Source organism: Oncorhynchus masou, chromosome 30 (assembly GCF_036934945.1).
Source record: "Oncorhynchus masou masou isolate Uvic2021 chromosome 30, UVic_Omas_1.1, whole genome shotgun sequence".
Lineage (NCBI taxonomy): Eukaryota > Metazoa > Chordata > Actinopteri > Salmoniformes > Salmonidae > Oncorhynchus > Oncorhynchus masou.
Window position 1 is genome coordinate 31,790,292 of NC_088241.1, and position 288,358 is coordinate 32,078,649.

The 288,358-nt window shown below is 42.8% G+C and overlaps 1 protein-coding gene across 6 annotated transcripts; it reads right to left on the reverse strand.

Annotated features, from left to right (window-relative positions):
• Positions 1 to 56,903: 56,903 nt before the first annotated feature.
• On the reverse strand, positions 56,904 to 229,285 carry LOC135522527 (cadherin-7-like). Of its 6 annotated transcripts, XM_064948871.1 has the most exons (13): positions 229,196 to 229,285; positions 167,693 to 167,987; positions 141,356 to 141,475; positions 134,332 to 134,499; positions 132,658 to 132,842; positions 122,719 to 122,972; positions 121,347 to 121,483; positions 116,475 to 116,596; positions 84,530 to 84,647; positions 83,480 to 83,731; positions 61,840 to 61,858; positions 60,857 to 60,881; positions 56,904 to 57,491 (listed from the first exon to the last, which is right to left on the reverse strand). In XM_064948871.1, the coding sequence occupies exons 1-13, from the start codon at positions 229,283 to 229,285 to the stop codon at positions 57,003 to 57,005; spliced, it is 2,274 nt and encodes a 757-aa protein (XP_064804943.1). In that variant the 3' UTR covers positions 56,904 to 57,002. The 6 variants fall into 6 exon arrangements, with proteins under 6 accessions (XP_064804943.1, XP_064804944.1, XP_064804941.1 ...); XM_064948872.1 differs by lacking the exons at positions 60,857 to 60,881; positions 61,840 to 61,858 and having other exon boundaries at positions 56,904 to 57,290; positions 57,357 to 57,535; XM_064948869.1 differs by lacking the exons at positions 60,857 to 60,881; positions 61,840 to 61,858 and having other exon boundaries at positions 56,904 to 57,535.
• Positions 229,286 to 288,358: the final 59,073 nt, after the last annotated feature.

Below are 288,358 nucleotides of genomic sequence, written 5' to 3' on the forward strand. Positions count from 1 at the left end.
TAAATTTGGTAGTGGTGGGGTGTGAGTCAGAGTTGAGTGAAGCAACTTCAGCAGTAAACTTGACCCCACAGTTATAAATCAAAATCAAGTATTAGAGGCAGGGGCATATCATGTTATTCACTTAGCCTACCTCAGAGATGAGAAGCATTTCCCCCCGCATTTTATGGATACCGAAAGGAGTCATACCTAGCCCCCCTACACACACCCTGTCCATTGTGCTGACACAGCACAGCGAAGATACAGATTGCCAACCTGTCACTTAATCATTGTAACTTTTAAGCTGTTTTATATAGGGATATAAAACAGAAACTGAGGTGGCTAAAGTTTTAAATGATGAGGCTAAGCCCCATTTAGAAACAAGATTCTCTGTTCTGATGAAACAAGACTGAACTTTTTGGCCTGAATAATAAGTGTCACGTTTGGAGGAAACTAGGCACTGCTCATCATCTGGTCAATACCATCCCTATGGTGAAGTATGGTGGTGGCAGCATCATACTGTGGGGATGTTTTTCAGCAGCAGGGACTAGTCAAGATCAAGGGAAATATGAACGGAGCAATACCTGCTCCACAGCGCTCAGGACCTCAGACTGGGGTGAAGGTCCACCTCACAACAGGACAATGACCCTAAGAGCATAGCTAAGACAATGTAGGAGACTCAAGGCTGTAATCGCTGCCAAAGCTCCTTCAACAAAGTACTGAGTAAATGGTCTGTAAATGTGATTTAAAAAAAAACTTTTTTGCAATCATTTTTCAAAACCTGTTTTTGTTTTTTCATTATGAGGTATTGTGTGTAGATTGATGACGGGGGAAAAAAAAACAATTTAAAGAATTTTAGAATAAGCAATGTATGTAATGTAACGTAACAAAATGTGGAAAAAGTCAAGGGGCCTGAATACTTTCTGAATGCAGTGTAGTTACTAGATTTCAAATTTAGAGGCGATGTGAGGTCGTATGAGAGTTTCTGGAGAAGTGTTTTATATACGAATAATTGCCAATGTTGGGCTCTTCTGGTATTCAGAGACTCCCATCCAACAGACCTATATGGGACAATGATGAGTATGGAACTTATCACCAGTGATAAAACTCAAGGTTGAGTGTGGTAGACTGAATATAGAGGTTTTAACACAGAGGCTACTGCGTGCTTGTAGATTGAGTCACCATAGTCAATTGTTGGGAGGAGTTTTGCTTGAATGATCTTTCTCCTATTTTCAAATCTGTGTTTTAAGGGACCTAGATACCTAGATACTTATAATTGGGGACAAGCTCCATTTGGGATCCTCTCAATGTACAGATATGCAGGTCGTTAGGATCAATTTTATGAGACCTGGAAAAAACTAACTTGGTTTTAAGCCATGTGTGAATATAGATCTAATCTATCCACTAATCATAGAGAAACACCAATTGAGAGCTGATGAGAACTTTGTTCACTTACATTTAAAAAAGGCTTCAAGAATCCTGACAACCTTTAACTCATACTTTGTGAATAGACAATACAATGACTATTCTAGATGTATTTATCACAGCTAACGCACTGCATAGAGAAGTTGTTTCCTTTATCTATATAATGACGACACTACAGTGGTTTGGCTTGATTACCAATAACGACGAGACGGCCTACAGGGAGGTGGTGAGGGCCCTCGGAGTGTGGTGTCAGGAAAATAACCTCACACTCAATGTCAACAAAACAAAGGAGATGATTGTGGACTTCAGGAAACAGCAGAGGGAGCACCCCCCTATCCATATCGATGGGAGAGTAGTGGAGAGGGTAGTAAGTTAAGTTCCTCGGCGTACACATCACTGACAAACTGAATTGGTCCACCCACACAGACAGCATCGCGAAGAAGGCGCAGCAGCGCCTCTTCAACCTCAGGAGGCTGAAGAAATTCGGCTTGTCACCAAAAGCACTCACAAACTTCTACAGATGCACAATCGAGAGCATCCTGTCGGTCTGTATCACCGCCTGGTACGGCAACTGCTCCGCCCACAACCATAAGGCTCTCCAGAGGGTAGTGAGGTCTGCACAACGCATCACCGGGGGCAAAATACCTGCCCTCCAGGACACCTACACCGCCCGATGTCACAGGAAGGCCATAAAGATCATCAAGGACAACAACCACCCGAGCCACTGCCTGTTCATCCAGAAGGCGAGGTCAGTACAGGTGCATCAAAGCAGGGACCGAGAGACTGAAAAACAGCTTCTATCTCAAGGCCATCAGACTGTTAAACAGCCACCACTAACATTGAGTGGCTGCTGCCAACACACTGACTCAAATCCAGCCACTTTAATAATGGGAATTGATGGAAATTGATGGAAAATATATCACTAGCCACTTTAAACAATGCTACTTCATATCATGTTTACATACCCTACATTACTCATCTCATATGAATATACTGTACTCTATATCATCTACTGCATCTTTATGTAATGCATGTATCACTAGCCACTTTAAACTATGCCACTTGTTTACATACCCTACATTACTCATCTCATATGTATATACTGTACTCGATACCATCTACTGCATCTTGCCTATGCCGTTCTGTACCATCACTCATTCATATATCTTTATGTACATATTCTTTATCCCTCTACACTTGTGTGTATAAGGTAGTAGTTTTGAAATTGTTAGTTAGATTACTCGTTGGTTATTACTGCATTGTCAGCACTAGAAGCACAAGCATTTTGCTACACTCACATTAACATATGCTAACCATGTGTATGTGATAAATACATTTGATTTGATTTGATATTTAACCTGTTGATGCTCTGGGGGCGCTATTTCATTTTTGGATGAAAAACGTTCCCGTTTTAAACAAGATATTTTGTCACAAAAAGATGCTCGACTATGCATATAATTGCTACCGTTCGAAAGAAAACACTCTGACGTGTCCAGAACTACCAAGATATTTTCTGTGCGTGCCCTAGAACGTGAGCTTCAGGCAAAACCAAGATGAGACGGCATCCAGGAAATGAGCAGGATTTTTGAGGCTCTGTTTTCCATTGTCTCCTTATATGGCTGTGAATGCGAGAGGAATGAGCCTGCCCTTTCTGTCGTTTCCCCAAGGTGTCTGCAGCATTGTGACGTATTTGTAGGCAGATCATTGGAAGATTGACCATAAGAGACCACAATTACCAGGTGTCCGCCCGGTGTCCTGCGCCGAAATTGGTGCGCAAAAGTCACCTGCCAGTATTTTTCCATGGGATACAGAGAGGAAAGCAAGCTTCCACGAACTGCATATCAATGAAGAGATATGTGAAAAAACACCTTGAGGATTGATTCCAAACAACGTTTGCCATGTTTCGGTCGATATTATGTAGTTAATCCGGAAAAAGTTTTACGTTGTAGGTGACTGAATTTTCGGTTCGTTTCGGTAGCCAGACGCAATGTAGAAAACGGAACGATTTCTCCTACACACAGACGCTTTCAGGAAAAACTGCGCATTTGGTATGTAACTGAGAGTCTCCTCATTGAAAACATCAGAAGCTCTTCAAAGGTAAATGATTTTATTTATTTGGTTATCTGGTTTTTGTGAAAATGTTGCGTGCTAAATGCTACTCAAAATGCTATGCTAGCTTTGCATACTCTTACACAAATTAGTCAATTTCTATGGTTCAAAAGCATATTTTGAAAATCTGAGATGACAGTGTTGTTAAGAAAAGGCTAAGCTTGAGAGCAGACGCATTATTTTCATTTTATTTGCGATTTTCAGAAATCGTTAACGTTGCGTTATGCTAATGAGCCTGAGGCTTTAGTCACAAACCCGGATCCGGGATGGGGAGTTCCAAGAGGTTAACCTTTCTCTCTTAAATTAGTGAGTAATGTTGTTTAGCAGAAGTTTAACTTTAATTTTGTGTTGTACACTTGTATATTTCATCAATGTTTATGATGAGTTTCTGTAATTTGATGTGGCTCTCTGCACTTTCACCAGATGTTTGTTCGAGACTATGCATTTCTGAACATAAACACACCAATTTCAAATGAGGTTTTTGGACATAAAGATGAACTTTATCGAACAAAAACATACTTTTATTGTCTAACATGGAGTCCTGGGAGTGCCATCTGGTGAAGATCATCAAAGGTTAGTGATTAATTTTAAGTCTATTTCTGAGTTTTGTGACACCTCTCCTTCTTTGGAAAATGGCTGTATGTTTTTCTGTGACTTGGCGCTGACCTAACATAAGGTGTAAAGCCTTATTGAAATCAGACACTGTGGCTGGATTAACGAGAAATGTATCTTTGGTGTATAATACTTGTATGTTTGAGGAATTGTAATTATGAGATTTCTGTTGTTTTGAATTTGGAGCCCTGCAATTTCACTGGCTGTTGTAGCGTCACATATAGATCCTCTGAACACAGCTCACTGTCCAGATCATAATCACCTGAATTCTGATCACCTGTTCTCACAAGTGTATGTCATTATCACACACTATTTAGTTCAGTTCTTTGCACCCCATCACTGTGAGGTATTGTTTGTTTTGCGACACACGGCTTTCGGAGCGCTGGGTTTCCCGTGATTTACTCATCCTGCAAATTACAGTTTTTTTCCTGCCTCATTAACGATGCCTTTTTTCCTATTCCCTGCCTGTACTTTAGCTTATCGGATTTCCTGTTATCAATCTATTGCCTGATCTCCCAGATGACGTTACTAGCCTTTTCCCTGCCTGTACTGTTGCCTTGTTGGACCCCCTGTGTATGACCTTCTGCCTGCCTCTGGACCCAGCAAGCTGCCTCCTCCTGTGGTTCTTTACAATAAACACCTGCTCTCTGAAACCAGCTCTCTGTCTCCCATCGTGTTCATTAAAGATTAGTTAAGATCAGAGGAGTACACCATAACCTGCTGTGTCCCACAAGGGTCAGTGTTAGGGTGTGGGGTCTATTAAGTTATATCGACTTGTTTTAAGAAAGTCATAACAAGGATCATTTAGCTATTAGATTTAGAATTTTAAGACCCATTGAAGTATACATTTTAAAAAGATATTTGATGGAAAAATTTAATTGGCTTTACTGCAAATAGCCTATACAAACGCATTGAATAACATATTCACTACATGGAACAACAGATAGCACCCCCCAAAAAGTGTTTGTCCTATATTTGAGAGATATAAGAAAGATCAGGGAACATATGTGCCTTTGGAAAGTATTCAGAGCACTTGACTTTTTTTCACATTTTGCTACGTTACAACCTTATTCTAAAATTGATTAAATACATACAAATCTACACACAATAGCCCACAATGACAAAGTGAAAACAGGTTTTTGACAATTTTGCAAATGTATTAAAAATAAAAACAGAAATACCTTTACATAAGTATTCAGACCTTTCGCTATGAGACTTGAAACTGAGCTCAAGTTCATCCTGTTTCCATTTATCATCCTTGAGATGTTTCTACAGCTTGATTGGCATCCACCTGTGGTAAATGCAATTGATTGGACATAATTTGGAAAGGCACACACATGTCTATATAAGGTCCCACATTTGACAGTGCATGTAAGAGCAAAAACCAAGGCATGAGGACGAAGGAATTGTCTGTAGGGCGCAGAGACAGGATTGTGTCGAGGCACAGATCTGGGGAAGGGTACTAAAACAATTCATTGAAGGTCCCAGAGAACACAGTGGCCTCCATCATTCTTAAATGGAAGAAATTTGGAACCACCAAGACTCTTCCTAGAGCTGGCCGCCCAACTAAACTGAGCAATTGGGGGAGAAGGACCTTGGTTAGGGAGGTTACCCAGAACCTGATGGTCACTCTGACAGAGCTAGAGTTCCTCAGTGGAGATGGAAGAACCTTCCAAAAGGACAACCATCTCTGCAGCACTCCACCAATCAGGCATTTATGTTGGAGTGGCCAGACATAAGCCACTGCTAAGTAAAAGGCACAAGACTGCCCGCTTGGAGTTTGTCAGAAGGCACCTAAAGATTCTCAGACCATGAGAAACAAGATTCTCTGGTTTGATGAAACCAAGATTGAACTCTTTGGCCTGAAAGCCAAGCGTCACGTCTGGAGGAAACCTGGCACCATCCCTATGGTGAAGCATGGTGGTGGCAGAATCATGCTGTGTGGATGGTTTTCAGCAGCAGGAACTGGGAGACTAGTCAGGATCGAGGCAAAGATGAACGGAGCAATGTACAGAGAGATCATTGATGAAAACCTGCTCCAGCGCTCTCAGGACCTCAGACAAGGGCGAAGGTTCACCTTCCAACAGGACAATAACCCTAAGCACACAGCCAAGACAACGCACTAGTGGCATCGGGACAAGTCTCTGAATGTCCTTGAGTGGACCAGCCAGAGCCCGAACATCTCTGGAGAGACCTGAAAATTGCTCCCCATTCAACCGGACAGAGTTTGAGAGGATCTGCATAGCAGAATGGGAGAAACTCCCCAAATACAATATATTGACGTGTAGCAGAACCACTACAGGCCCCCTTGGCATATGGTTTGAGGTTGGCACCGATTCTTTCTGACACAAGGTCATTGGCATGGAAATGATCTGATGACGTGACTCAGACTGCCCAGGTTGCAGCCTATCAGGATACTTGGTTTCTTTCCCTTGACATGTGCACTTGTATAAGCATAAACCGACATTCACAATGGAACCTTTAATGAGGATTTATACTAGGGTCACTTTAGGGTCCAGTCTTGGTAAAGTTGAAAATAGACCCTGAAGCCCCTTTGACTCTACAGCATGACATTAGACGAAATGCCATTATAGAGTAATTTAGCCAAGACTGTGGACATATATAGAATAGAGTCCAATTATATGATTAACTTTTTAGGGATAGGGGGCAGCATTTTCACTCTGGATGTATTGTGTGCCCATAGTGAACTGCCTCCTACTCTGTCCCATATGCTAATATATGCATATTATTATTACTATTGGATAGAAAACACTATGACGTTTATAAAACTGTTTGAATTATGTCTGTGTGTATAACAGAACTCATATGGCAGGCAAACTTTCAAACAGGAAGTGGAAATTCTGGGGCTGGTTGATTTTCGCCTATTCACATCCCAGTAAGATATGGATCTGTTCGCACTTCCTACGCCTTCCACTATATGTCATCAGTCAGTAGAATGTGGAATGAAGCCTCTAGAGTAATGTGGGGCCAGATGTCAGCTATTTGAGTCAGTGGTCTGGCAGAATGCCAGTTCCTGGTCAGGCACATTTCTCATGATATCGCCATGCGTTCCATTACTCTGTAGACAAAAACGAATGATCCGTCTCAACTATGAACGCTAAAGAGGGATCCGGATGCACCAGCACGGGAGCCGTAGTAAACAGAGCCTTCAGGTGACCAAAAGCCCTGTCCGCCTCAGCTGACCACTGCAGTCTCATCCACAAAGGATTGGAAGACTGATGGAGCATTCATTAACCCATACGGCATGACAAGGTACTCATAGTGCCCAGAAGTGGTGCTAAATGCCGTCTTCCACTCATCCCCTCCCCGGATACGCACCAGGTTGTAAGCACTACTGAGGTCCAATTTTGTGAAGAAGTGCGCCCCGTGTACTGACTCTGTCATACTGACGATGAGAGGCAGAGGGTAACTATATTTTACTGTAATCTGTTTCAAACCTCGATAGTCTATACACGGGCGTAAACCTCCCTCCTTCTCCACAAAAAAGAAACTTGAGGAGACAGGTGAAATGGGAATGTCAAATGTATACCTGTCCCAGAGATTCTGTGACATATGTCACCATAGCCGCCGTCTCCTCCTGTGACAGAGGATACACGTGGCTCCTGGGAAGTGCAGTGCCTACCAGGAGATTTATCGCACAATCCCCCGGTGGATGGGGTGGTAATTGAGTTGCCTTCTCTTTACAGAAGGCAAGTGCCAAATCGGCATATTCAGGAGGAATGTGCATGGTGGAAACCTGGTTTGAACTTTCCACCGTAGTGGCACCTAAGGAAACACCTACACACCTCCCTGAACACTGACTGGACCATCCCTTGAGAGCCCTCTGTTGCCACGAAATAGTAGGTTCATGAGAGGCCAACCAGGGAAGACCCAATACAACGGGAAATGCAGGAGAGTCGATAAGAAAGAGATTAATTCTCTCCTTATAACCCCCCTGCGTTGTCAAAGCAATGGGAACTGTGACCTCCCTAATTAGACCCAAAGGACGACTATCTAGGGCATGTACAGGGAAGGGAACATCAATAGGAACAATAGGAATCCCTAATCTAAGTGCCAAGTACCTGTCAATAAAGTTCCCAGCTGTGCCTGAATCTACTAGCGCCTTATGCTGGGAATGAGGGGAAAATCCAGGAAATTCAACAGGTAACCACATGTGTGCAACAGGGGGCACTGGGTGAGTTGTGTGCCTACTCACCTGGGATGAACAACCAGTGTTCCGCCTGCTACCTCGACCTCCCGGAGGACCTCCCCAGCACCGACCAGCAGTGTGCCCTCTGCGGCCACAGCTAGTACATGGCATGGCCCCCCTCCGGCCCCCCTTATCGCAGCCCCTCCCAACTCCATAGGTGTTGGGTCAACGGAGCTGGGAGATGGAACAAACGGATCCCGATCTGGACGTCCGTGGGAGGCCAACAGGTTATCCAGCCAGATAGATAAGTCCACCAGCTGGTCCAGGTTGAGAGTGGTGTCCCTGCAGGCTAGCTCCCTACGAACATCCTCTTGCAAACTACACCTGTAGTGATCGATCAGGGCCCGCTCATTCCATACAGCGCCCACCGCCAGACATCTAAAGTCCAGCGCAAAGTCCTGCGCGCTCCTCATCCCCTGCCTTAAATGGAACAGACGCTCCCCTGCCGCTCTCCCTTCTGGTGGATGGTCAAAAACTGAAGTCCTCATAATTGTCCAGGGTCGGGCCCTCCCTTCCCCAGATGGCGTTGACCCACTCCAGGGCTTTACCTGTTAGGCAGGAGATGAGGGCGCTCACTCTCTCGCGTCCAGCAGGGGCCAGTTGAACAGCTGCGAGGTAGAGCTCAAGCTGGAGTAAGAACCCCTGGCACCCGGCAGCTGTTCCGTCATACGCACCCGGGTGCGAGAGCCGAATCCCACTGGACCCTGACGACAGATGGGTGGGCATCGGTGCAGGCAGAGGTGCGGGAGGAGATGGTGTGGCTTGATTAATTGGAAATCCTCCTCTCTCCCATCTGTCCATAGCCTGCAGCACGCGATCCATGGCTGTCCCTAGACTTTGTAGCATGGTCGTGTGCTGCTGGACGTGCTCCTCTACCGGGAGAGGAGGACTGGCTGTGCCTGCTGACTCCATGAATCTGGTCCGTGATTCTGTGATAAAATGCTGGGTTCGTTGTCGGAGTCAGGCGCAGGACACAGGTTTGAGAAAACACAAAAGTCTTTACTCAAAATATTCAAAACCGGAATATCTCCAACAAGGAAACATAACTATAGAGATAACCCGCCAACACATACGGTAACACAAAACAATCATGGACAAAACAGAAAGGTAGACGAGAGGGTAAATAAGGAACATAATAAGGGAATAGAAATCAGGTGTGCCTAATCAAGACAAAACAAAAGGAAGAAGGAAACATGGATCGGTGATGACTAGAAAGCCGGTGATGTCAACAACCGAACGCCGCCCGAACAAGTAGAGGAGCCGACCTCAGCCGAAGTCGTGACATTATTAAACAAAACTATGCTACATGTTATCTCTGGGGCCCACAGGATGGCCAATCAAAGCAAGATTACTGAATGTAAGTATATTATTATCTTCAGAGGTGAATGTGTCAAACCAGTTGCCATAATAAAAGTTTGGTGTTGTTGTGCACTCTCCTCAAACAATAGCATGGTATTTTTTCACTGTAATAGCTACTGTAAATTGGACAGTGCAGTTAGATTAACACGAATGCAAGCTTTCTGCCCATATAAGACTTGTCTATATCTTGGGAAATGTTCTTGTTACTTACAACATCATACAAATCACATTAGCATAGGGGGGGACACTCCACTAACTATTTCACTTGCAGAAATAGTCTATTTGGATGAATTGCCACACCAGCAATAAGTGCCTGGATTGTTCTCAAAGGGAGAGCAAGAGAAAGTGAGAGCTGGTTAGAAAGATAACAATCCATTTGTATCTCATTGCTGGGCCTATTTGCATTGCAATGAAGGTTGTGAGTGTTCAGCACTGTTCAGATGTGCACCCAGACAATAGTGCCAGTGTTTGAGAAAGAGAGAAAATATGAAGAAAACGGGAGTGGAAGGGATTACGCATCATGAGAACCATGTCCATTTGCTGCTAATGTTATTGGGTCTAAAAAGCAGTATCTGCAGTACCAGGGCCCTTAGTTAACCAGACCCGTGTGTGATCTTCTACATCATGATGATCTCTGTTGGTAGAAGCTGTTGAAGAGAGTGGTTTAAGGACAGGATAATCACATGTAAAGGTGGGTGAAGCTAATTTATCTTTCAGAATGTGAAATTAAGAAAGTATGAAGAGAGTATCTATCTATTACTAGAGATGGTTACATTATAAATTGGTACGGTTAATTTAATTAAATGATCCAGTTATTGCATGTAACAGAACACTGATGCTGGACTAGGTAAAACTGATACCAGCCAAACTTTTTTTGGGAAAAAAACATGTTCATCATTGTTTATATTAATTTATTCTAAAGACACTTTTTTGAATTGTTGCTTCCTTGTCTGTTAGAGTATGATAGGGCCTATGAAGTTTTTGTCCCAAGAGTAAATACATTTTGTTAAATGAATAAAAATGTATCAATTGAATAGTCTTACTATTATGATTTTTTTACATTAACTAGACAAGTTGTCACGCCCTGGTCTATATTTATTATGTTATCTTCATTTATTGGGTCAGGCCAGGGTGTGACATGGGTTTATTTGTAGTGTGTTGTGTGGGGTGTATAGATTGGTTTGTGGCTGCCTGAGGCGGTTCTCAATCAGAGTCAGGTGATTATCATTGTCTCTGATTGGGAACCATATTTAGGTAGCAAACACTGTGTGTTTGTGGGTGATTGTTCCTGTCTCTGTGTTTGGTGCACCAGTCAGGGCTGTTTCGGTTTTCGACGTTTGTTGTTTTGTATTGTTCATGTTTTTCTTCATCATTAAAGATGTATCTAACGAACCACGCCGCATTTTGGTCCGATCCTTGTTCCACCTCTTCGTCAGAGGAGGAGTTGGAAGAAACCCGTTACAGAATCACCCACCACAAACGGACCAAGCAACGTGTCAACCGGCAGGAGCCACAGGAGAAGCAACAAAGGCAGCAACAGCGATCACAGGACTTCTGGACTTGGGAGGAGATATTGGACGGAAAAGGACCCTGGGCACAGCCTGGAGAATATCGCCGTCCCAAGGAAGAACTGGCGGCGACAAAGCGGAGAGGCGCTAGTATGAAGAGGCAGCGCGGCGACGCGGTTGGAAGCCCGAGAGTCAGCCCCAAAAATTACTTACTCTAACAGGGAGTATGGCTACGCCAGATAGGAGACCTGCGCAAACTCCCTGTTCTTACTGGGGGGCTAGAGAGACCAGGCAGGCACCGTGTTATGCTGTGGTGCGCACAGTGTCTCCAGTGCGGGTGCATAGCCCGGTGCGTTCTATTCCAGCTCCGCGTATCGGCCGGGCTAGATTGAGCGTCGAGCCAAATGCCATGAAGCCGGGTCTACGCATCTGGTCCCCAGTGCGTCTCCTTGGGCCAGCTTACATGGCACCAGCCTTACGCTCGGTATCCCCGTTTCGCCTGCATAACCCACTGCGGGCTATTCCACCATGCCGCACTGGCAGAGCGACCGGGAGTATTCAACCAGGTAAGGTTGGGCAGGCTCGGTGCTCATGTGCGCCTGCACGGTCCGGTCTACCCAGTACCACCTCCACACCCCAGCCCTCCGGTGGCAGCTCCCCGCACCAGGCTTCCTGTGGGTGTCCTCGGCCCAGTACCACCAGTGCCAGCACCACGCATCAGGCCTACAGTGCGCCTCGCCTCTCCAGCGCTGCCGGAGCCTTCCTCCACTCCTGTGCTGCTGGAGCCTCCCGCCTGTTTAGCGCTGCCAGAGCCTTCCGCCTCTACAGCGTTGCCGGAGTCTCCTGCACGTTTAGCGCAGCCAGAGCTGCCAGTCTGCATGGAGCAGGCAGTCTGCATGGAGCAGCCAGAGCTGTCAGCCTGCATGGAGCAGCCAGAGCTGTCAGTCTGCATGGAGCAGCCAGAGCTGTCAGTCTGCATGGAGCTGCCAGTCTGCATGGAGCTGCCAGTCTGCATGGAGCTGCCAGTCTGCAAGGAGCTGCCAGAGCTGTCAGTCTGCAAGAAGCCGCCAGAGCTGTCAATCTGCATGGAGCAGCCAGAGCCGCCAGTCAGCATGGAGCAGCCAGAGCCGCCAGTCAGCATGGAGCAGCCAGAGCCGCCAGTCAGCATGGAGCAGCCAGAGCCGCCAGTCAGCATGGAGCAGCCAGAGCCGCCAGTCAGCATGGAGCAGCCAGAGCCGCCAGTCAGCATGGAGCAGCCAGAGCCGCCAGTCAGCATGGAGCAGCCAGAGCCGCCAGTCAGCATGGAGCAGCCAGAGCCGCCAGTCAGCATGGAGCAGCCAGAGCCGCCAGTCAGCATGGAGCAGCCAGAGCCGCCAGTCAGCATGGAGCAGCCAGAGCCGCCACTCAGCGTGAAACAGCCAGAGCCGCCAGTCAGCGTGGAGCAGCCAGAGCCGTCAGTCTGCCAGGATCCGCCAGTCAGCCAGACTCTTCCAGATCTGCCAGTCAGCCAGACTCTTCCAGATCTGCCAGTCAGCCAGACTCTTCCAGATCTGCCAGTCAGCCAGACTCTTCCAGATCTGCCAGTCAGCCAGACTCTTCCAGATCTGCCAGTCAACCAGACTCTTCCAGATCCGCCAATCAGCCAGGATCTGCCAGAACTGCCAGCCAGCCAGCCAGGATCTGCCGGATTCAACTCCCTGGCTGGGCTTCCTCTCAGTGCTGGGCTTCCTCTCAGTGCTGGGATTCCTCTCAGTGCTGGGCTTCCTCTGTCCCGAGCTGCCTCTCTGTCTCGAGCTGCCCCTCTGTCTCGAGCTGCCCCTCTGTCTCGAGCTGCCCCTCTGTCTCGAGCTGCCCCTCTGTCTCGAGCTGCCCCTCTGTCTCGAGCTGCCCCTCTGTCTCGAGCTGCCCCTCTGTCTCGAGCTGCCCCTCTGTCCCGAGCTGCCCCTCTGTCCCGAGCTGCCCCTCTGTCCCGAGCTGCCCCTCTGTCCCGAGCTGCCCCTCTGTCCCGAGCTGCCCCTCTGTCCCGAGCTGCCCCTCAGTCCAGTGGGGTTCTGGGTGAGGACCAGTAGGCCATGGTCGGCGGTGAGGGTGGACAATCCTAGGAAGCAAGGAGGGGGGACTAAGACATTCATAGAGTGGGTTCCATGTCCCGAGCCGGAGCCGCCACCATGAACAGACGCCCCCCCGAACCCTCCCTATTGTTTTGATGTGCGTCCGGGAGTCCGCACCTTAAGGGGGGGGGGGTTCTGTCACGCCCTGGTCTATATTTATTATGTTATCTTCATTTATTGGGTCAGGTCAGGGTGTGACATGGGTTTATTTGTAGTGTGTTTCGTCTTGGGGTTGTGTTGGGTGTATAGATTGGTCTGTGGCTGCCTGAGGCGGTTCTCAATCAGAGTCAAGTGATTATCGTTGTCTCTGATTGGGAACCATATTTAGGTAGCCTGGGTTTCACTGTGTGTTTGTGGGTGATTGTTCCTGTCTCTGTGTTTGTTGCACCAGTGCTGTTTCGGTTTTCGACGTTTGTTGTTTTGTATTGTTCGTGTTTTTCTTCATCATTAAAGACGTATCTAACGAACCACACTGCATTTTGGTCCGATCCTTGTTCCACCTCTTCTTCAGAGGAGGAGTTGGAAGAAACCCGTTACACAAGTCAGTTAATTAAGAAATAATTATTATTTTCAATGATGTCCTAGAAACAGTGGGTTAACTGCCTTGTTCATAGGCAGAACGACATATTTTTACCTTGTCAGCTTGGGGATTCGATGATGTGAAGGTTGTCCTGAAACACTGTGACCATTATATCCACTGTAGCCTTATGTTAAACACCTAGATGTTATAGCTATAGGCTACACCACACTTTTACACAATGCATCTCAAGCTGCTAGTTCCGTTTGTCTGTACTGGTTGACACTGAGATCATTACAGTTGTCTGTCCAAGGTAGATGACAATTAAGAACTCCTCTGAACAAAGTTTACGTTTACATTCTTTATTAAGATACATTATACTATTGTAACGGCTCTCGTCTGTCGAAGGAGAAGCGGACCAAAATGCAGCGTGGTATTTGAGACCTGTTTAATGACGATGAAAACGAACAATACAGAAACAACAAACGGACCGTGAAAACCTATACAGCCTATCTGGTGACAACAAACACAGAGACAGGAACAATCACCCACAAAATACTCAAAGAATATGGCTGCCTAAATATGGTTCCCAATCAGAGACAACGATAAACACCTGCCTCTGATTGAGAACCACTCCAGACAGCCATAGACTTTGCTAGATAACCCCACGAAGCCACACACCCAACACCCAACAAAACCCCAAGACAAAACACACCACAATAAACCCATGTCACACCCTGGCCTGACCAAATAAATGAAGACAAACACAATATATTACGACCAGGGCGTGACAACTATACTCATTTATTATTTTACTAGTTGAAACTAACAAGATGAAACAATTGATTTCAAGAAACATAAAATTGTGAATGTACAACGGATGTGTAAAGAATGATAGCAATTAACTTTTTTATCTCGAAAATTACCAAGTTTGTGATGCATTGTTGACAATAATGACTTACATAACAACACGTACAAACAATACGTATTTTACTAAGCAGTACATGGTAGAGTGCCAAAGTGATCAAACGATGGGTTCTTCATAGGGAGATGGAAATCAAAGGCTGGAAATCAAAGGTGGAACATTCAGCAGTGTTTTGTATTAAAGTGACATTTCAGGCTGTATATTAATAGGCATACCACTTTTTTGAAACTAACTTTTTTGTACTGTAACTTTATTCCACTGATTGCATGCCAGGGATAAAAGTAAAGAGAAAAATACTTTCAACAGCATGCTCTGTACACACCAAAAAAATTTACTCTATGTTGGACATGTCCTTAATGTTAAAATGCTATTACATTTGTTATTGGACTGTAGGTACTCTGTTATAACATATTTGATTGTCTACATAGACTACCTATATACCTTGTGTTACACTTGCACACATGCCTAACGCAGCCAGGTATTAGAAATGGCAGGTAAGTAGTTTAACAGGTTTTCTAGATGGATGTGGAGAATGTAAATATCTCAATGAGAGCAGGTAAATGTCTCCATGAGAGCACATATAGGAAACTCATGTGATGGTCTCACTACATCTAGTGCTTAACATTGCGAGACCCAGCTCATTCTCAAATGTGTCATATGGTGGAATAGTGGAGAAGTGTTCATGTTGGTGCTCCAGGAGGTCTGCTGGAGTGGGAGGAAGAAGGCCTATTACTGCATAAAACAAATGGCTGACAACCATAGGGTTCTACACTCACTGATGCTAGTCATCAAAAATATATTCAAATGGTTTAGCTAATCGAAAATATACCTCTTTCTGGAGTTGATCAGTTCAACACCCCAGCCTTTGACAGATTCCAGAATAAGCAGTGCAATACCATTCACGCCTTGATTCAATGTGCTACTTGATGCCATTAAGCCAGATGCCATTTCAGCCTTATTTCCATGGAAATAAGCTATTGCAAAAATGAATTTCCAATGGACATGCATAGAAATATACAAGATGGTTTTGCAGCTAAACCTGTCATAACCATATACGCTAATGTTTTTGCGTGAGGTATTTCTAATATCTCGGATTACATAAACACCACAGCACTTATTCCATAGTCAGGACATATTTCAGTGAAAAGGCCTGCCTAATAAGCCTAATGAGCATTTGTATAAGAGCAAATGTGCTCTTTTTCCAGCTAGTCTATGCTCCGCCATTTTGGCTGCCTGTAGTGCATCTTGTTAGCCAACCAACTTTCTCCAGATCTGTTGGGCAGTGTGTCAGCCAGCCATTCTAGAGTGTGACTCATCTGGCACTGGTCTTTATTGGCGTACTTAGTTGGGAAATGTTAAACACTGGGAGATGCCTTTCAGTAGTGTTGAAGGCTGTTTTCTAGGTTTGGCCCCCAGTGTTCAATTAGGCTGCTTGGCAGCCAAATGAAGTACCTTCATTACTTCACAATTCACTGGCCACTAATTGGAATGTCACTCCATGAGTCTCATGCTGATATGGATATGCCCAGTTAAGACGCACTTACACACATATACACGTTCACTCACATTGTGAGACCAAATATAATTTCTAAAACAAAATTGGGTATTGGTAATTGATTTGTAAACACTTTGTAATATAGGGGACTTGACAGTAAATATATTTTCACAAGATTAAATATGACCATTAGGCAGTCAGACATGAATAATACTTCCATGGCTACTACAACAACTACTATACTAACTGCGCAATGCACACAGTATTATTTAATTATTTCATATTATTGCACATAGCATTGTCTCTTGTTACGTTCAGAAACATACAAAACGTTAAACTACTGATAGAAAATACTTTGTTGCGATGGTATTTTGATAAAACTACTATTTCATATCTCAAGCCATTCTCACCCCAAAGTAATTTAGAGAGTTTTTCTGAACAGGAGACTCAAAAGGAATTGTGGGACTGGAGAGAACAGTCAGACAGCAACTATTTGACTCAATTACAAACCTGCTCTCTATGAGACACAATTCAAATGGGAGTAGCATGAAGACAATCTGAGGGAAATGGTAGATCTAATGCTCAAATAGAAACAAGCCATTGTAGCGACAGAGACACCAGCTCTTGGGGGCGCATCGCTATTGGTTACCATACGACTATGGTTTCATATTGGTTTCTCTGTCAATGGCAGAAGCGAAAAGATGATATATTGCACAGTTGTCATGGTGGCACTTTCAAACATTGTCTTTAAACAACTAAAAAGCACTGGAATTGCCATTTCACTTTCATTTAACACAAACGTTTTACGTTTTATTCATATAAGATTAATAAAATATGTTATAAAAATCCTATCTCTTTGTTTAGATTGCTATATTGACCACTCATGTTGCTGGATTTCTACATTCCCTAAACTCTTTTGGGACTACTATTAAGTCATCCTACAATGTCCTAGACATGACCGAAGCTGGACATTTCAGAGGAAGACACATTCAATAGTTTTGGACTTGGTCATTGGAACATCAATTCTAATATGATTTTTTTAGGCGCATGTTTCTCTATTTTCCAATTCTAACCAGGCATTGATTTAATTACATGTCTTGATTAGTCAGCTGCAGTGCTGTATCATACTGCAAGAATTATGTTTTGGTCCTAATGCTCGCCAATTGAATACAATACATTTACATTGCCTTGTTTTCATACAAAAGGCTTTTCATCCTCACAGGATTTAAAGTCAAGACCCCAGGCTTAGAGTACACTTCCAAGAAACAGAATCACAATAACTTCATAATCTTTTCAAAAAGCAAAATTGCTTCTAGTTCATTTTTTTCATATATATCTCAGTGGAAACTAAAATGTATTTTCATGCCTCGAAATCCGGTGTTTGACCAGGGGTGTATAGGCTGGTATTTTGATTTGTGTCAAAGCCTGTTAAAAAAAACTCTATCATCTTGTCAGCTAAATAAAACAACAATCAAATATGAAAGATTTACTTTCCTCTCTTTTTATCAGTGGCGTAGCGTAGTTTTGCGGGGCCACTCGCAAAGTCCGAGCAAGAGGTTTGGGGGCCCCAAAGCATGTGGGCCCCTCGCCTTGCGGGGGTTGCAGGAGTGTGTGCTACACCTGTTGTCACACCCTGGTCAAAATGTATTATGTTTATCTTCATTTATTGGGTCAGGCCAGGGTGTGACATGGGTTTATTGTGGTGTGTTTCGTCTTGGGGTTTTGTGGGGTGTATAGCATAGTCTATGGCTGCCTGAGGCGTTCTCAATCAGAGTCAGGTGATTATCGTTGTCTCTGATTGGGAACCATATTTAGGCAGCCATATTCTTTGAGTGTTTCGTGGGTGATTGTTCCTGTCTCTGTGTTTAGGTTCACTAGATAGGCTGTATAGTTTTTTCATGTTTATGTCTGTTGTTTTTTTTTGTACATTTTCAGTTATTTCTTGTCTAGTATATTTTTCATCAATAAACATGAGTAACCACCACGCTGCATTTTGGTCCGCTCCTCCTTCAACAGAAGAACGTCGTTACACCTGTGCCTCTTATGTAAATTGATCTCGGTCTTGAAATGTTCAGATCAGGAATTACATCTCTCATTGTGGGTTGAATTGACCAGAAATAATTCACCCATCATCTCTACTTTTATCAATGTTACAAAATATACAGTGTCCATATTAGGACAAACAACTCCTGCTGAGACTGAGGCTGTCCTAATATGGACGCCGGTAGTTACATTTACATTTATGGATGATGAGAAATCTTAGATCTGAAGTTACGATTCTAAGTCCCCTGCACCTGTACCTTGAAGAGCATTTGAAATGAATACATTCAAATTATGCATTTGGATCATGGAAAATCTTAGTTGAGGGATCACATATATTGTGTTTTACTGAGCACCTGAAGATTGTAAGTTGTTGAAGTCCCTCACATGGTACAGGGGATTTCATACAGGTTTGAAATGTACCTTGAAGAGCATTTTACATGAACGTTCTTCCACTTTGACATTACAGAGTATTTCTTTTTTTAGATTGTTCACAAGAAATTACAAATAAATACATTTTATCCCGTTTTGTAACACAACAAAATGTGGAAAAAGTTAAGGGGTGTGAATACTTTCTGAAGGCACTGTAAACTTTGGGATATGTCCTAGGAAGGACTTTCTACTCTTTTTTTCTTTTCCGATACTCAGTGAGAATCATTGTCAGTGAGAACCATTGTCTGACAGCTGCAGTATATCTGTGTCTTGTAGCTCATCCAGCTAATAAGTGCTGTGGATCTGGACAACCTGTGGAGGGACACCATTTCCATTTCTATTGAGAAGCACATCAACCCCAACTTTACCATCAGGGACAACCAGGATCGAATACAGATAGATCCTCTGACTGTCATTCCAGCTGGCCTATGTATTCATTAATACAATTTGACATGACTTAGACATCTGTGTAGCAATGCACAGAAAGAAAAAATAGAAAAGCTTTGATATTTACGGTGTCCATATTAGGACAGTATCACATGCCTGTATCAACTTTCATAGATATGTGATGCTGTCCTAATATGGATAACATACAAATCTTTAAGCATTTAAATCAGGTCTGCCCCTCAACCAGAATCTCCCTATCCACCACAGACAACAGTGCTAGCATCCTGGCATGGCGGAGGTTGTTCACCCATAGGGACAGTACCCAGTACATGCTGCCCGAGGTGTTGGTGGACAATGGCTCCCCAGCCATCTCCAGTACCAGTAACCTGACCATCAGAGTGTGCAGCTGTCGGCCTGCCGGACACTGCTCCACAGGCAGGGTGGAGGCCCTGGCCCTATCCATGGGGTTCAGCCTCCAGACCCTTCTGGGTCTCCCGGTCTGCTTGGTAACACTCATAGGTCAGTGACACTGTACCCTTGGAATGGGTATATCTGATATTTTATATGATTGGTAAATGTTGAATGTGTTTACATGAAAACATATCATGATAAAATAAACTGTTTCAGATCTACAAGTTACAAGTGATTGTTTTTAACAGAACGGTTGTGTTAGTGTGAGTTAGTGCAGTTCCACTTCGCATAAACTTGGCAAGTATAAAGTGTGTGGCTATACAGCTGGATATCTTGAAATGTATCCCACTCTCATTAATAATAGTAATATTTTACTCAGCCTTACCAGTGTGCCCTAAACACAAATATTAAACATCTAAATGCTTAGCGAAGTACAATAATGTTTTCAGCTAGTGATATTACGGATACAGGTATCTTGTGTGTGTATTTGTTTTCTTTCCTTCTGCCCTAGTCACAGGTGTCACTCATCAGTCGCCAATCAGAAGACACACCTGATCCTTTTCCCTTACCCAATCACATCCCCTTTCCCCTGGTTTAAAAGTATCCCAAACAGTTATCTCTCTTTTGATTTTGCACCTACATGTCACATTTGTCCGTTATTATGTGAGTATGTATTGTTATGGTGTATGACTATTTGTTTGTTGGTGGGAAAAGGGGATACCAAAGTGGGAAAAGGGGATACCAGGACAAGTCGCCCATGGGTATACATTACCCGTAGCAAAACATTGTCTGAGAAACCTAGTTAGAACTGGGTGGACCACCCACTGTATTTTATTGGTTAGTTAGCTAGTCGTTATTGAAGCAAGCAAGACTAGCTTCTTTAAAAAATATATATATTTATTATTTCTTTCCTTGGGTCCTGCTCAATGTTATGACAATTATACTTCTTGAACAGGCATTTTATTGAAAGGTTTTAACATTATTCATGGCAACATAACTTTATATACATTTCCTCATTCTGCATTTCTTCATAATATGGGTTTCACATTCTCATGACAGTATTTGAATATTCATGACAGTGTTCATAAGAACATGAGTGCCTTTACACATGCCAGAACTTTGCATTCTTTGCAGAATAATTATATAGTACCTGTAGTATTATAGTTTACAGGTAAACAGTGCCTGTAATTCTCTTTATATATTGTTTTGTACATACGATATACAAGCTGCTTACTTGTAATCTGCTATGAATTCATAACTATAAAACAGCCTTGTCAAATAAGTGGTAGTTTAACTTTACAAACTCCAATACAGCCTTTAAACTTGTATAGTTCTGAACTATCTTTTCAGAAATAAGTGTATTCACTTCTATTCAGAGGCTTCAGACCTATATTCCTCCTCTGAGAAGTGTGAGATCAGGGCAGTCCCCATCAGAAATGTGAGACATGCACATACTGCGTGTCATAGTGCTCTGTGCTTTCTGATGAGTCATCCAACACCTCATCACTGGCCTGTCATCAGCCTAGAGGACAGGGGTAGGCCAGACAGACAGCATTCCTCACTTCACCTTTCAGACATGTATACACCATAAGTGGTAGAGTAGTGAGTGAAAAACAGCAATGAAAAGACTGAAAAAATATCTCAAGGAGAACGTACAATATGTACATTTAAGTGCCCTCAAGGCTTGATGTACCTGATGTCCGCTTGAGGGATCTGCGTGAAATACTGAGAAAGTTTCTCCTCTCTTTAGTTTGGAGTAGGAAATGGCTGCTTGGAGCTGTTGTGTGGGTGCTGCAGCTGTGGTTGGATCTAGGTAATATCCAGCTGATAAGGGTACCTACCTCACCATTAACTAATTGGACTGTTCTGCTGTATAAGAAGGTCAATGTGGACTCCGAGGAGCTGCAATCAAACCATTGTTGTAGCAAGCAGTAGGGATAAGTCCAAGAAAGACAGCTTATGATGTGAAGCGAAGGGCCCTCTATAAAAGTTTAGATTGTTTATTTTCATCTCAGAATAGTTGTGGGCATCAAAAAAAGGGCCTCACACTGATATGAATGTATTACTGTTCATATGGAGCCTGGAAATACATCTTTCACAGGAGCCGATGAACACGGTTGGACAATCTTTCAGAATTAAGTTAGTTGAGTCTCTCAGTGGTATTCAGCAGGTAATGCAATGTGTCATTTTCATCTTTTCAAGTAAAACACCTCACTACCATTCAATATGTGGCACATTGGATTTTTCTTTTTTTTTCAAACTGCCTTAGCATCTAAAGTGTTTCAGTCCATGAGGACGTTTAACCTTCCAGTTGGGTTTTGTCATTACCCATGCTGCATATCATGGCTAATTTAACCCAACACTGTCACGACTTCCGCCGAAGTTGGCTCTCCTGCCCATTCGGGCGGTGCTCGGCGGTCGTCGTCACCGTCCTATTAGCCACTACTGATCCCTTATTCGTGTATCTGTTGGTTTTGTCTAATTGGTTTCACCTGTGTGTTGTTTAGTTAATTAGTGTCTGTATTTAATGTAGGTTGTCCCGCCCTTGTTTTGTGCGGGATTGTTTTTTTTGTCATTTCGTTTTGTCTGTCGGTGTTTGCTGTTTGTTTTTTCTTTATCCTGTTTTGGATATTTCACCCTGTCTGTATTTGGGTTGACTGTTTGTTTTTTGTTCACCGGAGAATAAACTTTATTATCGCATTCTGCTCTTTGCGCCTGATTCCACCCACCTTGACTAGACAGAATCCCGCAACCACCCATGGAATCAGCAGGAGCAGCAGATTCTCCTCTCCCATCGATGGAAGAGAGAGTCCTCCATCATACCAGCGTGCTTCACCGGATTGGTTCTGCTATGGACCAAATGATGGAGAGAATGGATTGATGGGAGAAGAGTGGCCTCCCCACATCTTTACCAACCCCTTCTCCAGCACCTCCTGTTTCTGCGACCTCATCTGGCTCTGGGGCTCTTCGGCTGACACTCCCACGGGTGTTTGACGGATCGGCGGCTGGGTGCCAGGGTTTCCTCCTTCAGCTGGAATTATACCTGGCTACCGTGCGTCCTGCTCCCTCTGGAGAGGAGAGCGTGTGCGCCCTCATCTCCTGCTTGACTGGGCGAGCCCTCGAGTCGGCTAACGCAGTATGGAATGGTCCGGACTCGGCTAAGGATAATTACCCAGAGTTCACCCGCCGATTTCGAGCTGTTTTTGACCATCCACCCGAGGGTCGGGCGGCGGGTGAACGGCTGTTCCACCTGCGTCAGGAGACGAGGAGCGTACAGGATTTTGCCCTTGAGTTCAGGACTTTGGCAGCAGGAGCAGGATGGAACGACAGGGCCTTGATTGATCATTTTAGATGTAGTCTCAGGGAGGACGTCCGCAGGGAGCTGGCATGTCGGGACACCACAGTCACACTGGATGGACTTATCGATCTGGCTATCCGTCTCGACAACCTGCTGGCTGCTCGCGGGCGTTTGGATCAGGTCCTGTCGTTTCCTATCCCCAGCCCCCCTGTTCCTATCCCTATGGAATTAGGAGGTACGGCTTCAAGGGGGACTGGAGGAGGAGTGTTCTCCTGCACCAGTTGTGGTCGACGAGGGCATACGTCCGACCGATGCTGGAGGAACTCGTCTAGGAGTCGGGAGGACAGGCAGAACACTGCTCGATCACCCCAGGTGAGTAAGCACCAAACTCATTCAGAGCTTCCTGTCGGTCATGTGTTTGTATTGATTTCTTTCCCTGGTTTTTCCCCATCTCTACAGCATAAGGCGCTAGTTGATTCAGACGCAGCTGGGAATTGTATGGATTGTGGGCTTGCGTTAAGGCTAGGGATTCCCCTGGTGTCGTTAGATCGACCTTTCCCCGTGCACTCCTTAGATAGCCGACCATTAGGGTCAGGTGTAATTAGGGAGGCTACGGTGCTGCTGGACATGGTAACGCAGGGTGATCATAAGGAGCAGATTAGCCTGTTCCTTATAGATTCACCTGCCTTTCCAGTGGTGTTGGGGGTTCCCTGGTTAGCTCAACACAACCCAGTGATTTTCTGGCGACAGGGGTGGTCAGGGGTGGTCAGAGGAGTGTTCAGGTAGGTGCATAGGAGTTGCCGTTGGTGCGACCACGGTGGAGAGTCCAGACCAAGTTTCCACCGTGCGCATTCCCTCTGATTATGCCGATTTGGCTATCGTTTTCAGTAAAGGGAAGGCGACCCAATTACCACCTCATCGTCGAGAGGACTGTGCGATAAACCTTCTGGAAAACGCTGCACTTCCTAGTAGTCATGTGTATCCATTGTCCCAGGAGGAGACAGTTGCGATGGAAACATATGTTTCCGAATCGCTGGGACAGGGATACATTCAGCCCTCCATATCACCCGTCTCCTCAAGCTTCTTTTTTGTGAAGAAGAAGGATGGAGGTCTGCGTCCGTGTATTGATTATAGAGGTCTAAATTCCATCACAGTGGGGTTTAGTTACCCACTACCTCTCATCGCTACGGCAATGGAATCATTTCACGGGGCGCGATTCTTCACAAAACTGGACCTGAGGAGCGCGTATAATCTGGTACGTATCCGGGAAGGAGATGAGTGGAAAACCGCATTTAGTACTACTTCTGGTCATTATGAATACTGCGTCATGCCATACGGGTTGAAGAATGCTCCAGCCGTTTTTCAATCTTTCGTAGATGAGATTCTCCGAGACCTGCTCGGGCAGGGAGTGGTAGTGTACATTGATGACATTTTGATCTATTCTGCCACACGTGCGGAGCATGTGTCTTTGGTACGTAAGGTACTTGGGCGATTACTGGAACATGACCTGTACTGCAAGGCGGAGAAATGTGAGTTTTTCAAACAGTCCATTTCCTTCCTGGGGTATCGTATTTCCACCTCCGGGGTGGTGTGGAGGATGATCACGTTACAGCCATGCGTAATTGGCCGACTCCGACCACGGTGAAAGAAGTGCAGCGGTTTTTAGGGTTTGCCAATTACTACCGGAGGTTTATCCGGGGTTTTGGTCAGGTGGCTGCTCCCATCACCTCACTGCTGAAGGGAGGACCGGTGCGCTTGCGTTGGTCAGCAGAGGCGGGCAGAGCTTTCAGTCATCTGAAGGAGCTGTTCACCAACGCGCCCGTGTTGGCGCATCCGGACCCCTCTTTAGCGTTCATAGTGGAGGTGGATGCGTCCGAGGCTGGGGTTGGAGCCGTGCTGTCCCAACGCTCGGGCGTGCCATCCAAACTCCGCCCGTGTGCTTTCTATTCGAGCAAACTCAGCCCAGCGGAGCGAAACTATGATGTGGGGGACCGGGAGTTGTTAGCTGTAATCAAGGCTCTGAAGGTGTGGAGACACTGGCTTGAGGGGGCTAAACACCCTTTTCTCATCTGGACTGACCATCGTAATCTCGAGTACATCCGGGCAGCTAAGAGACTAAATCCACGTCAGGCTAGATGGGCCATGTTTTTTACTAGGTTCCAGTTTACCCTCATATCGGCCAGGCTCCCAAAACACTAAAGCTGACGCACTGTCTCGCCTCTATGATACCGAGGAACGGTCAGTAGAGCCAACTCCCATCATTCCACCGTCATGTCTCGTGGCACCAGTGATATGGGAGGTGGACGCTGAGATAGAGAGGGCCTCACGGTCAGAGCCGGCTCCTCCTAACTGTCCAGTTGGGACCAAGTACGTGCCGAGGGTGGTCCGGGACAAGCTGATTAGGTGGGCTCATACTCTTCCCTCCTCGGGTCATCCTGGTATAAAGAGGACAGTGCAGAGTCTGAGAGGGAGATACTGGTGGCCCACACTGGCTAAAGACGTGAGATTTTATGTCTCCAAGTGCTCAGTGTGTGCTCAGAGCAAGGCTCCTCGGCACCTGCCTAGAGGGAAATTACAACCTCTCCCCGTTCCACAACGGCCGTGGACACATTTATAGGTGGATTTTCTTACCGACCTTCCCCCATCCCAGGGAAGTACTACGATCCTGGTCGTTGTGGATCGGTTTTCTAAGTCCTGTCGTCTCATTCCGTTGCCCGGTCTTCCTACGGCCCTGCAGACTGCTGAGGCTTTGTTTACCCATGTCTTCCGGCACTATGGGGTGCCTGAGGATATCGTCTCTGATCGGGGTCCCCAATTCACATCAAGAGTGTGGAGGGCATTTATGGAGAGACTGGGGGTCTCGGTTAGCTTAACCTCAGGTTTTCACCCCGAGAGTAATGGGCAGGTGGAGCGCGTTAACCAGGATGTGGGCAGGTTTCTGCGGTCCTATTGTCGGGACCGGCCTGGTGAGTGGGCAAGGTATGTTCCATGGGCCGAACTAGCCCAGAACTCCTTACGCCACTCCTCTACTAACTTGTCTCCTTTTGAGTGTGTGTTAGGTTACCAGCCGGTCCTGGCTCCATGGCATCAGAGTCAGACTGAGGCTCCTGCGGTGGAGGAATGGGTACAGCGCTCCAAGGACACCTGGAAAGCCGTTCAGGACTCATTACGGTTAGTGGGAGAACGGCAGAAGAGGAGCGCTGACCAGCACCGCAGTGAGAACCCCGTGTTTGCACCGGGGGACAGGGTCTGGCTCTCGACCCGAAACCTGTCTCTCCGCCTGCCCTGTCGGAAGCTGGGGCCGCAGTGTGTAGGGCCGTTCAAAGTCCTGAGGAGAATAAACGAGGTGTGTTATAGGTTACAACTTCCTAGGTATTACCGTATTAACCCCTCGTTTCATGTGTCTCTCCTTAGGCCGGTGGTGGCTGGTCCCCTGCAAGAAGGTGAGGTACCTGAGGTCCCTCCGCCCCCTCTGGACATCGAGGGGAAGGCGTATACAGTTCGAAGCATTCTAGATTCGAGACGCCGGGTGGGGGGCCTACAGTACCTCGTGGACTGGGAGGGGTACGGTCCGGAGGAGAGATGCTGGGTTCCGGTGAGGGATATTTTGGACCCTTCCCTCCTGAGAGATTTCCACCGCCTCCACCCGGATCGCCCAGCACCTCGTCCTCCGGGTCGTCCTCGAGGACGGTGGCGGCGCGCTGCGGGAGCCGCGCGTCAAGGGGGGGGTACTGTCACGACTTCCGCCGAAGTTGGCTCTCCTGCCCATTCGGGCGGTGCTCGGCGGTCGTCGTCACCGTCCTATTAGCCACTACTGATCCCTTTTTCGTGTATCTGTTGGTTTTGTCTAATTGGTTTCACCTGTGTGTTGTTTAGTTAATTAGTGTCTGTATTTAATGTAGGTTGTCCCGCACTTGTTTTGTGCGGGATTGTTTTTTTTGTCATTTCGTTTTGTCTGTCGGTGTTTGCTGTTTGTTTTTTCTCCGGTTAGTCTTTATCCTGTTTTGGATATTTCACCCTATCTGTATTTGGGTTGACTGTTTGTTTTTTGTTCACCGGAGAATAAACTTTATTATCGCATTCTGCTCTCTGCGCCTGATTCCACCCACCTTGACTAGACGTGACAAACACTCCCTTTCTTTATGTAAATCTGTCCATTTAACAACCATGTGAAAGGTTCCACACTGCCAACAGTATAGGTCTGTTGCTGCCATTGATCCAGATGTTCAATTCTGCACTTTTTTCAAAAGGAACTGCCGATCTTATCATAGTAGCACCAAGCCAAAGTTGAAAGGCTTCTCATTATATAACTTTCATAGGAGAGACCAGAGACAGCTGTTTGATTGGTAAAAATCAGTGCCAGTGCATGGCTTTCTCTTTAGAGGAAAACTATTAAAGGTCTTCAAATGGTAAAACCCTAATGTAGGATTTTCTCGCTTATGGTTTGAGATTCATCATCACCTGCTCATAATAACGTAGTATATCCACTTCTGTATGCTCATAGTTTTAATGAGATCTGGAAGAAGAGAGATTCGCGCCATTACTCAAATTTCTGACATGTAGCATGATATGAGTTTGTAATGACCAGAGATACTATCTGCATATGGATGAGTGTCACACGGGACTAGGTGGGTGAAGGAATCAGCCGCAGAGAGTTCCACTGGGGAAAAGTGCTCTTTACTTCGGCACACAAAATGATAAGCCCAACAATACAACGTGAAAACACAGGGTGCCAAGTTAAGAAAACAAATCCACCTCTACCTAAAATACACACACGTAACATAAAGACAATCCCGCACAAAACAAGGGTGGGTCCACCTACTAAATATAGGGAAGCTCATTAAACCAAAACAGAAAGGTGAAACTAATAAGACAAAACAAACAGACAAACAAAAAAGGGATCGGTGGCGGCGAGTAGGACGGTGACGATGACCACCGAACAGGCCTGGGAGCCAACTTCGGCGGAAGTCGTGACAATGAGATTGAAGATGGATGGAAATGAAAAAAGTTAGCCTTTATCTATTAGATTTTAGATGTAAACCATTTAACACCATGAAGCACAGTGCATGGAATTAGAATTCTTCTTCTAAAAGAACCAAGGCGAGAATGAATGTGTCTGAATGCTTTGGATTTGATTGATTCTAATGAACGTTTGACAAAACTCGGTGTCCACAATGTTAATTAAGAGAATGTCTGCATTGAAAAATTATACTCCTGCTTTTGGTATCAGAAGATTCTAGCTGATCATTACATTGAATAAGGCTGATCAGAGACTTAAAAAAGTGAAATGTCAATGCTTCAGTATTCAGCAAAAGCATTAGAATATGTATTCCTAAATCAATATTGAACTAGACTTGGCACCCAGAGAAATATGTTCCTATCAGAGAGCCCTTTTACTATACCACTAAATCGATCCCAGCTCTATGTGAGATGGAGTAATACATGACAGAAAATTGAGTACATCATTATGCAAACATTCATATTTTAGTCTGTGTAATAGCTAATATCTTGGAGGTAGTTCTTTATCGTGATAGCATTCACAATGTCCGAAATGAGTTTCTCCCTTGCTTTTTGGTTTGAGTTCTCACTGTCACATAATTGAAAACCAAGAACAGTGGAATAATGTGTAATTATCTATTTATTGTTTAAAATCTGGATTGTTTGTAATAGTTAGTTTCCATAAAATCTGATGAATAATTGAAAGGCAGATCTGTTTCCCTTTTTTGGCTCATAACTGCATTCTGCAACACATTTAGTCTTCCCACTAAAGTTTAATATTTGACTGTTTAGAAATGTCTTCTAATAAAACATTTGCCTTTCACAAATTACTAAAATACTGGGAATACGCTAGCCGGGAGCTATATTGTAGGTGTATTGTAGGTGCTAGTGGATAGTTGAGTTGCCACAGGCACTCTATTTTTAATGGACCTTTGACCTGGATTCGAATCAGGGAAACTTGTTCAACCATGATCAAAGATTAATGAATTAAGCCTTTGAATTAAGAAAGAAATACAGTCCACTTATCATTCATACCACAGCTCCGACACCTAATGTAATATTGTTCTTACCTTTTGCTATTATCAGAATACCGTTATGGAATACTACAGGATCTACTGTAGTCCCATTAATAAAGACATTGCTTTAGGTTGCTGTCAGGCCATTCTCTCTCTGCTAAAGGATTGATACTTTCTTATTAAATCAACACCAGAAAGACCTACCCTCTCTGTCCATCTCCTTCTCTATCACCCTCAAGCCAAAAGGTTTGTTGTTCACTTTTTTTTGTTTGGGCCATCACTCAAAATGCAGAGCTTTCCACTGATGTGCAGTGAATCAGGGAAATGAGAAATGACTCTCACACATGTTTAGCTCTTGTTCATTTTCAATTGCCTTATTATGAAAACACACACACACACACACATATATATATACACACACACACATGCATGCCGGGGTCGCACAGATGCATTGGAATTCGATCAAACCTGCAAATGCAATGTTTATGCAGTATCTTTGCTTATAAACTAGATCACATTTGATCAGTCCCAGAACTAAAAAGACACCTACATCTTTGTAAAGTGGTTAAAAGGGTTTTGTCATAATGTGTTAGACATTGTAAACGGCTGCAATGCCAGCTTTGACATTGAGAGTAAAAATAATTCTGTCATACTGCTAATTACCTGCCATTCATAATTTATCAAAGTCAGAATATAAATAATACATGGAAATCTTTTATTTAGGATGATTTGTCATTAACAGTTACCTGAGGCACTGTTCAGGCTCTGTAAATGCAGAGTAATTTACGAATCACAGGTTACGGCAAACGACATGAGAGCCAAAGTGAATGTGTTAAGAGTTATAGCACCCTTCTCTAACTTCAGTCCTCCCCTTTTCTAAGTCTCCACTATTCTACTTTCAAAGCAAGTGAATTTTCCAGTCACAACAACAGGACCCACACTTAGAGGTAAATGAGCCTGGAACAACTTTTTGGGGTTGTAAAAATGCAGGGTTTAGCGGATACCAGGAGACGCTACATGCTCCAATGCATAGTGGCAACGGTAAAGTTTGGTGGAGGAGGAATAATGATCTGGGACTGTTTTTCATGGGTGGGTTAGGCCCCTTTGTTAGAGTGAAGGGAAATCTTAACGCTAAGGCGTACAATGACATTCTAGACTATTTTGTGCTTCCAACTTTGTGGCAAAAGTTTGGGGAAGGCCCTTTCCTGTTTCAGAATGACAATGCCCCCATGCACAAAGGGAGGTCCATACAGAAATGGTTTGTCAAGAAAGGTGTGGAAGAAGTTGACTTGTCTGAATAATAGTAGAGAGAGCGATCTATTTCAGCTTTTATTTCTTTCGTCTCATTCCCAGTGGGTCAGAAGTTTACAGAAATTAGTATTTGGTAACATTGCCTTTAAATAGTTTAACTTGGGCCAAATGTTTTGGGTAGCCTTCCACAAGCTTCCCACAATAAGTTGGTGAATTTTGGCCCATTCCTCCTAACAGAGCTGGTGTAACTGAGTCATATTTGTAGGCCTCCTTGCTTGCACAAGCTTTTTCGGTTCTGCCAACAAATGTTCTATAGGATTGGAGGTCAGGGCTTTGTGATGGCCACTCCAATACCTTGACTTTGTTGTCCTTAAGCAATTTTGCCACAACTATGGAAATAGGCTTGGGGTCATTGTCCATTTGGAAGACCCATTTGCAACCAAGCTTTATCTTCCTGACTGATGTCTTGAGATGTTACTTCAGTATATCCACAATTTCCCTTCCTCATGAGGCCATATTTTTTGGAAAGTGCGCCAGTACCTCCTGCAACAAAGCACCCCCACAACATGATGCTGCCACCCCCAAGCCTCACGGTTGGGATGGTGTTCTTTTGCTTGCAAGCGTCCCCCTTTTTCCTCCAAACATAACAATGGTGATTATGGCCAAACAGTTCTATTTTTGTCTCATCTGACCAGAGGACCTTTCTGCAAGAAGTACGATTTATGTCCCAATGTGCAGTTACAAACCATAGTCTGGCTTTCCGTACTGCACACAAAGTGGGCATCAATTCACAAGTGATAAGATATCCTTCACAAGTGATAGGCTAATATTGTCACCCATATTTAATCATCTTTACATATATTTATTTAGTATATGTGTGAAATTTGTTTTGTTTTAGAATGGACCATTATCAGACAACTGTCTCGAAACAGGGGCAGGGAAATACTTACCACCTGCTTATATCCTATACTCAGTGGAAGTGCCTGGACACATTGGACACACCTGGTGCCTGGACACATTTAGGAGGATGGAAAACCCACTGTATAGTTGTCAAGAACAAATTATTTTAACCTAAAATATTTCATAAATATATTTATAGTAAAATATTATGGGGAATGGGTATGAGAGGGCTACTTACAGCATTGGGAAGGGATCACAGCAGTGATTGAATGAGGGTATGAGGCATTCAAAGGCTTTGGTGTAGGACAGGCTCATTGTGGATGGGTAATGATTGAGAAGAGCTCAATTCTGCTGCCGTGGACAGGACAGGATTTGACTGGGAAGACAAAAAACAATAACAGTTAGACAAAATAGCTATGAATGAGTTATTGCAAGCAAGAATTTAAATCGCATGGATGTGTAATAATGTGTTTATGTATGTGATTGACGCTACTTACAGTGCTTGGAGAGGAAACATTCAATGTGCCACTGGATGAGAGGGCACATGAGACATGTCTTCAGTTCATATCAGGAGAGAGTTGACACTGGTGGTGGAGTGGTCATCCCCTCTTAATCAAGGAATGGGAGGGGACTTACCTATAAATACAAATAGCAGATACATTCTATTACAGCAGCACCATCATACAGTAGGTTTGCGCAACAAGTTTCTCCATAAAACTCAGACATCTCATAATTGACCATGTCAAACACAGACTGCACATCATGCCCACTAACCATATCAAAGTAGCCCAAGAAACGTTTCTGAATAAAGCCCTGATTATCCACATACTTGACGATAACTAAAACCATGAGCTACAGTTGAGGCCTTTGGGCCTTTTATCCATTTGCCATGCGAAAAAATAGGCTGTATCAAACTTTTCATCACACTTTTAATGGATGATGCGAAGGAAGCTATTAAAATATTCTGAATGTATGTAGTGGTATGTATGATGTAGACATCCCAGAGAAGACAGTAGAAATGTCCATATGCAAGTAAAGCATTGCAACGTGCAATTACCTCTACAAGCTCCTTGTAGTTGCCCTTGTTAGCGGAAATTTCCCTCTCATCGTGCCCCTTTGCTTCGTCTCCAATGAGCCATTGTTTACAATGGCTTGTTGCGAGACAAAGCAACGTACTCCCTAAAAGCCAACTCTTACATGTTCAAAAATGCAGTATCGATGTTTCTTCTCATTGTGTTGCACAGTTTGAATAAGCAGGCCTTCGTTCATTACATGATAGATGTAGCTTTTTCCAGGAAGCTTGAATTTGATTTTGGGCAATGAAAGGGGTTCTTCAACAAAAAATCAGCTACATTGTCGTTAGAATTAGCTAGCCATTCTGGCGGAGAAAACTACACTCTGGTAGCTCTCTACTTGCTAATAACGTTAGCAGGGCACATTTTTATGAATGGCACTAACTTGACACAAACAACGTTCTTAAAACACGAAAATATATATATTGTTAAATATATACCTCTGTCTCCTGCATTTGAAGAAACTACACTCCATTACCAAAAGTATGTGGACACCTGCTCATCGAACATCTCATTCCAATATCATAGGCATTAATATGGAGTTGGTCCCTCCTTTGCTGCTGTAACAGCTTCCACTCTTCAGGGAAGGCTTTCCATTAGTTTGGTAAATTCCTGCAGGTACTTGCTTCAATTCAGCCACTAGAGCATTAGTGAGGTCGGGCACTGATGTTGGGGGATTAGGCCTGGCTCGCGGTCAGCGTTCCAATTCATCCCAAAGGTTCTTCCCACACTGACCTCGACAAACCATTAATGTATGGACCTCGCTTTGTGCACAGAGTCATTGTGCATGGGGTCATGATGTGACAGGAAAGGGCCTTCCCCAAACTGTTGTCACAAAGTTGGAAGAATAGAATCGTATATAATAATAAAAAATAATAAAAATAAAAAAATATATTAAAAAAATAATAGAATCGTGTATCAATGTATGCTGTAGCGTGAAGATTTACCTTCAATTGAACTAAAGGGCCTAGCCCAAAACATGAATAACAGCCCCAGACCATTATTCCTCCTCCACCAAACTTTGCTGTTGGCACTATGCATTCGGGCAGGTAGCGTCCTCCTGGCTTCCCCCAAACCCAGATTCATCCGTCAGACTGCCAGATGATGAAGTGTGATTCATCACTGCAGAGAACGCGTTTCCACTGAGTCCAAGGGGGAAGCTTTCCACCAATCTAGCCAACGTTTGGTATTGCGATCTTAGGCTTGTGTGCGGCTGTTCGTCCAGATGTTTTTACCCGCTATGGTCCTATTCTGTGAGCTTGTGTGGTCTACCACGTTAAGGCCGAGCTGTTCTTGGTCCTAGATGTTTCCACTTTACAATAACAGCACTCAGTTTACTGAGGCAGCTCTAGCAGGGCAGAAATATTACGAACTGACTTTGTTCGAAAGGTGACATCCTATGACGGTGCCACGTTGAATGCCAATGAGCTCTTCAGTGAGGCCATTCTACTGCCAGTGTTTGTCTATGGAGATTGGATGGCTGTGTGCACGATTTTATACACCTGTCAGCAACGGGTGTGGCTGAAATAGCCAAATCCATACATTTGAAGGGGTGTCCACATACTTTTGTATATATAGTTACATTTGAATAATATCCTAAAAATGCTCAACTATCACTACTCACGATCTCAATCTATTCTACAATGTAACCAACCCACCAAGCTTCTAAATCACACATGAATAGTACAAGGTTCATTCTCTGATCCTTTGAATAGAAAGACTGTAAATAGCTTTGATTGGTTGGAAGACCGCCTCTGGAAGTCATCATAATTACCATCTAGGTCTATGGAAGGGCGTGAGGAGCAAGAGCCTCCTAGGTTTTGTATTGAAGTCAATGTACCCAGAGGAGGACGGAAAATAGCTGTCCTCCGACTACACCATGGAGCTACCCTAGGTATGCAGGTATTTTGGTGACGTGAACATATTTAGTATAGTTTTATCTAAAAAATATAACTTTTTTAAAATTGTTTCTTTATTTTTCTGTGAAGGATGGTCTTCCCCTCCCTACACTGAAGATCCTCCACTGACTATACTGTACACCAATATACACCAATATCTTTACATGACAATCAAAATGGCATCTCGAATATTGTAGTGGCTGTATTGAAGCTACCAATTACCACTTCATTGCAAATAAATGAGTATGAGTTTACCTTGAGTGAACATTTTATGAGTATTTGAAGGGTGTCTGCTTTAAAATATGTGGGATTTCATCTTACTCATCATAAACAGCCTTCTGCCCAAATATTTTTTCTTCCCAAATCCTTCAGACTGTCCAAAAAGTCTCAAAATATGTAAATCAGGCTGCTCTCCTGATGAATTTCAATCTGAGTTGCTATCAAAACTCCCTCACTCACTCACACACACAAGCACGCGCACACACACACCAGCGGTTGTCAGTGGCGGTGGAGAATCAGAGAGCCTGCTAATGGAGGCAGACAGCTCGGTTGCTGCTTCATCAAAGTGCAGATCCATGTGTAGCAGGATGTGAGGAAATAGGATCAGTTTCCTAGTCCGACGACTTTGAAATGCAGCTGCAGAGAGATCAGTCATATGGTCCCCACTGTATCTCTCAAAGGAAGGCCCTTTTCATTCCTGAATAAAGTGTTGTGCCTTAGTCCATAGTAGCTTTTCATAGTTTAGTTAAGTCAATGTTTTGTCAACTTAAAATAGATAGATGACATATCCGGTTTACCTACATGTTATGTTAGCATAGGTATAAATCAACAGACATCAGACATTTTTAATGATTGAAAACAAGACAAATTGAGCAAATTTAAATTATTACTTATTGCCCTTCATCTGCACAACATATTTAGACTACATTGATAAATAATTTATAGTGCAGAATGTCATTTGAGAGCATCTTTTGTATTACTCTAGCCGGCTGGCATTCAGTGGCCTTTAAAACCTGTTACATCTATGGGGGCGTTATTTCATTTTTGGATAAAAAGACGTGCCCGTTTTAAGCGCAGTATTTTGTCACAAAAAGATGCTTGACTATGCATATAATTGATAGCTTTGGAAAGAAAACACTCTGATGTTTCCAGAACTGCAAAGATATTGTCTGTGAGTGCCCCAGAACAGATGCTACAGGCAAAACCAAGATGAAACTTCAACCCGGAAATGAGCAGGATTTTTGAGGCTCTGTTTTTCATTGTCTCCTTATATGGCTGTGAATTGCGTAAGGAATGAGCCTGCCCGATCTATCGTTTCCCCAAGGTGTCTGCAGCATTGTGACGTATTTGTAGGCATATCATTGGAAGATTGACCATAAGAGACTACATTTGCCAGGTGTCCGCCCGGTGTCCTCCATCGAAATTGGTGCGTCATCTTGAACTGCACGTCTTTTTCCAAGCGATTCACCGGAGAAAGGAGACTACCACGAACATATATCAATGAAGAGATATGTGAAAAACACATTGAGGATTGATTCTAAACAGCATTTGTCGTGTTTCAGTCGATATTATGGAGTTAATTTGGAAAACACTTCGCCGTTTTGATGACTGAATTTTAATTTTTTTTTGGTACCCAAACGTGATGTACAAAACGGAGCGATTTCTCCTACACAAAGAATCTTTCAGGAAAAACTGAACATTTGCTATCTAACTGAGAGTCTCCTCATTGAAAACATCCGAAGTTCTTCAAAGGTAAATGATTTTATTTGAATCCTTTTCTGGTTTTTGTGCAAATGTTGCCCGCTAAATGCTACGCTAAATGCTACGCTAGCTAACAAAACTCTTACACAAATGCTTGTTTTGCTATGGTTCAAAAGCATATTTTGAAAATCTGAGATGACAGTGTTGTTAAGAAAAGGCTAAGCTTGAGAGCTAGCACATTCATTTAATTTCATTTGCGATTTTCATAAATAGTTAACGTTACGTTATGCTAATGAGCTTGAGGCTATAACTGGATACAGGTTTTTTTCATAGCCAAATGTGAACAAAACGGAGCGATTTGTCCTACACAAATAATATTTTTTTGAAAAACTGCACATTTGCTATGTAACTGAGAGTCTCCTCATTGAAAATATCTGAAGTTCTTCAAAGGTAAATGATTTTATTTGAATGATTTTCTTGTTTTTGTGAAAATGTTGCTGGCTGTATTCTAGGCTTATAGCTATGCTAGCTATCAACACTCTTACACAAATGCTTGTTTAGCTATGGTTGAAATGCATATTTTGAAAATCTGAGATGACAGTGTTGTTAACAAAGGTCTAAGCTTGAGAGCAAATATATTTATTTCATTTCATTTGCGATTTTCATGAATAGTTAACGTTGCGTTATGCTAATGAGCTTGAGGCTATAAATAGAATCCCGGATCTGGGATTGCTCGACGCAAAAGTTAAACAAGAGTCCCATTTTGAGACACCTGTCCCAATTTGAGATGTATTCAGTGAATGACAATGAAACAACAACAGTTCATCCTTACAGCTGTCTTTGTTAAACATACTATTTCCATGTTATTACTACTGTATTCTGTGCTGTAATGTAAATGCTAACAAATGATTTAGATAAATGCTGTTTACACTTGCAGAGTTGTTTTTATTTAATCTTGTTGGAAGAAATAGGTATAGACTACAATCAATTATGATACCAAAATAATAAATTACTACATTACTCTGTAATAATGCATTTTATTTGGCATCAAACAGCATTTTCAGTAAAATAATTTCTACTTGGCAATAATTTGGCAGATGACTTAGTAATTATTAAAGGGAAAATCTGGGATAGGAGAAACACGGTGTAACGATGAACGCTGAGAGTCGGGAGGAAAGTTCAGGGAGTGAATACATTTAATTAATAAACAAATGTGAACAAAACAAGAAACACGAACAGCGTACCGACATGAAACCGAAACAATAATGCCTGGGGAAGGAACCAAATGGAGCGACATAAATAGGGCAGGTAATCAAGGAGGTGATGTAGTCCAGGTGAGTGTCAATAGGCGCTGGTGCGCGTGACAATGGTGTCAGGTGTGCGTAATAATTAGCAGTCTGGTGACCTAGAGGCCAGAGAGGGAGCATACGTGACACACGGCAGTTGTTGAAATTTGTAATCTGCATTTATCGCAAGATAAATGCAAGTACAATTGACAGAAAAATTACTGCTGATGGAGTAAATGTAGTTGAGGAAATATGTAGTCATCTGGAGCTCTGAATGAGATAGATTTGAGACCTTTGGAGACCAGTCATTTTCTAAGTGATCGGGCCCAGAAAGAGCTAACGATATGTTAATGTCGACATTGAGACGTTAGGGACGCCCAATGACAGCAATCCCAATTACCTCTAAGGGAAATGCCTTGTGGGGTTTTGTCACACAAATAAGCCCAGCAAGCATACCACCCTGCATCCCACTGCTGACTTGCTTCTGAAGCTAAGCTAGGTTGGTCCCGGTCAGTCCCAAGATGGGAGACCAGATGCTGCTGGAAGTGGTGTTGGAGGGTCAGTCGGAGGCACTCTTTCCTTAAGTCAAAAACAATATCCCAATGCCCCAGGGCAGTGCTTGGGGACACTGCCCTGATGTTAAACAGGTGTCCTGACTCTCTGTGGTCATTAAAGATCCCATGGCACTTACTGTAAAAGTACGGGTATTAACCCTGGTAACATGGCTAAATTCCCAAGCTGTCCATCATTATCACCTCATCATCCCCAGCTCACAATTGGCCTGAATCATCCTCTCCTTTCCCATGTAACTATTCCCCAGGTTGTTGCTGTAAATGAGTGTCCTCAGTCAACTTATCTGGTAAAATAATGGTTAAATACAAATGACACAATGGACACCATCCTGGAAGGTAAGTCTCAAAGGTAGCTGACAAGATGTCAAAGAGCTGCAAATTAAAATAGCAGCAGAAAAAACAATGTTGGTGTACTCAAAATTGTAACTATTGTAGCTACTCATTTACTGCACAGTACATGTATTTTCCTTTTATATAACAGTTGATGCTGTGCATTTAAGACCTATTCTATATCTAAATATTTAGTTTTCATGACCTAATAATCTAATGATCTTTACTCTCAGATGTGTAGTCTAAATAACTAGTTAAAAACTAAACTTTTGTATTTTTCCCCCGCATAAACTTTCCAACACTTCTGAAAATTCACTTCTGTTTTGGAGGAAGACTGCTACATCCACCATACTGTGTTTACTTTCCGATATGTGATAGCTTTGTGGGGGTGTAAAACGTGGGAGGAGAGAGCGAAACAGCACAAGATTGAAATCTGCCATGGCAGATTTGAGTTCCCAAGCGTCCTACTCTGCATCTATCCACCACATGGTAAACCTGTGTATGTAGCCATGTGTTAGTGTCTGGGAATTCAGGCTCACACTCAAACTGCCTCCCCCATCCCTCTTCTAGTGTCTGCGGCATATGGTCATTGTGATGTAGGGTAAAAGGAAATGACAGGCCATTTGAAGATGCTCTAGGCGCCGTCCTATGAATAATGCAGAGGTTGTGGTGTGCAGGTGAGCAAGCTGCAATGTTTATCGGCCTTCGCTGTCTCCCAGGGAAAGAGCGAGACAACACCACTACAGGGCAATTAGGCAAACACATCTAGAGCCGTGGAATTGGTCAAAGTCAATTAAATAGCACCAGGATAATTTCACTTGTTCATTGTTCCCAATGGTTTTATCATAGAAATACACTCTGGATGTGGCATCATTTTGAAAAAACTGAATTGAGCCACTTGGCAGTTTCTACTGAGGAATGAGAAACTTACTGTATCTACTTCAGAATGTATTAAATAAATACCAAAATAGAGTATGATCCTTCAAATGTTTCAGTCTCTAAAAACAGTTTCAAAAGTACAGAAAGTGTTAAGTGACAGTTCGTTGAGTGTTATGCCATATTCAGTAAACACAAGTACAGTCACTCACTCACTCGTCCTAATGTTCCAGAAGGCTCATATGGCAGCATAAAATGTTCTCTCTAATGTGCAATGTCCCTGATTTTCAACTGATGTTAAACATAGATGAGAAACTTTTAGTTCAAAACACAAATGGTATGTGTAATAGAATGGAGGAAATTGGATCCCTTAGGCTAGCTGGAGATGTGTGCCCTGCTGATGACAGCTAGCCATTGTTAGCATTGTGCTGTTTTTGTGTACCGACAGTGCAAATAGACTAGACACTTAGGGCTCGATTCCATCTGTATGGCAGAAGTTCCTCATTATAGTGCAATTAAAATGTTAAGGTATTTTCCGATTGAGCCGACATATGCAGCATATACCGTGAATCCAACGGCGGAACATTACCTTTAAATATAAATCATGCTATACTGAGGGACTTCCACGATACGGATTGAATCGAGACCCCAAACTTGAATTTCGCACCATGGATGTGCCTTGATTCGTCAAGTCAGTTCTCCAAGTCTATTTAAGAACAAGCTTTCCTACAGTCCCTCTTCATGGCAAGTGGCACACTCAAATAGATCACATTGATTGAACAGTGGTTCCATGTTGCGTGTAACAATTTTCCATGTTTACATGAAAAACTAACACACAACACCCACACATCCCATCCCGAGCTTGGCTTATGATGACAAACATACATAAGAGGACAAAGTGGTGCTAATTAGACCTTTGTTGATTATGGCTCATTAATACCGATGTTGCTCTGACATGTTTTGCCGATGTATAGAAGTTTTCCAAAAACAAGGACAAGTTTTCTGTTCAAGACATGGTACTTGTATAGTGTACATCATTGAACATTGTGCAACAAGTTACAGTGCCTTGCGAAAGTATTCGGCCCCCTTGAACTTTGCAAACTTTTGCAACATTTCAGGCTTCAAACATAAAGATATAAAACTGTATTTTTTTGAAGAATCAACAACAAGTGGGAAACAATCATGAAGTGGAACGACATTTATTGGATATTTCAAACTTTTTAACAAATCAAAAACTGAAAAATTGGGCGTGCAAAATTATTCAGCCCCTTTACTTTCAGTGCAGCAAACTCTCTCCAGAAGTTCAGTGAGGATCTCTGAATGATCCAATGTTGACCTAAATGACTAATGATGATAAATACAATCCATCTGTGTGTAATCAAGTCTCCGTATAAATGCACCTGCACTGTGATAGTCTCAGAGGTCCGTTAAAAGCGCAGAGAGCATCATGAAGAACAAGGGACACACCAGGCAGGTCCGAGATACTGTTGTGAAGAAGTTTAAAGCCGGATTTGGATACAAAAAGATTTCCCAAGCTTTAAACATCCCAAGGAGCACTGTGCAAGCGATAATATTAAAATGGAAGGAGTATCAGACCACTGCAAATCTACCAAGACCTGGCTGTCCCTCTAAACTTTCAGCTCATACAAGGAGAAGACTGATCAGAGATGCAGCCAAGAGGCCCATGATCACTCTGGATGAACTGCAGAGATCTACAGCTGAGGTGGGAGACTCTGTCCATAGGACAACAATCAGTCGTATATTGCACAAATCATCTGGCCTTTATGGAAGAGTGGCAAGAAGAAAGCCATTTCTTAAAGATATCCATAATAAGTGTTGTTTAAAGTTTGCCACAAGCCACCTGGGAGACACACCAAACATGTGGAAGAAGGTGCTCTGGTCAGATGAAACCAAAATTGAACTTTTTGGCAACAATGCAAAACGTTATGTTTGGCGTAAAAGCAACACAGCTCATCACCCTGACCACACCATCCCCACTGTCAAACATGGTGGTGGCAGCATCATGGTTTGGGCCTGCTTTTCTTCAGCAGGGACAGGGAAGATGGTTAAAATTGATGGGAAGATGGATGGAGCCAAATACAGGACCATTCTGGAAGAAAACCTGATGGAGTCTGCAAAAGACCTGAGACTGTAACGGAGATTTGTCTTCCAACAAGACAATGATCCAAAACATAAAGCAAAATCTACAATGGAATGGTTCAAAAATAAACATATCCAGGTGTTAGAATGGCCAAGTCAATGTCCAGACCTGAATCCAATTGAGAATCTGTGGAAAGAACTGAAAACTGCTGTTCACCAATGCTCTCCATCCAACCTCACTGAGCTCGAGCTGTTTTGCAAGGAGGAATGGGAAAAAATTTCAGTCTCTCGATGTGCAAAACTGATAAACACCCCAAGCGACTTACAGCTGTAATCGCAGAATAAGGTGGCGCTACAAAGTATTAACTTAAGGGGGCTGAATAATTTTGCACGCCCAATTTTTCAGTTTTTGATTTGTTAAAAGAGTTTGAAATATCCATTAAATGTCATTCCACTTCATGATTGTGTTCCACCTGTTGTTGATTCTTCACAAAAAAATACAGTTTTATATCTTTATGTCGGAAGCCTGAAATGTGGCAAAAGGTCGCAAAGTTCAAGGGGGCCGAATACTTTCGCAAGGCACTGTATATCCCGTCATTTCTACTAAGTAACAAAATGTCTAAAGAGATTAGCAGATATTAATATTTTCTCTGTGGAAGAAGCCTTTGAATGGGAACAGTGTAGAGACATTCTGATCATGCCCAATCAACAAAAATAATGGAAATCTAATAACTACTGGTATTTTGTTTAGCCATTTATATGTCAATTATAACAATGAAAGAGTTAAGAGTTAACTTCTTGAAACTCCCCATCCCGGATCCGGGTTTGTGACTAATGCCTCAGGCTCATTAGCATAACGCAACGTTAACGATTTCTGAAAATCGCAAATAAAATGAAAATAATGCATCTGCTCTCAAGCTTAGCCTTTTCTTAACAACACTGTCATCTCAGATTTTCAAAATATGCTTTTGAACCATAGAAATTGACTAATTTGTGTAAGAGTATGCAAAGCTAGCATAGCATTTTGAGTAGCATTTAGCACGCAACATTTTCACAAAAACCAGATAACCAAATAAATAAAATCATTTACCTTTGAAGAGCTTCTGATGTTTTCAATGAGGAGACTCTCAGTTACATACCAAATGCGCAGTTTTTCCTGAAAGCGTCTGTGTGTAGGAGAAATCGTTCCGTTTTCTACATTGCGTCTGGCTACCGAAACGAACCGAAAATTCAGTCACCTACAACGTAAAACTTTTTCCGGATTAACTACATAATATCGACCGAAACATGGCAAACGTTGTTTGGAATCAATCCTCAAGGTGTTTTTTCACATATATCTTCATTGATATGCAGTTCGTGGAAGTTTGCTTTCCTCTCTGTATCGCATGGAAAAATACTGGCAGGTGACTTTTGCGCACCAATTTCGGCGCAGGACACTGGGCGGACACCTGGTAAATGTGGTCTCTTATGGTCAATCTTCCAATGATCTGCCCACAAATACGTCACAATGCTGCAGACACCTTGGGGAAACGACAGAAAGGGTTGACTCACTCCTCTCGCATTCACAGCCATATAAGGAGGCAATGGAAAACAGAGCCTCAAAAATCCTTGTCATTTCCTGGATGCCATCTCATCTTGGTTTTGCCTGAAGCTCACGTTCTAGGGCACGCACAGAGAATATCTTGGTATTTCTGGACACGTCAGAGTGTTTTCTTTCGAATGGTATCAATTATATGCATAGTCGAGCATCTTTTTGTGACAAAATATCTTGTTTAAAACGGGAACGTTTTTTATCCAAAAATGAAATAGCGCCCCCATAGATGTAAGAGGTTAATGATTTATTTGACATTCCTGCCCTAAAGGTTAATCATTTTGGATTGAACATGAATTATTACAAGTTTGTTTTCTCCCCAAACCATTCATTCAACATGTTCATATTGGTAGATTGCACGTATTGTAACCTTACTCACTGAATACTGAACTTTAATAGTGAATCTGTCACTCTACTACTTACCAATAATTTATTGTTGTTGACAACATACTGTTAGCCATCACAAATACTGTAACTGAACGATAGTTAGGCTTGATGAATAAAATGCTTCTAATTTCTCCTGCTCCCCTCTTTAGTGCCCTCTCCACACAAATCTGTGATGTTATTATATCTTAAATTGCTATAAGGCATAATTTTACATGGAAAGTCATGTTTCAATAATGGCTCAAATTTGAATCAACTTGTGTCAGGACCCGGTTACGAACCTGGGTCTCCGGAGTGAGAAACAGTCACTTAACCAACTGAGCCACGAATAGTCAGCAGAACCCAGAAGATGAGGCAGACACAGCAGTACTTAAGACGGTGTATTTAATAAAGTAAAAAGGAGAAGTCCTTAAATACAAAAATGGCAAATCCAAAAGGTGGTAGGAATAGCACAAAAAAGCCTCAAGAGATACTCAAGAAACAAAAACAGAATTCCACAAGAGCATCCACCGGAATCGACAAGAATACACAGAACACTAGGGCTGGGTGCTAACATACAAACACAGAGCACAGAACTGAGGGAAACTAAGGGTTTAAATACAATCAGGGGAAAACGAGGCACAGGTGCAAATAATAATGGGGAACAAGGGAAAAAACATAAGGTCAAAAAGCACAATGGGGGCATCTAGTGACCAAAACCCGGAACAACCCTGGCCAAATCCTGACAACTTGAAGTTTTTTTGTTTATTTAAAATCTTTGTGAAGATGTTTCAAATGTTCTTGCTGCTTCTACATCTTTGGCCTACTTTTGGAGTCCTCTCTAATACCCGGGGCACGCAAGAAGTAAGCTGTTGCACTCACAGCTCACAATATAAGTATTTATATTGTGCAGATCTAGGACCAATCTAATTTGGGTGGAACCATACACAGCACTCAGGCTTGACATTTCTCTTGCTGAAGGCAGAGTCCTTTGATCTTTCTTTCCCTCCTTTTCTCTTGTTAAAAAAACAGCAGTGAGGGGAGAAAAGTCACAAAGTCACTCCCTGCTACCAGCACGATGGGACGGATGGTCAGACTTCTAGGTGAGAAGTTTTGTTGGTGAAAATGGAACAAGTAGAATACTTAATTATTAAGTTTTGTTTAATGCTGGTTAAATATTCATTGGTTTACATTAGTGAGGACTGACTCCCCAGATAGCTGCAGAGTTGAAACTACAGTCTCGTCTGAAAAGTACAGAACATTTGAAAAGCATGCAGACCCCTTCACTTTTTCCAAATGCTGTTACGTTACAGTCTTATTCTAAAATGGATTAAATACTTTCCCCCCTATTAAATCTACACAATACTCCTTAATGACAAAGCGAAAAAACAGGTTTTTAGAAATGTTTGCAAATTATTTAAAAAAAACTGGAATATCTTAGCAAAGGGTCAGAATTCTTATGAGGCACAGATCTGGGGAAGGGTACCAAAACATTTCTGCAGCATTGAAGGTCCACAATAATACAGTGTCCTCCATCAATCTCAAATGGAAGAAGTTTGGAACTACCAAGACTCTTAGAGCTGGCCGCCCAGCCAAACCGAGCAATCGGGTGATAAGGGCATTGGTCGGGGAGTTCATCAAGAACCTGATGGTCATTCTTACAGAGCTCCAGAGTTCCTCTGTGGAGATGGGAGAACATTCCAGAAGGACAACCATCTCTGCAGCACTCCACCAAACAGGCCTTGTAGAGTGGCCAGATGGAAGTCACATGACAGCCAGCTTGGGCTTTGTCAAAAAGCATCTAAAGGACTTTCAGACCATGTGAAACAAGGTTTCCTGGTTTGATGAATGCCATGCGTCACATCTGGAGAAAACCAGGCACCGCTCACCCACCCTACGGTGAAGCATGGTGATGGCAGCATCATGCTGTGGGGAGGCTTTTCAGCAGCAGGGAGTGGGAGATTAGTGGGAAAATTAGCGGAGCAAAGTACAGAGAGATCCTTGATGAAAACCTGCTCCAGAGTGTTCAGGACCTCAGACTGGGGCAAAGGTTCACCTTCTAACGAGACAATGACCCTTAGCACACAGCCAAGGAGTGGCTTCGGGACAAGTCTCTGAATTTCCTTGGGTGGCCCGGACATGAATTCGATTGAACATCTCTGGAGAGACCTGAAAATAGCTGCCCAGTGACACTCCCCAGCCAACCTAACAGAGCTTGAGAGGATCTGTGAGGAAGAATGGGAGAACCTCCCCAAATACAGGTGTGCCAAGCTTGTTGCGTTGTAAAGTATGTGCTAGGAGTCAGGAAGCAGGTGCAGAAGGTGAGTTTAATATTGAGAATAAGCACATTAACAAAACAGGAGACGCTTACCGAACTTGATTCAAACCAATACTTCCAGGTGTGCATAACGATGGGGAGCGGGTGTGTGTAATGATGGTTGCCAGTTATGCGTAATGAAGGTTGCCAGGACCGGTGGTTAGTAGACCGACGAAGTTGAGTGCCGGAGAGAGGGAACGGGAGTAGGCGTTACAAGCATCATACCCAAGAAGACTCGAGGTTGTAATCACTGGCAACGGTTCTTCAACAAATAACTTGGTAAAGGGTCTAAATACAGTACTTATGTAAATGTAATGTTTCAGTTTTTTGTTTATAATAAATGTTCTAAAAAGTCTAAACTTGTTGTTGCTATGTCATTAAGGAGTATTGTGTGTAGATTGAGGGAAAACATTTGTTTTACTCAATTTTAGAATAAGGCTGTAGCCTAACAAAATGTTGAATAAATGAAGGGGTCTGAATACTTTCCGAATGCACTGTATACCCTTCAAGTGAAATAAGTGTCTCTGCTCCTTGCAAACGGACCTCAAAGGATGTTTGCAGATGAGTAAACTCTCTTCACACTCCTTTTGGATTATTACTTTTTGGGGAATGGTCAAACTGTCTGCCAGGAGGTTTCTAAGCTGTATGTAATAAAAAAGTGTGAGATGTTGTACAGTTTCTCACTCTCTCAAATTGTTTTACATTTTGATTGTGAAATTGTGACCCAACTTTTTCCCTCACCTCAAGTCCTAGTTTCGCTTCCTGTGCATTCATTACATTGTAGAGCGAGAGGCACTGAAGGAAAACAAATGTGGTATGCATTGACACTTTGTTTATCCTTACAGAGAGAGACTGACAACGGGCTCCCGAGTGGCACAACGGTCTAAGACACTACATCTCGGTGCCAGGCGTCACTACAGACCCTGGTTAGGTTCCAGGTTAGGGTTTGAGTGGGGTAGGCCATCATTGGAAATAATAATTTGTTCTTAACTGACTTGCATAGTTAAATAAAATATTAAAAAAACATCAGAATAACAACCAGCCAGAAACAGTGGTCTCTGAGGATTTGGGAAATACATACCGTACGGTTGGAAAAATGTTAAGTTGAAAATACAAGTGTGTACATTGTATTGTCTTGAATGTACTCAACCACAGAGAATATTAGAACAAAATTGACAGTGAATGATTACTGAGAAACCTGTTGTACACCTTCGCCTCCTCCCGGTCCCACTGCCTGGCTGTGAAATGAAGGACATTACAGAAAATGATTCCAAATGCAGGCAGCCTCCATTGACAGTGTTCCACCAGACAATGTCAAATCAAATCAAATCAAATTTATTTGTCACATACACATGGTTAGCAGATGTTAATGTGAGTGTAGCGAAATGCTTGTGCTTCTAGTTCCGACAATGCAGTAATAACCAACAAGTAATCTAACTACCAATTCCTAAACTACTGTCTTATACACAGTGTAAGGGGATAAAGAATATGTACATAAGGATATATGAATGAGTGATGGTACAGAGCAGCATAGGCAAGATACAGTAGATGGTATCGAGTACAGTATATACATATGAGATGAGTATGTAAACAAAGTGGCATAGTTAAAGTGGCTAGTGATACATGTATAACATAAGGATGCAGTCGATGATATAAGAGTACAGTATATACGTATGCATATGAGAAGAATAATGTAGGGTAAGTAACATTATATAAGGTAGCATTGTTTAAAGTGGCTAGTGATATATTTACATAATTTCCCATCAATTCCCATTATTAAAGTGGCTGGAGATGAGTCAGTGTCAGTGTGTTGGCAGCAGCCACTCAGTGTTAGTGGTGGCTGTTTAACAGTCTGATGGCCTTGAGATAGAAGCTGTTTTTCAGTCTCTCGGTCCCAGCTTTGATGCACCTGTACTGACCTCGCCTTCTGGATGATAGCGGGGTGAACAGGCAGTGGCTCGGGTGGTTGATGTCCTTGATGATCTTTATGGCCTTCCTGTAACATCGGGTGGTGTAGGTGTCCTGGAGGGCAGGTAGTTTGCCCCCGGTGATGCGTTGTGCAGACCTCACTACCCTCTGGAGAGCCTTACGGTTGAGGGCGGAGCAGTTGCCGTACCAGGCGGTGATACAGCCCGCCAGGATGCTCTCGATTGTGCATCTGTAGAAGTTTGTGAGTGCTTTTGGTGACAAGCCGAATTTCTTCAGCCTCCTGAGGTTGAAGAGGCGCTGCTGCACCTTCTTCACGATGCTGTCTGTGTGAGTGGACCAATTCAGTTTGTCTGTGATGTGTATGCCGAGGAACTTAAAACTTGCTACTCTCTCCACTACTGTTCCATCGATGTGGATAGGAGGGTGTTCCCTCTGCTGTTTCCTGAAGTCCACAATCATCTCCTTAGTTTTGTTGACGTTGAATGTGAGGTTATTTTCCTGACACCACACTCCGAGGGCCCTCCTCCTCCCTGTAGGCCGTCTCGTCGTTGTTGTTAATCAAGCCTACCACTGTTGTGTCGTCCGCAAACTTGATGATTGAGTTGTAGGCGTGCGTGGCCACGCAGTCGTGGGTGAACAGGGAGTACAGGAGAGGGCTCAGAACGCACCCTTGTGGGGCCCCAGTGTTGAGGATCAGCGGGGAGGAGATGTTGTTACCTACCCTCACCACCTGGGGGCGGCCCGTCAGGAAGTCCAGTACACAGTTGCACAGGGCGGGGTCGAGACCTAGGGTCTCGAGCTTGATGACGAGCTTGGAGGGTACTATGGTGTTGAGTGTCGAGCTGTAGTCGATGAACAGCATTCTCACATAGGTATTCCTCTTGTCCAGATGGGTTAGGGCAGTGTGCCGTGTGGTTGAGTTTGCATCGTCTGTGGACCTATTTGGGCGGTAAGCAAATTGGAGTGGGTCTAGGGTGTCAGGTAGGGTGGAGGTGATATGGTCCTTGACTAGTCTCTCAAAGCACTTCATGATGACGGAAGTGAGTGCTACGGGGCGGTAGTCGTTTAGCTCAGTTACCTTAGCTTTCTTGGGAACAGGAACAATGGTGGCCTTCTTGAAGCATGTGGGAACAGCAGACTGGTATAGGGATTGATTGAATATGTCTGTAAACACACCAGCCAGCTGGTCTGCGCATGCTCTGAGGGCGCGGCTGGGGATGCCGTCTGGGCCTGCAGCCTTGCGAGGGTTAACACGTTTAAATGTTTTACTCACCTCGGCTGCAGTGAAGGAGAGACCGCATGTTTCCGTTGCAGGCCGTGTCAGTGGCACTGTATTGTCCTCAAAGCGGGCAAAAAAGTTATTTAGTCTGCCTGGGAGCAAGACATCCTGGTCCGTGACTGGGCTGGATTTCTTCCTGTAGTCCGTGATTGACTGTAGACCCTGCCACATGCCTCTTGTGTCTGAGCCGTTGAATAGAGATTCTACTTTGTCTCTGTACTGACGCTTAGCTTGTTTGATAGCCTTACGGAGGGAATAGCTGCACTGTTTGTATTCAGTCATGTTACCAGACACCTTGCCCTGATTGAAAGCAGTGGTTCGCGCTTTCAGTTTCACGCGAATGCTGCCATCAATCCACGGTTTCTGGTTAGGGAATGTTTTAATCGTTGCTATGGGAACGACATCTTCAACGCACGTTCTAATGAAATCGCACACCGAATTAGCGTATTCGTCAATGTTGTTATCTGACGCAATACGAAACATGTCCCAGTCCACGTGATGGAAGCAGTCTTGGAGTGTGGAGTCAGCTTGGTCGGACCAGCATTGGACAGACCTCAGCGTGGGAGCTTCTTTTTTAAATTTTTGTCTGTAGGCAGGTATCAGCAAAATGGAGTCGTGGTCAGCTTTTCCGAAAGGGGGGCGGGGCAGGGCCTTATATGCGTCGCGGAAGTTAGAGTAACAGTGATCCAAGGTTTTTCCACCCCTGGTTGCGCAATCGATATGCTGATAAAATTTAGGGAGTCTTGTTTTCAGATTAGCCTTGTTAAAATCCCCAGTAACAATGAATGCAGCCTCTGGATAAATGGTTTCCAGTTTGCAAAGAGTTAAATAAAGTTCGTTCAGAGCCATCGATGTGTCTGCTTGGGGGGGAATATATACGGCTGTGATTATAATCGAAGAGAATTCTCTTGGTAGATAATGCGGTCTACATTTGATTGTGAGGAATTCTAAATCAGGTGAACAGAAGGATTTGAGTTCCTGTATGTTTCTTTCATCGCACCATGCCTCGTTAGCCATAAGGCATACACCCCCACCCCTCTTCTTACCAGAAAGGTGTTTGTTTCTGTCGGCGCGATGCGTGGAGAAACCCGTTGGCTGCACCGCTTCGGATAGCGTCTCTCCAGTGAGCCATGTTTCCGTGAAGCACAGAACGTTACAGTCTCTGATGTCCCTCTGGAATGCTACCCTTGCTCGGATTTCATCAACCTTGTTGTCAAGAGACTGGACATTGGCAAGAAGAATGCTAGGAAGTGGGGCACGATGTGCCCGTCTCCGTAGTCTGACCAGAAGACCACCTCGTTTCCCTCTTTTTCGGAGTCGTTTTTTTGGGTCGCTGCATGCAATCCATTCCGTTGTCCTGTTTGTAAGGCAGAACACAGGATCCGCGTCGCGAAAAACATATTCTTGGTCGTACTGATGGTGAGTTGACGCTGATCTTATATACAGTAGTTCTTCTCGACTGTATGTAATGAAACCTAAGATGACCCTGGGTACTAATGTAAGAAATAACACGTAAAAAAAAAAAAAAACTGCATAGTTTTCCTAGGAACGCGAAGCGAGGCGGCCATCTCTGTCGGCGCCAATGTATGGAATAAGATGTCCCTCTACCCTCCCCTGTCTCTAAAAACGGCCCCGTTCTCATCAGAGCAATTTGTTGTTGATATAGTTATAACGTGGAATGTCTAGGGCCTGAAGTTATCCCCCAAAACACCAAGCCTCCGGGGCCAGTAGGGAAAATATGTATTGTCTGTCAAATGGTATATTACTGTAGAAAACATAATCAAAGGAATCAAGGGCATATTTGACTGCTTATAAGTCACAGGTAGTTATAGTCTTTGAACAAATCTTTCTAAATTAGTTAATTGGATTGTGAAAATTGGTCTACACGGACAAGTTCTGGCCTGGTTTAGATCTTATCTGTCGGAAAGATATCAGTTTGTCTCTGTGAATGGTTTTTCCTGACAAATCAACTGTGTTCCTCAAGGTTCCGTTTTAGGACCACTATTGTTTTCACTATATGGGGATGTCTTGGGGATGTCATTCGAAAACATAATGTTAACATTCACTGCTATGCGGATGACACACAGCTGTACATTTCAATGAAACATGGTGAAGCCCCAAAATTGCCCTAAGTTGATGGTTGTACAGTCGTCTCAAATAAAACTGTGACGGACCTCGGCGTTACTCTGGACCCTGATCTCTTTTGAAGAACATATCAAGACCATTTCAAGGACAACTTTTTTCCATCTACGTAACATTGCAAAAATCAGAAACTTTCTGTCCAAAAATGATGCAGAAAAATTAATCCATGCTGTTGTTACTTCTAGGTTAGACTACTGCAATGCTTTACTTTCCGGCTACCCGGATAAAGCACTAAATAAACTTTAGTTAGTGCTAAATACGGCTGCTAGAAAATTTGATCATATTACTCCAGTGCTAGCCTCCCTAAACTGACTTCCTATTAAGGCAAGGGATGATTTCAAGGTTTTACTGCTAACCTACAAAGCATTACATGGGCTTGCTCCTACTCCTAAATCTTTCTGATTTGGTCCTGCTGTACATACCTACACGTATGCTACGGTCACAAGATGCAGGCCTCCTAATTGACCCTAGAATTTCTAAGCAAACAGCTGGAGGCAGGGCTTTCTCCTATAGAGCTCCATTTATATGGAATGGTCTGTGAGAGACGTAGACTGGGTCTCAACCTTTAAGTCTTTACTGAAGACTCTTCTCTTCAGTAGGTCATATGATTGAGTTTAGTCTGGCCCAGGAGTGTGAAGGTGAACGTAAAGGCTCTGGAGCAACGAACCGCCCTTGCTGTCTCTGCCTGGCCGGTTCCCCTCTCTCCACTGAGATTCTCTGCCTCTAACCCTATTACAGGGACTGAGTCACTGGCTTACTGGTGCTCTTTCATGCCATCCCTAGGAGGGGTGCGTCACTTGAGTGGGTTGAGTCACTGACGTGATCTTCCTGTCTGGGTTGGCGTCCCCCCCCCCCTCTTGGGTTGCGCCGTGGAGGAGATCTTTGTGGGCTATACTCTGCCTTGTCTCAGGATGGTAAGATGGTGGTTGAAGATATCCCTCTAGTGGTGTGGGGGCTGTGCTTTGGCAAAGTGGATGGGGTTATAACCTTCCTGTTTGGCCCTGTCCGGGGGTATCATCGGATGGGGCCACAGTGGCTCCTGACCCCTCCTGTCTTAGCCTCCAGTATTTATGCTGCAGTAGTTGATGTGTCGGGAGGGCTAGGGTCAGTTTGTTATATCTCGAGTACTTCTCCTGTCTTGTCCTGTGTGAATTTAACTTCTTGGATATAGGGGGCGCTATTTTAATTTTTGGATGAAAAACGTTCCCGTTTTAAACAAGATATTTTGTCACGAAAAGATGCTCGACTATGCATATAATTGACAGCTTTGGAAAGAAAACACTCTGACGTTTCCAAAACTGCAAAGATATTGTCTGAGTGCCACAGAACTGATGTTACAGGCAAAACCCAGATAAAAATCCAATCAGGAAGTGCCGCATTTTTTGAAACCGCCTCATGCCAATGACTCCTTATATGGCTGTGAAGGAGCTAGGAGTCAGCTTACGTTTTCCACGTTTTCCCCAAGATGTCTGCAGCATTGTGTCTTTTTAGGTATTTCCATTGGAGAATGGCTGTAAGAGACCATATAGGGCGAGTGGACGCATGGTGTCTCCCGGAGAAAACCTTGCGTAAAATACTGAGGTAGCCATTTTCCCAATCGTTTCTTATGAGAAACCAACTGCCTCCATGGATATATTATCAAATACATATGTTAAAAACACCTTGAGGATGGATCCGAAATAACGTTTGCCGTGTTTCTGTCGATATTATGGAGCAAATTTTGAAAAAAGTTTGGCGTTATAGTTTAAGTATTTTCGGTTGATTTCTCAGCCAAGCAGGATGAACAAAGTGATGTTTTTCGCCTACAAAAATATTATTTTTGGAAAAAAGGAACATTTGCTATCTAACTGGGAGTCTCTTGAGTGAAAGCATCTGAAGTTCTTCAAAGGTAAATGATTTAATTTAGTTGCTTTTCTTATTTTTGTGAAAATGTTGCCTGCTGCCAGCACAGCCTAGCATAGCATTATGCCACGCTAAACTTACACAAATGCTTATCTAGAGTTGGCTGTAAACGCATATTTTGAAAATCTGAGATATCAGCAAGGGCATTGAAGATGAAACGTGGCTGGGTCTTTCAGCATGACAATGATCCCAAACACACCGCCCGGGCAACGAAGGAGTGGCTTTGTAAGAAGCATTTCAAGTTCCTGGAATGGCCTAGCCAGTCTCCAGATCTCAACCCCATAGAAAATCTTTGGAGGGAGTTGAAAGTCCGTGTTGCCCAGCAACAGCCCCAAAACATCACTGCTCTAGAGGAGATCTGCATGGAGGAAAGGGCCAAAATACCAGCAACAGTGTGTAAAAACCTTGTGAAGACTTACAGAGAACGTTTGACCTTTGTCATTGCCAACAAGGGGTATATAACAAAGTATTGAGATAAACTTGTATTATTGACCAAATACTTATTTTCCACCATAATTTGCAAATAAATTCATTAAAAATCCTACAATGTGATTTTCTGGATTTCTTTTCCTCATTTTGTCTGTCATAGTTGAAATGTACCTATGATGAAAATTACAGGTCTCTCTCATCTTTTTAAGTGGGAGAACTTGCACAATTGGAGGCTGACTAAATACTTTTTTGCCCCACTGTATGTGTAAATGCCACTGTTCACATGATCTGACCAGAACTGTTAGCACACACAGCTTGGAGGCTGATCACCACAGGAGAAGCGTCTGGCTAATTTGCAAAAGGCTCTTTAAGAGGTCCAAGAGCGTGCAAGCCAGTCATCACACACGCCTCTGCAGAGTTTGAAGCCTGCTTTGTACAAATGTACATGTACAAAGCCTCATCTAGAGGAGACGTGAAACAAACAGAACTTTCTCTCCTCCTCCCTCTGTACCCCTCGCTTTCATTCCCTTTCTCTCCCCTCCCATCTGGATCCCGGAGTTGTGCAAAGGCAAAGAAAATGTATGTTTGTGTGTCTGCGTTTTACGCCTGCTGATATTCATTGCAGGCAAAAAGGCAGCTCTGCATCGCCATCTCTTCAAAACAGCCCTCATTTTTTTCTCAAAGCCTATCTGGTTCACCTTGATAAGAATTTAACTTATGTATTTTTTTCTGTTCAAAATAATTGAAAGAAGTCCCCTTAGTCATTCGAGGAACTGAATGTAATTTTTATTGTTCACAAAAATAATAAAAACATCCGCAAACATCACATATTTATGATTCTTCAAAATAAATAAGAATGTTTGATTAACATGCTGACTTCCAATGGGAACTGTTTAAAAGGCATTTTGTTTGAAAGAAAATATTTCCTTTGCCTCCTGTTTTCTCACCATACAGTGTGTGTTTCAGAGTCTAGGTGATGTGGGTAAGGCGGAGTCAGGCGCAGGACACAGAGATGAGTAATAATAGTATCTTTACTCAAAAATAATCTTCCAACAAGGAGAACGAAAATCCAGAATCACATAAACGAGACAATTGACAACAATAAACACGTACAAAACCATGATGGCTTCAGAGGGTTAAATAGGGAATTAATTCAAACGTAATGGGAACCAGGTGTGTACAATACAGACAAAACAAATGGAAAAATAAATGTAGATCGGTGGATGCTAGATAGCCGGTGATGTCAACCGCCGAACGAACAAGGTGAGGCACCAACTTCGGGGGAAGTCGTGACAGTGTCACTTACCAATTAACAAAATGATTAATTCTGTAAAATAATTTTTGGACTAACAAATTTGCTGCATTTCCTGTGAGCTACATGGAGAGCATTGTATTTTAGTTTTGTAACCCATGGGGCTGCAGGTAGCCTAGTGGTTAGCGCGTTTGACTAGTAACCGAAATTGTTGCAAGATCGAATCCAAAAGCTGACAATGTAAAAATCTGCCTTTCCCCGCTGTTCCTAGGTCATCATTGAAATTAAGAATTTGTTCTTAACTGACTTGCCTAGTTAAATAAAGGTATAGAATTCAATTTCAGCCCAGCATTGAAACCCATTCAAAAAAGCCTTCACTTTATTCGAGTCAAAGTTGCAAGTATCCAACATCGACTGTGAATTCCGAATTCCTTTGCAAATAATGAAAAACACTTTATTTAAAGGTTCAAACGAGATGGATATGGATTTTCCATCTCAACCATAACGTTACATCATTGTTATTACATCATTATTACATAGAAGTGGACTTGATTGAGCCTAAGGGAAACAGACTTCAAAGGCAAACACCACATTCTAACATCTGTTAAATGCAATGTTAATAGGAGAAAATGTACACAGATTTCAGAGCTCTCTCATGAAATTAAAGATCTGTACACCTGACTACTTGACACAAATAGCAATGAACCGCCACATTTAACCATGGCAAGGTGACTGGGAATGTGGTTGAATACAAACAGTGTAGTTATACCCTCCGTAAGTCAATCAAACAGGTACAACGTCAGTACAGAGACAAAGTGGAGTCGTAATTCAGGGACTAAGACACAAGACGTATGTGGCAGAGTCTACAGACAATCACGAATTACAAAGGGAAAACCAGACATGTCGTGGACACCGACGTCTTGCTCCCGGACAAGCTAAACACCTTCTTCTCCCACCTTTGAGGAGCCGGCGTCATCAACGCAGCCTGCTCCCAAGGACAGTGGGCTCTCATTCTCTGTGGCTGACGTGAGTAACACATTTAAGCGTGTTAATCCTCTCAAGGCTGCCAGTCCAGACGGCATCCCTAGCTGTATCCTCAGGGCAAGCGCGCTGACCCACTTGCTGGAGTGTTAATGTACATATTTAATCTCTTCCTATCCCAGCCTGCTGTCACCACTTGCTTCAAAGATGTCCACCATTGCTTTCTTGGGTACAGGAACAAAGGCAACTGAACTAAATTGATATCACCCCGTAGCACTCACTTTTGTCGTCATGAAGTGCTTTGAGAGGCTAGTTAAGCATCACACCACCTCTACCTTACCTGACACCATAGATCCACTTCAATTTGCTTACTGCCCAAATACATCCACAGATTATTACACTGCCCTATGCCATCTGGACAAGAGGAATACCTATGTAAGAATGCTTTTCATTGACTATAGCTCAGCCTTCAACACGATAGAACTCTCCAAGTGAAGGTAGGAAACAACACCTCCCCTTCACTGATCCTCAACTCAGGGGCCCCACAAGGGTGCGTGCTCAGCCCCATCCTGTATTACCTGTTCACCCATGACTGCGTGGCCACAAACGCCTCCAACTCAATCATCAAGTTTGTGGACGACACAAACATAGTAAGCCTGATTATCAACCATGACGAGGCAGGTTACAGGGAGGAGGTGAGGGCCTTGGCGGAGTGGTGGCAGGAAAATAACATCTCCCTCAACATCAACAAAATTAAGGAGCTGATCATGAACTTTAGTAAAAAGCAGAGGGACCATGCCCCTATCCACATCGACGGGACCGCAGCGGAGAAGGTGGTAAGCTTCTAGTTCCATGGTATACACATCACTGATGATCTGAAATGGTCCACCCACACAAGCAGCGTGGTGTTGAAGGCGCAATAGCGCCTCTTCAACCTCAGGAGGCTGAAGAAATTTGACTTGGCCCCTAAAACCATCACATACTTTTACAAATGCACAATTGAGAGCATCCTGTCAGGCTGTGTCACGCCTGGTACAGCACACTGTCTGCCCTCCTGGACACCTACAGCACCCGTTATCACAGGAAGGCCAAACAGGTAATCAAGGACATCAACCACCTGTAACAATGGCCTGTTCACCCCGCTATCTCAAGGCCACCAGACTGTTAAATAACCATTACTAGCCGGCTGCTGCCCCATATTCAGAGACATGGAATCACTGGTCACTTGAATAATGGAACGCTAATCACTTGAATACTGTTTACATAGTGCTTTACTCATTTCATATGTATATACTGTATTATATTCTACTGTATTTTAGTCAATGCCACTCCAATGTCCTTATTATTTTACTTTTAGATTTGTGTGTATTGTTGTGATTTGTTAGATATTACTGCACTGTTGGAGCTAGGAACACAAGCATTTCTCTACACCCGCATCTGTTAAATATGTGTATGTGACCAATAAAATTTGATTTGATGATTGTTTTTTCTCTGTGAGTCTGACTTAATACATTTTCTTCATAGTCTCTGTGAAAAACACAGAACAAAAACAAAATATTAACACTCTTCATGACTTTCAAATTAATAGTTGAGTGACTACTCTACCGATTAGCCAGCCGGGACTGGGCACTTCAAGAGAAAAGTTTGTTTTTTTAAACGAAAAGAGCAAGAGAATGCATCAATGCAAGACTGCTGGGTCTGTGCCCATGTCAGGATTGAGAGAACAGGTTTCTCCACATAAATATACTGTAGCCTATCATGTACGCTGGACCTCAGCCCAACTATGAAACCTTTTAATGTTTTTGTTCTTCAGTCAACTCACTTTTGAAATTACTTGTCAAAACTTGCCAAGTCACCCCTTTTGAAAATTCAAAATCCAAGGCACATAAACAAACCCAAACTTTGAAGTCACTTGTATTTTTCCTATCTCACTTTGTTTTCACAGACTCTCACCCCAGACTATCATAACATATTTGTTGTCTATGTTCAGGAAAGTTTTGGCTATGACAACATGCTGTTGCCATTGCTATTGCCGTCGCTGTTGCCATACAGGTCGGCGAGCTTCTTGAAACGTGGCCCCCAGGTGCTGAGATAGTCGTAGTTCTGCTCTGAGTCTGTACTTAGCGACTCCAAGGAGCTTAAGGATTCAGCTACCGAGCCACTCCCCTCAAAGGCGTACGTCTGCAAAGAGTCGTATGGCGGAGCTGAAGGCTCAACATCTGCATCTTTCAGGCGGTCCCAGATGAACTCTCGGAACACCACATTGTCTGGCAGGGTTTTGTGGACAGGCTGCGAGGAGGAGGACGTTGGGTAGGGGAAGAAGGTGTGGGTGTCAGGGATGACGTCTCGCCGGACCTTGGGGTCTCTGATGACATTGAGGTTGCGGAGGGCTACCATGTCGAAGGCCTCCGTGTCTTCCTCTCCTCCACCTTCATCGTCGTAGCGGACGATGTTCTCCCTCACGTCCCTCTCCTCCTCCAGAATTAATGGCTCCTTCATCCTCTGACGCATCGACATGATCATCAGCACCATCACTGAACAACGGAAGAGAAGAGAGAGAGAAAGGAGTTTAGAATACTTGAATACCTTTTCTTTAATATAAATATAAAGGCATAGTACATTTAGGTTGATACATCTACATTAAATAATAGCCCATATTTGATGAATGTGAAAATGAAACGTTGAATCATTTCAGATGAATTTATCCTTGCATCAATACATTTCTATCCTCTATCCTCCATTTTGCGCGCTACTTCTACGTCCCAAAAACAAATTTCTGAACTTCCCATCCAATCAATAGTCCCATATATTATTGCTGAAAATAACTCTCTGCACCAAAGCAAACTGGCAAATGTCTAATGATCCGTAATCCATCAATGTCGCACTGGTGCCAGTGAAATATCGCTCTGTGGACCCATATTTCTTCCCCTAACTGTGTCTGGATTCCGGGGGCTAGTGTGAAGCCACCAGGAAAGCGAATGTTAACACCGCTTCACACCTTGTAATAATAGAGAAAATGTAAGGGTGGGGAAGACACAGATGATTGGAGATTCTTCTGACTGCTGTTTGGTGACCACTTTCTGACAGCATGGCTCCCTGCTGCTTTTCTTTCTGTCTGATCACTTGTCTCTCTTTCTTTCTCTTAGGAAAAAGCATCTCTGTCTGTGTCTTCCTCTTTTTTTCTACATAGAGGCCTATAGTATCCGTAGCCATGGGAATTTGGGGTGCTGCAGCACCGCAAAGTTAAAAATGATTAAATATATACATACATACACACAAATATACCTATACAGTGCCTTCGGAAAGTATTCAGACTTATTCTAAAATGAAATAGTTTTTTTCTGCTCATCAATCTACACACAATACCACATAATGACTGAGCAAAAACAAATGTTTGCTACTTCATAAAAAATAAAAAACTGAAATATCACATTTAAATAAGTGTTCAGACCCTTTACTCAGTACTTTGTTGAATATATATATATATATATATATATATTCCATTTTAGAATAAGGCTGTAACTTAACAAAATACTTTCCAATATCACTGTAGTTCCATTCATTTTTTTCAACTGGTACCTGTCACGCCTTGGTCTTAGTATTTTGTGTTTTTAGTTAATTAGTTGGTCAGGCCAGGGTGTGACATGGGTTTATGTTATTGTGTTGTCGTATTGTTTTTTTTGTAGGCATTGGGATTGTGGTTGATTAGGGGTGTGTTTAGTTTCGGTTTGGCTGCCTGAGGCGGTTCTCAATCAGAGTCAGGTGATTCTTGTTGTCTCTGATTGGGAACCGTATTTAGGTAGCCTGGGTTTCACTGTGTATTTCGTGGGTGATTGTTCCTGTCTCTGTGTAGTTTGCACCAGTCAGTTGCGGTCACTTTTGGATTTTTGTTTTTTCTTGTATTGGAAGAGAAAAGAATGAGCGCCATTCTCCTTGCGGAGATGGTGCTAAATACATCATCACGGTCGATCCCTGGGATTGGGCTGGCTAACACGATTCGTTTTGCTTGGAAGGAAAAGGAGTTGGAGCCGTTAGGACGAGAATCTTTTGGAAGAATTATATTGATGGGGATTCTAAAGCTGACGGTGAAGGACGTGTTTTGTTTCCAAGGCAACTCGTTGGAGGGAGCATATGACGTCGTGCTATATACTGAAGAAAAACATGATGACATCCTTAGAAGGGAGTGGGAGGTGAGAGGCCGATGTGCCACTACGAAATATCAAGTCTGGCGAAGAATAACTTTAGGGTTGTAACTGTTAACATGTACAACCCTTACGTTAAGGATCGAGCCTCCTTTAGGGTTGACCCTAAAGGCGCAGCTCAGGGAGTTGCAGGAGCGGAAGGCTCGAGCTTTCCTGGAGCGTGCGCATAGCGGCTTTCTAGAACATAATGAGACTTGTTCTGCTATGTTCTGTAAGTTGGTTAGGGCAAGACAGAGTAGGAAGGTAATGCATGGTGTTAGGGAAGAAAATGGTAGTATAGTTAGAGAACCAGAGGATATGGTCAGGGTGACAACTGATCATTTCCAAGGTTTATTTAAGGAAAGGGAAATAGATGTAGAGCAGGGAAATGTGTTTTTAGAACACTTGTCCAGGCGGTTGCCGGAGGACATTAGAGAAGTGATGGAGGCCCAGATTTCACTAGAAGAGGTTGAGAGCGCTCTTAGGAGGATGGGAAAAGGGAAGGTGCCTGGGATGGATGGGCTGCCGGCTGAGTTTTATCTCAAGTTTTGGGGTATACTTGGACCAGTGGTCCTCGAAGTCTTGAAGGCCATCCTTGAGACGGGGGTCCCGGGGGGATCAATGGCTGTTGGTGTGCTGTCACTTTTATATAAGAAGGGGGAAGTAACTGACCTTGGCAACTGGCGGCCGTTGACCATGCTGTGTGTAGATTACAAGCTACTTGCAAAGGTTTTAGCAGACCGGTTGCGCACAGCCCTTCCCTACGTCGTTCATGAGGATCAGACGTGCGGGGTAGAGGGCCGCTCTATTAGATGGAACCTACAGTTAATCAGGGACTCCATCGCTTGGGTTGAAGATAGAGGACTGCCTTTTATGGTAGCAGCGGTAGATCAGGCGAAAGCCTTCCATCGCGTGAATAGATCCTTTTTATTCAGAGTGTTAGGTCGATTAGGATTTGGGGAGAAGTTTATAGGATGGATTCGGACATTATATGTCGGAGCGGGGTGCCGAGTTAGTGTAAATAGTCACTTGAGTGACGTTGGATCACCACAGATAACATGGATCACCACAGATAACACTGCTACTCCTACTGCTCTCTCTTCGTCCGCCCACGTGTTCTCGCACACCCCGAGAGCTTCTGGTCAGCGGGGTGGTGGCACCGGGATCCTCATCTCTCCCAAGTGGTCATTCTCTCTCTCTCCCCTTACCCATCTGTCTATCGCCTCCTTTGAATTCCATGCTGTCACAGTTACCAGCCCTTTCAAGCTTAACATCCTTATCATTTATCGCCCTCCAGGTTCCCTCGGAGAGTTCATCAATGAGCTTGATGCCTTGATAAGCTCCTTTCCTGAGGACGGCTCACCTCTCACAGTCCTGGGCGACTTTAACCTCCCCACGTCTACCTTTGACTCATTCCTCTCTGCCTCCTTCTTTCCACTCCTCTCCTCTTTTGACCTCACCCTCTCACCTTCCCCCTACTCACAAGGCAGGCAATACGCTCGACCTCATCTTTACTAGATGCTGTTCTTCCACTAACCTCATTGCAACTCCCCTCCAAGTCTCCGACCACTACCTTGTATCCTTTTCCCTCTCGCTCTCATCCAACACTTCCCACACTGCCCCTACTCAGATGGTATCGCGCCGTCCCAACCTTCGCTCTCTCTCCCCCGCTACTCTCTCCTCTTCCATCCTATCATCTCTTCCCTCTGCTCATACCTTCTCCAACCTATCTCCTGATTCTGCCTCCTCAACCCTCCTCTCTTCCCTTTCTGCATCCTTTGACTCTCTATGTCCCCTATCCTCCAGGCCGGCTCGGTCCTCCCCTCCCGCTCCGTGGCTCGACGACTCATTGCGAGCTCACAGAACAGAGCTCCGGGCAGCCGAGCGGAAATGGAGGAAAACTCGCCTCCCTGCGGACCTGGCATCCTTTCACTCCCTCCTCTCTACATTTTCCTCCTCTGTCTCTGCTGCTAAAGCCACTTTCTACCACTCTAAATTCCATGCATCTGCCTCTAACCCTAGGAAGCTCTTTGCCACCTTTTCCTCCCTCCTGAATCCTCCTCCCCCCCCCCTCCTCCCTCTCTGCAGATGACTTCGTCAACCATTGTGAAAAGAAGGTCGACGACATCCGATCCTCGTTTGCTAAGTCAAACGACACCGCTGGTTCTGCTCACACTGCCCTACCCTGTGCTCTGACCTCTTTCTCCCCTCTCTCTCCAGATGAAATCTCGCTTCTTGTGACGGCCGGCCACCCAACAACCTGCCCGCTTGACCCTATCCCCTCCTCTCTTCTCCAGACCATTTCCGGAGACCTTCTCCCTTACCTCACCTCGCTCATCAACTCATCCCTGACCGCTGGCTACGTCCCTTCCGTCTTCAAGAGAGCGAGAGTTGCACCCCTTCTGAAAAAACCTACACTCGATCCCTCCGATGTCAACAACTACAGACCAGTATCCCTTCTTTCTTTTCTCTCCAAAACTCTTGAACGTGCCGTCCTTGGCCAGCTCTCCCGCTATCTCTCTCAGAATGACCTTCTTGATCCAAATCAGTCAGGTTTCAAGACTAGTCATTCAACTGAGACTGCTCTTCTCTGTATCACGGAGGCGCTCCCCACTGCTAAAGCTAACTCTCTCTCCTCTGCTCTCATCCTTCTAGACCTATCGGCTGCCTTCGATACTGTGAACCATCAGATCCTCCTCTCCACCCTCTCCGAGTTGGGCATCTCCGGCGCGGCCCATGCTTGGATTGCGTCCTACCTGACAGGTCGCTCCTACCAGGTGGCGTGGCGAGAATCTGTCTCCTCGCCACGCGCTCTCACCACTGGTGTCCCCCAGGGCTCTGTTCTAGGCCCTCTCCTATTCTCGCTATACACCAAGTCACTTGGCTCTGTCATAACCTCACATGGTCTCTCCTATCATTGCTATGCAGACGACACACAATTAATCTTCTCCTTTCCCCCTTCTGATGACCAGGTGGCGAATCGCATCTCTGCATGTCTGGCAGACATATCAGTGTGGATGACGGATCACCACCTCAAGCTGAACCTCGGCAAGACGGAGCTGCTCTTCCTCCCGGGGAAGGACTGCCCGTTCCATGATCTCGCCATCACGGTTGACAACTCCATTGTGTCCTCCTCCCAGAGCGCTAAGAACCTTGGCGTGATCCTGGACAACACCCTGTCATTCTCAACCAACATCATGGCGGTGGCCCGTTCCTGTAGGTTCATGCTCTACAACATCCGCAGAGTACGACCCTGCCTCACACAGGAAGCGGCGCAGGTCCTAATCCAGGCACTTGTCATCTCCCGTCTGGATTACTGCAACTCGCTGTTGGCCGGGCTCCCTGCCTGTGCCATTAAACCCCTACAACTCATCCAGAACGCCGCAGCCCGTCTGGTGTTCAACCTTCCCAAGTTCTCTCACGTCACCCCGCTCCTCCACTCTCTCCACTGGCTTCCAGTTGAAGCTCGCATCCGCTACAAGACCATGGTGCTTGCCTACGGAGCTGTGAGGGGAACGGCACCGCAGTACCTCCAGGCTCTGATCAGGCCCTACACCCAAGCAAGGGCACTGCGTTCATCCACCTCTGGCCTGCTCGCCTCCCTACCACTGAGGAAGTACAGTTCCCGCTCAGCCCAGTCAAAACTGTTTGCTGCTCTGGCCCCCCAATGGTGGAACAAACTCCCTCACAACGCCAGGACAGCGGAGTCAATCACCACCTTCCGGAGACACCTGAAACCCCACCTCTTCAAGGAATACCTAGGATAGGATAAGTAATCCTTCTCACCCCCCTTAATGATTTAGATGCACTATTGTAAAGTGGCTGTTCCACTGGATGTCAGAAGGTGAATTCACCAATTTGTAAGTCGCTCTGGATAAGAGCGTCTGCTAAATGACTTAAATGTAAATGTAATGTTAAATGTTTTTGACCTCTCGTCTGGGGTCAGGCAGGGGTGCCCACTCTCGGCTCTCCTCTTCGTTCTGTACATGGAGCCTCTGGGGGCTGCCATTAGGGCAGACACAGGGGTGGAAGGTCTGCTGATCCCTGGAAGTGGTGGACTGCGTGTTAAGATGACGCAGTACGCCGACGACACTTCCTTGTTGTTGTGCAAGGACTCGTGCCTGACAAGGTCCCTTGCCATCTTTGGGGATTTCACTCGAGCGTCGGGAGCAGTTCTGAACCATGCAAAGTCTTCCGTCAAGTTTTTCGGAAGATGGCACGGTAGAACGGATGTGCCTGGGGGGTATTCTCTCTGTGAGGGGGCCCTGAGGATTCTCGGGGTCCATTTTGAGACCTCCGGCTCTGCGACGCTAAACTGGAACATGTGTATTGCAGTGGTACAGAGGAAGCTAGCAATGTGGAAAGCTAGGTATTTGTCTTTTATGGGCAAAGTCCTGGTCCTAAAGGTGGATGTGTTGCCGTCACTTTTGTATTTGGCATACATCTACCCATTGCCGGTTTGTCTGAGAAGGCCTCTAGTGAAGCTTGTGTTTCAGTTTATGTGGAGTGGCAGGTATGAGTGGGTCGCCAGGGCACGTATGATCTGTCCCATCGGGGAGGGAGGTAGGGGGGTACCACATTTCCAACTCAAGCTGGACACAATTTTTGTTTCTTTCTTGTTAACGGAGCTTGCTCAGCCAGTGATACACCCGTCCGGTTACTTCCTGCGGGTGTTTTTCTCGTATCAGGCGAGAAGCATAATGGTGTGGTCTAACACGGGTCCTCGGGCGGAACAGCTGCCGTGGCACTTTGGTCATGCGGCCAAGTGGCTGCGTGCGCACCCTGAGGTTGAAGTTGCCCGAGTAGGTTTAGATCATAGGCACCTGTACGAGGAGGTCAGAAAGGCAGAGAGTCGGGCGCCTGTAGTAGGCATCTCGGAAGCGGTCTGGGAGGGAGTGCAGGTGCGGGGTCTGGACAACAGGCTCAAGGACCTGAATTGGTTGAGCCTTCATAAGTGTTTGCCGGTACGTTCCATCTTGTACCGGTTTAGTTTAGTGCAATCCCCCACCTGTCCAAGATCCTCTTGTGCGTCATGTCTTTTGGGACTGTGCCTTTGCCGGAGTAGTATGGGCTAGGGCACGGGTGTTGTTAGGTTTGGTAAAGGGGGATTTTGTATTGACGTGGGCCAGGTTAGAGAGGGGTGTAGGGAGAGTGAGAGGGACGGATAGGGACAGGTTTCTGCTCTGGCTTCTCATGAGTGTCTTTAAACGGGGGCTGTGGGAAGCCAGGCAGAACATGGTGAAGACAGGGAGAGATTGGGGGGTGGAAGGGATAGTGAGGAGAGTGGAAGGAGATTTGAGGGGGAGGATGAAGAGGGAGGAGAGGAAGTGGGGGCAGCATGCTGCTCGGGAGAGGTGGAAGGGGGGTTTAGGGTTGGGTGTCATTTAGATTTGTAAGAGGATAGATTAGGGACGGGGAGATAGGGAAAGGTGTTTTGTAGGGTAACGGGGAGGGAAGATGCTCCCCTGAGGTTTTGTTTGGGGTTTATGTTTAGTTTAATTTAATTAGTTTAATTAAAAATATCTTTATTTGTGTATGTATGTAAATTATGATTTGTAAAGAATGAATGGTACTGAAGATAATAAATTATTTTTATAAATCAAAATAGGCTGTACTTAGGTTTCACGTTCCGTTTTGTTGTTTTGTATTTTGTCTCAGTATTTTCTTGTATTCGTCATTTGTTTCATTAAACAACATGAGTAACCAACACGCTGCATTTCGGTCCGACTCTCTTGCAACAAACGAAGAACACGTTACAGTACCGGGGGACCTTCAGACGAGTCTTGTGAGGCCTGTGGGCATCCTAGAGTAGAACAAACAACATGTACATGTACATGTTAGTGGGAGTGTCACCTTTCCATAGAGGCATTATGAGTGTGTAGCCCAAACTGTTTGGTTGCCACAGACAGAAGTCCCAAGACGCTTGTGGGGGTCGTAGAGCAAAACGGAGAACACCATTGTGTTCCTGAGATTCTCATCTTTCCATTTCAACAGTTCGGAGGCTACAGATGATTTTGTGAGTTTTTTTATTATGCTAATTTACGCTTGGGCAAGGAAATCGGCCTATTTATATAATGACTATGAAGCCTTATTCTGCTGTGACTGTGCACCTTCCCATTTACACACACACACACACACACACACACACACACACACACACACACACACACACACACACACACACACACACACCAAACCCCTCCCTCTGTTACTTACAAGAACAAAGATTACATTTAACTTCTTCCTCTCTAACAACAAGCGGTTTCAACTTGCTATTTGCATTTGAGGTTTGATCCAACAGAAACAGTTTTATGGACACCGAAACATATTGAGACATTGTTTTACTGTAATAGGCAATAATTTAACCTCAAACTGTGCAAAGAGCAGATATTACTAAAACAGGAGTATCAATGAATATTGATTCTGGAAAATGTATGCTCAGTTTCTGTCACACGCGGTTAGCGCAACAGCATTTTAGCCACAGACTGTCAAACCAGCTGTCTAGTTTGTGTTTTATAAATATGCAATGAGCATAAATAAAATATATTAGGCAATGGCAACTTAAATAAGGTAGGCCTCTTTCTTATTTTTTTAAGTGGCCTAAATTCTTATTTACAATGACAGCCTACCAGGGAACAATGGGTTAACTGCCTTGTTCAGGGGCAGAACAACAGATTTTTACCTTGTCAGCTCCGGAATTTGATCCAGCAGCCTTTTGGTTACTGGCCCAACGCTCTACGCACTAGGCTACATCTGAACAAAGTTTACTTTGTATTTATCGTATTTATAAATATTAGAAAAAAAACGCATTAGAAAAAAGGTTAATTATTGAACTACATCTTCAAATATAAGGAACTGGAACACAAAAGTCTGAAATTAGGTAGCAATCAACATGGTAGGGTAAAAACACAGCAAACAGAGGACATAGAAGGTACAGTTGTAATGAAAACAGAGGAGGGAAAAGGTGTAGATTCACAGCAGCGCACAGCAGGTGTTTATTTCATCATACACAGGTAGGCAAACAATCAGGTGAATTGAAACTAGGACTGAAGGCTATAACTGGTTCTCACAAACGAGCTAGGAAAAGGCTTAGTAGAGTCAAAACAAACAATACCTCTGTCACACCTTGACCATAGTTTACTTTGTATGTTTCTATGTTTTGGTTGGTAGAGGTGTGATCTGAGTGGGCATTCTATGTTGGATGTCTTGTTTGTCTATTTCTATGTCTGGCCTGATATGGTTCTCAATCAGAGGCAGGTGTTAGTCATTGTCTCTGATTGGGAACCATATTTAGGTAGCCTGTGTTTCACTGTGTGTTTGTGGGTGATTGTTCCTGTCTCTGTGTTTGTTGTCACCAGATAGGCTGTATAGGTTTTCACGTTCCGTTTGTTGTTTTTGTATAGTTAGTTATTTCGTGTCGAGTTCCTTTTTTCATAAAAGAACATGAATAACCACCACGCTGCATTTTGGTCCGCTTCTCCTTCGACAGACGAGAACCGTTACAGAATCACCCACCACAACAGGACCAAGCGGCGTGGTAACAGGCAACAGCAACAAAGAGAGGAATGGACATGGGAGGACGAATTAGACGGAGAAGGACCCTGGGCTCAGCCTGGAGAATATCGCCGCCCCAAAGAAGAACTGGAGGCGGTAAAAGCGGAGAGGCGCCGGTATGAGGAGGCAGCACGGCGACGCGGATGGAAGCCCGAGAGTCAGCCCTAAAAATGTATTGGGGGGAGCTCAGGGAGAGTGTGGCAGAGTCAGGAGTCAGACCTGAGCCAACTCTCCCTGTTCATCGTGAGGAGACCAGAACCAGAGCCGGTGTTGGAGGTGAGCGAAACAGAGACTGTGAAGGAGTTAATGGGGAAGTTGGAAGAGAGAGTAATGAGGGAGTTGCTGTGTTGGTGCTTTAAGCATGGAATTCGCCCGACGGAGCGTGTCGGGGATTTGATGGCACCTGGGTCAGCGCTCCATACTCGTCCTGAGGTGAGTGTTAGTCGGCTGGTGAAGTTGGTGCCAGCCTCACGCACCAGGCCTCCTGTGCACCTCCCTAGCCTTGCACGTCCTGTGCCAGCACTGCTCTCAAGATCTCCAGTACGCCTTCACGGTCTAGCCCATCCTGTGACACCTCCACACACCAGCCCTCCGGTGGCAGCTCCCCGCACCAGGCTTCCTGTGCGTATCATCAACCCAGTACCACCAGTGCCAGCACCATGCATCAGGCCTACAGTGCGCCTCGCCTCTCCAGCGCTGCCGGAGCCTTTCTCCTCTCCTGCGCTGCTGGAGTCTCCCGCCTGTTTAGCGCAGCCAGAGCTGCCAGCCTGCATGGAGCAGCCAGAGCTGTTAGTCTGCATGGAGCAGCCAGAGCTGTTAGTCTGCATGGAGCAGCCAGAGCCGCCAGTCAGCATGGAGCAGCCAGAGCCGCCAGTCAGCATGGAGCAGCCAGAGCCGCCAGTCAGCATGGAGCAGCCAGAGCCGCCAGTCAGCATGGAGCAGCCAGAGCCGCCAGTCAGCATGGAGCAGCCAGAGCCGTCAGTCTGCCAGGATCCGCCAGTCAGCCAGACTCTTCCAGATCTGCCAGTCAGCCAGACTCTTCCAGATCTGCCAGTCAGCCAGACTCTTCCAGATCTGCCAGTCAGCCAGACTCTTCCAGATCTGCCAGTCAGCCAGACTCTTCCAGATCTGCCAGTCAGCCAGACTCTTCCAGATCTGCCAGTCAGCCAGACTCTTCCAGATCCGCCAGTCAGCCAGACTCTTCCAGATCCGCCATTCAACCAGACTCTTCCAGATCCGCCAGTCAACCGGACTCTTCCAGATCCGCCAGTCAGCCGGACTCTTCCAGATCCGCCAGACTCTTCCAGATCCGCCAGTCAGCCAGACTCTTCCAGATCCGCCAGTCAGCCAGACTCTTCCAGATCCGCCAGTCAGCCAGACTCTTCCAGATCCGCCAGTCAGCCAGACTCTTCCAGATCCGCCAGTCAGCCAGACTCTTCCAGATCTGCCAGTCACCAGACTCTTCCAGATCTGCCAGTCAGCCAGACTCTTCCAGATCTGCCAGTCAGCCAGACACTTCCCGATCTGCCAGTCAGCCAGACTCTTCCAGATCCGCCATTCAGCCAGACTCTTCCAGATCTGCCAGTCAACCAGACTCTTCCAGATCCGCCAGTCAACCAGACTCTTCCAGATCCGCCAGTCAGCCAGACTCTTCCAGATCCGCCAGACTCTTCCAGATCCGCCAGTCAGCCAGACTCTTCCAGATCCGCCAGTCAGCCAGACTCTTCCAGATCCGCCAGTCAGCCAGACTCTTCCAGATCCGCCAGTCAGCCAGACTCTTCCAGATCCGCCATTCAGCCAGACTCTTCCAGATCTGCCAGTCACCAGACTCTTCCAGATCTGCCAGTCAGCCAGACTCTTCCAGATCCGCCATTCAGCCAGACTCTTCCAGATCCGCCATTCAGCCAGACTCTTCCAGATCTGCCAGTCAACCAGACTCTTCCAGATCCGCCAGTCAACCAGACTCTTCCAGATCCGCCAGTCAGCCAGACTCTTCCAGATCCGCCAGACTCTTCCAGATCCGCCAGTCAGCCAGACTCTTCCAGATCCGCCAGTCACCAGACTCTTCCAGATCCGCCATTCAGCCAGACCCTTCCAGATCCGCCAGTCACCAGACTCTTCCAGATCTCCCAGTCAGCCAGACTCTTCCAGATCCGCCAGTCAGCCAGACTCTTTCAGATCCGTCAGTCAGCCAGGATCTGCCGGAACCTCCAGTCAGCCAGACTCTTCCAGATCCGCCAGTCTGCCAGACTCTTCCAGATCCGCCAGTCTGCCAGACTCTTCCAGATCCGCCAGTCAGCCAGACTCTTCCAGATCCGCCAGTCAGCCAGACTCTTCCAGATCCGCCAGTCAGCCAGACTCTTTCAGATCCATCAGTCAGCCAGGATCTGCCGGAACCTCCAGTCAGCCAGACTCTTCCAGATCCGCCAGTCTGCCAGACTCTTCCAGATCCGCCAGTCTGCCAGACTCTTCCAGATCCGCCAGTCAGTCAGACTCTTCCAGATCCGCCAGTCAGTCAGACTCTTCCAGATCCGCCAGTCAGCCAGACTCTTCCAGATCCGCCAGTCAGCCAGGATCTGCCAGAGCCTTCCTCCTCCCATGTGCTGCCGGGAAGTCTCCCGCCTGTCCGGCGCTGCTGCCGGGGAGTCTCCCGCCTGTCCGGCACTGCTGCCGGGGAGTCTCCCGCCTGTCCGGCGCTGCTGCCGGGGAGTCTCCCGCCTGTCCGGCGCTGCTGCCGGGGAGTCTCCCGCCTGTCCGGCGCTGCTGCCGGAGTCTGAAGAGCCCCTCTGTCCCGAGCTGCCCCTCTGTCCCGAGCTGCCCCTCTGTCCCGAGCTGCCCCTCTGTCCCGTGTTATTAAGTAGGGTTGCCGTGGCTAGGAGGTCACGGAAGCTGACAAGGTGGGGGACTAAGACTACGGTGAAGTGGGGGCCACGTCCAGCACCAGAGTCGCCACCGCGGACAGATGCTCACCCAGACCCTCCCCGATAGGTTCAGGTTTTGCGGCCGGAGTCCGCACCTTGGGGGGGGGGGTACTGTCACACCCTGACCATAGTTTACTTTGTATGTTTTTATGTTTTGGTTGGTCGGGGTGTTATCTGAGTGGGCATTCTATTTTGGATGTCTTGTTTGTCTATTTCTATGTCTGGCCTGATATGGTTCTCAATCAGAGGCAGGTGTTAGTCATTGTCTCTGATTGGGAACCATATTTAGGTAGCCTGTGTTTCACTGTGTGTTTGTGGGTGATTGTTCCTGTCTCTGTGTTTGTTGTCACCAGATAGGCTGTATAGGTTTTCACGTTCCGTTTGTTGTTTTGGTATAGTTATTTCATGTCGAGTTCCTTTTTTCATTAAAGAACATGAATAACCACCACGCTGCATTTTGGTCTGCTTCTCCTTCGACAGACAAGAACCGTTACAACCTCAAAGGCACAAACAGAATGAACTGAACTAAATAAGGATTTAATGAGACCAGGTGAGTAACTAACACAGGTGAAATCAATGATCAAAAATGAAGACAGAGCTACATTCAAGAACAGAATACAAAGAAACAGGGCTACGTTCAAGAACACAACGAAACAGAACACAAGGTTGACTAAGAAAATAAATACAGAACCTTACAATAGAATTACAAAGTGAAAACACTTTTAGACATTTTAGCAAATGTATTAAAAATACGAAGCTGAAATACCTTATTTACATAAATATTCATTTGTTATGAGACTTGACATTTAGCTCAGGTGCATCCTGTTTCCATTGATCATCTTTGAGATGTTTCTAGAACTTGATTGGAGTCCACCAGTGGTCAATTCAATTGATTGGAAATTATTTGCAAGGGCACACACATGTCTATATAAGGTTCCACAGGTGACAGTGCGTGTCAGAACAAAAACCAAGCCATTAAGTTGAAAATAATTGTCCGTAGTGTTCTGAGACAGGATTGTGTCGAGGCACTGATGTGGGGAAGGTTACTGTCACGACTTCCGCCGAAGTCATTCCCTCTCCTTGTTCGGGCGGCGTTCGGCAGTCGACGTCACCGGCTTTCTAGCCACCGCGGATCCACTTTCTCTGTTCCCCATGTTGTGTTTGTGAGTGATTGTTTATTGTAATTCAGTCCGTCTGTGGGCTCGTAATGTTACTTTGTATATTTGTCTTTTTGAGTAAAGAACGTTGATTACTCTATTCTGCTGTCCTACATGACTCTAGTTGGAACTTCCCCATGACTCTTTACACCAGCTACCAAAAAATGTCTGCTGCATTGAAGGTCTCAAAGAACACAGTGGCCTTCCAGAAGGACAACCATCTCTGCATCACTCCACTAATCAGGCCTTTATGGTAGAGTGGCCAGATGGAAGCCACTCCTCAGTAAAAGTGACATGACAGCCCACTTGTAGTCTGCCAAAAGGTACCTAATGGACTCTCAGACCATGAGAAACAAGATTCTCTGCTCTGGTGAAACCAACATTAAACTCTTCGGCCAAAATGCCAACTATCACGTCTGGAGGAAACCTGGCACCATCCCCACGGTGAAGCATGGTGGTGGCAGCATCATGCTATGGGGATGTTTGTCAGCTGCAGGGACTGGGATACTACTCAGGAATGAGGGAAAGATGAATGTAGAACAGTACAGACAGAAGATTGATGAAAACATGCTCCAAAAGCTCAGGACCTCAGACTAGGGCAAAGGTTCACCTTCCAACAGGACAACGACCCAAATCACACAGCCAAGACAACGCAGGAGCGGCTTCGGGTCAAGTCTCTTAATTTTCTTAAGTGGCCCAGCCAGTATTTCGACATCTGGATGAGAAGCGTGCCCAAAGTAAACTCTGTTACTCAGGCCCAGAAGCTAGGATATGCATACAATTTGTAGATTTGGATAGAAACTGTTACAATAATGTCTATGAGTATAACATAACTGATATGGCAGGTGAAAACCTGAGGAAAATCCATCCAGGAAGTGGGATTTTTTTCATGTGGGTATTTTCAATTGAATGCCTATAGAGTATCTAATGGGTTTGGGCCCAGATTGCAGTTCCTATGGCTTCCACTAGATGTCAACAGTCTTTAGACATTGTTTCAGGCTTGTTTTCTAAATAAATGAAGACGAATGAGACCTTTCTGTCAGTGGACTGTAGAATCATGCAGTGCTGGTTTGCACGCATGACCGAGTACGTGCCCTTTGTTGTTTTTCATTTCTATTGAAAATGCTATTGTCCGGTAGATATATTATCAATTATTTAGACAATTGACAAGCTGAGGATTAATTATAAAACATTGTTTGAGATGTTTCTACGAACCTTACCAGTACTATTAGTATGTATTCTTCTGCATGTTTTGACCACCTTTGAGCCAGTGGATTACTGAACAAAACGCGCCAACAAAGCAGAGTTTTTGGGATATAAAGAGGGACTTTTTTGAACAAAACAAACATTTATTGTGTAGCTGGGACTCTTGTGACTACAACCATATGAAGATCTTCGTAAGTGCTAATTTTCATCGCTATTCCTTTACTTGGTTGTAAAATCTTTGTATGCTTTTGTAAGCGGGGTACTGTCCTCAGATAATCGCATGGAATGCTTTCGCCTTAACTTCTCTAGGGTAGGGGGCAGCATTCAGAATTTTGGAGGAAAAGCATGCCCAAATTAAACGGCCTGCTACTTGGGCCCAGAAGATATGATATGCATACAACTGGTAGAGTTGAATAGAAAACACTAACGTTTCCAAAACTGTTAAAATAGTGTCTGTGAGTATAACAGAACTGATTTGGCAGGCGAAAACCTGAGAAAAATCCATTCAGGAAGTAGTTTTTTTGTTCGTTTTGTAGTTTTCTATTCAATGCCAATTCCATCCATTGACTTAGGACTCAATTTACAGTTCCTATACCTTCCACTAGATGTCAACAGTCTTTGGAAATTGTTTTCAGGCTTGTATTCTTATAAATGAGGGAGTAAGACCAGTCTGAATGAGTGGACCCTACCGTGTCGCAGAGCTTTTTCATGTGCAATCCCGAGAGAGTGCATTTCTTGTTTATCTCTTATATAACGTTATTGTCCGGTTGAAATATTATAGATCATTTAGGCTAAAAACAACCTGAGGTTTGAATTTAAACATCTTTTGACATGTTTCTATGAACTTTACGGATACAATTTAGATTTTTTTGTCTGCCGGTTTTGACTGTGTTTCAGCCTGTGGATTACTGAAGAAAATGCTCAAAAAAAATGGAGGTTTTTGGATATAAAATACTTTTTATCGAACAAAAGGATAATTTATTGAGTAAATTAATGTCTTCTGATTGCCCCCATATAAAGAAGGCGGCAGGGTAGCCTAGTGGTTAGAGCGTTGGACTAGTAACCGGAACAATGTGTACATTATTACAAATGGTTGCAGCTAATGAAGAAATTGCAGAATCTTCTGAACTGGAGAAAGTGAAGAATTTGATGAAAATTCTGAAAATGAATACAAGAAATGTGAAAACTGAACTATTAACTGTGAAAATGTCAACCATTGGTCAAGTACCAGAATACAAAAGAGGATTTAGATTCTTATTTAGAGCATTTCGAGCGTTGGCTGGCTGCAAATGAAATCAAAAATGAAAAGAAACCAGGCGTATTTCTCAGTGTTTTGGGTCCAACTGAGTATGGATTGCTGAAAGGTCTCATTGAACCAGTAAAAGCAGTGGAGTTGACCTATGCAGAACTGACTGAAACTCTCAAGGCCACTCGAGCTGGTGGGAAGGTTTTCAGTAAACTGGACCTGTCATTCGCTTATGAGCAACTGAAGCTGGATGCGGAGTCAGAACAGTATCTAACCATCAATACACACAATGGGCTTTTCAGATTTAATCTCTTGGCCTATGGAATCTCGACAGCTTCAGCGTTATTCTAACACACAATGGATCAGGTTTTGGATGGCATAGACAATGTTGTGTGCTTTGTGGATGACATCCTTGTGTCAGCACCAACCATCGAAGAGCACCTTGTGGCCTACATGCTGCTGAATGTCCTGTTCCAGTCCAGTCCACCACAGAAAACTGCGGGCGAGGGTTTTAATTTGAGTGATCCTTGGATGTACCTCATGCAGATCAGATAAGTCTTCTCTTGAATTTGTGAGGCACCACCACCCTTGATCCCCACAGAACACATCCTTGGTCAGTAGACAGCTGGTCTTTATTTTCTATGCATGGGTGAAGGTTATCATCGTTTACGAAGGTTGGCCAGCCGGCCAATGTTAAATCCAAAACTTTTGAAAGCACACAGTCTTTCCTCGTTTCCACCGCTATGTCTGAAGCAGATATGGGCAGTCCGTCGATGAGTGATCTGCAATACTGCTCTATCATCTTCACTGTCGGTGTCATTTTTGCATGGTAAGCTTGATAGTGCATCGGCATTTGAGCAATCACTGGATCGCCTGTACTCAATCTCATAGTCGTGGGCTAGCAATATCAGAGCCCAAAGTGCAGCCAGGGTTGGTATGGCTGATATTGATCCAAGGATGGCCAACAGAGGCTCATAATCTGTCAGCAGTTGGAACTTCCTTCCATTGAGGTATTTTTGAAACTTCTTCACTCCGAATATTATTCTCAGGGCTTCCGTCTGAATTTAAGTATAATTTTTATGATGCAATGTGATAGGGTGTTCTTCACCTGATGGTAGAACATGTGAGATGAAGGGCTCCTACTCCATATGGAGATGCAGCACACGCGAAATGCCAACCACATACCTGCCTGACATTGTTGAAACCAGAATTGTCAAACACTGTGGCAAAGCACAAGCTACAGCAGAAGAGAGCTCATGACAGACACTCAAAGACTGTCAGAGAATTCAAAGAGGGAGAGAGGGTGATGGTATTTAATTTCAATCGCCTGTGGAACTCAGGTGCGATCTTGCAGAGGTAATTTGACTTACCGAGTTGAAGTTGTTCATCGCCTTGTCAACATTCATGTCCACAGTCCAATGCTACATCTGCTACAGTCCAATGCTTCATCAAAGCCAGGTCGAGAGACAAGAACAATAATATTACACTTTTTACCTCATTTCTACCAGCGTGTCACATGCGCAACCAGAGGGGAAAAAAGTTCTAGACGACCTTCAGTCCACACACAGAGACACATACAAAGTTGTCCCTCACCCTCCATTTGGCAAATCTGACCATAATTCTGTCCTCCTGATTCCTGCTTACAAGCAAAAACTAAAGCAGGGAGTACCAATGACTCGCTCAATACTGAAGTGGTCAAATGACGCATATTCTACAGGATTGTTTTTCTAGCACAGACTGGAAAATGTTCCGGGATTCATCTAATGGCATTGAAAAGTAAACCACCTCAGTCACTGCTTCACCAATAAGTGCATCGATGACGCCCCCCCCCCTACAGTGACCATGTGTACATATCAAAGGTTAGAGCTGCCGCTTTCAAGGAGCAGGAGACTAATCTGGACGCATATAAGAAGTCCCGCTATGCCCTCAGAACCATCAAACGGTCAAAGTGTCAATATAGGACTAAGATTGAATACTACTACAACGGCTCTGACGCTCGTCGGATGTTGCATGCCTTGCAAACTATTATGGACTACAACGGGAAACCCAGCTGCAAGCTGCCCAGTGACACAAGCCTACCAGACACGCTAAATGCCTTTTATGCTCGCTTCGAGACAAGCAACACTGAAGCATGCATGAGAGTGGCAGCTGTTCTGGACGGCAGTGTGATCACGCTCTCCGTAGCCGATATGAGCAAGACCTTTAAACAGGTCAACATTCACAAGGCCGCGGGGCAAGACAGATTACCAGGACATGTACTCAGAGCATGCGTGCACCACCTGGCATGTGTCTTCACTGACATTTTCAACCACTCCCTGACCGAGTCTGTAATACCCACGTTTCAAGCAGACCACCATAATCTGTGGGCCCAAGAAAGTGAAGGTAACCTGCCTAAATGACTACCACCCCGTAGCACTCACATCGGTAGCCATGAAGTGCTTTGAAAGGCTGGTCATGGCTCACAAAACCATCATCCTGAAAACACTAGACCCACACCAATTCGCACACCGCCCAAACAGATCCACATGTGGCGTATTCTCAATCGCACTCTACACTGCCCTATATCACCAGGACAAAAAGAACACCTATGTGAGAATCCTGGACTTCCTGAAGTGCTGCCCCCGGGTGGTAAGGGCATGCAACAACACATCTGCCACGCTGATCCTCAACACGGGGGCCCCTCAGGGGTGCATGCTTAGTCTCCTCCTGTACTCCCTGTTCACCCACGACTGCGTGGCCAAGCACGACTCCAACACCATCATTACGTTTGCTGACGACACAACCCGTGGTAGGCCAGATCACCGACAATGATGAGACAGCCTATAGGGAGGAGGTCAGAGTACCTGGTAGTGTGGTGCCAGGACAACAACCTCTCCCTCAACATGAGCAAGAGAAAGGAGATGATCGTGGACTACAGGAAAAGGAGGACTACAGGAAGAGGAGAGCCGGACACACTTCGTTCACATCGACAGGGCTGGAGTGGAGCGGGTCGAGAGTTTCAAGTTCAAACTATCATGGTCCAATCACACGAAGAAAGTCATGAAGAGGGCAGGACAATGCCTTTACCTCCGCAAGAGACTGAAAAGACTTGGTGTGGATCTCCAGTTCTTCAAAATGTTCTACAGCATCCCGACTGGTTGCATCCCCACCTGGTATGGCAACTGCTCGGCATCCGACCGTCAGGTGATAGAGGGTAGTGCATACAGCCCAGTACATAACTGGGGCCAAGCTTCCTGCCATCCAGGACCTATATACTTGGCGGTGTCAGAGGAAGGTCAAAAAAATTGTTCTGAAGTTATCGGCAGTCATAGTCAGACAGCCTGAACATCTTGAATCTATGTTTAATTGAGATCTTTTGTGAATAAAGCATTTAATGATCACTTTGACTGCTCTACATATGATCTGGATCACTAGTTGATGTGCAAATGTTTTTAAGAGCCACATTACTAACGAAGTCTCTGGAAACACCTCATATACTAATGATACATCGTAAGAAGGTTCTAACGATAATCATAACGCTACGAAGGCTTTTGGAAAACAAGTCCCTGTTCTACTCTAGTATGGCTGGAGGGACACCTGAGCTGACAGCACCTGAGGATGCAAAAGCAGCAACACCCCTGGACTCCCTCCCCTGGACTCTCTCCACTGGGCTCTCCTCTCAGCCAAAACAATGCAATCACGCCCCCAATTGCAGTGCCGCAGATTTAAACATGCGTTGATGGAGACGCCAGATCGGGGAGCAAGGACAGAGAGGAGAGAGAAAAGGGTTGTGCACACAGTATTAATGCAAGAGGGGGAGGCGGGGAGGGGTTGAGGAGGACCCTTGCTCCCTTCGGCCTCAACGTAGACTTTGATCTGAAGCCATTCTTTTGATTATTGTGACTTTGTAATTGTTTGTAGGCTTATGTAGTCTAAATTGAATCTATGATTGTATGCTATCCATTTGGTTTTTGTATGTACTTTGTATGTCATTTTAATATTTGAGAATTAACCAATGATATTAGGACATACTTGGTCATGATTACAGACACCTGTGTGTGTCTTTTGACACTATATAAACAAGTCACCCTGCAGTGTTTGTGATTATACCCTGATGACGACGTTAGACATTATATTTTTGCATCTGAGCTCTTAGTGTGTGGCTCTCCTCTATTTTCAAGTTTTCCACTCTGCTAGCCAGCATCTCGCCTAAATAGGTGTGCATTTATTTTTCCTCTAGGGGTGGAGGAGGGTCACGCAGGGAGAAGGGGTAGGGGAGAGCAGAGAAGAAGAAGTGGAGGAGAGAGAGAATGGAGTATAAGGAGACAAAGTTAAGCAGCACAGACTGATGAAGGCAGATGAGAACTCGTCCACCCACGGAGCAGCTCATGTACACGCACACAAATACACACATACGCACAAAAACAGACATGGGCTTGGACTGGAAGCCATAAGTTCTAAATCTCTAAGCCTCAACTTCTAATTGCTTTTCATTAGCAATGCTGGGTTCAGAACTCCACCACTACCTCTTTCCCCTGTTGCTCTTTTCATCTTCTCATTTATTACAAAAAGTATTCTCATTTGCAATAAAAAGGTTTACTTTTGCAAACTAAAATGTAAGTGAGTGTTGGCTGGCCCTATTGTATATCCCATTAAAACTTTGTAGGGCTAGGCCCCTTTTTTCTCCTTTTCTGTCTGAATGACGTGCCCAACGTAAACTGCCTGTAGCTCAGGCCCTGAAGCCAGGATATGCATATAATTGGTACCATTGGAAAGAAAACACCTTGAAAATACCTTTGTAGAAATGTTAAAATAACGTAGGATAATATAACAAAATATATATGGTAGGAGGAAATCCAAAGAAAAACCAACCAGCCAGAGACCATCCTCTTAGAAATGCAAGTGAAAGGTCACATTATAAAATAGCTCCCTGGATTCCTATGGCTTACACAGGGTGTCAGCAGTCCAAGTTCAAGGTTTCAGGCTTGTAACTTCAAAAACAAATAAGAAATAACAGTTTTTGTATGAGGACAGTCTTAGAAATCCGTGTTTTTGCACGCCATGTTGAAGTTGTGCACCTGCTAAAATCGGTTTCCTATTGAACATACTTCTTTCCAAAATAAATATTATAGTTTGATTACATTTTAGGGTGTCTGAGGAGTAAATAGAACGTATTTTGACTTGTTGAAACAAAGTTTAGGGGTAGATTTTCGGATTCCTTTCTCTGCAGTGGATTACTCAAATCGATGGCGTCAACTAAACTGAGGTTTTGGGATATAAAAAAGGTTTTTCTTCTAAAACGACATGTTATAGCTGCGACCCAACCCTTTGGATGACAAATCAGATGAAGATTTTCAAAAAGTAAGTGAATATTTCATATTTATATGTAACCTGTGCCAGTGGAAAAATATTTTGATGTGGGGCGCCGTCCTCAAATAATTGCATGGCATGCCTTTACTGTAATAGCTCATGTAAATCAGACAGTGCAGTTAGATTAACAAGAATTTAAGCTATCAGACGATATTAGACACTTATATATACCTAAATGTTTAAAACCCATAATAACTAATAGAATTTATTTGAATTATGCTCCCTCCAGTTTCACCGGAAGTTGTTCCACTAGAGGGACACCGATCCTTTTAAGACTCCATCTCAATGTTCAATTAAGTTTACCAGCGCATTAAACTATTCTTCTGACTGTGCTGTAATGTGGTGTAAAAACCCTGTCTCTGGATTTAATGGGCAATAATGAAGACCATTGGTGATGGTTCACTGTTGTATTTTGTTTGTGGCTTAGTTAATTAAATCTCATTTGCAAGTGCAATCATTAATAGAAAAAGCTCATAGCAAATGTGACTAGCGTTATCATCATGAGATACACAACCTGCCAAAAAGTGAGACTCCGTTACACATACTGTACCTTCTCCCAATATCCACAAAGGCATGCTCAAACCCTGCAAACAAAGAGTTGTTAGGACGTCTCCAGCACGTCACAAAATGGTCGCTTGAAGTCGACAGGCAGTTTCCCCCTGCAGGTTCTGTCTAGTTCCCGGTTTGTCCCGGGCACTTCCCCGACGACGTTTTTTAGGACTTTCTTGGGAGGTCGGGACATGGTTCCCTCAAGGTTTTTGTCTAGTTCCCGGTTTGTCCCAGGGACGTCACCCGATGGTTGCTAAGAAACGTCCCCCCCCAAAAAACAGAAAATCTAACCATGGTACGCGCACCCTAGTTTCATTACACATCACCCTTTGTTACTGTTGCCAAGTCCATCAAGGCCCTGATTCATGAACCACTGATCCAGTCACAGCTCTTTGGCAATGGTAGGGACACCCACACACAAACAGTGCCTTTGACAATGTGTTTTCAAGATACATAGTTGAAACACAGTACATGACTACACCATGTACGTGTATTCATATAGTCATTATTATTTAACATGTCCTCACCTGGGATTTGAATTCCTGACCTCTTGGTTCACAGTATTCTAATCATACTGCTACACCACCAATCAATGAGTATGGTTACAATAATGTGATTATTGTGGATAGTCAGCTTAATATAATAATTTTATTAAAACATTTACATTGCTTTGCAAGAACAACGATTTTCCTAATAATCCTGTTTACACATCTGAAATCAGGCTACATAATGGCACTCTGATACATGCAGAAAATCGCCAATCAAAATAAATGTTTTACCACAGCGACCATGTTATTTTTGGGAAGCATATTTGATTCTGTAAAAACTACTTCTATGACGCATACATTCAGTTGCTCCGAATTCACTTCACTCAAGCTAAAGAGGGAGACTTGCTCGGCTATTGCTAGCAAAAGCGCAGATCAAATAATCGGCATTCCAGCGGTGTAAGGTTTACATGTCATAATAATTTGAAAGATTTCTCAGAAAACCAGGTATTTTAATCGGCCTACGCTTACTTTAATTTTGAACAGACGCCGATTAATTATTAAGTTAAGCAGAGTAAGATGTTTTAGATTACTTTTGCATAATCTGCCTACTGCCATAATCAGTTTAATATCTAATTATTACTGTCCATTAATAAACATACTCAATAAATGATTTCACATGTATGCCTATTTCAACACTTTCCACTTCAAAATCAATCTCAGCTCTGTTAAAAATACACTGAAGAAAAAATATTGCATTTATTGTGGTGATTCAGGAGCAACATTAAAACAGAATAATATGACCCACCAATATTAGACAACAATACTGAAAACCCAAACTCAAATTGCTGAAATAAGTAAATTAAATCAATTAGAGAAGAGTCAGATTAACTGATAACTAAAATAGCATTGCAGATGGCTCTCTTTTGCTAAGTGCAGAGATGTATTGTAGTTAATACATTTTGCAGGGGACTTCTGATATTCTAGTTTGTGGCACAGCAGAAAGATAGCATATCCCCAAATCCAGAGGTTGTTGAGTTCAAATCCCAGGTGGGGTCATATAGAAAAGTTAGTAGCGATCAAGTCATGTTGTATGTAATCATATTGTCAATGATTAAAGACGTGTACACTATTTTAGCTGAACAGGATACCACTTGCCTTAAAACCCCCTTACCATTTCATTTCTTTATTTATGGTTTAGAACACCTGGGACCATTACATGACAAAACTCTTGATTGGACTATGACAAAGTCCAAAGAACATTCATGGGACCATGACACGTCACAAGAAAGTCCTTAAAATGTCCCTGGAACTAGACAAAACTTTTAGGTGACCATGACAAAATTTCCCAAGAACATGCTAAAAAAGGTGCTCTGGGATGTCCCTGTGACAAACCGTGGACAAGACAAAACCTTCAGGGGACCATGACACAATATCCAAAGAACGTCTAAAAACATCCACCAGGACGTCCCTGGGACATTCCGGTATCAAGACAAAACCTCCAAGGGACCATAACACAACGTCCCAAGAATGTTCAGGTCACCATGACACAATGTCCCAAGAGCGTCCTAAAGATGTCCACAGGTCAAACCAGGAACTATAAAAAGGTCCCCCAGAGAATGTTCCCTTGGAATCATTATGCAATGTCCAAAGGACTAGTAAATGGAAAGTCCTGAGAATGTCCTAAAAAGGTCATGACATGGTCCTCAGTGATGTCCTGTGAATTTACAGGGAACTAGACAAAGGTCCCCCAGAGAACGTTCACTTGGGACCATCACACAACATTCTTAGAATGTTCTCAGAATTTCAGTGGGATAATGTTGCGCTGAAACCCTTAAACAACCTGATGGGAATGTCGCCGAATATCCTCAGGACATCCCTTGTTTGCTATATTATATTCAGACATCTTGACTTTTTCCATATTTTCTTACGTTACAGTCTTATTCTAAAATGGATTAAATATATTTTTGAAATTCATTAATCTACACACAATACACATTTTAAATTTTAGAATAAGGCTGTAACGCAAAAAAAAAGTAAAGTCTGAATACTTTAAAAATGCACTGTACAATCACATTAGTAAGTTCTCAAATTTTTTTGAAAACAGACATTCATGAACATGGAGATAACATGAGAATACTGCCCATAGATGTCTTCATGGTTGATCTTCCCCGGACCTTTTTAACCTGTCTCTCCTCTCTAGGGAGGCTCCCATTGGTTGGAAGGCAGCCACAGTGCACACTTTATTTAAAGGGGGAGATCAAACTGATCCTAACTGTTATAGGCGGATTTATATTTTGCCATGTTTATCATAAGTGCTGGACAAAACTTGTTAATAATCAACTGACTGGCTTTCTTGATGTCTATAATATTCTCTTGGGTATGCAATCTGGTTTCCGGTCAGGTTATGGATGTGTCACTGCAACCTTGGCCAAAGCTTTTGATACGGAAGACCATTCCATTCTTGTGGGACGGCTAAGGAGTATTGGTGTCACTCAGTGGTATTTGGCTTGGTTTGCTAACTACCTCTCTCAAAGAGTGCAGTGTATAAAGTCAGAACATCTGATGTCTCAGCCATTGGCTGTCACCCAGGGAGTACCCCAAGGCACGATCCTAGGCCCCATGCTCTTCTCAATTTACATCAACAACACAGCTGAAGCAGTAGGAAGCTCTCTCAGCCATTTACATGCAGATGAAACAGTCTTATGCTCAGCTTATACTCAGCTCTACAACAAAGCTTTCTTAGTGTCCAACAAGCTATCTCTGCCCTTAACCTTATTCAGAACACCTCCAAAACAAAGGACATGTTGTTTGGTAAGAAGAATGCCCCGGTGTGATTACCAGCTCTGAGGGTTTAGAGCTTGAGGTAGTCACCTCATACAAGTACTTAGAAGTATGGCTAGACGGTACACTATCCTTCTCTCAGCACCTATCAAATCTGCAGGCTAAGGTTAAATCTAGACATGGTTTCCTCTATCGTAATCCATCCTCTTTCCTCACAGATGCCAAACTAACCCTGATTCAGATGACCACCCTACCCATGCTAGACTACGGAGACATAATTTATAGATCTGCAGGTAAGGGTCCTCTTGAGAGGCTTGATGTTCTTTACCATTCGGACATCAGATTTTCCACCAATGCTCCTTATAGGACACATCACTACACTCTCTACTGCTCTGTAAACTGGTCATCTCTGTAATTCCGTCACAAGATCCACTGGTTGATTCATATTTTTAAAACCTTCTTAGGCCTCACTCCCCCCTACCTACTGCAGCCCTCATCCTGCACATATAACACCAGTTCTGCCAGTCACATTCTGTTGAAGGTCCCCAAAGCACACACATCCCTGGGTCGCTCCTTTTTTCAGTTCGCTGCAACTAGCGACTGGAAGGAGCTGCAAAAAACAATCAAACTGGACTGTTTTATCTCAATCTTTTCCTTCAAAGACTCAATCATGGACACTCTTACTGACAGCTGTGGCTGCTTCACTTGATGTAGTGTTGTCTCTACCTTCGTGCCCTTTGTGCTGTTGTCTGTGCCCAATAATGTTTGTACCATGTTTTGTGCTGCTTCCATGTTGTGCTGCTGCCATGATGTTGTCATGTTGTGTTGCTACCATGCTGTGTTTTCATGTGTTGTCTTAGGTCTCTCTTTATGTAGTGTTGTGGTGTCTCTCTTGTCGTGTGGTGTCTCTCTTGTCCTATATTTTTATTTTATTTTTAATCCCAGACACTGCAGAAGGCCTTTTCCCTTCTGTTAGGCCATCATTGTAAATAATAATTTGTTCTGAACTGACTTGCCTAGTTAAATAAAGGTTAAATAAAAAATACCCAGCAGTGTAATGATGCATCCCAGAACTGCGACCAGGGCCCCTGTACTGAGGCCAGCAGGAAGTGTGTAGGGCATGGCTCCACATGATTGGGCCACACCGTCCGAGTCACAGTCACACACATTCACTGATAAGGTGTTGGTGCTACTGAGGGCAGGGCTTCCATTGTCGACAATCAACACGGGCAGTCGATACAGCATCTGCTCCTGTCTACGAAACCCTCCACGTTTCGTTACGATAGACGCCGTGTTGTCTGGAAGGGAGGGTCATGAACATGATCAGTCAGGAAGAAGGGGAAGAGGATTTAGAGATTAAATCCTGCATAGTCTGTGATGAGCCTACAGACTGGATCAACCCTAGAATGATTGATATCATCTCTAATTTAAAACAACCTTAATATAGGAGATTTCTTTATTTCACAAATCACAAATACTATAGCTGCAGAGACAACTTTATACTGTTTTGTTTTTATGCTTTGTTTTTTATGCTTTGTTCTACAGTTCGCAAAAACACTACAGTAAATACTACAGTATACTAGTCAGCAAAAACACTAGAGAAATTACTACAGTATGTAGTACACTTTTTTTTCACTAGTATTTATACTATAGTAAACTGTAAATACTACAGTATACTATAGTATTCCTACGATAGTTTATATACACACAATAGTATTTTTTCAATTGGGCAGTGACATATGAATAGTAACAACTGAGGAATAGAAGAGAAAGCATAATGGCATAATGTCAGGAGAGTCCAGAAAAAAATGTACATAGGAGGAAAATACTTTCAAATTGGGTCATTACATTTCAAAACCTGCAATTAACATTCATAGATATTCTTATCCATTGAATGGATTTAAAGGTGAAAGAAACATGAATGAGCCATCAGAATCATCCTCAGAAATCCACACTTGGCCATGGTTGACCCTGATCTTACATACCTTACAAACCCTGATCCCTTACATTAAAAATGTTCCTCACATTCTTCTTTGTTGTCAGTAATGGACTATTGTGAGATAATTGGAGTAATTTGACAAGGAGGAGACACCTACCTTTGTTGTCTCGGAGAGTGAAGTTGCTATTGCTAACCACAGACGCAGGTAGGGCAAAGTAGAAGAGATGACCACTGGGAGATTCATCCTTGTCCACTGCGCTGATGGTCTGGATGACCTGTGGAACACATGACCACACACATCCACTATGATTGTCTGAACCTCTAATGACACAACCAAATTGTGAAGCTGATCGATTGATTGATTGTTTGATTGATACAATTGCCTAATTGTTGCCACTAAAAGGTCATAAATCCATATCTGTAGTTTCTTTGTTTTAGCCTGGCATCTCCATAAGAATTAACTGTGCTGGTTGAACATGGTGCCTAATTGCGTTCACAGGTTTGAATTAATTTACAAACTAGAATAAATCTCGCTTAACACAAGGCCAATGCAATAGCGTAACTAAAATGGTGCTAATAAAGCTGATTTTGATTCATAGGAAATATTTATTTTATAACGTTAGCTATTATTTTCCATCACTTAACACTTGCAGTAAGTGCTTTTTTTGGCAAGAGGAGCCCACGGCAGCCTTATAGGGATGAGATTCTCTCTGAAACATTATAGGGATGGATTAAATTGTTTTTTCCCGTCATCAATCTACACACAATAACCCATAATGACAAAGCAAAAACAGGTTTTTAGAAATGTTTGCAAATGTATTAAAAATAAATAACTGAAATATGACATTTACATAAGTGTTCAGACCTTTTAAATCAGTACTTTGTTAAACAACCTTTAGCAGCAATTACAGCATTGGGTCTTTTTGGGTATGACGCTACATCTTGGAGCAATTGTATTTGGGGAGTTTCTCTCATTCTTCTCTGCAGATCCTCTCAAGCTCTGTCAGGTTGGATGGGGAGTGTCGATGCACAGCTATTTTCAGGTATCTCCAGAGATGTTAGATCGAGTTCAAGTCCGGGCTGTGACTAGGCCACTCAAGGACATTCAGAGCCTTGTCCCGAAGCCACTCCTGCATTGTCTTGGCTGTCTGCTTAGGGTTGTTGTCCTGATGGAAGGGGAACCTTTGCCCCAGTCTGAGGTCCTGAGCGCTCTGGAGCGGGTTTTCATCAAGGACCTCTCTGTACTCTGCTCTGTTCATATTTCCCTCAATCCTGACTAGTCTCCCAGTCCCTGCCGCTGAAAAACATCCTCAAAGCATAAGGATGCCAGCACCATGCTTCACCGTGGGGATGGTGCCAGGTTTCCTCCAGACGTGACGCTTGGCATTCAGGCCAAAGAGTTGAATCTTGGTTTCATCAGACAAGATAATCTTTTTTATCATGGTCTGAGTCCTTTAGGTGCCTTTTGGCAAACTCCAAGCTGGCTGTCATGGGCCTTTTACTGTGGAGTTGCTTCCACCTAGCCACTTTACCATAAAAGCCTGATTGGTGGTGCTGTAGAGATGGTTGTCCTTCTGGAAGGTTCTCCCATCTCCACAGAGGAACTCTGGAGCTCTGTCAGAGTGACCATCAGGATCTTGGTCACCTCCCTGACTAGGGCCCTTCTCCCCCGATTTCTCAGTTTGGCCCGGTAGCCATGTCTAAGAAGAGTCTTGATGGTTACAAACTTCTGCCATTTAGGAATGATGGAGGCCACTGTGTTCTTGGGCACCTTCAATGCTGCAGATTTTTTTTGGACCCTTCCCAAGATCTGTGTCTCGACACAATCCTGACTCGGAGCTCTACGGACAATTCCTTCGACTTCATGGCTTAGATTTTCCTCTGACATGCACTGTCAATTGTGGGACCTTATGTAAACAGGTGTGTGCCTTTCCAAATCATGTCCAATCAATTGAATTGACCACAAGTGAACTCCAATTAAGTTGTAGAAACATCTCAAGGATGATCAATGGAAACAGATGTAACTCAATTTCGAGTCTCATAGCAAAGGTAAATAAGGTATTGATGTTTTTTTTTGTTTTTTTTATATAAATTATTTAAAAAATCAAAAATCCTGTTTCTGTTTGTCGTTATGAGGTATTGTGTGTAGATTGATAGTCCAATTTATGTTTTTTAATCTATTAGTATATTTGAGTTCAACCACAATATTTGTTGTATTATTTTTTTCTGTATTTTCTGGTGGATTAAACTGAAATAGCAACCAACTTTCTATGGCTTGTTTTAAAAATAGTGATATTTTGGAGATAAGTTTATTGTCAAATAACCGAAAGTGAAGGGAAAAAGGGAAAAAGGACATTCTTTAACATGTGGTGAGACATTCTTACCAATCTGCTAGAAAACCAGTTCGGATTTAAGTATAACATTTGTATGACTGATGCATGACTGATACTAATATTTAATCATTCATGCCCTCCAAATTAATTTTCATTATATAAACAGGCCAGTTTAATTTTGTCTGGCTTGCCCTTCCAAATAATATTGAAAACAGCCTGTCTCATCATTGTTGGTGATTAGGACAACCACTGTTGTGTCGTCGGCTAACTTAATGATGGTGCTGGAGTTGTGACTGGTCATGCAATCGTGAGTGAAAAGGGAGTACAGGGGGGGACAGAGCACGTACCCCTGAGGGGCCCCCCGTGTTGAGGATCAGCACACCATGCAATTATCTGAGGACTGCACCCCGCACACAAAAGCATTACATTCATATCAGTTCATTACATTCATATCAGTTCTGTTATACTCACAGATATTATTTAAAACATTTTTGAAACTTTAGAGTGTTTTCTATCCAATACTACCATTATATGCATATCCTAGCGTCTGGGCCTGAGTAATAGGCAGTTTACTTTGGGCACCTCATTCATCCAAACTTCTGAATACTGCCCCCTAGCCCAAAGAAGTTAAAAGCACTTCATGTCCACAGACGGGAGTGCTACGGGTCAGTAGTCATTTGATCAGGTTACCTTAGTGTTTTTGGGCACAGTGACTATTTTTTACAATTTTATTTCACCTTTATTTAACCAGCTAGGCCAGTTGAGAACAAGTTCTCATTTACAACTGCGACCTGGCCAAGATAAGGCAAAGCAGTGCGACACAAACAACAACAGAGTGTTACAAATGGAATAAACAAACGTACAGTCAATAATACAATAGAAAAAAATCTATATAGGGTGTGTGCAAATTAGGTAAGATTAGGGAGGTAAGGCAATAAATAGGCCGTGGTGGCGAAGTAATTACAATTTAGCAAATAAACACTAGAGTGATAGATGTGCAGTAGATGAATGTACAAGTAGAGATACTGGGGTGCAAAGGAGCAAAAAAAATATATATATATATATATATGGGGATGAGGTAATTGGATGGGATATTTACAGATGGGCTATGTACAGGTGCAGTGATCTGTGAGCTGCTCTAAAAGCGGGTGCTTAAAGTTAGTGAGGGAGATATGGGTCTCCAGCTTCAGTGATTTTTGCAATTCGTTCCAGGCATTGGCAGCAGAGAACTCGAAGGAAAGGAGGAATAGGTTTTGGGGGTGACCAGTGAAATATACCTGCTGGAGCGCGTGCTACGGGTGGATGCTGCTATGGTGATCAGTGAGCTGAGATAATGGCTTTACCTTGCAAAGACATATAGATGACATGGAGCCAGTTGGTTTGGCGACGAATATGAAGCGAGGTCCAGCCAACGAGAGCATACAGTGGTGGGTAGTATCTGAGACTTTGGTGACCAAACGGATGGCACTGTGATAGACTGCATCCAATTTGCTGAGTAAAGTGTTGGAGGCTATTTTATAAATGACATCGCCGAAGTCAAGGATCGGTAAGCAGGAGTGAAAAGGATGCTTTGTTGCGAAAAAGGAAGCTGATTCTAGACACATAAGTATTTGTAAATGTCTACATATTCTAAGTCAGAACCGTCCAGAGTAGTGATGCTGGATGGGCGTTCAGGTGCAGGCAGCGATCGGTTGAAGAGCATGCATTTAGTTTCACTTGCATTTAAGAGCAGTTGGAGGCCACGGAAGGAGCGTTGTATGGTATTGAAGCTCGTCTGGAGGTTAGTTAACACAGTGTCCAAAGAAGGGCCAGAATTATACAGAATGGTATTGTCTGGTTAGAGGTGGATCAGAGAATCACCAGAAGCAAGAGTGACATCATTGATGTATACAGAGAAAAGAGTCGGCCCGAGAATTGAACCCTGTGGCACCCCCATTAAGACTGCCAGAGGTCCGGACAGCAGGCCCTCCGATTTGACACACTGAACTCTGTCTGAGAAGTAGTTGGTGAACCAGGCGAGACAGTCATTTGAGAAATCGAAGCTGTTGAGTCTGCCGATAAGAATGTGGTGATTGATACATTTGAAAGCCATGACCAGGTCGATGAATACGGCTGCACAGTATTGTCTTTTATCGAAGGCGGTTATGATATCGCTTAGGACCTTGAGCGTGGCTGAGGTGCACCCATGACCGGCTTGGAAACCAGATTGCATAGCGGAGAATCTACGTGGGATTCGAAATGGTCGGTGATCTGTTTGTTAACTTGGCTTTCAAAGAGTGCCGCCACTTGGAGCGCCGCCTCTGGATGAGTGTCTTCCTGTTTGCTTACGGCCGTATACAGCTCACAGGCAGGGTAGGATAGATATAGGTCTGTAACAGTTTGGGTCTCGAGTTTCACCCCCTTTGAAGAGGGGGAGAAAGATTTCCAAGCTTTCCGATCTTTGGGGATCTCAGATGATACGAAAGAGAGGTTGAACAGGCTAGTAATAGGGCTTGCAACATTTGCGGCAGATAATTTTAGAAAGAGGGGGTCCAGATTGTCTATTGTGGTCTGCTTGAAACATGTTGGTATTACAGGTTAATAAAAATGTCAGTGAAGACACTTGCCAGTTGGTCAGCGCATGCTCTGAGTACACGTCCTGGTCATCCGTCTGGCCCTGCGACCTTGTGGATGTTGACCTGTTAAAATTTCTTACTCACATCGGCTACGGACAGGATGATCACACAGTCATCTGGAACAGCTGATGCTCTCATGCATGTTTCAGTGTTACTTGCCTCGAAGCGAGCGTAGAAGTAATTTAGCTCGTCTGGTAGGTTCCTGTCACTGGGCAGCTTGTAGCTGTGCTTCCCTTTGTAGTGTGTAATAGTTTGCCACATCCGACGAGCGTTTGAGACGGTGTAGTATGATTCAATCTTATTCCTGCATTGATGCTTTTTCTGTTTGATGTTTCGTCGGAGGGCATAGCGGGATTTCTTATAAGCATCCGGGTTATAGTCCTGCTCCTTGAAAGCGGCAGTTCTAGCCTTTAGCTCAGTGCGGATATTGTCTGTAATCCATGGCTTCTGGTTGGGGTATGTATGTGGGGACGATGTCATCAATGCACTTATTGATAAAGCCAGTGACTGATATTGTGTACTCCTCAATGCCATCGGAAGAATCCCCATATCAAACATATTCCAGTCTGTACTAACAAAACAGTACTGTAGCTTAGCATCTGATTCATCTGACCACTTTTTTATTGACCGAGTCACTTGTGTTTCCTGCTTTAGTTTTTGCTTCTAAGCAGGACTCAGGAGGATAGAATTATGGTCAGATTTGCCAAATGGAGGGTGAGGAGAGCTTTGTATGTGTCCCTGTGTGTGGAGTAAAGGTGGGATTGACTCTTTTTCCCCTCTGGTTGCACATTTAACATGCTGGTAGAAATGAGATTAAATGTATTTAATTTTCCCTGCGTTAAAGTCCCCGGCCACTTGGAGCGCCGCCTCTGGATGAGTGTCTTCCTGTTTGCTTACGGCCGTATACAGCTCATTGAGTGTGGTCTTAGTGCCAGCATTGATTTGTGGTGACAAATAAATAGCTAAGAAGAATAAATATGAAATCACTCTTGTTAAATAGAGTATCATGATACACTCTACCTCAGGCAAGCAAAACCTCAAGGTATTAAGCCTCCATGACATTAGTGATTTCCTTTAAGTACATAAGGTGATAGATATCAGTTTGATATCAGCCTATTGAGGTATTTAAAAAACTATTATAATCTCACATCATAATAATAGTCTTGTATTGCTTGCAGGTTTGATAAATGGTTATATATATGTTCAAAAGAAGCATGGATCATAATTATTTGTACGGTATAGATCAATGTGCCAAATCTGTTTATGGTCCAATAACATATTTAAAATCAGCCATCTACCTTTAGGATTTGTTTGTATATTTGTAATTTGTATATTCAGAGCAAAGTAATTGTTAATTAATATCATCACCCATTTTGAATTTCCACGCCCATGGGAGAAGTATACCCCCCCCCCCTCCCACCCACAGTCCTTTTTCCACACAGCTTCATCTACAATTGTTGAATGAGTTTCCTGTAAACACAAGAGAGCCCTTTGAACGTAAATTGTTTCATTGTATTATAAATGCTTTTTTTATAGGAATGCCTTCTGGAACATGTGAACTTCCATGTGCCTTAATTAAAACCTCTTAGAGCTCGGGCTACTTTTGTCAACATTCTGTTAAAAATCGCGCAACAATTCAACATCCTGCTACTCATGCCAGGAATATAGTATATGCATATGATTAGTATGTGTGCATAGAAAACTGGTTCAATGGTGTCTGTGACTATAACAGAACGAGTTCCGTGGTCAAAATCGCAAGGAAACCTGATCACAAAATCGACAAAGAAAAAAATCCATCCGCCAGTCTCGGTATTGTCTATGGCTTGCCATAAATGATAGGACTGGGCTTGCAATTCCTACAGCTTCCACACGATGTCGCCAGTGTTGTGATTACCAGGGCTCTTTATCCTTGGTCAGATCACTGAATAGCACATCCTGTCTTCAGGTGCGCACCCGGAAAAAATGTCCGTGAGAAAATGGACTTCGTTTTGAAAACTTCTATCTATTGAATACAGATCGCTCCGTGATCAATTTGATCGTTTATTAACGTTTACTAATACCTAAAGTTGGATTACAGAAGTAGTTTGAAGTGTTTTGTCAAAGTTTATAGGCAACTTTTTTAATTAAAAAAATAACGTTGCGTTTAAAAACAGTGTTTTTCCTGGATCTGACGGTCTTCATAAATGGACATTTTGGGTATACAAGGACCGATTCAATCGAAAAAAAGACCCAATTGTGATGTTTATGGGACATATAGGAGTGCCAACAAAGAAGCTCGTCAAAGGTAATGAATGTTTTATCTTTTATTTCTGCGTTTTGTGTAGCGCCGGCTACGCTAATCCCTTTGTTTACGTCCCCTTCTGGTATTTCGGCGTGTTGCATGCTATCATATAATAGCTTCTCATGCTTTCGCCGAAAAGCATTTTACAAATCTGACTCGTTGGCTAGATTCACAACGAGTGTAGCTTGTATTGAGTACCCTGCATGTGAGTTTTAATGAACGTTTGAGTTTTAACGAGTGCTATTAGCATTTGGCGTAGCGCATTTGGATTTATTGTTGGCAAGGTGGGGCGATTGCGTCTCGGGTGGGCCAGAGAGGTTAATATCAAAATTGTATGCCATCTGGAAATACCAATACAATTGTTACATTTTGAGCCGAGTTGGTTTGGCCACGGAAAAGGAGGGCAACCTTCCAGTTAGCCATTATTGGCAGAGATAATGAATGCCAGGAGATGAGTTGACCCTCCTTTCCATAACATGATCTGGTCAATACATGTAGGTAATCCTTTCTAACGTGGAAATGGATCAACACTCATGCAATTCTACTACGTGATATCTAAAGATATCACTTAGTAGGATTGCATAAGTGTTGATCTCCACTTTCTGGAGGACCGAGTTTTGAAATCAGTGGAAATAAAGTATGATAGCTAAGGAGATGGAGAAAATTAATGCGTTTGATTGTGTATATGCAGACAGACTTGAAAAGAGAACACACAAGGCTGTTGTATAAAACACCTGTCTCCGGATTAAATCTTCAAACTAAGGGCAACCATGGCATCCATGAGAAAGAGGGAGAGATAGTCTAGCGAGCTACAGTTTCAGACATGATACATTTCTCATTTTGTCAAAAAGTCATTTTCATTTCAAGTTAAAGTGTGCTGGCTAGCTAAGGTTAGCTGACTGGCTCACTAGTTAATGTTATATCTATGATCTGTGTAGTAATATTATTCTTATCTCAGAGCCATTTACATTGCTAGTTATAGCCCAATGTTAGCTAGCTAATATTGGACCTGGTTGTTTAGCTACCTGCAAATTCATGCACGGTAGTAACGTTATGAGTTGGGATTATGGTTCATTGTTTAGCTAGCTAGCTACATAGCTAAACAAAAAAAACTCCACTATTTAAGTAACCATTTCTATAGAATGTTTATGATGTCACTGTCAATAACAGTAGCTGGTAAATTCGCCCTGGATGTCTACTCCGATTTCAGAGAACTCTTGTCTAAGTTTTCCAGAGCGCAGAATAACTGACAAATTTATGAACGCTCAACACCCGTTGAATGTGGCTGATGTCAGTATGCGTGGCAAAAAAACCACAGTTGCAGTCACGAACCCACTGGAATACATTAAAACGGTCACACCAAGATTTGTTTCACCTGTCTTTGTGCTTGTCTCCAGCCCCCTCCAGGTGTCGCCCATCTTCCCCATTATCCCCTGTGTATTTATACCTGTGTTCTCTGTTAGTCTGTTGCCAGTTTGTTTTGTTTTGTGAAACCTACCAGCGTTTGTTCCCTTTCTCCTGTCTGTTCTTGCTTCTGTGTTCTGTGTAAGTAGACTCCTTCCACTACATTCTGATCGAAGACCATCACAGGTAAGGGAATATTTATGTTGTAATTATGTATTTCTGTTGACTCCAACATAGCGGAGAAATATTGCTTACGTCTGAGCGCTGTCTCAGATTATTGAATAGTGAGCGATTTCTGTAACGTTAAAAAGAAATGTGACAAAGCGATTGCATTAAGAAGCAGTGTATCTTTCTAACTATATGTAGAACATGTATATTTAGTCAAAGTTTATGATGTGTATTGCTGTTATCTGGCGTTATCTGGCGGAGTTATCTATAATTTCTCCGGACATTTTGTAGCATTTTTTGAACATGGCGTCAATGTAAACGGAGAATTATGGATATAAATAGCATATTATTGAAAAAAACATAAATGTACTGTGTAACATGTCCTATTACTGTCATCTGATGAAGATTTTCAAAAGGTTAGTGAATTATTTTTCTTTTAATCCTGCGTTTGTGATTGCATCTTTTGTTTGACAAAATGCCTACATATCGTCTGTGTCTTTGTGGTGGTTTGATATACATATGTGCTATGTTTTCGCCGTAAAACATTTTAGAAATCTGACTCGCTGGGTAGATGAGCAAGGTGTTCATCTTTCATTTGAGCTATTGAACTTGTTAATGTGTGGAGGTTAAATATTTCTAAGAATATTTTTGCATTCTGTGCGCCACGGTTTGAGTTGAGCGGGGGGGGGGTGTGGTTCCCCTTTGGGAACCTGTAGCGTGTTAACCCACTGTTCCTAGGCTGTCATTGAAAATATGAATTTGTTCTTAACTGACTTGCCTAAGGATGTTGTTAAGGATAGGGGGCAGTATTTCCCCTTTGGATGAATTGCGTGCCCATAGTGAACTGCATCAAAATCTTTCCTAAATTGCTAATATTTGCATATTATATTATACATATTATATATTATTATTAATATTGTATAGAAAACATACTGAAGTTTCTAAAACCGTTTGAATTATGTCTGTGAGTACAACAGAACTCACAGGGCAGGCAATCTTGCAAACTAGTTTTGAAATCCTGAAAGTTGGGGGCAACTTTGACGTCATCGCCCCCTCCCTTCCCAACAAGTTATGGATCTGGAAAGACTTCCTATGTCTTCCACTAGATGTCCTCATTCCATAGAAAGTGTAATGGAGTATTTGCTGTGAACTTTGACCGAATGGGAAGGAAAGTGCTAGAGTGTCGTAAAAGATTCATGTGCTTGAAGGCGCGTATGCGTTGGAGTGCTTTGTCTGTTCCAATCAGCCCCAGATGAACTAGGATGTCCCGGTTGGAATGCTATTCGATGTGTATGATTATAACATCCTGAAGATTGATTCTGCACTTAGTCTGACCAGTTTCGTCGACCTGTAATATGTCATTTGGAAGTTTTGATGCAAAATTATCCTGGACCAGAAGTAATTTTTTGGGCATTTGAGCTGAAAGTGGTAGCAGATGCTGCTACATGGACACTAGAATTGAACATTATGAAACAAAACTATTTATTGTTGAACTAGGACTCCTTGCACTACATTCTGATCGAAGATCATCAAAGGTAAGGGAATATTTATGTTGTAATTTTAGATTTCTGTTGACTCCAACATAGCAGAGAAATATTGTTACGTCTGAGCGCTGTCTCAGATTATTGCATTGTTAGGCTTTTTCCGTAACGTTAAAAAAAATGTGACACAGCGGTTGCATTAAGAACTAGTGTATCTTTTTAATTATATGTAGAACATGTATCTTTAGTCAAAGTTTATGATGAGTATTTCGGTTATCTGGCGTAGCTTTCTATAATTCCTCCGGACATTTTGGAGAATTCTCTGAACATGGCGTCAATGTAAACCGAGATTTCTGGATATAAAATGCATATTATCGAACAAAACATAAATGTAATGTGTAACATGTCATATGACTGTCATCTGATGAAGATTTTCAAGAGGTTAGTGAATGATTTTTTTTAAAATCCTGCTTTTGTCATTTTATATTTTGTGGTACAAAATGGCTATGTTATATGCTGTGTTTTCGCCGTAAAACATTTTAAAAATCTGACACGCTGGGAAGATGAACAAGGTGTTTATCTTTTATTTGAGGTATTGGACTTGTTAATGTGTGGAGGTTAAATATTTCTAATAATATTTTTGCATTCCCTGCACCACCGTTTCAGCTGAACGGGGGAGGGTAGTTCCTGTAGGGGAACCCATAGGCTTAACAAGTTTTAAATAAAGGTCAAATAAAAAAATGTAAATCAGCAACCATCACTCCTGTGTTCCAATCTCATGTTGTGTTAGCTAATCCAAGTTGATCATTTTAAAAGGCTAATTGATCATTAGAAAACCCTTTTGCAATGATGTCAGCACAGCTGAAAACTTTTGTGCTGACTGGCCTTCTTTAGACTAGTTGAGTATCTAGAGCATCAGCATTTGTGGGTTCGATTAAAGGCTCAAAATGGTCAGAAACAAAAGGTCTTTCTTCTGAAACTCGTCAGTCTATTCTTGTTCTGAGAAATTAAGGCTATTCCATGCGAGAAATTGCCAAGAAACTGAAGATCTCGTACAACGCTGTGTATTACTACCGTCACAGAACAGCGCAAACTGGCTCTAACCAGAATAGAAAGAGGAGTGGGAGGCCCCGGTGCACAACTGAGCAAGAGGACAAGTACATTAGAGTATCTAGTTTGAGAGACACCTCAGAAGTCCACAAGTGGCAGCTTCATTAAATAGTACCTGCAAATCACCAGTTTAAATGTCAACAGTGAAGAGGCAACTCTGGGATGCTGGCCTTCTAGGCAGAGTTTCAAAGAAACAGCCATATCTCAGACTGGCCAATAAAAAAAGATGAAGATGGGCAAAAGAACACAGACACTGGACAGAGAAACTCTGCCTAGAAGGCCAGCATCCCGGAGTCGCCTCTTGATTGTTGACTTTGAGACTGGTGTATTTCACCAGACTGCCAAGAATATTGCCCTCATCCAGGCCAAGGTGGCGAGACATGGTACTGATGACACCATAGGCCTTGTTGATCTCTGCACCAGACCGGATGCTCTTGCCAGCATACTTGGGGTCCAACATACAGTATATGCTGTGGCTTGTATGGGCTTCAGGCAGAAGTCTTCAAGTTTTCTGATGTATTTCAGAACTGCAGTTTCCTCTGGTTGGAGCAACGGTGAAGTGGGCAGGGCAGTAAGGATTTCTTCCCTTACAATCTGCAATCGGAGTCTGAACATCAGACAGGATGGCATTGTCTCCCTCAATCCGTGCAATGGCTACTGCTATAGATTTCAGGAGTTTCAGGCTGCTTACCACCTTTTCCCAAAATGCATAATCCAGGAGGATCCTCTTGATGGGGCTGTCAATATCGGCAGACTGTGATATGGCCATTTTTCCTTCCCCTCCAGGAGACTGTCAAACATGATGACAACACCACCCCAATGGGTGTTGCTGGGCGCCTTCAATGTGGTGCTCTTATTCTTCTCACTTTGCTCTGTGAGGTAGATTGCTGCTATAGCTGGATGGCCCTTCACATTCCTAACCAGTTCCTTGGCTCTCTTGTAGAGTGTATCCATTGTTTTCAGTGCCATGATGTCCCTGAGGAGCAGAATCAATGCATGAGTAGCACAGCCAATGGGTGTGATGTGACGGTAGGACTTCTCCACTTTTGACCAAGCTGCCTTCATGTTTGCAGCATTGTCTATCACCAGTGCAAATACCTTCTGTGGTCCAAGGTCATTGATGACTTCCTTCAGCTCATCTGCAATTTAGAGATTGGTGTGTCTGTTGTCCCTTGTGTCTGTGTAGAATACTTGTAGAATACTGGTTGAGGGGTGGAGATGATGTAGATAATTATTCCTTGACCACGAACATTCGACTACCTATCAGAGATGATTGCAATACAGTCTGCTTTCTCTATGATTTGCTTGACCTTCACTTTAACTCTGTTGAACTCTGAATCCAGCAAATTAGTAGATATAGCAAATCTAGTTGGAGGGGTGTATGCTTGGCGAAGAATATTCAGAAATATCTTCTAATACACATTGCTTGTGAGCAGAGGTGAACAAGTTGCATACACAGCTCAAGCAAGACATTCACCAGCATTTCTCTGACCACGATCCTCCATTGAGTCAAAAAAACTTCTGATTCCAGGAGGACCATGAGCTGTTGCTATCGATAAGGTGTCTGATTCATCATTTTCACATCGAATAGAAGTAGAGGGACTTTTGTCAGAGGTTGCTTGTTGTGAGTGCTGATGGAACTTTATGCACTTGGCCAGATGATTCTGCATCTTTGTTGCTTTCTTCACATATGATTTGGCACAGTATTTCCAAATGTACACAGCTTTTCCTTCTACATTAGCTGCAGTGAAATGTCTCTACTCATCAGATATTGCCTGAGTAAAAACAAAAACAAAACTACAATTCCATGTTCAGAAAAATTAAGCAGTTAACTTCTTGAAACTCCCCATCCCGGATCCGGGTTTGTGACTAAAGCCTCAGGCTCATTAGCATAACGCAACGTTAACGATTTCTGAAAATCGCAAATAAAATGAAAATAATGCGTCTGCTCTCAAGCTTAGCCTTTTCTTAACAACACTGTCATCTCAGATTTTCAAAATATGCTTTTGAACCATAGAAATTGACTAATTTGTGTAAGAGTATGCAAAGCTAGCATAGCATTTTGAGTAGCATTTAGCACGCAACATTTTCACAAAAACCAGATAACCAAATAAATAAAATCATTTACCTTTGAAGAGCTTCTGATGTTTTCAATGAGGAGACTCTCAGTTACATACCAAATGCGCAGTTTTTCCTGAAAGCGTCTGTGTGTAGGAGAAATCGTTCCGTTTTCTACATTGCGTCTGGCTACCGAAACGAACCGAAAATTCAGTCACCTACAACGTAAAACTTTTTCCGGATTAACTACATAATATCGACCGAAACATGGCAAACGTTGTTTGGAATCAATCCTCAAGGTGTTTTTTCACATATCTCTTCATTGATATGCAGTTCGTGGAAGCTTGCTTTCCTCTCTGTATCGCATGGAAAAAAACTGGCAGGTGACTTTTGCGCACCAATTTCGGCGCAGGACACCGGGCGGACACCTGGTAAATGTGGTCTCTTATGGTCAATCCTCCAATGATCTGCCTACAAATACGTCACAATGCTGCAGACACCTTGGGGAAACGACAGAAAGGGCAGGCTCATTCCTCTCGCATTCACAGCCATATAAGGAGACAATGGAAAACAGAGCCTCAAAAATCCTTGTCATTTCCTGGATGCCATCTCATCTTGGTTTTGCCTGAAGCTCACGTTCTAGGGCACGCACAGAGAATATCTTGGTATTTCTGGACACGTCAGAGTGTTTTCTTTCGAATGCTATCAATTATATACATAGTCGAGCATCTTTTTGTGACAAAATATCTTGTTTAAAACGGGAACGTTTTTCATCCAAAAATGAAATAGCGCCCCCATAGATGTAAGAGGTTAAGCAGTTAGATTAAAAAACTCCCTTGTAAGATACATTTCTTAACTGAAACATGTATGGAAATAGGTGAATTAACACTCAGTTGGCAGGCTCAAGCAAGCTAAAACACACATGGTAGCAAAAACTAACTAGCAGAAATTGTTAACAAGTTAGAAATTATTTAAACACACTTTGCTGTAGGCTACTATTTACTAACAAAAAAGAATGTATGTCATATAAAATATATTCACCCCACCCAGTATTGTAATCAAAACTTGTATTCCTCGGCTCAGACAGTGGTGGCAATAGCATCTCATTAGTGTGCAAGATCTTGAAAATCACCTGTACATGTGATGGAAGAGTGCACTGCACATGTGCAGTTCCATTGAAATGGGGATAGTTTAACCAAAATAAGCCATACGACCTAAAATTACCTTATGTGTATCCCACGAAAAAGGTTCACTGTTAAAACTTTTTTGATGAATTTAGTCAAATTCCCCAAATTCTAGGGCTTAACTTCCCATGGAACATTCCTGGAAGGTTTCCAACACTTTGCAACCCTACCAACGAGTATGTGGAGCAGCCTCACTGCCTCATTGTCTGCATCCGTAATGGGTCAGCGGTCAAGCGACCTCCACTCATCACTGTCAAATGCTCCCTGAAACACTTCAGCACACAGCAGGCCTTTCTAATCGACCTGGCCGGGGTATCCTGGAAGAATATTGATCTCATCCCGTCAGTAGAGGATGCCTGGATATTTTTTTTAAATGCCTTCCTAACCATCTTAACCTCTTACATCTATGGGGGCGCTATTTCATTTTTGGATGAAAAACGTTCCGGTTTTAAACAAGATATTTTGTCACAAAAAGATGCTCGACTATGCATATAATTGCTACCGTTCGAAAGAAAACACTCTGACGTGTCCAGAAATACAAAGATATTCTCTGTGCGTGCCCTTTAACGTGAGCTTCAGGCAAAACCAAGATGAGATGGCATCCAGGAAATGACAAGGATTTTTGAGGCTCTGTTTTCCATGGTCTCCTTATATGGCTGTGAATGCGAGAGGAATGAGTCTGCCCTTTCTGTCGTTTCCCCAAGGTGTCTGCAGCATTGTGACATATTTGTAGGCAGCTCATTGGAAGATTGACCATAAGAGACCACATTTACCACGTGTCCGCCCGGTGTCCTGCGCCGAAATTGGTGCGCAAAAGTCACCTGCCAGTATTTTTAAATGCGATACAGAGAGGAAAGCAAGCTTCCACAAACTGCATGTCAATGAAGAGATATGTGAAAAAACACCTTGAGGACTGATTCCAAACAACGTTTGCCATGTTTCGGTCGATATTATGTAGTTAATCCGGAAAAAGTTTTACGTTGTAGGTGACTGAATTTTCGGTTCGTTTCGGTAGCCAGACGCAATGTAGAAAACGGAACGATTTCTCCTACACACAGACGCTTTCAGGAAACACTGCGCATTTGGTATGTAACTGAGAGTCTCCTCATTGAAAACATCAGAAGCTCTTCAAAGGTAAATGATTTTATTTATTTGGTTATCTGGTTTTTGTGAAAATGTTGCGTGCTACATGCTACTCAAAATGCTATGCTAGCTTTGCATACTCTTACACAAATTAGTCAATTTCTATGATTCAAAAGCATATTTTGAAAATCTGAGATGACAGTGTTGTTAAGAAAAGGCTAAGCTTGAGAGCAGAAGCATTATTTTCATTTTATTTGCGATTTTCAGAAATCGTTAACGTTGCGTTATGCTAATGAGCCTGAGGCTTTAGTCACAAACCCGGATCCGGTTGGGGAGTTTCAAGAAGTTAAATAAACATACCCCATACCCCAAGAAATTTGCTTCCTGCAACACTAACTCAAAACAGTTCTGGGACACTGTAAAGTCCATGGAGAATAAGAACACCTCCTCCCAGCTGCCCACTGCACTGAAGATAAGAAACACTGTCACCAATGATAAATCCACCATAATTGAGAATTTCAATAAGCATTTTTCTTAGACTGGCCATGCTTTCCACCTGGCTACTCCTACCCCAGTCAACAGCACTGCACCCTCCACAGCAACTCGCCCAAGCCTTCCCCATTTCTCCTTCTCCCAAATCCGTTCAGCTGATGTTCTGAAAGAGCTGCAAAATCTGGACCCCTACAAATCAGCCGGGCTAGACAATCTGGACCCTTTCTTTCTAAAATTATCTGCCGAAATTGTTGCCACCCCTATTACTAGTCTGTTCAACCTCTCTTTCGTGTCATCTGAGATTCCCAAAGATTGGAAAGCAGCTGCGGTCATCCCCCCTTCACCATACCTTCTCTGCTATGCAATCTGGTTTAAGAGCTGGTCATGGGTGCACCTCAGCCATGCTCAAGGTCCTAAACAATATCTAACCGCCATCGATAAGAAACATTACTGTGCAGCCGTATTCATTGATCTGGCCAAGGCTTTCGACTATGTCAATCACCACATCCTCATCGGCAGACTCGACAGCCTTGGTTTCTCAAATGATTGCCTCGCCTGGTTCACCAACTACTTCTCTGATAGATTTCAGTGTGTCAAATCGGAGGGTCTGCTGTCCGGACCTCTGGCAGTCTCTATGCGGGTGCCACAGGGTTCAATTCTTGGACCGACTCTCTTCTCTGTATACATCAATGAGGTCGCTCTTGCTGCTGGTGAGTCTCTGATCCACATCTACTCAGACGACACCATTCTGTATACTTCTGGCCCTTCTTTGGACACAGTTAACAAACCTCCAGGCAAGCTTCAATGCCATACAACTCTCCTTCCGTGGCCTCCAATTGCTCTTAAATACAAGTAAAACTAAATGCATGCTCTTCAACCGATCGCTACCTGCACCTGCCCGCCTGTCCAACATCACTACTCTGGACGGCTCTGACTTAGAATACGTGGACATCTACAAATACTTAGGTGTCTGGTTAGACTGTAAACTCTCCTTCCAGACCCTTATCAAACATCTCCAATCCAAAGTTAAATCTAGAATTGGCTTCCTATTTCACAACAAAGCATTCTTCACTCATGCTGCCAAACATACCCTTGTAAAACAGATCATCCTACCAATCCTTGACTTTGGCGATGTCATTTACAAAACAGCCTCCAATACCCTACTCAACAAATTGGATGCAGTCTATCACAGTGCAATCCGTTTGTCACCAAAGCCCCATATACTACCCACCATTGCGACCTGTACGCTCTCGTTGGCTGGCCCTCGCTTCATACTCGTCGCCAAACCCACTGGCTCCATGTCATCTACAAGACCCTGCTAGGTAAAGTCCCCCCTTATCTCAGCTCGCTGGTCACCATGGCATCTCCCACGTGTAGCACACGCTCCAGCAGGTAGATCTCTCTAGTTACCCCCAAAACTAATTCTTTCTTTGGCCGCCTCTCCTTCCAGTTCTCTGCTGCCAATGACTGGAACGAACTACAAAAATCTCTGAAACTGGAAACACTTACCTCCCTCACTAGCTTTAAGCACCAACTGTCAGAACAGCTCACAGATTACTGCACCTGTACATAGCCCACCTATAATTTAGCCCAAACAACTACCTCTTTCCCTACTGTATTTATTTTACTCCTTTGCACCCCATTATTTTTATTTCTACTTTGCACATTCTTCCACTGCAAATCTACCATTCCAGTGTTTTACTTGCTATATTGTATTTACTTTGCCACCATGGCCTTTTTTTCCTTTACCTCCCTTATCTCACCTCATTTGCTCACATCGTATATAGACTTGTTTATACTGTATTATTGACTGTATGTTTGTTTTACTCCATGTGTAACTCTGTGTCGTAGTATGTGTCGAACTGCTTTGCTTTATCTTGGCCAGGTCGCAATTGTAAATGAGAACTTGTTCTCAACTTGCCTACCTGGTTAAATAAAGGTGAAATAAAATAAATAAAAAGTGCTAATATTTAGTCAAACTTACAGATATTGAAAATAACGTTGTTATCTTGAGCCGATCTGCACCGTTGTGTTCAGTCCGCCATTTTACTTCACAGCCTCACCTTAAGCACTAAACCTTGCCCTTGACTGAAATTGAAAAAGCAGGACCCTTACGAATTTTCCTCCAGGTAACCATTCTGTAAATTTCGATCCTACCCTTAGTAACAAAGCAAGCTCTTTTTGTCCTTAACGGTTCAACTCTACCATTGAAATAGTAATGTGGTGCCTCTTAGTAATCTCAAGGGAGGGGTTTGGTTTGAAATACACTCCCTTCTCGGTATGGTGGGTAGTACCACTTCAAAGCTTACAATAGAAGCAGGTGACAGCGCACCATATTTGGCAATGGTCTTGGTAAGTGGAGTGTGCTAATACATTTTGCATGATGCTTCCTTGACTAGACTACTGACGTTACACAAAATTCAAAGGCAGTAAGGAATATTTCCACATATGACCAAAGTCAACAATTTTGCTACATTACAGCCTTGTTCTAAAATGAATAAAACAATTTTTTTTATCAATCTACACACAATACCTCATAATGACAAAGCAAAAACAGGTATTTTATTAAATGTATGAAAAAAACGAAATATCACATTTACATAAGTATTCAGACCCTTTATTCAGTGTTTTGTTGGGGTCAAGTCCTGGCTCTGGCTGGGCCACACGAGGACGTTCAGAGACTTCATGGCTTGGTTGTTGCTCTGACATACACTGTCAATTTTGCCTTTCCAAATCATGTCCAAACAATTGAATTTACCACAGGTGGACTCCAATCAAGTTGTAGAAACATCTCAAGAATGATCAATGGAAAAAGGATGCACCTGAGCTCAATTTCGAGTCTCATAGCAAAGGGTCTGATGTACTTATATAAATAAGGTATTTATAAAAACCTGTTTATGCTTTGTCATTATGTGGTATTGTGTGTAATTGGCTGAGTACTTTTTTATTTTATTTAATCCATTTTAGAATAAGGATGTAAAGTAACAAAATGTGAAAAAGGTCAAGGGGTCTGAATACTTTCCGAAGGCACTATAATTTCTTGATTAAGACGGCATGGAAGTACGTTTCTATATATTTTTTAAAAGAATATAGTCGTTGTCGGGTTACGATTAAAGTAGGCAATGGAGCATCAGTTGTCATCTGCGATTAAATGCTAGTGGTTACAAGCTGTCAGATATTAGGCACTAGAGGAGGTGGAGAAAGACACTCTGCCAATTAGGACTGGCAGACACAGGGAGATTTTATCCTCATGTGATTTCATGAGGCCTCCAGAGTGGTGCAGTGGTCTTAAGGCAGCACTGCAGTGCTAGCTGTGCCAATAGAGATCCTGGTTCAAGTCCAAGCTCTGTCGCAACGACTGGGAGACCCATGGGGCAGAGCATAATTGGCCCAGTGTCGTACAGGTTAGGACAGGAGTTGCAGCGATGGGACAAAACTGTAACTGGATACCACTAAATTAGGGAGAAAAAAAGAAGGGATTTCATGAATATTAAATTGGCACTCAGATTAAAACTACACAAGAAAATAAAAAAGCACAACATGTCTCCTGTGTCTGTTTTCATACACAGATACTGTGAGTTTCATGTCAAAAAAATGTTTTACAGTGGAAACTGGTATCATGCTGATCAGGGTGATCTATGTGCAGAAAGTTCACAGTCTCAAATTCACTGATTGGTTTTGGATTTGTGTGTTTCGGTAGATACAGTAATAGCAAATATAAAGCACGTTATACCTTGAACATGGATGCACTGTATATGCACAGCTGTGCAACATGAGACACAATTTCTTCACGGGGTACAATATATATATACTATATATATATTATTTCATATAACATGCCTGTGTAGCAAAAAATACATTTCAATATAAATACAGACATCTCTCTATGGAGCTTGCCTTATTCCGCAACGATGAGGCAGATGGGAACTCTATGATGTACTTTGAATATCGCAATAAGCTTATCTCGGGGAAGGTATCAATTCCATTCCTTGCTCGCCGGGAGAAGGACAGTAAATCAATGTTAAATCAAACCACTTTGTAATTTATAATGACTTTCATTATCGGGCCTCTGACGCAAACCATTTTGGAAGCTCTTCAGTGACAAGTCCTCTAACGGTTCAAGTAGAAGACGGAAGGGGAAAGACACTGATGTAGACATAAATTCCCAAAGAGACATTAACAGCCTCAGCCAAACGGTGCAAGACTGAGGAGTCAGATAAATCACAGAATTAAAAGGATTTTTAGTTTACATGCAGCTGGGTGTCAGATAAAATAGATATAAAAGAGCCTGCCTGCCTTTGTCTTAATTTGTGCCTTTACAGCATGCCGAATAAACACAAAGGCAGGCAGGGAATGTTTGCTCATTCAGAGTAACGTGCATGCACACACACGCTTGAATGCTTGCTTGCACACACACACACACACACACACACACACACACTGCAGGTCCTATTGTTACACAAGCTAATTAGGGAGGAATTAAAGATAAATGATCCCTGCTTAAAGTTAGATGGGCTCCTAACTTTTCTGCGCCAACACAAGATAAGGCAAAAGAAAGCCTGATAAATGATTACTTTCAAAGTGTCTGGGTTTAGGCAGGGCTGCAGAATGAGATCTACATTTTCGATCTCATCTTTTGTTTTTTTAACTGCAACAACAACTGTGATTGCTGCCTATTATTTAAGGCCATACAGCAACTACACACATAGCTCTAGTCTGGATGTCATCATCATCACATCTCTAGAACGTGCATAAATGACATTTTTTAAAGTTTTATTATACGTAGATGAAATTACACATTTGCAGCACGTCAGCACGGACAAACCATCAGGCTCATTAATTTGACTGGCCTACATTTTGACATTTACATCACTCAGTCTCTCCATTTACAGACGATGAGGATGTTTTCACACAACAAGATTACAAGTGGTAATTGAAAGTTGAATCCAGAGTATAAATACTCGGCCTTCAAATGGGGGCGAAAACAGACTGTTACCATGGTGACGGGAGATGGTGCAGATGGCTTGTTGTCACCATGGGGTGGTGTTGACACCGGGAGGGGACAGGGCACGTAATGCCCCTCCGCGGAATTACCACCCAAATCAGTGACACGCGGCACACACAACTCACCCCAAAATTGACAAGACCTCCCACATCGCCTCACCATCCACCTGCCCACCGCTGGTGCTAACACCCCCACTGAGGCACTACTTCTGACATATGCTAGGGTTTCCCGACTCTCACCTGAAATAAATATCTAAAATGAACTGCTAATTGAAACAGGAAAACAAACTTAATATGTTAATAGCTGAGATCCTTAGAAAATAACTAAATATTTACATTTATGAACAACAGATTTAAATAATCATTAAAAAAATTACCAGCACACTTTGGTAGCTATGAGTAACTTATGTTAGTTTTCATTCTTTCATTCTTCAGTCAATACAGGAACCCAACAGAAAACTAAAATGAACACACTGTAAAGTCAGGGGATGCTTGGTGGGACTGTCTATTTGGCACAGGTTGAAAGATTGGGGGCAGTGGAATGCCAAGAAAGTCCACTCACGTATATGTAATGGCAACAGTGATGGAAATGATTAGAAGCATGTGACATCCCTGCTTTTCCCCTCCACTCCATCGTAATATCAATTAATATTATGGTAGTAGACAGACGCACAAATGTTCCGTAACAAGTGGCGTCTCTGGAGAGAGCTAGTGCCATGAGACCGCCCCGAATCAAGCCTGAACGATGGCAGGTTATTCCAACCACCAGGCTTCCGGCTAATCTGCGCTAAAGAGCCACGGTGCCCGAACTACTGGCAAACTTTATAATTTCGTCTTTCAGGTCTTCCAGTGGGCGGCTGTGGGATTTTAACTAAGTTGTTGGGAAAGAGGCGGATGTGCAGATAGAGTCTATAGGAGTTTGTTTGTGTGCTCTTTGCTCTTCCATCCCCAAGGGTGGATGTATAGAGAAAAACATGTTAATTCAAATGTAGGAAGGCTCTGCCTTGCCTTGTCTTGTACAGCCACAATGTCCACCCATCCTGATAGCAAATAGATGGCTTGACTGCTCTTTGCTATTCAAATAGTGGTCTAATGTCAACCTTTTCTCCTTTTTAAAATGTTCTTAGGTGTACATTTGCATAATGCCACAGGCAGTAACCACTCAGAAACAAGACGGAGCGTCTGAACTTCAAGTTCTATCTGGAGAACACGTGTGATACATGTGTTTCAATAGGTCAACCGTGAAACATTGGGCTGGGCATTCTACAGGAGTTAGGGAGGGTACCAAAGGCAGGCCATTCTTTGACCAGATCTTGGGTTCAAAGAGTATTGGTTTTCTTTTAAATGCCTTCTGCCAAAATGTTTACTTACTGTTTTACCCACTTCATATGTACAGTATACTGTATGCTGTATTCTATTCAAGGCTCATCCTATATAACTACAGCTGTACACATCTTTCCTATTCATATACTGTCCATAATGTATATAAACAACATAATATACAGTACATAGTATGTATTTAGTCCGGACTCGGTCATTGCTCATTCGGATATTTCTTAAATCCTTTCTATTCATTCCTTTTTATTTTTTAAATTTGTGTATTGTTTTGAATTGTTAGGTATTACTGCACTGTTGGAGCTAGAAACATAAGCTTTTCACTGCACCTGCATTAACATCTGAAAAAAAACAATAACATTAGATTTTATTTTGAAATGAGCATTTCATTTAGTCTGCCTGGAGAGCCAGATGGACAGGGGTTGGAACATTCAATTGGTCCCATCTTGCCAGGCAAGCTCAATCAAGTAAAGTATTTGAAAGAAAATGAATTTAAGCCTTGGGCCTGTATTAAAAAAATGAGTAGGAGTGCTGATCTAGGGTTTGCCTTTCAGATCAGAATGAATAAGATTATATGGAACAGGGGGGACCTGATCCTAGATCAGCACCCCTACTCTGAGACACTTTATGTTTACGGCCCTAGGTTTGCTTCTGACACAACACTGTAGTGTATGAGAACAAGTAAGGAGGTTGATGGCACGAAAAGGCTTAGCAATTTCCCCATGTATCATGATGTGACAAGGGCAAATGCATGTGACGTATACGCTAGGTTAAAGGGCAGCAGAGAGCTCTCTCACTCGGCCCTCCATAGAGTTTCACAATTGTGCTCTACAGTATAATCCAACAGTATAATCCAACATCTCAATAAAACAAAGTAACAATTTCCAACACCTCAACCAAGACAAGAATAATTTCTCACCAAGGTTATGCCGCCTTTGTCAAATCAAATTTGATTTGTCACATGCGCTGAATACAACAGGTATTCACCTTACAGTGAAATGCTTACTTATGAGCCCTTAACCAACAATGCAGTTAATGCAGTTAAGTAAATATTTAATAAATAAACTAAAGTAAAACAATTAAAATAATAACCAACACAATAAATAACAACAACGAGGCTATATACAGGGGGATCTGGTACCGAGTCAACATGCAGGGGTAAAGGTTAGTCGAGGTAATTCAAACATTTAGGTAGGGGTAAAGTGACTATGCATAGATAATAAACAGCGAGTAGCAGCAGTGTAAAAACGAAGGCGGGTGTCAATGCAAATATTATGAGGGGACATTTTATATCTCATGGCTTGGGGGTAGAAGCTGTTAACTTCTTCGATATAGGGGGCGTTCTTTTAATTTTTGGATAAAAAAACGTTCCCATTTTAAACAAGATATTTTGTCACGAAAAGATGCTCGACGATGCATATAATTGACAGCTTTGGAAAGAAAACACACTGACGTTTCCAAAACTGCAAAGATATTGTCTGTGAGTGCCTCAGAACTAATGCTACAGGCAAAACCAAGATTAAATTTCATACAGGAAATGACTTTGAATGCGCTGTGTTCCAATGTCTACTTATATGGCTGTGAATGCGCCAGGAATGAGCCTACAACTTTGTCGTTTCCGCAAGGTGTCTGCAGCATTGTGACGTATTTGTAGGAATATCAGTGGAAGATTGACCATAAGAGACTACATTTACCAGGTGTCCGCTTGGTGTCCTCCGTCGAAATTATTGCGCAATCTCCAGCTGCTTCCACTTTTCCATTTGGTTCAGAGGAGAAAGGCAACTGCCACGAATGATACATCATCGAATAGATATGTGAAAAACACCTTGAGGATTGATTCTAAACAACGTTTGCTATGTTTCTGTCGATATTATGGAGTTAATTTGGAAAGAAGTTTGGCGTTGTAATGACTAAATTTTCGTTTTTTTTTCTTAACCAAACGTGATGAACAAAACGGAGCGATTTCTCCTACACAAATAATCTTTTTGGAAAATCTGAACATTTGCTATCCAACTGATAGTTTCCTCATTGAAAACATCCGAAGTTCTTCAAAGGTAAATTATTTTATTTTAATGCTTTTCTTGTTTTTGTGAAAATGTTGCCTGCTGAATGCTAAGCTTAATAAATCAAATCAAATTTTATTTGTCACATACACATGGTTAGCAGATGTTAATGCGAGTGTAGCGAAATGCTTGTGCTTCCAGTTCCGACAATGCAGTAGTAACCAACAAGTAATCTAACTAACAATTCCAAAACTAATGTCTTATACACAGTGTAAGGGGATAAAGAATATGTACATAAAGATATGAATGAGTGATGGTGCAGAGCAGCATAGGCAAGATACAGTAGATGGTATCGAGTACAGTATATACATATGAGATGAGTATGTAAACAAAGTGGCATAGTTAAAGTGGCTAGTGATACATGTATTACATAAGGATGCAGTAGATGATAGAGTACAGTATATACGTATACATATGAGATGAATAATGTAGGGTATGTAAACATTATATTAGGTAGCATTGTTTAAAGTGGATAGTGATATATTTTACATCCTTTCCTATCAATTCCCATTATTGAAGTGGCTGGAGTTGAGTCAGTGTGTTGGCAGCAGCCACTCAATGTTAGTGGTTGCTGTTTAACAGTCTGATGGCCTTGAGATAGAAGCTGTTTTTCAGTCTCTCGGTCCCAGCTTTGATGCACCTGTACTGACCTCGCCTTCTGGATGATAGCGGGGTGAACAGGCAGTGGCTCGGGTGGGTGTTGTCCTTAATGATCTTTATGGCCTTCCTGTAACATCGGGTGGTGTAGGTGTCCTGGAGGGCAGGTAGTTTGCCCCTGGTGATAAGTTGTGCAGACCTCACTACCCTCTGGAGAGCCTTACGGTTGTGGGCGGAGCAGTTGCCGTACCAGGCGGTGATACAGCCCGCCAGGATGCTCTCGATTGTGCATCTGTAGAAGTTTGTGAGTGTTTTTGGTGACAAGCCAAATTTCTTCAGCCTCCTGAGGTTGAAGGGGCGCTGCTGCGCCTTCTTCACGATGCTGTCTGTGTGAGTGGACTAATTTAGTCTGTCTGTGATGTGTATGCCGAGGAACTTAAAACTTACTACCCTCTCCACTACTGTTCCATCGATGTGGATAGGGGGGTGTTCCCTCTGCTGTTTCCTGAAGTCCACAATCATCTCCTTAGTTTTGTTGACGTTGAGTGTGAGGTTATTGTCCTGACACCACACTCCGAGGGCCCTCACCTCATCCCTGTAGGCCGTCTCGTCGTTGTTGGTAATCAAGCCTACCACTGTTGTGTCGTCCGCAAACTTGATGATTGAGTTGGAGGCGTGCGTTGCCGCGCAGTTGTGGGTGAACAGGGAGTACAGGAGAGGGCTCAGAACGCACCCTTGTGGGGCCCCAGTGTTGAGGATCAGCGGGGTGGAGATGTTGCCTACCCTCACCACCTGGGGGCGGCCCGTCAGGAAGTCCAGTACCCAGTTGCACAGGGCGGGGTCGAGACCCAGGGTCTCGAGCTTGATGACGAGCTTGGAGGGTACTATGGTGTTAAATGCCGAGCTGTAGTCGATGAACAGCATTCTCACATAGGTATTCCTCTTGTCCAGATGGGTTAGGGCAGTGTGCAGTGTGGTTGAGATTGCTTCGTCTGTGGACCTATTTGAGCGGTAAGCAAATTGGAGTGGGTCAAGGGTGTCAGGTAGGGTGGAGGTGATATGGTCCTTGACTAGTCTCTCAAAGCACTTCATGATGACGGAAGTGAGTGCTACGGGGCGGTAGTCGTTTAGCTCAGTTACCTTGGCTTTCTTGGGAACAGGAACAATGGTGGCCCTCTTGAAGCATGTGGGAACAGCAGACTGGTATAGGGATTGATTGAATATGTCCGTAAACACACCAGCCAGCTGGTCTGCGGATGCTCTGAGGGTGCGGCTGGGGATGCCGTCTGGGCCTGCAGCCTTGCGAGGGTTAACAAGTTTAAATGTTTTACTCACCTTGGCTGCAGTGAAGGAGAGACCGCATGTTTCCATTGCAGGCCGTGTCAGTAGCACTGTATTGTCCTCAAAGCGGGCAAAAAAGTTATTTAGTCTGCCTGGGAGCAAGACATCCTGGTCCATGACTGGGCTGGATTTCTTCTTGTAGTCCGTGATTGACTGTAGACCCTGCAACATACCTCTTGTGTCTGAGCCGTTGAATTGAGATTCTACTTTGTCTCTATACTGACGCTTAGCTTGTTTGATAACCTTACGGAGGGAATAGCTGCACTGTTTGTATTCGGTCATGTTACCAGTCACCTTGCTCTGATTAAAAGCAGTGGTTTGCGCTTTCAGTTTCACGCGAATGCTGCCATCAATACACGGTTTCTGGTTAGGGAATGTTTTAATTGTTGCTATGGTAACGACATCTTCAACGCACGTTCTAATGAACTCACACACCGAATCAGCGTATTCGTCAATGTTGTTGCCTGACGCAATACGAAACATGTCCAAGTCCACGTGATGGAAGCAGTCTTGGAGTGTGGAATCAGCTTGGTCGGACCAGCGTTGGACAGACTTCAGCGTGGGAGCTTCTTGTTTTAGTTTTTGTCTGTAAGCAGGGATCAGCAAAATGGAGTCGAGGACAGCTTTTCCGAAAGGGGGGCGGGGCAGGGCCTTCTATGCGTCGCAGAAGTTAGAATAACAGTGATCTAAGGTTTTGCCAGCCCTGGTGGCGCAATCGATATGCTGATACATTTTAGGGAGTCTTGTTTTCAGATTAGCCTTGTTAAAATCCCCAGCAACAATGAATGCAGCCTCAGGATGTGTGGATTCCAGTTTGCAAAGAGTCAAATAAAGTTCGTTCAGAGCCATCGATGTGTCTGCTTGGGGTGGAATATATACGGCTGTGATTATATTCAAAGAGAATTCTCTTGGTAGATAATGCGGTCTACATTTGATTGTGAGGAATTCTAAATCAGGTGAACAGAAGGATTTGAGTTCCAGTATGTTTCTGTGATCACTCCACGTCTTGTTAGCCATAAGGCATACGCCCCCACCACTCTTCTTACCAGAAAGGTGTTTTTTTCTGTCGACGCGATGTGTGGAGAAACCCGCTGGCTGCACCCCATCCGAGAGCGTCTCTCCAGTGAGCCATGTTTCCGTGAAGCAAAGAACGTTACTCTACCTCAGGTGAGCAATAACTCGAGACATCGCGAACCGGTGTTATTGACAAATAGACTCACACCCCCACCCCTCGTCTTATCGGATGCAGCTGTTCTGTCCTGCCAATGCACGGAAAACCAAGCCGACTGTATATAATGCATGTCGTCGTTCAGCCAAGACTCGGAGGAAACATAAGCTATTATAGTTTTTAACTTCTTTGGGACTGGGGGGCAGTATTGAGAGGCTTGGATGAATAAGGTGCCCATAGTAAACTACCTGCTACTCAGGCCCAGTTGCTAATATATGCATATTATTAGTATATTTGGATAGAAAACACTCTGAAGTTTCTAAAACTGATTGAATGATGTCTGTGAGTATAACAGAACTCATATGGCAGGCAAAGACTTGAGAAAAAATCAGACCAGGAAGTGGGAAATCTGAGGTTTGTACTTTTTCAATATACCGTGTCTATGGGGTCATATTACACTTCCTAAGGCTCCTAAGATGTCAACAGTCTTTAGAACCTTGTTTGATGCTTCTACTGTGAAGGAGGGGGGAATGGGAGCTGAATGAGTCAGAGGTCTGCCAGTGTGTCATGAGCTGACCATGCGCTTTCACGTGAGAGTTAGCTTGCGTTCCATTGCATTTCTACAGACAAAAGAATTCTCCGGTTGAAACATTATTGAAGATTTATGATAAAAACATCCTAAAGATTGATTCTATACTTCGTTTGACATGTTTCCACGGACTGTAATGGAACTTTTTGACTTTGTCTGCTCGTGACTCATGAATTTGGATTACTGGACTAAATGCGCAAACAAAAAGGAGGAATTACATAAATTATGGACTTTATCGAACAAATCAAACATTTATTGTGGAACTGGGATTCCAGGGAGTGCATTCTGATGAAGAGCATCAAAGGTAAGTGAATATTTATAATGATATTTCTGAATTTGTTGACTCCACAACATGACGGATATCTGTATGGCTCGTTTTGTTGTCTGAGTGCCTTACTCAGATTATTGCATGGTGTGCTTTTGCCGTAAAGCATTTTTGAAATCTGACAGAGCGGTTGCTTTAACTTCTTGATGCTATGCTATTTCATTTTTGGATAAAAAGACGTGCCCGTTTTAAGCGCAATATTTTGTCACAAAAAGATGCTCGACTATGCATATAATTGATAGCTTTGGAAAGAAAACACTCTGACGTTTCCAAAACTGCATAGATATTGTCTGTGAGTGCCCCAGAACAGATGCTACAGGCAAAACCAAGATGAAACTTCAACCAGGAAATGAGCAGGATTTTTGAGGCTCTGTTTTTCATTGTCTCCTTAGATGGCTGTGAATGCGCAAGGAATGTGCCTGCCCGATCTATCGTTTCCCCAAGGTGTCTGCAGCATTGTGACGTATTTGTAGGCATATCATTGGAAGATTGACCATAAGAGACTACATTTGCCCGGTGTCCTCCGTCGAAATTGGTGCGTCATCTTCAACTGCACGTCTTTTTCCAAGCGATGCACCGGAGAAAGTAGACTACCATGAACGGTAATCAATGAAGAGATATGTGAAAAACACATTGAGGATTGATTCTAAACAGCGTTTGCCGTGTTTCAGTCGATATTATGGAGTTAATTTGGAAAACAGTTCGCCGTTTTGATGACTGAATTTTCGTTTTTTTTTGGTACCCAAACGTGATGTACAAAATAGAGCGATTTCTCCTACACAAAGAATCTTTCAGGAAAAACTGAACATTTGCTATGTAACTGAGAGTCTCCTCATTGAAAACATCCGAAGTTCTTCAAAGGTAAATTATTTTATTTGAATCCTTTTCTGGTTTTTGTGCAAATGTTGCCCGCTAAATGCTACGCTAGCTATCAATACTCTTACACAAATGCTTGTTTTGCTATGGTTCAAAAGCATATTTTGAAAATCTGAGATGACAGTGTTGTTAAGAAAAGGCTAAGCTTGAGAGCTAGCACATTCATATCATTTCATTTGCGATTTTCATAAATAGTTACGTTACGTTATGCTAATAACTGGATACAGGTTTTTTTCATAGCCAAACGTGAACAAAACGGAGCGATTTGTCCTACACAAATAATATTTTTTTGAAAAACTGAACATTTGCTATCTAACTGAGAGTCTCCTCATTGAAAACATCTGTAGTTCTTCAAAGGTAAATGATTTTATTTGAATGATTTTCTTGTTTTTGTGAAAATGTTGCTGGCTGAATTCTAGGCTTATAGCTATGCTAGCTATCAATACTCTTACACAAATTCTTGTTTAGCTATGGTTGAAAAGCATATTTTGAAAATCTGAGATGACAGTGTTGTTAACAAAAGTCTAAGCTTGAGAGCAAATATATTTATTTCATTTCATTTGCGATTTTCATGAATAGTTAATGTTGCGTTATGCTAATGAGCTTGAGGCTATAAATAGGATCCCGGATTGCTCGACGCAAGAAGTTAAAGGGGAAAGTTATCCAAAAGTAACTGAAGGTAATCACATTACGTTACTGAGTTTGGGTAATCCAAAAGTTGTTACGGACTACAGTTTGGGACAGGTAAATAGTAACTGTAACGTATTACATTTAGATAGTAACCTACCCAACCCTGGCTACAACCCCACAGACAACAATCCAACACTTCAACTCCAGATGTATATCAAACACCTCCTCAAAAAACTGCTATACCATTTCCTAAAACAGTTTTCTTGAACAGCAACCTTGCTTTCCATGGACCTCAGCTCTATAATAAGAGTGTGCACCTGTGAGGTTAAGGTGGATGTACAGCCAACTGGCTGTCTGGCAGTAGAGAGGCATCTCAGGCATAATATATAGCCATCTCAGCAGCAGCAGAGCCTTTACACCCCAGTGCTCTCAGCCACACCTGAAGGACTCTGGTGTCTCACTGTAAGCAGTATGGTTCGGCTGAGTAATCACTCATCCACACTGCTGAGGCTCATTCTGCTTTCTATGACTTTCTCATGCCATGGCTGTGTCCTGTCTGATTAGTGTGCTGTTGAACAGTAGACATGACCACACAGGAGGTGAGAAAGACACCTACCATCGAAGGACACCAGTGTCCATGTCCTTGCTTCTGAATATCTTACCGTTTAAAAAACTATGTTTGATTGATTTGGATACAGTGCCTTCAGAAAGTATCCATACCCCTTTGATTATTCCACATTTTTTTGCAGCATTACATTAGAGCCTTGTTGCAAACACAATGCTTGTTTTGCAATATTTTTATTCTGTATAGGCTGCCATTTCACTCTGTTAATTAGGTTAGCATTGTGGCGTAATTACAAGGTTGTTGATCCATCCTCAGTTTTCTCCTACCACAGCCATTAAACTCTGTAACTGTTTTAAAGTCATCATTGGCCTCATGGTGAAATCCTTGAGCGGTTTCTTTCCTCTCTGACAACTGAGTTATAAAGGATGCCTCCATCTTTGTTGTGACTGGGTGTAATTAATAACTTTACCATGTTCTAAGGGATAGTCGATGTCTGATTATTCTCATAAATAAATAAAAGGTGAACTAAATTATTCTCTCTACCATTTTTCTGACAAAGTGCTGATCCTAACTGACCTAAGACAGGGAATTTGTACAAGGATTAAATGTCAGGAATTGTGAAAATCTGAGTTTAAATATATTTGGCTTAGGTGTATGTAAACTTCCGACTTCAACTGTATACTTTTATAACCGTTTTCCCCAGCTTCTTCACAAGTTCCTTTGCTGTTGTTCTGGGATTTGATTTGCACTTTTCGCACCAAAGTACGTTCATCTCTAGGAGACAGAACTCATCTCCTTCCTGAGAAGGTCCCAGCCTTCCCGTTTTGTTTACATCATGTTGTGATTCCTTTTTTCGCTGGTGCCCACTACACTGATCCTCTATACACGCACGCACACACATAGACACACACACCGAATGAGAAATCAGACCTGGGCAGACACCCACTCTGCCCCTGCATGAAATATCATTTTATTGTGTGATATCATTGTAGAGCCAAGCCACTGGCAAATTCAAACACACTTTCATTATTCAGCTAGCAGCAGCAGCAGCAGAAATGACTACCATCTCTAATGAAGGATACAATGCCTGCAATTTGATCTAAAAATGTGGATCTAACAAATGTGTCTCCTCGATTTGACCTCAAGCTTTGAAAAAGAGATGATACACAGTCTGAGGCTGATACAGATTTTATTTGCATTTGTTTCTCAGGTTGCTAATGGGAATCAAACAGTGAGTGTGGGTGAGGCAATATCTTAAATGTTAAAAGTTCTCATCTAATGGGATGCTTAAGTGCAAATAAGCAGTGGGTAAATCTGAACGTGAATTGAATCAACAAGGTTGGTGAATGCAGTACCAATATTTGCCTTCCCCATTAGCTAATGTATCTCCAGTTTCTCACCTGTCCAGGAGCTGCATTCTCACATAGGAGGGTCTCATACACGATGGCAAACACCGGAGCGTTGTCATTGATGTCCAGCACTGTGATGACCACAAAACCTTTTCCAATCTTTGTTGGATCCTCTGAAAAAGAGCGAGGGAGAGAAGTAGACAGACAGGAGAGAGAGAGAGAGAGAACAAGATTTTATAATCATAGCTGGTTCCATCAGTACTTTACTGACTTTATTAACCTTCATCCACTTACCCTACTATCAATCTTTCTCATGTCTTTTTAATTAAATCACAAAGGTTGAGCGAAATAAGCAAAATGTGGCCAAAAGTGCCCATTCTAATGACATATCCAAGGCATTCACCATCAGCTGGCATCCTTAGTTGCTCTGGTGGGGATCAACCAACATGATCAGGCAGCTAATTACGATTGGAGCGGAGCTACAGCTTACGTGAAAATGGCTAGGGAAGAGTACGACATTGCATCCTATACCCTTTATAGTGCACTATCTAGAGCAGTGGCGGTCAGTGTCGTTTAAGATGAGGGAAGACCAAAAAATATTTAATGAGCATGACCTTTTTCTATTACAGCATATTGAATGCTCAATGCAATATTGATAGGTTTAGGTTACTATATTAATATTTTCTCGATACCCATCATGAGGTTGTTACAACCTAGCCCATGAATGAAAGTTTACAACTTAGGTGCACAGGTCAAGATAAAATATTGAGTAATAAAACCTTTCCAAGACATAACTGCTACATACAGCCTATACACAATGCCATAGTCAACATAGCTACTAGAAGTAACGCATTAGTAAACCTGCTACAATCATGCAGTACAGTCAACAAGCAGTTAAGCAGTTCCACCGGCAGACCACGGTGGCAATACATTTATAAAACTAAAAGCTTACCTTGACTTGGAAAAGTTCCAGTGTTGTATAGCAATAGCCAGCTAGCTAACATGGCATCCCTCTTTGTTTGAGCTGGGTGTTTGAGTAGTCTAAACTAGCTTGCTGCATTTGATAGCTAAGTAAGTGAAAAGGAAAGTGACCAAAAAGAAATCACTGAAATATAGCTCTCTCTCTTGCTTCACCTTCATTTTTTAACAGTTTTGAACAAATTAATTTCTTCAACTATTGCCTTTCTCTCACTGAGTCAACTACTCATTTTATGCTCTGCTAGCGAGCTGTAGCTTATGCTCTCAGTCCGAGACTCATTTTATAATTATTTGATTGGGTGGACATGTCAATTCATGCTGCAAGAGCTCATATAGGTTGGAGGATATCCTCAGGAAGTTGTCATAATTACTGTCTAAGTCTATGAAAGGGCGTGAGAACCAAGATCCTCCTAGGTTTTCTACTGAAGTCAATATACCCAGAGGAGGACAGAAACTAGTTGTCCTCTGGCTACACCATGGTGCTACCCTACAGAGTGTGGTTAAGGCTACTGTAGACCTTAATTGCAGAACAGTGTTTTAATCAATTATTTAGTGTACGTGTCTTTGGACTATCATTAATGTTGACAATTGTTTTATCAAATCGATTAACTATGTTTAATTATTATGATGATTAAATTAATCCTGTAACAATCAACTCATCAGCAATCTTGGGGAAAAAGTTTATTTACAGAGTTAGCGTTTTTCAAATGAACTCTTAGATATAAATATATCTGACATTAGTCATTAATTGTTTACCTTCTATTAGCCTCTGTCACGGCTTTCGTTGTGGGAAGGAGGAGCGGACCAAAATGCAGCGTAGTTGTGATTCATTTTATTTAAATAGAGAGACTATACACAAATAAACTAACAAAATAACAAACGTGCGAAAACCTAAACAGCCCTATCTGGTGCAAAACACAGAGACAGGATCAATCACCCACAAACACACAATGAAACCCAGGCTACCTAAACATGGTTCCCAATCAGAGACAATGACTAACACCTGCCTCTGATTGAGAACCATATCAGGTCAGACATAGAAATAGACAAACAAGACATCCAACATAGAATGCCCACTCAGATCACACCCTGACCAACCAAAACATAGAAACATACTAATAAACTATGGTCAGGGTGTGACAGCCTCATTCTGAATGTCGCAAAATCCTTGGATATTTGCACGAACCCTGGCAGAAATGATGATTCAGCGATATACAAATTGGCTTAATTATTTAATTACTAACTAAATAATGACACAGAATTCCATAAACACAAACAGAATAGGTTACACATTGATTACTACATACTGCAATGAAAAGTCCCTAGGGGGAAAGGGGCGTTCCCTCCTTTTTTCGTAATATCTGTGCTCACATAGGCATGGCCTCTCACTTGGTTAAGACTTCATATGAAAAACAATTATCTAATTTTGAAGACTAACATCACATCTTCTCACAAATAGATTCGTATTTAATCATGTCAGTTCCCCAACATTTGAATGTGAATCTGATCAATGAGAATTATACACATTCAGAGATACAGTTTTGTTGTTCTACTGTCCTTAGTTACATTGCAAATTATTAATACATTCAACAGGATTGTTCTTTAAATACCCACAGACCATTCCAAATGTTTGGATTAGAGAAATACTGTTTAATTATTCAAACTTTTTGATGTTACCTTACCGCAACGTCTCTCTGTGGTAACAAAGGGATTTTACGTCAATTTCTGAGAGTGGGAGAGAGCGTTTTCCTGGAGGTATTTATGACCGTCATAAAACTGTGGAGAGAGAGCCCCAAAGGGCAAGTCATGACAAGTGACGTGAATATATTAAAAGGATTACTTTTGAAATTCACTGAGGAGGATGGTCCTCCCCTTCCTCCTCTGAGGAGCCTCCACTGATAGAGTCCACCTCTGGTCAAAAATAGTGCAGTATATAGAATAGCCTAACATGCTGACCAGACACAATCAATATTATTGCACCCACACTGCTCGCGCGCGCCAACGAGCGTCTGCGACGCCAAGGGCTAAAATAGAAGTCATTCCTATTTCTGACACAGATCGTTTATAGAAGCAGGTACCCACGTGCCATCTCTTCATTGGTTATAGCCACGTGGGTGATTGAAAGACGTACTTTGTTGCCGGTTGTAGTGGTAACACAATGAAAGTTTAGATGCGATCACCATATAAGTTCAAAGATGAAAAAGCCTGGAAGGAGGAGAGATGACTAGACTTGTGTCTTGTACTGGAATGGAGATGGCACGGGTTGGGGCTGGAACTAAGGACGTCTTTTTCAGTTTATAACCTGTGGTAAAACTGTATCGTATTGGAGTACTCTCGTGAATAAAGGCTGCTATTTGACTTTAAGACTGGGCTCTGTCTATTTCTACAAAATAAGGGTCATACAAATTCTTATGAATTGACCGTGTTTAATTTTAATTGGGAATTAAAATAGAGGAATTAAATTCCTTCAATAATTGGTCCTTCGAAGCCGGATCTAAAATACCCGTCTCTGCCATCTGGAGGTCGTACGCCGGAAAATTATTCGGTTGGCCGTTTTAAGTGTGGATTATTTGTCGGAGTAGAGGTCCTTGTGCATTTCAGGTAAAATAACAACTCAATGTTTATATCCCAGGACAAATTAGCAAGCAACAGCAAGCTAGCTAAATAGGACAAATTAACGTTAGCTAGCAAGTGTGAGTGCTAACTAGCTAAATTGCCATACATGTTTAATGCTTTTTAACCTGTCTCTAAAATAATTTCATTGGTTCAGAGTTTGTTTTGAACCTGCGTGTCGTGATCGCATTTGGTGTGTGGGGCAAAATACATTTATGCATAATAGTGCACAATGGCGCACGCGTGCAGCCGGTTTGGTGTCGGTGTAAGTGACTGTGTAGTAGCACTGGCCATCCTGTACCACAGGCTCTGACACAAATGCAGCACTGAATAAAAGGCTGGCTTCTGAAAGCCTGGATGGACAATGATTAAGCCTGGCGTCGGCAGCCACGTTGACAGCAGAGATGACGTGTTGGCCGAAATTTGGGGACGGCTGATTTGGTAATAAAGAGGACGTGTGGCACCCCGGGGCACAGACTTGTTGTCATTGGCGTCTTTAGAGCAAGTCGGACCGCGGCTCAAATGCATGAAGAAGTGCTTCTCTCCCCTCTTTTGTTACAAAAAGCCCATTTTACGTAATAAGGCGCCCTGGGCTCTGAGAGAGACTACCTGGACGTCTGATTCTATAGCTGCTGCTTTCCACTGTAAAGAGAATAGAAGTTTGTCAGAGGCCAATGTCTCCTCAGTGAAGGGCTGTTGAAACATTTTGCACAGTTATTATTAATGTTTACTATGTGTTACTCTATTGAGAGTAACAAGGAATCATTCGTGTTAGGCTTATATTTGTGCTTGAATCAAAATGCATTTACTTGAGTGATGAAGATTACCATGTTTGGTTTTGTGACTATTTATGCATTGAGTGCAAGACTGATGCAATGACAATTTGATGTACATTTTATCTTCATTGTGGTTTTAAACTCATACGGATTATAGTTACTTAGTAGAGTAACTAGTATGTCGTTTAATGGAGCTTGTGAGATTATTGCTGCCCATTGTGTCTGCGTGGACAGAGTGGGCCAGCGGGGATGAGCGAGCGCCTTTGTCCTTGAAGCCGTGGAGGGATGAGTCAAAGGCTTCATGGCACCTCTCCTCACATTAGCATGGTTCACTAGTGGATTTACCATCGCCTGCGCCTGCCCTTAGTCAGCAGCTCGCTCCTCACACATGCCATGACTCACGGACACCCAGAGGTCACAGTGACCACCATAGGTCAGAATTAACATTCGACTCCATCGCAGAAGGGACTACAATACTTTATGCAGGGCCTTTATAAAACACTGACTAGTCTGACTTTGAGGCCTGATGTTGAAAGTTGTGTGTGTGTGCTCTTACGGCTCTCCATGGCGAGTATGGTAAGGTTGTGGACAGAGTTGACCTCTCGGTCCAGGTGCTTGGCAGTACTGATGACCCCACTCAGAGCATCCACATTGAAGATACCCTCCAGGTCTGTGTTTCTATCTATGGAGTACCTGGAGACAGACACACCGATCCACAGTCAGTAAGTCAGACAGACAGACATAGCTATGATGAGGTATTTTCCTTTTGTAGAAAGTTTGTATTGATTTAAAATTATTAACTGTATCTTTGAAACACTTTTGGAGGAATAAGAACTTTGTACCGTCAAAACGTGCCAAATGAACAATTTAAGAGTGGATTTTGGATTCAGTCCATTGGTACAGACCATTACTGAGCTGTCAACATGTGGAATTATGTAGTTTTCATATCCATTTATAATGCTAGATAAAATAATCATGTTGAACTATGAATAAGAGCTCTATACACCTTCAATGTTTAGATTTAGAGAAGAACTGCTCTCAAAGTTTTTATAAGATAGAAGTTAGACAGAGATGGGTTAACTCTGAACACGGAACAAACACTATCTATTCCTATACAGCAGCTCACATGTCTGGACAAAATGACATCTTCAATAAGCCTATATCCAAAGGTAATTATTCAATGTAATTTTACTCAATATAATTGGTTGCATTAATTCCACAATAATTTAAATGTTACCATTAGTAGGGCCATTTTATGCCAGATTACTAAAGATGCTGAGACACACCACAACCACAATGGCTGAGTAATTCCATTTTCTGATTCACATTACGAACAAATTACTAAGGGTCCTAGCATGAATACCACCACACAACACTTTTAATTTTCAATGAATACATAACGGGAGGGAGTCTCATGAGTGACATGGGGCAGATTGCGTTTATGAGTGGTTGCCAATAAAAAAAATATGTAACAAAAAAAAAGCCATGTAGCTGGTACAGACGGTTGACCCTTCTGGGGGATTGCCCTTCGCTTGTTGATGACATTTCACTTTTGAAAATGTTGCATTCCCTCAAAAACCACAATACCATCTGGCTTTAGTGCTTGTCACACAGTCACAGAGGAAGTTTAGAACTCATGGTGTCAGTGGTTTAAGTGTCAGTGTGTTGTGCAGGTTGTGCTTAAATGTGTCACTACTGAGATGTGAGAAGGTGAACGTATATTTACAGTCCTACTCTAAAGGTGTTTGGACCTCCTGTCAACCTGACGGTGTAGCAACCGTCAGGTTGAAAATAATTGGTGAAAGGACTTTGAATAGGGCCAAGCTGGGTATAGTTGTTTTAGGAAACAGGTGCCACTACAGAAATTGGCTGGGACAACAGAGAGATTGGCTGTGATGGTGTGTAATAACTGGAGAGCAGGGCTCTACCTGATGGTACTGTTGGAGGTGTCCGGATCGTGCGCGGAGACCCTCCCGATGGAGGTGCCAACTCTGGCGTCCTCAGAGATCACCATCCTGCTGAGCTGTGTCGAGAACACAGGCGACTCGTTCACGTCCTTCACCGTCACCTTGACCGACGTTGTGTCGCTGAACAAACCCAGGTGCACGAACGCAGGGTCGATGTTCCGATTGGTGGCTTCGATGCGCACATTAAAGCTGTTCTTGGTCTCAAAGTCTAACGGCTGAACAAGTAAGACCAAAAAAGAAAGACAAATATTAAAAAGGAGAAAAGAAAAAGCTATTTCATATTAATAAAAAAAACATAGTTGAAGCCGGAAGATTACATACACTTAGGTTGGAGCCGTTAAATCTTGTTTTTCAACCACTTCACACATTTCTTGTTAACAAAATATGGTTTTGGCAAGTCGGTTAGGACATCTACTTTGTGCATGACACAAGTAATTTTTCCAACATTTGTTACAGACGGATTATTTCACTTATAATTCACTGTATCACAATTCCAGTGGGTCAGAAGTTTACATACACTCAGTTGACTGCGCCTTTAAACAGCTTGGAAAATTCCAGAAAATTATGTAATGGCTTTAGAAGCTTCTGATAGGCTAACTGACATCATTTGAGTCTATAGAAGGTGTACCTGTGGACGTATTTCAAGCCCTACCTTCAAACTCAGTGCCTCTTTGCTTGACATCATAGAAAAATCTAAAGAAATCAGCCAAGACCTCAGACAAAATAAGTGGTAGACCTCCACAAGTCTGGTTCATCCTTGGGAGCAATTTCCAAATTCCTGAAGGTACCACGTTCATCTGTGCAAACATCTGTGCAAACAAGTATAAACACCATGGAACTATGCAGCCGTCATACCACTCAGGAAGGAGACGCGTTCTGTCTCCTAAAGATGAACGTATTTTGGTGTGAAAATGCAAATCAATCCCAGAACAACAGCAAACAGCCTTGAAGATTCTAGAGGAAACAGGTACAAATGTATCTATATCCACAGCAAAGCGAGTCCTATATCGACATATAACCTGAAAGGCTGCTCAGCAAGGAAAAAGCCACTGCTCCAAAACCGCCATAATTAAGCCAGACTACGGTTTGCAACTGGGGACAAAGATCGTACTTTTTGAAGAAATGTCCTCTAGTCTGATTGTCAGGACCCGGTTACGAACCTGGGTCTCTGGAGTGAGAAACAGTCACTTAACCAACTGAGCCACGAATAGTCAGCAGAACCCAGAAGATGAGGCAGACACAGCAGTACTTAAGACGGTGTATTTAATAAAGTAAAAAGGAGAAGTCCTTCAATACAAAAAAGGCAAATCCAAAAGGTGGTAGCAATAGCACAAAAAAGCCTCAAGAGATACTCAAAAACAAAAACAGAATTCCACAAGAGCATCCACCGGAATCGACAAGAATACACAGAACACTAGGGCTGGGTGCTAACATACAAACACAGAGCACAGAACTGAGGGAAACACAGGGTTTAAATACAATCAGGGAAAACGAGGCACAGGTGCAAATAATAATGGGGAACAAGGGAAAAAACATAAGGTCAAAAAGCACAATGGGGGCATCTAGTGACCAAAACCCGGAACAACCCTGGCCAAATCCTGACAGAATCCCCCCTAGGAACGGCTCCTGACGTTCCTACCAGCTCTCTCAGGGTGGAGGGCCCTGAACTGACGAATGAGGTCAGGGTCCAGGATGTCTTTGGCAGGAACCCAGGAGCGCTCCTCGGGACCGTAGCCTTCCCAGTCCACCAGATACTGCCAGGACCGCTGCACCCGGCGGGAATCCAGTATCCGATGGACGGTATAAGCCGGCTGGCCTCCAATGACACGAGGCGGAGGGGGAGGTCTGTCTGCCGGGACAAGGGGAGAAAAAACAACAGGTTTTAACAATGAAATGTGAAATGTGGGATTAATCTTAAGGGATCTGGGTAAGTGTAGGCGATAAGAAACTGGGTTAACTCTCCTGGCAACCTTGAAGGGACCGATGTATTTTTGGGACAGCTTGCGAGACTCCACCCGTAGAGGTAAGTCTCTTGTGGAGAGCCAGACTCTCTGGCCGGGGCGCAGGGTAGGCCCGGGACGGCGACGTCTGTTGGCTTGTTGTTGGTACCTCTGTGAGGAACGTATAAGATTAAGACGGGTCTTCCTCCACATAAGCCGACAGCGTCTGACGAACTTCAAGGCTGAAGGCACTCTGACTTCTGCCTCCTGGTCCGGGAACAATGGAGGAGCATAGCCAAACTGACACTCGTGCGGGGACATACCAGTGGAGGAGGAGCGCAAGGTGTTGTGCGCGTATTCGGCCCAAACAATAAAGGATGACCATGTGGACGGGTTGTCACGAGTCATACATCGGAGGGTGGTTTCCAGCTCTTGATTCATCCTCTCTGTTTGGCCGTTGGACTCCGGATGGTACCCTGAAGATAGACTGGCAGAAGCCCCCATGAGTTGGCAGAAGGCCTTCCAAAACCTTGAGGCGAACTGGGGACCTCTGTCAGAAACCATATCTTGAGGAATGCCGAAGACTCGGAACACATGATTAATTACCAACTCAGCCGTTTCCTTGGCAGAAGGTAACTTAGTCAGAGGGACGAACCTGGCCGCCTTTGAAAACCTGTCGATTATGACTAGGATAGTAGTATTGCCATGTGATGGAGGAAGTCCAGTAATAAAGTCCAATGAGATATGGGACCAGGGTCTGTGGGGAACAGGTAAAGGGTGAAGGAGTCCTTGAAGGCGGAGGTGAGAAGATTTGCCCTGGCAGCACACGGGACAGGCATTGACGAAAGTGGCAACGTCTTCTCTTATGGTAGGCCACCAGAACTTACGCTGGATGAACTCCAAGGTGCGACCTACGCCCGGATGACAGGTGAGGCGAGAGGAGTGCCCCCACAGAAGGACCTGAGTCCTCACTGCCTTGGGGACAAACAACCGATTGGCAGGACCTCCTTTCGGGTCCGGTTCGTTAGCTTGAGCACGTCTCACGGTATCCTCAACTTGCCACGAGATCGGAGCCACAATCTTAGCAGCAGGAAGGACAGGCATGTCCGTGTCATCTCGAATGGCAGGAGCGTAGACTCGGGACAGGGCATCCGGTTTGAGATTCTTCGACCCGGGCCGATAGGTGAGGATAAACTGGAATCGATTGAAGAAAAGAGACCATCTAGCTTGTCTAGAGTTCAACCGCTTCGCCTGCTGGATATACTCCAGATTTTTGTGGTCCGTAAGCACTTGAAACGGGTGAGAAGCCCCCTCGAGCCAGTGTCTCCATTCCTTCAATGCCATCTTAACCGCTAGGAGTTCACGATCCCCCACATCGTAGTTCCTCTCAGTCGGGGTAAGCCGGTGTGAGAAGAAAGCGCACGGATGAAGCTTCTTGTCTTCACCCCTCTGAGACAGGACAGCTCCAACACCAACCTCTGATGCGTCTACCTCCACCACAAATGGTTCATCCGTAGTCGGTAGTATCAGGATGGGAGCAGAGAGAACGCGCTGCTTGAGTCCTTGGAAGGCCGTCTCAGCTTCTCTTCCCCACAAAAACCTTGCATTGCCACCCTTGTTAAAGCTGAGAGAGGGGCTGCCACCAAGCTGAAGTTCTTGATGAACTTGCGGTAAAAGTTTGTGAAGCCCAGGAAACGCTGAACTTCCTTAACGGATTTGGGGGTGGGCCAATCCGCTACCGCCCCTACCTTCCTGGGGTCCATTTGGACTCGACCGGGTTCCACTACAAATCCCAGGAATTGTACTCGGGATGAATGGAATTCACATTTTTCCGGCTTAACGTACAGATGGCTGTCCAGGAGGCGTTTGAGTACTTGTCTGACATGCTCAGTGTGTTCTTGAAGGGAGCTCGAAAAGATGAGGATGTCATCCAAGTAAACGAACACAAATATGTTAAGCATATCCCTAAGCACATCGTTTATGAGCGCTTGGAAAACCGCTGGGGCGTTGGTCAGGCCGAAGGGCATCACCAAGTATTCATAGTGACCAGTAGGCGTGTTGAAAGCGGTCTTCCACTCGTCACCAGGTCTGATCCGCACAAGATGGTATGCGTTCCGCAGGTCAAGCTTAGTGAAAACAACTGCTTCCTGGAGCAGCTCGAAGGCTGTGGCCATAAGGGGTAGCGGGTAACGGTTACGGACGGTTATGGCATTGAGTCCCCGGTAGTCGATGCAAGGACGTAATCCACCGTCTTTCTTGGCCACAAAGAAAAACCCTGCTCCCGCCGGGGAGGTGGATGGACGCATGAGGCCTGCTTCCAGAGCGTCCTTGATGTAGGTATCCATAGCAGCTCGTTCGGGTGGAGATAGGGAAAAGATCCGACCCCTGGGGGGGCAAGTTCCCGGAAACAGGTCGATGGGGCAATCATAAGGTCTATGGGGTGGTAGCATGGTGGCCCTCTGTTTGCTAAACACCAGTTTGAGGTCATGGTAACACTCGGGAACTCGGGTCAGGTCGATGGATTCTAAAGACTCGGGAGTAGAACTAGGGGAATTCTGGAAAATACAAGTAGCTTGGCACGTAGGACCCCACTGCTTGATAGTGCCCATAGACCAGTCGATGTGAGGGTTATGGCTGTGAAGCCAGGGGTATCCAAGGACGAGAGGGAACTCGGAACAGGAGATCAAATGAAAGTTCATCAATTCCTGGTGTTGTGAAACTGAAAGTCGCAATGAGGTAGTGACATGAGTGACAAGTCCAGATCCCAAAGGGCTTCCATCCAATGTAGTGACCCTCATGGGTTCACTTAGAGGTTCAGAGGGAACGCCATTCTCCTTCGCCCAGACACCATCCATGAAGTTACCTGCGGCTCCAGAGTCTACCAAGGCTTGAAGGTGAAGCTTGTGGTTGTCCCAGGAGAGGGTGACTGGAATGAGCAGACGGGAGTTGGACGGATGGGAGGAGGTTATGTTTCCCGTTACAGTTCCCCCCGGTCTGTACGGGACAGAGCGTTTCCCTGGAGCCCGGGACACGTGGAACGGAAATGGCCCGGTTTGCCGCAATATAGACAGCGTCGCTCCCTCATCCGGCGGTCTCTCTCAGCCTGGGAGATGCGTCCAATCTGCATGGGTTCCGGTGGAGCCAGCGAGGATAAAGGTGGGGACTCGGAGCTGGGACTGATAGGGGCTAGAGGTCTACGGTTGAGTTCTCTCTCTCTCAGGCACTGGTCAATGCGTGAGGCCAACTTGATCAGGGACTCGAGATTGTCCGGTGGTTCCCGAGTGGCCAGTTCATCTTGGATAGTGTCGGAAAGGCCTTTCAGAAAGCACACCGTGAGCGCCTCGTTGTTCCAGCCACTTGCTGCTGCCACCGTGCGGAACTGGATGGCATAGTCCGTCACGCTGCGCCAACCTTGGTGGAGAGTCAGGAGCTGTTTGGCTGAGTCAGAACCACTGCTTGGGCCTTGAAACACTCGTTTGAATTCCTCAGCAAAGGCAGAGTAGCTGGCACAGCAGGAACTATGGGCATCCCACACAGCAGTAGCCCAGGCCAGGGCTTTTTCCGACAGCAGGGTGATGATATATGCGATCTTAGACCGGTCGGTGGGAAACGACGAGGGTTGTAGCTCAAAGGAGAGAGAACATTGGGTGAGAAACCCTTTACAAGCACTTGGATCACCTGAGAACCGTTGGTGAGGTGGAAGACGAGGTTCAGCAAGGGGGTTAACTGCCATGGGTACGTGAATCTGAGGTATTGGGACGGGAACTGTTGCCGGGGTAAGACGATCAGATATTTGCTTAATGGAAGTCAGCATCTCCGACAGAAGATGAGAATGTCTAGCCATTAAGGCCTCTTGCTGAACCAGGGCGGCTTCGTGGCGTTGGACAGTCTCCTGGTGGTGGGACAGCAAGGCAAAAAGGTCCTGGGAACTGGCTGCCTCTGGGTTCATTTTTGGCTCTGTGTTTCTGTCAGGACCCGGTTACGAACCTGGGTCTCCGGAGTGAGAAACAGTCACTTAACCAACTGAGCCACGAATAGTCAGCAGAACCCAGAAGATGAGGCAGACACAGCAGTACTTAAGACGGTGTATTTAATAAAGTAAAAAGGAGAAGTCCTTCAATACAAAAAGGCAAATCCAAAAGGTGGTAGGAATAGCACAAAAAAGCCTCAAGAGATACTCAAAAACAAAGACAGAATTCCACAAGAGCATCCACCGGAATCGACAAGAATACACAGAACACTAGGGCTGGGTGCTAACATACAAACACAGAGCACAGAACTGAGGGAAACAAAGGGTTTAAATACAATCAGGGAAAACGAGGCACAGGTGCAAATAATAATGGGGAACAAGGGAAAAAACATAAGGTCAAAAAGCACAATGGGGGCATCTAGTGACCAAAACCCGGAACAACCCTGGCCAAATCCTGACACTGATGGGGAAAAAAACAGAACAATTTGGCCATAATGACCCTCGTTATGTTTGGAGGAAACAGGGGGAGGATTGCAAGCCAAAGAACAACATCCCAACCATGAAGCACAGGGGTGGCTGCAGTGAAGCACGGGGGTGCAACATCATGTTGTGGGGGTACTTTGCTGCAGGAGGGACTGGTGCCAAAATAGATTGCATAATGAGGTAGGAAAATGATGTGGAGATATTGAAGCAACATCTCAAGACATCAGACAGGAAGTTAAAGATTGGTCGCAAATGGGTCTTCCAAATGGACAGTGACCCCAAGCATACTTCCAAAGTTGTGGCAAAATACTGTAGCTTAAGGACAACAAAGTCAAGGTATTGGAGTGGCCATCACAAAGCTCTGACCTCAATCCTATAGAAAATCTGTGGCGGAACTGGAAAAGTGTGTGCGAGCAAGGCCTACAAACCTGACTCAGTTACACCAGCTCTGTCAGGGGGAATGGACCAAAATTCACCCAACTTATTGTGGGAAGCTTGTGGAAGGCTACCCCAAAGGTTTGACCCAAGTTAAACAATTTATAGGCAATGCTACCAAATACTAATTGAGTGTATGTAAATGTCTGACCCCCTTGGAATGTGATGGAAGAAATAAAAGCTGAAATAAATCATTCTCTCTACTATGATTCTGTCATTTCACATTCTTAAAATAAAATGCTGATCCTAACTGACCTAAAACGGGATTTTTACGAGGATTAAATGTCAGGAATTGTGAAAAACTGAGTTGAAATTTATTTGGCCAAGGTGTATGTAAACTTCCGACTTAAACTGTAGTTTAGGAGTATAGGTCTGCCGGATTCCAGATATCAACAGAGTGACTTTCCAATCAAGGTAAAGCATGTCCTGATTGGCTACTTTATAAGCACAGGCCACATTTGCTATAAATGTTGAGTGCATAGCCATAAAGATACTGTATTTGTATGCGCATTCCTCATGCCAACATGGCCTCGTGGTACACAAGTATATTGAAGAAATACAACAACCCTATCCAACCTTGCACATAATCAGACTCTCACAAATACATCTTTCATCCAGACGTTTATACAGTGCCTTGCGAAAGTATTCGGCCCCCTTGAACTTTGCGACCTTTTGCCACATTTCAGGCTTCAAACATAAAGATATAAAACTGTATTTTTTTGTGAAGAATCAACAACAAGTGGGACACAATCATGAAGTGGAACGACATTTATTGGATATTTCAAACTTTTTTAACAAATCAAAAACTGAAAAATTGGGCGTGCAAAATTATTCAGCAACTTTACTTTCAGTGCAGCAAACTCTCTCCAGAAGTTCAGTGAGGATCTCTGAATGATCCAATGTTGACCTAAATGACTAATGATGATAAATACAATCCACCTGTGTGTAATCAAGTCTCCATATAAATGCACCTGCACTGTGATAGTCTCAGAGGTCCGTTAAAAGCGCAGAGAGCATCATGAAGAACAAGGAACACACCAGGCAGGTCCGAGATACTGTTGTTAAGAAGTTTAAAGCTTTAAAGATTTGGATACAAAAAGATTTCCCAAGCTTTAAACATCCCAAGGAGCACTGTGCAAGCGATAATATTGAAATGGAAGGAGTATCAGACCACTGCAAATCTACCAAGACCTGGCCGTCCCTCTAAACTTTCAGCTCATACAAGGAGAAGACTGATCAGAGATGCAGCCAAGAGGCCCATGAATGAACTGCAGCGATCTACAGCTGAGGTGGGAGACTCTGTCCATAGGACAACAATCAGTCGTATATTGCACAAATCTGGCCTTTATGGAAGAGTGGCAAGAAGAAAGCCATTTCTTAAAGATATCCATAATAAGTGTTGTTTAAAGTTTGCCACAAGCCACCTGGGAGACACACCAAACATGTGGAAGAAGGTGCTCTGGTCAGATGAAACAAAAATTGAACTTTTTGGCAACTATGCAAAACGTTATGTTTGGCGCAAAAGCAACACAGCTTATCACCCTGACCACACCATCCCCACTGTCAAACATGGTGGTGGCAGAATCATGGTTTGGGCCTGCTTTTCTTCAGCAGGGACAGGGAAGATGGTTAAAATGGATGGGAAGATGGATGGAGCCAAATACAGGACCATTCTGGAAGAAAACCTGATGGAGTCTGCTAAAGACCTGAGACTGGGACGGAGATTTGTCTTCCAACAAGACAATGATCCAAAACATAAAGCAAAATCTACAATGGAATGGTTCAAAAATAAACATATCCAGGTGTTAGAATGGCCAAGTCAAAGTCCAGACCTGAATCCAATCAAGAATCTGTGGAAAGAACTGAAAACTGCTGTTCACAAATGCTCTCCATCCAACCTCACTGAGTTCGAGCTGTTTTGCAAGGAGGAATGGGAAACAATTTCAGTCTCTCGATGTGCAAAACTGATAGAGACATACCCCAAGCGACTTACAGCTGTAATCGCAGAATAAGGTGGCGCTACAAAGTATTAACTTAAGGGGGCTGAATAATTTTGCACGCCCAATTTTTCAGTTTTTGATTTGTTAAAAAAGTTTGAAATATCCAATAAATGTTGTTCCACTTCATGATTGTGTCCCACTTGTTGTTTATTCTTCACAAATAATACAGTTTTATATCTTTATGTTTGAAGCCTGAAATGTGGCAAAAGGTCGCAAAGTTCAAGGGGGCCGAATACTTTCGCAAGGCACTGTATATTGAATTACTGTGTAGTGTGAAAGCTAGCTATTGATTGCAAGAAACGGCACACAACACATCACGTTGAAAGGCATTTAAAAATGTGAGTGTTTAGAAGGTATATTGTCATATTTTTGGCTTATTGACTCATAGTTGTAGCCCTAGGTCATTGATGTGACACATTTATTGTCTGTGTTTATTGTCTGTATGACTTTCCACTCTGTGGTACTCGTCGATGACTGGTGATGGTGAAAACAAACAAAATATCATATTGAACCCTGTGACAACTGGCTTGGGGCCAACAATAGCTCTCACACATACAAAGTCTCATGGCGGCCAGTCTCAAATTCTTGAGTGGCCTGGGGATCTTTTTAAACCTTCAAAAAATACTGAAATAGTCTACAAGTAAATAAACTATTGACATAGCAGTAATGTTTTATATTTTGACCACTAAGTAAAAAGTAAGAAAAGTTTGAGTGCTATAAGGCTATAAAATAAAAGCCATTATCAACTGAATAAAAGCATGCCTATAATGCAATTGAAGTTAGACATCAAAGCATTGATATTACACAACTCTGCTTCACCATAGCATCCCATCACATTCTCAGAGTGAGTCATCATCTTTGGACAGTACAAGGCCATGGACAGACAGAGATCGATGGAAACGGACAAAAGATATGCATTCGTCACTATCCGTTTTTGTCCACAAAAAGTTTGACTTAAACTTTTGACGGACAAAGTCAGAAGTGTTGCATGCGTAAAAACAACATTGTCCATCAATGTATGAGCTCCATAGAAATTATTTTTTGGACGGATACAAAATCTCTGCATGTGTACCTTCTGAAGGATGATGACGCCCTCTTGCGTGTCCTCATCTGTGGTGATGTTGAACAACCCAGGTCCGTCCTCAATGATCCTATACTCCATCTCTGCATTGGGGCCTATGTCTGCATCCACAGCCTTGACCCTGGCCACCACGGATGCCACAGGCAAGGACTCCAGCACAGTGTACTGATAGTTCTCTGGATGAAAGAGGAGTAGTGGTTAGAGATGAGGTGGTTTCCATACTCCTTAGCAGCTCATATTTATATTGCCCCCAGCTGCCTTTGATTTCCCTCTCTCACAATGACTGGTAAAACAGCAAATTAATGGATTTTTTTCTTCTCAATTTATATGAGGAAATAGTGACTAATTATTTTCAATGAGTAGTTTTACATTGAATACATTTATGGTGGTAAGGGCAAATATTTTTTTCTTGAACATACAACTTTTAGAACAATGGAGTTGTTTGTATTCACATGAAAATGTATTACACATTCTGACACATTCACAATCCATGCTACATGAAACATAATATTTCTTGACCAAAGTGAATGGAAGAATCCCCGATCCGTGCATAATACAGTTGAAGTTGGAAGTTACACCTTGGCCAAATACATTTAAACTTTAAAAGGTTTTTCACAATTCCTGACATTTAATCCGAGTAAAAATTCCCTGTCTTAGGTCAGTTAGGATCACCACTTTATTTTAAGAATGTGAAATATCAGAATAACAGTAGAGAGAATGGTTTATTTTGGGGTTTTATTTCTTTCATCACATTCACAGTGGGACTGTTACGTCCGTCGTTGAATGAAAGAGACAAAGCGCAGCATGGAAGGTTTTCATGATATTTAATACTGAAACTACGCCAAAACAACAAAATAAACCAACGTAAAGTTCTGCAGGGCTCGACAGCAACTGTAGAAAACCAAGATCCCACAAACTCAGGTGGAAAACCAGCTGCCTAAGTATGATTCCCAATCAGAGACAACGATAGACAGCTGCCTCTGATTGGGAACCGTACCTGGCCAACAAAGAAATAGAAAACTAGAATGCCCACCCAAATCACACCCTGACCTAACCAAATAGAGAAATAAACAGGCTTTCTAAGTTCAGGGCGTGACAGTAGGACAACAGTGCTTGGTTAAAGCGGCCGGTCGGTAGTCCTATCAGAGGTAAAGCAATTGCCGGGGCCACAGATTATCATGAGAAGCACCTCACGCCTTTGAATCCCAACACCTGTCCTGGAACCCATTAGTGGGCTGTGAAATAGGCTGATGACAATTTGTTTTGCCTAATCGTTGTATCTACATTCTCCCTTCACTCTGACATGGAGTGAGGGGAGGAGAGTTTTATACTTCCTAGGGTATCCTACATTTGAAGCCTTCGATCAAAAAAGTAATAAATGTGCTGTGAACACCCCGATGATCAGATGGAGAGATACACAATGTTTAGCAAAATTACACATATGCATGAAAGGGGTACTGTGGTGAAATGAATCTGCAATATAAAGTATAGCCTACATTTTCACTCAAAGCTTTCTCCCCAAAACTGTCATTGTGAATGAGAGTGATTTTAGAGATTCATGTCAAACCGCCACAATAGTGAGACTGAGATGACAGTGAATGCAGGGGTTCAGGGTGAATGTTGTCAGTGTCAGTGATGCACAGAGTATAAAGGACTCAGTCTTACTGCGAGAGAAGTGTGGCGGGTTGTCGTTGACGTCGGTGAGAGTGATTGTGACAGAGGTGGTGCCTGAAAGGCCGCCCATCTGGCCCACCATGTCTTTGGCCTGGATGACCAAAACGTATTGGTCTTTCACCTCTCGGTCCATGTTGGGCAGCGCTGTCCGGATGATGCCTGGAGAGGAGAAAGAGGGCGGTTCAGAGATAGAGAGAGGGATGACAGGAAAGAGGAGAAAGGGATGACAAGATTGGAGAGAGAGGAGGGAAGGACAGGAGTGGATAGAGAGAGGGGTGACAACAGGGGGATGATTTTTGTACGGAGAGCTAAGGGGTGAAAGCATAGTTTGTGGGAACATTGCCACTGACAACCCACAAGCATACACTCTCATAGCAACATTGTGAACTGAGCCTGGAGACTTGACAAAATGATGCATACAATTCACAAATTAAGCCTAGGATCACTGAGGAAAAACATTGTTGAGGTATTTAGACCAACTGCCTAAGACTCTGTTAAGTGTTTTCTTTTCTCTCTCTGTCTTTCTTTATCAATGCCATTAAAGCACTCAGGCTGAAAAGTGTTATTGGCCAGTCTAAGTAAATGGCTCAATTAGTGAAATTATACGCCGCTGTCCACCTCTTTATCTGAGGCCTCTGCCATGCTCTCGCTATGCCATAATGATAGTCAATAAAGCCAATTAGTTGTCAATATCCATACAGAACAAACTAATGAATAGTGGGTGTAGTTTTCCTAATGGGAGAACCACAGCTGCCTCTTCTTCAATGCTTTAGTTCCCTGTTTTAGACGAGAAATCAACATGTCAGTTGAGAAGCTGATTTATTTTTAACTCCTGATGCATTCATGTTCATCAAAGTATCTGTCTATGGAGCTACTGTATGTGTGGATGTGTGGATCAGATCCATCCATCTGCTCCTATATCCTAGCTGTATATCCCTTTCCTCCATCCACTCATTCATCGATTCATCAGGTTTACTGCTGGTTTCTCCCACTGTGTAACCCTGTAGCCAATTAAAGAGCATCAATAGTGCTCCAGTGTCAGCTGCTGTGACACCTGTGAACCCTGTTTGCTGACATGCATGAGAGAGTTAGCTTCAAGCCATCAATCCAACAGAGGTCCGTCAAACCAGGCTAGGTAAAAAATGAACGAAACATTCCTTGTTCTCTCAATCAATCAAAATTATTTATAAACTCTTTTTACATCAGCAGATGTCACAAAGTGCCATACAGAAACCCAGCCTAAAACCCCAAACAGCAAGCAATGCAGATGTAGGAGCACGGTAGCTTGGAAAAACTGTGGTAGAGAGAGATTTGAAAACAGCAGGTCTGGGACAAGGTAGCACTTCCAGTGAACAGGTCAGGGTTCCATAGCCGAAGGCAGAAAAGTAGAAACTGGAGTAGCAGCATGACCAGGTGACCTGGGGAGAGCCAGTTAGTTCTGAGGCATGGTCCAAAGGCTCAGGACCTCCAAGAGGGAAAGAGAGAGAATTAGAGGGAGCATACTTAAATTCATACAGGACACCAGAAAAGACAGGAGAATAACACCAGATGTATCAGACTGACCCTAGCCCCCCGGCACATAGACTATTGCAGCATAGATACTGGAGGCGGAGACAGGGAGGGTCGGGAGACATGGTGGCCCCGTCCGACGAACCCCCCAGACAGGGCCAACCAGGCAGGATATAACCCCACCCACTTTGCCAAAGCACACCAGCGCACACCACCAGAGGTGGTATCAACAGACCACCAATCTACTACCCTGAGACAAGGCTGAGTATAGCCCTTGAAGATCAGGTCAGGGACTCAACCTACTCAAGTAACGCACCCCTCCTAGGGATGGCATGGAAGAGCACTAGTAAGCCAGTGACTCAGCCACTGAAATAAGGTCAGAGGCAGAGAATCCCAATGGAGAGAGGGGAACAGGCCAGGCAGTGACAGCAAGGGTGTTTCGTCACTCCAGTGCTTTTCCATTCACCTTCGCACCCCTGGGCCAGACTACACTCAAACATAGGACCTACTAAAGAGTTGAGTCTTCAGTAAACATTTAAAGGTCGAGACTGAGTGTGCGTCTCTCACATGGATAGGCAGACCATTACATAAAAATGTAGCTCTATAGGAGCTGCGCCACTCTGGCTCCCGAGTAGCCACGGTCTAAGGCACTGCATCTCAGAGCAAGAGTCATCACTGTAGTCCCTGATTGGGAGTCTCGTAGGGCCACACACAATTGGCCCAGCGTCGTCCAGGTTTGGCTGGGGTAGGCTGTCATGGTAAATAAGAATTTGTTGTTAATAACTGACTTGCCTAGTTTAATAAAACGGGAGAAAGCCCTACCTCCAGCTGTTTGCTTAGAAATTCTAGGGACAACACAGAGACAAAGAACACAGTTCTAACTTGAAAGAACAAAACAGTCTTAAGAATTTCTGAAGAAGTTGGCTGTTATAAAAAGTTGGCTAATGGCCACCAAACCACCCCGCCCCAAAATAAACAACAGCTGCTTCCCAAAAAACTTTAAATGAAGCCAGTAAGAAAATAGGTTGTGTTTGAAGCTGGCAGTAAACCAAGTGAATCATCTCACTAAGCAAAGAAAGGCTTCACATCACTGTTAACCCCGCACCATGACCGTGTCATTCGTGGGGAGAGCCGATGATTAAAATCCTTCTGTGGCTGTTATGGCATGGCCCCGCATCGGCATTGTACCGTGTGTCCCTGTGCAGCCGTAAAAGACACATTATAGCAGCCGCGTATTTCCTCTACCCAGCGCTGGCGGCAGAGGGGTAGGCCACTCTCCCTGTATAAAGCCTAGGATCCTTGATACTTGTCCAGGGAAGAGGAAATAAAAGTGTGGGGACTGGAGCGCTTTGCTAGGATAGGAGCCCCTCTGGCCTACCATCCGTGTAGCTTTGAGAGGTAACGATGAAGGTGATGGACACTTAAACAAGAGTGGTAGGTCAGAGGGGTCCGCTTACACCCAATTGTTCCACGTAAGATAAAAACAGGCCATATAGAGTACACTGGGAATTGTACAACCTCCGAGCCAGGTGGTTGACTTTTAGTTTGTCCATGAAAAGCCACCTTCCATGCATACTCTACATCTAACTCTTATCTTTTGAAAGATTCCAACCCAGAGCACAGATACGTATTTGAATAAAAATTGATCTCACTCATTGTAACGTCTGCTTCCGACTCACTCTCAAACAAGTAGATCCCCTGAACGCAGCTCACTCTCTAGATCCCAATCACCTGAATTCTGATCACCTGTTCACACACCTGTATGTCATTATCTTACACTATTTAGTTTAGTTCTTTGCACCCCATCATGAGGTATTCTTTGTTTTGTGACACACCTCTATACGGAGCTCTGTTTTTCCCGTAATTTACTTCTCCCGTGTATGATAGTTTTGCCTGCCTAAATAATGATGCCTTTTTGACTATTCCCTGCCTGTACTTTTCCTATCGGATTTCCTGTTATAAATCTATTGCCTGATCTCCCGGACGACGTTACTAGCCTTTTCCCTTCCTGTACTGTTGCCTTTTTGGACCCCTGTGTATGACCTTTGATGGGGTCATGATAGGGGCTGCACCAAATGTTTAATATATTATAATAATTGATTATGCTTATGTATGTTGCTATGGGACCCTCCTCCTCCACATTTATAGGGTCCTAGACTACAGATTAACAGTATATGTATTGTAAGGTTTAACATTGTTTCACAGTTATTTTCTAGTCTCTGCCTCTTATAAAGAAACGGTCTGTGAGAAAAGCAACTCAAAGATAAACACAGAACCCTGCAGGGGAAAGAGATAAGAGACTAGTAAGACATTCCACTATAAATCAACCTGGAAAGTGGACATTTACTGCTAAGCATTTAGATAACGCTGAAACTATGTTTGTATAGCTGTGGATGCATGGGCTTGGTCTCATGAGTAGAAGGTAATGACGTAGGCAGTTACATCACAGGGGGTTGACTACAACCATGATAAAAGCAACTTGGGACTTTTCCTATTTGGCAGAACTCAGGAGAGACATGAGTTGTATGTGTGATGTTTGATCTTTGATTTCTGTCTACAGCTGTATTTTGATTAAAATTGTTATGATTCATAAATGCATATTTTGAGTGTTCCTTATTTGTTAAGTAAAAAGCTGAGCACAGAAAAACTGAACAAACACCTTCTGCCTGCCCCTGGACCGAGTTACCTGCCTCCTCCTGTGGCCCTTTACAATAAATACCTGCTACGCCCTGCGCTTGAAACCAACTCTTTGTCTCCCATTGTGTTCATTACACTCATACTGTGAAAGATTCCCAGACGGAACTAGTATCAGCTGAGTCTTCTTTCGCCACCTTGACTCTGTATGATACGTTAAATGTCCCATCTCTTGGTGGTCTGGATGTGGTGTAACATTCAACTGTCATGACATTGGCCTGGGGGTTGGTTTATGACTGTCATAAATAACTCTTCCCCCCTTTTTCCTCTCTTTACCCTACTAAGGTTACATTTGCAAAACCCCTTGGTTAACATAGAGATTCTGGGAATGTCAGAATGTGGGGGGAAATTAACTATATTCTGGTAATCCGAACAATTGAACATATGCAGTGGTACTTAATGAATATGATGTCAGTTCGGTTGTCATCTGAGACATTCTCATCAATGATAAGATTACATAAACTCCACAATGGAAAGTCTATACATCAGAGTTATCAGATTCACATGGAATTGTTGTTAAAGTTTGAATATGAAATTATTTGTGATGGGATGAAATGTGGTTTTAGCTTCTAAAATGTGAGATTGGGTTTGGGTTTTAGGGTTTTCATAAGTTAGGGCCTGTCACGCCCTGGCCTTAGTTATCTTTGTTTTCTTTATTATTTTGGTTAGGTCAGGGTGTGACATGGGGGATTTATGTGTTTTAGTCTGGTCTAGGGTTTTTTGTATGTTTATGGGGCTGTTTCCTTTCTAGGTAGTTTGTCGGTCTATGGTTGCCTAGATTGGTTCTCAATTAGAGGCAGCTGTCTATCGTTGTCTCTGATTGTCTCTGAAAATTATCTCGCGTTGAATCAACACTATCAGTGTTAAATTTAACACTGGGTCACAGTATATATTGGTCCACACTTTTCAGTGTTAAATTAACATTGTGCTTAGGGCTGACGCTGTTACACTTCGTCAGTATTAGGGACTTTACACTTTTAGTGTTATGCAATAACACATTATAAAGTTGTTTTAACACTAGGAAGTATAGTTTGAGACAATCAGGTTTTACAACAACACCGCATAATCAATCAAATGTATTATTAAAGCCCTTTTTACATCAGCAGATGCCCAGGCTAAAACTCCAAACAGCGAACAATGCTGATGTAGAAGCATAGACCACCTAAACTGGTACAACACTTCCACTTTCACAGGAGGCCAAAAACAACTAACTGAAAGCCACGCCCCCACTAAGCCACACCTCCAATATAATTTCCCAGTGTCCCTTGCCTTTAAGAGTGAATTGTAGAGTTACCACCAATGACTGTATTTGTTAGTGACAGAGAAATGGTTGTTGAAGTCATAAATGTTCAGTCATTTAGCCTTCATCTCGTGAGTTATTATGTAAATATTATCATACAAATGTAGCTCTTTATGACAATACATTACATATCTCATTAGGCCTTATTTTGAGACCTAGTTTTACCATAATACTATGGCCTGGAGCACATTGTTTACAGACCATATCAGGCCTACAAGTCACATTACGATGGTTTACAAAGTGAAGCATAATTACTATTGGAATCCAGGCAGAGTTAGGAACAGCTGGAATTTTCATTCACCCACAACCTGCATTCAGAATGGCTGTCAAGATTGTGAACAGTAATAAATGAGACTACCTAAACCATTTAAACTGGAAATACCATTTCAGTAATGTGTGCAATAAATCTAACTAACTGATTGGATTAGTTTAGAAAAATGTATGCTATTTATCTTTGTGCAGCATAAGATTGATTCAGTAATCAATGTACATACAAAAACACAGATAAAAAAAGCATTCCAAAAAACAACCACCTAAAGTAGAGCATGCTGGGAAATATGATAATGATCGGCATGGTTTGGATGGCAAAAAAAATTCTCCCAAGGGTAAAACACTCCCAAACTCAACTCTGGTTATTATCATCAACACTCGGGTTATTTTCAAACCAATGAGTGGTAATTTAAAGATGAATTATGAAGAAATCGCTCAGCCATTTCCAGGTTGCAAAAATTGTAATAGTTTGCTTAATTTCAGTTTGTGACAAAACAAGCAAGTATAGTGTAGAGAATCATTGTACCATATACATCGCTATGAAATATTGTTTACAAAATATTGTATTTTTAGCTGTTTGAAGCTGGTGTACAAAACCGAAAGTAAAAGACAAGAAAATGTACTTTAAGGGAAGCATAGATATAGCGCTATAGAACAAATAACCTCTTCGAAGACTTGCTCAAATGAGAGTGACAGATCTATAACACACATTTCTATGTGAATATGGTCGGTCGCCCCCAAAAAGTTACATATTGCAGCTTTCATTTTTAGAGTTCATTTAACACCTGAATCAACACTAGAAATGTTACACTGAAAAATAACACTATGTATTACTGGCCAATTTTCTGTGTGTGATAGCATACATACTGCTACCATGTGTTTCTGCTACAATGTAAACTGACATTTTCACATGAGGCATTTGAGCAGTTTGATAGTGTAGCACTTTTTTTTAAATACATAAAAAAATCCTTAGGAGTATATTTATGCACCTGTGCATCAATCTAAGAAACATCAAAATCTGTCAGCTTAAGATGGAGATATCAGTTTTTGTATGGGCTGTGTCTTAATCCACCGCATCCGCCTCTGTCGGTCTTCCGCATCTGCGGTGGTAGGTCGCCAAGCTACGGTGGTGTTTGTTAGACCAACGGCTTAGACTTTTAGTTAATAACATTTAGTCATACAGTATGTCTGACCAGTCCAGACTGCATGGTCAATTCTTATTCCCAAAAGTCAGCAGCTTACCTGTTTTTGGTTCCACTGAGAAGTAGGGTTGTCCGCTGATGATGCTGTAGACCACCCTGGCACTGTTCCCATATGTGGGATCATCTGCATCTGTGGCTGCCACTTGGACCACCATTGTTCCTGTAGACAGACAGCATCCAATTAATTATCAAGACAACATCTGCCATTTTTGTCCACCAGAGCTATTTGAAGACAAACAGCTCTCACATCAACAGTATGTGTGACAACATTTCCACAAAGCATATGTATATATTTGTGCATATGTGTGTATATATATGTTTGTAACAATACATACTGTAATAACACATTTCTGCCCAGTGTCCTTGGTGCTTGTTTTTGTGTTAAGAGGAAATGTCTTACCCATGACATTTAACATTTGGACTTCTTGATGTCATGTTAAAGTGAGTTTAGATTTTTACAAACTCAAATGTTTGTCTAAATCTTCCCAGGCGCCAAATGTTCAAGCATAAACTGTGCTCTGACTTCTTCCACAGACGCTGCTGCACAACACTGTAACCTATGGATACCATACACCGTTACCAGTGTTGGTACTGTACGCTGAAACAAATTGAGGTTCTTAAATGGTTGAAGCTGAGCAATTCGCTCATGCTTTGCTGGGCAGTACAGTCATATCTGAGTAAGATCATAACATGGTGTCAGAAGTACTTCAACCTCGTCAAATATAAAACAGGAGAGATTATTTCACAGAACATAATAATGTTACTTGAGTTTTGTCTGGGTTTAGAGAGATGAAAAGTAGTTAACAGCTGACTGCTCTCTCATGTCTTGCTATTGAGCCGAGCAGCCAAGCGGAGTCGTTGGTATGGACACTCAGACACAGACCTACCACAAGCAGAGTCCATGTAGAGTGAGCAACACTCAGGACGTGAGCGACAGACAGAGATCAGCAGCTCATGGATTTACTAATAGAGGAAGTTATTTCTGATTTTGGTTTTTGGGCAAAGCCGGGCTGGGCCTTAAATTAGGCAGAAGCAATTGGACCTGGGTAGGGTAGGGCCTGAACATCACTGGCATGGGTAGGTCTTGGCCTAAAAATTAATGCCCTTGCAGGGCTCTAATCTACGGATCATCAGAATTCTGAAAGGTTCTTGAAATGCATGGAAGCCTGTAGATGTGTCCCTTTCATAGAGCACATCCAATTGGCCAGTGTTAACTACTGTTTATTTTTCTGTGTAATATTTATAGTGTTGATTCAAGAGTTAAATTAACACTTGTTTTTATGTTTTTATGTAACAATCGTTATAAGGAGTGGACGAAGGCGCAGCATGATTTGGGTTCATCATATTTGATTTAAATGTGAACCAGCAACAAAACAATAAAGCGAAACAAACAAACGAACATACAGACTTGTTGTGCTCAAAAGCAACAATACAAAAACAAGATCCCACAAACAACAGTTGGGAAAAGCCTACCTAAATATGATCCCCAATCAGAGACAACGATTGACAGCTGCCTCTGATTGGGAACCATACCAGGCCAACATAGAAATAATAAACTAGAATACCCCCCCAGTCACACCCTGACCTACTCCACCATAGAAAATAAAGGCTTTCTATGGTTAGGACATGACATTTTGCATGAATATTTAAATTAATTAATCTTATGCTACTCAAAAATAAATAATATACATGTATCTAAACAATTCCGATCTGTTATTTGGATTTATTGCACCTGTTACTGAAATGTTTAAGGTAGTCTCATATCTTATCTTCCCAACCCTGACAGTATTTCTGAATGCAGGTTGCAAGGTGAATAACGAGTCCTATTGTTGGGTAGTGTCACACCCTGACCATAGTTTGCTTTGTATGTTTCTAAGTTTTGTTTGGTCAGGGTGTGATATGAGTGGGCATTCTATGTTGGATGTCTTGTTTGTCTATTTCTATGTCTGGCCTGATATGGTTCTCAATCAGAGGCAGGTGTTAGTCATTGTCTCTGATTGGGAACCATATTTAGGTAGCCTGTTTGGTGTTGGGTTTTGTGGGTGATTGTTCCTGTTCCTGTGTTAGTTTGCACCAGTTTAGGCTGGTTTGGTTGTTCACGTTACGTTTTTGTATTGATCGTGTTTCATCTTCATTAAAGATGTATCTAAATAACCACGCCGCATTTTGGTCCGACTCTCCTTCACACCAAGAAAACCGTTACAGGTAGCCCCATAACAGGACTTTGTGAGCCAGCATACTGTGACTTACAGACCTGATAACTATGAGTTTCAGGCCACTGTGTTAGGGTAAAATCAGGCTCTAAGTATTGTCTTCAATAATTTAATGACAACATTTTTACTCAGGAGATCCCTTGGTAAAGGCCAAAGGACTGAAAATGAATGAATGTCTCTGTCACTAGCAAACACAGTCATGTGTGGTACTGGTAACAACAACAACAAAAAATCACTAAAATGACATCCTGGCAAATATGTGAAAGGAAACTAGGTGTATGTCGCAGGTCACAGAAGAGGCATTTGAACATAAACATGATCTTTTTTTTAATCAAAATGTACAATGTGCATACTTACATATGCCTTAATAACAAACTTTTATTCCATCCATAACATAATAAAAGTGTTAGATTACCAGCCTAATTGGTTTAGCCACGGAAAAAGACAGGAACATTCTCACTAGCCATGATTGGCTGAGATAATGGCTGGGCTGGACATGCCGGGAGATGAGTTTTGATCGGTCTGTAATGTATAATGTGTAATGTGAGTTGTTTCGAATGTGTTGATAGTCCTTTCTACCGTGCCGTTTTTGAAAGATATAATGTTAGCCATCAAGAACAACAGAAGTTTTGCTACTTTTCTCAACAACATTGATGTCATGAATTTAGCAGGCGCTATCGAACAGATCAGTTGGAATGAGTGATGGGCTACTTTCTGCACATGCCACGGTCAATGTATCAACCGGAGTGACTTGACACAACGCTGGCCAAACAATATTTAAGTTGGCTACAAACAAAACAGAGTTAAATGGTTCCAGTCTGCCATGAAGCATTCATCCATGTATACAGGTAAGAATCTAGCTGCATTTTCAGATATACATTTTTAATTTTGTCAGAAAGTAATTTTTTATTGCAGGTTAAAACGTACTGTTAGCTAGCGAAAGTTAGCTTGCTGGCTCGCTAGCTGACGTTATGTGTATGATCTGTGTAGTACTATTATTCGAATCAGAAATCAATTTGCATTGCTAGTTATAGCCTAATGTTAGTTTACATTTAACCTAGTTTGTTAGCTTTAGCTACCTGCAGATTCATACTACAGCTATGACAATGTTTGTATTGGTAGTAGTATGAGTTGGGATTATGTTGGTTCATTCTTTAGCTAGCTACCTAGCTAGCTATGTATCTAAACAAAAGACTCCACTTCGGCAGGATTCTTACATGACCCATCAAATTAGCCCGGTGTGTCTGGGGGTGATTAAGGCCATCTATTGTTTTTCATGAACATGTGTACATGTCTAGACAGTAGTGACCCATCCACTTCGCTAGATGTGGCTGGGGGTGGTTATAGCATTTCCTTCACATGACCCATCAATTTAGACAAGTGTGTTAGGTAATCTAATAATTCAAAAATATTTCAAAAATATTTTTATCTGGACACTTTCTCTTTTTGGATATTGTTACTATGCAAGTATTCATTTCAGGTAGCCTAGTGGTTAGAGCATTGGGCCAGTAACCGAAAGGTTTCTAGATTGAATCACCAAGCTGACAAGCCTAAAAATCTGTCATTCTGCCCATGAACAAGGCAGTTAAAACCTCTTAGAGATCGGGCTACTTTTTTCAACATTCTGTTAACCTGTTGGAACTCTAGGGGCGCAATTTCATTTTTGGATGAAAAACGTTCCCGTTTTAAACAAGATATTTTGTCACAAAAAGATGCTCGACTATGCATATAATTGCTACTGTTCGGAAGAAAACACTCTGACGTGTCCAGAAATACAAAGATCTTCTCTGTGCGTGCCCTTTAACGTGAGCTTCAGGCAAAACCAAGATGAGATGGCATCCAGGAAATGACAAGGATTTTTGAGGCTCTGTTTGTCATGATCTCCTTATATGGCTGTGAACGCAAGAGGAATGAGTCTGCCCTTTCTGTCGTTTCCCCAAGGTGTCTGCAGCATTGTGACGTATTTGTAGGCAGATCATTGGAAGATTGACCATAAGAGACCACATTTACCACGTGTCCGCCCGGTGTCCTGCGCCGAAATTGGTGCGCAAAGTCACCTGCCAGTATTTTTCCAAACAATACAGAGAGTACAGCAAGCTTCCACGAACTGCATGTCAATGAAGAGATATGTGAAAAAACACCTTGAGGACTGATTCCAAACAACGTTTGCCATGTTTCGGTCGATATTATGTAGTTAATCCGAAAAGGTTTTACGTTGTAGGTGACTGCATTTTCGGTTCGTTTCAGTAGCCAGGCGCAATGTAGAAAACGGAACGATTTCTCCCTACGCACAGACGCTTTCAGGAAACACTGCGCATTTGGTGTGTAACTGAGAGTCTCCTCATTGAAAACATCAGAAGCTCTTCAAAGGTAAATGATTTTATTTATTTGGTTATCTGGTTTTTGTGAAAATGTTGCGTGCTACATGTTATTCAAAATGCATTGCTAGCTTTGCATACTCTTACACAAATTAGTCAATTTCTATGGTTCAAAAGCATATTTTGAAAATCTGAGATGACAGTGTTGTTAAGAAAAGGCTAAGCTTGAGAGCAGATGCATTATTTTCATTTTATTTGCGATTTTCAGAAATCGTTAACGTTACATTATGCTAATGAGCTTCAGGCTATAACTGTATACAGGGTTTTTTCATAGCCAAACGTGAACAAAACGGAGCGATTTGTCCTACACAAATAATATTTTTTTGAAAAACTGCACATTTGCTATGTAACTGAGAGTCTCCTCATTGAAAACATCCGAAGCTCTTCAAAGTTAATGATTTTATTTATTTGGTTATCTGGCTTTTGTGAAAATGTTGCGTGCTACATGCTACACAAAATGCTATGCTAGCTTTGCATACTCTTACACAAATTAGTCAATTTCTATGGTTTAAAAGCATATTTTGAAAATCTGAGATGACAGTGTTGTTAAGAAAAGGCTAAGCTTGAGAGCAAATGCATTATTTTAATTTTATTTGCGATTTTCAGAAATCGTTAACGTTGCGTTATGCTAATGAGCCTGAGGCTTTAGTCACGATCCCGGATCCGGGATGGGGAGTTTCAAGAGGTTAAAAATCGCGCAACATTTCAACGTCCTGCTACTCATGCCAGGAATATAGTATAAGCATATGATTAGTATGTGTGCATAGAAAACACTCTGACGTTTCTAGAACTGGTTCAATGGTGTCTGTGAATATAACAGAACGAGGTCCGTGGTCAAAATCGCAAGGAAACCTGATCACAAAATCGACAAAGAAAAAAATCTGTCCGCCAGTCTCGGTATGTCTATGGCTTGCCATAAATGATAGGACTGGGCTTGCAATTCCTACAGCTTCCACACGATGTCGCCAGTGTTGTGATTACCAGGGCTCTTTATCCTTGGTCGGATCACTGAATAGCACATCCTGTCTTCAGGTGCGCACCCGGAAAAAATGTCCGTGAGAAAATGGACTTCGTTTTGAAAACTTCTATCTATTGAATACAGATCGCTCCGTGATCAATTTGATCGTTTATTAACGTTTACTAATACCTAAAGTTGGATTACAGAAGTAGTTTGAAGTGTTTTGTCAAAGTTTATAGGCAACTTTTTTAATTTTAAAAAATAATGTTGCGTTTAAAAACTGTGTTTTTCCTGGATCTGACGGTCTTCATAAATGGACATTTTGGGTATACAAGGACCGATTTAATCGAAAAAAAAGACCCAATTGTGATGTTTATGGGACATATAGGAGTGCCAACAAAGAAGCTCGTCAAAGGTAATGAATGTTTTATCTTTTATTTCTGCGTTTTGTGTAGCGCCGGCTACGCTAATTCTTTTGTTTACGTCCCCTTCTGGTATTTCGGGGTGTTGCATGCTATCAGATAATAGCTTCTCATGCTTTCGCCGAAAAGCATTTTACAAATCTGACTCGTTGGCTAGATTCACAACGAGTGTAGCTTGAATTGAGTACCCTGCATGTGAGTTTTAATGAACGTTTGAGTTTTAACGAGTGCTATTAGCATTTGACGTAGCGTATTTGGATTTATTGTTGGCAAGGTGGGACGCTAGCGTGTTGGGTTGGCCAGAGAGGTTAACCCACTGTTAATAGGCCATCATTGAAAATAAGAATTTGTTCTTAAATGACTTGCCTAGTTACATAATTATTTATCTAGTGAATGTGACAAGTAAACATCGATTTTATTTTATATCGCGTGTGTTTACCTCATGGCCTCACATGTGAATCCTTAAAGAGATGGATGGGTGAAGAGGGTGTGAATGATGCTGAATGGGTGTAGACCAGAAAAAGCTCTCCAGTAGACGTACCAAAACATTTCAGGGGCATTTTCTCAAAAGTGGGGTTACAAGTTAATCAGCTTACAAAGCAAAATTACTTTCCCATTGTTCCTCAATTGCAGTGTATGATATACCATTTTGTAGCACTGTTATCCAATGTAAAAACCACCATTTCAAATATTGCTACATTAGACCGAATCGAGACGGTCGGTCACATATGCAAATAAGTCTTAACCCTACAGCAGGTCTATTTAATTCCAGTCCTAGAGGGACATTTCTGGTTTGGGATTTATATATGGTTCTTCAAAGACTCATCATCCCATTTTTGTATTTTCAGAGACTGTATAATTGCTCCCCTATGGCATTGCTTCCAAGAACCTTATTTGGTTCCAACTTGCACCTTTATTTTTGTGTACCATTCTACAAGGTCATACGGTTGCTACTTGTTATCGGGATAGTTTGCTACATTTAAGGTGCAACTTTTGTTTGTAGAAACCTGTGAAAGGAACTGGTTAGAAACAGCATATATATTACTGTGAAGGAAAGTACATGGCTATTTATGTGAATGTGAATGTACTGTGATGACTATGATTGTCACGCCTTGGTCTTAGTATTTTGTGTTTTAGTTTATTAGTTAGTCAGACCAGGGTGTGACATGGGGTTATTATGTATTGTATTTTCGTATTGGGGTTTGTAGTGTTTGGGATTGTAGCTGATTAGGGGTGTGTGTGTGTTAAATAGGTTGGCTGCCTGAGGCGGTTCTCAATCAGAGTCAGGTGATTCTCGTTGTCGCTGATTGGGAACCGTATTTAGGTAGCCTGGTTTTCGCCTTGTATTTCGTGGCTGATTGTTCCTGTCTCTGTGTAGGTTGCACCAGTCAGGCTGTAATAGGTTTCACGTTCTGTTTGTTGTTTTGTATTTATTAGTTATTTCGTGTATAGTTCGTTCGTTTGTCTTCCTAATAAACATGAGTAACTTACACGCTGCATTTCGGTCCGACTCTCCTTCAACAAAAGAAGAACGCCGTTACAGAATCACCCACCACACTCGGACCGAGCAGCGTGTCAACAGGCAGGAGCAGCGCAAAGAGGAGCAGCGCAAAGAGGAGCAGCGTTTTAAGGATTTCTGGACATGGGAGGAAATCCTTGACGGAAGAGGACCCTGGGCTAAACCAGAGGAGTGTAGCCGCCCAAAAGTGCAGCAGGCGAAGAGGAAACAGGAGCTAAACGACAGGCAACGACAGCTGGAGAATCAAAGGGAGGTGGAATTATTCAGAGAATGGACATGGGATTTAACGACGTGGGAAGAAATAGATAGGTGGGCGGCCGACCCAGAGAGAGTGCCGGAGCCCGCCTGGGATTCACTGGAGCAGTGCGAAGAGGGCTATCGAAGAATGGAGTTGAAAAGAAAGTCACGGCGGCGCAGAGCGAAAACCGAAAAGCAGCCCCAAATTTTTTTGGGGGGGGGGCTATCAGGGAGTATGGCTGCGTCAGGTAGGAGAACTGCGCAATCTCCCTGTGCTTACCGGGGGGCTAGAGAGACCGGGCAGGCACCGTGTTATGCAGTGGTGCGCACGGTGTCCCCAGTGCGGGTGCATAGCCCGGTGCGGTATATTTCAGCTCCGCGTATCGGCCGGGCTAGATTGAGCGTCGAGCCAAATGCCATGAAGCCGGCTCTACGCATCTGGTCTCCAGTGCGTCACCTTGGGCCGGTTTACATGGCACCAGCCTTGCGCTCTGTGTCTCCGGTTCGCCTACATAGCCCAGTGCGGGCTATTTCTCCTCACAGCACTGGCAGGGCAACCGAGAGTATTCAACCAGGTAAGGTTGGGCAGGCTCGGTGCTCAAGAGCTCCAGTGCACCTGCACGGTCCGGTCTATCCAGAACCACCTCCACACCCCAGCCCTCCAGTAGCAGCTCCCCGCACTAGGCTTCCTGTGCGTGTCCTCGGCCAAATACCACCAGTGCCAGCACCACGCATCAGGCCTTCAGTGCGCCTCGCCTGTTCAGCGCAGCCAGCGCTTTCTCCCTCTCCTGCGCTGTTGGAGTCTCCCGCCTGTTCAGCGGTTCTAGAGCCTTCCTCCTCTACAGCGCTGCCGGAGCCTCCTGCCTGTATAGAGCAGCCTGAGCTTCTAGTCTGCATGGAGCAGCCAGAGCTGTCAGTCTGCAAAGAGCTGCCAGTCTGCATGGAGTTGCCAGTCAGCCAGACTCTTCCAGATCTGCCAGTCAGCCAGACTCTTCCAGATCTGCCAGTCAGCCAGACTCTTCCAGATCTGCCAGTCAACCAGACTCTTCCAGATCTGCCAGTCAGCCAGACTCTTCCAGATCTGCCAGTCAACCAGACTCTTCCAGATCTGCCAGTCAATGACATTTATGAAGTGGGGTCCACGTCCGGAGCCGGAACCGCCACCATGGACAGACGCCCACCCGGACCCTCCCTATGGTTTTGAGGTGCGTTCGGGAGTCCGCACCTTAGGGGGGTTCTGTCACGCCTTGGTCTTAGTATTTTGTGTTTTAGTTTATTAGTTAGTCAGACCAGGGTGTGACATGGGGTTATTATGTATTGTATTTTCGTATTGGGGTTTGTAGTGTTTGGGATTGTAGCTTATTAGGGGTGTGTGTGTGTTAAATAGGTTGGCTGCCTGAGGCGGTTCTCAATCAGAGTCAGGTGATTCTCGTTGTCGCTGATTGGGAACCGTATTTAGGTAGCCTGGTTTTCGCCTTGTATTTCGTGGGTGATTGTTCCTGTCTCTGTGTAGGTTGCACCAGTCAGGCTGTAATAGGTTTCACGTTCTGTTTGTTGTTTTGTATTTATTAGTTATTTTGTGTATAGTTCGTTCGTTTGTCTTCCTAATAAACATGAGTAACTTACACGCTGCATTACGGTCCGACTCTCCTTCAACAAAAGAAGAACGCCGTTACAATGATTGAAATACCTATGAATAATGCTTGAATAAAAGGTTGGAAAATTCATGTACCCATTCTTAGAACTAACATAATGCATTTGATTTTAATAAAGTGATTGTAATGACACTGTTAGCATGTTGATGTTCCATATTTCCTAAAGAAGTTTGCCTTTTCCTTACTGGGACCTGAAGGAGGGATGCCACCTGAGTATCAAAGCACAAAAGTCCAGTAATCTCCGCTACCAGTAATCACCATTTACCTCTATTGTTCTGTTGTGAACTATGTTATGAACTATGTCACTAAAGCACCTTATACCACCCACCATTGCGACTTGTATGCTCTAGTCGGCTGGCCCTCGCTACATATTCGTCGCCAGACCCACTGGCTCCAGGTCTTCTACAAGTCCATGCTAGGTAAAGCTCCGCCTTATCTCAGTTCACTGGTCACGATGGCAACACCCATCCGTAGCACGCGCTCCAGCAGGTGTATCTCACTGATCATCCCTAAAGCCAACACCTCATTTGGCCGCCTTTCGTTCCAGTACTCTGCTGCCTGTGACTGGAACGAATTGCAAAAATCCCTGAAGTTGGAGACTTTTATCTCCCTCACCAACTTCAAACATGTGCTATCTGAGCAGCTAACCGATCGCTGCAGCTGTACATAGTCTATTGGTAAATAGCCCACCCTTTTTCACCTACCTCATCCCCACACTGTTTTTATTTATTTACTTTTCTGCTCTTTTGCACACCAGTATCTCTACCTGTACATGACCATCTGATCATTTATCACTCCAGTGCTAATCTGCAAAATTGTAAATATTCGCCTACCTCCTCATGCCTTTTGCACACAATGTATATAGACTCCCCTTTTTTGTACTGTGTTATTGACTTGTTAATTGTTTACTCCATGTGTAACTCTGTGTTGTCTGTTCACACTGCTAAGCTTTATCTTGGCCAGGTCGCAGTTGCAAATGAGAACTTGTTCTCAACTAGCCTACCTGGTTAAATAAAGGTGAAATAAAATAAATAAATAAATAAAAAAATGTTCTGGCTGCTGATAGAGACCAGAGTTTTATCTGTAACCTACAAAACCAAGTGTACTGAGCAGGTATTCTGACATGCAAAACAACTTGGCCTCAATGGAGAGCCACTGCCAATCTTTTTTATTGAATTTATTACAAAGAATTATACACCCAGAATAAAATGTTATATTAAATTCAATTATTTGTGTGAGAATCAAGGACATTAAGGCTCAGACTTTGCGTCATTGGTAATCTTGAAGCTGACGCCACGTTTCTGACTGGACAAATGTGCAATTATCAGCCGGTAATGTAGGAGATGTAACCTTGTTTGCCCTGTTGCCATTGAGCATGGTCAGATGAATAGGCTGATTTATATTTGTATATTTCACTTTAATAGCCTTGCAGTTCTGGTGGTATTTTAGGCCCATATTGTAGCACATAAAGGAAAGTGCTGTCTTTTACAAAGCAGGTTATATTTTATTTATCAGCAAACACCCTTATAATAAGCCCACTTTCTTGCATGAACCGTATTTTACCGGCTCTTGTAGAATGAACTGATCATGGAAATTGTAGATTAGACCGCCCTATTTCCATCATAAACCAGAATTAACAGGCACTGGCCCTGAATTTGAGCAATATAATAGAAAAAGGCAAGAAGTTATGTGGACAGCCAAGATTATATCATCACCTCTTATTCATGGCAGGTTATCCTCCTATGGCCGCGGTCCCTGTACAGGGATCAAAATCAGCGGAAATTCCAGAGCACCAACTAATAGTACTCGATACAACTCAAACTTTCATTAAAACACACATGCAGGGTACTCAATTAAAGCTACCCTCGTTGTGAATCTAGCCAACATGTCAGATTTTTAAAATGCTTTTCGGCGAATGCATGAGAAGCTATTATCTGATAGCATGCAACCCCCCGAAATACACGAAGGGGACGTAAACAAAATAATTAGCGTAGCCGGCGCTACACAAAACGCAGAAATAAAATATAAAACATTCATTACCTTTGACGAGCGTCCTTGTTGGCACTCCTATATGTCCCATAAACATCACAATTGGGTCTTTTTTTCGATTAAATTGGTCCATGTATACCCAAAATGTTCATTTATGAACACCGTCAGATCCAGGAAAAAACTCTGTTTCAAAACGCAACGTCATTTTTTTAAATGAAAAAAGTTGCCTATAAACTTTGACTAAACACTACTTTTGTAATCCAACTTTAGGTATTAGTAAGCGTTAATAATCAATCAAATTGATCACGGGGCGATCTGTATTCAATAGCAGCAAGTCTTGAAATCATCGTCCATATTCTCCCTTTCATAACTTCCCGACAGGAAGTGTCTATTTCTCATTTGACCAAGGATTAACTTCAACACAATTCCCAACACAGGCGACATCGTACGGAAGCTGTAGGAACTGTAAACCAGACGCTATCTATTTTCCCTTGCCATAGACAATACAGAGACTGGCGGATTGATATTTTTTTCGTGTTTTTTGTGAACAGTTTTCCTTGGGATTTTGCCTCCTACACACGTTCTGTTATAGTCACAGACATCATTGAACCAGTTTTAGAAACTTCAGAGTGTTTTCTATCCACACATACTAATCATATGCATATACTATATTCCTGGCATGACTAGCAGGACGTAGAAATCTTGCACAATTTTTTTTTTAAAGCTGCGAGAATTCGCAGCCTCCTTAACAGGTTTTATATGACTACATTAAAACAACCAAGGTCAATCAATGCTTAAAGAGTTTTATGCATTCCAATCTCTGATTACTGCACAGTAGCAGTAGGCTAAAACTGTAACGATATTCGTTGTCGGAAGAAGAGGAATCATCGGACCAAAGCGCAGCGTGATAAGTGTTCATGCTTGTTTATTTACAACTGAACACTATAACAAAAATAAACAGGAGAATACCCGAAACAGTCCTGTAAGGTGAAAACACTAAACAGAAAGTAACTACCCACAAATAACTTTGGGAAACGCTACCTAAGTATGGTTCCCAATCAGAGACAGCGATAGACAGATGTCCCTGATTGAGAACAATACCCGGCCAAAACAAAGAAATACAAAGAGGACCGAAGGGCGCCTCTGGACGCTCCGGACCAAAGGGCGCCTCTGGACGCTCCGGACCAAAGGGAGCCTCTGGACGCTCCGGACCAAAGGGAGCCTCTGGACGCTCCGGACCAAAGGGCGCCTCTGGACGCTCCGGACCAAAGGGCGCCTCTGGACGCTCCGGACCAAAGGGCGCCTCTGGACGCTCCGGACCAAAGGGCGCCTCTGGACGCTCCGGACCAAAGGGCGCCTCTGGACGCTCCGGACCAAAGGGCCCCTCTGCAGGGAGGAGACGCAGAGACAGCCTGGTGGGTCCTGTGGCAGGGAGACCTACAGGAGGCCTGGTGCGTGGAGGCGGCACCGGATGAGGGGGAGCACTGGAGCTCTGGTGCACAGCCTTGGCACCACTCCTTCATGCTGAATGCTCACTTTAGCCCGGCCCCTTCAGAGTGCAGGTGTAGCAGTGTGATGTTGTTCCCCTAGATTATGCTAATGTTTTTCTTTGGTGTACAATATTGTACATGCATGTGATTGTAAAAGTTTTGTATATTTTGGTTTGGCCCATCGCGGGTTATCTGTATTTCCATACCCCCTTATTGTTCTCTTTTGCCTGACCTTCGGCTAGCAAGGTATGTTGTCCTTGGCTCCAAAATTGTTTAATATAAAACCGTCATAATGCTACACAGTGTACTGTTATGCTACCATAAATGTGTTACAATGTGGATAACATACAGATTTATGTTAACAAGATTCACAAAGCTTGCTAATTAGGGTATCTATTGTAACTTGTGAGTACTTGGGACAGTGTTTGAGTGAGTGTCCATGTGCTTGCGCAGGTACCTGAGAGCTAGGACTGTGCCAAGGGTAAACAATGTGTGTTGTCTCTTTGGTGTGCAGGGCAAATAAAAAAAAAATATTCAACTAGCAGACCTCCAGTTGTGGCAGTGTCCTGATTAAAAGTACACAATGTAGCATGGTTCGTTCTGCAAACTGGTGCCGCAACCTGCCGACTGTCAGGACAACCGGAGCTGTGCATGTGGATGAGATGCGCGATATGCACATGCGCATTTGTTGATGGTTTGCTATAAGTGAATTTATACTGGAAATAGTGAAGGTGAATGTAGCATATTCACTAGATAAGGGTATGTGTTTATTTGCTTGTTTTGAAGAAATGTGTTTATTGAATTTTTTTGTATGGAGTATATTACATTGCATTTTAGTGCTCTATTGAGCCATGGAACACTCAAGTCCATAAAATGAGTTGTGCTGGGGATTTTAGTGTGGGTAGAGGGAGGGGTGTCCTTGCATTTACACCATTTGTACAGTTACTGTAGCTCCTGGGAGTAGAGTGTTTGCTCGTCCTGAGTTTACAAGCACTGGGAGGGGTAGGCTGTTTACTCCACCTGACCAGGGTATCCCACCTCTGTCTTCTGATGTACCATCACCCCCAGTCCTCAGTAAAAATGGGACACCTCCGAGTCAGTTTAGTGACCTTATTAAGCAGATTGGCTCAGAGATAGGAGAATCTATCAGAGCAAGTTTACTGCAGCCTGAGACTCTTTCTCCTGCCCATTCCCCTCAACAACCCCAGCAGTTCCCCTGTCTGAGCAATGCGGGTCAACTTTTATTGATGCATCCAAGCTGAATCTGGTTGTGAAGTCAGATGTTAGTGCTCCATCTTTCTTTAGGGGTGATGGCTCAGATAAGTACTCTGTGATGGAGTGGGAGGAGCTAATGGGAGTCTACCTAGAGAAGAGGGGTTACACTGGGTCTGAAAATGTTGGGGAGGTGATGTCTAGGCTCATGGGGAGGACACACACAAAAAAATACAGCTTTATGGCTTCAGTTATGTCGTCCCAGTGCTTATTGTAGATGGGCAGGTTGATGAACTCATTGTGGGCACTAATGTGTTGAAGTCTCTGATTAGACAGTTCAAATCGAATGACAGCTACTGGCGGGTGGTGGGTACGCCAGGTCCTTCTGGCCAGTGAGATGACAGCCAGTTCCTGCGTCTCCTATCAAATCTGGAGAAATGGAGAGGAGACTCCATCCCAGATAAAGTGGGCACCATTAAGTTGAAGATAGCAGTAACACAACTTTTTTTCAAAAACGTGTCACCCCCGTAAAAAATTGCTTTCTGGACCGTTTTTCGAAATTCTTTCGATTTTTTTTTGTTGTCAATTAATCATGTGCAAGAACTGTATGAATATACTTTGTTATCCTAATTTTTGTTTTTTTACTTGTGCATAAGGAACATGTTTTGTCCATTTGTAATATGATTTCATAGGTCAAAAGTCAAAAGTCAATTTTTTTTGGCCAAATGCCAAAAGAAATGTCGAATTGCAATATGGGGCGGCAGGGTAGCCTAGTGGTTAGAGAGTTGGACTAGTAACCGGAAGGTTGCAAGTTCAAACCCCCGAGCTGACAAGGTACAAATCTATCGTTCTGCCCCTGAACAGGCAGTTAACCCACTGTTCCTAGGCCGGCATTGAAAATAAGAAGTTGTTCTTAACTGACCTGCCTGGTTAAATAAAAAAATTAAAAAAATGAAAGATTTGAAAATGCCAAATCAGGATGTATGTGCATTTGCAATATGTTTCAACGGTCATTCACCATCACGAATTTGTCATGCTCAAAAATCCTGCAGAAATGCAAAATTGACTGGCCTGATGAACACAGGATGGCCAGGCAGTGATAGTTGTTACATTCCATCACTCGTTGTGTTGATTTCATCATGTCCATTTGGTGATATTTTTTCACTGTTGAATCATTTTGCAGGTGCACGTGTATTTGCAATATGTTTCAATGGGCATTTACCATCACGAATTTGGCATGCTCAAAAGTCAAACTATACTTTGCTTAAACTATACTTTTGTCAACTTTTATTATCATTATTATAATTTTTTTCTTGTGCATAAGGCATATGTTTTGTCCATTTGCAATATGATTTCATAGGAAGTCAAGTCACTTTTTCTTTGGCCAAATGCCATAAGAAATTTGAAGTGCTCAAAAATCCTGCAGAAATGCAAAATTGACTGGCCTGATGAACACAGGATGGCCAGGCAGTGATAGTTGTTCCTTTCCATCACTCGTTAGGGTTGATTTCAGAATGTCACTTTGGTGATGGTACCTCACTGTTTAAACATATTGCAAATGTACAAAAGTCACCAGCAAGTCACCGTCCATCAGTCAATCAGATGTCATACTGACACCAAACCCACTTTTTCAACTTGTTTAGTAGCCAACTATCACATATTTCAGAGCAGGCCCAAAATTCACAACACCTTCTGTTCAAACCATAATAAAAACGTAACACACGTAGTTACGTTCTAGCTGCGGGTCCAGTTCTGATGTTATGTGTAGGCCGAGCTGAGGCGACCCCGAATCCCAAGTTTCGGCTCGATAGGTAATTTGGTGCCCGAGCAAGACCCCTAATTGGTGCTGCTACGGGGTCCTTGAATGAGCAATCAGACAGAAACGTTGGGGTCTGTCTATATGGGCCGAGGCGGTCGTAATGCACCTATTCTTGCGACTCTGGGACATTTCTAAATGTCGTCATTTTCGTTATTGCAAAAGTTATTGCAAATGTACAAAGCTGTTTCTCAGTCCGAGAACCTTCTAGAGCCACGTAACTCACCACGCACTATCGACCTGAGGTCAAGAACAGGTTTCTAAAGTTTCGGAACTCTAGGTCTGACGGTTCAACCCTAAAAGTTCCAACAAGGTTATCTATTGCAGGCAGTATATGTCTCTACGCACCCCAATGTGTCCCTCCTTCCAAGCTGTGTGTGTGTGTGATTTAGTTTTTCTTTGAAATTTTATGGGAAAAATGATTGATTTACAGTTCATGGGGGTTGCCTAATCACACATATGAAGTTTTGGAAAGATCTGACTTTTTTTAACCCATCGAAACAGCCCCTGTGACACCAATTATGACACTTCCGGTTGGCACAGGAAGCTATAAGTTAACACACATCCTCATTAGGGTATGTTTTTACAGAATCCTGAGTTTTAAGTCTTTAAGTTAAGAATTGACTGATCTACACAGGGTTGAATGCAGTGATTTTCATAATGACAGGTTATGTGTTTCAAAACACTTTTAGGGTGATTTTAACCACATCCGGTTGCTCCAGGAAGCTTAGAATCAACACAGGTAGACCTCATAGTGGCCTGATGGACGTTTCACTGAAGACAGGTTCATACGGCATTCATAACCCACATAGGCTTCAGGTTGAATTTAGGGGTGCAGGCAATGTATTCCTATGGGGAGAGATGTCAATGCAAACTGTTTGATGTAAACACCTTCTTTTAACTGTTAAGGGTTAATGCCACACGGTCAAGGTTAGGCTTGCACAGATCGGGAGGACCTCAGGAACGTACCTGAGGTCGAATTGTGCTTCTCACCCTTACGGTTCTCTCACTGTCACCCAAAAGCAAATGACATTGAGGGCCAGGCTTCATTTTGGGCCTCCTTTTTTTTCACGGTCGCTGCACTCAGAGCGAGCTACGGTCAAGTGGGGCGTCTCGTTGAACTCAGCACAGTCTGGAGACTATGGTGATGCCATTTTTTAGTGTTGATTTCAGAATGCCATTCTGGTGATGGTCCCTCTCCGTTTAAACATATTGCAAATGTACAAAAGTCAACTTGCAAGTCAGTGTCCATCATTCAATTAGATGTCATTCTGACACCAAACTGATACCAATTGACACCAAACCCACTTTTTCCGACTCATTTAGAATCCAACCATCACATATTTCAGAGCAGGCCCATAATTCAAAGCGCCATCAGTATAAAACAAAATAAAAACGTAAAACACATAGTTACGTTCTAGCTGCGGGTCCAGTTCGGACATTATGTATAGGCCTATGTGAGGCGACCCTGAATCCCGAGTTTCGGCTCAATAGGTCATTCGGTGCCCGAGCAAGACCGTAATTGGTGCTGAAAATTAACTTTTTTCCATGCCTTGCTACGGGGTCCTTGAATGAGCTATCGGACAGAAACATTGGGGTCTGTCTCTATGGGCCGAGCCTGGTTTTAATGCACCTAGTCTTGCGTCTGAGACTTTTCTAAATGTCGTCATTTTCATTGCAAATGTACAAGGCTGTTTCTCGGTCCGAGAACCTTCGAGAGCCAAGTAACTCACCACGCACTATCAACCTGAGGTCGAGAACAGGTTTCTAAAGTGTCAGAACTCTAGGTCTGACGGTTCTTTTTTAGCTCGAACAAAGCTAACTATTGCAGGCACGGTCTGTCTCTACGTACCCCAATACGTCCCCCCTTCCAAGCTGTGTGTGTGTGATTTAGTTTTTCTTTGAAATTTTATGGGGAAAATTACTGATTTACAGTTCATGGGCGTTGCCTAATCACACATATGAAGTTTTGGAAAGATCTGACTTTTTTAGGCACTTCCGGTTGGCACAGGAAGCTATAGATAAACACATATCCTCATTGGGGTATGCCTTTACAGAATCCTGAGTTTTAAGTGTTTATGTTAAGAACTGACCGATTTACACAGGGTTGAATGCACTATTTATCACAAACTGCTGGTTAGGTATGGAAAAACACGTTTAGGGTGATTTTAACCACTTCTGGTTGCTTCAGGAAGCTTAGAATCGACACAGGTAGACCTCATAGTGTCCTGATGGACTGTCATTGAAGACAGGTTCATAAGGCATTCATAACCCACATAGGCTTCAGGTTGACTTTAGAGGAGCAGGCAATGTATTCCTATGGGGAGAGAAGTCAATGCAAAAACTGTTTGATTTTTAACTGTGAAGGGTTAATGCCACACGGTCAAGGTTAGGCTTGCACAGATCGGGAGGACCTCAGGATCGTACCTGAGGTCGAATTGTGCTTCTCACCCTTACGGTTCTCTCACTGTCACCCAAAAGCAAGTGACATTTAGGGCACGCTTCATTTTGGGCCTACTTTTTTTCACGGTCGCTGCACTCAGAGCGAGCCACGGTCAAGCGGGGCATCCCGTTGAACTCGGCACGGTCTAGAGAATATGGAAATGCCATTGCATGCTCTGTGTGTCTTTAAGCACCGCACTATGTCACTCCATCCTTGCTGTGTGTGTGTGTGTGTGAGAGAGCTTTTCTTTGACATCTGTTGGGAGAAATGACTGACTTACAGTTCATGGGGGTTGCCTAATCACACATATGAAGATTTGAAAAGGTCTGACCATTTTAACCCTTCAAAACAGCCACTATGACACAATTTAAGGCACTTCCGGTTGGCACAGGAAGCTATAAGTAAACTCATATCCTGATTGGGGTATGCCTTTACAGAATCCTGAGTTTTAAGTCTTTACGTTAAGAATTGAGTTATTTTACGGAGGGTTTAGTAAGTGTGTGTTATTTCAGAAATTCACAGAAATCTCCTATTTTTGAACATCACCAATTTGACATTGTACGATTTCTCTTAATGGCAACAGTACACTGAGCAATCTTGGACTTTAAGGCCTGTCTGTTGAGGAGTGTCCAGTTTCACATTTCTGGAAAGACAAACTTGTCTTTTATATTGAGAAGTATGACATCGTGTTCTCTAGACATAGCCTGGATTGTGGAGAGGCAAAAGAGTTCTGCCATCGCATACGGCTGAATGATGACCGTCCATTTCGGTTACCCTATCATAGGCTTTCTCCAGCTCATTACCAAAAACTCAGGGAAACACTGGACGATATGGAGGAAAATGAAATTGTCAGAAAATCCAGCAGCGAGTATGCCCCACCATTGGTGTTGGTATGGAAAAAGAATGGGGACTTGCGTCTATGTACTGACTTTAGGTGGTTAAATGCCCGCACAGTAAAGGATGCTCATCCCCTGCCGCATCAGGCTGATGTACTGGCTGCGCTGGCAGGTAATGCCTTCTTCAGCACAATGGACTTGACCTCAGGGTACTACAATGTGCCACTGCATGAAGAGGATAAGAAATACACAACCTTTTCCTCTCCTTTAGGTCTGCACGAGTACAATCGTTTACCTCGCGGCCTTTGTAAAAGCCCAACTACTTTTATGAGAATGATGCTGACAATCTTTGGTGAGCAAAACTCTCCTTTGCTATTTGGATGATCTGATGGTTTTTGCTAAATGGAGGAAGAAAGTCTGCAGAGACTTGAGATTGTGCTCCTGCAACCGCTGAAAAACTGTCTTCCATCTACGTGCAAGTTTTTGGGCCACATCATTTCTCAGGAGTGTATAGCCACTGACCCTGCTAAAGTTCAAACCATTTTAAATGTGATTGAGAGTGAGATAATGGTGTCACTCCGTCTCCTAGCAAAATCTGTTCTTTCCTTGGTATGGTAGCATACTATCAACACTACATTGAGAGTTGTTCCATGGTTGCTAGGCCATTGTTTCAGCTGACTACAGGTCAGAAGAAGCCTAGGAGAGGCAAGGGCAGAAAGAGGCCTGGTCCCTCTCGCAGGCTCACTGCTGCAGACTGGGCTGCCAAATGTCAACTTGCTTTTTTTTGAAAGCAGCACTAGTTGACCAGGCACTGCTGGCTCATTTTTACTTTCTGTTGATGCATCTACTAGTGGATTGGGAGCTGTACTATCCCAAGTGCAAGATGGGAAGGCCATAGCCAGGCCAATAGCTTTTGCTAGTAAATAAATCTCTTAATCATGCACAATCCAAGTATCCTGCTCACCAGCTGGAATTTCTAGCCATGAAATGGGCCATTCATGATAAGTTCAGCCACTGGCTGCGAGTGCATATGTTTACTGTGTGGACCGACAACAATCCACTTAATCCACCTTGCGAAAGTATTCGGCCCCCTTGAACTTTGCGACCTTTTGCCACATTTCAGGCTTCAAACATAAAGATATAAAGCTGTATTTTTTTGTGAAGAATCAACAACAAGTGGGACACAATCATGAGGTGGAACGACATTTATTGGATATTTCAAACTTTTTTAACAAATCAAAAACTGAAAAATTGGGCGTGCAAAATTATTCAGCCCCATTAAGTTAATACTTTGTAGCGCCACCTTTTGCTGCGATTACAGCTGTAAGTCGCTTGGGGTATGTCTATCAGTTTTGCACATCGAGAGACTGAATTTTTTCCCCATTCCTCCTTGCAAAACAGCTCGAACTCAGTGAGGTTGGATGGAGAGCATTTGTGAACAGCAGTTTTCAGTTCTTTCCACAGATTCTCGATTGGATTCAGGTCTGGACATTGACTTGGCCATTCTAACACCTGGATATGTTTATTTTTGAACCATTCCATTGTAGATTTTGCTTTATGTTTTGGATCATTGTCTTGTTGGAAGACAAATCTCCGTCCCAGTCTAAGGTCTTTTGCAGACTCCATCAGGTTTTCTTCCAGAATGGACCTGTATTTGGCTCCATCCATCTTCCCATCCATTTTAACCATCTTCCCTGACCCTGCTGAAGAAAAGCAGGCCCAAACCATGATTCTGCCACCACCATGTTTGACAGTGGGGATGGTGTGTTCAGGGTGATGAGCTGTGTTGCTTTTACGCCAAACATAACGTTTTGCATTATTGCCAAAAAGTTCAATTTTGGTTTCATCTGACCTGAGCACCTTCTTCCACATGTTTGGTGTGTCTCCCAGGTGGCTTGTGGCAACTTTAAACAACACTTTGTATGGATATCTTTAAGAAATGGCTTTCTACTTTCCACTCTTCCATAAAGGCCAGATTTGTGCAATATACGACTGATTGTTGTCCTATGGACAGAGTCCCCCACCTCAGCTGTAGATCTCTGCAGTTCATCCAGAGTGATCATGGGCCTCTTGGCTGCATCTCTGATCAGTCTTCTCCTTGTATGAGCTGAAAGTTTAGAGGAACGGCCAGGTCTTGGTAGATTTGCAGTGGGCTGATACTCCTTCCATTTTAATATTATCGCTTGCACAGTGCTCCTTGGGATGTTTAAAGCCTGGGAAATCTTTTTGTATCCAAATCCGGCTTTAAACTTCTTCACAACAGTATCTCGGACCTGCCTGGTGTGTTCTTTGTTCTTCATGATGCTCTCTGCGCTTTTAACGGAACTCTGAGACTATCACATTGCAGGTGCATTTATACGGAGACTTGATTACACACAGGTGGATTGTATTTATCATCATTAGTCATTTAGGTCAACATTGGATCATTCAGAGATCCTCACTGAACTTCTGGAGAGAGTTTGCTGCACTGAAAGTAAAGGGGCTGAATAATTTTGCACGCCCAATTTTTCAGTTTTTGATTTGTTAAAAAAGTTATAAAATATCCAATAAATGTCATTCCACTTCATGATTGTGTCCCACTTGTTGATTCTTCACAAAGCCTGAAATGTGGCAAAAGGTCGCAAAGTTCAAGGGGGCCGAATACTTTCGCAAGGCACTGTATATACATTTACACATACAGTTTAGGTACAATGATTAAGAAACTACACAAGACAAACACAACGATCACAGATAACACAATAAATACATAACGTAACATATACTGAGGATTAAAGCTAACTTTAACCACCAAAGTGTATCACAGCCCCTGTCAGGTTGAAAATGGCAGACTTTGGCATTGATAAGGGCCTACATTGGAATGCAGTGGCTGGTAGGTGACATGCTGTACATGATGTCACAGCTCCGGTTCTCCGCTTCACAGTGCTGTATGGGTTTTGACTGACAGCTGTTATGAACTTGAGCACCGTGCGCAACAAGAAGATACCCCCATACCTCCTGCTAATTGTGCAAGTGAGGGAAATACTGTACATTGAGAGTAGTCAATGTGTTCTGAAAGATGAGACGTTGAGGATTATAATAAATACCGCTATTTATTATAAATAGGGGCAACATCATCCGAATTCCGGGAATGCTTGTGAAACAGACCAAACAGGCCAGGGAGGGGTTTGAGAAGTCAATGAGAGAAGTGACATGTTTCCTTAGTTGTTCATTTTCTCAAAATCTAAAGTCACAACCTATATTCGTGGCAATGCCTTAGGTATTTGAACATGTTATTACTCCAACCTCATCAAAGTAACAAAGTGACATGTTCTATTTTACTCAAAAACAACTTTATATCCAATGTGTGTCTTTGATTTGATGGCCTGCACATGTGCAGTTTGGCACGAGAAGACCGTTAGACTCAATGACATGTTTCTACACAGCTTAGCTAGCCAATGTCGCCATGACATCACCTATAAGTGTGATCAGGGATTTCTATTGGAGAAGCAGCTTCTGCCTATCTTCATACTGTACTATCTTTGAGGAGCCTATGTTTGACTTTTTGTGAAGAAAATTTGCTGTGGAACATGCACTTGATTGGACTCTATGCGCACAAAAAGGACTATATGTTAGGCTTTCAAAAGGCACTTCAGACAAACACTAAGATCCTATTTTATAACTTTTACTAACCATGTTGGCAATAGAATACGCTTTCAAATAATGCCCACCTGACCCAGACTGAGATTTTTAATGGAGCATTTTTGGATTGAGTAAACAGTAATTGTGTGATGGTTGGGACGCAGGGCTATGTTCCAAACATAAAACTAAAAGTGTTCATGCTTCAGTTCCTCAATAGCAAAGCTAGGAGAGCTCAAAAAAGCACCTCATAGTGGAAGGCTCTTTCCTTGAGTCATAAAAGTGATTTGAAATTATTTAGGAACAGTGGACAGTTTGGGAAGGTGTGTGTCCGTTTGGAGACACCGGTTAGACCTCTCACTCAATCCCTTGTAATCATTTTTTCTTATAATGCACCTACTTCAACATTTCAATATTTTTATATTCTTATTATGTTACCGAATGTATCCAGACTATTTTCAGATGTCATTATTGACAAATGCTGTGAAAAGTACAGTGTCTTGTCAGGTGAACTGTTGTGTCCTCACTTTTTGGTCTGATAATTTGCCCGTAATCTCCAAAGTGTTGTCATTCAATTGCTACCATGGTGATGCATATGCTCTGTTAGAAACATGTACATTTGGCCTTATCCATATAGGCCAATATTCTCAAGTGTGAAAATGAAAAAGTTCAACAGCACTTTTGTTGCATTGTATGTCAGTGCTACATCCTGACAAATGTAACATAAACTGCAAAGTACGACAGTGGCAATACAAAATGGATTTGAGTGTGGGTATCACTGCGGATTACATTAAAAACACAATTTTCAAACCTGCCGTTTAAGCCGACCAACTTTGCAATGCCTCAATGAGTATTCAACATTGGCACAAATGATTAAGTTGATCATATTCATGCACGTTCACACCTGCTCCCCACCATTTGAGATAAGCAGGGATTATTGCTTAGAGACAAGTTCAAATTTATTTGTAATTGTCATGTGAATATGAATGACACAATTCAAACAAAGACAAACCCATGTGCTATAGGTAGTTGGCAATTCTCTGAGCATGGGTTCTTAAAACTTTTTCAGCCTGGGACCCAAATGAGAAATTCTGTTTTCCTGTGACCCAAGCTTATGAAAATATGCAATTATGCAAAAAATATTAGTACATTTCATTACCCTTTATGCCTAGAACAAATGCAATATCGACAAAAACAAATAACAATGAAATGAAATACCCATATAAATATCTATTCATGTTTATTTTTCCTCATTAAAACACATATCTGTCTAGGTTGGAACAGTACAGATGAAAAATGATCAGGCCTACTGCTCATCTTACTGTAGAAAGTATTGTTGAAAGTCTAAGTTGGATCTGTTGCTGTTAAAATACAATAACTGTGTTGTCTATTCTGAACTGGAATACACTGATTGATCAAATCACACAGGTTGACGGTTTCAACAAGCATATTCTGAACTTGACAGTGCAACACGGAGGTAATGCTCAGCATTGAGTCTGTTTCTGTACTTGTTTTTTATGTTGGCCAGAGTTTAGAACCCTGACTCGCATAGGTATGTGGTGCCAAATTGGATCAGAGCATCTACTGTTTTCTCAGACAGGCAGGAGACCACTTCCTTCTGTAGATGAGCAACCCAGAACTGTGTGAGCGTGTTTGCCTCTAAAAGCATCTTGCAGGACCTCGTAGGGTAAGAGTTGAATAATGATGAGTTTCTTATGGATTATTTTAATTTATTTTATTTTAATTTGTCAAATGGCAGCCAAGCATCGATCATCATGTCACCAGAATAAGACCTGATTTTTTTGGAATGGAGCATCAAGCTCAAAACCTTGCACTTTCACCATCCTGTGAAGTTCATTATAATTTATTTCATCTGTAGCCTAATGACATTTTGATTAGGCGGTAGCCTTGTTCTAGCCTCACCCATGTACCGAACAACCGGATGTTCCGGTTTTCAGGGAAAATGGAAGGAGAGCCTGTGACGCAACTTCTGCTTTTGGACGTTAAGACACTCCATCTTAACTCCTCCACATTTACTTTGAACAGTGCATCAAGATCAGTGTGTAGGGTGGGGGGGGGGGGGTGGATCTAGTTTCAGGTGTTTTTTATGCCTGCTACGTTAGGCAAGCCTTGATCTGACATTACATTCCCTATGCCTTGTAATGAGCTCTCATCTGCTCCTTGGGCAACTCTGTCTGCCATGTAGACCTGGGACCTGTGCCTTGTCACATGGCCAACTGTCCTCAAGCCCCTCATCTTTTATTTGACATCCCAGGGGCGTGATTAAGACAAGGTCTTCCCAGATCCCTGGGCCATAAGGTCTACCATGTGTAAGGACTAGCAACCGCAGCCTAACTACTTTAATGAAATGAACGATTTCCCCTAAATTGAACCCATTCATCACGGGTAGCCAGTCTATGCCCATTAATGATTTAAAACCATCTATAAAGGAGTTATGGAGGACGAGGTGCTTGGCCGGCTCCATTATTTTACTGCACTGTAAATTGCCCTGAGCAGCTATTTACAAAGAGTGGGATGTATTATTCATATGCTTTCCTAACAACTTCAGATGAAGACATTGGCGAAACCCTGCGATGTAAATAAACCAGAGTGTGACTTGGTGTGTGTGGAACTGGGAGCTCATTCTCTCACACACACACACAAAATTGTACTGTACCTCAATGTCTCCACTTGTTTGCATCTATGCCTATCAGCCTGAGGAAGATAAGACACGTAGATGCAATGTTCTCCTGTCTCTGGAACTGCATGATGAGAATACTGCGCCTGTATGTGCTTGCGGCTGTCATATCACTTAACCCTGAAGATTGGAAGACATTATCTGGCACTTGGCATTTGGCGCCTGTTATTCCTCTCCCTGGCAGATTGTCACACGAATTTGAAATGGAGGCTTAATCAATATTTCCATTCACACAGGATTGGCTCACGGTGTCCCCAAGCGCCTTGTGGTACGCATTTGTTTCCGTGGCAAAACACCTCGGGAGGTGCTCCATTACATGTCCCATTGGATTTGAATAATCTGCCATCTCTGAACTCGCTAGATTCATTGCACTACATTGGGGTTTTGTGTCTTTGTTTGTCTAAGCAGGTATTTAATTGCTTTCACCATTCAAACTGCAATACAATGGAACCACCTAACTGAACTGACTGGTTGCAGTAATTACTTTGTAGAGGGTCAGATTAAATATTGGAGCTTTTTAAACCACAGTGTTTTGAAACCACAACAGTTAACACTGTAGAAACAACCTCTGTGTGTGGATAAGGACCCTCTTCAACATTTATCTACCTCACGACTTGCTAATACAATTGTGTCTATGAATACCATGCACCACCTGACAGACAAACGAATGCCACAGATTCAGTTTCATGTTTATAATGAAGCGTAGGCTGTGTTCATTAATATCCGAAGTGAGAGAGATGAGAGTGGGAGAGAGATACATTAAGAATATTTAAGATTGTGGTGGGTAGATGCAAGAGATATAGAGTGAGATTAAGAGAGAGAGAGGGAGACCGACACCATACAACAGAAACGAGGACAGAGGACAAACAGAGGGAGTTGCAGAGAAAGAGGCTCACCCAATGCTGACATCTCCGGTACCCCGGCCATGTAGTGCCCGTCCATGAACTTGGGCTCATTGTCATTGATGTCCTGAACCTTGACCAGGAACTCTGACCTGGGCTCCACCGGGATGTTGGTGATCCGGTCCACGGCCTGGGCCTGAAGCGTGTAATAGGCCTGCTCCTCCCGGTCCAGACGCTTGGTGGCGTGGATGTCTCCTGTGTTCTCGTCGATGGTGAAGATGGAGGTGGAGCCCTCTCCTGAGAGCACGTATTTCACCTTGCCATCCCCATTGTCCACGTCTGAGTGGAGCTGTTATTAGAGACCAGAGACCAGTCAGTGGATAGGAGACGGATTGGAGACTTATAACATATCCAATTATATACTATACCATCATGATCAATCCATTATGTTCATCTGTATTATTTTAACAGTTAAGGGTGGGTTTTCATGTGCAGAAACATGGTGCCAAAAAAACTCTTTGAACAAGTGAACAAAGTGCACATTGTTTGTAAAACAGGAGACCAGAAGTCTTAAATCTCTGAGCATGGCTGTATGTCTGCTATATAAATGCACTCTGGCAGGAATAAGGAGCGTCACGTTGAGTCAACACAATTCTGTAGGATGTGAAGCCCAGAGCTGCCCAGGGATTACAGTGTGGTACGTTTGAAGGAGGGTTATTTCTCAAGCACTTCACTGCGTCTGGCAGTATCCATTTTTGTTTCCAAGTGAATAGGTGTATCAAATGACTGCCTGGTTATCGCTGCAGGCTTAGTGTATGTTTTATATATCCAATAGAGTCTCAGCCAGAAACCAACTGCATTTAATTCATGGATTGCATCAGGCTGTTGATGAATGGCATGTCTGGGGCATAATGATGGTTTGGTTGCATGGGCATGCCTCAGCGTGCTCCTCCTGACACTCCAATAGGGAGGCCATATGTTTATTCACCATCCCCTGCTTTCAGGAGCAATTTTGAGGTAAATTGTCAACCGCTGTAGAGATTCAACATTTAATCTTGAGAAAGCCATCTGTGGCAGTGTGTTCAGGTAAATACCACGGACAGGGAGGACGAAGCTGACAGCCCACAAAGCATGCAACTAAACGTCACAGGTCAACTAAATGCAGCATGTAGTCTCTCTCTCAAAACATGAGTTGTTAGCTTTATGCTTGGATTTTTTAACACTTTCTTCAATACCTGCTGTAGAAGTAGAAGGGACCCTATGGACTTCAAGTGTTTCACTTTAAATCTATTCGGAAGTTAGTGTAGTACATACAACTTGTTTCACAGTAGGTCCTATTAAAATGTGTATCCCTGTAGAATACCGCCTCCTTCAGTTAATCTAACTTGTTTTTAAACCGTCACTGCTCATTTTCAGGTGCTATTTCAAACTTCTACTGTTATTATGTGCAACTTTCATCAAACACCATAGTTGCTTCTGTTAAAAAAATTTAAATATCCCTTTTGTAATTCTTGTCTTTGCCTCCGCTGATGTGAGCCTAGCACATCAGCGTACTTTAAAGACACTGACGGCAGCAATGCAGCGAGAGTACAAATGGTTGAGAGGAACAGAACAGAAAACCTCCAGTGAAATCAATGATGACACTTGTCGCCACTTTGTATGCAGACAGTCCTTCTGGGACAATCGTGTTTGCTTTGTGTTCACTTGTTTACCTTAAAGTTTTACTCTTCCAGTCTTTTTACACTCTAAGGAAAAACAATGTCGGCAAGGCCATCTCTCACCTGTTATTATCCATATTACGATATATGGCACATTTTCATCACAATCACTGAGAGTCCGTTTGGTTTTTATGGTTCTGGAGTCGCTTAATGGGGTTTTAATTTTCGCTGTACTGTTCAGTCACAGTGTGTTAGCGCGGTTATTATTTCACTGTCCATGTCTCTTTTCTTCCTCCCTGTTTGGCTGACATACTTTGTAGAAAACGGCAAAGACGACTGGGAGCCTTGGAAGAAAATTATAAATAAATTAAATCAGAGATGCATGTTTCAAGCTTTGAATTTCCACTAATCTCTCAGGAGGAGAGCGAGAGAGTTTTCTTCTATTCAATGGACAATGTGTACACAGTTTTGAGCCAAGTGAAAATACAGTCCATACCCAGAAGCATCCTGTGAGCAACACTGGCTCTGGTACACTCAAACAGCCTATTGACTACAGCTACTGCTCCGGAGCACGTTAATCAACAATCGCCCTGCAGAATAGTTTCACAGAGCACTGCGGTTCGAACACTGAGTGTAATGGGGTTTTCACAGGGATGATGGCATGGTTCACAAACAAACCAAAATAAAACCCTTAAAGAAACAGCATTGGTTGATCTGACTGTGTTTTGTACTTTTGGGGTACTGTAATACACTTCTTCATGTTGTGGGGAAAATTAAAGGAAGCATACAGTGGGGCAAAAAACTGCAAAGTGACCAGGAAGACTGATCCGTGTAAAGGAAAGAATGAATGGGACCATGTATCTTGAGATTTTGAGTGAAAACCTCCTTCCATCAGCAAGGGCATTGAAGAAGAAATGTGGCTGGGTATTTCAGCATGACAAACACACCGCCCGGGCAATGAAGGAGTGGCTTCGTAAGAAGCATTTCAAGGTCCTGGAGTGGCCTTGACAGTCTCCAGATCTCAACCCCATAGAACATCTCTGGAGGGAGTTGAAAGTCTGTGTTGCCCAGCAACAGCCCCAAAACATCACTGCTCTAGAGGAGATCTACATGGAGGAATGGGCCAAAATATCAGCAACAGTGTGTGAAAACCTTGTGAAGACTTACAGAAAACGTTTGACCTCTGTCATTGCCAACAAAGGGTATATAACAAAGCATTGAGATAAACTTTTGTTATTGACCAAATACTTATTTACGACCATAATTTGCAAATAAATTAATAAAAAATCCTACAATGTGATTTTCTGGATTTTTTTTCTCTCATTTTGTCTATCATAGTTGAAGTGTACCTATGATGAAAATTACAGGCCTCTCTCATCTTTTTAAGTGGGAGAACTTGCACAGTTGGTGGCTGACTAAATACTTTTTTGCCCCACTGTATGCTGTGAAGAAATTCTTCCTTAGTTGTAAGCAATTCAGTCAAAGTAGGTACTGGAAGGACTACGCTCTTAGATAGAACAAAGGAGCTTTCTTAAACCAAAAAGGGTTCTTTGGCTGTCCCGATAGGAGAACCCTTTTGAAGAATCCTTTTTCGTTCCCGGTAGAACCATTTTAGGTCCAGGTAGAACAGTTTTGGATTCAGTGTACAACCCTTTCCACAGAGGGGTTTACCTAAAACCAAAAAGGTTTATCCTAATGGGACAGTCTAAGAATTGTTTTGGAACCCTTTTGTGGGTGTATCAAAATAGATACTGTATAGTTATCAGGGGGCAGTCCTTACAAGATTGCTTGGAGCATTAGTGATCACCATCCTCTCTAGTTCCCTTTGTTCGTAGCTATGAAATTACTATGCCTTTGCTCATAAACTAACCCAGCACGCACGCAAACATACACACACACACACACACATAGACATATATACCGGACTGAATAACATTGGTGTCCAATGGCCAATTGGTTGAGAAACACATAATTACTCATGAAAGATCAAATCACAGCCAACATATTTTCCTTGGCAATGATACGAGTCATTCTACCACTAACAATGGAGGTAACAGAAGATCCCACCAAAAACGGACCAAGCAGCGTAGCCAGGAGGAGTGGACATAGGAGGACGTCCTGGACGGCAAAGGATCATGGACGTGGGAGGAGATTCTGGCTGGAAGGGATCCCATTGGAACAGGCGGAAGCAGCGAGGGAGGAACGGCGACGAGACCAGAAGTCACGGCAACGACGGAAACCCGAGAGGCAGCTCCCAACATTTTTGGGGTGGTGGCACACGGGGAGATTGGCGGAGTCGGGGTTTAGACCTGAGCCAACTCCTTGTGCTTACCGTCGGGAGAGTGTGACTGGTCAGGCACCGTGTTATGCAGTGAAGCTCACTGTGACTCCAGTGCACATTCAACGCCCGGTGCGCTCTGTGTCAGCTCCTCGCATTTGCCGTGCTAGAGTGGGCATTCGGCCAGGACGGATTGTGCCGGCTCAGCGCTCCTGGTCTCCGGTGCGCCTTCACAGCCCAGTGCGTCCTGTGCCAGCACCCCGCATTTGCCGGGTGAAACTAAGCATCCAGCCAGGACGGGTTGTGCCAGCTCTACGCTCGTGACCTCCAGTGCGCCTCCACGGCCCAGTGTATCCAGTGCCTGTTTCACACACCAAGCTTCCAGTGCATCTCCCCAGTCCGGTGAGACCTTTTCCGGTTCCACATACCAGGCCTCCTGTGTGTCTCCCCAGCCTGGTAAGCCCTGTGGCAGCTCCATGCACCAGGCTTCTAGTTCCGTTTCCTCAATCCGGTGAGACCTGTTCCGGCTACACGTACGAAGCCTCCAGTGATGATCCATAGCCCGAAGCCTCCAGTGATGATCCATGGCACGAAGCCTCTAGTGATGATCCAAGGCACGAAGCCTCCAGTGTCACCAGAGACTCTGGATTCGTGCCCAGACTCTGTCGCAGCCGGCCGCGACCGGGAGGTCCGTGGGGCGACCCACAATTGGCCTAGCGTCGTCCGGGTTAGGGAGGGTTTGGCCGGTAGGAACATCCTTGTATCATCGCACACCAGCGACTCCTGTGACGGGCCAGGCGCAGTGCGCGCTAGCCAAGGTAGCCAGGTGCACGGTGTTTCCTCTGACACATTGGTGCGGCTGGCTTCCGGGTTGGATGCACACTGTGTTAAGAAGCAGTGCGGCTTGGATGTGTTGTGTTTCGGAGGGCGCATGGCCTTCGACCTTCGTCTCTCCTGAGCCCGAACGGGAGTTGTAGCGATGAGACAAGATAGTAATAACTAACAATTGGATACTACGAAATTGGGAGGAAAGGGGGTCACATTTAAAATAAAATAAAAATACACTTGCAACACACACAATAAATCTCTGTACCTCATGTGGTGTGTAGACTGGCCTTAATTTGTGTTCAATGGGGCTCATTTATAATTTCCATAAAATACTGGATGTAAAATGTGTCCTTACAATTTGTTCAGTTCAAAGCAATGAATGTCAATAGTGATGAAAACCTTGTTTCATTCATATTTGTTTAACTTTTTATGGCTGCAGGGGCAGTATTGAGTAGCTTGGATGAAAGGTGTCCATATCAAACGGCCTGCTCCTCAGTCATAGTTGCTAATATTTGCATATTATTATTAGTATTGGATAGAACACACTCTGACGTTTCTAAAACTGTTTGAATGATGTCTGTGAGTAAAACAGAACTCATATTGACAGGCAAAATCAAAACAGGAAGTCAGAAATCTGAGCTTGTATGTATTCACCAGAGTCCCCATTGAAATCCCCTTGAGATATGAATGATGTTGCACTGCCTAGGGGTTCCACTAGATGTCAACCATCAATAGAAATTATAATGAGGCTTCTATGTTGTTGTGGGAGTGAATGAGAGCAGAATATATCAGATGTCCATCAAGCAGCCATTTTGTGATCGCACTTTTCCGTCATGGTAGTCACTTGCGTTCCATTGCTCACGTCGACAAGAAGGAATACTCCGGTTGGAACTTTATTGAAGCTATATGTTAAAAACATCCTAATGATTGATTCTGTACTTAGTTTGAAAAGTTTCTTCGACCCGTAATATCACTTTTTGAAGTTTTTGTCCGATATAACGCTGACCAGAATTAGCGCTTGGATATGTATATACCAAACGCGCTAACAAAAGAAGGTATTTGGACATAAATAACAGACATTTTCGAACAAAACAAACACTTATTGTGGACCCGGGATTCCTGGAGTGCTTTCTGATATAGATCATCAAAGATAAGGAAATATTTATGTCATTTCTTGTTTATGTTGACGCCATCTTTGCGGCTGTGGTGTTTTTACTTTTGAGCGCAGTCCCAGATTATTGTATGCATTTCTTTTACCGTAAGGTTGTTTTTGAAATCTGACACAGCGGTTGCATTAAGGAGAGGTGTATCTATAATTCTATGTGTATAACTTGTATTATCATCTACATTTATGATAAGTATTTCTGTTGAATGACGTGGCTATGCAAAATCACTTGATGTTTTTGGAACTAGTGAATCTAACGCGCCAATGTAAACTCAGATTTTTTTTATATAAATATGAACTTTATCAAACAAAACATGCATGTATTGTCTTACATGAAGTCCTATGAGTGTCATCTGATGAAGATAATTCAAGGTTTGTGATTAATTTGATCTTTATTTCTACTTTTTGTGAATGCTATATTTTGCTGGAAAATGGCTGTGCTTATTGTGGTTTGGTGGAGACCTAACATAATCGTTTGTAGTGCTTTCGCTGAAAAGCCTATTTGAAATCGGACACTGGTGGTATTAACAACGATAGCTTTAAAATTATATAAAACACATGTATGTTTTAGGAATTGTAATTATGAGGTTTCTGGGGTTTGAATTTGGCGCCCTCTATTTTCACTGGTAGTTGTCATATCAATCCCGGTATCGGGATTGCAGTCATAACAGGTTATTAAGATAAACCTGATTTATTCCACCCATGTCTTAATTATAATAGACAGAAAGCTTGCGCTTTTATTGATAAATGGGATCGAGCTGAGGTAAATGGCAAATATTAACCATGTATGCTGTCTATATCGCCTGTAATTGATATAAGTCAACATCTAAGTATTACTACGTAAATTGTTATGGCTCTATTGTTTTAAAAACCCAATAATGTTGTGGATCTATCAGACCTGCGAAAATTGGGTGAATAACAAAAACATGAACACCACACAAGGTACTGTATCTGTATCAGATGCATCTGTATTCCCAGTCAAGTGAAATCTCCAGATTAGGGCCTAATGAATTTATTTCAATTGACTAATTTCCTTATATGAACTGTAACTCAATTAAATCTTTGAAATTGTTGCATGTGGCATTTTATTTTTGTTCAGAATGTATCTTTTTAAAGCCTTGAATGTTTTTAAAAGTTCAGTGCAGCTAAGTATACATGTTGAAGAGTCAAGCATGTCTTTAAAATGCCACTCTGGATAACTATAAGTTAAGTATAACTGTTAGTAAAGGGATTTGTTAGGGGTTAAAAAAGGGCTGTGTCTGTTTCCAAGTTACAATGTCTTAAAATCTGCCTCAGGCAAGCTGTTTCTCCATAAGAAAGAAAAAATGGTTTAATCAAATCTAATTTTAATGGTCACATACACATGGTTAGCAGATGTTATTGCGAGTGTGCTTATGCTTCTAGATCAATATATAGCTCCACAATTCCACAACAAAACCTAATACACACAATCTCGTAAAAGAATGGGATAAGAATATGAATATAAAAATATATGGATGAGCTATTATGAGAGCATAAAGAGAGCATATAGAGGCTATTATGCAATGGGTGGTGTAGGATACAGTATACACATATGAGATGAGTAATGCTGAATATTTAAAAAAAAATAAAGTGCCGTTATTAGGTGATAAGTCTTCCATTTATTACAGTGGCCAATGATATCAAGTCTGTATTGTACGCAGCCGCCTGATGGCTGTTTAACAATCTGATGGCTTTGAGATTGAAAAACAGCTTCTATCTCTTGGTCCAAGCTTTGATGCACCTGTACTGACCTCGCCTTCTGGATGGAAGCGGGATGAACAGGCAGTGGCTCGGGTGGTTATTGTCCTTAATTATCTTTTTTGCCTTCCTGTGACATTGGGTGTTGTAAGTGTCCTGGAGGGCAGGTAGTTTGCCCCCGGTGATTCGCTGTGCAGACCGCACAACTCTCTGGAGAGCGGTGGTGCAGCCTGACAGGATGCTCTCAATTGTGCACCAGTAAAAGTTAGTGAGGGTTTTAGGTGACAAGACACATTTTTTCAGCCTCCTGAGGTTGAAGAGGCAATGTTTTGCCTTCTTCACCACACTCTGTGTGGGTGGACCATTGCAGTTTGTCGGTGATATGCACACAGAGGAACCTAAAACTTTCCACCTTCTGCAGTACACTCCAGTCGATATGGATAGGGGGGTGCTCCATTTTCTGTTTCCTGAAGTCCATGATCATCTCTTTTGTTTTGCTGAAATTGAGATTGAGGTTATTTTCCTGACTCCACACTCCCGCCACTGTTGTGTCATCTGCAAACTTGATGATTGAGTTGGAGGCGTGCATTGCCACGCAGTCGTGGGTGAACAGGGAGTACAGGAGGGTGCTTAGTTTAATAGTCACAGTGGGTAAAACATCTCCTATACACTTCCTTATAAACTCGCTCACCGAGTCAGTGTATACGTCAATGTTAGTCTGAGGCTATCCGGAACAAAATCTTGAAGCATGGAATCCGATTGGTCAGACCAGCGTTGGATAGACCTAAGCATGTGCGCTTCCTGTTTTAGTTTCTGTCTATAGGAAGGGAGCAACAAGATGGAGTAATGGTCAGATTTGCCAAAAGGAGGGTGGGGGAGGGTTTTGTATGCATCACAGAAGTTAGAGTAGCAATGGTTGAGCGTGTTACTCGCTCATGTACTGCATTCAATATGCTGATAGAATTTAGGTTGCCTTGTTAGCTTTGTTAATATCCCCAGCTACAATAAATGCAGCCTCAGGAGTTATGATTTCCAGTTTGCATAAAGTCCAGTGAAGTTCCTTAAGGTCCGCCTTTTAAAACGGATACAGTAAGAGCAAGTAAAATGTGAACATCCAGCGCATTAAAAAAATTATGTCAAAAAATGTCAGCTTTCAGTGCAGTTTAAAAATTGTCACTGGCTAAAAAAGGGTGGCCTCCAGTGCAGTGCCCCCACTCTGCATAGGTGTGTTAAAAATGTTGTAAATGTTTTTATTATTTATTTTGGGCTAAAACCATGACTAACCAAAGTTAAAATATCAGCAGGTGGATAAAATCTGGTTAAAACACAAGACTTCCATGGTTGAAATAGCAGAGTAAAATTATTAAAATGTTAAATATTTCAAGAAAGCACAGAGAGAGGGTGCTGGATAAAATGTGAGTGTCAGCTTGTTCCTCCTGAATCATGGACTTCAGAGATGGATTGTCCACCGTCCTGAGGGTAAACCTGCACCCCAAAACAGCCATCCTTTCCACTATTGTCCTCAGCTTTGACAGTTTGAGTACATATTGTGTTTGTGTATGTGGGGAGTCTGCATGCCATCTCGATGGCCAGATTCTGGATGGTCTGCAGTTTCTTGATGTGAGACTTCCTCACATTACACCAGGCCGATGTCACATACTCAAAGAACGGCTGGATATACAGTAGCACTGGTACTCGGATGGTTGTTCCTGGAGAGGCTTCCCCTTTTTCTTCTGTGGTGGTTTCTTCTCCAAACACACTGTATGGGCACTCCAAGACATGTTCTCCTGGAATGTGACTCCGGGGAACTTGGCTGTCAGGGTTGGAGGGTGTGCCCATCATGTTCTAGGTTCCCTTGCCTGTTACTTATGGGGTGCTTAGAAACGAGAACGCACTGGGTCTTTAGTGGGTTGAGCTTGACCAGCCACAAATTGGCCCAGTACTCACATTAGCAATGTACTGTATATGAAACATTTATATTAGTCAGTGAAGAGTTACACTTTTTACAGAGGGATAGGGTTCTACCTAAACTCTTTTCATTCTAAGAACCATTTTTAGAAGAAAGGGTTAATTGACAATAGGTGTGATAATCTTTTAAAAAGTGTAGCTATATTAAGGGAATATTTGTGTATGTATCTGTTATTCCCTTAATAATTGTACATATACAGTACTGACATAGTTGATATCTTTGCCATGATTTCTCTGTCAAATTATTAGGAGAATAGACGGGACTCTGAGTGAACCAGCAGAGTAAGGTACACAGCAAATTTGCCAGTGTTATCTAGTGTTTTTCAGTGTAACATTTCTAGTTTTCATTCATGGGTTAAATTAACACTCAGTGACTGAGTGGTGTTAAAGAACCCCACTCTTGGTTAATAACCAGTGTGATTAGATTGATTTTTGTCAAATGTACTCTAAACAGAGTAAAAAACTCAAGACTACGCCCATCATTATCGCGTTTCCCAGCTTGCTCTGTTGATTTCACTTTTTTTTTCAATATCTGAATTTTAGCATGAACTTTGAATGGTTTATTAATCGTATGCTACACAAAGATAAGTAACATACATTTGTATAAACTAATCCAATCTGTAGGATTTATTGCACCTCTTACTGATATGGTTGTTCCAGTTTAGATGATTTAGGTGGTCTCAGTAATCAATCTTCCCTAGCCTGGCAGTCATTCTGAATGCAGATTGCGGGTGATTTATTAAAGGTTCCAATTGTTATCCTCACTATCTGGATTCCAATAGGAATTACACATCACTTTGGAAGCCAGCATAATGTGACTTACAGGCCTGATGTGGTCTGTAAAACAGTAGTTTCAAACCACTGCGTTAGGTTATAACTAGGCCCTCAGAAAGGCCTTATGATATATGTAATGTATTGTCATAAAGAGTTTCATTTAAAAAAAAAGGTTTCCTGGTAAAAAAAACTGTTCATAGAGGGTTCTACGAAGAACTCTTAGATTCCTCAAAATTAACTCTGCACCTCCAAGCCAGTTCCACTTCTTTTTTAATTGTTCCCCTCTAATCAGAACTGATTTAGACATGGGCCACCTGGTGGACGCAATTAGTTATCAGGCAGAACAGAAACTCAGCAGGCTCCAGATCCCATTGGGTAAGAGTTGAATGCCCCTGCTTTAGATGATAAAAGGGTCCTTGGTCGAACCATTTACAGTAGAGGGTTCTAGAAAGAACCATTCAGAGTGTTCTAGGTAGAACACTTTACAGAGGATTCTAGGAAAATTAAATGGTTCTACCTAGCACCAAAAAGGGTTCACCTTATTGGAACAAGCTGAAGAACCCTATATTGTTCTATTTGGCACATTTTTTTCTAAGAGTGTATGGAATGTAATTAACAAGACTTGTCACACTAGCATTGTTTTAAAAGCTAGACTATGCATTAATTTAGGTGCCATTCAGGGTCTTTAGACTTGAATGTGTAATGAAGGAGCACTGAGTGCACCAATGATTTCTGGGTAAAGGGAAGCCGGTACTGAAATTAGTGTGTTCATTTTCATTTCTTATTTACTCTGTGCCAAATCCTTAGACATATTTGGCATTCATTTCTAAGTACTCGTTGCATCGTTTGTGCATTAGATGTGTCAGTCAGTAAGTAGCTTTAACAGTGAAGCTAAAAAGCTACAAAAAAATAGAAAAAGAAAGCCATCAACTAGGGGTAGTGGGTTAGTTACAGCATATTCTAACAACAGCGAGTTGGTATTAATTGTAACTACACAGCATGGAGCATACCACCGTGATGGTGTGACCGTATTTACACATCAATATCCACGTGCCAGTGAGCAACATGGCCTGTCTCGATAAGGTTGACTGATCATCCCATAGAATCTCACGGAAAATTTGCTTAATACCATAATAGAATGGCCTATCATAGGAGACAATCAGATCAGGTTATACGAGATGCCACAATGTGCTAGGATGGTAGGGCCAGGTGCCGGCCATATCCCTCCCCGTGGTAACATCAAGGTTAACATGGGCAATATATTACCTTGTGATCTATAAAGCAAATGAAAGGATGTGCAATTATGTCTTAAGCTCTTTGAGATGTATTTGAACCAAAGTTTGGTTGGTAGACTATTTGAAATAATTTCACATACTTTATCTGGGCTTGACTGAGCTTACCTGGCACAATGGAACCATTGAAGTCACAAAAGTGCAAACTCTGCTTACCTGGCACGGCAGGCAGACTAGAGCAACCAAATGACGTATATAAAATTGTCACATTGTATTTGAAACCAGGTCTGCCGCCAACACTACACTCTTAGAAAAAGGGGTACCAAAAGTGTTCTTTGCAAAGGGACAGGGTTCTACCAAGAACCGTTTTCATCTGAAGAGCCCTTTTTGGAAGACAAAGGTTCTTTGTAAGTCAAACGGTTCGACCTAGAACTTTTTACATCCTAAGAATAATTTTGGGAAGAAAGGGTTCTTTGATGATTCTTTGGGAGGGGTTGTGTGTCTTTTTTATTGGACACAAGGGAGGGTAGAGCATTTTTCCCCGTGGTTTATATTAGCTCTTTTGCAGGTTTTACGATAGAATTTCTTCCATCTAGCCAAATTTCCTCATCTGCTTGCATGTGCCTCCCCTATATTAAGGTATGCCGTCAATGTAAATAATAATTTGTCTAGTTAAATAAAAGGTTAAATACATTTTTATTCGGTACATGGGAATTTAACCGCAAAATTAGTTTCATGTGCACTATGTATTTACGCACAGACTATCAGCAACAAGTCAATTTGATGGAAACACAACACTGATGGGAAAATGTGCATATTATTTTTATGCAGATTTAAGAATATTAACAAGAAAAACTGTCGCCAATTGGAGGGAAACCTAACTATAAACACCTTACCGCAAGTGCGGTAGTGTCACGCCCTGGTCTATATTTATTATGTTATCTTCATGTATTGGTCAGGCCAGGGTGTGACATGGGTTTATTTGTAGTGTGTTTCGTCTTGGGGTTGTGTGGGGTGTATAGATTAGTCTATGGCTGCCTGAGGCGGTTCTCAATCAGAGTCAGGTGATTATCGTTGTCTCTGATTGGGAACCATATTTAGGTAGCCTGGGTTTCACTGTGTGAAACCCAATACATGAAGATAACATAATAAATATATACCAGGGCGTGACAGGTAGTCCAGTTTCACTTAGATTATTCCTGCACACCATGGTTCACCAGCAGTCCCTAACATCTAAAGAATACAGACCAGCCAAAACCAGCTTGTAAGAAGTATACTAAAACTACCCCCTCATACGCATCTGCAAGTTGAGCTTTTTTTCTCTTCTCTGTAATGTCTGTATATGTATTTATGGAAAAAAATAGGGACCACAATGGAAATAAGTCCCGACTTTGTGCAATTTTTGTAATCTTTGTAATGTGTGTGTATAGACACTGAGTATAAAAATCATTAAGAACACCTGCTCTTTCCATGACAGGTGAACGCTATGATCCTGTATTGATGCCACTTGTTAAATCCACTTCAATCAGTGTAGCTGAAGGTGAGGAGAAGGATTTTTAAGCCTTAAGACAATTGAGACATGGATGGTGTATCAAATAAATTTGTATTTATCACATGCGCTGAACACAACTGGTGTAAACTTACCGTGAAATGCTTGGTTACAAACCCTTCCCAGCGGAATTAAAAAATAATTAATAAAATAGTAACTAACACAAGGAATTAAATGAATGGAGCTATGTACAGGGAGTACTAGTACCAGATCAATGTGCATAGGTACAAGGTACTTGAGGTAGATATGCACATGAAGGCAGGGTAAAGTGACTAAGCATCTGGATAGATAATAATACGAGTAAAATAAACAACAACAAATGAGTGTAAAAGTGTGTGTGAGAGGGTGCGTGTGTGTATACATGTGTGTTAGTTTGTGTTGTGTCAGTATGCGTGTTTTATGAGTGTGTTTGCGTATGTTGTGTTTGTGAATGTGGGAGTGACAGTATAGTGTGTGTATATAGGGTGTGTGTATATAAATACTTATTTTACCACCATAATTTGCAAATAAATTAATAAAAAATCCTACAATGTGATTTTCTGGATTTTTTTTCTTCTAATTTTGTCTGTTATAGTTGAAGTGTACCTATGATGAAAATTACAGGCCTCATCTTTTTAAGTGGGAGAACTTGTACAATTGGTGGCATGCCTAAATACTTTTTTGCCCCACTGTATATTGATTGGTTAACCAATCTTAAACTACACAAAGATTAATAATACACCAGTAACTGAAATGGTTGTTCCAGTTTAGAGTACTTTAGGTAGTGTCTTCCATCAATCTTCTCTACCCTGGCAGTCATTCTGATTGTAGGTTGTGGATTATTAAATGTTCCAAATGTTGGAAATCCTCACTTTGGCTGAGTACTAATAGGAATTACACATCACTTTGCAAACCAGTATAATGTTACTTGAAGGCCTGATGTGGCCTGTAAACAAAGCATTTACTAACACAACTGAGTTAGGCTATAACTAGGCCCTCAAAAATAAGTCCGATGGAAATTTTGAGTGGGTTCTAGGAAGACCCATTGAAAGATAAGTGTTCTTAATAGAACAATTTCAGGGGGTTCTAGTAATAACCTTTAGAGCAGGGCTCCCAAACAGGCGGGTGCTTTTATTTGGCCCCTCAAGCTATCTGAGACAAAAAAAAAATATATATATATATTTTTATTGTTGGACATAACTGTAAAAATACCAGGAAATCAGCTCCAACTGATTTTAATTTAAGAAATATGTTCCCAAGTATTCTCACACATAATATAGAGACACATTATCATATACAAATGTAAGCACGGTTTGAAATGATTATGTTTTAGTCAAACATATCTGTTTGGGTGGCTTGAGGTCAATTTGCAGTCTAAAAAAATATTTGGAATTATGTTTTGGCCCCCCGACCAACCTCTTAAAGAACGTGTGAATTTTTTCAGCTTTTTGTTAAAAATCGCACAAAATTTCAATGTCCTGCTACTCATGCCAGGAATATAGTATATGCATATGATTAGTATGTGTGGATAGAAAACACTCTGAAGTTTCTCAAACTGGTTAAATCATGTCTATAACAGAACGTGTGTAGCAGGCAAAACCCCAAGGAAAACTGTTCACAAAAAACACAACAAAAATATCCCTCCGCCAGTTCTCTGTATTGTCTTTGGCAAGGGAAAATAGATAGCGCCCAGTTTACAGTTCCTACAGCTTCCACACGATGTCGCCAGTGTTGGGAATTGGGTTGAAGTTCATCCTTGGTGAAATGAGGAATAGGCACTTCCTGTCATCGGGTACACTGAGGGAAGTTATGAAAGAGAGAATATCGACCATGATTTCAAAACTTGCTGCTATTGAATACAGATCGCCCCGTGATCAATTTGATCGATTATTAACGTTTCCTAATACCTAAAGTTGGATTACAAAAGTAGTTTGAAGTGTTTTGTCAAAGTTTATAGGCAACTTTTTTAATTAAAAAAAATGACGTTGCGTTTTGGAAAGGTGTTTTTTCCTGGATCAGACGGGCTTCATAAATGGACATTTTGGCTATACATGGACGGATTTAATCGAAAAAAAGACCCAATGGTGATGTTTATGGGACATATTGGAGTGCCAACAAAGAAGCTCGTCAAAGGTAATGAATGTTTTATATTTTATTTCTGCGTTTTGTGTAGCGCCGGCTACGCTAATTATTTTGTTTACGTCCACTTCAGGTATTTTGTGGGGTTGCATGCTATCAGATAATAGCTTCTCATGCTTTCGCCGAAAAGCATTTTAAAAAATCTGACATGTTGGCTAGATTCACAACGAGTGTAGCTTTAATTGAGTACCCTGCATGTGTGTTTAAATGAAAGTTTGAGTTGTATTGAGTACTATTAGTTGTCACTCTGAAATTTCCCCTGATGTTGATCCCTGTACAGGGACAGCAGCCATAACAAGTTTTAAGAAAAACATGAAGCTGAATCTAATTGATGATTCATGCTTTAGAAGATAAAAGGCTTCTTGGTTGATTGATTTTGAAATGTGATTTTATTTCAGGTTTATTGGTCGCATACACAGTTTTGCAGGTGTTATAGCGGGTGCAGCAAAATGCTTAAGTTACTAGCTCCTAACTGTCAAATCACTGTGTATGGCTGAGCGTGTAGTGGCATAGATATAGGCTAGAGTATCTTTTCTTTCCTTTGCAATGGAAAAAGGGTTAGTAACACTGTTTTATATGACTGGAGATATATTATGACAAATCAATTTATTATATTGTAAACATACTGTACTATAATAATTGTCTATATTGTAATTATGTAATTATTGTGGTAGTCTTAGGCAAACCAACTTTATTATCACAGTGGCACTTCAAGGGCCACTCAGGCCTTCTGGGAGAAAAGTATCTGGCAATGAACTTGGTGGTAGTAGTTGTGCATGTTTTAAGCTAAGGATCTCATTATCTCCTTCTTCCAGACATTTCATTACCTAGATTACAAGGGTTGGATTTGCACTAAACAATTATATGTCAGCACAAGGCATGCATGTACAACATCTAGTATAATGATTATTTGCCTTACATACATTGTCTACTTGTATCGTTTTTAAACTGAGAAAACATGGAATATGGAAACAATGTGTAATTAAGCTATTCTCTACTTCAGATGCCTTCTGTCAAGGGATCCGTTCCAAATTCCAGTAAGACTAATGCTATCTTACTGTAGGCCAGTGGTTCCCAACTTCAGTCTTCAAGTACCCCAACAGTACACATTATTATTGTAGCCCGGGACAGGCACACCTGATTCAATTGTAAACTAATCATCAGGCCCTCAATGAGTTTAATCAGGTATGTTTGTCTAGAATGGTCTCAAAGACTGGACGTAACATAGTAAATGTAAATCTGGGACACTCAAATTAATATGATATGTTACGTTTGGTATGGCTACATAAGACCAATGTCCCTCTAAGCGTCACGCATGTGCGGGTGCACAGCTCCCCCAGAAAGAAGCACCAGATTGAACATTCTAGAGTTTACTCCATTAGTGTCTCACTATCAACGTTTCCCTTTATTGTGGGAGTTATGATCAAATCAATGCAAAGATAGCCACTTCCAATGCAACAGCTCCCCCAGAAAGAAGCACCAGATTGAACATTCTAGAGTTTACTCCATTAGTGTCTCACTATCAACGTTTCCCTTTATTGTGGGAGTTATGATCAAATCAATGCAAAGATAGCCACTTCCAATGCAACACAGTATGCAAAACTAACTATGCAACAGATTTGGTTCTAGGCAGAGCGCATCGTATTTTGAGGCTTGAATAACCTAAATAGCCATAGGCAGAGGGTAGCATAATTTGTCTGATTTTCTCAAATAATGGTATGGGAATACTAATTACTTTTATTGTGTAAAGAAAGGGGTTTCTTGCATTAAACAACAACAAAATGTTCAGTCACCTCCTTGTCTGAAGGACAAGTGGATAAACAGGTTCATGTCAAACCCATAGGTTTCATGGAATCCAGGCCTACATTAAAAACCACACATTGGTTATTACTGTAGGCTGAACGATAACCACTATTTTTGTGTTCAAATCTTATGTGATGCATTTTCTCCATTGTTTTCTTATGGTATGCCACTCTGGTGCCACTCTACATTATGGTCAAATAGCCACAGTAGCCTGTGTTCACAGTAAGCACTGATGGACAGGGCCCATGAGAGCTGCCGTTGATGGGTTCCTGGCCAAGGACCACAGGGAGAAAGACATCAAGACTTAGTCATTGTGATTAGCTGCTACAGCTAAACAATTTTACTAATGTTTATTGCACCTTATAGAATTATTTTTTTCCATACAAGATCTAGAACGAGTGTGCCTCAGAGTGGTTGGGTACTCTGAGGTTGGACCAGTCTGTTGAACAGCGCTACAGTGTCTTCCAACCCCCAAGTAATTATGCTGCAATAACTTGTCCCGGGGGCGAGGGTCAGCTTTTCTTCTCTGGTGTACTGTGTGTTCTTAGGCATGCTTCCACTAATCCCTATCTCTCGGTGTCTCCCCTCCCGGATGACCTGAGCCCCTGGTTGTGCTGCTGATCCCGTGCTGCTGGTACAACTGCAGCGTTGGTGCTACCTTGTCCCGGACCCCTGCTGATTGAGCTCAGCCTGGTAGTCACTGAGCTTCTGCCTCCGCATTGCTTGCTCTTTGTGGTTTTAGCCTGGGTATCTGTAACGCATTTTTCTGACAACTGCTAATGAAAAAGGTAATGATAATGAAACCCCCCATTGAATCAAACTAGTTCACATAACATGCACTCAGCGTTTGTATGCTTAAGTACCACATGATTAATGTGAGTTTCACATCTTGGTTGTTGCAGCTTGGTGGGGGCCCAATAGCTTTTCTCTGTGCACAATGGACCTGTATAAACTGCCCAAATCTTGCCTGCCTCTCATGATTGTAAGTACCTACCACCATGTGTTTATTCAAGTGTGGTGGATCTTTGCATGTTGGCAGCTTATAGTGCAGAAAGTCTTCTGGGTCCACAGTTCTCGTCCCGGTCGTCGGCCAACCTGTCCTCCGGATTCCACCCCCAGTCCAACAGTCATTAGGAGCAAACCAACCAGGACTTAGAGACGACTCTTCACTGCCTAGTCTCTGCCAAGCCTACCACCTGGAGTCAGCAACTGGTATGGGTTGAATGGGCCTGCAACACCCTTCCTTGCTTCCACGGGTCTCTCGCCGTTCGAGTGTTCCTTGGGAAATCAGCCTCCGCTCTTCCCCGAACAAGAGGAGGAAGTCAGCAATCCCTCTGCCCAGATGTTCATCCGCCACTGTCTCTGTACTTGGAAGAGAGCCCGGCCACTCTGTTGAACACCACTTCCAGGTATAGGCGACAAGCGGATCGCCATTGGACTCCTACTCGACGCTATTGGCGCAGGCAGAGGGTATGGCTCTCCACCAGGGATCTGTCCCTCCGGGTGGAGTCCCGTAAACTTTCCTCCGTTTCCCATCTCTACAGTCATTAGCCCCACTGCTGTTTGTCTTTTGTTACCCCGTACCCTCCGTATTCACCCTACTTTCCATGTGTCTAGGATAAAGCCCATGTCTCACAATCTTTTGTCTCCAGGCCCACCCTTCCCCTCCCAGTCATCGATGACTATCCGGCGTACACAGTGAGACGTCTCCTGAGTGTTGATTGGGAGGGTTATGGCCCAGAGTCAGAGTGCTGGGTCCCTGCTAGAGACATCCTAGACCCTGCCCTGATCGCCGACTTCCACCACCGGCACCCAGGTCAACCAGCTATGTGCCCAGATAGGATGCCAGGTGGGGCCCATGGGGGGGGGGTACTGTCACACTCTGATCTGTTTTACCTGTCTTTGTGCTTGTCTTCACCCAGGTGTTGCCCATCTTCCTCATTAGCCCTTGTGTATTTATACCTGTGTTCTCTGTTCATCTCGTCTTATTTGTCAAGTCAACCAGCGTTTTTGCCTCAGCTCCTGCTTTTCTCAGTCTCTTTTTCTCACCCTGGTCTTGGCCCTTGCCTGTCCTGACTCTGATCCCGCCTGCCTGACCACTGTCTGTCCCTGACCCTGAGCCTGCCTGCCGACCTGTACCTTTGCCCCACCTCTGGATTATTGACCTCTGCCTACCCTGAGCCTGCCTGCAATCCAGTACTGTTGCTCCACCTCTGGTTTACTGACCCCTGCCTGCCTTTCTGTCTATTGCCTGCCCCTGTTGGATTATTAAACCATTGTTAATTCAACGTTGTCTGCATCTGGGTCTGGGTCATTCCTGATACATGCGCTGAATACAACAGGTGTAAACCTTAGTGAAGCACTTACAAACCCTGTACCATCAATGCAGTTGTAATAAATAAGTGTTGAGTAAAAAAATAGATCAGTAGAAAAGAAAAACATTTAAGTAACCAACGATTAAAGAGCAGCAGTAAAATAACAGTTGTGAGGCTATATACAGGGGTTACCGGTACAGAGTCAATGTATGGGGGCACCGGTTAGTCGAGGTAATTGAGGTAATATTTACATGTAGGTAGTGTTAAAGTGACCATGCATAGATAATAAACAGAGTAGCAGCAGTGTAAAAGAGGGGTGGGGGCAATGCAAATTGTCTGGGTAGCCATTTGATTAGATGTTCAGGAGTCTTATGGCTTGGGGGTAGAAGCTGTTAAGAAGCATTTTGGACCTAGACTTGGTGCTCTGGTACCGCTAGCTGTGCAGTAGCAGAGAGAACAGTCTATGACTAGATTGGCTGGAGTCATTGACAATTTGTAGGGCCTTCCCATGACACTTCCTGGTATAGAGGTCCTGGATGGCAGGAAGCTTGGCCCCAGTGATGTACTGGGCCATACGCACAATCCTCTGTAGTGCCTTACGGTCGGAGGCCGAGCAATTGCCATACCAGGCAGTGATGCAACCAGAGGGTATGGCTCTCCACCAGGGACCTGTCCCTCTGCTCTCGATGGTGCAGCTAGAGAATCTTTTGAAGATCTGAGGACCCATGCCAAATCTTTTCCATCTGCTGAGGGGGAATAGGCTTTGACGTGCCATCTTCATGACTGCCTTGGTGTGTTGTGACCGTGATAGTTTGTTGGTGATGCGGACACCCCCGTCGATGAGAATGGGGGCGTGCTGGGTCCTCCTTTTCCTGTCGTCCACAATCATCTTCTTTGTTGGATCATATTGAGGGAGAGGTTGTTATCCTGACACTACATGGCCAGGTCTCTGACCTCCTCCCTATTGGCTGTATCAACCTGCATGTTGAGGATCAGTGTGGCGGATGTGTTACCTGTTTAGTCCCAGGGTCCTTAGCTTAGTGATGAGCTTTGAGGGCACTATGCTGTTGAATGCTGAGCTGTAGTCAATGAATAGCATTCTCACATAGGTGTTCCTTTTGTCCAGGTGGGAAATGGAGTGTAGAGTGCAATAGAGATGGCATAATCTGTGAATCTCTGTTGGAGCGGTATGCAAATTGGAGTGTGTCTAGGGTTTCTAGGATGATGGTGTTGATATGAGCCATGACCAGCATTTCAAAACACTCCATGGCTACCAATGTGAGTGCTACGGGTCAATAGTCATTTAGGAATGTTACCTTAGTGTTCTTGGGCACAGGGACTATGGTGGTTGAAACATGTTGGTATTATTACAGACTCAGGGACAGGTTGAAAATGTCAGTGAAGACACTTTCAGAGTACACGTCCTGAAGGAAAAAGGAAACCGCACGCTGCTCTTGATAGTATCACTGTTCTTTAATAAGCTTACGTATCGGCCACACGGCCTTCGTCAGAGCTTTTGGGATTTTTTGAAAGTTGCACCATTATGTGGACCTGGCCCCACCCACATCCATTCTACACATCGAAGGGGGTTGGAGGCCAAGGAAAAATAAGTAAGTGCTACCAAAAATAACAATATGCATTTCATAAATATTACAAAAGTGTATAAATAAGGCGTATTAAACACATCTGTAAAATCTCAATGAGGACATAGCAAGTTCTCATTAGTCATAGGGTACATCATACGAAAAACGTCAGAATAATCTACAAGAGACACATATTTCATGATCAAATTCACAACATAACATACATAGGCATTTCATCATTAAGTCCTTTAGGAAATGATGTCTGGGGGGTGAAAATCCCAAAACATTCCCTTTTACTCAGAGTATTATTAATATCTCCTCCCCTGTCTGATATCTTAACTTTCTCTATGCCACAAAATCTAAAAGGTGAAAATGTCATGCTTCAGGTCATTGAAATGTACAGCGACTGGATAATCCTTATCATTTCTCCTGATTGAACTTTTATGTTCACTAATTCTCTGTTTTAGAAAGCGGGTGGTTTTACCAACATAACAGAACCCACATGGACATTTAATAATGTAAATAACATGGGTGGTGGAACACGTAATAATGTAATTTATTAGGAACCATTTTCCTGTGTGTGGGTGGCAGAAATATTCACACTTTATCATGTTGTTGCACTGTGCGCATCCTCTGCATTTATAGCTACCATTTAGTAGAGGGCGTAAAAGAGCTTGGCTAATTTTATTTTGTGGCTGGCAGTTGGCATGAATCAATTTATCACGTAAATTGCGAACTCTCCTATACACAATACATGGTGGATATTTAAATTCAGCCGTCAAAGCTGGGTCCGATATGCCAGTGTTTCTTGACCACACCTTCCAATTTTCGCAAATTCAAAATATATGTAGTTGTGAACATTGCGGGGTGTTCTTTGGCTTTAGCGGGTCTTTTTCTGTAGCAGTTCATCTCGTGTTTTTTCCAATGTCAAATTATGAGCTTCATACACACATTGTGAGGGATAGCCTCTTCTTAGAAACCTCATGCGCATCTCCGCAGCTTTATCGAGATAGCCCTCTGTGGAGTGGCATATACGGCGCAGTCTAAAAAACTGGCTTCTTGGAAGTCCTCTTTTTAATGGCTCAGGGTGGAAGCTGTCACTCTGCAAGAGTATTTCTGTCTGTTTCTTTTCTGTACAGAGTTGTAAATAGGGTTCCATTTGATTTCTCAATCCACATATCGAGATAGGGAACATGTTGAGTGTCACATTCAATAGTGAATTTGAGATTAGGGTCAGTGTCATTGAGTAGTGCCATAAAATCTGACAATTCTTCTTCAGTTTCTTCCCATATACAAAACATGTTGTCAATATATTCGATACCACTTCAGGGTACACAACCTGGTAATCCATTTGTTCCTGCAGCCTTGTGAATGTTGACCTGTTTAAAGGTCTTACTCACATCGGCTACGGAGAGCGTGTTCACACAGTCGTACGGAACAGCTGATGCTGTCATGCATGTTTCAGTGTTGCTTGCCTCGAAGCAAGCAAATAAGTTATTTAGCTTGTCTTGTAGGCTTGTGTCACTGGGAAGTTCGCAGCTGTGCTTCACTTTGTAATCTGTAATAGTTTGCAAGCCTTGCCACATCCGGCGAGCGTCGAAGCCGGTGTAGTATGATTCAATCTTAGTCCTGTATTGACACTTTGCCTGTTTAATGGTTTGTCGGAGGGCAAAGCGGGATTTCTTAGAAGCTTCCGGATTAGAGTTCTGCTCAATGATGCGGCAGCTCTACTCTTTAGCTCAGTGTGGATGTTGCCTGTAATCCATTGCTTCTGGTTAGGGTATGTACAGTCACCGTGGGGATGACGTTATCAATGCACTTATTGATGAAGCCAGTGGTGTACTTCTCAATGCCATTGGATGGATCACAGAAGATATTCCAGTCTGTGGTAGCAAAACATTTCTGTAGCTTAGCATCTGTTTCATCTGACCACTTTTTTATTGACCAAGTCACTGGTGATTCCTGCTTTAGTTTTTGCTTGTAAGCAGGAATCCGGAGGACAGAATTATGGTCAGATTTGCCAAATGGAAGATGGGGGAGAGCTTTGTACCTGTCTCTGTGTGTGGAGTAACGGTGGCTTGGGCTTTTTTCCTTCTGGATGCACATTTAACATGCTGGAAGAAATTAGTAAACCGGATTGAAGTTTCCCTGCATTAAAGTCCCCGGCCACTAGGAGTGACGCCTCTGGATGAGCTTTTTCCTGCTTGCAAAATCTCTAGATTTTCTTACTATTAGATTTCGTGCACCAGCTGTTGTTTACAAATATACATAGACCGAGGACTGAAGATGGCGGACTGAACGTAGTTATGTAGAGTACCTCAAGATAAAAACGCAATATTTAATATCAGTAAGTTAAGACTAGATATTAACACTACACCATCTGGTGGGTGTTAACCTTCTACCTGGATAACAACACAAAACAAATCTTAAGACTAGAGAAATGTATCGACAAATATTACGAAAACAAGCAACACCCAAACATGACAGAGTGTAAGACGGGGGAATCTACTTCAAGATTGAAAACGTGACTCTTCTACAGATACAGGCGATTTAATATTTTCACCACTGGGAATGGTAAAGGTCGAAACCGATCTGTTAAAATCAATAAATGACAAACTGGGTATACTTGAATTAGTCTGTACGGATATAAATGAGTTTAAAGCAAGATGAGTGATGAAAAAGTTGCAACATTGGAGAAAGATACAAACAAGCTACAAGGGACAGTCAATAGGATTGAAACCGAAGTGAATGAACTTAAAAAGGAGAACATGGTTCTGAGAGAAGCCTTACTTAACATACAGACTAGATCCATGAGTGAGAATCTGGTACTTACAGGTAGCCAAGAGAAAGAAGGAGAAGATCCTGAATCTGAAGTTAAAGAGTTCCTCCTTTCAGCGCTTCAGATTCCACACGAAGCTATCGACAACATTTTAAAAAATTAGACGAAGAAAATAATTAAACACAATTCTAGCCCGGTTATGGAATGTAATGAAACAACAAAAAATATAGCTTTTCTATACATCTTCAAATATAACTAATTGGACCTCAAAAGCACTAATTCAACATGGCGAAGATAAAAAGTTAACAGAAGGCACAGTATGTGTGGATGGTGTGGTGTGTGTTTTTTATGTTTGGGAAAGTGTTACGTTGAGTGAGAAAGGAAATGGTTGCATATCCCAGATCCAATGTATTGCTGGGGTGTGAGAGAGCTTTCAATGATTTTCAGATGGAAATACTTTTTATAATGAATTATATATCATTATTTATTTATTTCCTTATTTTCCTATCATGGTGGAACAGTATTTAAAAATAAATTATACTTAAATTTATTTATTGTCCTATCATGGGGAACTGCATTTTTAAAATAAATGTTACTTCTAATTTATTTATGATCCTAACTTGATGGACCGGTCCACAACCCTATACCCTAGACCCACCGGAATGACACAGATGCTAAGGAGAAGTCCCTGACTGTTTTATGGGCCTGATATAAGCGGTCTGTGTGCAGCCAAAATGTGGTCAGATACCAAGAGCACCACTGCCCCCTCAAGATTCTGCGCCTGCCTGGCAGGGTTGGTCCTGCAAAGCCAAAGCCACCTAAAGGGAGAGCAAGGAAATTCTACCCTGTGGGGATTCCGGTGGGGTGCCCCCACTCAGACAGTGGCAGTGCTGGCAACACTAGCTGCAGTAAACCATGGGGAGGGGGTCACACTCGGACATTCAGAGAGGGGGTATATTATTGTGGCCCTGGTGGCACAAGATCAAAAGTCTGACTGCATGGAGATGCTTGGGAATATGGTCAATATGTGGGACCGTGTTGTGGGTGTATCAGGGAAAAGGGGTACATTTGACCTCCATCATCTAGAATGTGACAATGGTTAATAAAATCTCCCCATTTCTGCCCATTTTTTTTGCAGTCTTACAGGCCTTCTCATACAGCTGCAACTGTATATGCATTTGTAAATTAAGACCTTTCTTGAGTTGGGCTCTGGGATGTTGAGAATGTGAACCTATGGTTGTGTGGGGGAAAAGGGTTGTGTGTGTATGAATGTGTGGGTGTATGTGCGTATCCCACAACTGTTGCGAAGGAGTAAAATATATTAGGGAAAATATAGGATGATTCACAATAATTGTTTGATAGTATTTTTTATTTTTTATTTTTTTCACCTTTATTTAACCAGGTAGGCTAGTTGAGAACAAGTTCTCATTTGCAACTGCGACCTGGCCAAGATAAAGCATAGCAGTGTGAACAGACAACACAGAGTTACACATGGAGTAAACAATTAACAAGTCAATAACACAGTAGAAAAAAAGGGGAGTCTATATACGAGGAAATAATAATTGCTTGCAATAATGTTATTTTGGTAATGGCAAGACTGGTGAGAGGTAAAATCCTTTGCATAAATTGAATACATTACTACAAATATGAATAGCTAATTATGGAAAATAAGAAACAGGATTTAAAAAATATATATATATATATTGATGGTTATATATAATACAAATCGAGGTGAGGGCGATGGAAATGCATTTGGCGGTTGATCTGCTTCTGTTCTGTAAATGGCACTGTGTGCTCTTTTCAAAGGATGGATTCCAGTCTCTTCAGGGCTATGGGATAAGGGGCGTCGGGGGTGGTCTGCCGGGCATGGGATGCCAACCCAACTCGGGATGAGGAGGGCTTTTAGCAGGTGGAATAGTTGGGACCAATTGGAGGTCTACTTAATAGCCATACAAATATCATGGTACAGCTATATAGACACTCAATCATCATGTTACTTTTTAAAGGTACTTTTACAAACATATTTTGATAAATAGAATTGAAAGTTGTCTCATTATGGTAAGTGGTGAAATAAGTATAGCCAGTTACACTTGTAATGGCTTAGCAGATAATAAGAAAAGACGATCAGTATTTCCTGGTTAAAATAGAAGGAATGTAATATCTATTGTTTACAGGAAACTCATGGGGGTATTTATCCCATGGGCAAAGAAATTCAAAAGCGGTTATGGTATTAATTTGCAGTAATTCTGATCCAAATGTGCACATTTTCCAAACAGATCATCTAGGTCGATGGATAATTTTCAATATGTTATTGGACAATAAACATATGGCTTATTAACCTACATGGTCCAAATAATGACAATCCAAGCTTCTGTGAAAATATATAAGAATTTATCAATTTTACAAGCAACACGACTAATTATGGTGGGAGATTTTAAAATGTTCTAAATTAAATACCTCTATGGACCGGAAAGGAAATCACACTACAAACTACAAACCATCACCCTCGGGCACTTAAGGAAACCATGAATGACATGGATATATTGGAATTAGTGGATACATGGAGGCTTAAATACCCTGACCTAGTGAGATATACATGGCAGAGGCTTAATCAAGCTAGTCATCTTGACTACTTTCTTATGCCATTCCCTCTGGCATAAAAAGTTAAGTGTTGAATGCGGTCGGATCATCACATAATTGGAATATATATTACTCTTACAGAATTTCTACATGGGCGATGATATTGGAAATTTAATAAAAGCCTACTAGATGATAAATTGTTTAGAACTAGTGCAGAAGACATAACATAGGTACAGCAGATCCCCTTATTGTATGGGACACTTTTAAATTTGCCTTTAGAGGCCATGCAATTCTGTACTCACCTATAAAACAAAAGCAATTATACGCTGATGATCCATGTTTTCTTTTAAAACCACAATTAGAATCTCGTCCTCATAGAGGATCTAGATACTTTTGCCATCCTCTCTGATTTAAAACCAAATTATGATAAGTGTACTATATTACACCAAATTACGTATTGGATCACAAAAAAAATGTACATTTTACATTACTGTGTAGTTTACAATTACATTTCACATGAATTATTTTTTTATAGAAAGTTAGCAAAAATAGATAAGATCTTGCTACCATGGAAAGGAAAATACCTGTCTATTTGTGGGAAATTACCCTGATTTACTCTTTAGTCATATCACAGTTTACCTATTAGCTTATGGTTTTGCCTACACCTAGTGACCTGCTTTTTAAATTATATGACCAAAAAATATTCAATTTTATTTGGAATGGCAAGCCAGACCAAATCAAAAGTGCCGATTTGTATAATGAATATGTAACGGGTGTCATCGTCAGATGAGGAGGAATCGGACCAAAGCGCAGCGTGGTGAGTGTTCATTACTTTTATTGAAACTGAACACTTAAACAAAATAACAAAGAGAATACACGAAACCAAAACACTAAGAAGAACACTAAACAGAAAACTACCCACACCACATAGGTGGGAAAAAAGCTACCTAAGTATGGTTCCCAATCAGAGACAACGATAGTCAGCTGTCCCTGATTGAGAACCATACCCGGCCAAAACAAAGAAATACAAAAACATAGAGAAAGGAATATAGAATTCCCACCCAAATCACACCCTGACCAAACCAAAATAAAGACATAAAAAGCTCTAAGGTCAGGGCGTGACAGAATATGAAATTAATCAATATTAAAGTATTAGACCTCTCACTAAAGTCATCAGTCATACAAAAGTTAAATACTTAAATCCAAACTGGTTCTCTAGTAAGTTGGTAGGAATGTCTCATCCTATGTTCAAGAATGGCCTTTTTACCTTTATTCAGATTACAACTGCTCACTTTGTTGTTTGATAAGGAAATCTCCAAATGATCATTATTCTTTAAACAAGCCTATAAAATTGGTTGCAATTTCAGTTTAATCCACCCGAAAAAAAACAGAACAAATAATACAACAAATATTGTGGTAGTGAGGTCTGCACAACACATCACATGGGGCAAACTTCCTGCCCTCCAGGACACCTACACCACCCGATGTCACAGGAAGGCCAAAAAGATCATCAAGGACAACAACCACCCGAGCAACTGCCTGTTCACCCTGATATCATCCAGAAGGCGAGGTCAGTAAAGGGGCATCCAAGTAGGGACCGAGAGACTGAAAAACAGCTTCTATCTCAAGGCCATCAGACTGTTAAACAGCCATCACTAACATTGAGTGGCTACTGCCAACATACTGACTCAACTCCAGCGCCTTTAATAATGGAAAAATGTATGTAATAAATGTATCACTAGCTACTTTAAACAATACCACTCCATATAATAATACGTTACTCATCTCATATGTATATACTGTAGACTATACCATCTACTGCATCTGGCCATCTTGATGTAATGTACTTTAAACAATGACACTTTTATATGTTTACATACCCTACATTACTCATCTCATATGTATATACTGTACGCTATCATCCACTGCATCTTGCCTATGCCGTTCTATACCATCACTCATTCATATATTTTTTATGTACACATTATTGTGCATTCCTTTACACTTGTGTGTATAAGGTATTTCTGCATTGTCGGAACTAGAAGCACAAGCATTTCGCTTCACTCGCATTAACATCTGCTAACCATGTGTATGTGACAAATGCAATTTGATAACATATTTTTCCTAGAATTTAAAAAAGGTATAATTTTTGTGAATGATATCTGGTGGATATCTGGTGGAGCTATGTCACACATGCAGCTAACACAGACATATGGAAATGTCTGCTCTACCCAAAATTACAAGCAACTTATTGCAGCATTAACACACAAAAATGGAAGAGGCAAGTAGAAGGGGAAAAAGTAAGGAGCTTGTATGTTGGCCCTGCATTAAAGAACATAAATGGCTAAAGTGTGATAAAAAAACATACCAATTTAATTTAAAGGACCAAAAAAACTGACAGCAGTGCCATATAAATTGCAAAATTGTTCGAAAGAGATTTGATGTACCCATTCCATGGCACATGGTTTATGAATTGACACGCAAAACAATGCCGGATTCAAAACTTCACATTTTTCAATTTAAATTACTATACAAAATTCATGCAACCAATAGAATGTTTTTTACAGTTGAAGTCGGAATTTGACATACGCCTTAGCCAAATACATCTAAACTCAGTTTCACAATTCCTGACATTTAATCAGAGTAAAAAATCCCTGTCTTAGGTCAGTTAGGATCACCACCTTATTTTAAGAATGTGAAATGTCAGAATAATAGTAGAGTGATTAATTTCAGCTTTTATTTCTTTCATCACATTCCCGGTGGGTCAGAAGATTACATACACTCAATTAGTATTTGGTTGCATTGCCATTAAATGGTTTAACTTAGGTCAAATGTTTTGGGTAGCCTTCCACAAGCTTCCCAAAAGTTGGGTGAATTTCGGCCCATTACTCCTGACAGAGCTGGTGTAACCGAGTCAGTTCTACCCACACTTTAAATAGGATTGAGGTCAGGGCTTTGTGATGGCCACTCCAATAACTTGACTTTGCTGTCCTTCGGCCATTTTGCCACAACTTTGGAAGTACGCTTGGGGTTATTGTCCATTTGGAAGACCCATTTGCGACCAAGATCTAACTTTCTGACTGATGTCCTGAGATGTTGCTTCAATATATCCATATAATTTTCCTTCTCATGATGCCATCTATTTTGTGAAGTGCACCAGTCCCTCCTGCAGCAAAGCACCCCCACAACATGATGCTGCCACCCCCGTGCTTCACAGTTGGGATGGTGTTCTTCGACTTGCAAGCCTCCCTCTTTTTCCTCCAAACATAACGATGGTCGTTATGGCCAAACAGTTTTATTTTTGTTTCATGAGACCAGAGGACATTTCTCCAAAAAGTACGATCTTTGTTCCCATGTGCAGTTGCAAACTGTAGTCTGGCTTTTTTTTAATGGCGGTTTTGGTGCAGTGGCTTCTTCCTTGCTGAGCGACCTTTCAGGCTATGTCGATATAGGACTCATTTTACTGTGGATATAGATACTTTGTACCGGTTTCCTCCAGCATCTTCACAAGGTCCTTGCTCTTGTTCTGGGGTTGATTTCTACTTTTCTCACCAAAGTACGTTCATCTCTAGAAGACAGAATGCGTCTCCTTCCTGAGTGGTATGACAGCTATGTGGTCCCATGGTGGTTATACTTGTGTACTATTGTTTGTACAGATGAACGTGGTACCTTCAGGCGTTTGGAAATTGCTCCCAGGGAGGAAGCAGACTTGTGAAGGGATACAATGTTTTTCTGAGGTCTTGGCTGATTTCTTTTGATTTTCCCATGATGTCAAGCAACGAGGAACTGATTTTGAAGGTAGGCCTTGAAATACATCCACAGGTACACCTCCAATTGACTCAAATTATGTCAATTAGATGTCAGAAGCTTCTAAAGCCATGACATAATTTTCTGGAATTTTCCAAGCCGTTTAAAGGCACAGTCAACTTAGTGTATGTAAACTTCTGCGTTGCTGGAATTGTGATACAGTGAATTAAAGTGAAATAATCTGTCTGTAAACAATTGTTGGAAAAATGGCTTGTGTCATGCACAAAGTAGATGTCCTAACCGACTTGCCAAAACTATAGTTTGTTACCAAGACATTTTAGGAGTGGTTGAATAAAAAGTTAATGACTCGAACCTAGGTGTATGTAAACTGACTCCAACTGCATATGGGGGATACAATCTTCCCAGCTCTGCAGATTTTGTTGTGAGGAGGCAGAGTCATTAGATCATTTATTTTGGTGTTGTCCATCTGTAGCTCGTTTTTGGTTGGATGATGAATTGCAACATTTGCCTAGAACTAACGCTGCAGATCGCAATACTGAGTGATTTGAAAAGCCATAGTTAATCAATAATATAATAATTATTGTAGCAAATTTTTTCATTTTTGTATTTACAATCAGTAGAAGCTATGAGAATAGAAAGGTTCAGTACTTTTGTGAAGCATCACAGCACAGTTGAAAAATATTTGGAAATAGATATCCAAAATGAATGGTGTTATTAATTAACCTCTTGAAACTCCCCATCCCGGATCCGGGATTGTGACTAAGCCTCAGGCTCATTAGCATAACGCAACGTTAACGATTTCTGAAAATCGCAAATAAAATGAAAATAATGCGTTTGCTCTCAAGCTTAGCCTTTTCTTAACAACACTGTCATCTCAGATTTTCAAAATATGCTTTTGAACCATAGAAATTGACTAATTTGTGTAAGAGTATGCAAAGCTAGCATAGCATTTTGTGTAGCATGTAGCACGCAACATTTTCACAAAAGCCAGATAACCAAATAAATAAAATCATTTACCTTTGAAGAGCTTCTGATGTTTTCAATGAGGAGACTCCCAGCCACATACCAAATGCGCAGTGTTTCCTGAAAGCGTCTGTGTGTAGGAGAAATCGTTCCGTTTTCTACATTGCGCCTGGCTACCGAAACGAACCGAGAATGCAGTCACCTACAACGTGAAACTTTTTCCGGATTAACTACATAATATCGACCGAAACATGGCAAACGTTGTTTGGAATCAATCCTCAAGGTGTTTTTTCACATATCTCTTCATTGACATGCAGTTCATGGAAGCTTGCTTCTCTCTGTGCCCCATGGAAAAATACTGGCAGGTGACTTTTGCGCACCAATTTCGGCAGGACACCGGGCGGACATGTGGTAAATGTGGTCTCTTATGGTCAATCTTCCAACGATCTGCCTACAAATACGTCACAATGCTGCAGACACCTTGGGGAAACGACAGAAAGGGCAGACTCATTCCTCTTGCGTTCACAGCCATATAAGGAGATCATGAAAGACAGAGCCTCAAAAATCCTTGTCATTTCCTGGATGCCAAGTCATCTTGGTTTTGCCTGAAGCTCACGTTAAAGGGCACGCACAGAGAAGATATTTGTATTTCTGGACACGTCAGAGTGTTTTCTTTCGAACAGTAGCAATTATATGCATAGTCGAGCATCTTTTTGTGACAAAATATCTTGTTTAAAACGGGAACGTTTTTCTTCCAAAAATGAAATAGCGCCACCATAAGTGTAAGAGGTTAAGAGATAGATGGGAGGGGTTGAATGGAGCTGAAGGGAGGGACTAATAACAAGATAACCAATGTCAAAAATACGGTGTCCGTGAAATGTATATAAGTTCAGAAATGTTGTTACAAATAGAAATCACACTGGATGGACATCAGAAATAGAGGAAGGACTAAAAACAAACTAAATATAACCATTGTAAAATAGCTTGTGTCTGTAAAATGTATAATCTGAAGGTAGAAGCCTAAGTGTTATTGTTTATTAGTTTACTCCAATTGAGGGAAGGGTGGCAGGGTTTGCAGGGAATAATAAAGGCATATTCAAAAAAAGTATGTATCTATATAGGTATGTGTATGTGTATATGTATGCATATGTGCATGTACGTGTATGTATATGGATATATATATATTTACCAAAAAAAGATATGGGGGATTGGAAATGCAGACAATTACATTGAATATTAAGCTGATCCACCCTTAAAAAAGAAGATATATATATGCATAGACCACCACCCTTGTCTTACCAGAGGCTGCTGTTCTATCTTGCCGATGCAGTGTAAAGCCCGCCAGCTGTAAGTTATTAATGTCGTCATTCAGCCACAAATACAGTTTAAGGTCTACGTGATCATAGTTGTCTGTTTTATTATCTAATGATTGTACGTTGGCTTATGGGACTGATGGCAAAGGCAGATTACCCACTCGTTGTTGGATCCTTACAAGGCACCCCGACCTATGTCCCCAATATCTGTCTCTTCCTCCTGCAAATGACGGGGATGAGGGCCTTGTCGTGTGTCTGAAGTAAATCCTTCTTTATATCTAGAATACATTTTCAGTCATAAGAGATGGTGGCAGAAACATTATGTATAAAAGTAGTGACATACAACGCAGAAAAACGTCAGGCATCTCCTCCGGTACCATTTAAATTATTCACTAGGATGACTACCATCCACAATACACCACCACTTTTGTTATGAACACTCCTCAATCAGCATATTGTATATAGATCAACAGTTTATGTATTTTTTCGTTAATATTCCCTTTTGTCTATAGCAGCTTTTACACAGAAAATCAGTGAACCTATCTATAGACTTTATGGAGGTTATGGGGGTGATGCTGTTGCCAGTCAGATGTAATATATTATGTCAAAGTTACCAATTAGGACGATGTTGCTGTTCAGAATGACATGTTCATGGTCAGTGGAATCTCCAAGTGTTATGTTCAATGACCACCACGTATGAAGGGGGAGGAAAACAGACAGAATCTCTACCACACCTTAACCAAGTCATCCAATGTTTGCTTCATGAACAATTGTCATATCTTCTGAAGTAAATACAGAATACATTTTGTTTCAAATGGGGTTTTTTATGCTAGTTGTGAGTAATTTAGCAGGTCTATAATAAGTATTGTGTTGAAATGTGTATTCATGACTTCTGAGCCTTGCATGCCATTTGTATAATGGCTTGACAGAAGTTACAGGGCATCAGGAGATGGCTCCTTTCTATGATGCTAAATAGGGAAAATACAAGGAGACAGCCTCGGCGAGTAAAAAGCAAACCTCGCTGTGCACATGAGTGAATCAGCTTTCCAAGAAAGTCAGAAAATATTTTTGGGAATTCCGATTGCTTTTTCTACTATATCTGCGTCTGCCCGCTGAGTCATCTTAATGCCTCGCAAATCAATCAGACCAGTGGTTAGAGTGTTGGACTAGTAACCGAATGATTGCCAGATTGAATCCCCGAGCTGACAAGGTAAAAATCTATTGCTCTGCCCCTGAACAAGGCAGTTAATCCACTGTTCCTAGTCTGTCATTGAAAATTAGACGTTGTTCTTAACTGACTTTCCAAGTTCAATAAAGGTAAAATAAAAATAGAACAATCCAAAAGCTTACTCTACCAATCTATTAACATTAGCCTGATTAAAACGGTTGGTAGTATGAGAAGAGCTGCTCACTTACCCAAAGGCCAGAGGATTAACATATAGCTCCATATGAATCAGCTAAACAGTTTGTGACATAGATTAGCCATATGTCTCAAAGTCTCACTTTTAATCTCATTAGCATGAATGGTTTGTTGGATGTTGTTGGTGTGTGTCAGCTGCTGTTGGGGCAAGCATGGAGGCTTATCAATAGAAGTAAATAATATAAATGAACATTTTATCTTCAAATATTTTTATTTCCGACTCAAAGAAAACCATGTCCGTTCTCTCATGGTTCCGGTGCACAATTTTTTTCCAAAGTGTTGGTCAGTGAGCTGTGAGCTGTCAGTGGTGAGATGTATCACCTCCGCCAAAGGAAAAAAAGATCACCCAGCGACTGTCTAAGGAGCCCGTTAGTGGGGAAAAGAGCTTTGATTCCCTCCCCCATAATTCTTTGAAAGCGGGATGCTTATTAGACACCATTCTGTGTGCTGGGCATCTCTGGGATGGCTGGGGCAGCAGTTTGCGAGATTATTTTAATCTGCGTCGACGACAAATAGCCAGGGTGACAAGGCTGCCAAAACAGAGGAAACAGGTACTAGATTAAGCCACTAGATTAAAAGGCCTGGGTGGTACTCCTACATGTATTTTCTTAATTAACAATCACATATCAAAGGGCCTGATGATACCAAAGTGAAAAACATGAGTGATTGGTTTATTTCTGCATTTGAAGGTTGTTGGACGGGAAATAGTGAGGGGACTGTACTAGGTACACAAATACACAAACTCAGGCACACACCTGCACATGCAAATGTAACCACACACACACACGCGCAGACACGCACACACACAGGTCAGTCTATGAAGTTCCTCCCAGGAGATATTTGTTCTACTAAGGGCAGCAGGGAACAAATATTGTTTGTAATTTTCATTATTGATTGTTCAAAGAATATATTCTGAAGCCTTGTAAGTGATTTAAATAAATAATGAAGTCATAAATAAATGTGCTATTAATATATGTCCCACTAGTGTACTTCTTACTAATGCCTCATGTGAGTCAGCGAGGTGAACAGCGTGCTTCTTCTTTACGTTTATGAGATATAGTGTAAGAGGAGTTTCATGAGACAAAGTCTAACACTTCATTTGGAGCCCAAGTCACTTTTCTGATAGTGGCTCCAGTGCAGGGCTGTGCACAGACCTTTTCAGGCTGTGCACAAAGCATAAGCACATTTGTTTCTGCCTCCTAAAACATGACTGACAGCCCACCCTCTTCCTGTTGTCATTTACATTACATTTAAGTCATTTGGCAGACGCTCTTATCCAGAGCGACTTACAAATTGGTGAATTCACCTTATGACATCCAGTGGAACAGCCACTTTACAATAGTGCATCTAAATCATTTAAGGGGGGGTGAGAAGGATTACTTTATCCTATCCTAGGTATTCCTTAAAGAGGTGGGGTTTCAGGTGTCTCCGGAAGGTGGTGATTGACTCCGCTGTCCTGGCGTCGTGAGGGAGTTTGTTCCACCATTGGGGGGCCAGAGCAGCGAACAGTTTTGACTGGGCTGAGCGGGAACTGTACTTCCTCAGTGGTAGGGAGGCGAGCAGGCCAGAGGTGGATGAACGCAGTGCCCTTGTTTGGGTGTAGGGCCTGATCAGAGCCTGGAGGTACTGCGGTGCCGTTCCCCTCACAGCTCCGTAGGCAAGCACCATGGTCTTGTAGCGGATGCGAGCTTCAACTGGAAGCCAGTGGAGAGAGCGGAGGAGCGGGGTGACGTGAGAGAACTTGGGAAGGTTGAACACCAGACGGGCTGCAGCGTTCTGGATGAGTTGTAGGGGTTTAATGGCACAGGCAGGGAGCCCAGCCAACAGCGAGTTGCAGTAATCCAGACGGGAGATGACAAGTGCCTGGATTAGGACCTGTGCCGCTTCCTGTATGAGGCAGGGTCGTACTCTACGGATGTTGTAGAGCATGAACCTACAGGAACGGGCCACCGCCTTGATGTTAGTTGAGAACGACAGGGTGTTGTCCAGGATCACGCCAAGGTTCTTAGCGCTCTGGGAGGAGGACACAATGGAGTTGTCAACCGTGATGGCGAGATCATGGAACGGGCAGTCCTTCCCCGGGAGGAAGAGCAGCTCCGTCTATCGAGGTTCAGCTTGAGGTGGTGATCCGTCATCCACACTGATATGTCTGCCAGACATGCAGAGATGCGATTCGCCACCTGGTCATCAGAAGGGGGAAAGGAGAAGATTAATTGTGTGTCGTCTGCATAGCAATGATAGGAGAGACCATGTGAGGTTATGACAGAGCCAAGTGACTTGGTGTATAGCGAGAAAAGGAGAGGGCCTAGAACAGAGCCCTGGGGGACACCAGTGGTGAGAGCGCGTGGCGAGGAGACAGATTCTCGCCACGCCACCTGGTAGGAGCGACCTGTCAGGTAGGATGCAATCCAAGCGTGGGCCGCGCCGGAGATGCCCAACTCGGAGAGGGTGGAGAGGAGGATCTGATGGTTCACAGTATCGAAGGCAGCCTATAGGTCTAGAAGGATGAGAGCAGAGGAGAGAGAGTTAGCTTTAGCAGTGCGGAGCGCCTCCGTGATACAGAGAAGAGCAGTCTCAGTTGAATGACTAGTCTTGAAACCTGACTGATTTGGATCAAGAAGGTCATTCTGAGAGAGATAGCGGGAGAGCTGGCCAAGGACGGCACGTTCAAGAGTTTTGGAGAGAAAAGAAAGGGATACTGGTCTGTAGTTGTTGACATCGGAGGGATCGAGTGTAGGTTTTTTCAGAAGGGGTGCAACTCTCGCTCTCTTGAAGACGGAAGGGACGTAGCCAGCGGTCAGGGATGAGTTGATGAGCGAGGTGAGGTAAGGGAGAAGGTCTCCGGAAATGGTCTGGAGAAGAGAGGAGGGGATAGGGTCAAGCGGGCAGGTTGTTGGGCGGCCGGCCGTCACAAGAAGCGAGATTTCATCTGGAGAGAGAGGGGAGAAAGAGGTCAGAGCACAGGGTAGGGCAGTGTGAGCAGAACCAGCGGTGTCGTTTGACTTAGCAAATGAGGATTGGATGTCGTCGACCTTCTTTTCAAAATGGTTGACGGGAGGAGGAGGATTCAGGAGGGAGGAGAAGGTGGCAAAGAGCTTCCTAGGGTTAGAGGCAGATGCTTGGAATTTAGAGTGGTAGAAAGTGGCTTTAGCAGCAGAGACAGAGGAGGAAAATGTAGAGAGGAGGGAGTGAAAGGATGCCAGGTCCGCAGGGAGGCGAGTTTTCCTCCATTTCCGCTCGGCTGCCCGGAGCCCTGTTGTCAGCGGATTATTGATGTTAATGATAGTTATCTGGCCTCATTTTTTTTTTACTGATTGTTATTTATTTTCAATGTTCTTAAATAATAACTTCAGAATATATTACTCATAATCTTCTAACTCAAGATATAAGATATGATTATATATATATATATTTTTTTTTTTTTTTAACTTCTACCCCAATTTTGTGGTATACCGTACGGACTTGGGAGAGGTGAATGTCAAGAGCTGTGCATCCTCTGAAACACAACCCAACCAAGCCACACTGCTTTGTGACACAAAGTACACTTAAACCGGAAGCCACACCAATGTGTCAGAAGAAACACTATGCAACCATGTCAGAGTGCACTGCACCCAGCCACTAGTGCACAATGGGACAAGGACATCCCTGCCGGCCAAACCCTCCCCTAACCCGGATGACTTTGGGCCAATTGTACGCCACCCCATGGGTCTCCCGGTTGCGGCGGAGCCTGGACTTGAACCTAGAATTGGCACAGCTAGCACGACAATGCAGTGCCTTGGGCCACTGCACCACTCAGGAGGCCCTGCGAGTGACTTTTTTTGCTATAGTATAGACTTCCTGTGTTGCTGCAGCCGACTGAGGAAGGGATGGAGATGGATCGAAGCGAGGGTCATTGATGCAGCCGCTCCTCTCTGTCATTCTGCCTGCCTATGCTGTGCATATCAGCCAAATATTAATAATGTAAATCAAGTGTTACCAAGTGCTAATCTGTGCACATGCCTGCTCCAGTGTACTGTTTGTGTTCGTGTAGTCTAATGACTCCATTCAAATTAGGAAGCAATGCAAGGCTACAACAAAGTCTTCCACATTGATGTCAAATGAAAAACATGACACTGTGGTTGACAAAACACTAATTGAGAAATTGCAACTAATCTTTGCAATACTGTGGGTCTTCTCTGGGCCTTTCCAGGGTCTTCTCTCATTCTACCTCAAAAGCCACAACCACCACCCCACTCAATATGAATGCAGACAAACAATCACTCTTACTAGGGGTTAAACTGGAGATTTTTTTATATTTGTTTTATTAAAAACCTGTTAGTTTAAGGTGCTCATCACTTCAACGACTTTCAAGTGCCCACTCGACAAAGATGATATCAATAGTTCCTCCTTAGGCCATACTCACGTAATATACTTGAATGGAGACTGTCAAAGAGGCCTTGGTGAGAGAGGTCAGCAGTAGAAGTGTGACTGAGTCAGCAATACAAATAGCACCACATTCCCTATATATTGCACTAAGTTTGACTAGGGCCCATTGGGAATACATATGGAATAGGGTACCATTTGAAATCAGGGATTGAAAGAGGCAAATAGCAAATTAAGTGCAACAGAGAGGCTTGAATTATGATACACTTCTACTGTCCACATGTAAATCAACACACACTCCTTGACCACCAAGAGCCCATCATAAGGGAAACCTATAAGACTATGCTAACAGTGCAGAAGAGTGCGGAGCTAAGTGGCTCTATTTGTTTAGCTGAGAAGGCTATGACTAGAGTATCCCCAGTGATGTGACTGCAGCTGCCACAGAGCATGAAAAACTTAATGATTCCAGTCAAAGGATGGGAATAAGCACTGTGACTAATAAGGACGCCTCAGAGTCACAAGGAGTTAAGGTAGGTAATGACAAAACATACCTGTTCGGTCACTGACATGGAGTCTAAAAGTTCAGTCTATAACACAGCAATTGCATAATTGAGTCATCATACTGTAATTCATCATGAAGTCAGGTCTATGCAGTACACACACTATAACAAACTATCCTGGGCAGAAATGTACACACACTACCCAAGACTGAAATCCTTGCAACAGAAAACCAGGCCCCGAATTAATAAACATAATGGGTCTGTTTGAAACACTTTCCAAATTTGCACCATTGGTATTTCTAGGGGAAGGGCAAGCTTAAAATGTATGTCATCCACTCTGAAATTTGATCAGAGTTAAAACTGTTTACCAACTGTTTGGTGGCTGACATTTGTTGAATGTGGCCTTTAGTAAAAGTCTTAGCTGATGCATGAATGGCTTTGGTGATGAGGCTGTGAAGTAGTCACATCTCCCGTTAGACTAAAAGGTTCTTTCTTACAGTGCATTTGTAAAGTATTCAAACCCCTTGACATTTTCCACATTTTGTTACATTACAGCTTTATTCTAAAATGGATAAAATAATTGTTTCCCCTCATCATTCTACACACAATACATGCCATAGCAAAAACAGTTTATAAACTTTGGCAAAAGAGAATTTTTTTTAACCTTATTTTACAGAAGTATTCAGACCCTTTGCCATGAGACTCGAAATTGGGCTCAGGCACATCCTGTTTCCATTGATCATCCTTGATGGTTCTACATCATCCTTGATGGTTCTACCACAGTCCACCTGTGGTAAATTCAATTGATTGGACATGATTTGGAAAGGCACACACCTCTCTATATAAGGTCCCACAGTTGACAGTGCATGTCAGAGCAAAAATCAAGCCATTAGGTCAAAGGGATTGTCCTTAGAGCTCTGAGATAGGATTGTGTCGAGGCACATATCTGGGAAAGGGTACCAAAAAATGTCTGCACCATTGAAGGTCCAAGAACAGTGTTCGCCATCATTCTTATATAGAAGAAGTTTGGAACCACCAAGACTCTTCCTAGAGGTTGGCGCCCCTGTCCAAACTGAGAAATCGGGGGAGAAGGGCCTATGGTCACTCTGACAAAGCTCCAGAGTTCCTCTGTGGAGATGGGACAATATTCCAGGACAACCATCTCTGAAGTACTCCACCAATCAGGCCTTTATGGTAGAGTGGCCAGATGGAAGCCACTCCTCAGTAAAAGGCACATGACAGTCCGCTTAGAGTTTGCCAACAAGCACCTAAAGGACTCTTAGACCATGAGAAACAAGATTCTCTGGTCTGATGAAATCAAGATTGAACTCCTTGGTCTGAATGCCAAGCGTCACATTTGGATGAAACCTGGCACAATCCTGTGAAGCATGGTGGTGGCAGCATCATGCTGTGGGGATGTTTTTCAGTGTCAGGGACTGAGAGTCTAGCCAAGATTGAGGGAAAGATGAATGGAGTAAAGTGCAAAGATGTCAACGACCCTAATCACAGAGCCAAGACAACGCAGGAGTGGCTTCAGGACAAGTCTTGAATGTCCTTGAGTGGCCCAGCAAGAGGCCGGACTTGAACCCGAATCTAACATCTCTGGAAAGACCAGCAAATAGCTGTGCAGCGACGCTCCCCATCCAACCTGACAAAGCTTGAGAGGATACGCAGAGAAGAATGGGAGAAACTCCCCAAATACAGGTGTGCCAAGCCTGTAGCGTCATACCCAAGAAGACTCGATGCTGTAAACGCTGCCAAAGGTGCTTCAACAAAGTACTGCGTAAAGGGTCTGAATACTTATGTGATATGTTTTATTTTTAAACTTAAAACTTGCTTTGTCATTATGGGATATTTTGTGTAGATTAATGAGGAAAAATAACAATTTAATACATTTTAGAATAAGGCTGTAAAGGGTCTGCATGCTTTTTCAATGCACTGTAGATTGTATGATCTTGACCCAAGTTGTCTATTCTAATTTGAGCTTCAGTATATTATTATATTAATTAAGCTGCTAATTGATTAATTGAAAATTAAATAACAGATCGTTTTGGTGGTGGCGTGGATGGATATGGACAGAGAAGCCAATACATTACCCATAGGGGAACCCAAGGAGGATAAACATATGCAAATCACTGTAACCATTGTACAATGTGAATTTTCAAAACAAGATGACAACATGTAGAGACCTGCCAAAACATATTGTACAGATATTGCTATAGATAGATATCTGCCAATACACGTTGTACACATGTCGTTTCGGCAAAAGTCTATCCCCATGTCATGTGGCATAAGTCGATAACACATTTTTTCTTGGAATTCAAGAGTGCATGTTTTAAATCATGTACTCAACAGAATAATGACTGCGCAAAATAATTAGAAAGCCAACCACATTTAAATTCCAACTTGCTTCTCAATGTTGGGAAGAATGGTATCTATTTTATCTCGGTTAACGGTTTTGATAGAGTTGTGCTCAAGATAAGAACCAGTCGGCATACACAAAAGACCGGAGTAAAATTGTCTGTGGATGTGGAGAGCTCAGTGATTAAAGTGGATAATATGACTCCTGTGACTTGCTCTCATTACTGAAAAAAACAATTGTTACTGAAACTTAATACCTGTGACTGAAGAGAACATAATAATAATTATAATAATTTAATTCTTGTTCACATAGTCTACAATACCACTACAATCCGATGGGATTAGAACCAACTCAAAACCAGCAGTACCACTTCAAACAATAAGATACCTTTAACCTCAACATGAGAGGGCCTTTGGGAGGGGACACTTTTAATGTGCAAACATATTCTCTGCAGAAGTGAATACACATCCCCTGCCAAAGAAACACGTGAAATAATTATACCGCCACACAGAACTAAACAAGAACCTTAGATCATATCCCAGTCCATTTCTAAATCATCCCATAGCTAGGTAAAGCAAAAACTAGCTGCAGCCCAGGGCAAAAAGCTGTTAGAGGATGGACTCATCTCCTCCACTGAAAATGAATGGGCCTCATTCCAAGAATAGGATGCCTTCACACAAACTCTATCCAACAAGACAATTAAGGACACAACTGAATTCAGTCTGAAAAGTCAAGAATAATACCTATGGGCATTGAAATTAAATTAATAGTCTGACCTTATTTCACTGCAATATAAAAGCAAAACAATACAGAACAGAAGAACTATTCACAACTTGTGAATTTTGGGGAGAGAATATTTCATGGGACAATCCAAGTTTCCATCCACAGTTGTTATGAGAGTCAAGTCATATGCTGACAGATAATTTGTTTGTTCAACACAGTGTAATTGTTTTTGTCCATAAAATAAATTATGCGAGTAAATGGCAGTGCAACTGGCTTTTTGTGAAAATATCGATGATATAGTGTGTGGTCCTCCTACTCCGACTCGTAAACCATGCAGTTTATTAGGCTACAGATTAAATAAATTGTGATGAACTTCACAGGGTGGTGAAAGTGCACGGAGATGAGCTTGATGCTCCTAACCAATATATATTGAGGGTCTTATTCTGGTGACATGATGATTGATGCAGGCAGACTAGCCTACCCGCACTGTATCTGCGAGCTCTAAGATAGAGTGAACATGCCAAGAGCAGAGTAGGCACATTTGATATTTGAAGCAACAGTTTGTGACAAAGCTGTCGGTAGAGTTGAAAATGCGATGGGAACACATTGAACTTTAGATTATTCAGTACATGAAATTAAGCGGAAAAAATACAAATGTTGTGAATTATGCCATCACAAACTGATTTGTTATCTGCAAGAAGTCCATTTGCTGGAAACACATTAGTGTTGGGAAAATATGCATATTTTCTTTATGCAGGTTTTAGAATATTTGCAAGAAAATCTGTAGTCAATTGGATGTTTTAGAACTACCCATCCCGGATCCAGGAGAATTGTCATCAACTACACTAATTAGCATAGCGCAACGGTGCAAAAATATTAATAGAAAATATTCATATTCATGAAATCACAAGTGAAATATAGTAAAACACAGCCTAGCCTTTTGGTAATCACCCTGTCATCTCAGATTTTGAAATGATGCTTTACAGCCAAAGCAAGACAAGCGTTTGTGTAAGTTTATCGATAGCCTAGCATAGCATTATGTCCAGCTAGCAGCAGGAAGCTTGGTCACGAAAATCAGAAAAGCAAATTAAATCGTTTACCTTTGTTGAGCTTCGGATGTTTTCACTCACGAGACTCCCAATTAGACAGCAAATGTTCCTTTTGTTCCATAAAGATTTTTTTGATAGCCGAAATACCTCCGTTTCTTGTCCACGTTTTGTTGAGAAATCCACCGGAAATTGCGGTCATGACAACGCCGAAAAAAAACTCCAAATTAGATCTATAATATCGACAGAAACATGGCAAACATTTTTTATAATCAATCCTGAAGGTTTTTTTCAAATATCTATTCGATAATATATCAACCGGGACAATTGGCTTTTCAGTAGGAGCGAGAGGAACAATGGCCACCTTTGTCTATTACACACAAATCACTCTGAGAGCCACCACCTGACCACTGATGCAATGTTGTCGTTCACGCTAATTTTTCAAAAAATAAAAGCTTGAAACTATGTCTAGTGGCTGTAGACACATCAGGGAAGCCATAGGAAAAAAGGACTCTGGTTGATATCCCTTTCAATGGGCAATAGGGATGCATAGAAAGACAGGGATTTCAAAATAAGAGTCACTTCCTGATTGGATTTCTCAGGATTGCGCCTGTATTATCAGTTCTGTTATACACAGACAATAGTTATACAGTTTTGGAAACTTTAGAGTGTTTTCTATCTAAGCTGTCAATTATATGCATATTCTAGCACCTGGTCCTTAGAAATAGCCCGTTTACTTTGGGAACGCTATTTTTCCAAAAATGAAAATAGTGCCCCCTAGTTTCAAGAGGTTAACCTAGCTACTGACAGAAAATATTACCTGAAAGCCTCACTGATGACTTAGAAACTATTTTGGAAATGTATCCATCGACTGGTGGATTAGACATGGATAACCGGTTCAGCTGTAACGTTTGTCGTCGGAAGGAGACCAAGGCGCAGCGTCGTAGGCATACATTCTTTTATTTAAAATGTTCCACCAAGAAAAACGAACGAACGAAAAGCTTCGTCGTGCAAACTACATGCAATCAAGCAAAGACAAGATCCCACACTGGAGTGAAAAACAAAGGGCTGCCTAAGTATGATCCCCAATCAGAGACAATGAAAGACAGCTGCCTCTGGTTCCCAATCACACTCAGCCAAACACAAAGAAATAGAGAACATAGAATGCCCACCCAAATCACACCCTGACCTAACCAAACATAGAGAATAAGAAGGATCAGCACTTGATACACCCAGATTAAACTGCTTTTATTTAAAAAAGACAATCTGATAATGAATGTCGATACTGTAATCTGATTAGTCATTCCATGAAAATGACCGCCTCACATTCATTGTCTCATTTGATTTAGAGAAAAAAGCAATTGACTCCTATTAATTTCAAGCTATAGTGCAATATGGTATATTTTAATAATGTATTAAAATGAATAGAAATAGAGCTATCATAACTTTCTTGAGGCCCAACAGCTATAGAGTACAATGCCGAATGATCCAAAGTGTTTTGTGAGCCAACATTGTACATTTTTTGTATGACAACAGGCGAGACCACAAGGCAGGTTGTGTGTGTGTGATTTTGAAATGTATACATTCCCCTGGTCTTTGTATTTATACAATAGTTTCAACAAAGAATGAGGATACCATATCAAATTAGGTCTGACTTGGATCCCTAAAAGTCAACACAGAACTTCAACAACAATTTTTAACAACTCAATCCCCTACCTCTAACCATACCGATAAACAAACAACCCCTTCCCAAGACACACTATGTATCCCTCTTGTGCTCCCTTCATATGAGCAAGATTCCATTTTAATATGGGGCATCAACCATACTAGAATTGAACTAGTCAGGAATTATTTAGCTCTTCTTGCTACCTGTGTTTCTTAGCAACCCCACCAACTGTGTACCATAAAGTGGGAAAATCAAGCCTCAAAGGATGCTTCTCATGGCAAGGTGATAGGTGAGAGCAATATGCCATCAATGATCCTCTGCTCTGTACCTCACTCTCTCAGGGCCCAGGGGACATACACTGGCAAGAAAAAGTATGTGAACCCTTTGGAATGATCTGGATTTCTGCATAAATTGGTCATAAAATTTGATCTCATCTAAGTCACAAAAACAGACAAATACAGTCTGCTTAAACTAATAACACACATTATTCTATTTTTTGTCTATATTGAATATATCGTTTAAACATTCACAGTGTAGGTTGGATAAAGTATGTGAACCCCTAGGCTAATGACTAATTGGCTAATTGGCTAATTGGAGTCAGGAGTTAGCTAACCTGAAGTACAATCACTGAGAAGAGATTGGAAATGTTGGTTAGAGCTGCCCTGCCCTATAAAAAACACACAGAAATTTGAGTTTACTATTCACAAGAAGCATTTGCCTGATGTGAACCATGCCTCAGACAAAAGAGATCTCAGATCTCACAAGACCCAAGATTAACCTGTTAAATCTATGGGGGCGCTATTTCATTTTTGGATAAAAAAGACGTACCCGTTTTAAGCGCAATATTTTGTCACAAAAAGATGCTCGACTATGCATATAATTGATAGCTTTGGAAAGAAAACACTGACGTTTCCAGAACTGCAAAGATATTGTCTGTGAGTGCCCCAGAACAGAAGCTACAGGCAAAACGAAGATTAAACTGCAACCAGGAAATGAGCAGGATTTTTGAGGCTCTGTTTTTCATTGTCTCCTTATATGGCTGTGAATGCGACAGGAATGAGCCTGCCCGATCTATCGTTTCCCCAAGGTGTCTGCAGCATTGTGACGTATTTGTAGGCATATCATTGGAAGATTGACCATAAGAGACTACATTTGCCAGGTGTCCGCCCGGTGTCCTCCGTCGAAATTGGTGCGTCATCTTCAACTGCACGTCTTTTTCCAAGCGATTCACTGGAGAAAGGAGACTACCACGAACGATATCAATGAAGAGATATGTGAAAAACACATTGAGGATTGATTCTAAACAGCGTTTGCCGTGTTTCAGTCGATATTATGGAGTTAATTTGGAAAACAGTTCGCCGTTTTGATGAATGAATTTTTGTTTTTTTTTGGTACCCAAACTTGATGTACAAAACGGAGCGATTTCTCCTACACAAAGAATCTTTCAGGAAAAACATTTGCTATGTAACTGAGAGTCTCCTCATTGAAAACATCCGAAGTTCTTCAAAGGTAAATGATTTTATTTGAATCGTTTTCTGGTTTTTGTGCAAATGTTGCCCGCTAAATGCTACGCTAGCTATCACAAATGCTTGTTTTGCTATGGTTCAAAAGCATATTTTGAAAATCTGAGATGACAGTGTTGTTAAGAAAAGGCTAAGCTTGAGAGCTAGCACATTCATTTCATTTGTGATTTTCATAAATAGTTAACGTTACGCTAATGAGCTTGAGGCTATAACTGGATACAGGTTTTTTTCATAGCCAAATGTGAACAAAACGGAGCAATTTGTCCTACACAAATAATATTTTTTGAAAAACTGAACATTTGCAATCTAACAGAGTCTCCTCATTGAAAACATCTGAAGTTCTTCAAAGGTAAATGATTTTATTTGAATGATTTTCTTGTTTTTGTGAAAATGTTGCTGGCTGAATTCTAGGCTTATAGCTATGCTAGCTATCAACACTCTTACACAAATGCTTGTTTAGCTATGGTTGAAAAGCATATTTTGAAAATCTGAGATAACAGTGTTGTTAACAAAAGTCTAAGCTTGAGAGCAAATATATTTATTTCATTTCATTTGCGATTTTCATGAATGGTTAACTTTGCGTTATGCTAATGAGCTTGAGGCTATAAATAGAATCCCGGATCCGGGATTGCTCGACGCAAGAAGTTAAGAATTGTTGACTTGCATGAAGCTGGAAAGGGTTACAAAAGTATCTCTAAAAGCCTTGATGTTCGTCAGTCCACGGGAAGATAAATTGTCTATAAATGGAGTAAGTTCAGCACTGTTGCTACTCTCCCTAAGAGTGGCTGTCCTGCAAAGATTACTTTAAGAGCACAGCGCAGAATGCTCAATGAGGTTAAGAAGAATCATAGTGTTATCTAAAGATTTTGGAACATGCTAACATCTCTGTTGATGAGTCTACGATACGTAAGACACTAAACAAGAATGTTGTTTATGGGAGGACACCACGGAAGAAGCCACTGCTGTCCAAAAAAACATTGCTGCACATCTGAGGTTTGTAAAAGAGGATCTGTATGTTCCACAGCGCTACTGGTAAAATAGTCTGTGGACCGATTTAAAGTTGAGTTGTTGGGAAGGACCATACAACTATGTGTGGAGAAAAAAAAAGACACAGCACACCAACATCAAAACCTCAGCCCAACTGTAAAGTATGGTGAAGGGAGCATCATATTTGGAGCTGCTTTGCTCCCTCAGGGCCTGGACAGCTTGCTGTCATCGACTGAAAAATGAATTCCCAAATTTATCAAGACATTTTTCAGGAGAACATTGTCTGTCCGACAATTTGAAGCTTGACAGAAGTTGGGTTATGCAACAGGACAACGAACCAAAACACAGAAGTAAATCAACAACAGAATGGCTTCAACAGAAGAAAATATGCCTTCTGGAGTGGCCCAGTCAGAGTCCTGACCTCAACCCATTTGAGATGCTATGGCATGACCTCAAGAGAGATATTTTGTAGTCACGTTGCGCAAGTTGGAACCAGTGTTTTTCTGGATCAAACGCGACAAATAAATGGACATATTGAATATATACACTGCTCAAAAAAGAGGGAACACTTAAACAACACAATGTAACTCCAAGTCAACCACACTTCTGTGAAATCAAACTGTCCACTTAGGAAGCAACACTGATTGACAATAAATTTCACATGCTGTTGTGCAAATGGAATAGACAACAGGTGGAAATTATAGGCATTAGCAAGACACCCCCAATAAAGGAGTGATTCTGCAGGTGGTGACCATAGACCACTTCTCAGTTCCTATGCTTCCTGGCTGATGTTTTGGTCACTTTTGAATGCTGGCGGTGCTTTCATTCTAGTGGTAGCATGAGACGGAGTCTACAACCCACACAAGTAGCTCAGGTAGAGCAGCTCATCCAGGATGGTACATCAATGCGAGCTGTGGCAAGAAGGTTTGCTGTGTCTGTCAGCGTAGTGTCCAGAGCATGGAGGCGCTACCAGGAGACAGGCCAGTACATCAGGAGACGTGGAGGAGGCCATAGGAGGGCAGAAATCCAGCAGCAGGACCGCTACCTCCGCCTTTGTGCAAGGAGGAGCAGGATGCACACTGCCAGAGCCCTGCAAAATGACCTCCAGCAGGCCACAAATGTGCATGTGTCTGTTCAAACAGTCAGAAACAGACTCCATGAGGGTGGTAATGAGGGCCCGACGTCCACAGGTGGGGGTTGTGCTTACAGCCCAACACCGTGCAGGACGTTTGGCATTTGCCAGAGAACACTAAGATTGGCAAATTCGCCAATGGCGCCCTGTGCTCTTCACAGATGAAAGCAGGTTCACACTGAGCACGTGACAGACATGACAGATTCTGGAGACGCTGTGGAGAACGTTCTGCTGCCTGCAACATCCTCCAGCATGACCGGTTTGGCGGTGGGTCAGTCATGGTGTGGGGTGGCATTTCTTTGGGGGGCCACACAGCCCTCCATGTGCTCGCCAGAGGTAGCCTGACTGCCATTAGGTACCAAGATGAGATCCTCAGACCCCTTGTGAGACCATATGCTGGTGCAGTTGGCCCTGGGTTCCTCCTAATGCAAGACAATGCTAGACCTCATGTGCCTGGAGTGTGTCAGCAGTTCCTGCAAGAGAAAGGAATTGATGCTATGGACTGGCCCGCCCGTTCCCCAGACCTGAATCCAATTGAGCACATCTGGGACATCATGTCTCGCTCCATCCACCAATGCCACGTTGCACCACAGACTGTCCAGGAGTTGGCGGATGCTTTAGTCCAGGTTTGGGAGGAGATCCCTCAGGAGACCATCCGCCAGCTCATCAGGAGCATGCCCAGGCGTTGTAGGAGGATCATACAGGCACGTGGAGGCCACACACACTACTGCGCCTCATTTGGACTTGTTTTAAGGACATTACTTCAAAGCTGCAGCCTGAAGTGTGGTTTTCCACTTTAATTTTGAGTGTGACTCCAAATCCAGACCTCCATGGGTTGATAAATTGGATTTCCATTGATCATTTGTGTGATTTTGTTGTCAGCACATTCAACTATGTAAAGAAAAGTATTTAATAAGAATATTTCATTCATTCAGATCTAGGATATGTTATTTTAGTGTTCCCTTTATTTTTTTGAGCAGTGTATATCGACAGAATTAATCGAACAAAGGGACCATTTGTGATGTTTATGGGACATATTGGAGTGCCAATAAAAGAAGCACGTCAAAGGTAAGTAATGAATCCTTTTTTTATTTCTGCGTTTTGTGTCGCGCCTGCAGGGTTGAAATATGCTTTTCTCTCTTTGTTTACGGAGGTGCAATCCTCAGATAATGGCATCGTTTGCTTTCGCCGAAAAGCCTTTTTGAAATCTGACATGTTGGCTGAATTCACAACAAGTGCAGCTTTAATTTGCTATCTTGTATGTGTGATTTAATTAAAGCTTGATTTTTATAGTAATTTGTTTTTATTTGACGCTCTGCATTTCCCCTGGCTTTTGGGCAGGTGGGACGCTAGCCACATATCCCAGAGAGGTTAAATAATTATAGGCCAATCTCAAAGCTGTCACCCCTGGTGAAAATACTTGAAACCCTTGTGAGTGAACATCTAAAAGATGTATTATTTACTAACTCTATTTTATCAATGTACCAATCTGGTTTCAGGACAAAGCATAGCACAATTACAGCAGCCATGAAGGTTTTAAATTATATCACTGAAGCACTTGACAAAAAACACCACTGTGTCTCACTTGTTATTGATCTCTCTAAGGCTTTTGCTACACTAAGGCAGAGATTGTCGAGTGTGGTACTACTTTCTCTTGTACACTAAGGGCCTAGGGAAGAGTTGCAGGGGAGAGAAGAAGAAAGCTAGAGTGTGTAATTCTGACATCTTTCATATTTTAAGAGTAGCATCAGGCTAGAAAATGTTGGAGATCCCTGGTCTAAGGTGTCTAGGATGATGGAGGTGATATGTGCCATGACCAGCCTTTCAAAGCACTTTATTGACATTGTGGCAGGTAGCCTTAGAGTTCTTGGGAACAGGAATGATGGTAGTCAGCTTGAGACATGGGGATTACAGACTGGGGCAAGAAGAGGTTGAAAATGACAGCCAGCTGGTCTGCACATGCTCTGAGAACACGTGCATTGAGCATCGGAGCCAGTGTAATAGGATTCCACCTTGTTCCTATATTTTCCTTTTGCGTGTTTGATGTCTCTCCGGAGGTTGTTGCGGGACTTATTTTACTTGTTTGTGTCCTCAGCCGTGGCCTTGAGGTTGGCTGCGATAGACGTGTGCAATAGCTCTGTCCTTTAGTTTAACGTGTTCCTTGTTACTAATCCAGGGCTTTTGATTGGGGAAGCAGCAAACCTTTACTGTGGGAACAATGTCTATGATGCATTTCCTGATCAAGCCCGAGACAGATCTGGTTAGCTAGTTGATACTATTGATAGAGTCACAACACATATTCCAGTCAGCGTTAGCAAGGCAGTCCTTTTTATTATACTGTTGCCTCCAATTTGGAGGACCATTTCTCTATGGAGGTCATCACAGGTACCTCCTGTTTGAGCTTCTGTTTGTAAACAGGACATGATCTGATTTGGAGGAACAAGGGATTGGCTTGTATGCTTGCTTGTGGGTTGAGTAACAGTGGTCATGTTGATAGAAGTTGGGCATCATGTATCTTAGTGACGCAGAATTAAAATCGCTGGCAGCAAGAAAAGCAGTTTCCGGGTGCATGGTTTCCTGCTTTTTTATAGCCTCATAGCTAAGTGTCAGCTTGTTATGTGTTGTCCTGAGGTGGAATATATACAGCAGTCATGATAACAGATGAAAACATTCTCGGGAGGTAGAAGGGTTGCCATTTGACCATCAGGTATTCAAAAATGAGTGAACAATAGGTCCAGACCTACTGCGCTAGAGTGTGCACACCATCTGTTGTTGATGAAGAGACATACCCTCCCCACCTGGATTTATCTGGATCCAATTACCTGTCCACTCTGAGAATAGTGAATCCATCGAGTTGGATAGCCATGCGGGGTGTCTTGCCCGAAAGACATGTTAAAAGAAACATCTGTTATCTCAGTTATTGGCCAATAGAATGGACGGAAGTGGTGGCCAGTTTTCCCTTTGCCTTAGTCTCAACAGGGCGCCCGACCTTTCCTCTTATGTAGCACATAGATTGGATCGGAGGTACATCCTGTTCAGGCTAGGGACAATACTGCCCCCTTTGGATGAATTGCGTGCCCAGAGTAAACTGAACACAAATCTGGCAAATTGCTAATATATGCATATAATAATAATTATTGTATAGAAAACACTCCAAAGCTTCTAAAACCGTTCGAATTATGTCTGTATGTAAAGCAGAACTCACAGGGCAGCCATTCTCCCAAACTCTCTCTCACCAAAGAAAGTTGCTCCAACTTTGACGTCATCGCCCCCACCCTTCCCAACCAGCTATGGATCTCGGAACAGTTTCTATTTCTTCAGCGCGCTCTCATCTTTCAATGAGACATGGAACGGAGAAAATCGCACGAGCTTTGACCGCTTGGCGGGCAAAATACTGAGGTGTCACAAGCTTTTAGGTGCGCGTTCCGGCAAAAAGGGTCTCTTTGTTCCAGGTCGACTGAGGAGAATTGCGTTCGTTTAATTTAATCGCCAATTGTTTTGTACGTTAATAACATCCTAAAGCTTGTATCTGCACTTAGTTTGACCAGTTTAGTCAACATATAATATGTAATTTTGAAGTTTTGATGCGCAACTGTTCGTGATCAGAAGTCCTTTTTGGGGTAATTCACCTGAAGCTGTTAGCATTTGCTAATACAAAGACACACCAACTGAAACCAAACGTTATATTAGGTAAGTATAACTCCTTCCACGACATTCTGGTCGAAGACCATCAAAGGTAAGAGAATATTTATGTTATAAAATTGTATTTCTGTCGACTCCAACATAGCAGAGAAATAATGCTAATGTCTGAGCGCCGTCTCAGATGATTGAATAGTGAACGAATTCTGTAACGTTAAAAATAAATGTAACACAGCGTTTGCATTAAGAAGAAGTGTATCTTTCTAAATATATGTAGAACATGTATATTTAGTCAAAGTTTATGATGTGTATTGCTGTTATCTGGCGTTAGCTGTCGGAGCTATTTATAATTTCTCTGGACATTTCTGTTGCATTTTTTGAACATGGCTCAATGTAAACGGAGATTTATGGATATAAATAGCATATTATTGAAAAAAACATAAATGTACTGTAACATGTGCTATTACTGTCATCTGATGAAGATTTTCAAAAGGTTAGTGAATTATTTTTCTTTTAATCCTGCGTTTGTGATTGTCATGCAAATAGCACAATGTGGCTACATATTGTATGTTTTCCTAGTGGTGGTTTGATATACATAGGTGCTATGTTTTCGCCGTAAAACATTTTAGAAATCTGACTCGCTGGGTAGATGAACAAGGTGTTTATCTTTCATTTAAGCTATTGGAGTTGTTAATGTGTGGAGGTTAAATATTTTTAAGAATATTTTTGAATTCTGTGCGTCATCTTTTGAGTTGAGCTTGGGGGGGGCATGCCCCTAGAGACCCTTGTATCCTCAACAAGTTTTAAGAGCCCAGGACGGAGCAGTCGAAGTCAAAGCCAAAATTGAGGTTATTAATAACCTGTTATGGCTGCAATCCCGATACCGGGATCGATATGACAACTACCAGTGAAAATAGAGGGCGCCGAAATTCAGGCCACAAATCTCATAATTACAATTCCTAAAACATACGTGTCATATCATTTTCGTTGTTAATCCCACCAGTGTCCGATTTCAAATAAGTAAGTACTACAATCGATTATGTTAGGTCTCCACCAAACCACAATAAGCACAGCTATTTTCCAGCAAAATATAGCATTCACAAAAAACAGAAATAAAGGAAATTAATCACTAACCTTGAATTATCTTCATCAGATGACTCATAGGATTTCATGTTACACAATACATGCATGTTTTGTTTGATAAAGTTCATATTTCTATTAAAAAAATCTGAGTTTACATTAGCGCGTTAGATTCACTAGTTCCAAAAACATCAAGTGATTTTGCATAGCCACATCATTCAACAGAAATACTCATCATAAATGTAGATGATAATATAGTCATACACATGGAATTATAGATATACCTTTCCTTAATGCAACCGCTGTGTCAGTTTTGTTTTTTTAATTACGGAAAAATAAATGCATGCAATAATCTGAGACGGCGCTCAACAAAATAAACAAGAAATTACATGATAAATATTCCCTAACCCTTGATGATCTACATCAGAAAGCACTCCAGGAATCCCAGGTCCACAATAAATGTTTGTTTTGTTCGAAAATGTCCGTTATTTATGTCCAAATATCTTCTTTTGTATACATATCCAAACGCTAATTCTGGTCAGCATTATATCAGACAAAAACTTCAAAAAGTGATAATACCGGTTGAAGAAACATTTCAAACTAAGTACAGAATCAATCATTAGGATGTTTTTAACATATAGCTTCAATAAAGTTCCAAACAGAGTATTCCTTCTTGTTGACGTGAGCCATGGAACGCAAGTGACTACCATGAGGAAAAAGTGCGATCACAAAATGGCTGTTTGATGGACATCTGATATATTCTGCTCTCATTCACTCCCACAACAACATAGAAGCCTCATTATAATTTCTATTGATGGTTGACATCTAGTGGAACCCCTAGGCAGTGCAACATCATTCATATCTTAAGGGGATTTCATTGGACTCTGGTGAATACATACAAGCTCAGATTTCTGACTTCCTGTTTTGATTACAACTGGATTTTGCCTGCCAATATGAGTTCTGTTATACTCACAGACATCATTCAAACAGTTTTAGAAATGTCAGAGTGTTTTCTATCCAATACTACTAATAATATGCAAATATGAGCAACTATGACTGAGGAGCAGGACTTTTGATATGGGCACCTTTCATCCAAGCTACTCAATACTTCCCCTGCAGCCATAAAAGGTTAACGGCTGATCTGATTTTCAAAAGTATTTGTTGATCATAAGAAATGATAGCAGATACATTTCATGTATTTTCTGGGGGATAAAGGCCAAAATAATCACAAAATAGTTAGGGTGGGACGGCAGCCACACAGTACAGCACTATCTCATGGGTTTTTTGGTAAGTGAATGGAGAGAGTGAGTGGATACGATTGGGACTGACCTCTCAGTGGAGGCACACTTTAGCACGCCGGGCTGTAGGATGCTAATACATTTTAAAGGGAACCTCAAACAGAATGCTAATCAGGGAGCTGATTTCTTACACGTGTGGGTGTGTGTGAATTCTTCAAAATGTAATGACTGTCGTTATCTGCTTATTGCAGAGTATGTTTGCCACTAGATTAGGAATGCTTCATCTAAGAACTAAAGGGTGGAAAGCATCTTGCAACTGGTGGTGATCAGTAAAACCCAAGCTGCAGATCCATTTGTTTTGAAGTTAGACTACCTGTTGATAGAGTTAATACAAAATGATGTGTACTTTGCTTAGTTGTGAACTCAGTCCAAGCCTACTTTAAGCTCAACTTTCCAGCTGCTCATCCACAGATGTTTTACAATCTCCTGCTTCTATAGTTGTGCCCGTAGTCGTGTCTTTGGCAGGAAAAAGCATGCATAATACTGCCCTGAAAGCAGCCATTAAGGTAAGAAAGGGGAAAGAAGTTTATCCATTATTTGAATGGTTATTCAGGCTTTCTGCTATTGGAAGCGGGCTCCAAAAATAAGTGCGTTGCAGCACAAGGTTGTGCTATGACAATCCATTTGATTTGAGCAAATGCTCTGCCTGCCCTGAGGGTTGATGGGAAAAGCACTGTAGCCACTGAAACATCCCACTGAAGCAGACCTTAGGGAACGGTGGACACTGCCGTAGTAGGCTCTCATCAACAACGTCAGTATAACACAGGGTACATTTTTCAAAGTTTGTAAAATGGCTTTAAAAAATGTGTCACGCCCTGGTCGAAATATATTAGGTTTGTCTTCATTTATTTGGTCAGGCCAGGGTGTGACATGGGTTACTGTGGTGTGTTTTTGTCTTGGGGTTTTGTGGGGTGTCTAGCATAGTCTATGGCTGCCTGAGGCGGTTCTCAATCAGAGTCAGGTGATTATTGTTGTCTCTGACTGGGAACCATATTTAGGTAGCCATATTCTTTGAGTGTTTCGTGGGTGATTGTTCCTGTCTCCGTGCTTATGTTCACCAGATAGGCTGTATAGGTTTTCACGTTCGTTTATTGTTTTGTCTAGTTATTTCATGTCGAGTCATTTATTAAAGAACATGAATAACCACCACGCTGCATTTTGGTCCGCTTCTCCTTCTACAGACGAACGCCGTTACAATATGAGTTCTGTACACATTCAGGGAAGTACACCCAAGACACAAAATCAACCGCTTAGACATGAAAGTTGACAACTAATTAGGCATAAAATTGATACTGAATCGCATGCCTTCTTAGATAAATAATTCAGCCCAAACTCCACACTGCTACTTGCAAATATTTCGTCACTCGATCAACCTGTGCACAAAACGATAATCACCACACACTGACGTAACGTTTACCGCCAAGCGTCTGTTAAGTGTAAGCGCTACTCCGACGACCCCATTCCCACTTGCTTAAATATGCGTGTCACCAATTTGCAGTTGACACTGTGTAGTTTTGAGTGTCTTTAATGTATGTTTTCACTGGCTTGCTGTGACTGCAGGTTATTCCAGGACAGTGCACTTATCCCAGGCATTAAAGCCAAGCAGGGCTGCAGATGCAGTGGCGGCAGAATCAGCCAGGCCAAAGTGATGACTTCCCATTTCCCTCTCATTATATGATATATCATACTGTTTCTGCTTAGAAAAATGTCCGGATCCCACTAGGGGGTCTGTCAGATTGCTTGCAAACAGATGTCAAATTATGTCTATCCATGGCTGGCACAGTGGCACTATTGACTCAGTATATATCATTATTAAGAGTGACTTACTGTGTAATAACGAACAGCCTATAAGTGTATAGATGTTCTTACTCAATAATTGCGGGCACAGAAGAGTTCAATATGATGATGAAATCACACTACATTATTTTGGCATAATTGCAGTCATTAATTTTGTCAATTCACATAGACTGATACATGAGTGCACGCGTACATCAATATGGAGACAGTGACTCAATCCCAATACCTCGGTGGGGGAATGGCACTCAAACGGAGCAACTAGTGAGAGATCTACATCACTCAAGCACATTAGAAACTGACAACTTGTTTGTTAAACCACGCAATTTGTTAACTACAGGTATTGTATTTTTACAATGCCTGTACTGGCCTGTCTCATGCGACAAATGCGTACTTACCATATGAGCAACAAATGAAAACAGCAGAACAACAATGTGCCCGTAATGTAGCCATCCACTGACTGTAGGTTGCTGAATCAGAATGTTCATTTAATAGCAGTTTCACATGTAATAGTCACATTTCCTTAACTCAGTCATTACCCATGTAAGCATTTTAGCTAGAACAATTAAAACCACTGTTCGGAACTAATATTTATACAAAACGTTTTAGGGTCCTTACACAGATCGGCTACATAGGTACACATCCATAGTATACAAATCTGCCCGATTCCAGCCTTACTGAAGCACCCCCAGATCATCACCGATCCTCCACCAAACTTCACAGTGGGTGCGACACACTTTGGCTTGTAGACCTCTCCATGTCTCGCACCCACTGTGAAATTTGGTGGAGGATCGGTGATGAGCTGGGGGTGCTTCAGCAAGGCTAGAATCGGGCAGATTTGTGAAGGACGCATGAATCAAGCCATGTAAAAGGTTGTCCTGGAAGAAAACATGCTTCCTTCTGCTCTGACAATGTTCCCCAACTCCGAGGATTGGTTTTTCCAGCAGGACAATGCTCCATGCCACACAGCCAGGTCACTCGATCTGGTGGTCCTCCATCCACACCTTAAGACCCTGTCATCGCCAGCCGAATCTCCAGACCTGAACCCCATTGAAAACCTTTGGAATGTGATCAAGAGGAAGATGAATGGTCACAAGCCATCAAATAAAGTTGAGCTGCTTGAATTTTTGTGCCAGTAGTGGCATAAAGTCACCCAGCATCAATGTGAAAGACTGGTGGAGAGCATGTCAAGACGCATGATTGAAAATCAGGGTTATTCCACCAAATATTGATTTCTGAACTCTTCCTAAGTTAAAACATTAGTATTGTTTGTTTAAAAATTAATATGAACTTTTTTTCTTTTCATCACTGCATCACTGCTTTTTTTGTTATTTTGACCAGTTTTCTGCAAATAAATGCTCCAAATGACAATGTTTTTATTTTGAATTTGGGAGAAATGTTGTCAGCAGTTTATAGAATAAAACACAAATGTTCATTTTACCCGAACACGCACCTAAAACCAGAGGAACTGATAATTTTCCAGTGGTCTCTTAATTCCAAAGCTGTATACACGCCAATATAGGAAGCTATGTGTATAGGGAATTGACTAATGTTATCTAGACCGGTATCTTGTAAAATATAGATTTTTGTAAATTAACTTTATGACAAAAATATGCATAACAGTTTCTCTACATTAAATAATATATTCCTCTCCACGGTACATTTTTTGCATGATTCTTTATGAATTTATAATTCCTCATGTTGCTTCTATCTGTTACGGTTTTCTAGGTGTGAAGGAGAGTCGGACCAAAATGCGGCGTGTAGATTACGATCCATGTTTAATGAACTGAAGAAACACGAATCAAAATACAAACACTACAAAAACAATGAACGTAACGAAAACCGAAACAGCCGAATACTGGTGCAAACTAATACATGACGGACACTAAGGACATCAGGACAATCACCCACGAAACACTCAAAGAATATGGCTGCCTAAATATGGTTCCCAATCAGAGATAACGATAAACACCTGCCTCTAATTGAGAACCACTTCAGACAGCCATAGACTTATCTAGAACACCCCACTAAGCTACAATCTCAATACAAAACACACCACATACAAAAAAAACATGCCACACCCTGGCCTGACCAAATAAATGAAGAAAAACATGAAATACTTAGACCAGGGCATGACACTATCTTAGTATTTTTGTCAGCCATCTTCCTGAAGCTACTTGAGAGCCTTGGTGTTGTAGAGCTTTATGGATAACCACACAATAGTGGTTTGCATTTCGATTAACTTCATTTGGAAGGCCAACAAGAGGCCAACTAGAGGGCTGAAAAGGCACAGACCTAGCTCCGCCCCCTGTCACTCACTTTGTTGAAGCAAAGCGATTACAGCATTGTGTCTTCTTGGGTATAACACTACATGCCTGACACACCTGTATTTAGGGAGTTTCTCCCAATCTTCTCTAGCAGACCCTCTCAAGCTCTACCAGGTTATTTGCAGGTCACTCCAGAGATGTTCGAAAGGGTTCAAGTCCGGACTCTGGCTGGGCCACTCAAGGACATTCAGAGACTTGTCCTGAAGCCACTCCTGCATTGTCTTGGCTGTGTGCTTAGGGTTGTTCTCCTGTTGGAAGGCAAACCTTCACCCTAGTCTGAGGTCCTGAGTGCTCTGGAGCAGAGTTTTAACAATGACTTTTCTCTGTTCATCTTTTTCTCGATCCCGACTAGTCAAATCAATTTTTATTGGTCACATACACATGGTTAGCAGCTGTTAATGTGAGTGTAGCAAAATGCTTGTGCTTCTAGTTCCGACAGTGCAGTAATATCTAACAAACTCACAACTACTACCTTATACACACAAATGTAAAGGGATGAATAATAATACATACATATGAATATATGGATGAGTGATGGCCATGCAAGATGCAGTAGATAGTTTAGAATATAGTATATACTGTACATATGAGAAAGTAATGTAGGATATGTAAACATTATTAAAGTGGCTTTCTTTAAAGTGACACGTGATACCTTTATTAAATCCATGTATTAAAGTGGCCAGAGATTTGACTGTATGTTGGAAGCAGCCTCTCTATGTTAGGGATGGCTGTTTTACAGTCTGATGGTAGGTAGCCTAGTGGTTAGAGCGTTGGGCCAGTAACCCAACAGTTGCTAGGACGGATCCCCGAGCTGACAAGGTAAAAATCTGTTAAAAAGGCAGTTAAAACATTGTTCTTCAGCCGTCACTGTAAAGTAAAGGTATAATAAAAAATGTATAAAAAATTAACTTGAGATAGAAGTTGTTTTTCAGTGTCTTGGTCCCAGCATTGATGCACCTGTACTGACCTCGACTTCTGCATGATAGCGGGGTGAACAGGCAGTGGCTCAGGTGGTCATTGTCCTTTATGATCTTTTTGGACTTCCTGTGACATCGGATGCTGTAGGTTTCCTGGAAGGCAGGAAGTTTACCCCGTTGATGAGTTGTGCAGACCGCACTACCCTATGGACAGCCTTGAAAGTGGTGTAGTTGCCGTAACAGGCGGTGATACAGCCCAACAAGATGCTCTCGATTGTGCATCTGTAAAAGTTTGTGAGGGTTTTAGGTGACAAGCCACATTTCCTCAGCCTCCTGTGCTGTTGTGCCTTCTTCACCATGCTCTCTGTGTGGGTGGACCATTTCAGTTTGTGAGAACGCACCCTTGTTAGGCCCCAGTGTCTAGGATCAGTGCAGTTGTTTCCTACCTTCAACACCTGGGGGCTGAGCTGTCAGAAAGTCCAGGACCCAGTTGCACATGGCGGGGTAGAGACCCAGGGTCTCAAGCTTAATGATGAGTTTAGAGGGTACTATGGTGTTGTATGCTGAGCTTTAATCAATGAACAGCATTCTTACATAGGAATTCCTCTTGTCCAGATGGGATAGAGCAATGTGCAGTGTGATGGCGATTTCATCGTCTGTGGAACTATTGCAGTGGTAAGCAAATTGGTGTGAGTCTAGGGTGTCAAGTAGGATGGAGGTGATATGGTGACTAGTCTCTCAAAGCACTTCATGATAGAAGTGAGTGCTACGGGGCGATAGTAATTTATTTCAGTTACCTTAGCTTTCTTGGGAACAGGAACAATGGTGGCCAACTTGAAGCATGTGGGGACAGCAGACTGGGATAGGGATTGATTGAATATGTCTGTTAACAGACCAGCCAGCTGGTCTACGCACGCTCTGATGACCTGGCAAGGGATGCCTCGCGAGGGTTAACACGTTTCAATGTTTTACTCACGTTGGCCACGGAGAAGGTGAGCCCAAAATCTTTGGTAGCGGGCCGTGTGAGTGGCTCTGTATTGTCCTCAAAGCTCACAAAGAAGTCTTTTAAATTGTAAGGGAGCAAGATGTTGATATCCGTGACGGGGCTGGTTTTCATTTTGTAATCCGTGATTTTCTGTAGACCCTGCCACATATGTCTCCCAGTCGCTGCCACCACCATGCTTCACCGAAGGGAAGGTGCCAGGTTTATTCCAGATGTGAGGCTTGGCATTCAGGCTAAAGAGTTCAATCTTTTTTTTATCAGACCAGAGAATCTTGTTTCTCGTGGTCTTTAGGTGCCTTTAGGCAAACTCCAAGTGTGCTGTCATGTGCCTTTTACTGATGAGTGGCTTCTGTTTGGCCACTCTACCATGAAAGCCTGATTGGTGGAGTGCCTCAGAGATGGTTGTCCTTCTAGAAAGTTCTCCCATATCCACATAGGAAATCTAGAGCTCTGTCAGAGTGACCATTGGGTTCTTAATCACCACCGTGACCAAGTCCCTTCTCCCCGATAGCTCCGTTTGATCGTTCAGCCAGCTTTAGGAAGAGTCTTGATGGTTCCAAACTTCATCCATTTTTAAGAATGATGGAGGCCACTGTGTTCTTAGGGACTTCCAATGCTGCAGACATGTTTTGATACCTTTCCCCAGACCTGTGCCTCGACACAATCCTGTATCGGAGCTCTACAGACAATTCCTTTGACCTCATGGCTTGGTTTTTGCTCTGAATGCACTCCCAACTGTGGGACCTCATATATATATAGTGCAGGAAATGCAGAAACTGATGACAGTGCAATAAATGATTTTTGGTTGAAGTTGAATTTAACAGTATAAAACAATAACAATGGAGAAAGACCCATTGAAATCACTTAGAATAATTTGTTGCCACCCTAAGGTCACGCACAACTCATAAAGCAAATTTAGAATTTGTATTATTCAGAACATAAAATACAGTCAAATATCGTCATACAGTAACATTTTGTAAAAATACTGTGATATTGATTTTTTGCCATATCACCCAGCCCTAATACCAGGTGTAAGGAAGGCAAAATTCTCCAACCAAAGGTTCAAATCAGTAACCCAGATTGACCTTTTGCACTGCTCTCATTCCAACTTTTAAATGTCAGCACTGTACAAATAAAGCAATGAAATGACTAACAAAAGATAAAAAATACAGAAACATATTTATGGATGTGTTTGATGAAACAAATTGCTTGTTAGTGTGAATTTCCTTTACATATTGTACATGTGATCAGAGTGTTTAAATCTTGTTATGTTATCTGAAAATATAGTGAAGTTAAACACCAGCTTTTGCTTGTTTTTCATCCACACTTGTATATAAACACACATTAAGTCCAAACACTTACCTTGGCAACATACAAACACTTACCTTGCCAACATAAAGAGGTTCTTCGCCTGTGTACTCCTCCAGGACAAAAAACTGGTTCCACACCCAGCTGCGTTTGTGCCTGCGAAGCATCTCCCATGGGCCTACAGTAGTGTGCTGCGCCTGGTTCTGCCCCCCAGAGGCGGAGATCAACCCACAGCAGCCCAGCTCCCAGAGGGGAAGCAGCAGAGCAAGGAGAGTTCCTGCTCTCCCCAAGCTTCCTGAGCCACACCACTTCATTTATGCCCCCTCCAACAAGCACCAAGCACAGGAGAGAATAAAATCACACAGTGGAGGAGAAAATGTAAAAATCCTTAGGGCCTGCTTCCCACTGTCCTCTTGACCCAATGTTTTCCAAAAAAAAGACAAAGAGGAAATAACCTTGAAGAAGAGAGCTTTGATTGTAGAAAAGGGAAAAAGTCAAGCTCTGTGTATAGGACTAGTGCTGCTGTTCCTTGGTCTTGATTGTATACAAAGCCTTGGTAATTCTCTCCACTTTGGTGACAGAGATTTGACATTGAAGGTGGATAGAGGGGTGGTCAATAGTGACAGGCAAGCTTGCTTCTTCACCACAGAGGTCGAGTAATTGGCACCTATCAGAACAAAGGGAAGAGAGAGAGAGAGAGAGAGAGAGAGAGAAAAATAAACTGTCGTCAGCAAAATTCCCTCGGTGACCGCAGTCACATTAGACAGCAATGATAATGACATTTTCCAACCACAGTTAAAGAAATTGACCAAAAATGAAAATATGGTAAATACAATCAACATAACGTCCTGCAGGGGCCCATATAGTTCTACTTAATAACCTGCAATCCCAATATGACAAAACCAAATTGAGTGAGGTCAAATGTTAATAAAAATATGAATGAGGCAAAGTGACCTGTTTTTTCAATGTACACAAGCAAAGCAATTTCTACGTTCAGGGAAACAATAATGGGTGGTCGGAATAACAATTAAGTGTCGTTCAGCCTTCTTTCATATTGAATTCCCATTACTGGAGCTTTACATTTTCCAAGGTTTTTATCTTTGTATAAGAGCACAAAGTAATAGCGCTATGGCTCTCCACCTGACGGTAACAAGGCACATGATCTGTGTGGCAAGCCCCCAACTGTCAGCAACGTGACAGACTGGCTCCAGTTCTGACCTCTACACCCAGCAGTCTGTTTGTGTGTGTGAGGACTGCGGAGCGCCGCATAAGAACATGCAATGTTCTGCCTGAGCCACTGAGCCACCATCATGCTGCTGCATGGGAATGACTACCAACAACCAATCATGCAATTAGGAACTAGTGGAAGTAGTGAAATAGACTTATGACCAACTGTTGTCTAGGCCTTCATCACTCCTTATCTCAGTGACACCACCTTTGGAGAATTATTAACTAAGAAGCATACTGCATCACTTTAGTCCGACGCGAAGGATATAGTGCTTTCTCGGGAAAGGGCCAAAATCCCCGTCATTTGCGTGAAGAAAAGAGAAAAAGGGAGCAGAGGTCGGGCTGCCTTGTAAGAATTCGTAGGCGAGTGAGTAAACCTCCATTACCATACGTTCTATTGGCCAACGAGCAATCATTGGATGGATGATACATCATCAAGACTATCCTATCAACAGGACAATAAAAACTGTAATATCTTAAGTTTCACCGACTCGTGGCTAAACAACGACATGGATAATATAGAGCTAGCAGGATTTTCCATGCATCAGCAGGACAGAGAAGCTACGTCTGGTAAGACGAGTGGCGTAGTGTGTGTCTATTTGTGTCTATTTCTTGAGGTATTGCTCGCCTGAGCCAGAGTACCTTATGATAAAGTGTGGTCTACAACATCTACCAAGAGAGTTCTCAACCATATTATTCGCAGCCGTCTATTTACCGCCACAAACCGATGCTGGTACTAAGACCACACTCAACCAGCTGTATAAGGCCAGAAGCAAGAAAATGCTCATCCAAAAGTGGCGCTTCTAATGGCCTGGGGACTTTAATCTAGGCAAACCTAAATCCGTTTTATGTAATTTCGACCAGCATGTCACATGTGCAACCAGAGGGGAAAAATACTCTAGACCACCTTCAGTAAACACACAGAGACACATACATAGCTCTCCCTCGCCTTCCATTTAGAAAATCTGACCATAATTCTGTCCTCCTGGTTCCTGTTTACAAGCAAAAACTTAAGCAGGAGTACCAGTGACTTGCTCAAAATACAGAAGTGGTCAGATGACGCAGATGCTATGCTACAGGACTTGCTAGCACAGACTGGAATATGTTCCGGGATTCATCCAATGGCATTGAGGAGTATACCACCTCAGTCATCGGCTTCATCAATAAGTGCATCGACGACGTCGTCCCCACAGTGGCCATACGTACATATCCCAACCAGAAGCCATGAATTACAGGCAACATCCGCATCGAGCTAAAGACTAGAGCTGCCGCTTTCAAGGAGCGGGACACTCATCTGAACGCTTATCAGAAAACCCACTACTCCCTCAGACGAACCATCAAACAAGCAAAGTGTTAATACAGGACTAAGATTCAGTCCTACTACACCGGCTCTTACGCTTGTTGAATGTGGCAGAGCTTGAAAATTATTACGGACTACAAAGGGAAACCCAGGCATGAGCTGCCAAGTGACGCGAGCCTACCAGACAGGCTCAATGCCTTTTATGCTCGCTTCCAGGCAAGCAACATTGAAGCATGCATGAGAGCACCAGCTGTTCTGTACGACTGTGTGATAATGCTCTTGGTAGCCGATGTGAGCAAGGTCAACATTCACAAAGTAATTGGGCCAGATGGATTATCAGGATGTGTACTTAACGCATGCACGCACCTGGCAAGTGTCATCACAAACATTTTCAACCTCTCACTGACCGAGTCTGTAATACCTACATGTTTCAAGCAGACCACCATAATCCCTGTGCCCAAGGAAGCGAGGGTAACCTGCCTAAATGATTACTGCCCTGTAGCACTCAAGTCAGTAGCCATGAAGTGCTATGAAAGGCTGGTCATGGCTCACATCAATAGCATCATCCCAGATACCCTTGACCCACTCCAATTCGCATACCACCCCAACAGATCTGCACTCCACTCTGCCCTCTCCCACCTGGATAAAAGGAACATCTATGTGAGAATACTGTTCATTGACTACAGCTCAGTGTTCAACACCATATTGCCCACAAAGCTCATCACTAAGCTAAGGACCCTTGGACTAAACATTTCCCTCTGCAACTGGATCCTGGACTTCCTGACCCCAGGTGGTAAGGGTAGGCCACAACACGTCTGCCACGCTTGATCCTCAACACTAGGGCCCCTCTGGGGTGCGTGCTTAGTCAAAATCAAATCAAATATAATAAATATTGTATTGGTCACATACACATGGTTAGAAGATGTTATTGTGAGTGTAGTGAAATGATTGTGCTTCTAGTTCCGACAGTGCAGCAATATCTAAGAATTCCACAACAACTACCTAATACACACAAATCTAAGTAAAGGAATTAAATAAGACTATGTACATTAAAGTGGCCAATGATTTGAAGTCCGTATGTAGGCAGCAGACTCTCTGTGTTAGTGATGGCTGTTTAACAGTCTGATATCCTTGAGATAGAATCTGTTTTTCAGTCTCTCTGCCCCAGCTTTGATGCACATGTTTTCACACTGACCTCACCTTCTGGATGGTAGACGGGTGAACATGCAGTGGCTCGGGTGGTTGTTGTCTTTGATGATGTTTTTGGCCTTCCTGTGACATTCGGTGCTTTTGCTGTCCTGGAGGGTGGGAAGTTTGCCCCCAGTGATGCGTTGTGCAGACCGCACACCCTCTGGAGAGCCTTGCAGTTGTGGGCGGTTCAGTTGCCGTACCAGGCAGTGATACAGCCCGACAGGATGCTCTCAATTGTGCATCTGTAAAAGTATGTGGGGGTTTTAGGTGACAAGCCAAATTTCTTCAGCCCCCTGTACTCCCTGTTCACCCTCGACTGTGTGGTCAAACACAGCACCATCATTAAGTTTGCTGATGACACAACAGCGGTAGGCCTGATTACTGACAACGATGAGACAGCTTATAGGGAGGAGGTCAGAGACCTGGCAGTGTGGTGCCAGGATGTCACACCCTGACCATAGTTTACTTTGAATGTTTCTATGTTTTGGTTGGTCAGGGTGTGATCTGAGTGGGCATTCTATGTTGGATGTCTTGTTTGTCTATTTCTATGTCTGGCCTGATATGGTTCTCAATCAGAGGCATGTGTTAGTCATTGTCTCTGATTGGGAACCATATTTAGGTAGCCTGGGATTCACTGTATGTTGGCGGGTGAATGTTCCTGTCTCTGTGTTTTGCACCAGATAGGACTGTTTTAGGTTTTTGCACGTTTGTTGTTTTGTTAGTTTATTGTTGTACAGTTTCTTTATTAAAGTACAATGAATAACAACCACGCTGCATTTTGGTCCGCCTCTCCTTCTACAGACGAAAGCCGTGACACAGGACAACAACCTTTCCCTCATTGTGAGCAAGACAAAGGAGCTGATCCTGAACTACAGGAAAAGGCGCGCCGTGGGTCGAGAGTTTCAAGTTCCTTGATGTCCACATCACCAACAAACTATCATGGTCCAAACACACCAAGACAGTTGTGAAGAGGGCACGACAACACCTTTCCCCCTCATGAAACTGAAAAGATTTGGCATGGGTCCCCAGAACCTCAAAAAGTTCTACAGCTGCACCATCCTCCCATCCAGGCCCTATAAACTAGGCGGTGTCAGAGGAAAACCCAAAAAATTGTCAAAGACTGCTCCAATCACTCAATTCATAGACACTTATCTCTGCTACCGCACAGCAAGCGGTACCCGAGTGCCAAGTCTTGGACCAGAAGGCTCCTTAACTGCTTCTACCCCCAAGCCACAAGACTGCTGAACAATTAATCAAATAGCTACCCGGACTATTTACTTTGACCACCCCCATTTGTTTTCACACTGCCGCTACTCGCTTTTTATTATCTATGCATAGTCACTTTACCCCTACCTACATTTACAAATTACCTCTACTAACCTGTACCCCCACACATTGACTCTCTATGGGTACCCCCTGTATATAGACTCATTACTGTTATTTTATTGTGTTACTTCTTATTATTTTTTACTTGAGTTTATTTGGTAAATATTTTCTTACTCTTTCTTGAACTGCATTGTTGGTTAAGGGCTCGGCGCCCTTATTTGGCGCATGTGACAAATAAAGTTTAATTTGATTTGTTATCTAGTTGAGAGCTGAGCAGTCTTAGCCACATAATATTATAATAGAATTGAATGACAGCTTGAAAACACTCAAAAGTCAGTTCATTCACCAGTGTAGAATGGAATACACGTGAATGACCAGATATGACTTGACTTCCCAAATCAAGTCAGTCAGAAGAAAACCCACCAAAATACCCAAGAGACCTGCTAAAACTGAAAGCAAGCTCTTAAGAAACAGAAACCTAGAGTCTTTATGGCACGTACATCTATTTCCTCCCTGACCTTTCCTTTTCTCTCCTCCACGTATACTATTGGCAGGTGTCTTGGTCAATGGACATAATTGCCTTGGCACGCAATGACCTCTCTCTTCCCACAATGTATCTCTAGCACTCATTGGTTTTCTCCTCTTCCTCCAGAAGGAGCCAAGTAAAAACAACTAAAACCACATCCTGTTGGAAGTCTTTTTCTCTGCTCCACTCACACCTTAGCGAAATCATTATAAAGTGCTGATAGTTAAACGGAAATTCATCTTTATTTCACTATATAATATCAGCAAAAAAAGAAACATCCTCTCACTGTCACCTGCGTTTATTTTCAGCAAACTTAACATGTGTAAATTTTTGTATGAACACAAGATTCAACAACTGAGACATAAACTGAACAAGTTCCACAGACCTGTGCCTAACAGAAATTAAATAATGTGTCTCTGAACAAAGGGGGGGTCAATATCAAAACAGTAACAGTCAGTATCTGGTGCAGCCACCAGCTGCATTAAGTACTGCAGTTCATCTCCTCCTCATGGACTGCACCAGATTTGCCAGTTCTTGATGTGAGATGTTACCCCACTCTTCCACAAAGGCACCTGCAAGTTCCCAGACATTTCTGGGGGAATGGCCCTAGCCCTCACCCTCCGATCCAACAGGTCCCAGACATGCTCAATGGGATTGAGATCTGGGCTCTTCTCTGACCATGGCAGAACACTGACATTCCTGTCTTGCAGGAAATCACGCACAGAGTGAGCAGTATGGCTGGTGGCATTGTCATGCTGGAGGGTCATGTCAGGATGAGCCTGCAGGAAGGGTACCCCATGAGGGAGGAGGATATCTGCCCTGTAATGCACAGCGTTGAGATTGCCTGCAATGACAACAAGCTCAGACGGATGATGCTATGACACACCGTCCCATATCATGATGGACCCTCCAGCACCAAATCAATCCCGCTCCAGAGTACAGGCCTCGGTGTAACGCTGATTTCATCAATGATAAACGTGAATCTGGCCATCACCCCTGGTGAGACAAAACTGCGACTCGTCAGTGAAGAGCACTTTTTGCCAGTCCTGTCTGGTCCAGCGGCAGTGGGTTTGTGCCCATAGGCGACGTTGTTGCCGGTGATGTCTGGTGAGGACCTGCCTTACAACAGGCCTACAAGCCCTCAGTCCAGCCTTTCTCAGCCTTTTGCGGACAGTCTGAGCACTGATGGAGGGATTGTACATTCCTGGTGTAACTCGGGCAGTTGTTGTTGCCATCCTGTACCTGTTCCGCAGGTGTGATGTTCAGTTGTACGGATCCTGTGAAGGTGTTATTACACGTGGTCTGCCACTGCGAGGACAATCAGCTGTTCATCCTGTCTCCCTTTAGCGCTGTCTTAGTCGTCTCACAGTACGGACATAGCAATTTATTACCCTGGCCACATTTGCAGTCCTCATGCCTCCTTGCAGTACGCCTAAGGCACGTTCACGCAGATGAGCAGGGACCCTGGGCATCTTTCTTTTGGTGTTTTTCAGAGTCAGTAGAAAGGCCTTTTTAGTGTCCTACGTTTTCATAACTGTGACCTTAATTGCCTACCATCTGTAAGCTGTTAGTGTCTTAACGATCGTTCCACGGGTGCATGTTCATTAATTGTTTATGGTTAATTGAACAAGCAGTGATTAAACATTTTACAATGAAGATCTGTGAAGTAATTTGGATTTTCACTAATTATCTTTGAAATACAGAAAGTGGCAGTGGTGTGGAGAGGGGAGTCTGGGTAGAAGCTGTAGTCAGAGCATGGTCTGGGTGTAAGGGTTTTCCTCTGGTGAAGGAGAAGCGGACCAAAATGCAGCGTGGTTGTTATTCATGTTCTTTAATAAAAGGAACTAGACATGAAATAACAAAACAATAACTATGCGAAAACCTAAACAGTCCTATCTGGTGCAGACACAAAGACAGGAACAATCACCCCCAAAATACTCCAAGAATATGGCTGCCTAAATATGGTTCCCAATCAAAGACAACGATAAACACCTGCCTCTGATTGAGAACCACTCCAGACAGCCATAGACTATGCTAGATACCCCCACTAGGCCACACACCTGATACCTAACAAAACCCCAAGACAAAACACACCACAATAAACCCATGTCACACCCTGGCCTGACCAAATAAATAAAGACAAACACAATAAACTTCGACCAGGGCGTGACAGAACCCCGCCTAAGGTGCAGACTCCCGGACGCACACCAAAAACCATAGGGGAGGGTCCGGGTGAGCGTCTGTCCATGGTGGCGGCTCCGGCGAAGGATGTGGACCCCACTCTATCAATGTCTTAGTCCCTCCTCCTCGGTCCTTGGATAGTCCACCCTCGCCGCCGACCATGGCCTAGTAGTCCTCACCCAGAACCCCACTGGACTGAGGGGCAGCTCGGGACTGAGGGGCAGCTCGGGACTGAGGGGAAGCTCGGGACTGAGGGGAAACTCGGGACTGATGGGGAGCTCAGCACTGATGGGAAGCTCAGCACTAAGAGGAAGCCCAGCACTGAGAGGAAGCTCAGCACTGATAGGAAGCTCAGGCAGGTAGCTGGATCCGGCAGATCCTGGCTGGCTGGCGGTCCTGGCAGATCCCGGCTGACTGGCGGATCCGGAAGAGTCTGGCTGACTGGCGGTTTTGGAAGAGTCTGGATGACTGGCAGATCTGGAAGAGTCTGGCTGACTGGCAGATCTGGAAGAGTCTGGCTGACTGGCGGATCCTGGCTGACTGGCAGATCTGGAAGAGTCTGGCTGACTGGCGGATCTGGAAGAGTCTGGCTGACTGGCAGATCTGGAAGAGTCTGGCTGACTGGCGGATCCGGAAGAGTCTGGCAGACTGGCAGCTCCTTGCAGACTGGCAGCCTTGGCTGCTCCATGCAGACTGGCAGCTCTGGCTGCTCCATGCAGACTGACAGCTTTGGCTGTTCCATGCAGACTGGCAGCTCTGGCTGCTCCATGCAGACTGGCAGCTCTGGCTGCTCCATGCAGAATGACAGCTCTGGCTGCTCCATGCAGACTGGCAGCTCTGGCTGCTCTGAACAGGCGGGAGACTCCAGCAGCGCTGGAGAGGCGAGGCGCACTGTAGGCCTGATGCGTGGTGCTGGCACTGATGGTACTGGGCCGAGGACATGCACAGGAAGCCTGGTGCGGGGAGCTGCCACCGGAGCGCTGGTGCGTGGAGGTGGTACTGGGTAGACCGGACCGTGCAGGCGCACTGGAGCTCTTGAGCACCGAGCCTGCCCAACCTTACCCGGTTGAATACTCCCGGTCGCTCTGCCAGTGCGGCGAGGTGGAATAGCCCGCACTGGGCTTTGCAGGTGAACCGGGGACACCGTGCGCAAGGCTGGTGCCATGTAAGCCGGCCCAAGGAGACGCACTGGGGACCTGGGGGAGGTCCATCAGGAATGCCAGGATACAGTTTCCGAGGGAGATGTTTAGTCCCAGGGTCCTCATTTTATTGATGAGCTTTGAGGACCCTATTGTGTTGAATGCTGAGCTGTAGTCAATGAATAGCATTCTCACATAGGTGTTCATTTTGTCCAGGTGGGAAAGGGCAGTGTGGAGTTCAACGGAGACTGCATCATCTGTGGATCTGTTGGGGCAGTATGCAAATTGGAGTGTGTCTAGGGTTTATGGGATGATGGTGTTGATGTGAGCCATGACCAGCATTTCAATGCACTTCATGGCTACTGGCGTGAGTGTCACGGGTTGGTAATCATTTAGGCAGGTTACCTTCACATTTAGGTAGGTTGCCAAACATGTAAGTATTACAGACTCGGTCGGGGCGAGGTTGAAATGTCAGGGATGACACTTGACAGTTGGTCCGCACATTCTTTGAGTAAACGTCCTGGTAATCCGTCTGGCCCAGTGGCTTTGTGAATGTTGACCTGTTTAAAACTTCTTATGGCTGGAGGCAGTATTGAGTTGCTTGGATGAATAAGGTGCCCAGAGTAAACTGCCTGCTACTCAGGCCCAGTTGCTAATATGTGCATATTATTAGTCGATTTTGATAGACAACACTCTGAAGTTTGTAAAACTGTTTGAATGTCTGTGAGTATAACATAACTCATATGGCAGGCGAAAACCTGAGAAAAATACAACCAGGAAGTGGGAAATCTGAGGTTTGTCGTTTTTCAACTCATTGCCTATCGAATATATCATGTCTATGGGTCATATTGCACTTCCTACGGCTTCCATTAGATGTCAAGAGTCTTTAGAACCTTGTTTGAAGCTTCTACTGTCAAGGAGGGGGGAATGAGCGCTGATTGAGTCAGGGGTCTGGCAGAGTGCCATGTCCTGATCACACGCGCTCACGTGAGAGTTAGCTGCATTCCATTGCAATTGGATTGTGTACTAAACGTGTGGATTGTGTGGATTGTGTACTAAACGCGCAAACAAAAAAGAGGTATTGGACATAAATGATGGACTTTATCAAACAAATGAAACATTTATTGCGGAACTGGCATTCCTGGGAGTGCATTCTGATGAAGATCATCAAAGGTAAATGAATATTTATAATGCTATGGCGTATATAGCTTGTTTTGGTCTCTGAGCGCTGTACTCAGGTTATTGCAAGGTGTGCTTTTTGGGTAAAGCTTTTTTGAAATCTGACAAAGCGGTTGCATTAAGGAGAAGTTTATCTAAAGTTCCATGCATAACACTTGTATTTTCATCAACATTTATGATGAGTATTTCTGAAAATTGATGTGGCTCTCTGCAAAATCACCAGATGTTTTGGCAGCAAAACATTACTGAACATAACGCGCCAATGTAAACTGAGATTTTTGGATATAAATATGAACTTTATCGAACAAAACATACATGTATTGTGTAACATGAAGTCCTATGAGTGTCATCTGATGAAGATCATCAAATGTTAGTGATTAATGTTTCTATCTTTCTGCTTTTTGTGACTCCTCTCTTTGGCTGGAAAAATGGCTGTTTTTCTGTGACAAGGTGCTGACCTAACATAATCGTTTGGTGCGCTTTCGTTGTAAAGACTTTTTGAAATCGGACACTGTGTTGGGATTAACAACAAGTATATCTTTAAAATGGTGTAAAATACTTGTATTCCAGCAGCATACCACACTGCATACCACTGCAGGTTTGCTACTGAAGCTAAGCAGTGTTGGTCCTGGTCAGTCCCTGGATGGGAGACCAGTTGCTGCTGGAAGTGGTGATGGAGGGCCAGTAGGAGGCACTCTTTCCTCTGGTCTAAAAATGTTTCAATTCCCCAGGGCAGTGATTGGGGATGCTGCCCTGTGTAGGGTGCTGTCTTTTGGATGGGATGTTAAAGCGGTGTCCTGACTCGCTAAAGTAATTAAAGATCCCAAAGCACTTTTCGTAAGAGTAGGGGTGTTAACCCCAGTGTCCTGATTAAATTCCCAATCTGGCCCTCCAACCATCACAGTCACCTAAGAATCCCCAGTTTACAATTGGCTCATTCATCCCCCTCCTCTCCACTAACTATTCCCCAGGTTGTTGCTGTAAATGAGAATGTGTTCTCAGTCAATGTACCTGGTAAAATAAAATAAAAATGTTTGAGGAATTTTAATTCTGAGATTTCTGTTATTTGAATTTGGCGCCCTGTACTTTTACTTGCTGTTGTCATATCGATCCCGTTAGCGGGATTTCAGCCGTAAGAAGTTAAGAACTCCAGGCAAAGGGGTGTTCCATCACACCGACACAATGTCTGTGCTCATGTGTGCATGGTTACCGTCACGCCCTGGCCATAGTTTACTTTGTATGTTTCTATGTTTTGGTTGGTCAGGGTGTGATCTGAGTGGGCATTCTATGTTGGATGTCTTGTTTGTCTATTTCTGTGTTTGGCCTGATATGGTTCTCAATCACGGGCAGGTGTTAGTCATTGTCTCTGATTGGGAACCATATTTAGGTAGCCTGGGTTTCACTGTGTGTTTGTGGGTGATTGTTCCTGTCTCTGTGTTTTGCACCAGATAGGGCTGTTTACGGTTTTCATACGTTTGTTATTTTGTTAGTTTCATCGTGTATAGTTTCCTTATTAAATAAAATTAATCACAACTACGCTGCATTTTGGTCCGCTCCTCCTTCCCACAACGAAAGCCATGACAGTTTCTGATTGGGCCCAGGTTTATATGAAAAGCCATTATCTCATTTAGAAGGCTAAAATAACATTGCTATCAAAAGTATTGTCATACTTAATAATATATTTTATGCAACATTTAGATGCAAACCTGACAACTAGAATGTGTACACACTCAGAGATACAGTTATACCATCCTTAATGATATCACAAAATAATAAACACTTTGACGGGATAGTTCTTTAAATCCCCATCGACTATTTCCCACATTCTCTATGTTAGAAATATTATTTTAATGTCCAATCTTTTGACGTTAGAGTTTTTAGACGGTCACCACTCTCTATAGACAAAGCATTCCTTGGTGGATACTGAAAGGCAGAGAGGGAAAGTTTCCACCTGCTTAAATATACGACCCAGTGTTAAGATGTCAAGACTGGCACAGCCCCCCCTTTCCCTCTTCTGTGGGAAAGAGGGGTTTGACTATCTTCAAACATGTGCCAAGCTGATCTGGCACCTTTGATCCTCACCAAGGAGAGAGCGTCATGACACTACATATGGATCATTCAACGGCAGGGATCCACTTTCTCTAAAAATGTCACTCCGACTGGGTCAGAATTATCCTTTGCATGAACATCGCGGTGAGGCGCGGACTCAGTCTTCACCACACCTGCCACAACAGATAATTCACCCTCACTCTCATCAGGTTCAATTTGTGAGCCATCAGAGACAGCAGAATAGGGTTTGTAATTGGCACCATTTTCCTCAATGCACATATTCCCACTGCACTCAACTCTTCTCCTTCTTCCTTGCTGTCCATAACCACGTCTATCCATTCACCATGCACATGCCATGCCTTCATCTGCTCAACTGCTTGCAGAACACGCACTGATGACCTTTCTCCAATGCTCATCTGCTGTTCCTTAGTCCAATTTACTAGTCTATGTATTTCTGGCCTCTCAATGCTCCCAAATCATGCCACAGTCATCAACCAGTCTCCTCATCATCATCCATCCCTCATCATTTACATTTCATGATGACAGCATCTCAAAACTTCTTCAATATAGCTGTCTGAGGAGTCGGATTCTACAACTGTTGCTATACATTGGAGTGCTGCGATTGATTGGCCAAAATCCTGGAGATGAGTTTGGCGAAGGGTCAATTTCTGAAATAATCTGGGCCATGTTCAATTCCCAAATGTGACCCAATTCAGGAAACTAGTAAACGTCTGCAAAAAAAGCGTAATGAAATTGCTGCCAGCTGAGCTGGTTAGGCTGTTTTCATGTTACCCATAGGTAAACAAATAATCGCCAGAGCGTCAAATGTGCACTCCGAGAGCAAAATAAGATGGGTGGGGCTAAAGCTTAAGAGGTTGTGAATGATGCTGAATGGGTGTAGACAAAGAAAACCTCTTCACTAGATACCAAAACATTCAAAGGCCATTTTCTCAAAAGTGAGTTTACAAGTTGATCAACTTTCAAAGCAGAATTACTTTCCCATTGTTTGTCAAATGCAGTGCATGATATACCATTTTGTAGCTCTGAGTTTCTACATTTATGTAAGACACACCATTTCAAATTTAGCTTCATAATAGCGAATCCAGATGGTGAGTCACTAATGTTCTTGAACGTTGCAAAGCCTATTTCTATCTGAAAGGTCCAAAATGTTCAACCCTGCTGAATGCGCCCCTGCGCAGTCTCAAATGGCATGAATCACTTGCACCACCTACTTTTAATGTAATTTCAACTGCAATCTAGGTCATTTGGTTATGCTATTAGATTAATAGATTAAGCACAAGTGATAATACATTAATCTGCTGCATAAATAAATACATATATGACATGGTATTCCCATTTGAACTTTGCTGTGCTGTTAATTAAAGATGCACTAGACATCGCCCAGTAATTTCATCACCCAGTCATTGGCTGCTAAAATTCTAATAATTTGTTTCATTTCAGTTTAAGTGACAAAACAAGCAATTATAGTGTTGAGAATCATTGTACCATATAAACCGCTGTGAAATATATTTTCAGCTTTTTGAAACTGGTGTACAAAACCAAAAGTCACAGATCCCAAAACAAACCTTGAGAACAAGAAGCATAGAAATAGCTCACAGAACAGATCTACCAATTCCTAGATTTGCTGTCAATGAAAAATGGAATTCCATTGGAATTATATTCCAATGGATTGCAAATGTGTTCTGTGGGCTATTTCTATGCTTCCTGTTCTTTAGGTTTGTTTTGTGTCTTTTACTTTTGGTTATGCTTGTAGATCCATGTTAGGGGTTTCATCCCATGCAAGACCAAGTTAGTAATCTATGTCATCACCTGTTCTTGTGGAAAAGCCTATGTAGGACAAACGAAAAGACAATTAAAACCATGCGTAGCTGAACACCGCAGCTCAATCAGGTGTAAGCACATTGACTATCCAGTAGCAGCTCACTTTGTTGAAGCTAACCATTCAATATCCTCCCTGAAATGGACAGGCATTGAGCATGTTGCTCTACCAAGGAGAGGAGGTAACATCGAGATCCTACTACTACAGTACAAAGGGAGGCTTACTGGATATCCTATCTAAAAGCATTGACCCCTAGTGGTCTGAATATTGACTTTGATTTTAGGCCCTTCTTATGAACAAATGTATCCTTTATGAACAAGTCTTATAAATGTACATATTTTTGATGATGATGCTCATTATACATTAAGGTTGAACCAAAAGATTACATGTAACAAATATGAAATTAAATACAAAATTATTATGTGAAATTGAATGAAACAATGTATGTTGATGCTAATATGATGTACAATATTCCATTATGTTTCTATATGATGACAATAACGTAATATAATTAATATGCCATTTACTATTTTTTTAACAGTTTCACTAATTCATTTGAATTAACTTAATCATTATGACACACCCCTCACTATTGTCATTGGTTGCACTAATTGCACTGTTTGTCTATATAACCTGGTTCAAGTATTCATGACATTTCACTGAGGAAGGCACAGTGATTCCGAAACGTTGGTAAATATCCATTAAATTGCTGGGAGTTTTGAAAGTTGAAAGCATAGTGATGACACACAAGAAACTCAACAAACTTTTGGCTGTATTTTTGAATGTGGGTGAATATTGATTGATCAACATACCACCCAAATATTACCAAATGATCCACATTGAAATTATGTGGTATTCCAGTGGGATATATACAGACTTGCATCACTCATAACCAGGCTACATTGAACCAACATTGAATTTATGTAAGATACAGACCAACAACATCCCATAGCCATATCATTAGCAATCGGTCTGACCTCCATAGCACTCACCTGCAAGTGTGTTGAGGGAAATGGGACAGGAAAGGGGGAAGCGAGACATCTTAGTCAAGTGGTGAAAATGTCTGGCACTAGAAAATGATGCGCGCCATACACCACAAAAGCCTTGGTCTATATCTCAGCGAACAGATGCAGCAGGAATGTGGTGTCCGCTGCATGCTGATCACAGAATTAGCAATCATGTCATGCATTAACCATAAGACAACTTCGAGTCACAGTGGAATCAATCTTTCACAAGAACACAACTGCTGCAACCAAAAAACTGGTGGAAATGCATGTAAATATCGGTTTGAATTTACTCACCAATGCAGTGGATAGACTTTCAATAATTCGATTCAACGCACCTGGTATTGGCAGGTAGTAAGTTATAAAAGTTTAGCTCTTTCCGCGAAGGCTAACTCTCCAGCCACCCGATTTATCACAGTTGATGTGTCTGCTATATATAAAAAGTTTGTTGTATAAAGGTATTCCTGGTCGCGCATAGACGAACCATAGATGTACCATGAACAGCGGAAGAGATGCGATGCAGGCGCTCCTTTACAACTCCAATCAACGAATGCTCTCTCTCTCTCTCTCTCTCTCTCTCTCTCTCTCTCTCTCTCTCTCTCTCACACACACACTCACACACACACACACACGGACAGGCAGACGGAGAGACAAAGTGTCTTCTGCTGGGTACTGACGCAAGGGCGCCCATCCTTTGCTTACCGAAATGGTGAGAGGTTTTCAACAGATTCTGCATTGCCTTTTTTGACTTTGAAGGCTTTAAATATTAGGTCACGTGTCATGTAACTTAAGGTCAAGGTTTTCTGTGTGTCCCATATATCACTTGCCACCGTGTTAGTTTGTTTAAATTCTCCTTTAGGAGAACCCCTTCTGACAATGACACCATATTTAGGAAGTGTCCTAATTTCTTTGGTGGGAAAACAATGATGCAAAGCTAAATAAATATAAACAATCAGTCTTTTACATTTTTCCATGTTTTATATTGTTAGTCTGTATGTCCCACTCATAAATTCCCACCCTGTTAGGCTAAATGAGTGAAAATGAACATTTCAAAATATATTTGATAAAGGATTTAATATATTATATTAATATATCATATTCAAGTGTTTATGCTGGCTCAATCTAGCTCACTCACAGAGCTATAGCTAACTTAAGCTCCAAATATCCACCCTGTTAGGAAATGCAGGTTCGAAATTGCTCCCCAAACATTTGCCTGAGCTTGAGCAATATGTTTTTCTGAAAGGCAAATGTCCTTTTTCTGATAGAATACAAAAACATTTCAATAAATATACTTTTTGTGTTTTGTTATGATGTCCAAAAGGCAGGAATCAACCAGATACTGTATACATGTGCATATACCAGGTAAAATTAAGGGAGGATAGGAGTGAGCATTTTTCATGTTAGGGATTGTTAGTATCACCTGTACAAGTTGAGACCAACACTGTAACTGAGAGGAATTTAGTAAGAAATATGAATTCTATATACTTACATAAAACAAGATGGTTCCCCTTTTAAAATCGTTGACAACAAAAACCTTAGAAAGAGAACTGAGAAAGAGGACGTGTTAGGTACTTATATTGCCGTGTCTCTTGTTCTGTGCTTATTGTTCTTAATTTAACCTCTTGTATGATTGGACAAGCATGTTTCTTTTTCCCATAGAGTCGATGCCCTGCAAAAATCTAAGTAGCGTAATAAAAAAAATCCCATAAAAATCTATCTGTTTTTTTGCATGGGCTTCATCTCAATCCATCACAATCACCGGTGTCTGCCTTTCGCATCTGAGGTGGAAGGTGGCAGACCTACAGTGGTGTTTGTCAAACCAGGAGACTTCCCGAAAAACGGGTTTCTTATGAAAATGTCTGTAGCTGTCCAAACGGTTTGTACTACAAAATAATATGACCATTCTTTGGAAGGTTGAGGCTCTAACAAACCTTATTTTTTTATTTTTCTGTTTTTCCATGTATACATAAGTTATTGAATGCGTTTCTATGGGCTAATAGCAGATAAATTACCAGTCAAAAGTTCAAGGGTTTTTCTTTATTTTTACTATTTTCTACAATGTAGAAGACATCAAAACTATGAAATAACACATATGGAATCATGTAGTAAGCAAAGAAGTGTTAAACATTCCAAATATATTTTATATTTGAGATCCCTCAAAGTAGCCACCTTTTGGCTTGATGACAGCTTTGCACACTCTTGGCATTCTCTCAACCAGCTTCATTTTGTAGTCACCTGGAATGCATTTCAATTAACAGGTTAAAAGTTAAAAGTTCATTTGTGGAACTTCTTTCCTTCTTAATGCGTTTGATCCAATCAATTGTGTTGTGACAAGGTAGGGTGGTATACAGAAGATAGCCCTATTTGGTAAAAGACCAAGTCCATATTATGGCAAGAACAGCTCAAATAAGCAAAGAGCAGCAACAGTCCATCATTACTTTAAGACATGAAGGTCAGTCAATCCGAAACATTTCACGTTTCTTCAAGAGGAGACTGCGTGAATCAAGCCATGGTCGGATTGCTGCAAAGAAACTACTACTAAAGGACCGCAATAATAAGTAGAAACTTGCTTGGGCCAAGAAACACAAGCAATAAACATTAGACAGGTGGAAATCTGTACGCAGAGTGGGGGAATGGATGATCTCCACATGTGTGGTTCCCACCGTGAAGCATTGAGGTGGAGGTGTGATGGTGCTTTGCTAGTGACACTGTCAGTGATTTATTTAGAAGTCAAGGCACACTTAACCAGCATTGCTACCACAGCATTCTGCAGCGAGACGCCATCCCATCTGGTTTGCGCTTAGCGGATCTATCATATGTCTTTCAACAGGACAATGACCAAATATAACGGGCTAGATCCAGATGCAGACACAGGAGGAAGATGATTAGAGGCGCTGATATTTATTAGAATACAAGGGGCAAGCAATAGGCAGGTTGAGGATAGGCAGAAGTTCATTAACCAGGTCAGAGTCTGAAAGACTCGAGGTCAGGGCAGGCTGAACAGGCCGGAACCGGAGGACTAGAAAACAGAGACTAGGAAAACCAGGAGCCCGGAAAAACATGTTGGTAGGCTTGATAAGACATGGTCAACTGGCAACAGACAAACAGAGAACACAGGTATAAATACACTGGGGATAATGGGGAAGACGGGCGATACCTGGAGGGGGGTGGAGACGTGCACAAAGACAGGTGAAACAGATCAGGGTGAGACAGTATCCCCCCTCCAGGGGCGTCCTCCCTGGGTGCATACCTGGCTGACCAGGGTGTCGGCGTTGGAACTCGGCGATGAGGGCCGGGTCCAGGATGTCTTTAGCGGGGACCCAGCACCTTTCCTCCGGCCCATAACCCCCCAGTCAACCAGGTACTGGAAACCCCTGCCCCAAGGTCGATCCTTCAGTATGGCGTATGACCATGTACGTCGGATGACCGTCGATGAGACGGGGAGTAGGGGTTGGCCTGAAAACAGGAGACAAAGGACTGTGAGACAAGGGCTTAATCCTGGACACATGACAAGTGAGATGTATATGGAGGGTACGGGACAACAGAAGATGAACAGCAGTGGGACTAATGACTTTAGAGATGAGGAAAGGACCAGTAAATTGGGGGGAAGACAGCCATACCCTCAGCCCGAGACCATAGTTGGGAGCAGGAGTCTGGTTTCGGTCCACTTGTTGACGATACCTTGAGAAGAGCAGACCAAGCTCACTTCAAGGTACGCCGACAGCTGCGGACAAACATCTGGGCCGAGGGTATGTTGACCTCTTCTTCTTGCTCTGGGAACAGCGGGGCTGATAACCCATGGAGCACTCAAAGGGCAAGAGCTCATTGGCCAAGTAGGGAAGAGTGTTCTGCATGTACTCTACCCACACAGGTTGCCGGCTGCAGGTGGTGGGGTTGGTCGAGACAAGGCACCTAAGCGTAGTCTCCAGGTATTGATTGGCATGCTCCAACTGACCGTTGGATAGGGGATGAATCCTGGAGGACAGGCTGGTCGACAACCCATTGAGGGTGCAGAACACCTTCCAGAATTGGGACGAGAATTGAGGACCACGATCAGAGACAATGTCGACAGGGAATCTATGGATTCAGAAGACGTGCTGCACCATGAGCTGGGCCGTCTCCTTGACTGAATGTAACTTTGGGAGAGGGATGAAATGGGCGGCTTTAGAGAACCTATCCACTACTGTCAGGATAGTGATGTTGCCAACAGACAGAGGAAGCCAAGTGACAAAATCCAGGGATATATGGGACCAGGGGCGATGAGGAACAGGGAGTGGCTGAATGAGGCCAGCCGGAGCTTGCCTTAGCCTTATTCTGAACACACACCGTGCATGCGGCGACGAAGGCTGAGACGTCAAGAACCACAGTGGGCCACTAGAAGCGTTATCGGAGGAAGGCTAGGGTTCAACGGAAGCCGGGATGGCAGGTGAGCTTGGAGGAATGAGCCCGTTCCAGGACCTGTGAACGGGCCGAATCAAGGACAAAACAACCCGATTTCCTACGTCGTAGTTTCACTCGGTGGGATTGAGACGATGGGACAGGAAGGCACAGGGACGCAGCTTTTGATCCTGGGCAGACCGCTGGGACAGGCCGTCTCCAATCCAAAGTCAGAAGCGTTGAGCTCAACCACGAACTGACGTGCCGGATCCGGATTGATGAGGATGGGTGCTGTAGTAAACTGATGCTTGAGGTCCAAAAAGGCCCTGGAGACCATGTGAATGGCACCTTGGGAGAAGTGAGTGCAGAGAGGGGAGCCGCCAGGGTGCTGTAGACCCGAATGAAGCGGCGGTAAAAATGAGCAAATCCCAACAAACGTTGCTGCCGCACTCTGGATGTGGGTTGGGGCCAATCCACCACCGCTCTCATCTTTTTAAGATGCATTTGAACACTCCCTTCAGCGATGACGTATCCTAGTAAAGACATAGTGGAGCGGTGGAATTAGCAATTCTCAGCTTTCACAAACAACTGGTTCTCTAGCAGATGCTGAGGGACTTGTCGGACTTGGAGGACGTGTTCTTGCGCAGAACGGGAGAAAACAAGAATGTCGTCGAGGTAGAGGGTGGTTAGAGAGTTGGACTAGTAACCGGAAGGTTGCAAGTTCAAACCCCCAAGCTGACAAGGTACAAATCTGTCGTTCTGCCCCTGAACAGGCAGTTAACCCACTGTTCCTAGGCCGTCATTGAAAATCAAAAATTGTTCTTAACTGACTTGCCTGGTTAAATAAAGGTAAAATAAAAATAAAAAAATCTTGCAGAGCACATTGTTGACCAGGACCTGGAACACTGTGGGAGCGTTTGTGAGTTCAAATGGCATGACCAGGTACTCATAGTGTACACTAGCTGTGTTGAAGTCCGTCTTCCACTCGTCTCCTTCACGTATCCAAACTAGGTGGGAGGCATTGCGAAGGTCCAAGTTGGAAAAGATGGTTAACCCCTGGAGACTGCAGAGGAGAGGAGTGGTAGAAGGTAGCAATTCTTCACCGTGATGTCATTGTCTTGTCCTTTTTGTCCACAAATAAGAACCCTGCACCTGCAGGAGAAGCAGAAGGACCAATTCTCCCAGCAGCCAGAGAATCCTCAATGTACTCCTCCATGGCCTTGGTCTCAAGTCCAGACAGGGAATATAGTCGCCCACGAGGCAGTGTTGTGCCCGGGAGGAGATCAATAGCGCAATCGTAGGGATGTTGTGGAGGGAGGAAGGTGGCGCGAGCCTTGCTGCACACCTCCAGGAGGTCCTAATATTCTGCCGGAATGGTGGAGAAATTTGAGGCTTTACCAGAGCCCGCAGGAGGATGTCCCAGAGCAGTCTGCACCGCCTTTTAAGGCAATGTGAGTTGCAGAACAGGCTCTAACCCAGGATAGAATCAATGGTCCAGTCAATAATGGTTTTGTTTCTCCGGAGCCATGAGAATCACAAAACAACAGGAACATGGGGAGATTCAATGAGAAGAAGGTGTAAGGACTCACTGTGATGGCCTGACACACACAGGTTAATGGGCACCATACTATGAGTGACCCTGTCTATTGTGCATCCGTGCAGTGCTCTGGCGTCCATGGGAACGGCAAGGAATTGTACCCAGCTCCGATACCAGAGTAGCGTCCATAAAACTCTCATCAGCTCCAGAGTCACTGAGCACTCGGAGAGATTTTGACTGGTCACCCCACGCAGGATAACATGGAAGAGAGTACGAGTAATGGGAGTTAGAAAACTCCCAGTGTGGCCCACCATAGTACTCTTACCTGGCTGATGAGTCTGGTATTTTACTGGACAGGCGGATTTGTAATGCCCTGTAGCATTACAATACAGGAAACTGTTGGAGTTAAGTATCTGTAGTCGTTCCTGAGGCGACAACCTAGCTCTGCCAACGTTGCATAGGACAGCAGAAAACGAGTCACTCGTTCCCAATGTTTCCCGAGAGTACTAGGGTGCCATCGGATCCTCTCGGAATTGCAAGTGTCAGGGACTTCCGGGGTTCTTCGGGTATGAGCAAGCAGCCGGGGACAAACGATTGAAGCCAAAAACAGACTTCCTCTCCCTGCCTTGCTGCCGTAGATGTCCATCGATCCTTACTGTTAAGGCTATGAGGGAGTCGAGGTCCAGGGGTAACTCCTGAGCTGCGAGCTCATCTTTAATCTCTTCAGTCCATGAAGAAAGGTATCAAACAGAGACTCTGGTTTCCAGGCACTATCGGCGGACAAAGTGGAAAAGTCTACAGGGTTCTTGACGTAATCAAAGTACAGTGCCTTGCGAAAGTATTCGCCCCCCTTGAACTTTGCGACCTTTTGCCACATTTCAGGCTTCAAGCATAAAGATATAAAACTGTATTTTTTTGTGAAGAATCAACAACAAGTGGGACACAATCATGAAGTGGAACGACATTTATTGGATATTTCAAACTTTTTTAACAAATCAAATACTGAAAAATTGGCCGTGCAAAATTATTCAGCCCCCTTAAGTTAATACTTTGTAGCGCCACCTTTTGCTGCGATTACAGCTGTAAGTCGCTTGGGGTATGTCTCTATCAGTTTTGCACATCGAGAGACTGAAATTTTTTCCCATTCCTCCTTGCAAAACAGCTCAAGCTCAGTGAGGTTGGATGGAGAGCATTTGTGAACAGCAGTTTTCAGTTCTTTCCACAGATTCTCGATTGGATTCAGGTCTGGACTTTGACTTGGCCATTCTAACACCTGGATAGCTTTATTTTTGAACCATTCCATTGTAGATTTTGCTTTATGTTTTGGATCATTGTCTTGTTGGAAGACAAATCTCCGTCCCAGTCTCAGGTCTTTTGCAGACTCCATCAGGTTTTCTTCCAGAATGGTCCTGTATTTGGCTCCATCCATCTTCCCATCAATTTTAACCATCTTCCCTGTCCCTGCTGAAGAAAAGCAGGCCCAAACCGTGATGCTGCCACCACCGTGTTTGACAGTGGGTATGGTGTGTTCAGGGTGATGAGCTGGCTTTCTTCTTGCCACTCTTCCATAAAGGCCAGATTTGTGCAATATACGACTGATTGTTGTCCTATGGACAGAGTCTCCCACCTCAGCTGTAGATCTCTGCAGTTCATCCAGAGTGATCATGGGCCTCTTGGCTGCATCTCTGATCAGTCTTCTCCTTGTATGAGCTGAAAGTTTAGAGGGACGGCCAGGTCTTGGTAGATTTGCAGTGGTCTGATACTCCTTCCATTTCAATATTATCGCTTGCACAGTGCTCCTTGGGATGTTTAAAGCTTGGGAAATATTTTTGTATCCAAATCTGGCTTTAAACTTCTTCACAACAGTATCTCGGACCTGCCTGGTGTGTTCCTTGTTCTTCATGATGCTCTCTGCGCTTTTAACGGACCTCTGAAACTATCACAGTGCAGGTGCATTTATACGGAGACTTGATTACACACAGGTGGATTGTATTTATCATCATTAGTCATTTAGGTCAACATTGGATCATTCAGAGATCCTCACTGAACTTCTGGAGAGAGTTTGCTGTACTGAAAGTAAAGGGGCTGAATAATTTTGCACGGCCAATTTTTCAGTTTTTGATTTGTTAAAAAAGTTTGAAATATCCAATAAATGTCGTTCCACTTCATGATTGTGTCCCACTTGTTGTTGATTCTTCACAAAAAAATACAGTTTTAAATCTTTATGTTTGAAGCCTGAAATGTGGCAAAAGGTCGCAAAGTTCAAAGGGGCCGAATACTTTCTCAAGGCACTGTAGCTTTCGGGCCGCCTCTCTCCCGGACACCGAAGAATCGAATACCTTCCTTACCTCCTCAATGAAATCCTCCAAACGAAGGCAAATGTCGGATTGTTGCTCCCAAACCGCCATAGCCCAGGAGAGTGCACTACCAGACATTAGTGTTATAATATACTCTATTCTCAAACGGTCCTAAGGGAATAAAGAGTGCTGCAGCTCAAAGAGGAGGGAGCACTGGGAAAGAAATGCCCGGCAGGTTCCAGGCTCCTCAACATAGCGCTCGGGAGGTCTCCATTGTGGCATGATGCCTGATAGATAGTCCACGGAATTGCTCTAGTATCTTCTTGAAACCCTGGTCATGGCGTCACGACAGCGTATGGAGACCTTCCATAAGGCTCTGAAGTAGCTCCTCATGTTTTTCAATGGTGGCTCCCTGCAGGGAGACGGTCTGAGTCTGCTGGGTCAATCATGGCCAGTTCATACTATAACGACACAGGGCGAGACCCAGGTGCAGACCCAGGAGATAGATGGTTCGAGTCTCTGATATGTATTAGAATACAAGGGGTAGTTTGAGGACAGGCAGAAGTTCATTAATTTGTTATTGAAACTAGGGGGCACTATTTTAATTTTTGGAAAAATAGCATTCCCAAAGTAAACGGGCTATTTTGTCAGGACAAGATGCTAGAATATGGATATAATTGACAGCTTAGGATAGAAAACACTCTAAAGTTTCCAAAACTGTCAAAATATTGTCTGTGAGTATAACAGAACTGATATTGCAGGTCGAAACCCTGAGGAAAATCCAATCCGGAAGTGCATCTAATTTTGAAACCGTTGTGTTCCTATGCACCCCTCTTAGCCATTGAAAGGGGTATCAACGAGATTCCTTTTTCTACATATTCCTTAAGGTGTCTACAGCATTTTGACGTAGTTTCACGCCTTTATGTTGAAGAATGAGTGTACGACTACATTGCGTAAGTGGCCAGAGTGATGCTTGCGTAAAAGACAGAGGTAGTAATTTTTCCTCTCGCTCCTACTGAAAAGGCAATTGTCCTGGTTGCTATATTATCGAATAGATATTTGAAAAACACATTGAGGATTGATTATAAAAAAAATGTTTTCCATGTTTCTGTCGATATTATGGATCTAATTTGTAGTATTTTTTGGCGTTGTCGTGACCCAGTTTCCGGTGTATTTCTCAACCAAACGTGAACAAACGGGGGTATTTCGGCTATAAAAATAATCTTTATGGAACAAAAGGAACATTGCTGTCTAACTGGGAGTCTCGTGAGTGAAAACATCCGAAGCTCATCAAATGTATACAATTTAATTTGATTGATTTTCTGATTTTTGTAACCAAGTTGTTTGCTGCTAGATGTACATAATGCTATGCTAGGCTATCGATAAACTTACACAAATGCTTGTCTTTCTTTGGCTGTAAAGCATAATTTCAAAATCTGAGATGACAGGGTGATTAATTAAAAAAAGGCTAAGCTGTGTTTCACTATATTTCACTTTCATGAATATGAATATTTTCTAGTATTTTTTTCTGTCTTTTGCGTTATGCTGATTAGTGTCAGTTAATGACAATTCTCCCGGATCTGGGAGAGGTAGTTCTGACATTAAGGCTGCAATCCCGATATCGGGATTGATATGACAACTACCAGTGAAAATAGAGGGCACCAAATTCAAACCACAGAAATCTCATAATTACAATTCCTAAAACATACGTGTGTCATATCATTTTAAAGCTATTATCGTTGATAATCCCACCAAAGTGTCCGACTTCAAATAGGCTTTTCAGCGAAAGCACTACAAACGATTATGTTAGGTCTCTACCAAACCACAATAAGCACAGCCATTTTCCAGCAAAATATAGCATTCACAAAAAGCATAAATAAAGATGAAATGAATCACTAACCTTGAATTATCTTCATCAGATGACACTCAGGGGACATCATGTTACACAATACATGCATGTTTTGTTTGATAATGTTCATATTTATATTTAAAACATCTGAGTTTACATTGGCTCGTTAGATTCACTAGTTCCAAAAACATCAAGTGATTTTGCATAGCCACATCGTTTCAACAGAAATACTGTGTCGATGATAATACAAGTTATACACATGGAATTATAGATATATCTCTCCTTAATGCAACCGCTGTGTCAGATTTCAAAAATAGTTTACTGAAAAAGCAACCCATGCACGGCGCTCAGAACAGAAGCCAAATTAGCCTCCATGTTGGAGTCAACAGAAACCAGAAAATACATGATAAATGTTTCCTTACCTTTGATGAACATCATCAGAATGCAGTCCGAGAAATCCCGTTCCGTCCTTCCCCTGTGAATTGCGCCTGGTGAAAGCATGGTCCACTCATGGCTGTGGTGACTTTTTCCTGTGTCAATCGACCCTCATTCACATTCTAGTCATCAGCCAAAGTTCTATTGAGTGTGGACATCTAGTGGGAGGCGTAGGGAAGTGAAAACTCATCCATATCTCACTGTAATTTCAATGAGACCTTGGTTGAAAATAAGCCACCTCCAGAAAAAAAACAGGAAGTGGAATTTCTCATGTTTTTGCATGCTATATGAGTTCTGTTATACTCACAGACATAATTCAAACCGTTTTAGAAACTTCAGAGTGTTTTCTATCCAATACTACTAATGATAAGCTAATATTAGCAACTATGACTGAGGAGCAGGCTGTTTGATATGGGCACCTTTCATCCAAGCTACTCAATACTACCCATGCAATCATAAGAAGTTAACCTCTTACACTTATGGTGGCGCTATTTCATTTTTGGAAGAAAAACGTTCCCGTTTTAAACAAGATATTTTGTCACAAAAAGATGCTCGACTATGCATATAATTGCTACTGTTTGAAAGAAAACACTCTGACGTGTCCAGAAATACAAATATCTTCTCTGTGCGTGCCCTTTAACGTGAGCTTCAGGCAAAACCAAGATGACTTGGCATCCAGGAAATGACAAGGATTTTTGAGGCTCTGTCTTTCATGATCTCCTTATATGGCTGTGAACGCAAGAGGAATGAGTCTGCCCTTTCTGTCGTTTCCCCAAGGTGTCTGCAGCATTGTGACGTATTTGTAGGCAGATCGTTGGAAGATTGACCATAAGAGACCACATTTACCACGCGTCCGCCCGGTGTCCTGCGCCGAAATTGGTGCGCAAAAGTCACCTGCCAGTATTTTTCCATGGGGCACAGAGAGAGAAGCAAGCTTCCACGAACTGCATGTCAATGAAGAGATATGTGAAAAAACACCTTGAGGATTGATTCCAAACAACGTTTGCCATGTTTCGGTCGATATTATGTAGTTAATCCGGAAAAAGTTTCACGTTGTAGGTGACTGCATTTTCGGTTCGTTTCGGTAGCCAGGCGCAATGTAGAAAACGGAACGATTTCTCCTACACACAGACGCTTTCAGGAAACACTGCGCATTTGGTATGTGGCTGGGAGTCTCCTCATTGAAAACATCAGAAGCTCTTCAAAGGTAAATGATTTTATTTATTTGGTTATCTGGCTTTTGTGAAAATGTTGCGTGCTACATGCTACACAAAATGCTATGCTAGCTTTGCATACTCTTACACAAATTAGTCAATTTCTATGGTTCAAAAGCATATTTTGAAAATCTGAGATGACAGTGTTGTTAAGAAAAGGCTAAGCTTGAGAGCAAACGCATTATTTTAATTTTATTTGCGATTTTCAGAAATCGTTAACGTTGCGTTATGCTAATGAGCCTGAGGCTTAGTCACAATCCCGGATCCGGGATGGGGAGTTTCAAGAGGTTAAACAAACATATTTTACATTTTAGCTTCTTCAAAGTAGCCACCATTTGCCATTAAGACAGCTTTGCACACTCTTGGCATTATTTTTCAACAGTCTTGAAGGAGTTACCACATATTCTGAGCACTTATTGGCTGGTTTTCCTTCACTCTGTGGTAGAACTCATCCAAAACCATCTTATTTGGGTTGAGGTTGCGTGATTGTGGTGGCCAGGTCATCTGATGCAGCGCTCCATCACTCTCCTTCTTGGTCAAATAACCCTTACACAGCCCGGAGGTGTGTTGGGTGTCACACCCTGATCTGTTTCACCTGTCTTTGTGCTTCTCTCCACTCCACCCACATTTTTTTCACCTGTCTTTGTGCTGTCAGACCTGGAAAAGCAGGGTAGAGAGCGAAACATGTTTACACTATTTTAGCTGAGCAGTGTACCTCTTACCTTAAAACCGTATAGCCTACCATTTCATTACTTCTCTTACAACAACAAAAAAACATGATATTTGCATTTTCACATGTGAAATAATCGTAGCGGTTTTCCCATGTGAACACAAGAGACACATTTGAGATCACCATATATTGTCATGAATTCAATTTAATGTTCACATGTTAGCACCACCTATTCACATGTGAGGTGAATAACATGTTTTTACCTCACATGTAAATTGCAGATTCAAATGTAAAATTATCATTTTTCTTCAGATTTGAAAACCTAACTCTCAAATGTGCAATTGCATTTTAACATGTGAAAAACATTCACATACCTTATGAAAATCAAATTTGCATGTAAAAGACTTTCACGTGAATATTTAATTCTCACATGTGGAATTTCATTTTCAAATGTGAAAAACAGTCAGCTGAAAATGGAGTTTGCAGTATTACATGTGAAAGACTTTAAAATATTGTCTCGTGTAGTTTCATGGCACCACATGTTGAAATGTTGCATCCCCATGTTATCACATGTTGCTTTTACATGTTGTCGCATGTTATCATACTAACTTGAATGTGGTTTTAACTATGCACCAGGGAAATCAATAGCCTTTTGCTTGCAGTTGAAGCTGTTCAATCAATGTAACAACCATATGTTTGCAATGCCAGCGAATGGCAGCTATTGAGAAAAAGAATGTCACCCTTAATAATTTAGCTAGCTATAGATTGATTGTGTATTTTCAAATGTCCATGTTTACATTATTCTGCCATACCTGATGATGTAACGTCTTCTGTGATAAATAAAGGCCAAATTAACAAATGCACAAATGGATTATGGACATGTGAAGTAGAGAAAATAGATACAAAATACAAAATAGGCAACAAGGATGAGGAAATTGTTGATTAGCCAAATCTATTCATCTAAATAACCTATGTCTGTTTTTATTCATATCCATAACAGACATTACAATCACTGGATCAAATCCACTTCCTAACTGTTCTCTTTTAGAACCCACCCCTGTTTGCCTTCATTTGGCTTTGACCAAAGAGACACATGAAACAAACTGTAATTGGAGTGGACCATGGGGAGACGTGAGCTGTATCGTCCAGGTGGAGGTGTGGTCACTGGGGCTGAGTGGAGGGGGTGGAGGGGTTGTCACCCACCCAGGAGAAGACATGGGCGGATGAGGGCTGCGGGATCCAGGGGGAGACAGTCAGGATTAAACGTCACATACCTCCGGTGCCTCCTGACCATGTGAAATAACTCTCACCACTGAACTACTGCCTCCCTCTCTACTGATTAACCTCATCTTGTATCTTTTGCATTATCCCTCTCTTTCCCACTTGGATTCTGTCCTACTATCAATTAGAGGTTGACCGATTATGATTTTTCAACGCAGATACGGATTATTGGAGGACCTAAAAAGCCAATACTGATTAATCGGCCGATTTTTATATATATATATATTTGTAATAATGACAATTACAACAATACTGAATGAACAATGAACACTTTTATTTTAACTTAATGTAATACATCACTAAAATCCTATTTAGTCTTAAATAAATAATGAAACATGTTCAATTAGGTTTAAATAATGAAAAGACAAAGTGTTGGAGAAAAATGTAAAAGTGCAATATGTGCCATGCAAAAAAGCTTAAGTTTAAGTTCCTTGCTCAGAACATGAGAACATATGAAAGCTGGTGGTTCCTTTTAACTTCAATATTCAATATTTTTAATATTCCCAGGTAAGACGTTTTAGGTTGTAGTTATTATAGGACTATTTCTCTCTATACCATTTGTATTTCATATACCTTTGACTATTGGATGTTCTAATAGGTACTATTACCTATTAGTAATTATTACTAGTATCGCCAACCAAATCAAAGTTGATAGGCTTGAAGTCATATACAGCGCAATGCTTGAAGCATTGTGAAGAGCTGCTGGCAAACGCAGTAAAGTGCTGTTTGAATGAATGCTTACCAGCCTGCTTCTGCCTACCACCGCTCAGTCAGAGTTCGCTATCAAATCATAGACTTAATTATAATATAATAGCACACAGAACTACGAGCCTTAGGTCATTAATATGATAAAATCCGGAAACTATCATTTAAAAAATAAAATGTCTATTCTTTCAGTGAAATACGGAACCGTTCCGTATTTTATCTAATGGGTGGCATCCATAAGTCTAAATATTGCTGTTACAGTGCACAACCTTCAATGTTATGTCATAATTACATACAATTCTGGCAAATTAATTCGCAACGAGCCAGGCGGCCCAAACTGTTGTATATACCCTGACTCTGCGTGCAATGAATGCAAGAGAAGCGACACAATTTCCCTAGTTTAATATTGCCTGCTAACATGAATTTCTTTGAACTAAATATGCAGGTTTAAAAATATATAAACTTCTGTGTATTGATTTTAAGAAAGGCATTGATGTTTATGGTTTAGGTACATTCGTGCAACGATTGTGCTTTTTTCACAAATGCACTTTTTTTTAAATCATACCCCGTTTGGCGAAGTTGGCTGTCTTTGTTAGGAAAAAATGCTCTTCACACAGTTCTCAACGAGCCTGGCGGCCCAAACTGCTGCATATACCCTGACTCTGTTGCACAGAATGCAAGAGATGTGACACTATTTCCCAATTTAAAAGAAATTCATGTTAGCAGGCAATATTAATATACAGGTTTAAAAATATATACCTGTGTATTGATTTTATTACAGGCGTTGATGTTTATGGTTAGGTACACATTGGTGCAACGACAGTGCTTTTTTCACAACTGCACTTGTTACATCACCCATTTGGCAAAGTAGGCTGTGATTCAATGGTAAATTAACAGGCACCGCATCGATTAAATGCAACACAGGACAAGCTAGATAAACTAGTAATATCATCAACCATGTGTAGTTAACTAGTGATTATGTTAAGAATGATAGTTTTTTATAAGATACGTTTAATGCTAGCTAGTGTAGCGTGGTTAGTTCTGCCTTGTGTACTTTTAATTAGGACACTGCCATGACTGGAGGTCTGCTGGTTGAATTATTTTTATTTGCCCTGCACACAAAAAGACAACACACAATATTTTAGCCCTTGGCACCTTGGCACAGCTCTCAGGCACCTTGCTATGCCGAAGGTCAGGCAAAAGAGAGCACCAAAAAGAAATAACAGGTGCTGCGTGCATACATTCAGTGCACATCAGCACACCATACAATACAAGTAAAATGATACAGAACATAATTCGGACATAATAAAAGACATACCTGCACACGAAGAGACAACACACAATATTTTAGCCCTTGGCACAGTCATAGCTCTCAGGCACCTGTGCAAGCACATGGACACTCACCGAAACACTGTCCCAAGTACTCACAAGTTACAATAGATACCCTAGTTAGCGAGCTCGGTGAAACTTGTTAAAATAAATCTTTATATTGTCCACATTGTAACAAACTTATGGTTGCATAACAGCACACTGTGACACGTTACCATGGTTTTATATTGAACAATTTCGGAGCCAAGGACAACATACCTTGCTATGCCGAAGGTCAGGCAAAAGAGAATAATAAGAACAATAAGGGGGTACGGAAATACAGATAACCCGCGATGGGCCAAACCAAAATATACAAAACTTTTACAATCACGTGTATGTACAATATTGATATGAAAAAGTGTTTGTACAACAAAGAATAACATTAGCTATGCAGCAGTAATTAAATAAAAAACACACTGAATTATTATTAGCCAATTATTAACATCCACTCTTGACCTGGCCTATTTGAATTGATCCTTGTGTGCAACTTGGTGCATAATCTAGGGGAACAACATCACACTGCTACACTAGCACCTTACCTTGGCTCCTTGCTGCACTTGCATAACAGGTAGTAAGCCTGCCACGCAGTCTCCTCGTGGAGTGCAATGTAATCGGCCATGATTGGTGTCCAAAAATGCCGGTTACCGATTGTTATGAAAACTTGAAATTGGCCCTAATTAATCGGGCATTCCGATTAATCGGTCGACCTCTACTATCAATGCATCCTCCCTTTCTTGCCTAGCTAAATCCATTGCTCAGTGGTGCATTTTAAAGCTAATTTCTTGCTATTCTACAAATTTTGCCATGAGGCTGAGAGAAAACGTTACAGTTTTATAGCTAATTTCCTGTAACTTTAAACTATTGACTTGTTCAACATATGATGTGTTCATGTTATTTCTGGGGAGGGAGAGGGGGTGACCATTGAATGCCTATGAAATAACTAGAGGGGTAGTGTCATTAAGCTTCGAAGTTCCAGAAAGAGGTGAAAATGGCAGCCATATTGATCAGGGAGAAACCGGACTTGAGCCCGATCGAACATCTCTGGAGAAACCTGAAAATAGCTGTGCAGCAACGCTCCCCATCCAACCTGACAGAGCTTAACCAACCATTTAGTTCCACCTCCCACATATGTGGTGACATCACGAGGTTTAACTAACCTTACTAGGGTAGGGGGAACTATTTTCACCTCCGGATAAAAAGCATTCTCAAAGTAAACTGCCTGCTTATTCAGGCCCAGAAGCTAGGATATGCATATAATTGGTAGATTTGGATAGAAAACACTTTAAAGTTTCCAAAACTGTTAAAATGTTGTCTGTGAGTATAACACAGGTACTCACAAGACCAACAGACAGACATGTAACAATAATCGACAAGGACAATGGGGAACAAAGGGCACAATTACACACATACTAATCAGGGGGAATACAGTAGGAACCAGGCGTGCGTAATGAGACAAGACAGTCCGGGGTTGGTAGTAATGATCCAGTTCAGTGATGCCTATAAGGCCGGTGATGTAGACCTCCGGAGCCGGTGAACGGAATGAGCAGAAGTATCGGAGTATCAGTGACAGTACCCCCTGTCACGCACTGCACCAGCAGCAGGACAACACCGACAGCGGGGACTACCACAGGGATGCTGTGCGGGTCGGTCAGGGAGCCGACAGTGACAATCCCTGGTCAGCGAAGCGTCCAGGGTATCCACCGCAGGAACCCAGCACCGCTCCTCAGGGCCATACCCCTCCCAGTTGATGAGGTACTGGAGACGTACTGCCCGATACCTCGAATCCAGCACTTCATGGACCGAGTACGCCGGACCTCCCTCGATGTCCAGAGGAGGAGGCGGGGCGTCACTGGGTCCAGACTCAATGAGAAGACCAGGTACCACTGGTCTGAGAAGAGACACATAAAAAGTTGGGTTAATGCGGTAATCAGCAGGGAGTTGCAAACGGTACATTACCTCATTAACCCTCCTCAAGACTTTAAACGGCCCCATAAACCGCAGGCTCAGCTTCCGGCAGGGCAGGCAGAGGGGCAGGTTCAGGGTGGAGAGCCAGTTCCAGTCGCCTGGAGAGAAAACCGGTACCTCACTGCGATGGCGCTCGGCCTGTTCCTTGTGCCGACGCACGGCCCGCTGGAGACGAGTGCGTGCAGCATTCCAGATCTCCTCCAGATCTGCCCACTCCCCCAGCCGGTCCTGACAGTAACACCTCAGGAACCTGCCCACGTCATAATTGACCCTCTCCACCTGCCCATTACCTTGAGGATGGTACCCGAAGGTGAGACTAACCCTGACCTCTAGGTGTTCCATGAACGCCTTCCATACCGGGGTGAGGTGAACTGAGGGCCACGGTCTGACTCACTGTCATCCGCGATCCCATAGTGTTGGAAGACATGTAAAAAAAAGCCTCCATGGTTTGCATGGCCGACAGTAGTCCAGGATGACCTGACACAGGCACAGCACACCTGTGGACACTTATGTGGGGTTCTCCGGGCACTGTGCAGGTTGCAGGTTCCTTACGCAGGGCCTGCCATATGTCGGCGTCCACGTCACACCACTGGCACGATGATAAGGAACGGAGGGATTATAGGGGTCTCCGTACCCACAACGGCATTGCGCTTACTCCTGGGGGTACGTGTACCACAGTTTGGGAATACCCGCACTACTGCATGTTTTAAATCAAAGCTGTTTTTTAAACAAGAATTGACAATGTCTCTTATGACTTCACATGACAAAGAGCATCATGTAAACTGTAGCTCCGGTACCACCTAGCAACTAGATTTTCAGCTTACTGAGTAGAGTTTGGATGTCACGTTATATAAGTATGGGAGAAAAGTCCTGGGATACGAAAATATGTGTTTTTCTTTCCCACACCAAAATAGAGTACGTCTTGAAAAGGACAGGGACGAAGCCCAAAACAAACACGTTGTGGCAGATGTTAGGTAGAGGTAGGGGAGTGGTGATTGAAGAAAGATATGTTGCATCCCGCTGGCTCCACCGCGGAGCCTTATGTGGACTTCCTGTCCCAACGAGGAAAGCCTGGGGATCATGGGAGAGGACTGAGAGGGAAATGTGTGTTATGAAAAGTGTGAGAAGAGGGAGAATTATCTGTGTGATTACCCGTTGTGACCTGGACTGTCTGATTACCCCCAACATGTACCGAACCGGTTACCTGAGGACCCGGAGTTTGGGATTACTCCTGGAGAATGGAATGGACAACGAGATCAGATTGTGGACTGTGAACTGCTGCTGAAATCCCCCCTTTCCCCTAGTGTGCAAATCTCTCTAAGAAGCTCCCCATCTGCATTCTAGTCGTGCTTCATGTGCTTGCTTTGTTATTGTACTTGGTGACGTGGAAACCCCTTCTACTTGAGCCTGCTACATATGGTGGAGAATGCGGGCAAAGCAAATTAAGCTCAATAACTAAACAGACACGGAGCACAATGGAAGCATTGGTGAAACAGCTGGTGGAGGCTAACATAACACAGCAGGCTATGCATCATGGAGGAACTGCTGGTGGTACAGCGTCAGCACACTGCAGGCGCAGCAGTCTCTCGTCCCAAACCCAGTAGGTTTATATTGAAGCTGACGACATCGAGGCTTACCTCCAAGTCTTCGAGAGGACGGCGGCTAGGGCGAAATGGCCCCATGAGCAATGGGCCAGCCTCCTAGCACCCTTCCTGTCATGTGCGGCACAGAAGACCTATCAGAATCTGACGGCTGACCAGACTGCGCATTTACAAGCGGATGAAAAAGGAAATCCTGCGTCGGTATGGTTACACCCCGATTAGCAGGGCACAATGATTCCATGATTGGGCATGTGATGCTACAGCGTCCCCCAATCGCAAATGCATGATCTGATCAGGCTGGCCAGGAGCTGGCTAACTGATACATTTCTACACTCTCTCCCATTGGAAGCTAAAAAGTTAACAAGACAAGCTAACCCGCAGAGCGCAGATCACCTGGTGGATCTGGTGGAAGGTCAACAGGTGGCTTTGGAGGCCCTGCACAGTGGACAACCATGGAAGGCTGAACACTCCACTCACCTGAAGGAGCAGAAAAGGACTGAAGACCATGCCGGGACCCCGGCCAAGGATGGGGGACATCCAACAGCCAGCTCCCCAAGACAACGCCCCCTCCTAAACCTGGACAGCAGGAAGTGCTATAAGTGTGGTTATCCGGGACACATCGCCTGGAACTGTCCCGATGCCTTCGGCCTCAACCAGTGAGGTAGCCACCAGGCATCCTTGCAGCTTGCTGATGGCATGCTGGGCTGAGGAGAGTGGTCCTTCCGCTGTCACCCCGTTAAGAGCCAACTGTCACCCCGTTAAGAGCCACTGCACCTTTGGACTCCGGGAGTATGGTGACCCTGATCCAGTCCCGAACCTGACTGACACCTTGGCCATCATGTGCATACCCGGTGAAACTAAGGACTACCCTACCACACTCCTCCATCTACAGACCACAAAGAGACAACACACAGGGCCAGTGGGAGTCGTCCCGTACCTGCCTGTGCTGGTCCTTATCGGGAGGGATTTCGCGATGTTCCGCCAACTGTGGACCAGTATGACAGGAGACATGGGGAACCCGAAGGGAGGAGGAAGCCGGAGAGGTGGGAGGGACGCCAGAAGGAGGAATGCCTGGATGTGCGGATTCCAGGAAGTGGACCCCCAGGCATCAACACAAACACTCTCGGAGGTTGACTCGGGTGAAGCAAGACTGGAGGAAGGTGAGGCAAGTCTGGATGACAAGTCTGGTGGCGCCAGAGCCATTCTAGCGGGCCGGTTCAGCATGGCCCAATTGGAGGATCCCATCCTGGCCAGCGCTCTCCAGGAGGTGACCGTGGTGGATGGAAAGCCCATGAAGGGGGAAAGTCAGATCACCTACCCCCATTTTTCTATAAAGAAGAAATTGCTGTATCAGGTCATGAAGAAGAATGAGAAATATATGGAGTTGTTGTTGGTGCCCTGTTCCTTTATACAATCTGTCCTACATTTGGCACACTCCCACCTTTTTGGGGCTCACCTAGGGGTGGATATGACCTTAGACCGGATCAAGGCACGATTTTACAGGCCGGGTGTGAAGAGAGCAGTGGAGGATTACTGCTGCAGTTGGGCCGGAGTGCAAGCAGGTGGCACCAAATCCTCACTTTTGCAGCCCCTTATTTTCCCTTCCTATAATTTCAGTCCCTTTCAGCAGGATTGCAATGGACCTGGTGGGAACTCTAACCAAGAGCAACCGGGGGCACCTATACATCCTGGTGATTCTGGATTATGCCACTGTAACCGTTGTGAAATGGCTAGCTAGTTAGCGGGATGCATGCTAAAAGTGTTTAAATCGGTGATGTTACTTGCTCGGAGACGTTGAAGTAGTTGTTTGCCTTGCTCTGCAAGGGACACGGCTTTTGTAGAGCGATGGGTAAAGATGCTTCATGGGTGTCAGTTGTCTATGTGTGCAGAGGGTCCCTGGTTTGAGCCCAGGTAGGGGCAAGAAGAGGGACGGAAGCAATACTGTTACACCACCAGGTACCTGGACACCATTCCCCTGCGCAGCATGGCCACCAAGGGAATCGCACGTGAGTTAGTCATGCTATTCTCCTGAGTAGGCATCCCTAACGAGATATTAACTGACTAGGGAACCACATTCATGTCGTGAATCATGAAGGATCTCTGCAAACAAATGAAAATAACCTAGTTGCCCACCTCTGTGTATCATCCGCAGACCGACGGGTTGGTGGAAAGATTCAATCGAACCCTGAAGTGGATGCTAAAGATGATGGAGGCTGATGGAAAGAATAGACTCACGAGTTTCAGAAGAAAGACCTTAGTTTCTGGCCATTTTGAGCCTGTAATCGAACCCACAAATGCTGATGCTCTAGATACTCAACTAGTCTAAAGAAGGCCAGTTTTATTTATTTTCAGTTTTCAGCTGTGCTAACATAACTGCAAAAGGGTTTTCTAATGATCGATTAGCCAAATTATTAAATAGTTTAAAATTATAAACTTGGATTAGCTAACACAATGTGCCATTGGAACACATGAGTGACGGTTGCTGATAATGGGCCACTTTACGCCTATGTAGATATTCCATAAAAAATTGCCGTTTCTAGCTACAATAGTATTTACAACACCAACCATGTCTACACTGTATTTCTGATCAATTTGATGTTATTTTAACAGACAGATGTGCTTTTCTTTCAAGAACAAGGACATTTCTAAGTTACCCAAAGCTTTTGAACAGTAGTGTATGTAACACAGGGATGTATAACCCAAACAAAAGAGCAAGGTGTAAACCTCTAATAAATACAGGAACGAGACCCGTAATAACAAGTTCACACTAACGGTATGTAAACCGTAATACAATGTACAGTAAACGTAGCACGAAAGCCGATACCACAGAGCACAGGTACAAGACCAACAGACATGGAACAATAATCGATAAGGACAATGGGGAACAGAGGGCACAATTATACACATACTAATTAGGGGGAATCCAGTAGGAACCAGGTGTGCGTGATGAGACAAGACAGTAATGATCCAGTTCAGTGATGCCTAGAAAGCCGGTGATGTAGACCTCCGGATCTGGTAATTGGAATGAGCAACAGTACCGGGCGGATCCGTGACATTCGACCAGAGTTTGTGAGTGGTCCTTTGACAGTTCTCATGGATATCTTTAGATATCTCTGAAAACAAGTAACTTCATCTTTATAGGGAGGTCCTGAGATCATCAAGTTCCAAGAATACTTATTGGAACACCTCAAAGGTTTAATTCATTTCTTTGGAGTACCTTAGATTTATGCCATAGATGAGGCCCATAAGCAACATACATGATTGTGTAACACTGGGAAAAACCAGCCAGGACCTCTTCTCTTTTGATGCAGATCCCATGCTCTATATTCTGGTGCAGATGCTTTACAGTGAACACCTTCATCACATGCTGAATGAGGTTCTCTCGAATCATGGTGTCGTCAGCATCCTGAGTAAATTTTGGTGGGAAATAACAGACTGGGCTACTAGATTAACTGCGCAACTTGAGAAGAGAGAGTTGGAAAGAATGGAATTTAGAGATAAATAATAAAATAAAATACATTTGACATTGTATTCTGTGATAAGATCTTCAACCCTCTCGCCAAGGTTTATGATCAGGCCACGGATCACACTGTCTCTTCTTTCCTCGATGGTGTTGCACAGTAATATGATGCTATACAAATAATTGCATTTAATACTGGCAACTAAATACATACAGTATAACCTATTGTGAAGTTGTTAGAGTGCATACCCCGTACAGAACTGACCCTGTAGATTTTCTGCATATTTTTTATTTAATTTTTCTTATTTCACCTTTATTTAACCAGGTAAGCCATTTGAGATCAAGTTCTCATTTACAACTGTGACCTGGCCAAGATAAAGCAAAGCCGTGCGACACAAACAACAACACAGAGTTACACATGGAATAAACAAGCGTACAGTGTGTGCAAATGGTGTGAGGAGGTAAGGCAATAAATAGGCCATAGTAGCAAAGTAATTACAATTTAGCAAATTAAAATTGGAGTGATAGATGTGCAGATGATGATGTGCAAGCAGAAATACTGGTGTGCAAAAGAGCAGGAAAGTAATTTTAAAAAACACTACTGGGATGTCCGCCTTTACAGCGCCTCCTTTTGACTTAAACAAGTCCAATAGTTTTGGTGTATATTTGTCCAACTTCTGCATAAAGGTGGACTCAAGAGCAACAGTTGTAATTCTTCTGAACTCTTCCTCAATCTGAGAGAGAGAGAGAGCATCTTCTGGACAGACGAGGACAAAAGATGATCTGAGAGCCAGAATCCTATTGGGAAACTCCCCCCAAAGCATGTGCAGAGCGAGAATGTTCAGACTAATCATTAATGCATATTTAATAGTAGATTAGAATATTAGGTCAAGACAACACAGAATATTTAAATCAATATACATTTTTTACCTACATTGACTATTTTCATTCAGCTGTATTTTGTACCTGAGTGGGCTCAAACAGGGCTGGCCATCTTTCTTTGAAGTACTTCACAGGAAGGGCCTGAACGACATCTTGTCTTGGATATGAGAAGGTCTTTGCCATTTTGAGACTCACAATGTTGTGGTTGGCACGTATTTGTATTTCTCCCCGTGGCTTCACTCGCTCCCTCTCCAGGGTCTCATCTGTTTCTCCAGCAGGGTGGGGTGGGAGGTAAATTTACCTCCGCCTTCTTTGTTTTTTAAATGTTTTTAATGTTCTTGGCAACGGGTCTGTCTGGTGATTTTCTCTTGACAGAGTTCCCGTCCAGTTCTGGGCAACCAATTCCTCTCAGTTTCGATCTGTAATTGCCCATATGGTACTTCAGGCTGGTTTGCCATCCATACAGGCCTGAGAAGGACCAGGCTACTTTTTTACAAAAGCTTCTGCTACTTGGCAAATTTGTAGACTTGACGGATGGGCTGAAAGATACTTTCAGACAGTTTTTCCAGGATGTCTGATTTCACAGACAGATTGTTGAGTAGTGGTCCATTCTTCATGTGTGCTTCAATAGCTGCCTCAAGAACGAGCTCTGTATCATAAACAAAGAGAGGAACTTCAAACTCAGATGGCCACGGACTGGAGCGTTGGGAAGAGGCACTTTCTGGAGAGGACAATATCACAGTATCACGTGATCCAAGGGAGCCCCTCTCATCCAATGTCTCTGTGGAGCTGCTATTGAGTTCTTGTACATTTGAAGTAATAAGAGGTGGGGTGGTTTTTGTGGAGCGATTGGTAACGATGCTTTGTGGGTGTCAGTTGTCTATGTGTGCAGAGGGTCCCTGGTTTGAGCCCAGGTGTTGGAGTCGTGCCGGACTATGCAGTCGTGGGTGAACAGGGAGTACAGGAGGGGACTGAACACACACCCCTGTGGAGCTCCAGTGTTGAGGATCAGCATGGCAGATGCGTTGCTACCTACCCTCACCACCTGGGGGCGGCCCGTCAGGAAGTCCAGGATCCAGTTGCAGAGGGAGGTGTTTAGTCCCAGGATTCTTAGCTTAGTGATGAGCTTTGAGGGTACTATGGTGTTGAACGCTGAGCTGTAGTCAATGAATAGCTTTCTCACGTAAGAATTCCTTTTGTTCAGGTGGGAAAGGGCAGTGTGGAGTGCAATAGAGATTGCATCATCTGTGGATCTGTTTGGGCGGTATAGGCAGTATTTCTGGGATAATGGTGTTGATGTGAGCCATTACCAACCTTTCAAAGCACTTCATGGCTACAGACGTGAGTGCTATGGGTCTGTAGTCGTTTAGGCAGGTTGCCTTGTGTGTGTTGACCTGTTTAAAGGTCTTACTCACGTCAGCTACGGAGCTCATGATCACACAGTTGTCCGGAACAGCTGATGCTCTCATGCATGCCTCAGTGTTGCTTGCCTCGAAGCGAGCATAGAAGTGATTTAGCTCGTCTGGTAGGCTCGTGTCAATGGTCAGCTCGCGGCTGTGCTTCCCTTTGTTGTCTGTAATAGTTTACAAGCCCTGCCGCATAAGACAAGCATCGGAGCCTGTGTAGTATGATTCAATCTTAGCCCTGTATTTACGCTTTGACTGTTTGATGGTTCGTCGCAGGGCATAGCATTTCTTGGAAGCTTCCGTGTTAGAGTCCCTCACCTTGAAAGCAGCAGCTCTACCCTTTAGCTCAGTGCGAATGTTGCCTGTAATCCATGGCTTTTGGTTGGGGTATGTATTTTCAGTCACTGTGGGGACAACATCCTCGATGCACTCATTGATAAAGCCAGTGACTGATGTGGTGTACTTCTCAATGCCATCGGAAGAATCCCGGAACATGTTCCAGTCTGTGATAGCAAAACAGTCCTGTAGTTTAGCATCTGCTTCATCTGCTTCATCTTCACCACTTTTTTATAGACAGAGTCACTGGTGCTTCCTGCTTTAATTTTTGCTTGTAAGCAGGAATCAGGAGGATAGAGTTGTGGTCGGATTTACCAAACGGAGGGCGAGGGAGAGCTTTGTATGCGTCTCTGTGTGTGGAGTACAGGTGATCTAGCATTCTTTTTTAACATGTTGATATAGAGTGGACTCCAAGATTATCTGCTGCCACACAAAAAACAATGCCCTTCGGTATCTTTCCCAGCACAGGAATAAAAAGTAATTCCTCCTCCAATTGTGCAAGATCTTTTAAAAGTGGATCTAGCACCTTCCCATATCCATTTGCTTTAACATCAACAGCCTTGCTGTCACACCCTGACCTTAGAGAACCTTTTATTTCTCTATTTTGGTTAGGTCAGGGTGTGACAAGGATGGGTAGTCTAGTTTTTCCTTTTCTATGTTAGCCTGGTATGGTTCCCAATCAGAGGCAGCTGTCTATCGTTGTCTCTGATTGGGGATTATATTTAGGCAGCATTTTCCCACCTGTTGTTTGTGGGATCTTGTTTATGTATTGTAGTCTTTAGCCCTACAAAGCTGTATGTTCGTTTTGTTACTCTTTATTGTTTTGTTGCTGGTTCACATTAATAAAAAATGATGAACACCTTCCACGCTTCACCTTGGTCCCCAGCGAGGGGTCTATCCTGCCCTAAAACTGTGCCCATTCTGACAATCTAACAGTCAGCTTCTGAAAGTACTACACCGTAGAGTACATATAATATCTGCATAAGTACAATGTAGTTACTAGGTGTTACTCAGGATGTAACCATTTCTATATAATTATTTAGGACTACTACTACCAAGTGAAAATACCTACAAACAATAGATAATCTTCTACTTTAGTCAACATAATTGCAACATGTAAAAATATCTTAAATTTCTGACAAATTAATGATTTTTATTGTTATATTAATCATTTGATTAATTAGATTAATAATAAACAAAGATTAGATTACCAACATCATATTTAAGTGATAATGCCTGAGAAGCCAGTGTTTGGAGGATATATTGGCACGGGTGTTGTTCCCTTAGGGTATGTTAGGCCCGTGACGAAGTCGAGCTTGTTTTTCCTCAAACACCGGCTTCTCGGGCATTACCACTTTTATACAATGGGTTACCAACATATTTTACTAATGATGGACATATTTTTATTAAAAAAAAGTTTTTTTTATTTTTGCTGAATTTATTCATACCATTTCATCCTTCCACAAGATATAGTCCTGAAACAAATCTAGGGTTGCTACCCAAGCTGGCTGGTCTGTAACGCCATTCAGAGGAAGAAGGTGAGGACCAAGGTGCAACATGGTACATGTTCATGTTATGGGCATCTATCCGCGTTGACGGCTCTGGCGCGGGACGTGGACCCCACTCCATCTTAGTCTTGGCCCACTTAGGTGGCGCCTCTGGAGCGGTGACCCTCGTCGCCGACCCCGGGCTGGGGACATTTACATTTACATTTAAGTCATTTAGCAGACGCTCTTATCCAGAGCGACTTACAAATTGGTGAATTCACCTTCTGACATCCAGTGGAACAGCCACTTTACAATAGTGCATCTAAATCATTAAGGGGGGGGTGGTGAGAAGGATTACTTATCCTATCCTAGGTATTCCTTGAAGAGGTGGGGTTTCAGGTGTCTCCGGAAGGTGGTGATTGACTCCGCTGTCCTGGCGTCGTGAGGGAGTTTGTTCCACCATTGGGGGGCCAGAGCAGCGAACAGTTTTGACTGGGCTGAGCGGGAACTGTACTTCCTCAATGGTAGGGAGGCGAGCAGGCCAGAGGTGGATGAACGCAGTGCCCTTGCTTGGGTGTAGGGCCTGATCAGAGCCTGGAGGTACTGCGGTGCCGTTCCCCTCACAGCTCCGTAGGCAAGCACCATGCAGCGGGCCCCGAACAGGAGGGCGACTCTGGCGACGCCGGACAGGCGGGAGACTCTGGCGGCACCGGACTGACCGGCAGCTCTGTCGGCTCCGGACAGGAGGAAGACTCTGGAGGGTCCGGACTGGAAGGAGACTCTGGAAGAGAAGACGCAGGGACAGCCTGGTGTGTGGGGCTGCCACAGGGTGACCAACAGGGCGACCTACAGGGGAGACCTCTTGGAGGCCTGGTGTGTAGAGGAGGCACGGGATAAACCGGGCTGTGGGGGAGCACTGGAGCTATGGTGCGCAGCCTTGGCACCACTCATCCAGGCTGAATGCTCACTTCCTCCAGGCTGAATGCCCCTCCAGAGTGCAGGCACAGGTCGAACCGGGCTGTGGGGGAGCACTGGAGATCTGGTGCTTACCACTCGCACCTCTCCATTAGGCTCAATGCCCCCATATTCGCCCGGCCTGGGCGGAGTGCAGGCATAGGGCGAACAGCACCCTCCCAGCGCCCCAGAGACACGGTACGCAGAGCCGGTGCAGGATACCCTGGGCCGAAATGGCGCACCCGGAGACCAAACACGCTGGGCTGGCACAACCCGCCCTGGCTGGATGCCTACCCCCATGCGGGGGGGCTTGCCTATAGCGCTCCAGGCTATTAGCGTGCACTGGCGACACCGTGCGCTTCACCGCATAACACGGTGCCTGACCAGTACTACGCTGCTTCCGGTAAGCACGGGGAGTTGGCTCAGGACTATCGCCTGACTCCGCCAATCTCCCCGTGTGCCCACCCCTCAAAAAACATTTTGGGGCTGCCTTTCGTGCCTGCTGCGCTGCCTTACATCATATCGCCACCTCTCCTCTTTTGCCTCCTCCCATTCAGCATTCATATTTAGTAAACTGTACCCACTATTTCCGGCACAATGTCCCCAGAATTACCCTGGCCTCAACGTCAGTGCCGAAAAGCAAATTAGACAAGGGCTTTAAGGTGTCATACTATTAACCGATTTCGAAGGTATGTATGCGTAACATAATTAGCCTACTAGCTAGCTACGCTAGCTCAGTAATTGCCAGCAGCGACAGCGTTAGCCAGCTTGTTAAACTACTAAACAAAACAACCAAAGTTACTACCTGGCGAGCTAAACAGAGTTGTGTCAATGAGGAGATTGGTTCTCAGTTGGCTAACACATGTCAGGGTTTTTGCAAGCTAAAACATGGTGTGTTGGGACACTATTGGCAGGGGTGTAAAACTAAAGTACTGGTACTTAAAGATGCACTCCAGGATCTTAAGCACAACAAATTTGTAACACATAGTATGAATTGGATTCGTAACATATCATACAAATGGAACACATGTTTTTGCAGGACGTAACATATCATATGAAATGGATGATGTAGTACATAATTTGATGACATAGCACATAGAAAACAGGGACTCCTTTTGGCTCATGAGCACCACTTAAAAAACTACAGGCTGAAATTACACAAAACTTTTGAAAATGCATCTTTAAGTACGAATAGTTTAAAGTACTGCTTAAGTAGTTTTTGGGGTATCTGTACTCTACTACTTTTCCTCAACTACAGTTCCAATGAAAATAATGTACTTTTTACTCCTTGACACACAAAAGTACTCATTACATTTCAAATGCTTAGCAGGACAGGAAAATGGTCAAATACACACACTTATCAAGAGAACATCCATGGTCATCCCCACTGACTCTGACCTTGCAGACTCACTAAACATAAATGCTTTGTTTGTAAATGACGTCTTAGTGTTGGAGTGTGCTGCTGGCTATCCATAATATTGTGCAATCTTGTTTGCTTCTTATAACGAATGAGAAAGTATTTATACTTTTACTTTTGATTCTTAGTTATATTTTTAACCAAATACTTTGAGTTTTTCTCTGAGTATTTTACTGGGTGACTTTCACTTTTACTTCAGTCATTTTTCAGTAAAGGTATCTTTACTTTTACTCATGTACCGTTACGTATGACAATTGGGTACTTTTTCCACCCCTGGTTATTGGTACATGGTAATTACAAGAACCCCTCAACATATACTTCACTATAACAAGCCAAATACTGTGTGACACCTAGTATTTGTATTATACTTATGCAGATATTACTTGTACTCTGTGGTGTACTAGTGTATTTATTCTCCCACTTGAATCTCGCTTCCACAAGCTTTAAATTGAGGGCCAGGTTGTCAGGATGGGTAATGTACTGTAAAAGTACACATTAATTACAAGTAAGTACCCCTCAAGATACACTTAATTTTAACTAGCAAAATCCTGTGTAACAACTAGTAATTACATTGTTCTTAGGCAAAAAATACATGTGCTTTGAAATAGTGTCTTATTCCTTATCTGGGATTACACTTGTATTAAATCTGTATTTGTAAAATCAACCCAGATGGTACACTTTATTTTGGGGGCAAGTGCTAGCAACAATGTTGACTGGAAATATATTTTGAACAGTGCACATTCATGGTTAAGTCATTAGAGCCTATTGAGCATAGGCTATTATCTCTCAGACACCCAGCACATCCACAAGGGATCCCAAACTTTGTTACAGTTGTTAATGAATCAGATGCAGCTGAGAAGAAGCGAAACAATAAGTTGATGAATTCAGTGGAAACGTGCCCCTTTGTAACAAGCATGGTAAGAAGCATTTGTTGTTATGCTTCTGTAATTACAGACCGCAATTACTACCAGGTACTTGTTGTTATTAAATTGTAACTATGAGTCATTACAGCTAACTACAATACTTGTTACAGTTGAATTACACATGCAATTACACTGTCATAAGGAACCCTTAAAGGGAAGTGTTATCGACGGGGATTTACTTTGAATTCCAAAGTGTAGGAATACAGGTGAAAACATGGTGTCAATAACTTAATAGCAGGAAGATCAGAATGCCTTGAACAAAGAGGTTGTGTGTTCAAATCCTAGGTGAGGACATGTTGAATAATAGTTACTGTATAAATATACATAAACAATGTAATCATGTATGTCAAATTGTGTCAAATGTGTAAGTTGAAAACACTGTGACCGCATGATGTTCCAGGGACATCATAATGACAAAGTTTTGTTCACAGGACATCATCTGTGAAATCTCATGTGAAAAATATCCATGTGAAATATCATCACGGGTGAAGTGTTCCAAAACGACATGGTTTCACATGATTTCACGTGAAAGGTTATGTGATCACATGTGAAAATCCACGTGAAATACCCCCCCCCCTGCATCCCACCTCTGAAGTTAAGCAGGGTTGATCCTGGTCGGCCCCTGGACGGGAGACCAGATGCTGCTGGAAGTGGTGTTGGAGGGCCAGTAGAAGGCACTCTTTCCTCTGGTCTACATACTCTGTTGAGTACCGTCTTTCGGATGGGACATTGAACGGGTGTCCTGACTCTCTGTGGTCACATAAAATCCCATAGCACTTATCGTAAGAGTAGGGGTGTTAACCCATTGTTCTGGCTAAATTCCCAATCTGTCCCTCATGGCCACCTAATCATCCTCAGCTTCCAATTGGCTCATTCTTCTCCTCTCCCCTTTAACTATTCCCCGGGTCATTGCTGTAAATTAGAATATGTTCCCAGTCAACTTACCTGGTAAAATAAGTGTAAAATAAAAAATATCATCACATGTGAAGTGTTCCAAAACCACAATAGAGGTCAGGGTACCCTAGCGGTTAAGAGTGTTTGGCCAGTAAAAGAAAGGTCGCTGGTTTGAATCCCGATGTGCCCTTGAGCAAGGCACTTAACCCTAATTGCTCCTTGTAAGTTGCTCTGGATAAGAGCTTCTCCTAAAATGTAAATGATTCACATGATTTAAATAACATTTCAAATGTGAAATCATGTGATTTTCTGTACGGATCACGTCAACATTTGGCTGTGCTGTATAATGTAAAAACTGGCAGTTATGCTATCCTTTCGAGTGTCACAAAGAGTAAACAGTAAACCATAATAGGAGATGATTTTGAGATATTTGGACAGAAAATCTAAGATACACTGAAAAGGTGATTGGTCTTCCACTTTTTCCATCATTCGTGTAAAAAAAATATTGGCCTCAATACTAGTGGTCAACACAGTTAATGAAAAGGCCTCCATCAATCCAGTAACCATTACATTTCCCACCCACCATGCTAGTGATTAATCTGAACCAACTCAAGGCTATCTCATGGTTATTCATGAAGAAATCCTTCTCTGTTCTAATTGCACAGATGCCAGTGCACTAATGAATCAAAGAGCTCCTAATAGTTTTTTTTTTTTCAGAAAGGGACACATCAAAGGAGGCTTTGTGTCAGGCTAATAAGGCTGCAGAGGGGTCTAGTCCACTGTGACTCCATGTTACTCTATCTGAGCATGCTAGTGTCTCACAAGCGTCTCATCGCACAGAGCTCATTGGCATGAATGACCCGAGGGTCAGAGGGGAATTGGGGCCTTGATTTTCTAGAGACAAGGACAGCGACTCTTCGCCCCTTTAGAAGATATGCACCACCATGACAAAAACAGAGAGCAAACTGATTTACATACAATTGCATTACAATTACGCCAACCTTAGAAATGGGAACCTCAACTAACCATAGTAGGGCGAGTGTTGAACGTTAACCCCATTTTTCATCAGACGCAATATATGAGGGGTAAAGGATCAAGTGAACAAATGGTTGACCATACACTATGGATTTAGTGTATTGATTAGGGTGGTCATATCCTCATTGTCTATGGGAGAAAAGACAGTAGCTACAGACAGATACAATAACTCACTCCCTGAACTACCATATTCAGGCATTCCTCATTCAGATTGAAATTATTTCACTCTCCTCTCTCATTTTCCCTGGGGGTAGTACATTAAATAGTGCCTTTAGCAAATATTCAAAACCTGTCACTTTTTCCACATTTTGTTACATTACAGCCTTGTTCTAAAATTGATTAAATAGTTTTTTCCAATCATCAATCTACACACAATACCCCATAATGACAAAGCAAAAACAGTTCTTTGACATTTTTGCAAATGTATTACAAATAAAAAATGGAAATATCAAAAAAAGTATTCAGACCCTTTACTCAGTACTTTTTTGAAGCACTTTTGGCAGTGAATACTACCTCGAGTCTTCTTGGTTATGATGCTACAAGCTTGGCACACCTGTATTAGGGTAGTGTCTCCCATTCTTCTCTGCAGATCCTCTCAAGCTCTGTCAGGTTGAAACGGGAGCGTCGCTGCACAGCTATTTTCAGGTCTCTCCAGGGATGTTCAATCGTTTTCAAGTCTGGGCTCTGGCAACTTAAGGACATTCAGAGACTTGTCCCGAAGCCAATCATGCGTTGTCTTGGCTGTGTGCTTGGAGTCATTGCCCTGTTGGAAGGTGAATCTTTGCCCCAGTCTGAGGTACCGAGCACTCTGGAACAGGTTTTCATCATGGATCTCCCTGTACTTTGCTCTGTTCATCTTTCTCTCAATCTAGTCACCCAGTCCTTGCCTCTGAAAAACATCCCCACAGCATTATGCTGCCACCACCATGCTTCACCGTAGGGACGGTGTCCGATTTTGTACAGACGTGACGCTTGGCATTCTGGTCAAAGAGTTCAATCTTGGCTTCATCAAACCTAAAAATATTTTTTCTCATGGTCTGAGAGTCTTTTAGGTGCCTTTTGGCAAACTCCAAGCAAGCTGCCATGTACCTTTTACTGGCCACTCTACCATAAAGGCCTGATTGGTGGAGTGCTGCAGAGATGGTTGTCCTTCTGTAAGGCTCTCCCATCTCCTAAGAGGAGCTCATTTGTGAAAATGGTTTTTTTTTAAACATGTTTTTGCTTCGTCATTATGGTGTACACTGTGTCGATTGATCAAGGAAAAATGTATTTGATCCATTTTAGAATAAGGCTGTAACGTAACAAAATGTGGAAAAATTCAAAGGGTCTGAATACTTTCCGAATACGCTGTATATTTCTATAATTTTTATTTCAACTGGTACCTGGGGAACTTCAAACTAGTCTTGTGAGGCCAAGAGAGAAACAACTGACGTGTACCTGTTCGTGAGATTCTACGAAGATATAAGAAAGCTCATGAAATATATATACAGTAAAAGTCTAAAGTTTGGACACACCTACTCATTCCATGGTTTTTCTTTATTTTTACAATTTTCTACATTCTAGAATAGTGAGACATCAAAACTATGAAATAACACATTTGGAATCATGTAGTAATCAAATGCATTAAGAAGGAAAAAAATTCCACAAATTAACTTTTAACAAGACACATCAGTTAATTGAAATTAATTACAGGTGACTTCATGAAGCTGGTTAAGAGAATGCCAAGTGTGTGCAAAGCTGTCATCAAGGCAAAGGGTGGCTACTTGGAAGAAACTCAAATATAAAATATATTTTGATTTGTTTAACACTTTTTTGTTATTATATGATTCCATATGTGTTATTTAATAGTTTGGATGTTTTCACTATTATTCTACAGTGTAGAAAATAGCAAAAATAAAGAAAAACCCTTGAATGAGTAGGTGTGTCCAAACTTTTGTCTGGTACTGTATATATAAATATATATTATTTTTTATACATAATTAATACCTTTTTCTGTTGACACAAAACGACCTCCATACTTCCGTTCATTTGTATGGATTCCATTTAGACGTGTCCCCTGACATTTGTGAGGGTCGTAGATCAAAACCGAAAACACCATATTGTTTGTGAGAGTCACATTGGTTTGTAGGCCAAACGGTTTGGACACTAGAGAAAAGTGGGCATATCAGCGTTACCGACTTCAGACGAGTCCCCTGAAAAGTCAAATTTTCACCGGGTCTGACGACCAATGCTGTAGCTCTGCCACTTTACACTTCAGATGCGGGAATGGTGACAGAGGCAGATGCAGTGGATTGAGATGCAACCCATGCAAAATAACATATCTCTAGCTTAAACTTAGATTTTGATGGGGTGCGTCAATAGACTAGTGGGTTTGACAAGAAATCAAAGCCCCTGCTTATTCCTCATTTTTAGGAAGGAAATTGTAAAACATGTATATATGCCTTAATTTCTCAAAAATATAGACTCAGCTTTCATGTGACACCAAATTTCACATGATCCTATAAACTTCACGTTGGTCCCTCATGGGTCCTTTTAAATGAAAATGACCAATCTCGTTTCTATTCTCTGATTGCATCCATTCATAAAGGAATGAGCACTAATGATTTGTTGTCAAGATCCTCCTTCAGAATATTCTTCAGAGTAGTATGTAACTTTTTGGCACACACACACTCTCTCACGCACGCACACACACTAACTAATGTGTGAATCTGATATCCAATACCTGAGAAACACATCAAATCAAATTTTATTAGTCACATGCGCCGAATACAACAAGTGTAGACCTCACAATGAAATGCTTACTTACGAGCCCCTAACCAACAATGCAGTTAAAAAATATATGGATAAGAATAAGAAGTAAAAGTAACAAGTAATTAAGAGAGCAGCAGTAAAATAACAATAGCGAGACTAAATAATGATACAGAGTCAATGTACTGGGGCACCGGTTAGTTGAGGTAGTATGAGTTATTAAAGTAACTATGTATAGATGAAAACAGAGAGCAGCAATGGTGTAAAAGGGGGAGGGGGCAATGCAAATAGTCTGGGTAGCCATTTGACTAGATGTTCAGGAGTCTTATGGCTTGGGGGTAGAAGCAGTTTATAAACCTCTTGAACCTAGACTTGGTGCTCTGTTACCACTTGCCGTGCGGTAGCAGAGAGGACAGTCTTGACTAGGGCGGCTGGAGTCTTTGACAGTTGTTAGGGTCTTCCTCTGACACCGCCTGGTATAGAGGTCCTGGATGGCGGAAATCTGGCCCCAGTGATGTACTGGGCCGTACGCACTACCCTCTGTAGTGCCTTGCGGTCGGTGGCTGAGCAGTTGCCATACCAGGCAGTGATGCAGCCAGTCTTGATGGTGCAGCTGTAGAAACTTTTGAGGATCTGAGGACCCATGCCAAATCTTTTCAGTCTCCTGAGGGGGAATAGGTTTTGTCGTGCCCTCTTCATGACTGTCTTGGTGTGCTTGGACCATGTTAGTTTGTTGGTGATGTGGAAACCAAAGAACTTGAAGCTCTCAACCTGCTCCACTGCAGCCCTGACGATGAGAATGGGGGCGTGCTCTGTCCTCTTTTTTCTGTAGTCCACAATCATCTCCTTTGTCTTGTTCACTTTGAGGGAGAGGCTGTTGTCCTGGCACCACACGGCCAGGCCTCTGACCCCTTCCTATCGTCGTTGTCGGTGATCAGAACTACCACTGTTGTGTCATCTGCAAATTTAATGATGGTGTTGGAGTCGTGACTGGCCATGCAGTCATGAGTGAACAGGGAGTACAGGACCCCTGAGGGGCCCTTGTGTTGAGGATCAGCATGTCAGATGTCTGCTGACTTCCGTCAGGAAGACCAAGATCCAGTTACAGAGGGAGGTGTTTAGTCCCAGGGTCCTTAGCTTATTGATGAGCTTTGAGGGCACTCTGGTGTTGAACACTGAGCTGTAATCAATGAATAGCATTCTCACACAGGTGTACCTTTTGTCCAGGTGGAAAAGGGCAGCGTGGAGTGCAATAGAGGTTGCATCATCTGTTGATATGTTGGGGCGGTATGCAAATTGTAGTGGGCCGAGGGATTCTGGGATGATGGTGTTGATGTGAGCCATGACCAGCCTTTCAAAGCACTTCATGGCTACAGACATAAGTGCTATGGGTCGGTAGTCATTTAGGCAGGTTTCCATCATGTTCTTGGGCACAGGCACTATGGTGGTCTGCTTAAAACATGTTGGAATTACAGACTCATACATGGAGAGGTTGAAAATGTCAGTGAAGACACTTGCCAGTTGGTCAGCGCATGCTCGCAGTACATGTCCTGGTAATCCGTCTGCCCTGCAGCCTTGTGAATGTTGACCCGTTTAAAGGTATTACTCACTTCGGCTGCGGAGAGCATGATCACACAGTCTTCCGGAACAGTTGGTGCTTTCATGCATGTTTCAGTGTTATTTGCCTCGAAGCTAACATAGAAGTAGTTTAGCTCACCTGGGAGGCTCGTGTCACTGGGCAGCTCTAGGCTGTGCATCCCTTTGTTGTCTGTAATGCAAGCCCTGCCAATTGCAAGCCCTGCCACGTCCGACGAGCGTCAGAGCCGGTGTGGTCGAGTCGATCTTAGTCCTGATGGTTCGTCCGATGGCATACAGGATTTCTTATAAGCTTCCGGGTTAGAGTCCCGCTCCTTGAAAGTGGCAGCTCTAGCCTTTAGCTCAGTGTGGATGCTGCCTGTAATCCATGGCTTCTGTTGGGGGAGGTACATACGGTCACTGTGGGGACGACATCATCATGGGGACGAAATGCCATCGGAGGAATCCCAGAACATATTCCAGTCTGTGCAAGCAAAACAGTCCTGTAGCTTAGCATCTGCTTCTTCTGACCACTTTTTTATTGATCTAGTCACTGGTGCTTCCTGCTTTAATTTTTGCTTGTAAGCAGGAATCAGGAGGATAGAATTATGGTCAGATTTGCCAAATGGAGGGCGAGGGAGAGCTTTGTATTGATCTCTATGGGTGGAGTATAGGTGATCCAGAGTTCATTTTCCTCTGGTTGCACATTTAACATAGAAATTTGGTAAAATGGATTTACGTTTCCCTGCATTAAAGTCCCCGACTGCTAGGAATGCCGCCTCTGGGTGAGGCACTTCCTGATTGGATTTTCCTCAGGGTTTCGCCTACAATATCAGTTCTGTTATACTCACAGACAATATCTTGACAGTTTTGGAAACGATAGAGTGTTTTCTATCCAATACTAATAATAATATGCATATATTAGCAACTGAGACTGAGGAGCTGGCAGTTTACAATGGGCACCTTTTCATCCAAGCTACTCAATACTGCCCCTGCAGCCATAAGAAGTTAAGGAAAGAGGTGAGAGGAGTGGAAACAGAGCTGAAATTTGTGATGAAATGACGGTAGAAGTTGGCAATCCCCAAAAACCATTGTAACCCTTTAATGGTGGTTAGGACTGGCCATGACCTGACTGCATCTACCTTCTTGTCGTCCATCTTCACTCTCTGTGGGCTGATTTGGTAACCCAAGAAGTAGACCGCCCTCTGGTGGAATTGGCACTTGTCAGCCTTGACGAACAGATGATGGGCCAGGAAGCATTCCAGGTCTGCTCGAACGTGTGTGATGTGATCTTCCAGATTAACCGAGCAGATCAAGATGTCATCAATGTATACGATCACCTGGCGTCCGAGCATGTCCCTGAACACCTCGTTAACGAATGCCTGGAACACTGACGGAGCATTGGCTAAGCCAACGGGCATCACCAAGTACTCGTAGTGACGAGACATTGTGCTGAACACTGTACTCCACTCACCCCCCTCCCAGATCAGGATGAGATTGCAGGCACTCCACAGGTCCAGTTTGGTGAAGTATCGGGCTCTGCGAAGCTGCTCAATGGCAGCCGGTACCAACGGGAGGGGATACCAAAACTTATTGGTAACTTCAATGAGTCCTCTGTAATCAATGTAAGGGCGTAATCCTCCTTCCTTCTTGGCCACAAAGAAGAAACCTGCCAACGCAGGAGAAGTGGACGTGCGGATGAACCCCTGTTGGAGTGCCTCCTGAATGTAATCCTCCATGGCCTGGGTCTCAGACACAGACAGAAGGTAGATGGGTCAGAGGTGTTGCATCAGCATGCTGGTTAATGGCACAGTCCCAGCGGCAATGAGGAGGGAGACAGGTGGCAAGGGTCTCATCCAGAAAATTTCCTGAGGCACCACCATAATTTGCAAATAAATTCATTAAAAATCCTACAATGTGATTTTCTGGATTTTTTTTCTTCTAATTTTGTCTGTCATAGTTAAAGTGTACCTATGATGAAAATTACAGGCCTCTCTCATCTTTCTAAGTGGGAGAACTTGCACAATTGGTGGCTGACTAAATACTTTTTTGCCCCACTGTATCATTCACAACTGGCAAGATAATATTGTCACCCATCAGACTATTCTTGATTTAATCTTATCTTTACGTATACTAACAGGGGCAGCGGGAAAAAGTACATGTCATCTAGGGAATGTCTGGAGTAGGATGGCTAGTGCGCATCTTCCAAAGGCATCGGTCTTCTCATCTAGAATGACATAAATATCCTTTCCCTCTACAGCATCTTTAATGTCCTGCTCATATTGTGGATATAGCTCTGGCTGGTACGCTGTACACAGATGGGATGGGGTTGGGATAGACACTCCCTGCTTGCAGTGTTTCTTCAGAAATGTGGAGAACTTGGGCTCCTTCTCGAGAGATATATCTGCTTTGATTAATGTTCTTGTGAAGTCCAAGATGAACACCTTTCTCTCAGCTGTGGAGGGGGTCTTTGCCAGACAGGACGCCAGGGCCTGTGTTCTTGTCTGGACTGAAAATAGATGTAGAAAATAAAGAACAATTGTTAAATTTGGTAAATTAAGATTTCTCAGATTGACTTCAATAGCGGGCCTATAATGGATCTCAAGCCTTGAAGCTTAGCACAGTCTCTCCTGAAGCTACACACACACAGCCCATAATCCTGACACAGAGGCCAGGAACACAAAGATACAGACCCACAGCCCATTAACCTGACAGTATGTCTCACACACAGACATTTTCAAACAATGATAGTTAGAAAAAAAAGCAAAAAAATATGTCTGTGACTTGCTGCTTTTGTAATTCCTAACTTGTCACATGTTTTGATAGCACCACCACTACACTTTGGCTAAATTGTTAGCTTGCTAACATTACCTCAGCTAAATTAGCTCACGTAAACTCACCCCATTCTGTACAAATGTGCGCAACCGCAACATACAAATGAGGCCACAAAGAAAACTAATGGGACTGTAGCGAATGTGTTGACGTCAAAATCGGGGGTGTGAACTAGGTTTCTATTCAAGCATTGATCGACATGGTAATGGCTCTATAGTATTGGAGAAAAGTTGAAAAAACTGACCCTCTGTTACATCTTGACGTGTCATGTCGTAACGTACAGCATGCATAAAGCAACAATTTTTGTCTTACAATCTCTCTCCACCAGGTGTAGCACTTCTATCATCCTTTAAAAACAAGAAATGGACAGTGACGGGGGTGAGGGGGGGATACCTAGTCATTTTTTTCGTCATCATTGCATGCGATCATCATTCTCAAAGCCGCTGTTTACTTCTAATACTAAGATCACTTTAGCACCGCCCCAAAAACCTGATTCAAATTCGACACAAACCTTCAAATAGGTATGTAATGACACATTATATAAACTCTTTATAGTGTTTTATTTACATTTTAGAGGCGAAAAGGTTGGACAGATCGAGTGAAAAAAAGCAATTTTTCTACACAACATCTGTTACGCCTTGGTCTTAGTATTTTGTGTTTTCGTTAATTAGTTGGTCAGGCCAGGGTGTGACATGGGTTTATGTTGTTGTATTTCGTAGTGGGGTTTTTTAGTTATTGGGATTGCGGCTGAGTAGGGGTGTTGCATAGGTTTGGCTGCCTGAGGCGGTTCTCAATCAGAGTCAGGTGATTCTCGTTGTCTCTGATTGGGAACCGTATTTAGGTAGCCTGGGTTTCACTTTGTATTTCGTGGGTGATTGTTCCTGTCTCTGTGTAGTTTCACCAGAAAGGCTGTAATTAGGTTTCACGTTCTGTTTTGTTGTTTTGTATTTATTAGTTATTTCATGTATAGTTCCGTTTTTTTCTTCATTATATACATGAGTAACCAACACGCTGCATTTCAGTCCGACTCTCTTTTGACAAACGAAGAACACCGTTACAACATCTCTCCTTCTCACTATCACGCATTAGTTTCGCTTCCCCACCCGCCATTTTTAAAAAGACCCGACGGGACTCATTGCCTGCTTGAATTATGCAGAAACGGGCAGTGTTTAGGTCATGTAATTGACTGTTGGAAAGGGGAGTAATTGTTATTTACAATGGTATTGACATTACAGTTGATCTGGAAGTATTATGTTTTTGGGGTGCTAAAATAAGGGCAATTGTACGGACCAAGGCAATATACGAGTTTACGTGAGTTTCCATTAGCTAGCCTAGACTGGAGAAGCTTGCCAGGCTAACATTAGTTAGCTAGCTAACTTGCCACTATGTAGATACAGACAAAAATGTAATTATGAAGAACATATTAGCCAACTTCAAAAAACTTACTAGCTAGTTAATATATCTGTAGCTTGGTAAAGCATCTGAATGTTTACCTGGTCTGCTAGCCCTCCTATTTTTGTGTCGAAGTGACTTTAGGTGCTCCAGCGCAATTTGGCGATGTATGTAGTCGATTGAGTGCTGACAGACTTTGCAGAAAAGTACTCCTCCATCATTGTACAGTTCAGCTGGAAACTCCCAGTCCCTGGCTGTTATTCTGGTCATTATTCTGGTCACCTCTCACTCACACAGAGGAGAGTGGGCTACACCTCTGGCTATACTTTCCAATGATTGAAATTACATAAATGAAAACAGAGGGAAGACTTAAATTCACCAACAAGTCAATATTATTTGAGCTATCAGCTGGCAGCTTATTTTTAGTTTTGGAATCCTATGCATCATATTTGAAATTCCGCAGATTTTAGTCTGAATTCTGCGTGCACGACTTCCACTCTGGTCTACTTATGGGTTAGGTTTAGGGTTTGGGTTACCGTGTTAGGGTTAGATTTAAGGTTAGGGTTATGATAAGGATTTGGGATTAGGGAAAATATGAATTTGAATGGAAATACATTTTAGGTCCACACATGCATGTTCCAAGATGGTGGACTGAACACAGTGATGCAGATTGCCTCAAGATAAAAACGTAATATTCAATATCTGTAAGTTTCCCAAAATACTAGCAATTCATATACTCATGGGTATTAACATTCAATCTGGATAACAACACAAACGTATAATAAGGCTTGAGAAATGTATTGACAAATATTATTAAAGCAAGCAACACTCAAACATGACGAAGAGCAAACAAAGAGAATCAATCTCCAAAAGAAAACACAACTATTCGACGGATACAGACGATTTATGCTTTTCACCACCGGGACTGGTAAGGGTGGAAAGCGATCTGTTAAAGTCGATAAATGACAAACTGGGCATACTTGAAGTAGTCAGAAAAGATAAAAAGGAGTTGAAGGCGAGCCTCGAAATGAGTGACGAAAAAGCTGTTACAATGAAGATGAAAAAAAAGCTAAAAGGGACAGTCAATACGATAGAAACAGACTTTAAGAACTGAAAAAGGAGAACATATTTCTGAGAGGAGCTTTACTTGACGTACAGACTAGATCTATGGGAGAAAATCTAGTACTTACAGGTATTAAAGAAAAAATGAGAAGTTCCTGAAAGAGTAGTTGTCACGCCCTGGCCTTAGTTATCTTTGTTTTCTTTATTATTTTGGTTAGGTCAGGGTGTGACATTGAGGATTTATGTGTTTCGTCTGGTCTAGGGTTTTTTGTATGTTTATGGGTCTGTTTCCTTTCTAGGTAGTTTGTATGTCTATGGTTGTCTAGATTGGTTCTCAATTAGAGGCAGCTGTCTATCGTTGTCTCTGATTGGGAACCATATTTAGGCAGCCATATTCTGTGGATACTTTGAGGGTGGTTGTCTTCTGTCTTTGTATCAGATAGGACTGTTTTGGTTTTCTCCACATTTGTTGTTTTGTATTTTGTGGTGTTCTCGTGTATGGTCTTGATTAAACATGTTGAACTCGAACCACCCTGCATTTTGGTCCTCCTCTCCTTCAACGGAAGAAAACCGTTACAGAAGTGAAGAAAGTATTTATTACAGCGCTTCAAATCCCACTCAATACTGTCGATAAAATCCAACTCGAACGTGTACACCGTTTCGGACAAAGAGGACAGAGATATGAGTTCTAAATCATTGCCAAATTTGCTTTCTTAACGGATAAAGTAATAGCTAAAAGCCTGGTGCCACGAAAATTGGCATGAATGATCAGTTCCCAAGGGAGATTGCAGAACGGCACAAAGTTCTGTACCCAATCTTCAAGGAGAATAGATTACCCAGGTAATGGCAGTGCTGGCAAAACTGGCTGCAGTAACCTATGGGGGGTCACATTCGGACAATTAGAGAGGGGGCAGAAAATTGTGACCATGGTGGCCCAAAATAATCAAAGGTCTGACTGCGTAGAGATGCTTGGAAAAATGGTCACAACGGGGGACCAGTGTGTGTGTGTGTTTCAGGGGAAGGGTGTGTATCTCATCTCCCCATTTTTGCACATTTTTCTCAAATAGCTGTAATTGTATATGCATTCATAAATCAAGTCCTTTCTTGAGTTGGGCTCTGGGATGTAACAACCTTTGAGCATCTGAGCTTATGGTTGATTGTGGTGGTAAGGGGTTGTGTTGTGTATGGATATGTATGCCACATCTGTTGCTAGGGACAATATACTATGAATCACAATAATTGCTGGCTAAAATAATAATTGCTTGACAAAAATGTAATGCTTTGGAAATCCTGGTTATAGGTAACAATCCTTTGCATGAACTGTCAACATTATTACGCATATTAATTGTTAATGATGGAAGTTAAGATACACAAGATGTTTTAATATACAGTGCCTTGCGAAAGTATTCGGCCCCCTTGAACTTTGCGACCTTTTGCAACATTTCAGGCTTCAAACATAAAGATATAAAACAGTATTTTTTTGTGAAGAATCAACAACAAGTGGGACACAATCATGAAGTGGACCGACATTTATTGGATATTTCAAACTTTTTTAACAAATCAAAAACTGAAAAATTGGGCGTGCAAAATTATTCAGCCCCTTTACTTTCAGTGCAGCAAACTCTCTCCAGAAGTTCAGTGAGGATCTCTGAATGATCCAATGTTGACCTAAATGACTAATGACGATAAATGCAATCCACCTGTGTGTAATCAAGTCTCCGGGGCCGAATACTTTCGCAAGGCACTGTATATATAGTTTTTAATAGCTATATATAAAGGAAATTGAGATGAGAGCATTGAAAATGCTTTGAGAAGGTTGATCTGAAGTAGGTACAGAGGAGCTTCCCATTGGTGAAGTGGCCCTGGAGGAATCCGGCCTATCGGGATCAGAGCCTGAACCACCAGAACAGTTTTCCAAATCTGAGTGGACAATGTTCCCTGATGCATACCCTGAGTGTGTTGGAGAGGCAGACACCTCTCCAGTGTTACCTGGCCCTGAGATATGGCCCACTGCACCACTGCCTGCAGAGAGTTGTGCTGCTGCAATGCATCCTTCCATGACCTATGCTAAATTTAACCCTAAGCCCATACAGCAGCCTGGCTACTATATCGTGTATCACCTGCCACTGTGGATGGTGCCATTTCCCTATCAAGCTGGCCAACCTTTTTCCCTGTTCCTGGTTCCCTGGGTTTGCTGGTCATTTAAGGGTACTTTAGTAGGTACTACTGTACCTACTAAAGACACTTGGTGATGTCCTTTCCCCAACGCACCTTGTGAGTCATGGAGAAGAGGCAAGGTATGTCATGGAGCGCAATTTCATGACTTGTTGACAATCACACAAACAAATGATTTGTCGAAGAAAGAACATTTATTTTATCTCTTCAAGGTAAAGCCAAAAATCCTGAAAACAAAGAGAATGTTGGATTAAGTAGCACATTCCGTTTGCCAATAATACTTTGACGTAAGGCGCCAAAGTCGAGTGATTGTTGCTCACGCCAGTTACTAAAACGATGTAATTTGTTAACAACGTTTCTACAGAGTATAAAGCTGCCCATTTAAACGTACATGGTCTAGC

Coding starts and splice junctions, on each gene's coding strand:
- LOC135522527 (XM_064948867.1), bottom strand. CDS start 229,285: ATGCTTCGCAGGCACAAACGCAGCTGGGTGTGGAACCAGTTTTTTGTC. Junction 116,555..121,292: donor CCTCAAAGTCAGACTAGTCA/GTGTTTTATAAA, acceptor TGGTCATCACAG/TGCTGGACATCAATGACAAC. Junction 57,536..83,479: donor ATGCATCATTACACTGCTGG/GTATTTTTTATT, acceptor TCCGTTGTTCAG/TGATGGTGCTGATGATCATG.